This window comes from Sebastes umbrosus, chromosome 14 (genome assembly GCF_015220745.1).
Source record: "Sebastes umbrosus isolate fSebUmb1 chromosome 14, fSebUmb1.pri, whole genome shotgun sequence".
Taxonomy (NCBI): domain Eukaryota; kingdom Metazoa; phylum Chordata; class Actinopteri; order Perciformes; family Sebastidae; genus Sebastes; species Sebastes umbrosus.
In genome coordinates, this window is record NC_051282.1 from 28,460,816 (window position 1) to 28,702,485 (window position 241,670).

Genomic DNA, 241,670 nt, shown 5'->3' on the forward strand with positions numbered 1-241,670 from the left:
AGCACAGATGACCAGTGATGAGGCCGGTCTGGGTCAAAATGCCAGGGCCGATTTGTTGTCCCAGTCCAGCCCTGTTTGTGAGGATGTTAATTTGATTTTTATTGTTAAATTATTCATGATTTTACAAAATAGACTAATTTTTACAGATGTGTAAATGTGTTCAGATTCAGATGTGTTGCGCATGAGGATGAAACCTTTTATTAAATCAGTTATTCTCCTCTCTCACTGATTTCATTTCTTTTCTCTTTTTTTTGTATGGATCTCATATAGGCTGTCAGGCAGTTTGTTGGTATAGTGCTACAATTTCACAAGCATTACATCAACTTTCTTTTTGACCTGACCTATAAACTCATTTTCACTCATAAAAACAGACTATTTGTCCCTCCTATATCTCTCTGGGAAATTAGAATAAAGAAGTAGGAAAATTAAAAGTGAATTAACTTGAAAGTTCAAATATCATCAGTGGCCACTTTAAATTCAAAATAAATCCATTAATTTAACAAATGAGTAACGTATTTCTGTTGTAATTTGGGCCTTGTGAGAGACTGGCGTTTTATAATAAGATAAAGGGATTATATATCGATTAGTCCCAACAGGCCCACAGGGGGACTGGTTTTTATGCAGGGATTTCTATTTGTGAGTATATCAATTTGATTTTTATTGCTGAATTATTCAGGAATAAATAAATGTGTTCAGATTCAGATGTGTTGCGGATGAGAATGAGACCTTTTATAAAATCAGTCATTCTCCTCTCTCACTGATTTAACTTTTTTTTCTTTTTTTTTTTTTTTTTTTTTTAAATGTATGTGACATTAAACATATTTTTTCTTTTGGTTCGGACCCTGTGGATCCGCTCCGTGGAGCCTGTGACTCGGCTTTGCCCCCATGCAGTAGTGCCATGCAGACATTCCTGTACAGCAGCCAGAACCAGAGCAGCAGGACTCCGCCTCTCCACTCACAAACCCGGAGCACGTAGCAACAACCGGAGCCAACGTGCTCCACCGAGATCCGTCCTACCGACTGACTGCGGTGCCTGGCAACAGACGTGATGACGTCCTCTCCAGATTGCGTATTATTATGGGATGTGCGGAATTAAACAACCCTGAAGAGGACATGCAAGGGGGAAGCCAATAATAATAAAAAGAGACAGAAATAAACCGAGGTGCATTGCATGGTGGATCATGGAGCTGTCGGCTGTTGGTGAGAGCGTCTTCGCAGCTGAGTCCATCATTAAACGGAGAATCCGACGGGTAGATATTCAGCGGCTTCTTCTTCTTCTTTCCACCCTACAGGCTGAATAATGTCTCCACATTACGCAACCATGTGTTTGTACTGCGCCTGTAGGCAACAATGTCATAATCTTGTTTTTCGGATCTGTTTTTTGCAGGGTCGCTGGGAATATCTGGTGAAATGGAAGGGCTGGTCTCAGAAGTGAGTATTTGTAGTATTTGTGAAGGACAGCGCTCCATCCTGGCTGCTCCTACAAACTGCACCACCTCGTTTAATGTTGTTTTAATCACATAATGTTCTCTGTGTGTTGTTGCGCGGTAAACTGTGTGGCTTCTGGCTCATATGCACCAGTTATGAGGTCGTAAATGAATCAAATCAGCCCACCATGATGTGTTGAAGGCTCCACACTGTGTAGCTTTTAGCAGTGGCTGGTTCACCATGCGTCACTGCAGCGCTACATAGTTGCTAATTGCAGCGCACGCATTCGAGAACTCTTTGTAAAAAGTGTTCCAGAACGTTCGATAAGATACATTGTTAAGAATTTCCCAGTAAAATAACAGTAAAGAACTGGCAGCAGGGTTGCCTTTATGTTACTGTAAAATTAACATTATTATACTGTCGCTGAAATTTACAGCTTTGTACTGTTAATAAAAAATACAGTTTGGACTTTATTAAATTCATAGTATTTTACAGTTAATTTACTGTTTAAAGATACATTATATAGCTTGTTTTTCCACCTTTCTTTTACATTATCTTACTGATTTGTTTTAATGCACTATTTAGGTTTTACATATATTTTACTAAGCATCATTTTTTTGCCTAGATGAATAGACTTAGCAGGTTACAGACAGTAATAGTCACACTAAATACAATTAAAGGCACTTGTTAAGAAAAAGGCTGTAATATACTTCTTGATACTTTTCCCAAAAATGTGTGTCTCTAGCTGCTACAAGCACAGAATGCAAACCAGAACAACATGTGAGTGAAGAACAATAAAGCTAATTCACTGATTTTACAATCATGTACAATGTACAAGCCTCACATGTGCAGATCAGGTCCCAGTAGTAAAAAAAATACGGCAGGAAACTCTCATTATGATAGCTTTATGTTACACGTTGTCATGAGATGCACCTTTACGCACGGTGACTAACAGCTCTCCTCCTTGTCGTTGGGTTGCAGGTACAGCACCTGGGAGCCGGAGGAAAACATCCTGGATGCTCGTCTCTTCGCTGCCTTCGAGGAGAGGTGAGGGCTTGACAGCAACAGCAGCAGCAGCATGTAGTAGTAGTAGTAGCAGTAGGCCTCTCTGCACAAACCAAAAAAATGCTCTTTTTTTTTATTTAAGCAACACATTTAGTCTACTTTTGCAATCTTTAAATCTTCATTTTTCGTAAAGGAAGTGATAATAAGTTTCCATTGGAGCGAGATCTTTTCGTTTCTAGTTCAAACAGTCGCAATGTGTGGTGCCATTTTCTTATCTGCTTTATTCTGACACGTTTATTTTATTTTAATTGAACTTATTTCTAATTAAAACTCCTAAAAACAACTTTGGAAAATTTGATTTCACGATTTAGACTAAATAGAAAATTTAATATTTCAGTTTAGTACAGCAGATAAACATTTAAGAAGAATGTTTTTTTTCTCACTCACTGTGATCTGAGATAAAAACATTAGTGATTAGAGTAGATGATTCAGAAGCCAGATGTTCCATTTAACCCGATTAGTGTTGTGATTGGATGTTACCATTTCAGAGTTACACAGATACAAAAAACCCTAACCCTATATTTTTCTAGATGTGTGATGTTTCTTTTAATGATTTTTCATTCATCAGGGAGCGCGAAAGGGAGCTGTTCGGGCCGAAGAAGAGGGGTCCCAAACCGGAGACATTTCTCTTGAAGGTGGGTGAATCATTTCCTGAGTATTTGTCTGGTTTTCATTTCATCTTCTCGTCTTACTGAGGCGACACAGATGGTGAGTAATTTCCATCATATAACAACTTATCAATTCTGAAACTGTTCACAAACTAGTGGGACGACAGATGCAACCCAAAGGAAACCCCTTAATTTACCCCCGTGGTTTTCACAAGTGTGCTTATACATTTAAACATCCTAGTGTACAGAGCAATGGTGACATGGAACACTCTGCCTGGGCATATCATTCAAGAAAATAGCAAAAATCTATTTAAAATATTATTAAATAAACATCTCCTAGCTGAACAGCTCTCTGTGTCTGCTGATATTTAGCTAACATCAAATCATAAAAGGTTTAATGTTGGATAAATACAAAGTCCCGTTAATACTTATGGTAAAAGAAGTTGTTGCTTGTTCTGTTTTTGTATGTTTTCGTATTTTTACATAATATGTCCAACCACTAATGAATCATATTTACCTCTGTACTCTGTGAATAGTATTAACTTGAACCTATAGGCCCTGTGTTGTGTGTTTGGTTGTGTCTTGAATATTGTTGTGTTTTGTTGCTGTCGCTTTTGATGTTGTGGTCATTGTTGGGAAAGACTGTAATGTGATTGTGAACTGAAATGTAGCCTAAACAGTTCAAAGTGATTTAAGTTGACTCCAGGAAGAATAGCTGGGCTTCAGCCACAGCGAATGGAGATCCAAATAAAAGATAAAAGATAAAAACATGCTTAATATGTTACATGAAGTTTCATGTATCTGATGTGCATTCCTCCAAAAATAAGAAGCAGATCAGCTTGAGGCCTTGGACGCTCCAACCAGATCTGCAGCTGCTTCTCTTAAACCTTTGCATTTCCTCAGGAGACTTCACATGTTCATCCCGGGAAACCTCCTCTCATAAGGGTTTATTATTTGCTCTGTCCTCAGGCCAAAGCCAAAGAAAAAGAAAAACAGTATGAGTTTAGAAGAGAGGCCCCTCCCAGAGGGATCCAGGTTTCCTATCCGAACCCAGAGCCGGTTATAACGCCGAGGAACCGGGAGGGTTTACGCGCGGTGGTTCCCACAATCTACCCACCGAGCACAGTCAACAGAGGAGAGAGTGTGCACTACCGGCCTCCAGAGCTGGAGAGGAGGCCCAGGCCGAGTCCTGCAGCACCAGCACCACCAGCTGATCTCACAGTCAAAGACCGCATCCCCAAGAAGAGAGGGCGCAAACCGAAGCTGCACTTGGATTACCATCAAGAGGACGAAGGCAGCTCTGCAGAGCAGCCGGACACCAAACGGAGCAGGTCTCTGGAGGAGGAGCACTCACACGGTTTGCCCAGACGCCTGCTGCATCTTCATCACGGAGAGACTTCAGATCACAGCCTCATGCAGCTGACCAGGAGGTTCCAGGAGGAGACCACGATAACACCCAAACAGAGACACGCGGGACTGTCTTACAGCTGCGCGTTCAGGCCAGATGTGCGTCCAGATGTGCGTAAAAGAGGTGACCACAGGACTAAATGTTTGATTCCTCGGCCCAGCAGCTCTGCAGAACACAGGAGACATCCAGTGAAGGAGTTCCTGCAACCTGCTGCTACACAGTCCGAGTCCATCCATGATCAGTCCACTGGAGAGGCCTCATCTTCCTCCTCCTCTTCCTCCTCCTCCTCTTCCTCCTGGACTCCCAGTTGCACCAGCCTGGACACTGTGACCGTGACAGATGTCACCATGAACTTCTTGACAGTCACCGTGAGAGAAAGCAGCACTGAGGAAGGCTTCTTCAGAGGGAAGAGATGAGGATGAGGAGGCCTCAGTGCTCCAGAAGGATGTAGGTCATCATCAGTGGAGGAGGAGGAGGAGGAGGCTATAATATATGCGTAAATAACAAGCTACTTACTAACAAGCCTACTGTAATACTATATTTTTTGTCTATGTAACTTTCAAAACGTGTACATACAAATATTTAATACGCTGCTGAGAAAATTAAAAAAAAAATGAAAGTGACATGAGTTTATGTTTTTTTTTATCATCTTGTTAAGATTATCCTGTTTAGTGTAAATCTTTTTATTACATTTTTCAAAGTACATAGAGTCAAAAACAACATAAGGTGCAAAGCATATCAAACAAGTTCATAAGTAACTAAAATAATAATAATTAAAAAAAAGTAAATACAACTATGGTGCACTACTAAAATAACATACATTTATACATCCATACTGTGTGTGTGTGTGCGCGCGTGTGTGCATGTTCAAACATATCACCATAGCAACCTTATCATATAATTTGTGTAATAATACCACAATATTAACTTTGCTAAAAAAATGCATCCAGCTGTTGATTGTGTTCCCTAAATAAACAGGAGAAAGTTTCATCCGAGTTTCACTCAAACAAACAAACAAAGTGAGTCAGGAGATTTTGAAGATAATTTCCAGTATTTCACTTTTTTTTTTAACCAAAACGCATCACGGTTTTCTATAGAAGGTTTGAATATTGTCCAACCTTATTAACAATAATGTTTGTATGCAGCTGTTTCACGTCAAATAATCGAAATAATCGATCTCGCTTAGAGTTTGTGATATTTTATTGCAGGAAATAAAATAAACTTCAACACATTTAGACGACCTAAATAAATGACCCATGCGTCCCTAATCTAAAATGCTTTATAGCTTTATTTAGTTTATTCTTGTAAAGGCTTTACTGTTGGTTGATAATTCCTGCTGAGCAAGTTTTTGTTCGTACGAATTATTCTAACAACGATTTGGAGAACAGAACTGAATTCATGCAAAAGATAAAATGTGCTCATTTGGATTTATTTTAAAATATGCTATTTTTCTGTTGTAATTTTGTATAAAGAGCTTTTCTGTCACACTATAGTAGATTATTAACTATACATCAGCACATCTTTACATGGAACAAGGAGGGCCTGATCTCAAGTTGAAGAAATCCTGCAATTAATTTGCATTTATGTTTACTTTTGTTTTGCAGTTAAACAGCTTTAAATCATATCTCATGAGAAGGAAAACATATATTAGAACTAAGAGGAGCTTTGTTGGACCTGATTAAGTCGTTTATTGCAGGTGAGATTACAGACTTTAAAGGGTTAAAAAGAGTTAGGCCTTAAAACTGACAGCGAGTCTATAGGAGTGAGTTAGTTTTGACAGTTTTAACTGTAAATGATTTTAATCGGATTACTTGTTGACATCAGGGAAGCTTTTGGTTGCTTTATGCACAGAATGAATCACAGGAAGTGTTTCCCCAAACGGTGACCTATCTGAGTGAGTTTATGATTTGAATTTAGAATTTTTTTTTAACTGTGATATTTTTAAAGATCATATAGATTTTTTCCCCTCACCAATGACAGTATTTTCTGACAGCATCCAATTTGCATCACCTTGATCCATGAGGCCTGTACAGTATATATGGAGGCTCCAGGCTGCTCTGCACCAATAAGAGGCCACTCCTCTCAGACACAAAGCCTCCATTCATCTGACTTATAGCTTTGTCTCTCTGAGACACATGACCTAATCTGACCATCCTAGGACTCCTGTGAGGAAACTCTGTCTGGCTTCTCTCTCACCAATGCAAAATCATTTTAAAAAAAAATTACAACTTTTCCATGTCTAAAATGTGTCATATACTCATATACCATATAAACATGCACTATCTAACTTTAAACATGCACTATCTGCAACCATCTTGGAAACTAACCATTGGCGCACTTTACACTTACTTTACACTATACATCCTATATACATTTACTTTACACTATACATCCTATATACCACTTTATAGACTTCACATATGCACATATTAAATTAATTTATTGCACATACTACATTTATTTATTGACGGACTGTACACACTATGTTCACCCATTCACTCTGTATCTTTTATATCTCTATTTATTGTTTTTATAATTTTTGTATACCTTTACCTCTCTTGTGTTTCACTCTGTTTGCTGATGTTGCTGCTTTGACACCTGAAACTCCCTCCAGGGATTAATAAAGGTTCATCTTATCTTATCTTATCTTATATTCTGCATTCATCTCCAAATGTTTTGTAAATAAGCGTTTATTTTCCAATATCATCCAAACTACCAAGATTAAGTGACTTGGGCAGCGAAGGCTTCTCCTGCAGCTGTGACAACATCTGGCCAAAATTCTCCATACGAGTGTAATTTACTCAAAGACAGAAGCTCAGGCCCTTTGATGTGATGCTTGCTGCCCTGGAGGATCTAAACCTCCAGAGAGGCTGCAGCCCTCTGAGGCCTTGCTGCCTGCCTGCTGACACGCTCTGCAGACTTTATACCTCCACAAGATGTCGCCACCAGCAAGACCTTGAAACGGTGCCAAATTATGTTCTCACAAAGGAGCCCTGCAGCCAGCTGGGTTAAAATGAAGTGGAAGCACTCATCCACAGTGGATGAATCATTGCTGAAAGCTGGTAACGTTTGAACTCATCTTACAATATTAGTGGTTGTTGAGTTACAGCCTCCTCCTCCTCCTCATGCATGAGTGCTGAAAGCTGCATGAGGACTACATTTTGTCCTCCAGATGTGAGGTCAGTGGTGCACTGCATCATCCCGCCACTAGATGAAGCTCCAGCACAGAAACACAGACACTTTTATACACATTTCCCTCTTTATTTTGTCTATTTTTCGGCTGGCCTACTTTTTGAAATGCATAAAGATGAGATTACCTGCTATGGCGCAGTGAGTGATGTAAAGTTTGATTCATGATTTGGTGATCAAATTAGACTCAATTTGATCATTTTTGGTTAATTGTATTTCAGTTTTGCTATTTTCATGTCGGATATAAAATGCAAAAAGTAAAATAATAAACCTGCCTCTCAGAAGTGGATGAATTACTGGTGTAAAACAGATGGCTGAAGGCTTTCAAACTGATTGTCTTTGCTCTCTAAAGAGACAAAGAGTCCAGCAGCCAGCCAACAACTGGATCAGTCCTAATGAGACAGAGAGGAAAAGAGGGAGTATCTAGTGAAGTTGAGTCACAGTGTCGCGTCGCAGCAGAGCTCTTGCAGTCTCCTCTCGATAACACACTTTCTAACCATGCACCACCGTCCACTTCTGTCTGGATGTTTGTCTTTATGTGGGTGAGATGTTGCCAAATGTGATTATTCTGATGTGCATGCTGGGTCTGCAGTTACTGCACTGTGCAGCTGATCTGTGCAACTGGACTGGAAGGTGAGGAACTTCTCTCATTTCTGCAAGATTATTGGCCTTTTAAAGAGGGGGATTTTAATAATAACTTAAAGTGCAAACATGGCCTTTTAAAAGGCAACTCTTCTAATGGTTTTACTGCTTTTAATACAGGCTTTATAGATCCGTTAAAAGCCATTAATTAGAACAACTTTTGGTTTACTAGGTGCTGTGGAAACGTCCATAAATTACCTGCAGACAATCTGTACAAAAATCCAAAGTTTACAGCTGCAGATTTGATGATTAAAAACCTTTTATTAATAACTTATTAACATTTATAACTGCAGATTTGACGATTAAAAGCCTTTTATTAATAACTTATTAACATTTAAAACTGCAGATTTGATGCTTATTAGATAGTAAGAAACACATGAGCATTTATTTATGAATTATCAGGCTAACATTTGTATCTGCATTATTATGAAATAGAAGGATAACTCCAGCCAACAGTTCTACAACCTGGCAACCTAAATTTTGTTCTTATTAATGGCTTATAGCTATAACTATAATCAAAAAGCATTAGTAAATTATGTATTAACCATTTATAAAGCAACTAGTAATAATGTGATCCATGCAACATAGCAATAATTTGAGTTTCACATTGATGAATTTGTTGTTTTCCCTGCTCATCCAGCGGTTTTGCAGCTGGTTTGGACTCCCGGATTGTGCTCCAGGTGCAGCTGCGGTGTACTTCAGGCTCTGTCAAGTGGATCTACCCGGGTCAGGCTCTCCGGGTGGTTCTGGAGCCCAACCTGTCCTCCTCCTCCAGGAGCATCACCACAGTCTGCATCCAGCCGTCTCCATCTCTGCGCGGGGCCAGTGTGTTCATCGAGCGGTCCGGAGAGCTGGAGCTGCTGGAGACGGAGGACGGGAGGCCCGGGCAGCAGGTGTTCTGTTTCCGGGCTGATGGACCTCACAGGCCGGCTATCTACCTCCAGTCCAGCCCGCTGAGAGACGGACTCTGGAGCAGACGCACGATGGGCTTCAGATACGAGCTGCTGGGCAACAGGAGAGCTGCAGCCACCGTGGGCCACAAAGGGCTGCAGAGTGAGTGGACCTGCTTTAATGGTACTTCATAAAGATCCATTAAAAAAGATATACACATTTGTGCACCATTATAAAGGGCTTAGTATAAGGTGTAACAAACTTTTGGGTTGCCAGGTTGTGTAAAATCTATTTTCTCTGATGGAACCATATCCTCCTGAGAACCGAGTAAAGAAAGAGTCTTCCAATTACTTTTTTGTGTGATTTCCTTCCTAGTTAGGGTTAGAAGAACATTTTACAATTTAGGCTTTTTTAACTTTATTTTTTATTTTACAGCATGTCCACTGTAGTAGTGGACCACAGGACCATTTCAGTGTGAAAAGACTAAAAGAAATGAACAGATTATGGCTGTAGAGTGATATTAAACCAAGAATACATTCAACTTGATTAAAAAAAACACATGCCATATCAGTGGAAAGCCCAGGATGTCCTCTTTACAATACACCAGGGGTTGATAGAGTAAGTCAAAAGAGTAAAAGGATATGCATGTGGACAAAATGTCCACTACAGAGGACACATGTCAATGGGCTGGGTCTCAGGAGGATATAACTATTTAACCTTTTGGAGAGGGGCTGCAGAGGATCATGACCAAAATAAATGTATTAATAGATTACCAATACATATAGCTGCCTTATGTAATGGATGAATATCAATAAAAGGGATTTTTCCACAATCTGGCAACCAAAAATATGCTCCTATTAAAGCTGCAGTGGTTAGAAAGGGAGCAAATATTATTGAAAAACGGTCACTATATCCTGACAGTAGTGCATGAGACAGGTAATCTGAAAAAAAAATCATGTGCCTCTGTGTCCTCCGGTGCTCCTAATGGCATCTGTAAGGTTTAACCGACCGGAGGAAAACAACCAATCAGAGCCGAGCTGGAGCCTTGCTATCTCTGAGCAGCTGTCATTCACTCGCGAACTCCGATCAAATGTTCAAACTAGGCAGCGCTGATCAAATATAAATCAATATTCTGTTACGTTAATGCCTATTTCTCCCCTCAAATGTTTTCAGAAACATCTTGTAGTGTACTGTTTAGCTGTAAAATGAGAAAGTTTGTGAACCAGATCTGTTTAGGAAATACCAAGCACCGCCCACCAGCTGGAGCACAGCCAATAGGAACGCTCTCTCTCTCTGAAATGACCTGTGATTGGCCAAAGTGTCACAGGCTAGATTTTTTAAAGCCTGAAAACAGAGCCATGAGGAGGTGCAGAAGTCTAGTTTTCTCCCAGAACACTTGAATTACAATATGCTGAAAGGGATTATTTGCACAATGATGCCAAAAACATTCTGCCTTCTGCACATTTAGTGGTTTATAACTGTTTCATGAAGCATTAGTGCATACAATTAAGCTGTAAGTTACTTATAAACCCTTTATAAAAGGTGTCTTATTAGAAAGTGGCTCCAAACATAAAGTTTTAAAGCCATGTAATGCATTAACTGTCGTGGAGCGTGAGGGACAGACCAGTCCTAATTATAGGATAAATAGTGGTTATTTAATTACAGACCCCAATCATGCTGCCTGGAGCATGCAGCTGCTGGTCAGTGGTGTGTTTTGTCTGGCTGTCTGGTTTCCATCGGGGGGGAGGACAAAGCAGCGAGGACAGAGCAGACCACGGGGCGGCTGAAGGGCAACGGGCCACGGGGCCTGAATTGAGACGGCAAATACTTTGCAGATTCCACAAATGCCTTTTCATTGTGTGTGTCTGTTTATTAGCATTTATCCATGTGTGCGGGCCGGTCCCAGTGCGGTGATGTCATCCTGTGTCCATAATAGACAGCTGCAGGTTTTTTATCTTTTCTGCATTGCCGGTCTGGCAGAAGAAGTGTTTGACTCCTGCAGCCTCCTGCATTGGCACAGGGGGTCATTCAATTAGGTGGATACAAAAGGAGTCAAACACGGGGTCAAGACCAGAGAGGGGTTTCGATGTGGTGGGTAGAGAGCTTAAACACAGGAGCAGCATTCCTTCATTTAACCCCTGGTTTCTTCTTCCTTTTGATGTGAGCAGGGAGATGAATGAAGCCGGTATGTGTGTGAAGGGAGGAGAAGTGACACCCATCGATCAATGTCCGTTACAGAGCTTTGGGTCAGGCGTGGTTTTGGGAGAGACTGAATGATTGACAGATTTTCTGTTCTGATTTTCTCTGCTTCACAGCTTCATGCCAACCCTGCAACGATACAGAACTCCTCATGGCCGTCTGCAACAGTGACTTCGGTGGGTAAACAATGATCTCTACTTTACAAACCCAACATCTGTTTCTTACTGTACTATACTATACAAACACACTGACAGAACACTATTACATTATCACTGCAAATGTATGTATATATTTATCATTGGAAATCAATTAACAACACAAAACAATGACAAATATTGTCCAGAAACCCTCACAGGTACTGCATATAGCATGAAAAATATGCTCAAATCAGTGTGCTGACTTGCATGTGATTATCATAAAGTGGGCATGACTGTAAAGGGGAGACTCGTGGGTACCCATAGAACTCATTTTCATTCACATATCTTGAGGTCAGAGGTCAAGGGACCCCTTTGAAAATGGCCATGGCAGTTTCTCCTCGTAAGTTTGGAGCGTTATTTAACCTCCTTCACGACAAGCTAGTACGACAGGGTTGTTACCGATGGATTCCTTAGGTTTTTATAGTTTCATATGATACCACTATCTTCACTTTAAAACTGAGCCCGCTACAAGAAATTAGTGGCGTTAAAACGAATTTTCGTTAATCTTTTTTCCAGTTCATACAACTTTATACGTCTGCTCTTCTACATTTATTTAAATAGTGTAAAAAATATTGTAATTTTTACTTTACTAAATTTATTTCACAGCTACACTCACTAGATCCTCTGTAGATTTTACACAAAGAAACGTCATTAAATATGATTTAGTGTCATAATTTATAACAATACCAATACAATATAAAGCAGATCAAATTAGCTCAACATAGACAAGCTGCTACAACGCTAAAATGCTGCTTACATGTTAATATTGCATCACTAATAATAATCCAAATATATATTAAACACATTTAAATAGCACACCTTTATGAGTACTTTTACATTTGATTCTTTAAGTAGTTTCCTGATAATACTTTTGTACTATTATGATTAGTAATCATACCCCTGAATAAAAAAAGATAAATGCTAAAAGCTGTTCTTTTGGTCTGTTGTGCGCCCTGAAAGCAGCAGCTCTGCTGGCAGTGAAGAGGAGGTCAAACAGATGTCGGGGGGAGCTGCAGAATGAGAGAGACCTGTGCTTTAGAGCAGAAGTAATAAATAGATCCACTGGGCTTCATTTATGTGCCTCAATCTCACAAACCTGCCGTGTTCATTTAACGATAAGGGAAAGTTGAGCAGCTAAGGTGTAAAAGACAGAAAAGACAGAAAATTTAAAATAACATGCAGGAAAGATTTCTACATCCAAAGTACACTGATTTTTCATTTAATTTCCTCTATGCAAGCAGTTTATAGATGGTTCTGCTCTTTCTTTCAGTGGTCCGAGGCTACATCAGGAATGTCTCCCACGACTCTGAACGCCAGATGTCGTTAGTGGAGGTGTCAGCAGCGAGGGTGTACTGGCAGCGCAGTGGAGTGTTTGAGCAACAGGCGGATGCCTCTGGGTCTCCTCCGTCCGTCCCATCGTCTTGGCGTGGACACATCCACACCCTCCTGCAGTGTCACGTGAAGCCCGGGGACGGAGAGTTTCTCTTCACGGGGTCAGAACACTTCGGGGAAGCTTGGTTAGGGTGTGCCCCGCGATACAAAGACTTCCTGTCTGTCTACCAGGCCGCCTGGGCAGCGCGTCGGAATTCCTGTGACTTCCCTTTAGGCTGAGGAAGTGTGTTGTTGTTGTAGCACTACACTGAGCCCGGACAGGCATCCTCAGCCCTGGCACTGTGGGGATCCCTGTAATGTTGTCATGTGCCAGCAAGGTGGCATCCAGCGTCACCAGCAGGGACGAAGCAATTCAATTGCTGGAAAAAACACACTTGGAGGAGCAGAGCAGGAGCAAACAGCAGGGCCTCCTGCTCTGAGGCTCAGAGAGAGAGAGCAGGTCTTTGTCTGCCTCCCATCACTGCCCTTCAGTCCTGGGACACTGAGAAGGGGTTGGGTTGCTGCTCCCTCTTTGTGCTTCTCCCCACATCAACCGTTGTTCACTTCGCTGGCTCTGTGTGACAATTGCCCCCCTGAACTAAAGACTGAAGCACGGCCATTCATAATTGCCACTTTGTCCTATTAAATAGGCTTGTACATATATGACTGTGATTTATATTCTGATTCATATGTGCTTAAAGGTGCTCTTAATAAACCGCAAACAACTATTTGCTACGTAAAGATATAGAGGAGTAATGTCTACCTGAGCAGAGAACGAAGTCACTCTCCCTTTGTGTGTGTTGTAATCAGTGTGCTTTTAGTGCATGTTTGTGCATGTGAGCGTTGCCCCACTGGCTAGCTCACAGGCCACCGCTCTGCACTGCTCTCATACGGCGGTTACAGCTGATAACGCCATGCTGATTGACGGTACCACTGCAGAAGCGTATAGCACCCACCCTCCGGTTCCCCCCTTCGAGCCACCGGCTCAGCTGTCGCCATGTTGAGAGCCATGCGGAGGCAATAGAAGTGCTCCCAATCTCGCATTTAGCGCCTTTAAGTTTAAAATCCTGTGTTTTGTTTTATAATAGGGAAAGTAGCTTTCCCTTACATCTGTTCAGTTTCCATATATTACAGTATACAGCCACTTTACAAATTTAATTCAGAGACTATATGAAATCTTTTAGTAATTGAGACTTTAGGTAAAAACTTAGCTTTGCTTTGCATTGACTTGACATACTTTAATAAATCATCTAGGGCTGTAAGTCTCTGTTTTTGTCAGTACAACTTGATATTTTAATATTTTAATTGTCCAAGGCTAGAAAAAGTTGACATCAAATCAAACATTTCCCCATTTATCTTGAGCATAAGCTGTTTTAATAAACTATAGGCCTTTGTGGATATCTGCCTTACAACATGGTGATCAGTGGCATTTGTTTCTTTTTATCATCAGATACAAATCTACAATTCATATTACGTTTTATATATATATAAATTTCCAACATAATTTGCAGATTTCTTTTTAATTTTAACAGACGATCTGGTCAGTTCATATAGCAGTATGTCTGGTGAAGTGTTTGGAAGTGAACAGAGCTCATGAACAGTGCATCAAAATCTAAATTTCATGAGGCCCTCCGGTTCACAAGAATACTCCGGCCCCTTAAGAGACCGGGTAAAGGCTTAAATGAATTTACACCCCCATTCCCCATCATATGCTGCATAATCCCTGTTTTCTTGGGGGGGAGAACGGGATTTAGAGCTGAAGTATCCTACAAGCTTATTTCGGCCCTTTTCCCTTCTGCGTCCCATCTTTTCCCCTGTAATCAGATTCTTATGATAATAGGATAGCCCGGCCATAAAATGAAAAACAAAATCTCTTTAGATGGTAAAAAGCTCTGAGCAGACTGAATTGGACGTTTTCTTTTGAGTTGTGTGGCCCCTGCACGGCCCGAGAAGACGAATGGACAGATGTGAGGCCCCAAAGCCTGCAGGATCCTCCCCCTCGGCCCCTCCCAGAAGAGGGGAACAATTAATTGACTTTTAAAGCGACTGCTTTCTTTTGCCTATTCCACACTTCTCCTTGGCTGAGCAGGGCTCACAAATTGGTGTGTTGAACTTTTTATGAGGACTAAATAGCTACCAATGAAAGTGTAAATGACTGTGTGGTGAATGGGGCCCACACAATGGCCCTGCAGTGACAAGGCCTCCAGCAGACATAATGACCATTGTCACGGCTGCTGTCATCTCGAAACCATCAGGGCTCATGAATCCAAGAAGCTATAGAGGAGGGCGATCCCTTCCTTTTACTCTCACTCCATCCACTTCTTGTCTTTTCTTTATTTTCTATATTCTTGTTATCATTCATACGTCTCTCTATTGCTCCTCTTTTTATGCATCTTTTGTCTTTCAGTTTCAGTTCAAACTTGATTTTTAGACAATAAATTTAAAATATCTCAGCCACTAAAAACATACTTCTGGAATTGTTCTGGAAAAAAAAACATTTTCTGAGTACCCAGAAGTATCTATAAGACACGGTTAAAGGTTGCAAAACATATTATTTTGATAAATGTTGGCCAAAAATCAAGCTTTCCACAAACTTGTTTCATCCTGCAGAAGCCCAGTTTGACGTCTCCTCCTTCAGTATTGTCCCAGGGGGGCCACCATGTCAAATTTCCAAGCAAAATATAGCCTCTCTGCAGGCTTTTGAGACCACTTATTCTCATCTCTGGGAATTCCAGCAGGCTCTCATGGGGAACGAGCCCAGGAGGGCTCGGCCCCGGAGCCGCTGCGTGGTGCACCGGCAGGAGTCCACCCAGGCTTGGGGGGGTAATTGGTTTATCCCACCGCCTGGCCTGCTTTCCCATGTGGGCCACTGCTGTGGGGAGGCCCAGGGGTACAATATGGAAACAGCGTGATACCCTCCAGCGCCGAACAGGCATTCACTGCTCCGGCTATAGAGACCGGGGGACAGGGTACCGGGGACACAAAGCTGGAGCTGAGATGTCTCTTGGCTTTGAAAAGGTTGCCATTTGGTCTCCTTTTAACAGTCGGCAGCATTTGTGGTTGAAAATCTGAAGTAATTGAATTTTAGCTCAAGCTTTTTTTGTAAATGTTCTTCTCAATTCAGAAGGTAATGAGTTTGAGAGTTTTTCTAAAGTTCTACATATAAATGTCATCTCATGCACCTGTTTGAAAACTAGATTTCCCTAATGTCCTCCTCATAAAACAGTCATAGTAAACCTATATTTTATAATAAAAAGTCTTAGTATAGTATGTCAAAAAAGTCATATGTCATAAAAAGTCATAGTATAGTTTGTCATAAAAAAGTTGTAGTAAAGTAATAAAACACAGAGTCAAGGCACTACAATGAGAATACCAGAATGTATTTCTCCGAACTAGAGACACTTTTACTCAGCCTACTAATCATCTACAACTCTGTTTAAGTTTAACTTCTCCTAAAGTAGTGTGGTAGGACCAGTATCATTTTAAATGAACCTGCAAGCTAAGCATAATAATACATTCTGTACAAGCTTGCAAGCTTTTGTTTTATAACCATCAAACTCTAACCCTTGTACTTAGAGAATCAAGTTCAACACAAAAACCAACTATACCTTTTAATTATGTGAAAAAAGTCCAATTTTATTGTATAGCAAAGAAAGCATAATGATACACAAACATCTCAGTGGAACAAAAGAAGCGGGTTATATTGTAACTGTACTGTAGATGATAAAGCCATCTCGTGATTTATCCCGCTTGGGTTCATGTACTCATGACCTCATTTCAGAATGAGTCGAATCTTCCTGTCTCCAAGGAGGAGTCTGCAAAAACAGGAAAACAGTTTGTAATTTGTTCAGTCAGTAAAGAAGCTTTAATCCAGATACAGTAAAACTAGGATCCTTTTTAAGTATAAAGTGTAGGCTATATGTTGTGTTGCACCTACCGAACCAGTACAGCAGCTATTAGGCCTCCAGCGATGGGTCCAACCCAGTAGACCCAGTGATAAACCCAGTAGTTGCTCACTATGGCTGGACCGAAGGCTCTGGCTGGGTTCAGACAGGTGCCAGATACATCTCCACTGATAAAACAAACCGGTTTGAGATATTCAGATGAGCTTCCCATTATTTAGAAAAATTATATTTATGTGAATTTGAATCCTCCTTAATTGTATATTTCTGCATTTGCATCCCTGCTGCAGCATAAACATGACATCCTACGGTCTTATGTGAGATAAAAATGAAAATTAGATGTGATAATTACAAATCTTTCACTTGGACAAACCTGTAAAATACCATGAATATATATCTCTACATTTATAATCCACTTTATTGTAGAAATTAACTCATCTCTAGATTCACAATTCTTCTTCTTCTCACTCATTTTTACTCACCCGGCCAAGATGTTGATGATAACAGTGCATCCCACCAGGAATGGCACCATGGGACTTCTGGTCTTGGCGTTGACGGCCCCTAGCAGCACCACCATGGTGACCAGGCAGGTCATGGCGACCTCTCCGAACACAGCTCCTCCTATTTCGCTGTCTGACTGCAGCAGAGCGAACGCAGCCCCGTGGGCTTTGGCGAAGTTCTCTCTCGAGGTCATCCCCTGTTGGCATCAGCCATAATTCAGGTCTTGTTTTATATTACATATAAGAGAGTCTAGGATGGATGTTTTTATGACACAAAAAATGGGACAGGTTCACCTTCGCCATTGCAGCTCCAAGCACGCCTCCGACCAGCTGACATGCAAGATATGGGGCCACCATATTCAGCTCCATCCCCCCACATAGATAGATGGCCAAGGTGAATGGGGGGTTGAAATGGGAACCACTGCAGAGACAAAAGTCAGGTTCTGCAGGTAAACTTCTGAGTTTTTGGAAATGTTCTTTTAACAAGATACAAAATTATTCATATAGTTCAACGCAGAGTGGTGTTATCTGATGCACAGAATCATGTGAAAGAATAATGAATTTGCAGAAGCACCAGAAAAAATTATATTTCTAAATTAATTAAACATTGAGATACATATGCACTGAAAGTCACCATAGATGAAGTGTTTTGAAATCCTATTTCTAATGAAAAAAAACGTAATATATGTAATTAATTATTGTCCATCCAACATACAGGAGATAATTCTATGATAACTAAGAAAACACTCATTATCTATGGCATAATAAACTCTGCATAATGTGTATAAGACATTAAAGATGCCCCTCACCTGATCTCAGCCATGCAAGCCACCATGACGGCTATAGCCAGGCCGTGCACCAGAGCTGGCTGAAGCCTCCCTGTAGACTCCACGTTCTCGATGACCGACACGCACCCGATAAACACAAAGAAAGTAGTTCCCACCAGCTCAGCCAGACAGGGCTGAAATATCCTCTCAAATTTGTTAGGAGGTCTAGCCGGAGGTGGCTTTGAATCAGAAGACATGAGAGACGCTCCGACTTCCCCCATCTCCATCTCCATCTTCTCATCAGCCATGGTTCTTCAGAGAGGTCTGGTTGTGAGAGTGGAGGATATAACACTGAGCGTGCTGACCTGAGGTGTGCAGACAAGTGTCTCTATGCCTGCTAATCACACGGACTTTGATAAGAAAGGTTAGAGTCTAGGTAGAGCTGCTCCACTGACCTGCCGTGAACTCATTGACTCTTTTTCTTATTAATCCAGCATAGTTTGCTCATCACATGGGCCTCTCATTATAAGAGTGCACTTGCAAAGGTAAATATTTCATGCATTTGATGACACATTTGTGAACTGTGCCATGAGCTGTTTAAAAATCAGCTAGTTTTTGTCAATGATTGGAACCTAATAATGTACTGTGAAGTTACACAAACATGTTTTCAGATGACACTTTTCCATGACAGGGCACAAAGCAGGACACAGCAGAGTCTATGGCAACACATGCAAAGACTTATTTTCCTGGTATTTTCATGCAGATACAGTCAAACTTCAGTATACTTAAAGTCAAATTTCTTAAATACTAATAATGATAAAACTGTGACAGAAATATTAGATAAGGCGAGATAAGGATCTAAGTGAGAACACTTGATAAACGAAAAAGATTACTCCAAGTTACTTAGTAAATTAAATTGTATAATTTCATGATACAGCAGATTCCACTCACAAATTAATCATTTCCCAAAAGACGATCACACATTAAATGAAAGAATGTCGTGGAGGAGAGTTTGCACACAGACATCTCCATTTGGTGGATCACTTGCAGGAAACACAAAAGCAAATGTTTTAAATCCTTTGCTGTTTTTATATGATGGTTTGTTTATATTTGTAGGATGCATATTAAAGGATCAATATTTAGCACTGACAGCTAGTGTTTTAAAATGGGTACTGCAGTCCATATTAAAAAACACTGAAGCCGTTTGTTAGCGCTGTCTTGATAACCCAGCTGCACACGGACCACCTAGAGAGATGTGTGCTGAGGCTTTTCAGGTCGGATAGAATCTAACGTTTACGTTATCTCTGTTGATCTATTCGGTTTGGTCTGTGTTTGCGTGCCGATTTGCTTCATATGTGGCAGTAGGGTGTTGAAATGGGCAGTGGACGGGATCACACCGGCCAAAACAAAAACAGATGTTCCGGACCAGAATGGAAATTTCAAAGGAGAACATACTGGCTGTAGCATTGTTGTCGGAGAAGCCAGTATTTCAATTTAGCTTCGTAGTTTCCGTAATCTTTGATGACATATGGTCATTTTATGATTTATTACAGTAAATATATTACATATTGGTCCTTTTAATAAAAATAATTGAAGGTTTGCTTATGGTCACACAAGGATCATTTTGCACAGTGGTTGAGATCCAGCTGTAGGCGGAGATATTAGACACCAGGATCACTGAAGATCCTTTGGGTTGATGATGGTTTTATGGACTAACCTACAGGAGCTTGTGAGTAGACAAACATGAGTATGTGTCATAGAAATGTTGGCTGCAAACTGACAGAAAAAGTAAAAGTTGCTCTTAAGATGCAAATAGAATCCATTTATTCAATACGCACAGGTGACACACTGTGAGAAAATGTGCACGTTTTTGTCAATGGATCATTGTCAGCACGTCAGCATCACCTGTTCAAATGTAATAAATTCTTTTTGCATCTCTCTGTCAGTGTTTGGGTAATTTTACTATGAAATGGGAGTGTTGATTTTGGAAACGCGCACCTAATATTGCTTTTTGAAAAGCCTGGATTCAAGAGCACAAACCCTTTTGCAATTCTTAAAGCTGCTTTTAATGACAAGACTTTGAAAGCAGCCATACTGAGTACAATGTGACTGAAAAGTTTGATTGCTAAATGAGGAATAGATATCCAGGAAAACGGGGACAAATTAAGCCTAATTTTATCACTACAGAAGAGAGTGTATTCTCTCTCAAAGCTGTTTTGTGTGGTTCTGAGTTCTCACTAGACGTGACGGATGTGAAACTAAGCTATGCCACTAGTTGTTCTTTAACATCAACAAACCGGGGTTAAAGTACCTTCAGCAAAGTTAAGACTTTTCCTCTCTATGCACATAGGAATTAACAGACTCCACATGTTTCCCTCCATTTATTGGGACCATATAGTCATTATCAGTCCCATGACAAACAGCTCATAGGTCCAATGACATTACTGCTGGTCAGATAGGAATGGTTTTACAATGTAGACAATATTGACCCTCATCCTACAGGCTGTGTTAGGCAGATAAGGCAGAGGTTTGCCTTTTGTCTGAACATGCTTTTCAGCTATTGTGAGCCTGAATATCATAAATAACAATGCCGACAGAGAGAATTCACTATTACTGTAATGCAGGGAGGCTGATTTGTGCACCATGAGAAAAATTAAATTCACCTCCATGGTATTTGGGTGGCGGTGCAAAATCTCAGAGGTAGAAATGATAGAACCCAAATTATCTGTATGTTCAGATACTATGGAGGACGGAACCTGCCAAAATAAATGAATAAATAAAAAAATAACTTGATAAATAAATAAATAAATATGCCATTACAAGTAGCAGAAATATTATTACAAATAAATGTAGTTATTCATAAATTGATAAAATTGACATAAATTGATGTTTCTGTTTTCATTTGCTTCTTATTTATTTACATTTGTATTAATTCCCCTTATTTATTTACTCTTCTGTTTGATTTCCACTTTTTTATTTATGTATTTATTTTTAGGAATTTTAATATGTATTTATTTATGTATGCACTTATTTTTAGTTATGTATTTATTTTTGCATTTATTTATTTATTTTGTTTGTATTTATTTATTTTTGCATTTTTATGTATTATTATTATTATCATTTTTAAATGTATGTTTTTATTTCTGCATTTATTTGTGTGTGTATTTATTTATTTATTTTTGCATTTATTTTTATACAGTGTTATTTAGTATTTAGTATTATTTTTTTATATATGTATTTATGTACGTGTTTATTTATTAATTTTTGCATTCATTTTTATATATTATTATTTATTAGATAGTATTATTTTTATACGTATTTATTTATGTGTTTATTTATTTATGCATGATTTTCATTTTGCATTTCACCCCTTTTTTTATTTCCCCCCCATAATATACTACTAGGGATGAGTGACAAAATATCACAATGCCACTAGGTGGCAGCAGAGTGTTTAATAACGAACTGATCTCCAATCAGTCCAAAGTAACACATTACCTGCCAACCCTGACGTGACCAAGACTGACCCTGGATCAGCGGAATAAATGCAATTAAAAGCCTTCATTTTTGCTGTCATTTTTTTGTAAAGTGTAGTAATTTTGTTGTCATGTTTCTCCAAGTTGCCCCATTAGTTCAGCAATTTATATTAAATAATCATCCTAATTTAACACTAAGATGTGATTTTCTATGACAGAAAACTCTAAAAACGTGAATGACTTGGCCATGACCATGACAGGCCAATAGCTGAGTCAATGCTTTTTTTTTTTCTTCTCTTTTAAAGGTATCACATGTCACCAGTGGGCCGTGCAGCTTTAACACAGTACACCGAACACAGTAGGGAAGTAAAGGCACTTCCTCCTTCCACCACACTGGTTGCTCTCAAACCAGCCACTTTAATAGGAAGTCGGATAATCGTGGCAACAATGTGGATCCAGCAGCGTGTCGGGAGCTGGTTCAACTGACTTCTCTGCTTTCTACTTTCCAATGACACCGAGATTAAATCAGTAAAACATCCAGTTTCTGTGCGTAAAAGTGTCTCCGGAGCGCAGCAGCCCTTTTTCTGCCACAATGGCTGCGACGTAGCGCAACTTTTTTGGATCAACGGTGGATGAACGACAGCTAACTTTTTACACACTAGCAGGAGACACAGAGGAGGAAAATAAAGCAACAACATGAAGAAACAGTTTAACCGCATGAAGCAACTCGCCAACCAGACTGTTGGAAGGTGAGTGTTCCAATTGTTGCAAGTTGATGTCAACAACAGTTCCAGAACACAAATGTATCATATTATGATACATTTGTGTTCTGGAACGTCTGTTGTTGTTGCTTCTCATGATCTTTCAGATATTCTTCCATTGTCAGCTGTCTTGTTGGATCAGAAGGGCTGAGCCACGTTTTCTTTTTTTTGCGTAATACCTGAATAGATTGTTAAATTAGAGGAAAGTAAAGCTTCCGTTTGCAGTTGAGTAATGTCAGATAGAAACTAAGCCTGCCCACATGTCACATGAACTTTGATTTTTTAGTGCAATACAAGAAGTCTGGAAAGGTAACCTAGTCTCCAGGTGTCATTTAATTAAGTATTAAGCTTTAATATCCTCCTACTATCTATGTGGGGCCTTATAGTGTATCTGTGATAGTTAGATTTAGGGCTGAAGCTAACACTTATTCTCATCAATTGATCTTTTTTTTTTATTATCAATCCTCTATGAAATATAAAATGCCAATCATAAGGTCCATGAGCCCAAGATGACAAATTCAAATGTCTTATTTTGTCTGACCAGCACCCTAAAACACAAATATATATACATTTTAAAATGATTTAAAACTGAGAAAAGCAGCAAATTCTCTCAATTTGGATGCAAGAACCAGGAAATATTTGCCATTTTTGCTTGATGTAAAAATATAAATCAGCTTTTGAGCAGTGGGCACACTACTATACAGCGCCCGGGGAACAGCTTGGGAGGTCGGTGCCTTGCTCAAGGGCACCTCTCCAGCTACCAGTCCAGGTAGTTATTGAAATATATCCTATTGGAATAACTAAATCAATTAATTGGTTATCAAAATAGTTGCCAATTAGTTTTCTGTCAGTTGACAAATTGAGTTCTATGTAGATTAATTTCCTCTTTATATCTCTAAGTATACCGGAAAGCAGCTATTCTGGGCTCACAGAAGACATACAGCTCTATCTGACATCCACTGCTTTCACACCAGTACAGGTCTAAACAGTATAAGACCATATTTTAGAGTTACTGTTATTTCTGCAGTTGTTGTCAAGGGCGTGCACACAAACACTGTGGTGATACTGACACACACATACACACAATATCTATACCATCTCGTCCTCCTCTCCCTTCATCTCCGTCCCCACAGGGGTTTCCAGCCCTGCTCTCTATCAGCAGCCACCACTGAGACCATGTCTCCAGTTATTGCTCCTTTAATGGGGTCTGCAGATGATGCTCTCCTTAATGTCTCTTCAAAAAGACTTTCCAACCGAATAGCCTGTAGCCACTGGCCTCAGATTCCTCGAGTATACGTTCCTCCATATGTTGTGTAAGAGCAGTAAAACTCTACTGAGCGGAATGACAGCTTGCTAACTGAGAGGCACTGTGGTGGATTACAGCTGGATACCAGGAAATCCTCTGGTGCCTCTCTCTGCACGACCAAAGCAAAGTGGGAGTTATGAATAAATGGTTTGCAGTATCGAGTTTAATTAAGAAGTGAAACTATGCAGTCGGTGATCACTACAAACAACCACGAAGGTCAAATCAGTGTGTTAGATATTAAAAGTTGTTTTTCTTCGTTCAAATAGAAAAAAATGCCAATCACAACCTCCCAGAACCTCAGATGATGTCTTCAGACATCTTGTTTTGTCTGACCGAAACTCCCAAACCCAAAGATAATCAGTTTATGATGATATATGACAAAGACGAGCAGCAAATCCTCTGACTATTTTCTTGATCACCAATGACCGAAACGATTAACCGATTATCAAATGAGCTGCTGGTTATTTTCTCTGTCGATCCCCGCATCGATTGATCGACTAATGATGACACAAACTTAAAGGCAGGGTTGACGATGTTCTCCAGTCTACACTATTTGTTATATTGGTTGAAATGGTCCTTACACCCCGACAGCGATCCATTACTCATGAGCTCTGAAAAAGGACCGGGAGAGAGCCGTCATCTGTAGCTGCTGTAATCCTGTAAAAACGTCTACCAATCACTGCGTTAATGAGAAAGTTTGTGACCCGGCAGCCATGTTGAGATCAAGTTGAGGAAATACCAAGCACCGCCCACCAGCCGGAGCAAACTTTCTCATTTTACAGCTAAACAGTACATTACAAGATGTTTCTGAAAACATTTGAGGAGAGAAATAGGCATTACAGTAACAGAATATTAATTCATATTTGATCAGCGCTGCCTAGTTTGACCGGAGTTTGTGAGTGATCGACAGCTGCCTCCGCCTCTCTCTGAAATGACCTGTGATTGGTCAACTTCTCCCATCACGGATAGATTTTTTAAAGCCTGAAAACAGAGCCATGAGGAGGTGCAGCAGTCTTGTTTTATCTCAGAAGACTTGAATTACAATATGCTGAAAGGTTATTATGGATTTTTTTGCCCAATGATGCCAAAACCATTCTGCCTACTGAAGCTTTAACAACCATAAACTTTAAACTGATTGCCACAATGGCACTAGGATGACTTTTTTATAGTGCGTTTGTGTCCCTCCATGACGGCTTGTGGTTCTCTGTTTGGTACAGGAAGGGCCGGGCACGGAGGGTTTTTGTGGAGTAAGCATTTCCATGGTTGTTGACGGGGACACAGCGGAGGGCCCGGGGGGGACGTCACACGCTAACAGAGGGCTGTTTACTATAAAAGAGGAAGCAGTTTGATTTACATGTAGTTGTTGCGGTGTGGTTTAAGCAGTGTTTATAAATCCTTGCATACCTCTGGAGCACTTTGGAGAGAGAAGCTTAACACAGAGCACTTTTAACAAAACTCATATAATACATGAATACAAACAGGTTTTTAGTGTTAGTGTATTCTGGGAGTTTGATTCATTTTCTCATTGGCTTATTAATCAAAAGTGAATTCACATAAACACACAGTTTCTATTCTTCTGAGTTGTTTTGCTCCACGTTTTCTTTGAGGGTCTGGGCTCCAGCATTGTGGGAGTCTATTCTTAGAACAATAGCTGCTGACCGGAGCACAAGCTGCACTCCAGTCAAATCAATGCTGATTCAATATTGATAGGAATCTAAAGCTCGCCCACGTAGAGAGCCAGTAAAGCCTAATGTGTAACGGGATCATATGGATCAGTGTGTAGGTATTCTGGCTGCAGATCGTATATGAGGCCATCACACATATGTAGTATATTAAGACAGAAAATTCAAGAAGCCACACACAGTATATTCTGAGAGTAGAGCTGCAACTAACGATTATTTTCATTGTCATTTAATCTGTTGATTATTTTCTCGATTAGTTATTTGGTCTATAAAATGTCAGAAAATGGTGAAAAATGTCAGATCAGTGTTTCCCAAAAGCCCAAGACGACGTCCTCAAAGGTCTTGTTTTGTCCACAACTCAAACATATTCAGTTTTACTGTCACAGAGGAGTAAAGAGACCAGAATATAATCACATTTAAGAAGCTGGAATCAGAGAATTTCGACTTTATTTGTCTTGAAAAAAATAAATTTAAAAATCGACACTTTGCGCCCCAATAGTGTGTCCTCATTACAGTATGATTGCCAGTACCTCAACTGCGTGCCAAACAGCAATTCATTGATTACATATAATGAAAAACTGTCTGAGTCTTTGACCAGTTGAACTAAACATTTCTTCTCTTCATGGTACGAGCTCGAGACAGCAGCCAAAGGCGTTTTCAAATAACGGTGATGATATTTCAGGCACAAGTGAGGTAAGCCTGTATCTGAAGGGTGTAACTTACAGCAGTATTAGGTAATAGCTCTTGTGTGAGAGAGGGTTAATTGATCCCTGTGAGATTTAAATCTATAGTGTGAGGCCTGCTCTGGTGGAGAGGAAGGGGAGAGGTCTTCAGGGATTCGTGTGTGTGTGTGGATGTAATATGTGCTCGCGTTGGTGTGTGGTCGCTGTATTTGTTAGATATCGACAAGGTGAGCGATGGGTTGGTCTCACTAGCTCAGCAAGATGGGCGGAAATCTGCTCTGAGAGTTTGAGGTCACACAAAGAAGCAAGTGCGTGTTTCATTAGTGATTTTTGGCATCTTCTCAACATTTCCGAGACGTTTCAGAGTGATGTCACTGTCCTGCTTTCTGCAGACTCGGCTACAATGTGCGGTGTGTTTCAGACATCAACAAGCCAATTGGAAACTCCCACCCTCCTCCTCCTCCTCCTCCTCCTCCTCCTCCACCAATGCACACACACCTCCCCCCTTTGTTGCCATAACAAACAAGGTGCATATGATGACACAAGACAAGAGGAAGTGTGTGTTCGGACAGGCTGGAAGAATCCGACATGGTCCAGCATGGAAAACAGCCAACGGCACGAGAAGTGATGGGCTTGTTGTGTGCATAAACATGTTGAGTGTGTGTGTGTGCCCAAATGGTACCCAGGAATTCACATATGCTTCTTCATGTGACAACATTTCATTGTGGATTTTTAAGCACATTATGTGCTTTGTAACTTTGCCGCAGGCACAAACTGCAGACAGGTTGGGCTGGAAAGACTCTTCTGCTTTAGTATGATGGTCTCGTTCGCTGCTTGCTCATCAGTTTATCTGAGTTTTAACAGCAAGTTCGGTCTTGTTTTGTTCAAATAAAACTTGTTGTTTGTAAGAAAACAGATTCAGCATGAGACATGTTGAATTTCTTCATATTCTTTAGGCATTTAATTGAATGGGACAGGTGTGTCCCTTAACTCACGTCCTCCGGATTGCGTTATATGTTTATATCTGTATGTGTGTTTTTATTTCTCCATTTGTTGCCAGTGTTTGACCTTTTGGCTTTTTGTGTTTCCCTCAACAGGGCTGAGAAAACTGAGGTGCTGAGTGATGACCTCCTACAGGTGAATATGACGTTCTTCTTCTCTATTAATGTTCATATATTGTCAGACACAAACTAGATCTCATATCAAAGTGTTGACAGTGTTCTGGGATTAAACGTCATCAATTACTGGAGGGTAATGATGCATCATAGCTATAGACTGTATATAAGAAGTGGATGTAATCCCCCATTGGTTTGTGGACTGCCGTTTTGAAGCCTTGAGTTTGGTATTTTGGCCGTCACCATGTTGTTTTTTTGCAACCAGAAGTGACACGAGATGGTGGAGCTAAGTACAACTGAACGCTGAATAAGACATTTTCAGGCGACAAAAAAGGTTATAATTAACTTTCATGAACTGAAAACACACTGTGAAAGGGTTAAAGTTGTAAGACAAAAACACAGACAACTCCTAGACCGGACAACGACGTGGTAGCGACCTGTCAATCACAAGGTAGCCCCGCCCTAAAGCATCCCCTGCTTTATGGCCTATTTAACTCTAAATGGGACCATCATTTACTAAATGAACATCATGCTGTATTGAAGAAGACTTGAAACTAGCGATTGAGACCATAAACTCATGTTTACAATGTTTACTGAGGTAATAAATCAAGAGAGAAGTAGGCTCATTTTCTCATAGACTTCTATACAATTTGACTTCTTTTTGCAACCAGAGGAGTCGCCCCCTGCTGGCTGTTAGAGAGAATGCAAGTTTAAGACACTTCAGCATTGCAAACACACATCTTTCAACCAGGAGACCGGTCTTCGTGTCCCATAGTGTTGAGTTATTTTGAAGTTACGTTTGTGACGTGTTTTTAGTGACGTTTATGATTCGTTGATTTCGTTGTCTCCGTACGTATTTTACTTACTTTAAAGTGTTTTTTTTCAGCGTCAGCGCCTCATTAGCCTTCTGTGTTCTGCATTTAACAATAAACAAGTATTTAATTAGTTTTAAAACTGTCATCTTTGTCATTGAAAAGGCAACAATATACCTAAAAATAGCCGAACAATGAAGCCTATTTATATAGCACTAAAAAACTGCAATAAACTGAGTCAATGATCATTACCGCAGGGGGAATTCCTTCATCGCGACAGCCAGACTGTTATGTTCTGTTCACCGTCCAAACCACTTAATTAAATACTGTGTCTAATTTTCTGGAAGAGTAAAATGAACAAGTTATCAAAGGACTTACAAGCTCTCTTCAGAGGCTCTGTTAAAGCCATCATGCCTGAGCAGCTTGTTGATGCCAAGTCTTTCTGCTGGTATTAAAACATTACCGGGGAGTCTTTCATTCAGTAACGCCTCGCCAGCTCAGGGGGGTTTGGCGCTGTAGGAAAAGCGCCTCATGGTTTTCCACTCAAGGACGAACCCTGGCAATGTTCTGTTATCTTCAAATCATACTGGATGTACGTACGCTGTATGTATGTATGTGTGTTGGGGGGGATGGGAGTACTTCACTGGCTAGTGAAACCGTGAGATCACTGCTCGGAAAAGAGTGTGAAGAAACACGAGAGAGAGGCTGAAGAAGACGGAGCAAGGTTACAGTAGAAAGGAGCTTTTGTGGAAGGAAAAGTGAAGGTGAAGTCATTCAATAATGGACGTTTTATGACATGCGGCAGTGAACTATGAACCGCATGTGGTTTGCACACACAGTAACACGCTTAACACAAACACTCGGTGGTGAACAAAAGCAGAAATACATGTAGTTAGTTTGCTTGAATCAAGACAAAGTTGTTTTTTTGCTTTAACTGTGGTAATAGTTAAATTTAGTCATATATATATTTATACACCATTGTCCCAAAAGCAGCAACCGACCCAACCCTTCCAGAGAATGCTCTCTCTCGTCTTTGGTCCTCGTGCTGAGCGACAGCAGCTTTGTGCTGCGTTAGACATTCCTTCAGCTGCAGCTCTCAGTGAGGAATGTGACTGTCAAGCGGTCAGCATAGTGGAAGTGGTTTGGATGTCTTTTAGCAACTTGAGCTCCAAGTCAGATTACAGTCATGTCGATAAAATGTGTTGCTCATAGTTTAATGATTCATAGAGACCGGCTAATCGGTATAAATTCAATCATACTAACTAAGGAAGTTTTTCCTTCTTTCCAAACATGAGCAGAGAAAGAATAGTTTTTCCTCCCCCCCCTCCCCAACACGCTCCCACACTCCCTTCTCTGAACCGTCCAGCTTGAAATTTGACTCCACGATTTCCATGGTGTCGTAGTAGTCTTTTTTTTTTCCACACTGGTTAAGGCATTTGTCTTGTTTGGACACGTCCTGCCTCAGTTGAGGAGGTTCTCATACAGTAGAGAGAGTCGGGCTGGAACTGGTCCCATAGATCAGTATTTGATTACAACTTAGGATACACAATGGGCTGTTGTTGTTGTGGATACTGGAGCATATCTAATATCTGCAGGTATCTGTCAGCTAACCACAGCGTTATTCTTGATTAATACTCCTGCAGCTGTGCGTCCATTATATGAGCAGGATGGTGGGGGCACCTCTCGCGTACGCCAGGCGTATGGCACGGCGGCGGATTACACGCAGCATGTCATTTCTTTTCGATTTGGACTCGCAATTTTCAAATCCTTCGTCAGGCGGTCTAGTTCCAGTCTTCAATAGTGCCATATAAGTTTGGCGCAACACAACTCCATGGCTGAAAAAAAAAAATGATGGAAGAGTTGGATGAGGAGGAGGAGGAGGAGGAGGAGCTCCTGTACCCAGAATTAATAAGGTTGTTGTTGTTGTCATGGATGTGAGGTACTTGTCCTGAAAGACTGATGTCCAATGAAAACGTCTGCGGCGCACGCAGTGTGTAGCGGCGCGTAGTCACATTTTTCAGGAGCGTGGCTCTCTGCGAGCTCCGTGAACCATCTCTGCTGCTCTGCACAAGCTTTTCTAAAGAAACAATAAATTAGGTTTTTGTTGACGTTGAGAAATAAATATAAATATGTTGTAAGAGCAAGGAATTGGTTAGCTTAGCTTGGCACAAAGACTGGAAACGGGGGGGAAACTGCTAGCTTGGCTCTGTCCGAAGGTAACAAAACCTGCTGCACCTCCAATTAACATCCTATATCTTGCTTGTTTAAACGGCACAAAAAATGAAGCATAAAGTTGTCACGTTGTGATTATACTGGGGGTTATGAGTTGGACTATTTCTTGGCCGGTCACCGTAACTTCCTGGTTCTGGCCCAGAAATCATTTGGCCGGGTAGATGAAAAAGTGTGAGAGAGAGAGAGAGAGAGAGAGAGAGAGAGGAAGGGTGCCCACCGGCATTAAAAAAAATATATCATTATTTTTTTAGAGGGTGACCAGAGCCCCCCAGAAGTTTGCACCCTAGGCGACCACCTACATAGCCTATGCCTTAAGCCGGCCCTGAGATATTAGGTGCTCATTAGTGAGCTTTAGAGGTGCTGATTGGCAGATTTTGACAGAGCCAGGCTAGCTAACCGGCTGCTGGCTGTAGCTTCATATTTAACAGACAGACACAAGAGTGGTATCAATCTTCTCACCTGACTCTAGACTAGAAAGAGAACAAGCGTATTTCCCAAAATGTCAAACTATTCCTTTAAGCTAGCATGACTATTCGGAGATCCTGTTTCTTATCTGTCATCAGCTAACCGGACAGTTAGCGGTGCTGCCCACGAGGTCATACAGCCCATCAGTTCACCAGCTATCCCGTCTACCAAAGCGGCTCCAAGCCAGAAAACCAAACTGTATCCATCCTCCCGGTTCCTCTGTGACTCACTCTACGTTCCACATTTTTTTGCGGTGGCGGGTCAGAGGTCGTCGGCTCGCTCTGTTCACTGTTTTCATTGGTTCGTCTGGAAAAAAAAAGATGTCAGTAACTGTCCTGTAAACCTTTGGACAGCTCCATAACTGGAGAGGCAGGCGGAAGGGATGGGATGAGCTTGTCTGTGCCTATGATCAGGGAGTTTTCCTGCTTTTTTCCCCTCCTCTCCTCAACTCAACTCTATGACATCAGTTTGTCAGGGAGTTTCTGTGTGTGCAATAGTTTTTCCATAATTGAGTTTCTCCCCAAAGCCAGATCTCTTCATGTGAGCGCAGTATAGCCGGCTGCACGAGACGTGAAACTGGCTAATTGAAGGTTAAGATCAGACTTCTTTTTTAATGGGTCATCACGTTAAAAGGAGGTTATAGCAGTATTTTTCATTCATCAAAGACCGAGGTTCTTTTGGTGTATATTCATGGAAAAACTCGGCAGAGACAATGTGATCACCCATTGTATCCACTCTACAGTTTGCGGCCTCACTGAAGTCACTCAGACCTCTTTTCTTTCCTTCTTGGCACCGAGCGTTTGACGTCTGGATCCAATCGATCTGTCACCAGATAGAGCTAGACTTCCATGCATTAATCAGAGCAGGGGATCAGCTGAATGGTGAGCGAATCAATTGGATTCAGGCGAGGAAGCCAAGTCCAGCTGTGGTCTGGCATAGAGCAACGGCTGCAGGAAAAGAGGGAGGAGAGAGTAAAGGGAGAGGGAGGAGGAAAAGGCTGCGTGAGTGAGAGACAGAGCTCGACATGCCGTAAAGAGAAGAGCGAATTAGCGAGGATAAAAGTAAAGGAAGAAGACTGAGAGCTAGATGGGGATCAGACGTAAATGGGTAGATGTAGTGGCACAGCTGAATGTTTACACTGAAACAGGAAGAGGAAGTGGATACTTAAAGACCATACTAGTGTCATGCTTGATTTAGCAGATTAACTATAATTTCTGCATACGTTTGTGTACATTACTGCTGACCATTTCCCAAAGCAGATCATAGTCATCAGACCATTTAAAGCTACACCCCATTCAGCCACTGGCTTCTGCTCATTTCACTAACATATAAAAAAAAATCAACCAGCAGAGACTTGAAACTTGAGACTCGTCAGAGTTACGTTATTGTCACATGTTCATAAAAGCTGCTGAGCAGGGACTGCAAACTCTCACATGTGGTGCATTCAAGGACACGCTGACATCTGAGATCACAGAGTTGGAGGCCAAATGGAAACGCTTTCAATGCTACAAAATTTAGGTTTTCCTGCTTCAGTGTTTTTTATATATTGGGATTGCTTTTTGAGCTCTTGGATGCAGTGTTTTTCAGCAGTAATATCTCTTTTTATTTGAGGCCAGAGGTTTTCAAAGTGTGAGGCAGGCCTCCCCGGGGGGGCTCCAGACACTAATTATCAAAAGAAGATCACACAGAATAGACTAAATGTTTGTGATTAGGTTAAAGAGGACCTATTATGCTCATTTTCAGGTGCATACTTGTATTTGGGGTTTCTACTAGAACATGTTTACAAGCTTTAATGTTAAAAAAAACACTTTATTTCCCTTCATACCAGCTGTGCTGCAGCACCTCTTTTCACCCTCCGTCTGAAACGCTCTGTCCTTTTTTCCACTTTCCCAGAGTCAGAAACTAATAGATACTTCAGGACAGGACTGTTTTATGGATTTGGTGTAGTCTGAAGTTATGTCAAACAACAATATTATTTACTATTTTGGCTCAATTGTGAGACAAACGAGTGTCTATGGGGATCAAATAACATGATCATGATCTCATAGGCATCCACTAAGCAAGTAAACTACGGAGGGGGTGAGGCCTTTTTACAAGCTTTGTCTGAGGGGAGGCCCCGAGTCTCAGACTTTGAAAAGCGTTGTATTATGAGGCCATTGTGGGCAATGTTGCAATGACTTATTTATAGCAATAGTGGATTTTTGTATGATTTAAACATTTTCAATTCGATGAAGTAACTTGATTTGTGTTGTTTTCATATTGCTGGATTGGCCAAAACAGACTTTCCTATTCTTAATTGATTTTCCAGAAAACGTATTTTAAAGAACTTTATACATTTCTCCCGCTCCTATTGGATTGTTCTTTTAATGCACACATTTTTAGCTGTATTACCATGGTTGTTGTTGCTCACCAGTGTTTCAAGTAGGAAACATTGGTGAACATTGGTTGCACTGATCTGCTGCATCCAAATCGGCCTTGATACTGACCTTATAAAGCAGGTCAGGTGTCAGCCAAATGTGACCAATTCTGTTTCAATGACATTATAAAAGCCACTGTTTTGCTGTAAGTTACATTGATTTGGTCACAGCAATCCCTTGTGTGCATTGTCTTATTTTTTCCAACGAGTTCCTGCAGTGAGGTAGAGTTTAGATTTGAGGGGGAAATGTATTGGATGGGTATTCAATATTGGCAGATAAGTGAAATGAACCTAAAACACTGGCTGCCTGGAAGGTAGAAAATCTCGGGGTGTTGTCTCGAATTATTGTTGAATATGAATAGTGTGGGATTACTCCTTATTTCATGGGCTATTTTGGGATTTATACATTATTATAACATGCTTATTTATATACATATATATATATATATATATATATATATATAATATATATATATATATATTATATAATAATATATATTATATATATATATTATTATATAATAATAAATATATATATATATATATATATATATATATATATATTTATTCAAAAACCGAAGCATTTGAATACTGATTTGGAGGTCAATTACCATGGCAACGGTCAAAGCTTCAAAGCATTCGGGTCAGCCCTACAAGAATTCATATGCTAATTATGTCAATTTATGTAAATGTATTTGATGGGTGTTCAATATTGGCAGATAAGTGAAATGAACTTAAACCCGTGGCTGTCTAGAAGCTAGAAAATCAATCTGAAAACGTAAGTCATGCTCCGGAAAATGGGCTGTGGTAAGGTAAAGCATAAAAGCGTTGTAGGTAAATGGGTTAAAACATGCAAAACCACTTTATGATACCTTCCTGCTCAAACCAGTAGATCAGGGCTGCGGTCAGAATGATTATCTGTTCTCCCTGATGATATCTCTGCATCGAGACAAAGAAGTTTTCCCTGTTCGCAGTAAAAACAACAATCCATCGGTCTATGTGACTTATCTGTCATGATTCCTTCCATCTGCTGCCTGTTGTAACACTGCACACTGCAGAATAGAGTTAGACAAACAGACACCGACATCCTCCATCATCTTTCAATAACAAGCAGGATGGAAAGTTTAGAGATGGATGTGTGCTGGTTCAACTTCTTGTGTTTTTAATGTGTAGCTCTCACCTGGGTTGATTCTGTTAAACAGGAAGAATGTCTGTGAGGCAATCCAGGCACTCCGATATACTAAAACAAGTGGCAACGAGGAAGGAAATGTATTAAAAAGCCTTTATTGTAGCGGCTAAATCATTAAAAAGCCAACATGTTTCGACCTCTGCAGGTCTACAAAAAAATCACAAAGAAATAACAAGTAATTTGTGTCCATCATTAATGAAACTACTCCTACTATTTTATAATACTATGGTGATCATTTGTCTGCCTCCCATTGGTTGTTGATACCATATAGGTTTGTTTTTAAGCCCTGACAAGGACCTACAGTGGTCGAAACATGTTGGCTTTTTATTGATTTAGCCGCTACAATAAAGGCTTTTTAATATATTTCCTTCCTCGTTGACACCCGACACGTTTTGTCGGGTGTCTGTATATGTATCCTCTAATAGTCGGCCTGTTTTTGTTCTGATTTTATAACGTTTTGTGTCTTTTTGTGCACCCACAGATCGAGAGGCGGCTGGAGTTGGTGCGTGTGGTGTCGCACAACACACACAAGAGGCTGGTGTCCTGTCTGCAGGGTCAACTCGGCACCGACACCGAGAAGAGACATGTAAGAAGCACTCCGACCCGTCATAACCTCATCTTTATCATCTCTCTCTGCATGTTAGCAACACGCTACACAGTCAGGATCTCTATGGAAAGCTTTTCCATTTTGCTGTTAAGAGTCACAACAGCAGTTGAATAAGGGTGAATCACTGTGATGCTATTGTCAGTGTTAGCAAGGAGCTGCTATCTCGTTGCTATGAACACAAAGCATCTCCTCTTATGTAACACATTGATATGAGAGACACTCAGGAGGAAAATATTCAGCGCTGGGCTCCTGCCAGTTTCACTATCACTGAATAACAGACCTTCTGCACCTCATTCACACACACACACACACACACACACACACACGCACACACACACACAATAAAACTGTATCAAATATGGACGTAGTCTCCGTGACGGAGAGCAAAAATGAAGGGTTGTGTCTAGAAGGTAACTCACAAATTGCGAAAACTTGCAAAAACTCTCACGAGTCTCGCTGCCCGACGACATAACCTTAACCATTCGAGGTCGATGACTAACCTTAACCTTCTCGCAAGTTTCCTTATATTTTCAAATATGTGCAGTCTCACCGAGCCGCTCACCGCTTGAATAAAACTGACAACTCATTGTTGAATCAGTGTTGTATTCAACAATGTTTATATTTTATATATTTTTTTTCTTTTGACATGCTTGCAGCTAATCTTTGGGTTATCTTTTGGATATTTGGCTATCAGCTAAACTTTATTTGCTGGTCTTCTTGTAGAAAAAGCTGCCTCTGACGACGCTGTCCCAGGCCATGCAGGAGGGAGGCAGTCAGCTGGGAGACGAGAGTCTGATTGGGTGAGTTAACTACAAGATTTTGTTATATGCAAGACCAGTTTCAGCAATATTTAAAGGTCCCATATAGTAGATTTCCATGTCTTTTTTGATTATAAAGCAGGTCTAGGTGCTATAGAAATACTGTCAAAACGCTCAATCCACAGAAAAATGCTCACAACCCGGATTCAGAAACTGTGCTTTTAATCGAGCCGCCGGGATTTCCGTAAGGTTGTGATGTCACAGCTACACAGTGACCAGTAGAGGCTGCCGCCAAAGAACGTATATTAATAAGAAGTGAAAGCTTATTGGTCGTTCCATTGCAACATCAACGCCCAGCAGCAGAGCTACGCCTCCGTCATTTTGGACTGAAAGCGACTGCTGTATTATCAAAGGACGCCAATAAAACGTCCGCCTACAAAGTGCCGTACAAAAGTCAAACTATTCTATTGTCATATATTTAATGTCTCTGCCGAAATGGCCTGTGATGAACAATAAAAATATTATAAATATGGATACTATTATAACTATTTACTTACTTACTTATTTATTTATTAAACTTTTTACCTGACCGCTTCCCAGAGGAGCATAAAGTGAGTGATGGACATAAATGGAAGTGCACACACATTTTGAGAGCAATCTCAAACTTTTTTTCATGTCAAAATGGAGTCCAACAGACCACAGACCATGGATGTAGAAGAGGTTTTGTTCTGTGATTTTGCCCTGCGTGTTAGTAAATAGCCTACAACTCCATTAAATTCTGTTGATGTCATGCTACTAGCACTACTAGCTACTGGCCGATAGCCGGTTATTTGGGAACAGAAACGTTAATACATCCACGATGGTACAGGCTCACAACATACAGACCATCGGTGTATTATAAGATAATAAAAGTGATGACATATATCCATTATTACAGCTGGCAGGAAAGCTGGCAGAACCGGATATGTCATCTGAGCGTGCAGGGCGGTGCAGTCCCGTGGGTCTGAGGCACGTTCATTATGCCGAGGAAAATAACTCTGGATTCAGCTGTTAGTGAACTTTAGATATTTTAGGACATAATGATTTAAATGAGGGCTAGTTAAGTTGTTGGAAGTTGATTTACCTAAAAAGAAAATGATTCTCTGATGGGGGGCTTAAAGAGACAGACGCCAAAACAGAGCGTTTCAGCCAGAGGGTGAATAGTGGGTGAGGTATATTCAGACGGAAAGTATGAGAAAAATAAAGTGTTTTTTGAACATTAAAGCATGTAAACATGTTCTAGTAGAAACCCAAAATACAAGAATGCACCTGAAAATGAGCATATTATGTCTCCTTAAAGGGTGTACAGTGTTTGTGCGGGCACATAATTGAAGACAAAAATAAACTCCTAATTAACTAAAATACAACATTAAAAGTGATTATTTGAGTGGAAGGAATGTGAAGGATCTCACAAGGGGCCTCGTGTGTGTCTGTGTGTTTTCTTTTACATTTTTCTCCCTGTGAGAACAGAAGTGATAACGGTTACATATACGTGTATTCATTCCTGTATGTGTGAGCAGCAAGATGATGGATGTGTGCGGGGAGGCTGAGAACAGGTTAGCGACTGAACTGATGCAGCACGAAGTCCAGATTGAGAGAGACATCCTGGATCCTCTCAACCAGCTGGCCGAGGTAAAGACATTGCTGCAGTGATGACTTATGGCCTGCATGTATCTGTATTTAAGTTAGTAAATTAGCATTTTAAAACAAATTACGATTGACTGAAACACTCTTCAAGCTTAATTTAGTTAATTTGAGAAGGGACAGTGCAAATTAATAAATACACATGAGCTTTGTCCAAAATCACACACGCACTAAATACCTCCATACCATAGCCTCCTTGCCGGTTGGTCATGTGTAACCATGGTAACCAGTAACATCCTTATGTGACCAAAACGACGGTTTGTGAGAATCAAAGTCTAAATTAATTAAAGATATATTTTACTTTACAGAGCTGTCCGTCAACATCTGTTATGAACGTTGTTGGTACAACCGCATTGTATTGTGGGATATTTATGCCACTGTAGAGCCCAGTGTTTACATACTGTAAAATTTTACCGGAAATAGTATGCAATTCACGTACTATTGGTTTCATACTAAGCTTTCAGACCTACTAAAAAATCTCCCATACTGTTGAAGCGTACTAAATGGCATGTTAGTAGTGAATTCATGGTGCAATCATGGTGTAAAAAAAATGCCTGAATTAGCCAAAAGACTATTTTTCATCTACTGTCCCGGGCCAAGAAATGACAAAAAGCCTTCCTAAAATACGTCAAAACAACAACAGGTCATGCAGTTTAAACTTCTAAGCGTGTAAACACTGTGTGTTTAATGTCATGATTGTGCCAAATTCAACATGGCCTTTGGCATCTTTTTGTGTTACATTACTAATCTGCATGATTCATATTGACACAATGTTCTCACGGGAAAAGGTTTTATATCCTCTGTGTTGTTGACTATGAAGTGCATGTACACTCATGATCCTCACTGTTTCTCTCACAGGTCGAGATTCCCAATATACTAAGACAGAGAAAACAACTCGCCAAGCTGGTTCTGGACTACGACTCGGCCAAGACGAGGTACGCTGGCATGCAGTCTGAGTTTAGTAGGCGATAAAGTCTGTATTGAGACCTATTATTTTCAAATGTTAAAGGTGCTATTGATAACATTCAGCCACTAGATGTTGCATTCTCCCTCCCCCGTTCCATTGCATTTTCACAACAAGTCGTTGCCAGACACTTTCCGCCATTTATCCGTTTTTTTCCACACTAACTGACGACCCAGAGATACCACATGATACCAACGTCGTTTTACTATTCACAAGCCTGGTTAGAAGTGGGAACCAAACGTCAACATTTTAAAATGATTAATTCACAATTTTTTTTCAGGAAAAGCCATACTTTTATTCAGCACCTTTCTAAAAGCTCTGCGGATGTATTATATTTTTTAAAAATATTCGTCTACACAATAACGTTATCAATTATTTATCAACACCTTTAACTTCAATCGCACACACGGCCTCATTTTTCTTGTTGTTTGGTTGTTTTTTTGCATTTTTAGGATTTTGAAAATGTGTGTGACTGTTGCCGTAGATCTTTGTGACGTGAATATCAGACACACCTGAATGTCTAAATAATGTGTTGGCCTGCAGGTGGTACCAGGCAACAAAGTCCAACAACCAGGCCATGGCAGCTAAGGCCGATTCTCTCAAAGACGAGATGGACGAGGCTCTCAACAAAGTAGAAATATGCAAGGTAGACCTCCTTTTAAATCTCTCTTGCAATGCACAGCTTTCTCATTTATTACTCAAAAATATGATTTATGCAACACAATGCATTACCAACTGTAGTTTAGGTATGCTGTACACACAGTATTTAATCATAATATGTTAAATCTAAATGGCTGTACATTCCAGTCAGGTTAGGATCATATCTTATGAACTGTCTGAACAAAGGAAGCCTTGTAACAGGAACAAACATTATTAGGACCGAGTCATTAGAGGTCATTGCTTTGTCATCTGGAGTTCATCTGCGTCTTAATGAAAAGTCTCTGTGCAAAGTAAAGCGGAAGGTTTAAGGTTGCAATAATGTTTGCCATGTATGGAAATCTATATATTTGTTTTCATCCTGCAGGACCAGCTCTCTGCAGACTTGTACAACTTTGCTTCCAAAGAGGGAGATTATGCGCGCTATTATGTCATGGTGGGTGCAAGTCAGTTTAAATGGAAATGTGATGCAAATATAGCCCATTCCACTATAACTGTATTATTTGGTTACGCAGTGTGAATGAAGGTTTGTATATATATGACCTGTGATTTATGTTTGTGTGTGTACTGCAGTTATTAGAGGACCAGGCAGACTACCACAGGAGGTCTCTGGCAGCTCTGGAGGCAGCTATACCGACTATCCAAATACAGCAAGGTGAACAGCAAGAAAACGTTCATTAAATCTGCTAACAATATATATATGTATAAAAAAACATAACCTTTGCATCATTAAACCCCAATAAGTTTTAGAGCAGGCAGCCATACTGGTTAATATCAGTGGTGGAAGATGTACCCAGAACTTTTACACAAGTAAAAGTACAAAAAACACAATCTAAAAATACTCCATTACAAGTAAAGTCCCGAATTCAGAATGTTACTTAAGTAAAAGTACAGAAGTATTATCAGCTAAATGTACTGTGAGTATCAAAAGTAAAAGTACACATTATGCAGTGTTAGGCTCTTATAGAATATTATATTATTACATTTTTATCGCTAACACATACTGTACATTTTAATGTTGTAGTTCTTCAATTTGGAGGCAATTTAGATACTATACTACTGGGTAGATTAGTAGTACATCACTGCACCATATCACAAAAGCATCTAAGTTTTTATGTAAAAAGTAACTAGTGTCTAAAGTGTCAAATAAATGTAGTGCAGTAAAAGGTACAATATTTCCCTCTGAGATGTTCTGGGGTAGAAGTATAAAGTAGCAGAAAATGGAAATACTCGTGTAAAGTACAAGTACAGTACTTGAGTAAATGTACTTGGTTACATTCCACCACTGGTTAATATATTGTACAACATACAAGCAGCTCTGTACTCTGCTGTTGACAGATGTAGACAGGCGGCTTGTCGTGGCTTGTTTGGTTGCACCTGTCCTGGCTGACGGTGCAAATAAAGTAAATCTAAACAGAGCCAGCTCGACAGAAGCAAAGCATTTCTCTCTGTATTTTTCGAGCACAATCACAGTAGTATCATAAGTCAATACTTGGGACATTTTCCAAGTTTTAGTACCTTAAATGTGTCTGTGATGAGAAGCAATGAAATTAGCACGACAGCTCCTTCGTCTCAGACTTCTCTAATGCCACATCTGTTTTTTCTCTGGTTCTCATAAATGAATTACTAACACCTAAGAGGTAGACAAACAGCAGACTGATGGTAATGAAGACGAGCAAAGTCACTTCATTTTCCAGAAAACAAAATTACAAAAATGACATCGGTTTCTCTCCTAAGTTGTGTTTCCATAGTGCGTTAACATGCACTTCGTTAAGCAGGTTACTATCAGCTTCCTGCAGGATGTTAATGACAAATTCTGTAATTGTTGTTGGGGATTAAAGAAAGTTGTTTTCCCTGGATAGTATTCTCCTAGAGACAGTTGATTTCTTGGCTTTTAACTTGGGCAGTCAATATATTAAAATATTTAATCACAATCTAATCACACATTTTTTATCTGGTACCTTAAAGGGAGATTTGTCAAGCATTTAATACTCTTATCAACATGGGATTGGACAAATATGCTGCTTTGTGAAAATGTATGTACATATTTATAATTGGAAATGAATTAACAACTCAAAACAATGATAAATATTGTCCAGAAACCCTCACAGGTACTGCATTTAGCATAAAAAATATGCTCAAATCATAACATGGCAAACTGCAGCCCAACAGGCAACAACAGCTGTCAGTGTGTCAGTGTGCTGACTTGACTATGACTTGCCCCAAACTGCATGTGATTATCATAAAGTGGGCATGTTTGTAAAGGGGAGACTTGTGGGTACCCATAGAACCCATTTTCATTCATGTATCTTGAGGTCAGAGGTCAAGGGACCCCTTTGAAAATGGCCATGACAGTTTTTTCTCGCCAAAATGTAACATAAATTTGGAGCATTATTTAGCCTCGTTCGCAACAAGCTAGTATGACATGGTGGGTACCGATGGATTCCTTAGGTTTTCTAGTTTCATATGACACCAGTATCTTCACTGAGCCTGCTACAACCTAAAAATCACAAGTTGTGTTAAAGAAATTAGTGGCGTGAAAAATAATTTGCGTTAATGCATTATTATTGCGTTAAGTTTGACAGCCCTACTTTTATCATGTGTGCATATGCAAGACCTAACATGATTACATATTTACTGTCAACTATACGTAGAAGAACTGTAGAAGAAGAACACTCAGATAAGTGTAAAGACACTGACCTCTCTTCTAGACTCCTGGATGGAGAAGCCGGCGTTCGGCACGCTGCTGGAAGAGCACCTGAACAGGAGTAACCGGGAGATCGCTCTGCCCATCGAGGCCTGCGTCATGATGCTGCTGGAGACCGGCATGAAGGAGGAGGTATGAATGGAGCGATGGCCCAAGAGTATGAGAAGCTAAAAGTAAAGTAGAGCAAAGTTGAAGGTTAATAAATCATAATTTGGACATAAAAATTTGTACCCATAAAACGTCACCGCTCCACTCTGTCGGAGCTGGAAGGAGATGTGGGTCATGAGGACTGCTCTCTAGAAATGATGGCACGTACAGTCTGGAAACATCTGTGGCCAACTTGTGGTCCGTTAGCCTGGAGGCTGCGGGAATACACACTGTGTGTGAGTGTGTTCGCAGGCATCTGTTATGCATTAGCATGTTCACTATTGGACTCTTAAAATGTAACCAAATCACTAGACTCCCCAAGGAGGACATTTTTATTAACGGAAACAAAACTCTCGCCGCACGTCTGTCTGCTACTCATCCCGAAAGAGCCACATCTCTTTTGGTAACAAGAACAATTCAACTTGACTTTACGGGATGGTGCACTTTGTCTGCTTTACTTCTCCTTTCCTGATACCATCCCAGACTCGCTTATTTAATTTTAGGACTGAAACCAGTCACCTGTACCTGTCGAGAAAAGCACTAATGAGTCATTTTCTTCTACATTTTTCTTACAGGGTCTCTTCAGAATAGCTGCCGGAGCTTCAAAACTGAAGAAGCTAAAAGCGGCGCTGGACTGCTCCACCTCGCAGCTCGAGGAGTTCTACTCTGACCCCCACGCCGTCGCCGGTACAACCTCTTCTACAAATCCGCAAAACAAAAGTGGAACCATCTGGTCCAGATCATTTACCTATAGCTTTTCTCTTCATACACAGGAGCCCTGAAGTCCTACCTCAGGGAACTTCCTGAACCTCTAATGACTTTTGGCCTGTACGACGAGTGGACACAGGCCTCTAAGTAAGAAGACACACACAGATATGACTCTTTTAATATCCTGCAAAACAAACCGTTCAAATAATAAGCATTAAACACACACCTGAAGCAGCGTGGTTGCTTTACATATTCGTGTAATGAGCAAATATGGTGTGTGTGCTTTCAGTGTGTCTGACCCTGACAAGAGGCTGCAGGCCTTGTGGGTGACATGTGACCGTTTGCCAAAGACTCACAAAGCAAACCTCAGGTAAGAGCATCTTCAGCTATGTTGTATTCTGTTCAGCTGATGCAACACAACGTGTTCTTGCACAGCCGAGGTGTACGCTTCGTTTCTGAAAGCAGGCTACATCAACAGAAACTGAATGTATGGAGTTATTTCTGTTCCGCCTTTAACTTTCACGAGTGATGCTGCAGATTTGAACAGAGTGGAACGAGTCATTTCCATGCCTTATTATTAGACATCCAAATACAGCACTAACTTCTGCTTAAAACAATGGTTCCAAGATAAACTTGAAGGGGTGAAGATGAAAAATAAAAGAGAAAAATGAATCCTGTCACACAAAATTATCATTATTTTTCAAAGTTCTCTCTAATTTCTGCTTTTTTTATTGTAAAAATTGTCATAATTAGCATTTGAATTCTTGAGTTATGGCCAAAAGATGTGTTTTTGTGAGGTCACAGTGACCTTTGACCAACAAAATCTAATCAGTTCATCCTTGAGCCCAAATGGATGTTTGTGCCAAATTTGAAAAAGAATTCGCTCAAGGCATTCCTGAGAACGAGAATGGGACGGACGTGAGGTCACAGTGACCTTTGACCACCAAAATCGAATCAGTTCATCCTTGAGTCCAGGTGGATGTTTGTGCCAAATTTGAAGAAATTCCCTCCTGGCGTTCCTGAGATATCGCGTTCACGAGAATGAACCAGACGGACGGATGGAAACATAATGCCTCTGGCCACGGCTAACTACAAGACTATCGCGCAGCATCGCGTAGCATCTGACGCTCTCTGTCCACACTGCATACTTTAAATTATGCACTTCTGTCCTACATCATGTGAACAAACCACGTACATGTCAGCTGTGTGCTCCATATCAGAGTGGAGACCGGACGTAACCACTTAAAAGATGGGTTAGCAGTACATGCTGTCTACTTTTTAAACAGAAAACACCACAGGCAGTAACACAGACAGGTGCCGAGATAAACAGGAAGTTAAACAACAGATTAATCTAACATTCTGATTGATTTCTTTATAATCACAATTTAAGTTAATAAAGACTAAATGTGGATGATAAGACGGTCGCAGTAGCTCAGAGGTTGGAGTTTGTGTTTCAGGTATCTGGTGAAGTTTCTGGCTAAACTGGCTCAGGACAGTGACGTCAATAAGATGACTCCCAGCAACATCTCCATAGTCCTCGGGCCCAACCTGCTCTGGGCAAAGGCTGAGGGGTAAGAACTGTGTGCCGTTTCCTCATATTCATGTCCGAGTACACAGTGAAGCTGAGGCTGATGAAGCTCGTCTGTCTGTTGCTGTGTTCAGGACGCTGGCGGAGATGGCAGCAGCCACGTCGATCCACGTGGTCGCCATCATCGAGCCCATCATCCAGCATGCTGATTGGTTCTTCCCAGATGGTAAAACATCGGTTTGTTGTATTTGCAATAGTACTTCTTCTCTCGGTCTTACCTCAAGGAGGTTAAATAGAGAAGAACACATGACACAACTAGGAGATTTTGGGAGAAATTGAACCATGTTGAATGTTGTTTATAGGTGTACTAATTACTGATGATGGCTGTCCAAACTAAGACTAAGTGCTGTTTTATCTATTGAATGCAGCGTCAGCAGAGTTTATTAGCGTGAAATGTTTGAGCTACCTTAAAAAAAAAATTCTAGTGGTTCTTTCCAAACTTTCTCTGCATACCAAATCACATACTTATCGCATCGTACTGCAGCTGCCCTTACAAAGTATGTACTGTTGCATGCAGCAAGCATACAATTAGGACATACTTCTTATAACATTGATCCAGGGACATATGCAGGATTAGAGCAGCAAAGGGGGAGAGTGCAATTGAAAACAAAGAGTCTACAGCCGTGCTAGCGGCTCGGTGAGGCTGTATTTAGGCACAGTGGTGCTTTGGGCTAAATGCTAATGTCTGCATGCTAACACGCTTACAATGGCTGATGTTTAGCAGGTATAATGGTTACCAAAATCACCGTCAAAGTTGAGCGTGTCAGCATATTAACATTAGTGAATTAGCATTAAACAAACAACTAGAATGGCACTCGGAGAGCGCAGACCTCCGCCAAGCTGCCCGAGTACAATTGCCCTCCCTTCTCCGTTCAGTTTGCGCCATCATCCACGTGTATTTTTGCTTATGTTGAGATCAGCTGTACGCAGCGGAGCATCGTAAAACACTTCATTCAAACTGGACAGAATCAAAATAAAACTCACCTAAACCGTCGTCTTTACTCTTTCCAACAATCACAGAGTGTGCTTTGGTCGAACTCAACTGGAATTTCACCGAGTTTAATGTGAAAAAACACCGAATCTACAGTCGTCGTCCCCTCCCTCCACCCTCGCTCTCTCTCTGTCCCCCCTCCCTCTAGGCAGAAGGAAAGAGGCAGGGTACAGTTACACTGCGCACGTCTTAAAGCCTGTGGTGTTAATGCACAGGCCGAGCGGAGTTATTAAAAAAGATTCCTGAAGCCGGATCATGATCCGGATCGCCACCAAAATCTAATGGGTTGTTCATTGTGCCACGCCCCACCCCTCCAAAAGAATTCATTCAAAACCATCCCGGACTTTTGGAGTTATCCTCCAAACGGACAAACCAACACTGGTGAAAACATAACCTCCTTCCTAGGCCTTCGGCCTTGGCGGAGGTAATTCACATTTTGACCTGATGATGGCGCTAATTGAAAAATGAGAGGAATTATTAAGTTAATAATCATCATGAATATCTGCATCATTTCATAGTGTTGCAAAATGCTCTAATGCTGTCAATTATGACAAGCATTAGAAGATCATCTTCTCTATCTTCCTCCCTCCAGAGGTGGACTTCGACGTGTCGGGCATATTCGCCATGCCGACCCACCCGGCCACCCCGGCCACCCCGGACCCCGAACCCGGCCTGGAAAGGAGACGCCCCGGCAGCCTGGTGGGGCAGGACGGGGACAGTCACACCCCCCGTAAAGACAGGTACCTGCCTCGCCCCAACCTCAGCCTCAGCCTGCCCCTCACCCTCCCGTCCCGTCCCAAGACACTGAGCAGGCAGGAGTCGCGGGGCCCGGTCGTGTCGGCCCTCTATGTAGTGGCCAACGAGTCCATCACAGTCACAGAAACACCCACTGAAGATCTGCCCTGTCCAGACTTCAAAGCTGCTCCGCAGCCCAATGTAGCCCCCATGAATACAGTTCCTGATAAGTAAGACAAGGGAATGATGTTTTGTGTGATTTATTTTTATTTGCACCACAGATCTGCTATGTTTAGGTGATTTCAGCTATGTTTATGGTACTAAACATGATGAAAAAGCAGTTCTCTTTCAGACTTTTCAGCCTCACTGGGGGATACTATTTTGTTTAATTCTCGTGTGTTACTCTTGTGTACTCCTGTGTTATCTCCTTTGTTTCCCAATTAAAGCCTAGGTCACACTGTAGGTTGCTGGTTTTATGTTTTGTGTGGGCTTCCTCTGTTGCATTTTGTTTGTATGGTGTAGCATCTGCCTCTTCTGTCCCTGCAGAGATGTCGCAGTTCTGTTTTTAAAAGGTCACCGTCATGTGATTTTTTTTTTTTTTTTATGTCCTTTTTGGATTCTTCCTTCTGAACTGGTTTCATTGAACTCAGGAAGTGGCGTCTCTTTCTGTCTACCGCACCATCTCCCCTCTGCTCTCGCTATCTCTCTCCGTCTGTTGCTCTTTCATTCTGTCTGATGCCCGTGTGGTTTGCCCTCCTGAACTCTCTCCCCTCTCCCCCCCTTCCCTAGCACTGTTAACAAACAGCCGGAGCCCACTCCACGTAGAGCCAGCGCTGTAAATAGAAAGCAGCCACATCTAACCTCACCCACCTTCCAACCCCCACTGCCCCCTCTGGAAGCCGGGGGTCCCGCCGCCCAGCCCGCTGAGCCCCAGCCCCAGCTTCCGACCCCGGCTACAGAGGCTGAGCAGCCGGGCCTGAGTGGTGCTAGTAGTGGTGGTGGTGTTGGTGGTGGTGGTCTGGGTGGTGGGGTCCAGGTAGCCGCAGTGCAACCTCAGGTTGTAACCCAGCTCAGCGCAGAGGACAGCAGGTAAGGAGGAACGAGCTGAGGTAGCAACAATACTCCACCGCCTGCTCGCAGCCAATCAGCCAATCCGGAGCTCACCCGCCCGTTTATGTTTGTCATTCGTCTTTTGAGTTCTCAGTTCCCATGTTGGGGAACAAAATAGAAAATGATAAGAATAACAATGTCCTCAGCTTTTTAATTTGACTTCATTTTAACAGATTAAGAATGCAACAAAAATCATGTGATGCTTTGATTACAGGCGACTTTTATCCTCCATCCTGCTTGTTGTGATGTTTCTATTTTTAGACATCTCCTTCCTCCTTGCCTGCGTCTCCGTCTGTTTGACTTCTTTGTGGCAATTGTCTGATTTTTGCACGTAACACATTTGAACAATTTTGCATCCTCTTCTCTACATTTGTCTTTATATCATGTGAGTTACTCCTCATCCTTCATCGAGCATAATTAGCTTTTGAATGTAAATATGTTGCAGTTTGTTTGATGTATTGCATGCACGTGTTCTTGCAGCACTTCTTTGTTAATATCTGTTAAAGTACAGATAACTTGTTGATGGATTAATATTTGGATTCCTTGTATTCCCACAGCCCGGCCCGTGAACACACATCCACCCCCCCTCCCCAGAGGAATGGTTCGGTCCATCTTACAGTAGGAACGCCCCACTCTCAGGGTGGATCCAGGGGGCCGAGTCCACACCTGGTTCGCAGAGGTGAGAGAATGTACAATCCTATTCTTATTATTTACATTTATTTTCTCAATGGCTTTGGCTCATTTTTCTGAAAGTCTTAACTTTCTCTAAACTGTAAGTACAATTGTTTGATGGGGCGTCACAACTCTATTGCAAGTTTGCAAAAGGTAGCAACTCACCCAAAACACTTCATTCATGCTTGAAAAGCTAGTTATTGTGACAGTAAGTTGGCCACCAAAATTAAAAATGTTCTGTCATCGTGTGAGCCGTACTGGTCAAAATGACTAGATGATTTTTACCACAACACTCAACCCGGGAAGTGTTTCTTATATGCAAATCTCTGTTTTGTTCTGCTTTTTGTTGACACTGACTGCTTACGTACTGGAAACAGAAAATTCTCTTTTGATCTTTCATGTAAAGTCAAATACTGTGAAAAGAGATTTTGACATAAAATAGATAGATAGTAACTTTATTGATCCCGAGGGAAATTCAAGAAAAATTTACATCCGTGCCAAAAAAAGCAACAACAACCCTGCAACAATGAAAAAAACCTGAGGTAGTTCAGTTAAAAACAAGAAATTGTACCTCCTCATCATAGATATTTACGGAATATACATGTATGTCTAACAGGTTTTGATAATTTAATGGATAATTTTGTATGTGAGGACTCAAACGATGAATGTTTAGAAGAAGAGGACGACGACAATTTCACTGAATCAGCAAGACATGTTCAAGTGGTTGTTGTGCTTCCTCTTAAGAACGCGTGCCAAAACACGTGCAATTTGCTTGAAAGAATGAGAAATTCGAATCTGTTGTGAACGACAAAGTAATTGTTTAGAGATTTTGAGCTTTCTGTTTGAAAAAAATTAATTGTGCCAAAGCGAAAAACTGTAACATCAATATATCATGTAATAATGACGTTTTCCCCCGAAGGCACCAAGAAGCAGGCCCCAGCCCCGCCCAAACAGTACAGCCCCTTCGCCTCCCAGCCCAGCAACACCCAGACACCCGGCTCCCCTCATCACCCACCCATCACCCCCCGACGCCACCCCAGCAAAGACAGCCTAATTCACGCCCCGAGCCACCCGCCCCCGCAGCCCCCTCAAGCAGCCCACCAGGCCCAGGGCGAGTCGGAGCACTCTCCCCCCAGCACTCCCACCCCTCCCGACACTCCGCCTCACGACGGGCCGCACTCCAACCCGCTGTCTTTCTACCCCTCTGGATCTCTCCCTCGCCCCTCCAGGCCGGCACCCAAGCCACGGCCCCGACCCAGCATGGCGCCGCCTCCGCAACCTGCAGCAAATGACAACGGCATCGTCGGCTCCGCCTCCAAGATCATAACAGGTAAACAGTCTTTTCCCTGCGCCTCACAAATCCTGTCTTCTAATATAATATCTAGGAAACAGTGTGCAGTATCGTGATATTTAAATATTATCAGCAATGCTTGAAAAGAAAACTGTAGTTAAAGGGATAGTTCTGGTGTTTTGAAGTGAGGTTGTATGAGGTACTTCTCCATAGTCAGTGTATTACCTACAGTAGATGACGGTCGGTATGCCACCAGTTTGGAGAAACAGAAAGGAGTTACCGCAGAGGAGCAAAGCAATGTACTGCTGTGGACGGGGCCGACAGCAAAACGTATTTTAGCCACCCAAAAGAAAGATGTGTACGCCATATTAGAGAATATTTTCACCGCTTTACCTTGCCGTCAGACAGCTATACAGTCTACTGTAAAAAAAATGTCCGAAAAAAAAGATCTGAAAAATGTCGGGAAAAAAAGTCGGAAAAAAAGTTCTGACAAAAAAGTCGGAAAAAAAGATCTGAAAAATGTCCGAAAAAAAGATCTAAAAAAATGTCCGAAAAAAAAGATATGAAAAAACTCTGAAAAAAAAGTCGGAAAAAAAGTCGGAAAAAAAACTCATAAAAAAAGACCTGAAAAATGTCCAAAAAAAAAGATCTATAAAAATGTCCAAAAAAAAAAGATCTTAAAAAATGTCTGAAAAAAGTCTGAAAAAAAAGATCTGAAAAAAGTCTGAAAAAAAAGATCTAAAAAAATATGCGAAAAAAAAGATATGAAAAAACAACTCGGAAAAAATGTCCGAAAAAAAAGTCATAAAAAAAAACCCTGAAAAATGTCCGAAAAAAAAGATATGAAAAATGTCCGAAAAAAAAAGATCTATAAAAATGTCCGAAAAAAAAAGATCTGAAAAAATGTCTGAAAAAGAAATCTGAAAAAAAAAGATATGAAAAAAGTCTGAAAAAAAAGTTCTGACAAAAAAGTCTGAAAAAAAAGATCTGAAAAATGTCCGAAAAAAAGATCTAAAAAAATGTCCAAAAAAAAAATACCTGAAAAATGTCCGAAAAAAAAGATCTGAAAAATGTCCGAAAAAAAAGATCTATAAAAATGTCCGAAAAAAAAAGATCTTAAAAAATGTCTGAAAAAAGTCTGAAAAAAAAGATCTGAAAAATGTCCGAAAAAAAGATCTAAAAAAATGTGCGAAAAAAAAAGATATGAAAAAACTCTGAAAAAAAAGTCGGAAAAAATGTCCGAAAAAAAAGTCATAAAAAAAAAAACTGAAAAATGTCCGAAAAAAAAGATCTGAAAAATGTCCGAAAAAAAAAGATCTATAAAAATGTCCGAAAAAAAAAGATCTTAAAAAATGTCTGAAAAAGAAGTCTGAAAAAAAAAAGATCTGAAAAAAGTCTGAAAAAAAAAGATCTGAAAAATGTCCAAAAAAAAAAGATCTTAAAAAATGTCTGAAAAAGAAGTCTGAAAAAAAAAGATCTGAAAAAAGTCTGAAAAAAAAGATTGAAAAATGTCCGAAAAAATGTCTGAAAAAATGTCCGAAAAAAAAGATCTATAAAAATGTCCGAAAAAAAGTCACACAACAGCAACAAACCAACCGATCGAGGCGACGGTAGACCAGCAACCCCCGTGTTCTACGAGGTAAAATTACATTTCTTTTCAATGGAATCTGGTGGCTTCGGCGAGAGCATAGATCTTTATGTTTAGTTGTTTCACACACATAAAAAGACTGTAAAATACAGTTCACATGAAGGGAATGTAAAACATGTGTGAGGATGTGGTAGAAACCTATAATAGCTGATATAAAAACCACACCCAATGGACATGCATTTCACATACAAAAAATAAGTATAGGAGTGCCATATTTACAGTTTCTAAGAGTGATAATGTTTTTCCAAATCAAATGTTATTGTCAGAAAAGCATTTCTAAGTCTCAGATATTGTATCTAGATGGATACAACGGCTTCAGTTCCCCATCTGAAAGTGTACAAAACTTGATTATTTTTTTAGGTGGGCCTCTCATTTATGTCGCTAAATACGTTTTGCTGACGGCCCCGTCCACAGCAGTACATTGCTTTGCTTTTGTGCGGTAACTCTTGTCTGATTCTCCAAACTGGGGGATGCCCTCTACTGTAGGTAATACACTGACTATGGATAAGTACCTCATACAACCCCACTTCAAAACACCCAAACTATCCCTTTTAAGAATCAGATTTCAATAGATAAAGATGCACCAGGCAGCACAAATCAAGAAAGGGTGCTGTTTTTGTGCAGAACATGTGAACTGAATGTGATAGAAACACATCTAGCTCCAAATAGAGCAGGACTGTTGATCTGACCACTTCTGTGGTGCTTCATTCAGACAGGAAGACGTTTTTAGATCGCAACTAAAAGTAGCATAACCAAAACTTAATATATACTCCATTACAAGTAAAAGTGATGTATTCAAAATCAATCAATCAAAATTATTTTATGAGTAAAATGTACTTTAAGTATCAAAAGTGAAAGTCTTCTTTATGGGAAAGGCTCCTGTTTCATGTTTAAGCACCATTTTAATGTAGCTGGTCGGCTAATTAATTGCTTCATTTACTGTTGAGTTGTTTAACCTTTTAGTAGTTTGTCATAATTTTATATAATAATAATAATCTGCAAAGTATCTATAGCTGTAAAATAAATGTAGTGGAGAAAAAAGTACAATATTTGACAGGGGTGAAGGAAGTACTCACTTACTTAAGTAAATACAGCAATACTACAGTGTAGAAATACTCAACAAGTTACAAATAAAAGTCCTGCATTAAAATTTGTATTTAAGTAAAGGTACATCAAAGTATTAGCATCAAAATATACTTAAAGTACTAAAAGTAAATGTACTCATTATGCAGAATAATATATATTATATAATTGGATAATAATTATTGATGCATTAATGTGTTCATCACTTTAATATTGCAGCTGATGAAAGTGGAGCTAATTTTAATTACTTTATATAATCATTTATTGGTTGGTCATATTTTTTATTATCAGTCTGAATCTGCAAAGTAACTAGTCACTAAAGTTGTCAGATAAATGTGGTGGAGTATGACCTACAATGTTTGCCTCTTAATTGTAGTAGAGAAGAAGTATAAAGTAACATAAAATGGAAATACTCAAGTAAAATATCTCAAAATTATACTTAAAAACAGTACTTTAGAAAATGTATATTCCACCATTGAAATAAAGGCGTTTACTGTCTATGTAACTGTTGCAGCATTTTAATGTATAATATGTATGTATTAATAACCACAGTACATGATGAAAGTACATGAAACATCAACATGAGCACGTCTTTGGTGATGTTTAACATTCTTCTTGACTGAAATCACTCGCTGGTCGTCCGCTGATACTGTGTTCAGTATTAGAGTGATTTCAGCCTCCTCTCGGGGCATTGCTGTATTTAGCTTTCTGGCTTTTGGTTTCACTGTGTGTCATAGTTCCTCACACTCTAAATGTAAACTGTGGTGATCTGACAAATGCATGACAGGAAATGTGTAAATATTACAGATGTCTGAGCTGCTGGTCTGCCTGTAAGATGAGCTTTGCAAGGCAGGTAATGGTAAGGATCTGACTGGCTGATGTGTTTTAGCGTCGCTTCTGTGTTCAACTGCATGTGTGTGTTGCTGTGCACATACTGTATACATATACATTAATGTATATTAGTATGCATTTGTCCTGCACTTTAACCCTGCTGCACAGCTAAACTAACATGCTTGTGACTCCCACTCCATCCCCGTCGCTGAGGTTGGATAGCTTTTGCCTGCTAACAGTTTTCTGTGATAACTAACCCGCCCCTAAACAACACTAAACCTATTTTAAACTGAGCGTGTGCTGCTATTCTGGACAGATCTATGGAGAAAATTTGTCATATTTAACGATTAACACAACAAGAATACTCTCCGATAACTGCCTCCACCTCTAAACGGTACTTAACTGGTACTTTAATTTTAATATTGACTAGACTTAAAGGGTATCTTCGTCATTTTTCAACCCTGTTTTCCCATGTTTTTGTGTCTGACTAATCACGACAACGATTTGTGAAACTGGTCCAGTACTGAGGGAGAACGCTGTAGACGGCAGTTGCTCACGGGCTGCAATATGGTGCTATTGGGGAAAGTTGGCACCGTCATTTATTTCCATTAAAAGTGCTTATTACATGGCTTTGTTGAATACACGATTCTGATTGGTCAATCACGGGGTTCTACGGTCTGTTATTTCTTCATAGCAGACCGTTGCTATGTATAACAGACCGTTGCTATGGGCGCAGGTCTGATGTCAGACTCTGGAGGACCATTTTTATGTCAAATTATTGATTTCCTAAGTAAGTAGCCGTGTAATAAGTGGGATAATGTACAGCTAGCGGGTCATTATTGTGGAATAAACACCGACGGGGCGATATGGTGGACTATTTCACTTTTTCAGTCCCGATAGCTGGGCTTTAGGTATCAGCCGATACCGAATCAACCTGATACCAGTGTTTAATCAATAAGCTGTATGCCTCACTGTGTGGACGTGACTGGTATCATTCTATTATGTGTAAGGCAACATCAGGCTCGACTATAGTATATAAACATAGCACTGAATTTAATAGAACAGCCCCATTGTCACCGACATCCAATCCAGTATCGGTGCGTCCCTAGTTTATATACTAAAGTATAGACTGGAATTTTAATTCCTGTTTAGATTTTGACCAATTTGTTGCTGCATTAAAAAGTAATTCCTGTTAATTTTGAAGATTTTTTTTATTATTACATTATTATTTTATTTATTTTAATAATAAATAATTCAGTAAATTTATATCTACGTATTTATTTGTTACATTTTGTTTTACAAAGTTAGAAAAGCGATGTTTAAGTCAAAGCCCGATGTTTCCTTACACATAAGAGAATGATCCCAGTCACTTCCACACAGTGAGGCATACAGCTTATTAATTAAACACTGGTATCGGATCGGTACTCAGTATTGATCGATACCCAAAGCCCAGGTATCTGTATCGGGACTGAAATAGTAGGATCTGTACATCCTTAATTGACGCTGCTCACTTGCCCTCACATCATGTGCTCTCCCTCAATACTGGACCAAGTTCAGAAATTGTTGTCGCTATTGGACACAGAAACATGGGAAAACTACAGATGTTACACTTTAATATAAAGATCAATCCTTGGTGTCTTACTGAGTGTGCAAAGGTGGCGTGTGCGCTCCCCAGTTTGAAACCACGTGTGTGTGCTTGAGCTCAACTTCAAGGCGTGTCTATAAAGTGTTTTTTATTTTGCTGATCCGTCCCTCTTTAACTGTCCCGCACAGACGGAACCCTGTTCCTAAAGGGGCTTGGACGAGCCCTCATCCCGGAGGTGATTGCGGACCAACAAGGGGAGAGCTCTGCTGGTCAAGAGCCCGTCGCCGCCACCGCCACCACAGACCCGTCCCTAGACCCTCAGATCCAGACGGAGTTCACCGCTCTGTGAAAAAAAAAAAAACCAGAGGCATCACAGTCATTGAAATCCTCCGGGTCCACGCAACAGATTTGAGTGTTTAGAATCAAATATCAGAGAAGGTAAAAACGCATCAGCTCCTCACACTCCACGCACATGATGCCAGACTGCCTTTTCTTCTGTTTCTGCTGAGACTCAAACCAGAAACCTCAAAACTCCTGGTCCAGCTATTAGACTTCATATCAAACTCCCTTTGTTCTATATACTGCTGGGTATTTTAAGATTGGACTGCAGAGCCGTGCTTAGCCTCGAGGCTAATGGGACTTAAATATATTATATAACCTGAGCACATAGCAGCTGAACTCAACGGGTGCTAAGCTTTTGTTTTTTAAATCTTGCTATTTTTGGAAATCTGTGAATCTGGTTTTAACACCACATAGACTCAACAACTAGTATTTTTTTAATTCAGCAGAGTTGTGTGGAGATATATCGGAGTGTTAGCCAGCCGCTGATGATCTAAATGCAACGTTCAGCTTGTGTAAAGGACCAAAGAAACGGGCCAAAAGGTAATTTAATGAGAATTTCAGAGCTGCTCGGCTTCTGTTGTGGTTGTTAATGACCAAATATTTTGTGCAATATAAAGTGCAGTTGTCTTCCAGTGGTGTCCTCTCCACAGCCGTGCTGTAAGTTTTTGGTATTTCAGGTAGTTTTCCTTCTAGTAATCCAGTGGGGTAGATTTTTTATTTTATTTTCAATCTGAATTTTAGTTGATTCCAAATGGCTTTAAAGCTCAAATATTAGCTTTTATCATTAAAAGGGATTTTTTCTAACAGATTTATTGTGATAAATGTATTTTTAATAGCTTGTAACTGATCACTCAAAGCTCAAAGCTACGACCAAATACAGCCAAATTCTTCTTTGTGTATAATTTTTTTTACTACGGCTGATGAGTTTTACCTTGTTGGGGGTGTTTTTTTCAGCTCTTTGATTATGTTTTTTTTTTTTTTATTTCTTCTCAGCATTTTTATGTTGGCTTTTCTGCACATAATGCATCAATAATCTTGGTAATTAAAGGTTATTCAACATTTTACAGTGTTGTCAGCTTCTTTGACTTCTTTGCCTGCGTCAGTCACAGCCGCTTTAGGTATATTATTCAGCTGTAATTAATTTACAAGACAGGATAAGTAAAGTTTTTATCGGCAACATTTCATTTTACAGGTCTGCAAATTTCATGGTAATTAGGTGATAATTAGCAAGTAACATATTTACCCCAATATTATCCCAATATTTACCTCAAAATTTATCAAAAATTGCTTTATTATAAACATTATTTAATAATTATATGCTGAAATAGCATATAATGGTTAAAATAGGGCCCTTAGGCTTGAGAAGCGGCTGTGCGCTGCTCTTCTTCAAAGGTGGAAAACTAATAGAAGACACTTCTGATCAGGCACAAATTTCAAATAGGTTACTTGCTAATCATCATCTAATTACCATGAAATTTGCAGACCTGTAAAATGAAGTGTTATTTAGTGTTTATTATCAAAATATTTGACATAAGCATTCTTTCAGGCTTTTTCAATGTTTGTAAAATTGTACTACAAATGAAATGGATTTCTACATTAATCTATTTTACAAGTAAAACATGACAAGCAACTGTGTTTTGAGGGAAATAGCAGCAATACATCATCCAGAGTAGTCTCGAGTGACCACGCCCCCTTTTGGGGGAAAACAATCCGGTGTCCCTCATAGACGGTAACAGAGTAAACAGAAGAATTTGAAACAAACTTCTACTTTAAGCAAACCACTAACAGTAATAACACTATGCTGAAGAGTTGCTGTGTCGTTGGTTGCACCAACAATAAATCTTTGTTCCCCTACCGTGTCCTAAAAAAGATATAATAGAGGGGCTTTGTGGCTCCAAGCTATAGACCAGACCAGCATGGCGTCTTTGCCGACGCTGCGCTCCCCCACACTAAGATTTGAGGCTCATACGATACGTGAATATTCACTGTCAGTGTGGAAAAATCACTAAATGATGCTTGTGACAGTGACTAGCATGGCTAGTTAACATTGAGTGGGAGGCTACTGCAGTAATACAGTCATACATTAACGTTATAGCAGCATCAGACTGTCGTCTCAAACTAAATGGTTATTTACAGACAACACCTAGCCTAACGGGATTCAATCAAATATGTAGAGATGCAATATCCGGCCACTGTGTCGGACGGGTGAAGACTGAAGGGACACGGCGGCGATCAACCTTCATTTATTAAGGTATCGCGAACGCTCAGGTTCAGGCAAGGTTGCAAAATAAGTATTAGATGTCGTAGATGGATGTGTATAAAACAAACTTTGTATAACGAGATGAATGCATAAGAATTTGCCATAATTACAATCCAAACACGCGTCAAATTGCATTGAAGTCTATGGGCTCTTCAGTTTTCTATCCCTCAAAAAGAGGCGCGGTCTTGACTTTTTTGCGAAGTACCCGTATGTCTCGGACTGATGTATACCTCAATTTACTGTTTCAGGACCAAAACAAGAAGAAAGTGAAACTATCTGTACACAGCCTTTTAGCCACCACGTGTCCATAGAGAGTGTCATGACCTGCCTGTCAGCCCCAGTAGCCGATGATGAAGGCAGCTACGGAGAGGCAGATGAGGAGGTTGGCGTTAACGATGAGTCGTAGTCGTGGCTTTTCCTCCAGAGAACAGATATCGTGTTCAGGTGCAGGAAGCGTCGCAGGATCATCGTCTCCCTCCTTCCTCCTCCTCTCCATCCCACACAGCCAGTAGAGGGCAGACATCAGCCTGGACTGGCTCTGGACGCTGGATACCGAGGACGAAGAGTCTGTAGGGAGAGAGAGAACAATGAATATAGTGGAGAGGGCGCGTTCACTGGAAAGACTGACTGATTGATGGTCAAATGGAAAAGTGTAATGCGGGACACGCAGAGACGCACCTTTCCTGTGGTGACATGCTTTTCCGTCGCTGCTGTCCTGCTCTCTTCCTGTGACTCCGGTCTCATCCGTCTCACTAGTGATCACCTCTGAGCTCTTAGTGCTCCGCTCCACTGAGGAGATCTGCTCTTTGGGCTCCACCGGGTCAAACCTGGTGAACCAGGTGAGGCGACTAATCTGTTCAAAGAGAGACATGCAAAATGTTAACTTCCAAAGATCTAAAAAATCTGATTTAGTCTCCTGTAGTCAGTATATATGCACACCTCAATCTGTTCATACTGCAAGTCAAAAGCAAAATAGGCCGACATGTTTTTCTAAGTTAGGTCACAGTTTTAAATCAGTGTACTGTAAACTAATATCTGTTTTCCTTAAAGGTAACCTGAGGTGTTATTGACCCCTAGTGGTGCTACAGAGCGATGTTATAATGAACAGTAATACTCATACTATCATACTATTCAGTATGCCAGATAAAGATTTAGGGTGTGTTTTTCTTTTAGTACATACTGCAGCTGCCCTTACAAAGTACGTAATGTTGCATGCAGTATGCATACAATTGGGACATACAGTACTACTTAGTCATAAGATTGCATCTTGAACTTTGACCCTCTTGCTCATACTGTATATCCGCTGAGCAGAGGATTGTGGGTCAGAATATCCAGAAAGACTTTCATGCTGAAAAATGCGGCCAGATGTAGTACAGAACATCCTGGTATTTTTGGCATACTGCATTTGACATAATACATTTTTTTCTGTCATAATAAAGTATGGTAGTATGGGTATTGGAAAGCACAGTGCGTATGACCCGATACATAGTAAGTCAAATGCAGTATGCCAAAAATACCAGGATGTCCTACTACATCTGTTCGCATTTTGCAGTATGAAAGCCAGCATGCTTTTCTGGCTATTCTGACCCACAATCCTCTGCACAGTGGATATATGAGCAAGAGGGTCAAAGCTCAAGACTCAATTGTATGCATACTGCATGCAACAATACATACTTTGTAAGGGCAGCTGCAGTATGTAGAAGAAAAAGTATTTGATTTAGAAGGTAGGTGTAGTATCTTGTGTAGCAACGGGCCAGAGAAAGAGAAGACGACTGCAAACAGATTTTTTTCTATTGAAGGAAAAGTCTTTTATGTATTTAGTATGAAAGTTAACGTTTGTTTTAACGCCACTAATTTCTTTAAAGCATTAAGGCAATCGATCTTTCGGAGGTTGTAGTGGAATCGGCTTGTCGTAAAGGAGATTAAATAACGCTCAAAACTTTGTGTTAATTGATTTCCAATAATAAATATATACATACATTAGCATAAAGCAGCATATTTGTCCACTCCCGTGTTGATTACAGTATTAAATACTTGACAAATCTCCTTCAAAAACACATTTTGAGCTGATGTAAAATGTGTGATTAATTTGTGATTAATCATGATTAACTACGGACAATCATACGATTAATCACGACTAAATATTTGAATCAATTGACAGCCTTAGTATTTAGTTATGCAAACAATGTTTTTGGTGAGGAACGCTGAATCTAAACATATTGATTTGCTAACAATGAAAACTCTAAAATCTGAATCTGTGGCCCAAGAGGAGGTCTTTCTGTACCTCGTCAAAATCAATATGAGTGCAAAATAATTAAATTAAATAATACAGAAAATAGCCTGACAACTGAAATTTAGATGTGACTGAGGGGCTTCACTCACCTGCTCCGGTTTGGGCTCCTCCGTCGCCAGGCTGACTACGACCACCACAACCAGGGTGATGAAGGACAGCAACGTGGAGAAGTACAGGTAATGGACGTATTTCAGCACCCCGGGCCGGTCGTCCTCCTCGTAGCACAGGGGCGCAGGGTAAATGAAGTCCAACAACATGCGGATGCAGCCCACCGACAGGCCGACAGCCAGGCCCCAGAATGCACCCTGATGTATAGAGGAAGGATCACACACACACATGCATTTATCTACGGTTGTTTCAGTGCAGCTTTCATCATCCAAAGAGTAACAGGTCTGAAGACGCAACAGAGATTTCTCACATTTTGCCTCATAAATATGAACGTATTATGTGTTGAATATGCCCTAACAGCATTTTTTGTTCCTCGTCTCAATGAATACATAATATGCTTGATAAAAGATGATTTGATCAGAGACGCAACCTGAGGCGGTACCACCTTACCTTCTCATTAGTCCTCTTCCAGAAGCAGCCCATGATGAAGATGATGGAGACCGGGGGCTGCAGGTAGGTGCTGATGGACTGGATGTAGATGAAAAGCTGCCCACCCTGACTGGCCTGGACGACAGGAATCCACAGCACCGACACCACCACCAGCACAAGCACAAACACCCTGCAGCACACACATAGAAACAACATCGGTGATATTTTAACGCCAAATAATTCAGCGCAGCTCTGCAAAGACGCGGTATGCTGAAGATTTGAGTGCCTGTTGGCTAGAAAGGAAAATCTGGTAAAGTCATTACTTAGGAATATGTGGAAAGAGGGGTTGTGGTTTGGCTGAGCATGACAGAAAGAAAGTAATATTTTAATATGCAATGTGGTGGATGATTTCATCCAAAGTGCATTATAATGCCATACGTGGTTTATACTTTAATTGTAGATGATCCGAGTGGGAGTGAAATATTGTACACAATGTATAAGCCTTTAACCTTTAACCTTTAAGGCCTCAGTGGAAGACGCGGACAGCTATGGAGGACCACAAGAGTCACGTAAATAGTAATTTAGCTGATTAATAACTAATTGTACAATAAATGTGTTTACCAATTGATTAATAAATCTATGAATAAATAAAAATTACAAAGAATTTTATTATTCAACATTTTAATGGGCAATAAAAAGAAGAAGTATGATAATAATTTACAAATGAATTATTAATCCATCAATAAATAGTTCAAATTAAAAAGTGATTAACAAAAACACCATAAAACTATTTCAAAATGCAGTTTAAAAAGAGAAATAAATAACTGGATTGATGAATTGAATTAAGAATACAGGTTTTAATCAGGCATTAAAAAAGGCAACTTCTTTTCCCAATTGCATTTCACTGCTTTCCCTCGCCTTTTTAAATGCCTTATTAAAACCAGTATTCTTAATTCAATGTGTGAATCCAGTTATTTATTTCTCTTGTTAAACTGCATTTTTAAATAGTTTTATATATTTTTTTTGTAAATCCCTTTTTAATTTGAACTATTTATTGATGGATTAATAATTCATTTGTAAATTATTTTCATAATTCTTCTTTTTTTCCGATTAAAATGTAAAATAATAAAATACTTTGTAATTTTGTCCATTTATTCATAGATTAATACATTAATTTGCAAACACATTTATTAATGCCTATATTTATTGTACAATTAGTAATTAATCAATTAAATGCTCTATTACTATTTACGTGAGTCTTGTGGTCCTCCATAGGCAGCAGGTCGGCCTTTGAAAGTGTTCCTCAGAAAACTTTAACATGTTAAAACATGTTATTGTTGTAGGCTTAAACCAGTATACAGCATACATCCCTGTAACCAGGACCATATTTTGGGTCATGCCTGCTTGTCCAGACGCGGTCACATACCTGCCCACGATCATAAGTTCCCACTCGGATGCACGGGACCGGAAAGTCTTCCATATATCCATGGTGAAAATGGTGCTGGCGCTGTTGAAGATGGAGGTCAGGGAGGACATGAGGGCAGCAATCATTACCGCCATCATCAAACCTCGCAGCCCTGGGAAGTAAAACACACAGAAATTGGCATAAAATAGACTGTAAGTACATATATATATAGAGAGAGAGAGCAAAGGTCAGTACAGGAGGTGTAACCATTGATCTCACCTGCAGGCAGCAGCTCCATGACCAGTCTGACGTAGGCGGTGTCTGAACAACCCACTGGGTTGCCACAAATCTGTTCACACAACTCAGGGTCTGCGCACGCCACATCATCTACACAACAACATTCAATCAATCAAACACATTCGCAAAACACCTGCTATGTCTGCACAAATAATCAAATTTTTGCTTCCCACAATTAAATGAACATGATCGCCTACAATATTGACCTTTTAAAATGTGTGTTCTGCTCATAGAAAACTGCTGCAGATCAAATCAAGCACTTCCTAAACTAACAGTCAGCAACCAACAAGAGCAAAGTTCTTCATAGATCTAGCTTTTTAATTTTGCTCTCAGAGTGCACCAGATTGATGTCATAACTTTGAAATGTAGACTACACAATTTAGTATTCCTGTATTTTTTCATATCGCAGTAAAGAAATATTACAATGTTTTTTCCAACATTGTGCAGCACCAATTTGTACATTAGCAGGAATTTTATTTTTATATTTTTATTTTAGAGATGCATAAAACCAGAGTCAAATTCCTTGTACGTATGTACTTGGCAAATAAACCTGATTCTGAAAGCAGTGTTTATTTAAATGTGAAAGTGCAATAAAAATATTTTGTCACTAAAATCAAGCTGGTATGAGAAAAATAAAGTTTTTTTTAACATTAAATCATGTAAACATGTTCTAGTAGAAAACAAAAATACAAGTATGCTCCTGAAAATAAGCATAATACTGTAGGTCCTCTTTGAACATTAAAACTCTGAAAAAAAAGATCTGAAAAATGTCCAAAGAAAAAGATCGGAAAAATGTCTGAAAAAAAAGATCGGAAAAATGTCCGAAGAAAAAGATCCGAAAAATGTCTGAAAAAAAAGTCTGAAAAAAAAGATCTGAAAAATGTCTGAAAAAAAGATCCGAAAAAAAAGATCTGAAAAATGTCGGACAAAAAAAGTCTGAAAAAAAAAGATCTGAAAAATGTCCGAAGAAAAAGATCGGAAAAATGTCTGAAAAAAAAGATCGGAAAAAACCCCCGGAAAATGTCGGACAAAAAAAGTCTGAAAAAATATTTTTTGTTCAACTTTTTATTGCATGAAATGTATTTATGGTGTTGTCACTATGGCACACCAAAGACGATAGTTAGTGTTTATTTACTGTTAAAATAACTTAAAATAATTCAAAAAAGATTTGACTTTTAAACATTTTTTTAACAAATACATATTTAAGAGACCCATGCTAATTTATAGAAATATCATTAAGTCTCATGCATAGCTCATTTGATGATGGTTTTATGAATCATTTACCAAAAAGTGGCCTATTTTACCTGACTCCACCCCTAGCCTCACAATAAGCACATTTTCCGAGCTGCTGGCTTGATGAATTAAAATGTCATACTGTACCTGTGTAAAGTATCCTGCTGATCATGCCAGGCAGCATGATGATGAAGAAAGGCAGAACCTTTAGATAAGCAGCCATGAGTGAGCCTCCTTTAGCGTGGGTTAAGGTCTTAGCAGCCAGGGATCGCTGCACAATCACCTGCAGAGAATCACAGACTCAGTTACCTCCCAGAGACTGCTGTGAAAGCTGTAATACTTTATAACATGGCGTTTATTTACCAATCCATCTGTGTCCCGTCACTTCTAATAACTTTTAATCTCTCGGTTGAGACATAAACAGCCCACAATGTTCTTTGATACACACACACACACACACACTCCTCAGAGCTCAGTCAAAAACAGTTTGTTTCTCCTAATCAGCAGCACCTGAGGTCACCGGCATGAGGCCTGTATGAGCTACCTGAGGTCAGCCTCTGCCTACAGCACACACACCCCCTAGTGCTTGGATGCATATTACACCTTACACACATAAAATACCACAAATCCAAAGCACACTGGAGCACACGGATTTCAACTTTATTAGAAGACTGACGTTTCGACGCCAACTGTGTCTTCATCAGTGTATGCCTGTTTACCCTGCCTATGCAGCTTATTGTTCCCTCCTCATTTTTTCCAGCCTATGCTGAATCAGTTCCCAACTAGGGGAGGGTATTTAAGAGAATGTGAGTCTCAGATCGGTTTGACTCTGATGGCGTTGAAACGTTAGTCTTCTAATAAAGTTTACTGCCTTAAATCTGTGTGCTCCAATGTGCTTTGGACCTGCTCTCTGACGTCTCTCCAGTTACAAGATTGCCCTTTTATGTGAGCACCAGACAGGCCTGCTGGTCCTTGTGAGGCGGTTGAAGCACGTTTAACCTCCTCTCTTAAAAAATACCACAAATAAAACACATTGCTCCCACAGTAATTAAGATATGCAGCAGCATGTAAGTACATTTTATAGTGGCCCGTAGGATCTGAATGGATAAGGAGATCACACAGCGTGCAGGTATCAAAGGTTAAAGGTTTTTATGTGCACGAATACAGATAAAAGTGCCGAACCGAGAAGACAGGAAATGCTCATTAAAACGTCTCATGTCTTCTCACGTTTGGGCTGCATAGTTTTAACTATCACCATCACTCTGATATTGTATAAAAGGCATTTTTAACCTCTCTGAGGAGCAAAACATGCCAAATTATCAAGATGGGGATTTTCAGATGAAAACGCTTTCATACTTTACTTCAGAGGAATTTTGTAGAGCAGAAAAAACAAGATGGAAAAACACTAAATTACACTTTCATCTTTTATAAATGAAAGACCTTGTGACTTTTTAAAAGTAAAATTAATTAAAATACATTTTGTATATGTATGTTGGCAACTCAGGGTCCCTATATGCCTGTAAGAGACCTAACCCTGTACAGATCAGGGTTGTCAGCACATGATCAGAATCAGAAATACTTTTTGTTTTTGATCTCCTGGGGGGAAATTGGGACGTTACAGTTGCGCTTATATAAAAGCATAACGAAATATAAGAAAAATAGAAATAAAGGAGTATGTAACATGTACATTTTGTACATAATGTTACAATATATAACACAGTATATGTAGAGAATAGTGTTGTCAAAAATATTGAAGGATCAATACATATAGATAGTGAATATTTGAAATAGTTTCAATAGAAATTTTCCACAGTATCGATACACCGATACACTTTTACAGTTTAATCCGTATTTCACATAAGAAAAATAAGAAATTATGGGGTAGTAGCTGCTGACGTGTGAAATAAGTCAGCTTGTTCTCATTCCCAGGACGTCAATTACCGAGGCTTTGTCACGGCCGTCGGCGGTCAGTACCGCCGCACCCTTAGCTCCGGTATAAGACACAGCGCGACAATATTAAACGCTCAGAGAAAGTGTTGTGGTGACGTAGTTTAAACCTAATTATAGTGGTTTTGTTGCCTAATCCTAAAGTGACGCCAAGAGTATCTATAGTAGTTTTGATGCCGAAAATAAAATGATGCCGCAAGGGGCGTGGTGACAAAGCGGCGGTATGTGACGAGTTGGGATGAAAACGTGTTGCATAAGTCAAAGGGTCAGTCTATTAACTAGTTTGATTATCTGTTGATCTAGTTTAAATTAAAAGAGAAATTAAGACGGCTTTTTACATATCATTTTTGCATACATTTTTACTCACGGCAGTTTCTGCTCTTTCATTTGCTCTTATTTGTGAGGAAAAGTGCTACACAAAGAGTTTTATTTTCTGTTACAGTACCTGATCAGAACACCAGTACCACATGGAGGGGATGGACATGCCGATGATGACCCCGGGCCACGGCAGGTCAGAGTTCACCGGGTCTCTGAATATGTGGAAGGAGTCCTCTCGAGGGATGCCACAGGTTGAGTTTGGCACACGTATCGAAGGGATGGCGTTGGGGTATCCGTCCATCAGAGCGTCCCAGCCTCCGACCTCCGCAAAGCCTCAACAAGGGGGACAACAAGGTCAGATAAACTGAAACATAGCGTGCTGGTGATAAGAGGGTGTCGTGTGCAGTCAGATCTGACTTACTGAAGCCCATGAGGGTGAGAGCGCCCACCAGCATGATGGCAGTTTGAGCAGCATCTGTGTAGATAACTGCAGCCAGACCGCCTACAGTAGGAAACAACACACAGCAGCCAGTGACACACGGAACCAGCAGTAAACACTTTACCTCTTGTGGATCCAATGAGTCCAACTGTATTCATGTGTGATGATGTTAGTCCCCATAGTAGCCATTTCATTGTAGTGAGACCATTCTTTTAAACTTGACCTCATTGTATAAAATGACCTGTGGTGACCTCTAGGATAATCACAGCCTCATGAAACTTTACAGCCACAAACTAGAGACCTAGAGCATTCAGAGGATGGATGGCTTTCCTAGCTAGATTGACAATAAGGGGGTTTCTGAGCAGTTTACACAACAGAAGTGCTCGCCATCCGATCGCTGAAAAATGCAATTCTTGCAGAAATCTCCAAATGTCAAAAGTTTTTGAAACCAAATCACAGCATGGTTTTTTCTATGGTGTTCCTCAAGGTCTTGGTGTCTTAATGTGGTATTTTGGAGGGATTATTGATCATTTTTATCAATTCTTGAGTGGTAAAAAAAGGTTGAATTGAGCACCAAATCTGTGTAACAAATGGTATCAACCCCAAAATTGCTGCAACAACTTATGAGACATGATAGAGCATGGGGATGACCATCATATACTTCTATCATAATGTTCTAAACACTTTATTTGAATTTATTAATTATTTCATGTTTATTTTTGATTTATGACTAGAACAACTTGACACACAGTGTTGAGCAGCATCTCAAATTAATCTTCAGGTTCCCAGCTTTCAGATGATGTACACCACTCTACTGTTGACCTGCTATCCCCCCCTAAATACCCCCTGCACCCCCCTAAAAAAGACAAAACCGGAGGAAGGAGAGAGGTCACCTGCTACAGTGTAGAGAGCAGTGATTGATAGCAGCAGCACCACAGCGAGGTAGATGTTCCATTGTAAGGCGAGCTGAATGAACAGAGCACCAGCGTACAAGTCCACCTGGCCAGAAACACACACACACACACGTGATGTAGATACAAGATGACACAAAACAGCTTTCAAATACAAATATACTACATAGATACACAAGAGAAAAATCATACCGATATCTTTGTAAAGATGTAAATAAATAAGGACAGGACAGCTATAAATAACTGCGTTCTTCTACCACCAAACCGCCTCTGCAAATACTCTGGCATGGTCATCACCTGGAGATGAAAGAGTTGATTAAAGAGATGATTAAATGAATAAAATAAAGCATGAGCACTACGGCTGGGCAATATATCAATATCGTGATATGAGACTAGATATCGTGTTTGACTTTCGATATCGTAATATGGCCTAAGCGTTGTCTTTTCCTGATTTTAAAGGCTGCATTACAGTAAAATGATGTATTTTTCTGAACTTTCTTCTGTTCAAGCTGTTCTATTATTTGCCTTTACCCACTAGATCATTATATTCACATAACTGATGATTATTTATCAAAACAAGTTATCTCATTGACTAAAATATTTTGTGAAAGCACAAATAGTCAACCCTATAATATCTACATTGAGGTATTTGGTCATAAATATCATGCTATTTGATTTTCTCCATATCGCCCAGCCCTAATGAACACACGTGTACATGTGTGATGTTTCACGTGTAGACGTCTCACCCCAGCAGAGATATAAATGGGCAGGAAGAGCCACCCCAGCAGCAGCACCATCAGTAAGCCCTGTTGATCACCAAATAGGAACACTTTAAAAAACAGAAGTTCAACATATCAAACTTGTTTTTACATCAGCACGTCTTAAAGGTACAAAGACTTGGCAACATTTAGTGGTGTTGTTGCAGATTGCAACCAACTGAGTACCCCTCCGCTCACTCCTCCCTTTCCAAGACTGCGGTAACGTGAGCCGCCAAGTGCAAAACCGTGGTAACGCCTATCGCTCAGAGGCCGTCCTTACCATAATAACACTACTTTAGGAGCAACGGAAGTCAGACGGCAGCTGGCGGTACCACGGTTTTACAAGCGTGTCAGAGAACTACGGTGGTCTTCAGGTAACATAAAAACGTGAAAGTCTCTCTCTAGAGTCAGTGTTTGGTTTGTCCGTTCTGGGCTACTGTAGAAACATGGTGGACTCTGTGAAGAGGACCCGCTCCCTATGTAGATATGAAGGGCTCATTCTAAGCCAACGAAAACATTCTTAGTTTCAGGTGATTACACACTAATGAAAACATAGTTATGAACATTATATTCCATTTCTGCTAATAGATCCTCCGAAATGCTGCACACTGTTCCTTTAAGAGCATAATATATATTAAATCTCTTACATTCCACTCGTATGCGATAGCCCCAATTCCCGTTGCAGCTCCTGACCCTGCCAGGCCGATGAAGTGTCCACTGCCAATGTTGCTGGCAAACAGCGAGGCACCCACCTAAATATAGATAAGAGACCCAGAATTAGGAGCGACTCGGTATTTCACTTTGAACTGAAGAACATTTTTGCCTCCATCTAACTTTTAAAGTGTTGAAATGCTCCTGAGTTCTACAGTTTCAATCAGTCTGACAGTCTAATTCTATGAATCAGCCTACCGTAATAACATACTGGCTAGGCTGGCTAACAACATTGTCTCTGAGCCCAACCATTGAGTACAAACTGTTGCCATCAAATGTCTTTTGTGCAGCAGTCAATCCAAAAATTAAATATGCAGCCCCATCGTGGATCAATACATACATTGAAGGGTCTTGAGTATATTGTCTGCAGTGATTGTAATGTTATGTTAAATGTATATTTCCTTGTTTGCTGTCTTTAATTTTTTGTCTGTGTTAATTTTGCAAATGGAGCTGCTGAGATGCAAGAAATATTGATCCGACAATAAAGTAATATCATCATCATGATCAGGTTTGTTTGACTCACCGGCCACCAGGTCATGTTCTTCCCAGCCAGGAAGTATCCGTCCACCGTGCTGCGCTTTGTCCTCCACATGGACTGGTAGGAAAACGAGAAACCTCTTAAAGATACAATGTTGATTCATAACGTCTGAGAAGACACCAGGATCCCCAACTAAGTGATGGGACGGCTCCATCAAGTACCAAAATGTGGCACCACACCATGGGGATATTTTAAAGTCATTGAATGGTTGTTGATAAAATGGTTGGTAAAGGTGTTAGAACAGAGACCTGTGTGTTTCTCCGTACTTACCCAGAAGCCAACAGCCAGGATCAGCAGAAAGTAGATGACCAGCACCACGATATCCACAGTATCCAGAGTTGATCTTCCCCCTGGAGAGGGCGACGGAGACGGGGGCATGCTGGTCCCTTGGCGGCCGTCTCTAAGGTCAAAGGGCATCTGGAATCAAAGAAATGTTGTGATAGTGAGTATACAGTAATCAAATGTTAAGACTATTAGTCTAGTAGTAGTTCCCAAAGTCATGGCAAAAGTATGACTGTATAGTAACAAAACTAAGCACATGTACTTGTGTACAAGTTTGAGGTACTTTATTTCTTTTATATGCTACTCTCTACCTCTCCACCTCATCTATTTGACAGATATAGTTACTTTTCATGTACAGATTTGACAAAACCTGTGATGACTTTATTAAACATAATGCCTTGTTATTAATTGAAATGAAAAATAAGAGGACATTTTGTACTCAAAAGGCTTTAACTTTGGAAAATACTCACTCACTCACTCACTCACTCATTTGTCTAAGTCAGAATGAAGTGTTCTATTCACTTCAGATTAGGGCTCTCAAGATATCAGATTTTCACTACACGATAATTGTGGCCAAAAGAAATAACGATAACGATATTATTGCAATCTATAGAAAATGGGAAAAATAAAAATATAATAATAATAATAATAATAATATCAGTAAAAATTAATCTTCAACTATGTTTATTGGGCATTTTGTCTCTTTAATTATTGTAATTAATTAATTAATTGTTAACTGTTAGAGAGGTAGAGAGTCTGCAACCATAATAATAAAGCTATCAGTCAAATTAATTTTTAACTTTGTTTAATGGACGTTTTGTCTCTTTTTAATTACTGTAATAAATTAATTAATTGATTAAACTCAAAATACGAGTGTAGGGAGGTGGAGAGAGACTCTGCAACCACAATAATAATAATAACAATAATAATAATAATAATAATGCTATCCGTCAAATTCATCTTTAACTTTGTTTATTGGGCATTTTGTCTCTTTTTAATTACTGTAATTAATTAATTAATCACACTCACATAACTGTACAAAAGAGAACAATTACACTAATGATAGTGAAAAGGCAACCAGATGAAGGCCCAACATCTGCCATCAACACAATGTCATTGTCAACTGAAATAAAACTCACACACTCTATCATAACTTTTCTAATCAATTTACACAATATTACAATTTGTCTGTTACTGGAGACATGATTATTAAACCTGCTGTACTGTTATTATAGGAAATGAACTCTTGACGAGTGGTACACAGCTAAATATTTAATTACAGACTTAGAAACTGCACTTCTATCAGCATGTGAAGACACAGATTTCACACTTTAACACATCTGTGAAGCACTTAACTAATACATACTGATGTTTAACAGCAATTCAGTAAACGTTACAAGTCTCTTACTATCTTCAGGCTGTGTATTGGATAGTATTATCTGGTAAATATACTCACCTTTCAGTAAGTTGTCACACTGTGTGTCCTGGAGCTGAGTTCTCTGGCCCAAACAACACAGCATGTCACCAATTGCACAAGGAAGCTCACGTTTGTCTCGAAGGTTTACTCCACGCCAAAAGATCAAACTCCACACGTGCGACGAGGTTTAGTTAAAATGTAAATCATTTATTACTTAACAGAGCAATAAAGATTGCTGATGTGGCTGCTAATGGGAGATGTAAAAGGTTAAAGAATGAGTTTTAAATTACGCATAAGATGTTGGCAGTGATATCGGGATATTAAAAGAAGGTAAGGGGAATGTGTGTGTGTCCTTATCTCTGAGATTTTGCTGCAGCAGGACGGATAAACTGTGTGTGTCAGCAGCAGTTGTAAAAACGCGATGTTCTTTAAAGCGCAAGAGTTGCAGGAAATATAGGAACAAGTGTACTAGAGCTGCAACGATTAATCCATTAGTTGTCAACTATTAAATTAATCAGCAACTATTTTGATAATCGATTAATCAGTTTGAGAAATTCTTTTAATAAAAGAAAATTAAAAATTCTCTGATTCCAGCTTCTTAAATGTGAATATTTTCTGGTTTCTTTACTCCTCTATGACAGTAAATGGAATATCTTTGAGTTGTGGACAAAACAAGACATTTGAGGATGTTATCTTGGGCTTTCGGAAACACTGATCCGACGTTTTTCACCATTTTCTGACATTTTATAGACCAAACAATTAATCCATTAATCGAGAAAATAATCAACAGATTAATCAACAATGAAAACAATCGTTAGTTGCAGCCGTACAAAAATGTACGAGTTTAAGTCTTAGTACCTGCCTTCACTCAGACAGAGCGCGCGTTCTCGCTCAACTCGCTCCACCTCTAGACGTGAACGCGCGCTCACTCCACACTGCAGAAGAGTTAGTTTAGCTCTGAGAATATCTAGTGAATGTACAGGGGACGTTTGTGCAGAAATAAATGCTGCAGCTCCTCCAGACCAACAGTCTGCTTTTAGCTGACGTGTGTCGCCTCACTGTTTTGAGCGATGCAAGCGCAAGCTCGACGCTGACTTTCGTTGATTTCACGGCCACAAGTGTCGCTGTTAAGAAGACATTCTGAAAGTTACAAATAGTCCCTTTAACGTTTGTGAACTTTGACTTCTTTTCTTTTGAAGAAAATACTAATACTCTCAGTTAGAGCGGCAACAATTAATCAATTAATCATCAATTGTCAACTATTATATTAATCGCCAACTATTTTGATAATTGATTAATTAGTTTGAGTAATTTCTTAAGAAAAAAAAAAAGACATTTGAGTACATCCTCTTGGGCTTTTGGGAAACACTGATCAACATTTTTCACCATTTTATAGACCAAACAACTAATCGATTAATCGGGAAAATAATGAACAGATTAATTGACAATGAAAATAATCGTTAGTTGCAGCCCTTAAGTGTACGTGATGTGATTCCCTGATACACTAGTAATGGATACAGTATTATTTCTCTGTAAAACAACCCACTTTTTCATCGTTTTTACATTAAAAAAATATCTTAAAAACACAGACAACCAGGCAAAAGTAGATTTCATTCCACTCTTTATAGTTGTCATTGTTAGGATACAATACAAAATACAGACTTAACACTTTATAGGCCTTAAATGGACAGCAATGCTTTAGAGGTTTACATTCTGTAATTTAAGCAGAAACAACTCGGACCGTTAGAAAACAAAGCTTTTACTAGCTGCACACGTTATTCTTATCGTAATAATTTATCTTATCATTTCAAAATATCACTTGAAGACTTAAGTTTTTATGTTTTACGGAGCACTGGCACATCTCAGAAGCTGCATTAATTAACGGTTTGTATGTAAAATGCTGCATCGTCTGCTGTAATAAACTTAATGACTTTATGGTCCGTCCATATGAAATAAATATTTGGGTAACACATGAAAGTACTTCATATATTGTAGCATCTGTTTTCTTTAAATCCACTCTCATTCTGTACAGTACAAACACGATATATCTCTTTAATATAGTATAATAATAATATGGTAACACTTTATAATAACCATCATTAACAAATGGTAAATTGATAGTTAATTAAACTCAGTTAATAGTTATTCTACGGTTAACAAACAATTAAATTATTCTTAATAATGTTTACTAATTATTAATAATGCTATATGTTATTTTATCATTAGTTTGTTTAATATGAAATAATACATTTATAAATTATATATTGTATCAAAGCTGTAGAGACGATAATTACAATCTCATTACATTAGTAAACTATTCAGTATATTGTTGCACATATTATAACATTTTATATACTAAATTAAGTATTTATTAATGATTACCAAATTATTTTTAAACCTTTAAGAAATTGTCTATAAAACATTACATAGATAGATGGACCAGAAACCAATTATGGACATTTGATAAAGTATTAACTATCGATCTAAATAATGTTTATTGATGCTTTTACAAAGTATTTATTAACCATTAAATAAGGTATTACAATCATCAGTTGCAACTATATAATAGCCATCTAAATAATGTTTATAGGTGGTTTACAAACCAGTTATTAACAATTAACAAAGTGTTAAAAATATCTATATATGTAATGTTTACAAATAATTTCTTAAAGGTTTGAAAATAATTTGGTAATCAATAAATACATATAATATAGTATATAAAATATAATGTGTGCAACAATAAACTGGTAAAATAATATAAATTATAGCATTGCTAATAATTAGTACAAATTACATTTTTATTATTTAACCGTAAAATAACTTAAGTTTAATAAACTATCAATTTACCATTTATCAACACTGACATATTGCACACTGCCCGCTGTTAGCTGCACATAATCCCACTTCTACTTCCAGTAATTAGTGCATTGATGACTGCAGACCGGTTAAAAATGATCATTGGAACAGTTAAAATTGTCTTTTATAAAAACAAGCATTAGGCGCCAACTTCTCACTCATATATGTATATATATATATATACATGTTAATAACATTAGAAGTTAGAACAATACCATTTAGAAAAAAAAGGAAATGATATGGCTGTAACTGACATGGTAGGAATTTGGAAAATCTGCTGACAGTGAGGCAGAGATACAAAGCAGTAAATGAAACCATCCGTCATCAGGACGGATGATTTCTATGAGTATTTACTTGAGAAAATAAGCTACACTTAGTCAGTAAAGAACTTATGTTACATTCAGTGTGGTGGGCGGCTTACAAAAATACAGAAAACTAACAGGAAGACGGCTTTTTGTGGTTTTCTTCCAAACCACCGAGAGAATGTGAATGTATTTTAATTTAAATATCTATTTCAGGATTGGTAAATCTATGTCTTAATCGTGGATATATATATATATATAACAAAGATTTTACTGTAGAGTTGTAATATAGCTTACACTTACACTCAGGCTTAAAGAAAGAAAACTTCAACTACAGGACGTTACTGAGTAACTGCCTTTCAAATAGTAGAGACGGCCAAACGAGGTTGTTTTCTATGCAGCAGTCTTAAGTCAGTTAAGTTTTAGACTTCAACAAAAACTCTGTTTTGTTTTGAAAGGATATACAGCATATACTATACCACTGGTATAAAGCTAAATCGTCCATCTTTGATGCAAAAGACATTTATTTTTGCCTCATGTCAAAGCTTCTCCCTCCCAAAAACACACAGATACTTCAAATCTTGATTTTTGCTCAAAATTTACCCATTGAGTTGTGGGTATGTGTTTGTGCATGAGTATACAGTATGTGTGTGTGTGTGTGTTACCAGGCCAGTGGGGAAGCCAATCGTGGACTTCTGGGGCTCTTCTGGTTTTCTGCAGCTTGCGTATCACTGAGAGCTCTCTGAGGTAAAGAAACAACAACGTTTTTAAGCTCACATAAATGCTATTATTACTTTATTAAAGCAGCAGTGGGTAGAAATGGAGCAAATATGATTTAAAAAAAAGTTATTTTTATAAAACGGTCACTATATCCTGACAGTAGTGCATGAGACAGGTAATCTAGGACGTAATGAGGTAATCATAAGAGGTGTTTATCTTGAAGAAGTTTTATGTTAAATAGTTTGGTGGAAGGCTGAGAAGGAACGACCGAGGGTAACATACATACAGTTCTTGACTGTAACCCTGTAGAGGTAGGACAGCAGGAATTATTTGAATAAAATGAATATCTGAATCTTTCTTGCTCACCTCGAATTTGCCAATGAACTGAGCAAAGATACCAAAGAAGGCCTCAGTGTTTGTGGATTTGCCGTCTTCTCCAAAGTAAGAGGCAGTTTTGCTGAATTCCTCCATCGCTCTCTGCTGCAGGGACTCCAGAGACTGGACCGCAGGGTGACTGTTTTCCAGGAAGTTCTACACATACTGGAGTCAAGGGGCACAACATTGTTTTCTCTTTTCATCAGCCTACATATCTCAGCGCCCTCTTTGGCACTTTAGTGAAGGATACACTCATGACGGCAGCAAAGCGGTCCTCAGCAGTCGCAGGCATCTTCTGACAGGCTGCGCGAATCTCCTGGATGGTTGTATGAAGGTCATTCATATCTGATGAGATCGCCCTTTGGTTTACTACGGACAGAAAATAGAAGGAGAAGGTTAAAATCTGTGAAAAAAAAAACACGACAATAACCAATCATGTGCTCAGTAAATTGCAAAATGTTCCATCTATGTTGTATCTACCTTTGACTGCAAGAGGAACCATGGTTAAATCTTTGGAAAAGTCCAGCACATCAGGGAAGTGGTGACATAACGACTTGACCAGAATATGTAGAAATGTCGACTTCCCATCCACTGTTTTAGTCGTGCTCAACTGCAGAGGACACAGGGAAGTTATTAACTGTATGAGCATAATATTATGAGAAAGAAAACACAGACTGCTCTGAAAACACATTTACATATAGTATGTATTAGTGTATGATGTACCTCTGTAAGGAAGTTAATCTTGAAGCCTGTAGTCTTGTTGGTTTTAGGCTGGCTGTTATTCAAGTAGTTCCCCATCGCCAACACAAACTGAAGAAAGACAGAATGCAGCAGAACTGTAACTCAGCTCACAACTAATTTATCTGCACATGTTTATTACAGTTTCAATTGCAACATATTCGTTTATCTCTTATATGTACTCATGGACAGATGCGTTTCTAGGATTTGAGGACATCCGGAGGTAACACCTCTTCCTAACTGGACGCGATGCGAAAGAGCGAACGAGTGAGCATCAGATTGTTTCAGTTTTTCCAAACGAAGACGTCCTAACCTGCTCCGGGCATCAGCGAAAAGGCGACGCGGCGCTTGTTAGAAAAAACGCTCGTCCTAGCTCTATTTATGCGAAGATTCACGCTACTCAAAATCAACGCTGACAGTAACTGACAGTTAATCAATATCACAAGCTCTATTTTGATGTTTTTTTAATGCAATCTGGCACCTTATTGACATTCAAGTGAGCGCCACAAAATCTGTTGTTTACTTTCCAGATTAATTATGAATTGTGATGTTAAAAATATTATTAGTTGTTAGTAATTATATTAGTAATTAGTATTATATTGAGTATAAACAGAAAACTTCACAACTGCAATCACATTTATTGACTAGAGTTGGAAAAACAGTTATTAAATGTATTTTATGTTAACAATGGTGGAATGTAACCAACTGCAAAGTCAAACATCCATAAAAATGGATTCAAGTTCAAGGAAATTACTTATGTTATCATCATAACAGCAGGTTTTTTTAAACCATAAACAACAATATATTCTTTTTATATTCTTTGCTGAACGGCAGGCTACCTCTAGTATCTTCGCCAGCTTCTTGCTCGTCTTCAGCTCCATCGAAGCCTTGTAGAGACAGTCGTACGCTCCCCTCAACTCCTCCGTCTTCTCCTGTAGGGAACACTTGAAGAGGAGGCTCTCCAGGCGGGTCTGGTACTCTGGTACTGACAACATCTGATGGAGAACACACACACACACACACACACACACACACACACAACGAGCAAAGAAGTGAGTGAAACATAAATACAGCATATGGTCAGGTAACACAAAACATATCATGATACAGGGGTTATGATTCAATATTTTGCGGGAATATTGCAATACTGTAAGCAAGGCAATATCTTGCAATTTTTGTATCTAATTTTAGGGAAAACTGTCATAATATTAAGAACACACCATATACATAAAATCTTTTTTTAATGCAATCAGAGCAGTGGGGTCTGCATTTGCATTTATCAAAGTTTCCGTAACATCCAACATCACAGCACTACTTTTTGTGCAATCTGAGGCACTGTCTGCAAATCTTTGCATGTAAAATATTAATTAAAAATCAATATTGTTTTTGAGAATCATTACAGTATCACAAAACATAATATCGCAAGTGTATCGATATTTTCTTATACCCCTACGGTCCACACCCCGCCAGCACTGTACCTGCAACACAAACTGGTCTGGCTCACTGAGTTTGCTGGGGTCCTGTCTGTACGCTTCGTACTTTTTGACCTCCTCTGCATCCGGGGCGTACAGCAGCAGCTGCTTGATGTGGGCCGGTTCCAGCCTGTCGGTGACCATGTTCATCAGAATCTGACGCAGCTCAGCGGGAGACAGCTTCAGGTGGGCTATCAGGATGGCTGAATGTTGAAAGGAAGATAAACAGGGATTATAAATGACTAACTCTGAACCATAAATGAATCTGGGCTAATGGAAATACATAATAATTTGGCCTGCCAAAGTTAACACGATAATAACGCAAACTAATTTTAACGCCACTAATTTCTTTTACGCATTAACGCACGTTGTAATGGGCTCAGTTTTAAAGCTACCTAAGGAATCCATTGGTACCAACCATGTCATACTAGCTTGTCGCGAAGGAGGTTAAATAACGCTCTAAACTTACACTAAATTTTGGCGAGGAAAAACTGGCATGACCATTTTCAAAGGAGTCCCTTGACCTCTGACCTCAAGATATGTGGATGTAAATGTGTTCTCTGGGTACCCACGAGTCTCCCCTTTACATACATGCCCACTTTATGATAATCACATGCAGTTTGGGGCAAGTCATAGTCAAGTCAGCACACTGACACACTGACAGCTGTTGTTGCCTGTTGGGCTGCAGTTTGCCATGTTATGATTTGAGCATATTTTTGTATGCTAAATGCAGTACCTGTGAGGGTTTCTGGACAATATTTGTCATTGTTTTGTGTTGTTAACTGATTTCCAATAATAAATATTTACATACATTTGCATAAAGCAGCATATTTGCCCACTCCCATGTTGATACGAGTATTAAATACTTGACAAATCTCCCTTTAAGGTTAATTTTGAACAGATAAAATGTGTGATTAATCGCGATTAACTATGCACAATCATGTGATTAATCACGTTTAAATATTTGAATCGATTGACAGCCCTAATTATATGAGTAATATAATAATATATAATAGTAAAATAATGTACCATTTTATACTTACAGGCATTGTAGGCCTTCTTATGGGACAGAATTTCAATCACATCTTTCTTCTTGAAGGTTTCTGACAGGAGGGACGGCTCTGGAGCAAGCACTAAAAATGGGATAAGTGTTTTGTAAAATGGCCAGATGTTATGAAGGTACATAGCAGACAGTAGAGAGATGAATGGGAATAAAGATTTTGTGTTCATTTGATATTTTTTTGCAGCAGGTTAAGAGCAAATTACAAGGAGTGCAAATGCAGAATTAACTTAGATCCCACATTACAGTCAAAAATAAGATAAATGCTCAGAAAAGTAATTAAAAAAAGAGCAGGGGATTCATGTGTTGTTATTATAGTGAAATACTGTAGTTTTAATGACTAAATAATCACACTCCAAGGATGCAGAGTGCTCCAGAGGACCTGGATAATGATGTGCAAAGAAATAATGATGGATGTGTCAGTCTTGTTAAAATATTTGTAACGTGCTGTGCACATGAGTGGGGCTTACTGATTTATCCAGAACTCTTTACATATCTTATGATCTTCAGATGTGCTTCCACTGAAAGTACTGCAGACATGCATACAGCCACTTGTACTCACTGGGGTTCTTCTGTGTCCCAAAGTGCAGCTCCAGATCCAGATACTTCACCATGTCGTGCAGTTTGTCATAGTCAGAATTTGCTCCCAACTACCAAAGACATGCAAAAAAAATGGTGCTAAATGAATTACAATTTCATGACTGTTAGATTATTTTAAATTTGGAATTCTAAATCTAAATTGTATTACATTAAAGAGGCCTTAGGGACCGTACACATGCCGTGTCCTTTGCACGCTCAAACCCATAGCTGTCAATGAAGCGTTGCTGTCCTAGCTCCAAGATAAAAAAATAGTTAAAGTTTTGGAACTCCCCTAGCGAGCACTTCTTCCCTCACTTAGGTTCTCTGTCCTGCTGCATCTAAACCCAGTGGAGAAATCTTGGTGTTATCTTTGATAACAGACTTAACTTTGACCAACAGGTTAAGTCTGTCATTCATTCGTGCATGGCGTTTTCCATGCATGCTTAGACGTGGCATGTGAACGGCCCTTTAGCTCCCCGTGTCCAAACCCCCAACGCTCACCTGTCCCCAAATAGTCCCCTCTGAGTTCTCCACCTGCTCCCAGCGCAACCTCTTCACACTCATGTGGTTCGAGTCCATCCTGGAGAGCGAAGGCCTGGGCAAGGGTGGAGGGGAGCATGGTGGGGGCAGGGGTGGAGGCGGAGGGGGCTCCAGGTGCTCTGTAGGGTCAGATAGCGAGTGGGGGAGGGACTGGGGCTGGCTCTGGACGTGGGATTGCTTATGGTGGGACTGGGTTTGGGCTTGCGACTGCAGCATGTGATGTGAGGGCTGGGACTGCGGACGGGTGGCTTGGGCGGAGGGCTGGACTTGGTGGTGCTGGGGCAGAGGCTGGAAAGTGGAGGCGGTGGGCTGGTGCGGCTGGAGGGGCTGAAAGGTGGAGAGAAGGGGCTGAGGCCTGTGGGGCTGCTGGGGAGGGTGGATGACGTGGATCTGGTGTTGGAAGTCCTGCGGTGGGGGCTGTGGGGTCATGTGGTGGATGTGGTGGATCTGAGGTGAGCTGGAGTGGTGGTGGGTCTGCTGGATAGAGTGGGGTCTTTGGGGGGAGGGCTTGGTGGGCTGGGGGTGATGGGTTTGGTGGATCTGCTGCTCTTGGTGTGACACTTGTGTCTGATGATGACCTTTAAGACTCCTCCGACTCTGACGGGAGTGGCCGTCCTGGTTTAGATGAAATGGGAGGGAGGCAGGCTCTTGCTGGGCTTCATGCAGAAGCTCCGTGGAGGAGTGATGGGGCTTAGTCTGGTGCATCTGGTGGGCTTGGTGGAGCAGCTCCGTGGAGGAGTGGTGGGCCTGGGGTTTGTGGATTTGATGCAGCAGCTCAGTGGATGAATGGTGCGGTTGTCCCTGATGCATCTGGTGCACCTGATGGAGGAGTTCGGTCGAGGAGTGGTGGGGTTGCATCTGGTGACCTTGGTGCAGAACCTCTGTTGAGGAATGATGGGCCTGGGTTTTGTGTATTTGGTGGAGCATTTCCGAGGACGAGAAGTGGGCATGGGCCTGCTGTATCTGCTGGAGCATCTCGGCAGATGAATGGTGGGCCTGGTTTTGTTGCAGCTCATGGAGCATCTCAGAAGACGAATGGTGGGCTGGGGTTTGGCGCGTCTGGTGGAGCATCTCTGCAGAGGAATGGTGGGCCTGGGGTCTCATGCCCTGGTGGCTTTGGTAGATGCCCTCAGCGTATTGACCTTGTTGGGTGGGGTGGACTGTCGGTTTGGGCGGTGGCTGGTGTGGAGGTGGGGCTGAACGGGAGAGCCGTCGGTGGTGATGACTCTGGAGGGCCTGTTGTTGCTGTGCTTGGCGCATCAAATACAGAGGATGGTTGGCGTGCGGATGGGTGGGTTCCGGAGCGGGGAGCGGGGGTAAGGACTGGTGGAGTTGTTGGAGAGGCAGTGGCGAGAGAGCTTTCTGCTGTGTTGGCTGGTTAGGCATCGAGTGGTGGCTCTGGTAGATCTGTTGCTCTTGATATGCTTGCTGCTCCTCGTAGGCCTGGCGCTCTTCGTAAGCTTTACGCTCTTCATAAGCTTTCTGCTCCTGGTAGGCTTGAAGCTCCTCAAACGCTTTTTGCTCCTTGTAGGCTTGGCGCTGCTCGTATGCTTTTTGTTCTTGGTAGGCTTGGCGCTGTTCGTACGCTTGTCTTTCTTGGTAGGCTTGTTGCTCCTGGAACATTTGCTGCTCCTCAAAAGCTTTTTGCTCCTCATACGCCTTCTGCTCCTCATAAGCCTGTCTCTCCTTGAACATTTTCTCCTGATAAGCCTGCTGCTCTTGGAACAGCTGTTGTTCTTCATAGGCTTTCTGCTCCTCATACGCCTGCCTCTCCTTATATGCTTGTTGCTCCTCATAGGCGTGTCTGTCCTGGTAGATTTGTTGCTCTTGGAATGCTTTTAGCTCCTGTATGGTAGCGTGAACCTGAAGGTCCTCTCTGGAGGGCAGCACTTTATGTAAAGAGTGCCGTTTAGGTGGATTATTGCGGGGTGGAGGCGGGGGAGGAGGGCCAGATTTCCGGCGGATGGGCACATATCTTCTTGGGGAGTGTTCAGGGGTGAAGCTAATCAGTTGCTGCTGCTGTTGGCGCTGAGGCTGAGGCTGAGGCTGTGCAGGTGCTGGAGGTGGAGGAGGCGGGTCGTTGAACTGAACAGGTGGCGGTGGCGGAGGGGTCATCGGGGGTGGAGGGATGTGGTCAGAGGAGGATGAGTAGGTGAGGGAGGAGGCATTCTCTTCTCCACTGCTGCTTTGAACATCACTTGGGCTGCTGAGCTCTGGGGCCACAAATCCTCCATTTTCATCCTCGTCCACCCCCAACTCCTCTTCATTATCCTCATCCTCCTCATCTGGGAAGCCCATCTGCACAACATCCTGGTATTAACAATTACACTTCATTAGCGCGTTAATGTCAAAGTGGCACACTTGTCAAGCTACATGAGTTTATTGGTTACACAACAGGAGTATTTTTGAATGGTTGTCTAATAAAACTGGACAGGTTCTACAGGATCTCCAGGCGATGTTTCTTTGCAAAAGCTGTACAAACATTGCAAATGTTTGACATCCACTTACAGTATTGTGCAGGTTTGATGACAGCTTTAATGACAACCTCTGTACTTCTGTCAACAACCCGATTCTGCTCTGAGTTTGTCAAAATTAGATTTGCACGTAATACACTTACTGGTATTACTGCACAGTTGCAGATAAAGATCAGGCTACACTAATATTGTAAGCATTATATTTTTAGTAGAATTAGATTCCAGTGGTGGCTGCGAAGGATTGTTTCAGACTTGTGTGATTCAAACATTTCTAATAACCCTAGAGCGTTGTGAAGTCCAAAAGTCAAAATGTATTGAAAAAAGATAGATGAAATAATTTCCAAAATTCACAACATGTTTTTATCTAATTAAATATTCTGCTTCCATCCATATTTGCTGGTATACATCCTTTCAAAAACAACATTTTTACTGTGGTAAAAACCGGTTAGCTCTCATGCCCGCCGGACACAGAGGGAGGAACTGATAAGTTATACTAATTAAAGAAAGTTGATTTATTAAACATTACGTCATTATTGACGTCATCCCTCAGCTTTTCTTAGATAAAAGTGGAGGAGCTTCAAGGAAAATAGGTTGGGAGCCACTGCTCTATAAAGTCTTCTCACATCAAAAGTAGTGAGCTGTCCCGTGGCAAATCATGCATAAAACTAATTTTCAGTTAGGGTTAGGGGTTTGACCTGCAAATGAAATCAGGACTGACAGCAGGTTTTAATGGTGTGTTTCAAATGTTGAAGGTGGGGCTGCTCCTTTGCTTACATTTGGATTCACAGATTGTGATTTTAATGATTCGTTGAGATCAAAGTTACGGACAACAAAAGGCAACTGAAGCAAAGTAGTAAACAGGACAACATACTGTACAGGGGAAAGAAATCTGTTGTATTGCAATATTACGCAAAAGACTATTCTCTAAACCTAGTTTCCTTCTAAATCTCAAGTTTCACTTTGTCACTTATTTTACAGGAGAGTACGTTCTGTACCCGTTCAGTATGTGTGTCAAGGGGTCTGTCCTATTTCACATTTGGACGCAAGGCTTACAGTACATACCACAGGGAATCAGTGTACTACGCAGGATTAACCCGTTATCACCAGAAACTATGGAGACATGGGGATTTTCTAGGGCTGTCCTCAATAAAGAAATTCCTTTTCCTGACGTTTGTCGACTAATCGATTAGTTGATTTAATCGACAGATCTGAGAAACTGAGTTCCTCCACAAAGAATCACACAAAAGCACCACTTTAAATCTTGTGTTTAACAGAGATGTGCTCATAAGTTTCTTGGAAATACGGTAAGTCATTCAGCACCAAACCTTTTTTAACAGACTGTCAGAAGCTTCTCGACTGTCTGAAGGTTTCCTCTTGTAGAGAAGTAATAAATAATCAGCAAGGTGCGGCATGCACACATAAAAAGTTAATGATACAGATTAATATTCAGATTGATAACTGATAACATGGTAACTGAATAAATATCAACAGTCATTAAATTATCAGCTAATTCTTTTTAATGTCACTTAATAAATCAGACTTCATGTAACCCTACCTCCTCATAGTCGTTCTCCGGAGTCAGGAAGTCATCAATGATGGCCACCCTCTGTCCCAGCTGCTCGCTCAGTGCATCCAGGAAGCGGTCGGTGTCTTCTGAGCGCGGCGGTTTGGAGAAGGTGTAACGCCGCTTGTTGTTGCGGTTGGCGGGAGGAGGACTAGCTGGGTAGTCGTTGGGGTCTGGAGGTGATGGAGGTGGACTGTCCAGGCTGATGTAGGGGTTGGACTCCGCGCTGGTCTGGCTCGTCAGCCCGGATGAGTAGAACTGTGATGCAGGGGGGCTGGGGAGAGGCTCTGGCCAGGATGTAGGGGGCGGCGGGCCTTTACGGCTACCTGACATTAGGAAGAGACAAACAGTTATACAAGGACGGCGAAAATATTTGAAGCAGGTGTTTCTGTTCTGTCTTTCAGATGTTTAAATAGAAAAAATACATAAAGGCTATTGTTGACAGTCTCTGACAAGTAGATTCAGTCAGTAAAGTGTGCTCACCCTGCATTTGTATTCATATAAATCCCATCCAGATGTACTTAATAATCTGTAGGAAATGTTAATCTAAAACAGTGCCAATAATGAACTACATTTCACAAAGTAAAGAACAGGCTTTCCCTCTACAATGGAAAAATATGAAAAGTTCTACATTTGGAGAAAGGTAACCTGAACACGTCTCCCTGAGGAGCTAACATTGCAGAAAACACATTTTTGAAGGGGTTTTTAAAATGTGTGTTTTCTAGTTCCACTTCCACCATCACCATATCCTCCTTACTGTACGAGGTTCAGTGCTTCTGGACTGTATAAGACTCAACTTAAAAGAGCCTTCCTTCCACCTGAGAGGCTGACTCTGCCTGATGTAGATTGAATGTGAGGGTATTCCTATCTTACCCTGATATGTGCACACTAAATGAATGAATAAATACATGACTCCATAGATAAATAAATAAATGAATAAATAAATAAATCAATAAATCAATAAATCATTAAATGCAGCAAAATAATATTAAAAATAAATGTAACCATTAATTAATTAATAAAATGTTACATAAACTGATATTTCTGTTTGAATTTGCTTCTTTATTTATTTATCTTTATATTAATTCCTTTATTTATTTACTCCTCTGTTTAGTTTTCCCCATTATTTATTTATGCATTTATTTTTATTAATTTTTAAATTATTATTTTTTTATCTTTTTGTCACACATTGAGTGACAGCCCCCTTATTTGCATAATGAGGCAGAAATGCATTAAGAAATGTACTAAGAAATGTGTAAAAAAAGGAAATAAATCATTTTGGGGAAATAAGTAAGGGGTGAAATGTAGAGGAAAATTGTGCATAAATAAATGCACGAATACATAAATAAAAATGTATATTTCAAAAGAAATATACAATTAATAAAAAATATATACTGTACATGCATTTAAAAATTAAAAAAATCATAAATGAATAAAAAATAAACAAAAAAGTAAATAAATAAGGCAATTAATACAAAGATAAATAAATCAAGAAGCAAATTAAAACTGAAAATATCAATTTATGTCACATTTGATCAATTCATTAATGGCTACATTTCTTTGTAACATTATTTTTGCTACATTTAATGACATATTTATTTATTTATTTAGTAATTTATTTATTTTTTATTTTGGCAGGTTCCATTCTCCATACATGGGCAGACCAATCTTGTTAAAAAAATTCGAAATAATGCTCTATAGCAAGGTGTCTGACCCTTCCAACACGTGTCCTAATCTAACAAAATAAACATAAACTAATCATAACAGCCAGGCTGAGAAAATATTGAAAGCAGTGGGTTGTTTCAAGGCTCCTCTGTGCTGTATATTTATGTACATGAAATCACAAAAGATCCTGTAAATGTAATATTCAGTTGAGTGAGAAATGGGTTGGCTGCCTTGGGATTTATCATTCTTGCACTGCAGTTCTTTTGTTATCCTCCCTCTATTACACTAAAAACACACACTCACTCATGCACACAATAGATCAGCACGGTAGTCATTTTATACAGTAAATATAATTGCAGCTGCTACGAGTTTAGTGTATATTTATACTTTGAGCTACCTGTGTTAGCATGCATTGTAGGGGAGGCTGTGCACGAGGGAGGCTCCAGATCCAGCAAACTCTCGGGGGTGGGAGGAGGACGGCTCTTCAGAGACTTGGACCTCTTGGTCGAATACATGTTCTCCAGTTCAGCGTACACTGCTGACAGCTTGTATGGTGGAAACGTACAAAGAAACCAGAGTGAGAGTTGCCCTGATGATGAGGTGAATGGTGATATTTAGGACTTTGGTACGTACATTGGTGAGGTTGTTGGGAGTCTCAGGAAGGGAAGTACCGTCTCCTGACTGTCTCTCTCCTGGAGCCAACCTCATCCCTGACTCCAGCACCGTCTCTACACGGAGGCCTACGACAACCAGGTGTATGGTTTTGAGGATGCGGGCTTGGGCTGATTTGTGCTAACAGGTTATTTGTGGGCCAGTAATAGAAGAGCTATCAACCAAGCGATTTTGGCCACATGGGAATATGTTAAAGGGATAGTTTGGGTGTTGTGAAGTGGGGTTGTATGAGGTACTTCTCCATAGTCAGTGTATTACCTACTGTAGATGATGGGAGTCATCTACTGAGTACCGGCACAGAGGAAAAGCAATGTACTGCTGTGAACGGGGCCGGCAGCCAAACGTATTTTAGCCATCTAAAAGAAAAGCCCACCTAAAAAAATCAACATCAGTTTAAGTATACGCTATATTTAAAATATTTTCACTGCTTTACCTCGCCGTCAGACAGTTAGACAGTTATACGGTCTATGTTTCCGACGAGGAACTGAAGCTGCTCTCGCCAAAGCCACCAGACTCCATTGAAAAAAACAGTAATTTTACCTTGCAGAACATGGAAGTTGCTGGTCTACCGCTGCCTCAATCGGTTAGTTTGTCTGTGTTATTGTGTGACTTTGGTTAGATCGGATTCACCAAAAACCACACTGTAGCAACAAACTAACTGATGTACTGCAAGGTAAAATTACCCGTTCTATTTCATCCTTACTGACCGCCAGAGTTCTTAGTCATCCAGTGTTGAAGCACTGCCTCTGGCGGTCATCCAGGATTCATAGAACCTTAGTTACATTCGTAACTTTCGTTCTATTTCATCCTTACTGACCGCCAAAGGCAGTGCTTCAACACTGGATGACTAAGAACTCTGGTGGTCATCCAGGAATCATAGAGCCGTAGTTACATTCGTAACTTTAGTTTTTTCAATGGAGTCTTGTGGCCTTGGCTTGAGCATAGATGGATACAACGGCTTCAGTTCCCCGTCGGAAGGAGCTGCTTAACAAGGTAAAGCGTCGAAAATATTCTAAATATAGCGTACACTTAAACTGATATTGATTTTTTCTTTTAGGTGGCTAAAATACGTTTTGCTGTCGGCCCCGTCCACAGCAGCACATTGCTTTGCTTCTGTGCAGTAACTCCTGTCTGCTTCTCCAAGCTGTAGATAATACTATAGATAAGTACCTTATACGACCCCACTTCAAAACACCCAAACTATCCCTTTAAGCTATTTTGTTGTATATAAAATAGTTTAGAAAATATACAGTATGAACTGAACTAGTATGAGCCACACTGGCCACGTAAAACAAATTGGAAGCTGGAAACCAAAGCTACAGATTCCACATTTAACATTACTGTGTTGATGCTCCCAATGAGGATAATGTTGATAATGCTGAAAATAACAGCAACGGCGGTGATAAGAATCAAGAGTGTCATGGTGGTCGTAGTGTTACTGTTGCTACGGATGATAATGAAGATAATGAAGGTCTGTACCCATGCCCATGTGTGTGCCAATGACCAGGTCGTCAGAGCTACGTCCCCTCACACTGCTCCTGTACGTGGTCCCTGTCACCCTCATGGAGCTGCTACGTCGATGGGGCTCGGGGGCAACGTCGGGCTCCGGAGGAGGGGGAGGAGGTGGTGGTGGTGGTGGAACTGGAACACACACACATATTGGCAATGCAGAGGAAGAGGCAACGGTGCATGAAGGGCACCTGAGTTGATTACTGAGCCGGTGAAGTTGTTAAAGATCCCCCATGGCAGCGCCCACACACACAAACACCCCTTTTTCATTCACATAATAAACACTCACACCAAAATGTGCGCACACACACACACCTGGCGCTTTGTATCCAAGAAAGCGTGAGATCTTGCTCTGGCAGTGCTCCTGCTCCTCATACGTCAGCAGCTGGTAGACAAACTGCCAGATCACCTGTTTGGCTGGAGTATCCAGCACCGGGAACACATCCACGATCAGAGTGTCAACATTCCTGTTGCCATGGAAACACAGGCAAGGTGACAGATCGCCTGGCTGTCCGATCAGAACGTCAGAAGTTGAACTTGAAGGTACGGTCGCCCACATAGACGCCGCATTGGATGCTTCAAGCCCGTTGCAGCGGTACGTCAGCGTGGCCGCCATATTGGACCGGGCAAGACTGGCCTGTAGCCCTATACAAGTGAACGAGGGAGCTGACGTTTTTCTGGATAAAAAGCACTATAACGGCTACATTTCTCGTTATTATATTAAAGGTGTTTATGATCTACGTGGAGTAGAAAAATAAAGTTTTGTCTCCAGTTACTTAGAATTTGGATAGTTCAGCTATAATCGATGCTAGACGTTCAGCAGACGAGTGTGTACTTACTTAAAATACTTGACAAAACTCACGTTTGTCAAGTATGGCTTTGGCTTGTTTTCCTGTAAAGAGGTCCCCGTATAACATAATATAATATAATATAATATAAATAATATAACATAATATAATATCATATAATATAATATAATATAAATAATATAATATAATATAATATAATATAAATAATATAATATAATATAATATAATATAATATAAATAATATAATATAATATATATAAATAATATAATATAATATAAATAATATAATATAATATAATTTAATATTATATTATATTATACCATGAAATGTCTTCCTCCGTTTTAGCGATCATGCTTTCAATCTATAGTAATACTAATAATAAGAGCAATCAGAATAACAGGCAAGTACATAAATAAATAATGGTAACAATAAATATTAGTATAATAATATTAGTTATGATCTGAATTTATTGAAATAATGGTGAAAATACAGCAATTATAAAAACAAAATAATCGAATAGCGTAAAAAGACGTGCCATCAGTTTTATTGTTTGCAATATTAGAAACATATTGTTTTTAATACGTATCATACATTTCATGTTTATGTTAACTTAACGTTACTCCTCTTAGATCATAAACCTTTAAATATAATAACGACTCGTTGAAATCGGTTGAGAAATGTAGACGTTATAGTGCTTTTAATCTAGAAAAACGGCAGCTCCCCCGTTCACTTGTATGTGTTTACGGGCCAGTCTTGCCAGGTCCAATATGGCGCCCACGTTGACGTACGATCCAGGAGTCAATGCGGCGTCTATGTATATACAGTATTGCTATGCAGGCATACGTCTTAAGGAGTGTCGACAGTATTTGTGTTATTACTCTCGCTGCCAGAGGGGGGAGATAAAAGTTCTGCACTACAGCTTTAACCACCTTATTGTAATGTATTTATACCTCCACAATGCACTTTTCACTGTAACATACATAATTATGGTATAATATAAAAGCACATAACAGTACAAAATACAAGCATTTTTAGTTATTCCTCCTTGTGTGACGTCACATCCAACCTCTGACCCCCTCTATTCTCATCCCCCTTCTCTTTGCTCACCTGTGCTGGAAGAAGTTCTCCAGAGCCTTGCAGATGGTGTACCTCTCCTGGATGGTTAGCAGGTGCTCCAGCTGCTGTCCGAAGGTGCGGCCCTGAACCCGGATGCTGGGCGGCAGGATCTCCGCCACCCACTGCAGGGAGCTGAGCACGGGGGAGCGGGGGAGCTCCGTGGGAACGCTGCCGCCGCCCCCCGCCAGGTCCTGCTCTGACAGGGAGAAAGTAGGCGGACCGTCCTCCACTACCAGAGTGGGCATGGCGCCGCTGCCCTGGAGCATGGACACCACCTTCTCATGGGAGGAGGTCCTACAGGCAGACACATGGAGAAACACTCACACTGTGACAGCCTTTTCACTGCATGAGCCAATTATTTATTTTTTTAGAAAGAAGCGAGTTTAAATCAATTAGTCAATTCATGATGTGTGAATAAATAAACAACATGAAAAGCTTTCTGAATTCTGTAGAGAACATTACACATACTGGGGTATAAAGACTCTCTGGGGAGCTGCTTCTTTCTCATTGTTTGTCTTCTAATTTCAGCTATTTTTCAACCAAATCCATCTGAATTTAATTTCCACTCCCTTCAACAACTGTGTGAGCTCTGCAAACAACAACACATCTTCAAAAGGGGAACAGTATTACCATATTTATGTTTATTTGTAAATATAAATATAGATTTAGATACGGTTTTATGTGGAGCTTGAGCACAATTTGCAAAGAATTTGTGAAGTGAAAGCGGGTGAGAGCTCAACCTCATGTCCAGTCCATTGAGAAACAGGATGCGGTCTCCTGGTTTCAGACCTGCCTTGTCTGCTGGGCTCACTGCAGAACAGACAATGAGTAAGAGACGTTTGATTTGATCATTTCCACGTTACAAGAACGGTACAGTGGGAGAGTTTGGAAGCTTTATAAAGATATAAAACTCTGTTACATGTAATAAAACTGTATTTTAGATATAAAGGCTTGGATGTCACAGATTTTTTTACAGCTCAACCAAGGATAAAACAAAAGGGCTGATGAGAAACTGGCCTGCACACTAAATATAGTAGAACTCAACCCAAGCCAAGAAGCAAGAAATCTAGGAGTGATCTTAATTTCATGTGCGGGGTGTCACAAAAAAAAAACAGCATTTTATCATTTGAAGAATATCCCCAAAGTGAGGCCATTTCTCTCTCTGAGCAACACAGAGAGACTGATTCATTTTATAACTAGCAGGCTAGACTATTGTCTCCTTTCTGGTCTACCGAGGAATTCAATAAATCAACTACAATTAATTCAAACTTCTGCGGCTCGAGTGCTGACGGAGACCAAAAGGAGAGCACACATTACGCCTATTTTAAAGTCTTTACACTGGGTTACCTGTTAGTTTTCGTACTGATTTTAAAATTCTTTTATTAGTTTATGAGGCACTACATGGCCATGCACCAGACTACCTCTCAGAAAGTAAACTAAAAATCCATCTGTTTGGTCTGGCTTAAATGTAATTTTTTTAAATATAATTTTAGTGGTTTTAATATTTATACTAGTTCATACCATTTTTATCTATTATCTATTTTACTAATTTTGTTTTATTAACATTTTACTCCTTTAAGTAACTGTTGATCATCATTATCAATCGCTTGTAAAGCACTTTGAAGTGCATTTGATTTGTTCGAAAAAGTGCTATATAAATAAAGTTTTGATTGATTGATAACAGTGTTATTACAGCGTAATAACTAAAAGTACTCCTATACGACAACAGCTTGATCCTTTACTCACACAGACACATTTTTGACTCACCGGGGATGACTGAGTCGATCCACACTGGAGCATGGCCTCTAAGGGTGAAGCCAAAACTTGTGTTACCTTTACACACTCTCACTGTCCTAAAGAGACAAATATGAGCTTTGATTAATGGCAGGACGGAGGAATAAACAGACCCTAAGAATTAAAAGAAAAGCAGTTATTCATAAATACTCTATCTCAAGTAATCGCTAAATTTACGTGGTTAATATATAAAAAAAAAGTCATGTTTATAACTTTCCTACAATTAAATAATGCATGGGTTGCCATACTGTAATACGGAAGCCCTAAACGGACATGACTCAAACATTTTTGTTAATACCGTTATCTTGAGATCACAAGTTAATTAATTTGTTATCACGAGCAAACAAAAGGTTGTTTTCTTTTATCGTTGGGTCAAATCAGATGATGGTAAATGCATTCAAACGGCCCAAATCGAGCTGACAGCATGGATGTATATATCCATGGCTGACAGTGATGGGCTTGGTGAAGTTATTTACGTCTGTATGTAGGCAGAGATGTCTTCAACTCAAGTATATCAGTCATTGTTAGGAATTATTTATAAAAAAATGTTTCAAGCAACCAAAAATAAAAGAAAAAAAAGTAATTTTCCTTTTTTTGTCTCAATTTTGTGACGACAAATTCACAATTTTATAATCCATTTAATCTTATTTCCATATATGTATTTTGTATGTACCTTATTTTGAAAACCAGGTGTAGTCGCACGTGTATCGTTCCGCTCACTTTGCCAAGTCTATCACTGTGGGCCAAGCCCGCAGGAAGTGCACCGGGCTTTCGTGCAAATTTTCGTAGTGGCCAAACGGTGGAATTACAACTTCCATGTCCGTCATGTGATGCCATTGAGCCCAAAAAGACTTTTTCCCATAGACTTACATTGGGAACGTGACGTCTGTATCTCAGCGGATAATTTTATTTTTGAGGTGAATTAACTTCCCAGTACAAAGACTTGAATAGCCCTTATAAAATGCACTAATACCTGAATCCAGAGTTATTTCCCTTCCTCCGTTCATGTGAATGAGAACCAGACTGAGGCTTGAGCGAGGGTCTGGGAGGCGGAGTTAAAGGAAACGCTACTGCGCCTGCTCCATGGGCCCAATGGATGCGGAAGATCGCCGGATGATCCGGGTACTTTATCACTTCGCGGTCGAGGCCATTTTGGCTTCATTCGCCACTGAGCAACTCTCATAGTAATGAACGGGCCCCGCCTACAACGCTGTATCCAGTTCTCTTAATACATCCATGCTGTGGGCTCGATCTGGGACGTTCGAATGCGTTTACCGTCAGCTGATGTGACGCAAACATTATAAGTAATAAAAGAAAACAACCTTTTGTTTTCTCACGATAACCTAATATTCATGTTTTCTTTTTCTTGTGATCACGAGATAACGGTATTAAAAAAAAAAAATGTTTGAGTCATGTCCGTTCAGGGCTTCCGTACAGTAGTTAGACTTAAAAGATATGACATAATGGACACAAGCTGTGCTTAAGTAAGGGTGGTAGAATTCATTAATCACTATAGCTCGTTGCACACAGAGTTGTGGCTGTGATCTGTTAAAAAAAAAGTTATCCGCAATGAGACAAATTATGCAGTTTAATCCAGAGTCCAACTGCGAACCTCCTGCAGATTTCCATATCGAGCAGACTACTTTAAATTCCCATCCTGCATGAATAACCAAACTTAAATATGGACAGCAGATCCCAGGGGGGGAGCTGTGTAACATCCTCATAAACCAGAGCCATAGAAGAGATTAGGGGCACTTTATTCTAACAGTTTCAAGAGATAGTGATCGGATGTTTGTAATCATGTTGTTTACTTTTCACATCTTTTAATCCTGATAAATGTTTTTATCTAGGCAGAAAACAAACTGTCATCAATTCATAAAGATGTGACAGGAAACAACATCACAGCAGATGAAGAGAGCATCTAAATAGGTTTATGTTCCCATTGGCTAAATCACTGAAGGGTCTATTTTTCACTTAACTCCTACTCGTCTTAATTCACATAAATTGCTTCCAGAGGAAGAGCAGTCACAGCAGTTATAAATGTGATCAGACATAAGGAGAGAGGATGTGTTATTTTAGGAAAAAGGGTTTTCTTTGAAAGCTAAAAATGACACACGCTCTGTAGCTGGTGGGATGATGATTGTGATGGTGATGGGACTCCTGCTGATAAAAGGCCAAAACACGCAGGAACTAAAAAAAGACAAATAATAAATCTGCAATTTGACATGTAACACAGACCTGCAGTTGGTGGTGGTGCCACTGGTGTGCCCAGCTATGAGCGAGGTGGTCTTGCGCATGCCGCGGGTTGGGGGGACCACGCCTTCCTCTGCGTGGGTGCGTGGCACTGAACTGGCGCGGGTGGAGACCAGAAGGCGTTCGGGGTGATCCTCGCTCCGGCTGCGGCGGAGGTGGTTGCGGCTCGGGTCGCTGAAGCTCCGCCCTTTGAGCCGGCTCATCAGGCTCTGGGAAACCACCTCGTCAAAACGCTCCCGGTGCTTCTTGGGAATGAAGATCCTGACAAACATAGTGGGATCATACACTCAGAAAAATCACATCATTACAGACAAAAATTCTTCATCCTGATCTCTCAAAAAAGCATCCATCGTCCAAAGTATCCAAAAAGAAAAAACAGAGGGATTCTTGTTCTGACTACATATTGTTCCAGCTGCAGCATCCACTTAATTGGTTCAAAAATAGTTCAGTCCATATCGCCTCATGGGAGGGCCGAGGTAGGTAGAAGGGATTGGTCCAACATTATTTTGTGTGTGTGTGTTTAAATGCATGTGTCTGGGAGAATGAAAGAGATAAGAGACAAGCTTTGTTTGTGTGGTCCTGTCACATTAGCAGCTGCAGGTAAAGAGTGTTCAGTATCGGTGACAGCTCCCCACTAATATGCGAAGAGGAGGAAGCTCAGAGCCACCTCTGGGAGAAAGTGTTCCTCTCCCCCTTCTACCAGTGTTATTTTTCCCCTCCCCATAATCAACTCCCAAATGCCTTTATCCTCTTAAAGGAAAAACCCACCCTCACATACTGTCAGTTTGTGCGATTTAGTGTGTACCAGGGGTGGTTTTGTGGGCGTGCGTTTTACTCCAGTCTGTCTTGTGTGCCACATACATGTAGATGAAAAGAAAGTGTCGAGGTCGTTAAAATAAAGATTGGAGAGAGGAAAAGCAGTGTTTGCATCAAACCTGTCAAAGAAGGATTGTATAGAGAGCTGCAGAAATGAGTCCTAAAACCCGGAAATGAGTTAGCATTTTAGCACTTCTGGTTCCCTCGTCTGGAAGTCGATGGGTTTTTAGTTTCATGCCTGAAATAAGGTCTGTAGTTAACATGAGCTGAAGAGATTTTAACATTTTGTTCTACGATATAAAATATGTCAGTAAATACCCCACTCGTGAATTTTGAAGCCCGTATATATGTCTTTAAAATAGGCGGTTGCTAACAAGTGGCTAAATGAGACTACTAAACGTCATCACGCAGACTCGTCTGCCTTGCCTCGTTGTGTATACTCGTGCTCATGTCACCGTGGTGTAGTTTATTCATAGTCTAACATTAGCTTTTTACTTCTGGCGATTGCATTAAAAATGATAAAAGTGGTAAAGTCAAATGTGAAGATTATCTTGCTGAACAAAACGTGTAAGTATCATAAACGTTTGTTTGCCACAGAGCTTATTTTCTCCAATAATCCAAAACCCAATGGAAAAATCCCATTGTCTTTTTGTCGAGGGAACCAGAGCGTTGCTAACTTCCTGTTTGGCCTCAAGGCCTATTGAAAGAGGCTGGAACACGGGTATGGAGTATTACACATACAGTTTTACTGTGCATGTGTTGTACCCAAGCCCCCACGAAGTGCGCCGGTCGTCGATCCGGAATTTCGTAGTGGCCAAACGGCGGTACAGCAACTTCCGTGTCTGTCACGTGATGCCATTGGGCCCAAAAATACTTTTTCCAAGAGACTTACATTGGGAGAGAGATGTCTGTAACTTTTTTTAGGTGAATCAACTCCCCAGTACGAACACTGTAATAGCCCTTATTTAAAAAATTATGTTTTTAAAGTTGTAAAACGCACAAATAGCTGAATTCAGAGTTATTTCCCTTCGTCCGTTCATGTGAATGAGACCCAGTCCGAGGCTAGAGCTCAAGCTCTGACGACAGCGTGACTTTGGGACCCCGTGACCAAGTCATGTGACCGAGCGGACGCTACTCCGACAATCATCTCGGACGGTACTCCGCCAAGATCTGGGTACTTTTCCAGACGGAAGTCGAGCCATTTAGGCTTCATACGCCAATGAGCAACTTCCATAGGAATGGCCAGGGCCCCGCCTCCAACGCTGTATCCAGTTCTTTTAACACATCCATGGTTGTACCCCAAAGATATGACGCTTTGATGACACGTGACATCTCCTCTTTTCACCCTCCTTGGTTGGCCTACGTCATCCCTGCAGCGCTCTATTTAAGCTGTCTGAGAGGGCTTGATATAAAAATTGGTATCTCTGTGTCTTCTATGACAGATTTCTCAGTGTAGGATTGTTCAACATCAGCATACAACTGTAAAGAAAGCAGCATTTTTTGTCTGACATTTACCACTGATGTTTTGTTCTGCTTTAAATGTCTACTCCCGTTAAACCCGCTTATGGCTGAGCTGTCTGCTGCACAATGTTTATATTAGGCCAATTATCTGCAAGAACAAGAGAGATACATAACAACAGAAATGACCCAGAAATGGAAGAATCGTTGCCAGTAACTGTGTTGGGAAAAAAGTTTTAGGCTGCGATTTTCCTTTAAATATAGGACGCCTTCTCCCTTTTTCTCTCTCTTTTATCTGATGGTTCTGCGTACACATACACAAGCAAACCATCTCACACACCTCATTTGTCCCTTTTCTATTTAGCATATCTCTCCCCCCCCATCCCGCCTACAAAATGATGCTGCCTCCATCCTCAACACAAGCCTCTCGTCTTCATCATGAATCTCCTGGGTGCTTCCACTGTGCAGAGGAGAAAAGAGTGCTTTGGTTTTTCAGAGTGCACCAGTTCCAATGTGCATCCAGACACACGCAGCACAACTCCTCGCTCAAACGCTACTTTTTTGACAATTAGGCTTGGCGGTGCGGTTTGGTTTTCAAAGCTGTCACGGTCCTTTTGCAGGCACATTTGTTGAGCATTGTTCGGAGGTAAAGATTAGATGATTTGGTAGTTTCATAAAAACATACAGAAAGTCTTGAGTTTGAATTAAGAGCTGCCTCCGTACCAATATCTTACAATCCAAAGTTGAGGGAAGCCAACAGATATTTACTCCATTTTTTACCAAGACAAAAATCTGATTCACTAAAGTTCACAGACTCACACACACTAAAAAAAACACACATGTAATTACAGCTATCCAATAAAAGCTGGGACCATATCCAAAGTCAATCAGTGTGTAATAAAAACACTAACTTTTATAAATCAGGTCATTGACTCTAAAGCTGGAAATCCAAATCAAACCACTCCAACTAATCCCAACTAAAAACCTGTGCTCGTTATATCTTGGACAGTTTTCAAGCGAACCAAATGCATGCTGCCTGTGCGGGCAATTGTTGAGATGGACTCAGGTAAACACCAGGTTAACATTAGTGGGAGAAGACTGACCTGGACTTCTGCAGAAGTCCGATGTTTGATTGACATCAGGGCCAAAGAGAAAACGCACAATATGCTAAATAAAGTCCACAAAAACAGTGACGTTTATAAAGTCATACACTGGAGGAGAACATTATATCAGTGCCAAGTGAAAAAACTTCAACAAAGTCTGTGATTCCCTGCACAGAGGTGGCAGCTCTCGAGATGAAAAAGATAAATTCGCTCCGTACACGCCCCTCAGCAACAAACAAAAATGAACCAAAAATATTAATTTAACAGTTAATTCATTAGATGGTGTTCCACAGGGCTCAATCATGGGTCCCCTTTTGTTTCACCTTGATGTTAAACATAAACCCATCATATAGACTTCATTATTACTATAATTATGATGATGATATACAATAATATCACTCATAGACAATCTTAGTCCTATCAGTGCACTCTCAGTGTATTACGGACATACACAAGTGATGCCAGGGCAAAAAAACATCTTGAAAGTATAACCACTTCCACAGACACAATTTCATCTGCTTACTACGAAGACATCCATATAAATAAAAGCCAAAGCAAGTAGTGCATGTAGGTGTCAGTGATTAAGTGCTGGTTGTGTTCATGCAGCAAAATGTCCACACTTCCCCGAAGGGCCGAAATGTGCTCGTCTGTGACGCCAGGCTGCTCTTAAGTGCTATCTCGAGGGTCAGCTTTGTACAGCAAGAGTAGACGAGTTAGAGGCATAACGCACAACAACATGAATGAATACCAAACTCTGTAAACTTAGCCCATAGTTGCAGAGATATACACATGAGCACAAGCAGGTAAAATATGACCGAGCCAGAGACGAGGAAAGAGAGGAAGTGGAGAACTAGAGCTCTTTCTAGGCCAGGGTCATGTAACTACTGGGAATGAGGCAGGCTAGTATGTGATTACAGGAGATGTAGGCCACAGAACTTTTCCCAAAAACTCATGCATCACTACGGTTGCTTGGACAAAAGGCGGATAAGGGAAACTAAACAGAATGGGGCCATTTATGTGATTTTATGACAGTCACATAGGGCCGGGCACTATCGATTTTCATTAACTTTATCACCTCCAACGCCTCTCATGTCATGTTACAATCTCAGTCAAAGAAGATTTCTCTTCAAAACAAGCGAGCAGAAACTTCACAGGTTTCCTCCGTTGAAGTTGGATGTAGGCCTCGGGATGCCCTCAATTATAAGGAGGGCGAGAGGAGTCTATAATTAGGCCTGAAGGAGGGGTGGATCAAGGACAGAGCACGCAGAGGGATGAATGACAATTGCTATCAGCTGGAAAACTCATTGCAAGAACCATTATTATCAGACCCACTTCTGATCAGCTATTTTGACAGCCGGGCCAGTTGTGAATTTGCAAACACAAAGCATAACTGTAGACACAGAAAAAGACACAGAAAGCAAAATGAAGTAGTTATTTGGAGAGTTTTGCTAGAATCTCGCAGTGTCCTCATGTTTCACAGACTGGAAACAGATTTAGGGAAAGCACAGAGTTTCATATTTTTACATGCCGACAGAAAGCGCAAAAGAATCATCAATACAAACTTGATAACAAACGCACAGAAAACAATACTTCAGCAACTTCAGCTACAAGTCAGCACAAACAACACGAAGCACAGCGAACACCGCTGAGATCAAAGGGAAAGTGCCATACCGAAAGTGTCTGGAAACGTTCCTATCCCTTCCCATGGTTCTTCAGGGCTTTGAGGAAGTAGCTGAGCTCAGTTAAGCAATGCAAATGCCTCTCCTCTATCTCGGCGAGTCCCCATCTATAGCTTGAACAAACAAACTCTCCCGAACAAAGGGGAAAGAAGAGGAAAGATGAGAAAAAGGGAAAGGTGTCCTGGATCTCAAAAGTGCTCGCTGCAGGCTCGGAAAGCAGCCAGAGGAAGAAAGAGAGAGAATGAGAGGAGCAGACTGTGAGGGTGGCTGTGGCTCACATCTCTCCACACCTCCAAAACATCCTCAGGTAGCATCATCAGCTGTTCTCCAACTTCATGTTTGGGGCAGCGCTCTTTCTTCGTTCCCATATTTTTGTCCCCTTCTTCCACCAAAGAAGCCAGGGTCGAGCCAGGTCACCGTCTTCTCGGTCACAGTTTAAAGGATAATCCTCGTCACAGAGTCGTCCATCATTTTGCAGTAAGAGGTAGTGAGTGACAAATCTTCTCTTCCCTCGGTGGAGGAGGAAGGAAAGAGTGAGATGAAGAGAGGAGTAAGTGAGGAGGGAGAGAGGAGAGAAGTGGAGGAGAGAGGAGAGCCCCAGTGGAATATCAAAGGCAGGTCAGCACAATGGTTGTGCGTATGTGAGTGTGTGTGTGTGACTGTGTGTGCGTGCACATACAGAAACTTTGACAGTCACGTCTGCACGACATCTACGACAACGTCTATCCAAATGTCTCCAAACATTTCCAGCCCCAAAACAACTTGACTGATTCATAAAACATTTGTGAAAGACAGAAACACTCTGGTATTCAAATAAAAATGAAAATAAAATAATATTGAACTAATTTTGTTTAAGTATTTTATTTAATTATATTCATATTACTTGATTATTTTTATATTCTGTTTTATTTACTCTCTTGTAAACGTGCCTTAAACACACAGTAAACACTCTGTATTTGTCCTGTGCAGGTGTTGGGACCACAGGGATACAAGCAGGTGCTGGGAATGTGGTGTGTGAGAATATATTTTATTCATTTATTTATATTAATTTATTATTATCATTATTTATATATTTATTTATTTATTTATTAGTAACATTATTTATTTTTATTCATACATTTTAAAATTGTATTTATTATATTTTTTATTATATTTTATAATTTTCATTTATTTATTTATATGTTTTATTTTATTATTATCATTATTTATTTATTTTTATTCATACATTTTAAAATTATATTTATTATATTTTTTATTCAATTTTATAATTTTTATTTATTTATTTATATGTTTTATTTTATTATTATCATTACCATTTTTTTTAACATTGTTTTTGAATATTTTGTTTTCCAATTTACAGTTACTATCCGTTATATGTACATATTTTATTTGTTGTGATTTAGGTTGTGGTCGTCTTGTTTTCTTAAGGAAAAGCATGATTTATAAAAAAAACTGCACTGCATCCTGGGATGAGAATGCATCCGTCTCATTAATTCATATCTTTGAAGTCTATATGCAGATAGAGTATCAGACAAAGGCCTTCAGTTCATTGTAATTACATTCAATTACCACAACACTACAGGACAGCATGAACAAAAGAGCGAATAGATGTTCCATTATTGACTCCGATGACACTGACAGATACACTAATCTTTTGCGCAGCTTTCAAGTGTTGAAGCGCTCGCTAACCCCTGGGCTTCAGAGACGTTTATGAATCGACACTGGCAAAATGTGTCAGAAACCAAAGAGAGAATTTATTAAAGGAAGTAGGCTGCTTAAAAATAGAACACATCCTGTGGGAGGGCGAGGCAAATCGGCGAGGGGACAGAGGCAGACGGAGCGGAGCGTGGCCCAGCTGGTCAAGTTGTACAAAGGCAACACAGAAGAAACTACTTCGTAAGCTGTTAAGCACACCTCACATCCTCTGATACGGCGACCTCTAAGTATCGGACTGGGGTGGGGTGTTTGGGTGGAGAGTTTTCAAGTGTGAGTGTGGCTGTCACAGGAAGTGACAGTGATTGAGGTAGAGGGAGTGAGACTGACAGATTGGCAGACAGATACAGGGGGAGGAGACAGCGAGCGAATAAAAGAGGGAGATTCAGCTTCAGTGGCAGACACACTGATTCTCCACGCCTCATACGATAACACTGGCACCCGTCTCATCACTAACATTGGGCCTCATGCAGGAAGCGATATACAAACAAATGTTCTCTTATTTTTGATCGTATCCACGATTTGTTCTTATTTTGTTAGCTCCCATTGATTTCTGGGATTCACCAAAATGTACTTAAAGTGGCAGTAGGCAGTATATTTTTGGAATCATTGGGCAAATATTCCATAATAATCTTTCATCATATTGTAATTCAAGTGTTCTGAGAGAAAACTAGACTTCTGCTCCTCCTCATGGCTCCTCTGTTTTCAGGCTTTAAAAAATCTAGCCCGTGACGGGAGACTTTGACCAATCACAGGTCATTTCATTGAGAGGAGCGTTCCTATTGGCTGTGCTCCGGTCATGTGACCAGAACTTGGCGTTCCTTCACCAGATTTCACAATGACGGCGGCGTCACAAACTTTCTCATTTTACAGCTAAACCGCGCACTACAAGATGATTCTGAAAACATTTGAGGAGAGAAATAGACATTACAGTAACAGAATATTGATTCATATTTGATCAGCGCTGCCTAGTTTGACCGTTTGGTCGGAGTTCGTGAGTGATTGACAGCCGGCTCTCATAGACGGCAGCTGGACAGCGGACCTCAGATCAGCTCTTACTGCTTGTTTTCCTCCGGTCTGTGAAATCTTGCAGATGCCGTTAAGAGCACCAGAGGACACAGAGGCACATGATTTTTTTCAGGTTACCTGTTTCATGTACTACTGTCACGATATATTTACGACCAAGTAGGATTCATCATTCAGCACACCGGGGTACGAGCAGATTTGGATGGTTAGGAACATTTGATGTATCTGGAGTTTACTTCTCTTATTTTTTCTAACAGAAAATTAAGAGAAAAAAATAACTAAATAAATAAAAATAATATATATATATATATATATATATATATATATATATATATATAATTTATAGAGCCCCAAACTCTGGTTTCTTAATCTCTCACTGGTATTCCTGCTGAGAGGTTAGATGCACAACTGTTCAGTTCACTGTGATTAGAAGCTATAAAGGGCAAACAGTAAATAAGAACAGAGAAAATAGAGAAAACAATCAATATCAACATATTCAGGTTAGCTCTCACTCCGTATCTTTTAATGTGTTAGTATGCTAATATTTGCTAATTAGCACTAAACACAATGTACAGCTGAGGGCGATGGGATTGTCATTAGTTTTGCAGGTATTTAGTCATAAACTGAAGCATTGGACAAATTAAAAAAAAAAAAAAAAAAAAACTGACCTGAAACATTTTGAATTTTTGACGCGTTACACTGACTTCAGGACGGTTTAAATTATTTTAAGTCTGGAGCCTTGAAATCCAGAATGTAATATGGCACTTAAATGCACTAAATAGGTTTAGTTTGAACAGATATTATTGCATATGTATGCAATTTAAGCAATAAAAATGTTATTTTTTCTAAAAAGGGAAACTAATTAGTTGTTCTTTCTTATTTTCTCTTTTTATATATTCACTATTGCTCCTTAATGAAGCAAAAATACAGTATTTTGTATCCAAATAATTGATGGAATAATCGGTAGAATTACTAAAACAATCGATAGCCGCAGCCCTAATGCCTTTTAAAAATATAATCAGCAACACATTTCCCCAATAACAGAACTTCCACATTACATTTCTTCCCCAGATGCCTGAGACATCTCACTGTCAGCAGCAGCCATTAACACCAACACCACCCTGAGGCATGGCTCATCCTGGACAACCTGGAAGCAGAAACTCCCCTCAGGCTCCAACCACAGAAACATGTTCATCAGATTCTGCTGTAAACATCCAGAGCTATTCCAAACCTGGAAAATATCTTTTTAGCCCTTTTCAGAGTAAGATTTGCACAACTTAATTGGCACAAAAAAACATATTGTTGCCCAAAATGACAGCACAAACAGTGCCGATAATGACAACAACGCAATGACACAGCAGCCAGAGGAAGAGGAAAAAGAGGAAAAACTTTGCATATCAAAGCCTGTCAAGGTTACAGCGCACCTGAACTTAACACAGCAGGATGGAATTATGGGTAACTGCAGCTATCTGAAGTAGATTTATCTAATCTAAAGAGAGACTCAGGCTTCCTATTGGGAGAGTTACTGTACTTTCCTCACTGGCTAAAGGTGAGAGAAACAGCTAAAACAGCTCTCAGTCCTCTATGGACAAAGCTAATGCATAATTAATGGGACTCCTGAGCAAAACAAACATTACAAAGCATTTTTTCCTCTCTGAGGGAGGAAATGTGCTGTGATACAGGCAGCTGTGTCGGAGGAAACTAAGATGGACAACAGCTTTGTTTTTTAGCTGGAAGGAGAACAAATTACTCCCCACAAATGAGTCACTGGAAAAACTGAACGTTAATTGATTGTTACGAGACGGCCACTACAGAAATGCTTTAAATGCACCACATCTTACTTCATGACCACAAATAAACTTCCAGTTACATGCTACAAAATCTAATTGTTTTTTCAGTACTCACCTGAGGCAGCAATTCATAATTTCCCACATAGAACTTCAGAGCAAGGACATGTGTGTGAGAAACAGCGCTGTGTGCACGCAGTCGAAGCATCTGCATGTTTTTCTGCTTTCGTATGTGTGCATATCTCAACCAGCAACAGCAGCAGCAGCAAACTGTCTGTTCTGTAGCAGCTAAGAGCTGTATGCAGAGGAGGGAATAAATCCAATGATGTGATCCACAGTAAAAAAAATTGGTGCGTGTATCAAAGAGTGCATCACAGCTGACAGGGAGAAATGAGAAAGAAAGAGACCAACAGGGAGAAAGTCAAAGTGAGAGGAGAAAAGAAAGGAGACAGGGGTATTGTGTTTTAGGTTTTGATTTTCCGATCAATGCTGAGGAGGAAGAAATGCAATATTCTGCTGTGAATTTCTAACTAGACTCTTGTGTACTGTACCCGAGAGGGGTATAACAGAACAATTCAAGCGCCCAAGGGCAGCAGTCAGTGCTTGACATCAGGTCAGCTGTTCATGTGTGATCTTCATGTATACCTCTCCCACATTTCACAGTAAAATGCTGAGCAAAAACTATTGATTTCATGAGATAATTAAGGAGTTTTTGCTCTCTCAATGTGCACTTATTGTTGTGTAAAGGCTGTGCTGTGCAGTGAATCCTATAACAGAACTGTCTGCAAGACATAATGGACTACAACTCTCCCTAGTGCACTTTTACAAGCGTTCTCTCACAATTTGAAATGTACAACACATCGAGGATATTATCTGCATGGGGATTTCAGTGAGCCGTGTTGAATTTTAATTTCCCCACTCCGCTATATAGAATAAATTATGGATGGTCGAGTTTTTCTGCATTTAAAAAAACTGTTAATCATTTATTGAGATGCACAGTTTGGATTAGTTGCCGTGCTGTTATTGAACTGTGCTCCTATGTTTTTGTTAATGTTTGACAGTTAAAGGTGCAGCAGTGTGTGGGATCTGGCATCATCTAGCGGTGAGGCTGCAGATTGCAACCAACTGTAACTTCTCCCGTTTGCCGAGCGTGTTGGAGGACTACAGTGGCCGACACGAAAATGTGAAAACGCAAATGGCTCTATCTACAGCCAGTGTTAGGTTTGTCCGTTCTGGGCTACTGTAGAAACATGGCGGCCAGCTCCGTGAAGAGGGCCCGCTCCCTATGTAGATATAAACGGCTCATTCTAAGCTAACGAAAAAACAACGATTCTTAGTTTCAGGTGATTAAACACTAAAGAAAACATACTTATTAATATTCTATTTAGGGCTGTTAATCGATTACGACTGTCCATAGTTAATCGCGATTAATTGCACATTTTTTATCTGTTCAAAATGTACCTTAAAGGGAGATTTGTCAAGTTTTTAATACTCTTATCAACATGGAAGTGGGCAAATATGCTGCTTTGTGCAAATGTATATATATATTTATTATTGGAAATCAATTAACAACACTAAACAATGACAGATATTGTCCAGAAACCCTCACAGGTACTGCATTTAGCATAAAACAATATGCTCAAATCATAACATGGTAAACTGCAGCCCAAGAGGCAACAACAGCTGTCAGTGTGTCAGTGTGCTGACTTGACTATGACTTGCCCCAAACTGCATGTGATTATCATAAAGTGGGCATGTCTGTAAAGGGGAGACTCGTGGGTACCCATAGAACCCATTTACATTCACATATCTGGAGGTCAGAGGTCAAGGGACCCTTTTTAAAATGGCCATGACAGTTTTTCCAAACATTACAGAGGTGTTTTAGCACTCTATTAAACAATGTACAACCCAAACAAAACAAATAAGAGTTTTGGTTGTTTGGTCATTAGACAGTAACTTCCCCTACAAAGAAACATCTCAGTTACTTCCCAACAAGCTGAATTAGAATACGACTCTAAATTCACAAGCACATAAACCCTTTGAGAGTTTAGACTGGAAACCGGCACTGCAGGCTAAAATATTAATGCGTGGTCCTGGTTGCATCACTGGCAGTGATAGATACTGAAACAAGATGTAAAGCCACCACTGTAGCAGAACGATGTCGCACAGCGAATCTGATTTTTATTTGCAGAGAAGTCTGTTTTGGTGCGCGGGGGGGTGGAGGGAGAGAGAGGGTATGAACAGTTTTAATAAAGTCTCTTGAGGCTTCTTTGATCATGAGCATGAGAAGGACTAAAAAGTCACGCAGACTCTAAACAAGACACACACACAACATGCACACGGACATGTTTGACGTATAAATCTGTCTGATTGGTTACCTGACGTTGTCAATCAGCTGCTGATGCTCCTCTGTGATCAAGATGTCGGGCAGGGCCTCAGCCAGACTGTCCACATCCCTCTCGGCAGCGTACTGCTTGAGCACCTCGAACAGCTGTTCCTTCACATCTGGCTCCTCCCCTAGCACTTCCTCTACCTGATGGGTAAATAAATGCAGTTAATATACAAAATAAAAATGCACATAAAACACATAACAAGCATCTATTTCACACCCACTTTCTTATTGAACTCCATGGCCTTGTGGGCGCGGCTCTCCCTGATGCTGTCCCCGCTCTGCGACAACACCCTCATGCTGCTGCTCAGCCGCTTGGGCCGCCGGGCCATACTGAGCACGCCCAGGCGCAGAGGACGACCCTGAGCTGCCTTGATCATGGCCGCCGCCGTTTCATGATGCTTCACTGGGATGCCGTTGACCTCCATGACGTAGTCCCCAGCCTTGAGGCCGTTGCGACCAGCCGGACCGTTGGGCATGCAGTCCTCTACCATCAGAGGGCTGTCTCCGACGATGGTGAAGCCAAAACGGCCGTCTGGGCCGGGAGTGACGTCAATCTGAGGGAGGGGAAAAGCATGAATATGTGTTTTAAGTGTTTTCCCATCTCTACCACTCCGCCCCTCGGCCGACTTTACTGTCTTTCGGAGGCTGTACCAGGGTCAGTTTTAGAGCTATAGTGAAGGTACTGGTATCATATGAAACTAGGGAAACCTAAGAAATCTATTGGTACCAACCGTATCATGCTAGCATGTCGGGAAGAACTCTAAATAACACTTGGCGAGGGGTCAAAGGGGTCCTTTGACCTCTGACCTCAAGCTATCTGGATGAAAATGGGTTCTATGGGTACCCACGAGTCTCCCCTTTACAGACATGCTCATTTTATGCCATCATATACATCTATCATGTTCTTAGCCCTTATACATGTTACTGATTTATGACTAGAAGAACTTGACACACAGTGCTGAGCAGCATCTCATCATTAATCTCAGGTTCTCAGCTTTCAGATGATGTACACCATCTCTATGTGACATCTACTGTTGACCTGCTATCTCCCCCTAAATACCCCCTGGACCTCCCTAAAAAAAAAAGACAGGGTGGAGTGGGGTGCAGATTACTGGCCGTCAGCTGACCTGTTCGACCCGTGATACCACTCCGATGCTGGGTGGCACCGTCTTGAGGGTCTGAGCCAGAGCGACCAGTGCTGGTGTGCTGAGATTGGTCACATCCTGGCCCTCGATGTCCACCACCTGGTCTCCGGGCTGCAGGCCAGCCAGGTAGGCACTGCTGCCCTCCGTCACGGACAGGATGTAGCTGGGCCCGGTGCCACCGAGTCGGAAGCCAAACGCCTCGGGCCAGTTCTGATTGGTGGCCGGCAGGCCGAGGTCTGGAGGATGGACAGAAGATATATTAGCAAGGCGGGAGCTTAGTGTCAAAGAGCGGCCAGAATATTAAATCAACAAAGACTTTAACGGGTTTTAAATTGGAAGGTTAAATGTTTTACTGCTTCTAGGATACCATGATGTCATATTAGCATGTAGGAAGGTTGCTAATCTGGAGCAAGCTGCTCGTACAGACGAAATGGAGGTCAAACAGTCCACTGGTTTAAATAGGGCATCTCAGTGATGGAGCTGTAGCAGCAGGTACATGAGTCCATGTGATGAAGCCACACGTATAAAGACACAGAAGTCAGGTCAAAAAGCTTTTTTTTAGATTGATAGATTTGTTTTTCTTTGACTTGAATGACAGTAAAAGGAGAGAATAGAGCGAAGGAGGTTATTTCTGACTGTCGGTATGTAGCCCACATGAACTGCTGGCCTTCCCCTGGTCACTGGCCTCATTCTACTGCAGCAGGAAGTGTCCCAACAGGCTTCATCTCCACTCATCTAGATATGTCAAAGATTATATATATAGAATAGGACATTATAGAGACTGGTCAGCCCACTTTCTGATGTTTTCTGTTGGAAGATTTCCCACCGAAGCTGCTTCATATTCTGGATCACAAAATGAAAATGAGCTTCCGAATAGTTTTGTTTAATTTAATTATTATTTTCCAATCTTTTTGTCCTGCCCTCTTGTCCTTTGACCTTTTCACATTTGCATTTAAAGGCTACTTAATTAGAAACTTCACTGAATCCGATTTATTTCTGTGTAAAAGCAGAAAAGACCTGAAAAGAAGTAATTGCATTAAACATGATCGCCTTATGTCAATGCAGCTCCGCCATTAATACAAATTTTAAATCAAGTTTCCTCGTGTGACAAAATGACTCCAAGGTGCAAAATTAGAAGGGAAAATTCGACATTGAGAAATATAACACAGCACAGCATCCTTATGTAAGATACATTATAAAACTGCAGCTACACAAACATCATCCATCAAACCACCAAGCCGCTCTGCTTCTCTTTCTGCTATTGATCAGAGGCAGAGAGAGAGATGGAGACAGAGGGAAAAAAGTGACAGACGGAGAAAGACTAAATTAGAGACAGGAAGTAGGAAAAGTAACAAAAAAAAAAGTGCATGATAAGTGAGAAAATAAGTCTGTACAAGACTTTGCAAAAGAAACGTCTGATCTGCTTCAATGCAAAAACAAGACAAATGAGATCTTACTGGAGCACAGGGCTAAATATTCATGGCGAGATAAAATACAAAGACTCACAAAGAGCCACAGAAGGTGGTGTCAGCTTGCAGAGAGGGAACATCAAACTGCAGCTGATTATTGATCTAAAATAGATTGGGGGAATCACTGACACGGAGAGTGTGGATCACAATCTTTTCTCCCCACCAGAACACAAGCAGAAGGACTGTCAAGACTTCTTTCTGTCCTGTTCTCTCCAGCCTGCGACCCAGTTACACAATGTCAGCTCCTCTTATCTTACCACCAGCACATGAAGCACTTCAGGAATGTAAAAACTACCATTCAGAGAAAGAGACTTACAGAAATCTTTGGAGGCACTCCGGGTTCCAGACTTGCTCTGGCGCAGGGAGAAGCGGCCCTTTCTGCTCAGGAAACGCCTCATCCTTGCCCGGCTTGCGGCGGGGCACGTTCCAGCCAGCCTCCCTTCGCCCCCGGTCTGGAGGGCGACGCAGCCAAAGAGCGCCCTTGGACACCTTTGTGCTGCTCCTCAACTGAGCTCACTGCCTCCAAAAACCCTGTACCCTGCTAGGAAAGTCAAGCGTACCTCAAAAAGGTCACATCTATGCCTCCCCTCTGCTCTCAATCAGAGAACAAGCGGTCTGCAGCTGAGGAAAGGGAGGCCGGAGGAGTGGGGAGAGCGTCTGAAAGTCAGGCTCTCCATCCTGGGTGAGGCGGTCCAGCCTCAGCCTCAGTCCAAACCCTCTATGGCTGAGCGATGATCAGAAAACTGGGACACGCTCACTTGGTCCTGAAATGGTTCTTTGCAAGAAAAGGTACTGCGAAGCCCCATTTTTCTATAAATACCTTTCCCTCTCTCTCTTTCTCTCTCTCTGTCTCTCTGCCTTCCTCTGCTCATGTAGATAGGGCCCTCTCAGAGGGCTGAGGAGTGACCCAGAAACCAGCGTGTGGCGTACCAGCCAGGGACACTTCTCTGATTATAGCGGCCATGTTAACCTCAGTACTGGAGCACCAGTTACAGAGATGTAGCCTGCACACATATGCTCAAGGTTGCCTGAAATATTTCAGCTAAGCCAGGGGTCAGCAACCTTTACTATCAAAGAGCCATTTTAGGCAAAAAAAGAAGAAAAGAAATCTGTCTGGAGCCGCAAAACATTTGAGCATTGTGATGAAGGTAACACAGTTTATAGTCTAAGTATATAGTATATAAGTCTAATACAGTGAGGGCCCAGGTGCAAATGTACTACGGAGTATTAGGGTCACATTCAGGGAAAAATGATCTGAGATTTCGAGAATAAAGTCATAATATTACGAGAATAAAGTCATTACGAGAAAAAAGTCATAAGTTTACGAGAAAAAAAGTTGTGATATGAGAATAACGTCATAACTTTAAGGGGAAAAAGTCATAAAGTTACGAGAATAAAGTCATAACTTTACAAGAAAAGAAGAAAATAACACGTAAAATTACTACTTTATAATATTATGACTTTATTCTCGTAATCTCAGATTAATTTTTTTTCCTCAATGTGGCCCTAATACTCCGTTGTACCGTCGTACATTAAACACACAACAATGATAAATAAAATTGAAAATGTAAACAGTAAAACAGTTATTCATTTCCACTCATTTTTTTTAAAAATCCACAGGGAGCCACTGGAGAGGGGCTAAAGAGCCGCATGTGGCTCCAGAGCCGCAGGTTCACAAAAACAGGATATAAACAAAGATAAATAGAAGCCAACTGTATAAGAAAATAGCATTTATTTGATGCAAACTCTGCTCAAGTAAACTGACCACATCTTAATGTCTGCTGTAGTCGTCATGCTTAAAAGATGCATTATGATTTAACACTGTGCCATGGGACGTTTTATAACTCTCCTCAAACGCATCACATTTCATTTTTGAGACGATAAAGAGTTCAGAAACTCGACTGTAGCCGACCCGGACATCAGAGAGCAGAAGTGAAAACTGCTGATGGAATGACGCCGTTTTAGGTAGTAAATTTTAAGTAAGAGGGAATTTTCACTTTTTTTGACTGCAGCAAAGAGACGAGACCAGGCTACGACAACAGATGAAAAGGCAAAGACGTGTTCATTTTATACCACATAAAAGAAGAAATGTGCATCTGTTCAGGCCTTCAAAATGAAAACCGTATTAAATGAATGTGGTTAGTTATTCTTTTAAGCTGTATGCACCTTAAAGGTTGAAAATTAGCTGAATGCAGTGCTTCATTTTAGTAAACCAAACACACGATAGAACTAGTCCTCATGCAAAGTCTTTATCTTTCACACTTTGTAGGTTGTTCTATTTCTGTAACTATAAACACTTTGGCCTTTTGTTTTGAAATCAAATCTCACAAATGAGGCTCATATAAACTCTCCAGTAGTCTGCTACGCAGGTTCAGTCCATAGTTAGCATCCTCTTCGATCATAAAACGACAGTCTGAATCTCCACCTCCTCTGGGGAGGTGATGACATACTCCTCTTGATGCTGCACCATCTGTATTCCCTCCTCCACTGCTTCCTCCGTGGTCACCATGGTAACTGTTCCGTGTGCCGTCTCCACGGTGCCCGCCGTGCCCAGCAGCGTGCCGTCACTGATGGCGGAGGCCAGCGTCATGGCCACTTGCTCCGTCAGGCTCTCGGGCGTAGCGATGGTGATCGTGTCGCCACAGTCGGAGATGGACGCGGCCTCCTCGTTCATCGCCATGTTGCGCACGATGATCTGGTGGCTGCCCGTGCCGCCGGCGCCTTGCGACTGGCTGACAAGTCGCTGCACCACTTTCATGATGTGGTTTCCCATCTGGCAGGGAGAGGTTGGATATAGGAAGGTAGAAGCAGAGTTATAACATGATGAAAATATAAAAGACAGCTCTTATCAGATCCTTAAAGGAACAGTGCGTAGCATTTAGGGGGATCTATTAGAAGAAATAGAATATAATATTCATAACTATGTTTTCATTAGTGTATAATCACCTGAAACTAAGAATCGTACGCTTAAAATGAGCCTTTCATATCTACATAGGGAGCGGGTCCTCTTCACGGAGTCCGCCATGTTTCTACAGTAGCCCAGAACGGACAAACCAAACACTGATTCTAGAGAGAGCCACCGTAGTTTTCCGACACGCTTGTAAAACTGCGGTAACGTGAGCCGCAGAGTTCAAAACCATGGTTCCGTGAGCCGCCGACCATTGCTTTTAAAGTAGTGTTATTATGGTAAGGATGGCCTCTGAGCGAGGAAAAAGGTGTTTTGCACTCGGTGGCTCATTATACCGCAGTCTTGGAAAGGGAGTGAGCTCAACCTGCAACCACACCACTAGATGCCACCAAATCCTACAAACTGCACCTTTAACATTAAATATGTTTATAAACCCAATTTTAAAAACAGTGAGATTCTCACACTCTGCCACTTCTAATGATCATACAGATGTTCTCATTTGTGTGTGTGTGTGTGTGTACTGACCTCATTCTGGCTGTCTTGAATGAGTGTAACCTCTTCTTCCTGCACGTCCTCCTCTGTTTGAGTCTAGAGGATATGAGAGAAGTAGAGCAAATAAAATGCCTTCAAATGGGGTTGTGTTTACCGTGTTCACGAGAAGAGTCCATTTGATTTAGTCTGTGCTTTTAAATTTTGTTTCTCTGATATGACTAAGCTGAAGACAATAATTTGGAAATATGTAAGCGGTAGTGCTGACTTCTAATGACCTACTAGCTCTTCCTGTCTCCAAAACTGTATTTGGACCATGTAAATAAATAATTTGTGTCATTATTCACTATCGACTATGATGCCTGTCAGTCACTCCTATACAAAATAATGTCGGAAACAAATGCTGTTGAAGCCGGCATTTCCATTCCTGTCTATTCAGTCTGCGGTTACTCTTTTCTGTAAACAAATAAAATGTAATTTGCAACTTTAAAAACGACCAGAAATCAAGTTGTCCTCTCTTTAAATAGGTCTCTGCACTTGGCAAAGAAAAGTACTGAGTGATTGGTTCTAATCAGCAATCAATTTACACTTCAATCAGTGATGTGACAGCCCGTATTCTGCTATTGATCGCTAATAAACACAACACTTGCTTTGACAATACTGATTGGGACAGAGGTGCTTAAACAAATTCTACCCTTAAATGCACCTTGAAGCTGTGATGTAAGCAGAGAAACCACGCTTTCTCTTAGCCCTGCTTCCCAGTGTCTCACCTTGATGATGTACTCCTGTGTGTCTGCCACCACGGAGGAGAACTCCACCAGGACGGCATGAGGATCCTCTGAGATGATGGCTGCCGTAGCGAGGCTGTCCACCGACGCCTGCTCCTCTGTTACCATATCCGGCTGCTCACTGGAATCGTCCTTCTGGCAGCCTCCTGGTGGAAATCACAAATTGTGTTATCATGTTTGTCTGTATTGTGCTGAAAATACTAAGTTTTGTTGTCAGTTATTCACAAAGACCTTTCGCACGCATATGCCGATTGAGAGTCCCGTGCTCGGCAAAGCCGCGCCCGCACTTTGGGCACTTGAAAGGCTTCTCTCCGGTGTGATGGCGGATGTGTCGCACCAGAGAGCCTTTCTCCCTGAAGCCTCTCAAGCAGAACTGACACACATAAGGTTTATCTTCCCCGTGGGTCCGCTGATGCACCTGCAAGGCATTCTGAGCAACACAAAGAGATATGTTGGAGATGGCTCCGCCTTTTACATCTGTGAATGATGACTTCTGAATGAAATAAAAGCTGAGATGTTTAACACAACAAAGTCTAATGTCTACAAAATCACCTTGGTCTTATAACCCTTGTTGCATCGGGCACAGCGGTAGGGTCTTTCATCCGAGTGGGCCCTCATGTGCTCACGTACATGCCCGACGGTTTTGTACAGCTTGCCACACTCGCCACACTTGTACCTCCTCTCACTGACATGGACTTCCATGTGTTTCTTCAGCAGGTAACCAGTCAGAAACTCCTTATGGCAGAGCGTGCACTTAAAGGGCTTGTAACCTGCAGAAAGAGAAAGAATACACAGAGAAGAATGACATGTTTATCTACGGACCAACAAAAGGTCCACAAAGTTCCTGAAATTCCAAAGTTGTTTTTTTTTCTGAAATTGGTCAGTGTCCCAGCAACTGCTTTCTTTTGATTTCACATGTTGATGAAGGTCAATGAAGAGGATGATAAGAGGGGAGCGTACAGTGATGCTGTGAGTCATCATTAATAGTTATGCACTTACCCAAGTGGCCTTTGACATGAAAACGGAAGTAATTCAGTCCCTTGAAGGAGCGATTACAGTGTGGACACGTGTACAATTTTGCAGATGTTTGCTCAACTCCATCACCTGCTTCCTGCAAAATAAAAAAATAAAGCTATGAGTGCAAATCAATCATTGCAACACTCTGCTCTGCTGAGAACCAGTTCAAATGTTTCCAGTGATCAATTCAGTGTTTCCCCGTCAGTTTATGTTAGTGATTAACAGCTTTTCTGTTTTTTTACCCTTTAAAAAAAACTAGGGCTGCAGAATGAATCGAAATTGTATCTTTGGTGCAATATGGCCTTCTGCAATTAAAATCGTAGAAGTTGCAATATTTGTTAAAGATGAAATGTGTGTCAAAATACCATTTTAAATTATATATTGTGATGCTGCAGAGATGTCCTGTACCATCTTTGTTTGGTATAGATCCCCGCACCATACACACCATAATCATTTTAATATCTTTTTCAATGAAAATGAGAATAATGTAAAAGAAAATGATCTAGTATATATTATATAATATCAGCCAAAATAATCGCAATTACATTTATTACATTACATTTATTTAAAAACTGATTGGGAAACAAAACCTGTCTTCTAAGAGAACGCAGTGCCGTAAATGTACTGGTCAGTTCCAGTTACTGCCATCCTTACCTCTGCCTCCATCTCCACAAACTCTTCTTTGACCTGGATCTCAGTGACACTCTCATCAATATCAGGACAGCCAGAAACCTCTTTATCCATCTCCTCGGTTTCCTGTGAGGTCTCCTCCACCACAGCTTCCTCTGTTTCCAGAGCGATGCCAGAGTTGATGATGGCCTGGCAGATGAGGTTGTCGCCTGCTGCTGCAGCAGCCGCCAGGGCTTCCACCTGAGACTGCTCTACTACGACCTGGCCAGAGGCAGAGCAACAGGACAACAGAAAAGGTCGGATGATGTCTCCACTTTTTCTTTAAATCATTCCATAAATGTACCAAAAGGCATTTTAAGGAAAATAAAGAGTATGTGTTTTGTGTATATTATGAGTGCTTAAAGCCCATACAGGACTTTGAGCTAAATGTGCACCCTTTCTGTACTCACTTGTTGCTCCTGCGTTGTTCCATTCACCTCCATTGTGAAGTGGACCTGATGGAGGACCTCTTGTGAACCAGCCTCTACCACACTGACGACAGCAGTCTGAGCCTCTACCATCTCCTGCTCCTGCTCCTCTTCTGGCTGTTGCTCCACAACCACGACCTCATGCTGCTGAGCGGCCATTGCAGCATGATCATCTTCGACTCCTGGACAGTTCACACAGACCTGTCAGTCACTTCCTTAAGTATTCTAAATCTATTCTTAAAGTTACTACATCGTCAACTATTAAAATTCTCAAGGACTCCACCCACGGCTGCAGCTCATTTGCTTTGATAGAATAGATGCACAAGACCATCAAGCTACCCTCTTCAGCACAGACGCACAAGATAACAACTTCTGCAGTGTGAATCTAACCTTTTTGTACTCCATCTTTGCTGACCAAGATCTCCTTGTACTGAACAAAGCGGATCTTTTCTGTGCAGGGTGTGAGGGCCTTAAGGTGTCTGGTGAGGGCACCCGACTCTCTGAAAGACTGGCCACATAAGGTACAGCGATACGGCCGCTCATCTGCAAGAGAACAGGAAAAAAGCAGTGCTATCATTAGGTAAAATGTATTAAAGGACATCAATTCAAAACAAAAACAGTCCCTGTTTACGCTCTGTACCAGTGTGACGACGATTGTGACGAATCAGGGAGCCTTTTGTGCGAAAGGAGGTCCCACATAGGTCACATGAGAAGTTCTTGTGGTCGCTGTGAGTTTTCATGTGAGTTCTCAAGATGTTGGTCTGTTGGGTGAAAGTAGAGCGTATTAGTGGCAACATGAAGTGTAATACCCTGCATGTCTTTCTAATAATCAGGAAATCTCATTTTAGCTACACACACACACAAACGAACTGACTCACTGTTTTAAATGTCTTGTCACAAAGTTGGCAAATGTAGCGTCCCTCTTGGTTGACTTTGAAGACAGGCTTGAGGTCACTGTCAGCATTGTCAGATAAGGATCCTTCGGTCCCATCTGAGTGGTCCGTGACTTTGAGTGAAACGACTTTCTTCCTGCTACCTCGACCCAACGTACCACTGCTGCTTCCATCTGTGTGAAAAACAGACAAAATAACAATTTAGTCCTCCTGAAACGTCAGGTTGAAACGGTGCTGATCAGAGATTAATTGTCGATAAACAAAAATGTAGTTTTAAGGAATTTATTGCTTCAATCTACTTTCAAGCAAAAATACTAAACATTTGCTGATCTCAGCTTCTGAAAATGTGTGGATTTAATGTTTTTCTTTGTCTTAAATGGTAGTAGGAAACTGAATATCTTTGGGTTTGGGATTGATAGTTGGATAAAATAAACACTTGGAACAAGTCACCTGTGGGAAATTATAATGGGCACTATTTTTCCACCATTTGTAGAGAAATAATCGGCAAATTAATTAATGATAAATACTTTAGTTGCAGTCTTAATGTTGACCCACCATAAGTGCTCTTCAATGGCTCATCTGAGGATGCACCATCAGCTGTTTTCACCTCTGAAGAAGAACCTCCATTGGCTGCAGTAACCTGGCAAAAATGTAGATAAACATTTGTTCTCCACTGCTGTTAATATAGAATATAAACCCACACACAGTAACAGTTCATATACCTCTTCGTTGGCCTCCTGGCTGCTCGCCTCCGCACGTCTGCAGTTGTGTTGTAGCTTGTGCTGGATAAAAGCCTCCAACGTGGAAAACTCGGTCTGACAGCGTCCGCACTTGTGCACATCTTCATCTGACAGCACAGAAACACAACGTTAAGAATAGTAATTGTGTAATAGTAAGTAAGTGTGCAGCCAGCTACTTATACTTATAATTGTGTTAAAGAATATTTTGCTTAGGGCTTTCAAAGTTAACACGATACTAACTAATTTTTAATTTCTTTAACACTTTAACGCAACCTGTGTTCTTTAGGTTGTAGCGGGCCTAAGGAATCCATTGGTACCAACCATTTCATGCTAGCTTGTTGCGAAGAACGTTAAATAACGCCCTAAACTTACACTAAATATCTGCGAAGAAAAACCGGCATGGCCATTTTCATAGGGGTCCCTTGACCTCTGACCTCCAGATATGTGAATGAAAATGGGTTCTCTGGGTACCCACGAGTCTCCCCTTTACAGACATGCCCACTTTATGATAATCACATGCAGTTTGGGGCAAGTCATAGTCAAGTCAGCACACTGACACACTGACAGCTGTTGTTGCCTGTTGGGCTGCAGTTTGCCATGTTATGATTTGAGCATTACACACCAAAAAACTGACAATAACCTGATATTTTCAGATGGAATTTCATTTCATTCTCACAGTGCAATATCATTTTCCACTTGTGCAATTTTGTTAATAGTCTGTTTATTGTCAATACTGTATATACTGCTCCTATTTTTATACTTCCTTCTATTTAAATGGTTCATATTTTGTTACACTTTGTTTAGCTCTTTTTTACTGTGTTAGCTGATGCATCTTGTTTTCTGCACTATCCCTTTTGCTGCTGTACACTACACATTTCCCCACTGCGGGATTAATAAAGGAATATCTTATCGTATCTTATCTTAAATAGCATCCATTTATCCCTTTATCTATTTATATATGTGATAAATATCAGATTATTCACTATTATTTGACAGTGATAATGCATGTATATTTTGCTCTTACAGCTAAAATATTATTTACATTATCTGCAGCTACATATGCAGCAGCTGTGATCATGTAAGATGCATAATGACACAGTAACCCTTATAAAAAAAGAAGTATACTTTAAGTTTATTTTATGAAGTAAACCTAATTATAGTTCAAGTTTATTTTATGTAATAAGTATGTGCTAGTAGTATGCTTGTAAGAGTACTACTTCAATACTTGTTGGGACTAAATTGGCTCACTTTTTAGTTTATAAAAGTACACGTCTTTTTTTTTAAGATTTCTTTTTATTAGCAAAAGGGTTATTTTATAATTCAATTCCAACGTATATCAACATTTCTTTTCATTTTTAAAACAAATATTGAAACCAGAAAAATAAAATAAAGTAACATAACAAATTGATAATTATAGAAAAGAAATGTGGTAATGATATATTATTGATAATGAACCTATCCTTGTATCAAATATACTTTAACTATATAATAATAATGATTATTATTATTATAATGAGTCAATGAAAATATAAGACACATTCAAAGCAATGATTGAAATAATAAAGAAAAAATATTAGAAAATAAAAACATAAAAACATGTTTAAAAAAAAAAAAAAAATAATACATATTGAATAAAATGTATATAAATAATAAACGCACATATCTAGTGCACATACATTTTTATTAATCTGTAATATGTCTTGCAGAGTAACATGCACCAAGAACAATTTATACAATGTTCTTATTCTGCATTCTGAGTAATGAACCTATCCTTGTTTCCTTTGTTTTGTGTTGTTAATTGATTTCCAATAATAAATATATACATACATTTGCATGAAGCAGCATATTTGTCCACTCCCATGTTGATGAGAGTATTAAATACTTGACAAATCTCCCTTTAAGGTACATTTTGAACAGATATAAAATGTGTGATTTAGTTGTGATTCAATATTGTAATTGATTGACAGCCCTAGTAAATAGACAGCTGTTTGCTTTCACTATAATGTGGCAATGTTTGTTGTTTGACTTCTTCTTCTGCAGCATGGGACACAAACTAGCTATGCTAAGCTAATGTTGTTGCTAACAGCTAGCTGTCTGTGGCTAGCTGTTAGCAACACTTCATGATGGAGGAAGTCAGCTAGGCCCAAACACAATGTTTAACACATCTTTCTGTCTGCTTTCAGCCAGAAGCACAGCTCACCTTCGTCTCCCAGTGTGGTCTGAATGGTGATAGTCTCGTTGTCGTCGTCGGTCGCTGTCTCCCTCTCTGCTTCTGGTTCTGTTGCTGCCGTATGATGATGAGGATTTTCTACATTCATGTCGTTCTCCGTCTCTGTCGCAACGCCGCTGCGAGGAGGCAAAACATGGCGGATTTACGACCCCGTAGTCATAACAACAAAAGGGTGCGTGCGTGCGTGCGTCTCTTCATCTACACAGACAGGAGGCAACAAGAAAACATGCTTTCATCTAGTTGTACTCTTAATATATAGAGTAATATATATACATATATATATACATATATATATATATGTATATATATATGTATATATATGTGTATATATGAATATATATGTGTGTATATATGTGTGTATATATATATGTATATATACATATATATATATATATATATGTGTATATATGAATATATGTGTGTATATATGTGTATATATACACAATATATATATATATGTATATATACATTATGTATATATACATATATATATATATATATGTAATAGTAAGTAAGTGTGCAGCCAGCTACTTATACTTATAATTGTGTTAAAGAAGCAACAAGAAAACATGCTTTCATCTAGTTTTACTCTTAATATATAGAGTAATATATAGAGTAATATATATACATATATATATATATATATGTATATATATATATGTGTATATATATACACATATATATATATATATATATATATATGTGTATATATGAATATATATGTGTGTATATATGTGTATATATATATATATATATATATATATATATACATTATATATATATATATATATATATATATATATATATGTAATAGTAAGTAAGTGTGCAGCCAGCTACTTATACTTATAATTGTGTTAAAGAATATTTTGTTTAGGGCTTTCAAAGTTAACACAATAGTAACTAATTTTTAATTTCTTTAACGCTTTAACGCAACCTGTGTTCTTTAGGTTGTAGCGGGCCTAAGGAATCCATTGGTACCATCCATGTCATACTAGCTTGTTAATATATATATATATATACATTATATAGATAGCATCGATTTATCCCTTTATATATGTGATAAATATCTGATTATTCACTATCATTTGAACAAAATAATAATAAATAACAATTAAATTTATTTATATAGCACTTCTCAAAACAGATGTTACAAAGTGCTTCACAAGACAATAAAAGCAGATAAATAAAGTAAAAGATATGGTAACTGTTAAAACAGAACATCAGACAATAAAAGCAGATAGAGTAAAACAAATATGGTAACTGCTAAAACTATCCTAAAAAATGGTGCGTGCGTGTCTCTTCATCTACACAGAGGAGGCAACCAGAAAACATGCTCTGATCTAGTTTTACTCTTAATATATAGAGTAATATATATACATATATATATATATATATGTTAATATGAATATATATGTGTGTGTATATATGTATATATGTATATACTGTACATATATGAAATATTCACATATAATAATAATAATTATTATTATTATTATAATGAGTCAATGAAATTATAAAATATAAGATACATTCAAAGTAATGATTGAAATAAAAAGAAAACATTAGAAAATAAAAAAACATAAAAACACGTTTAAAAAAAGAAAAGAAAAGAATAATAATACATATTGAATACAATTTATATAAATAATAAACGCCATATCCAGTGCACATACATGTTTATTAATCTGTAATATGTCTTGCAGAGTAACATGCACCAAGAACAATTTATACAATGTTCTTATTCTGCATTCCTTTCCTGCTGCAATTTTAAGTTAATATAAAATATTTGAAAAGACTATATAAAATGTAAAAGAGGGATACAGTTTACAGGGAGAAGTTTGCATATAAAATGTAAAACTAGTCCCAGTTTTGAAAGAGCAATGATTGAGTGAGGAGGTGTAGTCACATAAAGCTGTGAATAATGTTTTATTTTTTTTGTTTGTTTTTAATAAAGCTATGTTATACCTACAATTCCTGTTTATTTCTGACCTGTCTTGACCTCTCTTTTTCCCAGTGTCTGACTCATAACAGCATTTTAAGATTATAAGCTTGTAGATTCCCCTTTCTTATAGGCTTATAGTATGGGTGAAACATATAGATAAGATACAGATAAACAAGATAATTAAATCCATGTCTCTAAAAACATATTTCATCGTTTCCTCTCTCCTCGAGTCGTTTCCTCGCCTCCTCCGCTCGCATCTCCCGTGGGCGGGACTAAGACGCGAGGAGAGGAGTCAAGCCGTATAAAAGCACAAATAGGAAAGACCCCTGGTTGAGAGTGAAGTTTGTCTCAGCTGGAGTGGTTGAATCAAGGAGAGCTATTCACGACACAAAAGTAAACAACAAAATCGCTTTACGGCAGTGAACATGGCTTCTGTCTTCAGCGGTGTGCTGCAGCTGACAGATCTGGATGACTTTATCACTCCTTCTCAGGTAGTTTCAACTATTATAACATGTTTATAACACCGGGGTTTATTCTAAAAGGACGTAATAGTTAACGATAATTACTCACTTCTCATATAAAAGCAGTAGATAGAGAAAAATGTACTGAAATAGCTCACAGTTAGCATGCTCACTGTTTGCTCACACAGAGCTGCTGTGTGATCAAACAACTTAAAAATAAACACAACTATGAATCCTCCTCGACAAAAGCTTATGATAATGTAATGTTGACTAATTGGTTTAACTGTTATTGATCGCAAAACCTGCTAAAAACATCTAATGCGTGCTGCGCAGTTAGCTTTCTGCTAATGTTAGCAGTGATGTAACTCCAGTGCAACAGCAGTGTTGGGTAATAACATGGTTTCAGTTATACTTTATCTCAATAGACAATACGTTACTGTAGCTGGAGTTATTGACCACATTATCAAACTGAACACCTGGTATTTTGTCAGTTTATATTATTTAGATTTCTTTTATTTTAGAAAATATAAGTACAATAACAATATATACATATAAAACTGCTCATGCCAGGGGTACATTAAAAAGTAGAAAATAAATAAAATACAATTTTACAATTTTATTTATTTATATAAATAAATTGTATTTTATTTATTTTCTATTTTTTTAATGGACCCCTGGCATGAGAAGTATTTATATATATATATAAAAAAATTGATACAAAATCAGAATAGATTCTCATCGGTCCATAAGAAATTTGTCAAACACATAGTTAGTTCTGATTGCTTTCTTATTTTTTTCAAATTTTATCGTGGTGCCATATTGCCTCAGTTCTTTATAAAAATGTTCAAAAATAGGTTTGGAGTCCAACCATCTCTCCTTGTGAATGTATTATTTAGATTCATCACCGGCCATATGCTGAATGATGTAACACTGATGTTCATTTGTGTAATTTCTTACCTGTCGTGAATAATTTAGTCATTTCCTGTGGTCTTTGTGAAGAAAAAACAGTGAAATGACAGCTGAATCTGGCTTGAAACGTTGGTCTACCAAGTGTTGACCTCTACTAATGTTTTTTTTGTCTTGTATTTAATTTCTTTACTTACTTCTTTATTCTCTTACCTTTGTTGTTCTTACTCAGTTCTGTCAGGTGCCTTTGGATGTTGTTATAAATTGCCGTGTTTATCTTGTTCATAAAGTATTTTGTAGTTTGGTTCACATATGTGGTTTCTGTTTCGCAGGAATGTGTCAAACCTGTTAAAATAGAGAAGAAACAAGGTTCTTTGGCCAAAATTCAAATAGAAGATGATGGCAGTTACGTCCAAGTCAACCAGGTGGGTATTTAGACTTAATCAAAACCTGCGTGTGAAGTAAAATTGCACCACCTTGAGTTAATTCGCCTCGTGTTTGCAGGATGGTGGGAAGCAGAAGCTGGAGAAAGCGAAGATCTCACTGAATGACTGTCTGGCCTGCAGTGGCTGCATCACCTCAGCTGAGAGCGTCCTCATTCAGCAGCAGAGCCACGAGGAGCTCTTAAAAGTGCTGCTAAACAACAAGGTAGAGACGGATGGATGTGTTTGAATGCTTGTGTGGTGTGTGTCTAGTTATGATTGCTTTGGAATGTGATAGTAATAATTTCGGGTGTTTGTCATTTGGACTCCCTTCACAGGCCAACGCAGACGAGCAGAAGGTGGTGGTGGTGTCGGTGTCACCGCAGTCCAGAGCGTCCCTCGCAGCACGCTATGACCTCAGCAGCAGTGAGGCAGGCAGGAGGCTCACTTCTTTCTTCAAAGGCCTTGGTGAGTGCAAATATTACTTTTTTTCTTTTGAGAAGTTGATTTAGACTGTCACTTATGACTATTATTATCATTATTGCAGGAGTTCATCATGTCTTTGAAACGACGTATAGTCGGACCTTCAGCCTGCTGGAGAGCCAGAGAGAGTTCGTGGAGCGTTTCAAGAGGAAGGAGCAGGACAGCAAGAGACTTCCCATGATGACATCAGCCTGTCCAGGTATTCCACTTAAAAACCCTGTAGGTATAATGTTGGAGCGTCTGACCATGCTGGGGAACAATCAGCTCACTAACAAGCTTTTAATTGCAGACAAATATATTTTGAGTCTTGCAATGTAAAATTCCATCGATTAATATAATGTAAAAGTAGAATATGAATTTGTACGTAGCTGTGTTGAGGGAGGAACTGTCTTCATATTTGTGTAACTAAGTGATATGCTTAATAAAAGGAAAAAGGCAGCGTCAGTCACTTCAGTGTAAACATTTGTGTCTGTCTGTGTGTGTGTGTGTGTCTTGCTCAGGTTGGATTTGCTATGCAGAGAAGACCCACGGGGAGTTTATTCTTCCTTACATTAGTACCACTCGCTCCCCCCAAGCGATGATGGGCTCTCTGGTTAAAGGCTATTTTGCTGAGCAACAGGTACCGGGATCCTTTCACATCCAATATTGCAATCAAACAGTGTGCTCCACTTCATGGAGGTCAAAGTGATAAGTTATAGAATAATGAGTTGCTATTAAACTGTGTGTATTGTGTGTGTTGTTGTTGTTAGGGGCTAACTCCAAAGCAGATCTACCATGTGGCAGTAATGCCCTGCTTTGACAAGAAACTTGAGGCCTCGAGGTCAGAGTTCTACCTGGATGAAGCTGAGACGCGAGAAGTGGACTGCGTCATCACATCTGGTACAGTAACTACTCTTATGATGCTCTTTGTCTATATGAATGTGGTGTTTCTTACTCTTTTCATGTCTCGTATAGGAGAGGTTCAGAGAATGCTGGAGGAGAAAAATGTGTCTCTTAATGACGTGGAACCTGTACCGCCAGACATAATGTGAGTTCTGTGACATTTTGTTTGTTTGTTAGCCATAGCAGGAATTTCCTGAAGAATAGACACCCACTACATATTATTCTCGATCCAGGTTCAGCAGTGTGAGCGGGGGTGAGTTCCTGAGCCATGCTGGGAGCGGGTCAGGGGGTTACCTCCATCATGTCTTCACCTACGCTGCCAAGCAGCTGTTTGGAGAGGAGGTGAAGCAGCTCACCTACAGGACCCTCCGGTGAGTCCGTCTCAACAGCTTTAAGAAGCTTGACTGCTTTGTGGTCATTTTGTGGATCCGTCAAGCTTGAGTCCAGTACGAATTCATGTTTTTGAGGCTTGATATGTGCAGTCCAAGAGGGCCAATGCGTTGAAGAATTTCTGCCTAACCCCGTTTTCCCACCTCAACCCGTCTGCCACAGGAATAAAGACTTCCAGGAAGTGACTCTAGAGAGAGACGGAGTTGTCCTGTTGTGCTTTGCTTCCACATACGGCTTCCGCAACATCCAGAACCTGGTGCAGAAACTCAAGAAGGGGAAGTCGCCTTACGACTTTGTGGAAGTTATGGCCTGTCCGTCAGGTAAAGTGAAATATGTGGATGTAAACTTTTCCTTTATGTGTGCCATTGCACGTTTGCTCCATTGGTACGGCATATATTTACCACACCAGAGAGTGTTTACTACTACCATTTGTTTTCATGTTAAGCTGGTCACAAGCTATCATAAATGACATGCTTTTTACATAAACATATGGAAGCTATAAAATGCTGTGTTCAGTCACATCTGGGGAAATAAGCAGGCATCTTAAATACATGCATTGACAAGCACAACTTGCACCGTAGTCTCACCAGCACCGCTTTACTAATTTGATGTTTGCAAGCAAATTACAGCGATAAGCACGGCATGTTTCCCCTCAACTCTTGTCAATATTCAGGCTGTCTAAATGGAGGTGGACAGGTTAAGCCCTTACCTGGTCAGACGCCAAAGGAGCTTCTCGCGAAGGTCGAGGCGCTCTACAAGGCGGAGCGCCCCCTATCGCCAGAAGATGACATCCGCGTGTCCGAGCTGTACCGGTCCTGGCTCCACAGCGTAGGGGAGGAGAGAGCCAGAGCGTTTCTGCACACGGGCTACCACACCGTGGAGAAGATGACAAACGGACTCGCTATGAAGTGGTGAAGAAAGCGTGATTAGTAGAGATTTTTTTTCAACAAGCACTGACTACACAACCGTCCAAATAAATGTTTCTGTCTCTGTTCAGAGAGAAGAGAGGGGTTATGGGCAAAGTCAAATATAAGCTGGTTTGACATGTGCCAATAACCTTTTAAACCACCTTTCTCCTTGTCTAAACATTGTGTGCCTGGCAAGAAGACCACGAGCGTAGATGATAGACACAATGCTGAAGCTAAACCACATCATGTATACGGTCTGATCATTTGCCCTTATACTGCTGATTGTCCTTTCAAATGTATAAATATAGAATAATACATTTGTGGGGCGCCTGTTACACTTCGAAAATGTGAGCTGAAATAACACAAAGCAAAATGTAATCATTCCTTGTTTATTTAATCTTATATATATTGAAAAAATAAAGATTTTATTTAATTGTAGCCATTTGTTTTGTACGTTTAAAAAAAAAAAAAAAAAAGATGTCCAACAGAATATTGATTCAGACTGATATGTTTTATTGAATAATCTTGACTCTGATGTACAATTATAAGCTCTCGCTAACTGGGGATTTACTACATTCATAGTGATGTACACTGCATTTTTTGTTTCTACACTTGTTGTACAATTTATGAGTGCAGCACATCAGACTCCTGTTCCAAAATACTGTGTATAAGGTGCAGTCTAAATTATACACAAATTTACAGTAAATCAATTGTGTCGAGTCCAACTGCAAAAGTAAGCAAGAGAGCAACTGTACAGTATATATATACAGTATGTCCAAACTGAAACTAGTAAAAAATAAAGTACAATAAACTGGCAGTCACAAGGTTACCGGACTGAAAATAAACATCAATAAAGAGAGCAAAAGTGCATATAAAGTATAAAGAAATTAAGCTCATTTTTCTCCCAAAACCAGTTATTTAAAAAAATAAATACACAACACATAAAAATGAAAACAATTTCAATGTGAATTGGTATTAGCAGACGTTGCCTGTTGGTTTGTGCATAACAGACGGGGAGACCAGCCTGTAAATTAAATTAGTTTGTAGGAATGTTTAATGAAAGCAGCTTTAAACTGGCCTCTTTGTGCAGACATTGTTTCATAATTATTAAAAGAAACACACACGGGGGTCAACCAGGTTCCCAACAGTATAAATCGGTTAAATTTAGGGTTAAAGCAACAAATGACACTCTACGGAGTCGTGTTTTGCTGCATTCAGTCATTCAAACTGTTCCTCCTCAACAGTTGATTCAGATCTCTGAAAGTGGAAGTCAGGGTCGGAGGAGCCCCCACTCCAACGCCAACATGGCGTGGGCAGGAAGTCTCTCCTTGGGCTTCTTAAATTTGTCCTTCTCCTTCCGTAGCACCCTCAGCACCTCTACGGGGTCTGTCTTCCCAGTGAACTTTTGAACTCCTTCCTCCCTACAGTAAAGGATGAGGATTAGAAATATAGATATATTAACAACTGAGACAAAGTATAACACTAAATTATGGCAGGAAACATCAAGATTTTAGAAACCACTGATTCATCTTGTAATAAGAGCTCATCAAATGAGCCTGTTTTACCAGGTACACAGAGCAATTCATCATTAAAAGCTGAAAACACTACAAGAAGCATCAAAAGAAGCGCATTACATCCAAAACAACATAAAAAGATCTGAATCCATTTTTTAAAATTGGTGACATTTTTATATATAAATATCCGAACTCACGAGAGGCGAAGAAAAGGGTTGTAGTCAAACTCCTCCATCAGGGTGGATGGCACTGTGGGTTTGTCATCATCATCTCTGGCCTGCAGACACAAAGACGGTCAGGTAACGCAGCAAAAAATATATATTTTTAATTTTTGTTGACAATAAAGAAAATAGTTTTTAGTTGTATTGCTCACCCTGGCCCAACTCAGCATCTCTTTAACCTTTTCATTCTCTGGCTCCACCAGCATGGCAAACTTCAGGTTCTTAATGGTGTACTCGTGTCCACAGAAGACCTTCTGAACAGGTGAACAGCACATGATTCCTGATTAACTCACAAATAGCAGTAGAGGTTGAGCATCTTGGTCATTCTGGGCTTTGTGCCATTTTTTTAGATGGTTTGCACTATGAGAGCAGAAAAAAGAGAGCCAGGCTGAACTCAATCCCCTCATTGTACGTGTGTTTGTTCATCACTGTGACTCAGTCGTACACCAGCTCTTATCTGAGGTCATGTCAAGCTGCTGTTAACCCCGAGAGCGCTGCACAGAACCCACAACAAATATCTCTTTTATTTCCACTCACCGTGTCTTGAGGTAGCGAGCCCAGCACCTGGGTGAGGTTGTGGTACATCTGTTCTGCCGTACCCTCAAGAAACCGCCCGCATCCGCCGATAAACAGCGTATCCCCTAACAAACACAAGAACAAAAACAAGTGGAGGCAGAGGGCAGCGGTCAGTCCCTGTCATCCCACACAGCAGCAAGAACAATGCACAATGTGCTGGTCAACAAGGATTCATATCTCTAGCCACTCAAAATTAAGTATACATAATTGATGCCACGTGATGTGACAGTGAGTGAACTGTAAGCCGTGTTCAGAAATGTACTTCTCAGGTTTCAGCTGGTTCCCCAGCTCGTTATGTTTACAGACAAAGACCTGTGAACACAGCGGGCGCGTCAGTGCACTCATCCTCCCAAACAAAGTAGCACATGTGACCAGAGGTATGGCAGGGAGTGAACAGGCACCTCACATTGATGGAGTTAAACTGCAAAACGGAGAAAGCACAATATCAACAGACAACATGGCAGAGACACAACAACAACAACAACTGTATGATTAACATGTTGAAGTCAGAAACTGGAGATGTTTTAAGGGTTACTTGTGGGCACCTTGAGTTCCTGAGCGTCGGTGACTTTATCCGTCAGACCCCCGATCCGATCATCTCCCCCGTACACCCTCAGACCAGGAACCTCCTTCAGCAGAGCCTCGTTCCCCCGAGCATGGTCCCTGATCACAGAAAACAGGTTACTGTAGTTAATTATTAGCAGTGATGAATTCGGGTGTTCTGGTATTACTGATTTACTGTAAGGCAACGCTACCCCCCCACTCGTGTACCACACAGCCTTACCAGTGATGGTGTGTGGTGAGGATAGCCGTCAGAGACAAGCCCTCTCTCTGCACGATTTCTAGCAGCTGTAATTTAAAAAAAATAAATAATCTCTCTGTTAGCAGTAATTCACACATGTACTGTACTGTAGGTAACTATTCAATCAACAAGGAAATGTTCAACAATTATTTGTAGGTTGGACAAAACAAGCAATTTGATGACATCATTTTGGTCTTTAGCAAATTGTTGAGGGTATTTTCAAAATGTTCTGACATTTAATAAAAATAAATAAATAAATAAATAAAAGAGAAAATACTAAACAGAGTAGTCAATAATCAAAATAATCTAACATTTATTTTATTATCACATACATATAATTGTTGTTTGTTGTTTATATTATACTATAGTGTATATTATGCTTACACTTTGTGTTTCATATATGTTTTTGTTTTTTAATTAATTAAAAACAATAATTTTGATAAACGACTATTTGTAGGTTGGACAAAACAAGCAATTTGATGAAATCACTTTGGGATTTAGGAAATTGTGGAGGATAATTTTCACAATTTTGAAAGTTTTATGAACTAAAAAATGAATTGCAAATTCACTCTGCAGAGTCGTCATTAATCAAAATAATCTAACATTTATTTTATTATCAGTACATATAATTATTGGTTGTTTATATTATACTATATATTAAACTATATTATACTTACAGGTTGTGTTTAATATATTTTGCTGTTATTTTAATCGCACCAATTCTTTTTGATTAATCTATTATGTTTTATTATATTGTTACTTGTGCAAACAAAGACACAAAAAATATTTTTTTTGAATGTGCATCACATGGACTGAAACAGGAGTATGTGTGTGTGTGTGTGTGTGTGTGTGTGTGCGTGTGTGTCTCACCCGATGTGGTACAGCAGGGTCCACAGCTATGGCCTGTTTGCTCTGCTCCTCTATCACCAGGTACATGTAGTTGTCCTCCAGGATGGAGATCACCTTTACCTTCATCACACCCTCCAACGCATGCGCACTACAGTGCACGACACTTCAGGAAGAGTTTCATTAGTCAACATTTAAACTGTTGTATATAAATATGCACCAGTTGTTATATTAATGCATCACACTGATACTGCTGAGCATTAAATAATTAGCTAATAAAAGCATGCTACTGTAACACTTCAGTCAGCAGGACCAACCTTATAATAATTAAATGTCATGAAACTAAACATTTTCTGCAGCTTGAACATTAATGACAAATTAAATAAGATACACACGTCAGTGAAACCAATGTTACCTCAGCTTAAATGATTCCCACGATGAGGTTGTTTAATCCTCGTCTGGCTGTGATGTTGTGATGATTATTGTTCTACATCTCTGCAGTCAGACATCCAGACATCCAGACCAGGGAGTTATCGCGACATCATCGAGCCAACATGTCACATAAATACAAGACATTTTAATCGAGCCGGAGACATTCAACGACGTTTTTCAATCTGTGATGTTTTATGTGAATAAGAATGAATGAATGTTCAAATTCATATTCTTGTAAATAATTAATATATTTATTATAAATGTAATAATAGAATATTAATTTAAATATGCATATAAACACCACAAATATATGTGTATATATCTCTATAATTATAATATACAGTATATAAATATACATAAGTCTTATTAATAGAAAACACCACAAATATATGTGTATACATCTATATATATATATTTATAATTATAATACATAAATGAAAACCTTACAATATTCATTTAAATATTCATTCTTATTCATGTAAAACACCACAACTATTTATATATATATATATACTGTATATATATATATATATATATATATATTTACACATACACACCTTGTTCTGCTCAGTATATTATATGTTAGACTTGGTTGTAGATAAAAAAAAATTATATATTATTTTTATTTAAAGAAATCTGTGATTTCCAAATTATAAAGATTTTGTGTATTCATAATGTACACATCAGATTTTTTTTTTACTCCACTGCATTTTTGACAGTTATTATAGTTACTTTGCAGACAATTATTTGTTCTATAAAACATATGATCATCATATAAAATGCGATGAAGTCATATAGATTTAATTACCCAACAGTGTATAAAGCAGTTGAAGGCCCTAAACACCCATGATGTTATTATATGATAGTAGTGACTACATGTTAATGCTCTTGTAATAATCCAATAATATAATATATATGATAACATAACAATTTCAATATGGCCATTTTGCAAAATGAGTACTTTTACTTAAAGCACTTTTTGAAAGCAAGACTTTTATTTTTACCGACTTAGAATAAATTTGTTTTATTGCTTTTTCCGAAGAACATCATGCAATATTCTTTGTAAGATTGTACTTTACATGCAAACGAGCATTCAGGGTATCTAACATGTAATGCTGACACAGCAGTAAGTAGACATTGCTTTGCTCACAGAGCGCTTTTGAATAAAGGAAGAAATAAAAAAGCACTTGTGCTGAATTTCACATAATTAACAACCAGCTTCCACGCAAATATGAAAAGAAATGCCACACGGAAGCCCTCCAAAATAAAGCGTTGATACGAATCTTTACAGACAACAAAATTATTTTATGAATTTACAGAAATTGTACACGTATTCCAACATTTTTTCTTCAAGCTGCTCCCATTTAACACTTCATGAAATTGTAGTTTGTACATTAATATATTAAATAGACTCTAAAACTCAGATTTACAAACTTATTTGTCATTTAAAGCATTGAATTAATGGCCATATATTCCTTAAAACCACGAAACCAAAGTCAACTAAAACAAGTTTATAGCCATATTAGGGCTGAATGTAGTGATGAAAAATGGGAGCGTGAATGTAGTAGATTGATTTATGGAGGCTTTGAATATGCAGATGTTTTCTGTAGTTCACTATTGACAGCTCGCAGCGTTGTAAGCAGTTAAGAAAAGTCGCTGGACATCACTCCTTGGGCACCCGGAAGCCATCTTTTTCTTTCCGGAGACTTCTCATGGTTTCAATCGAGCTCGTCTGCTTTACGTGGTCTTGCACGGACTTCTCTCTGAATTTAACATCAAAGAAACGCAATTAGCTCTAAACAAACTACACATACATCAGTAGTAAGTAAATAAAGTATAATTAGTATTAAATCATGCGCTACATACTTTACTCTCATGAAGGGGTTAAATGTGAATTCATCTGCCACCGTGGACGGGATGGTTGGTTCTCCATCACTGCATTTCTCCTACAGAAATACAAACACACGGGCGCAAAGTAGTTTTTATTTACAGTTTCAGAGGTTGATGATCTGATCGAGGCAATGATTGCTTGGCTGTGACACGTCAGTTAAATACCTTTGCCCACGCCAGCTTCTTCTGAATGACTTCGTTGTCCGGTTCCACGTGACGTGCAAATTTCAGATTGCTGACGGTGTACTCGTGACCGCAGTAAACACGCTTAAAACACAAACACACCGCGGTTAGTCAGTCTGTCATACAGGTTAAATGTACGTTATCAGAATATGACACATTTTCAACACCCAAAATGGAAAATAAGATTTTAAAAACTGCAAAAGCTAAATCTAATCTCTAAATCTTCCGTCACAAATTTGCTGTAAATTACTTTAATTTCTTTATTGTTTACGTTAATACCCTTGACACTGACATTACAGGTGGAGTGCATGTATTCACCGTTTCAGGAGGCAGGCGTCCCAGGATGTCTATCAAGGCTTTGTGCATCTGCTCTGCTGTACCCTCGAAGAATTTACCACAACCAGCCACAAACAGCGTGTCCCCTGCATAGGAAAAAAAGAGCATCCTTAGGATAGCTGACTTGTTACAAAGGTTGAATCAATACTGAATCAAGAAGTTATTGTCTCCGGTATCATCTGTAGTTCATCTAATCTAATGTTGATTACCTGTGAAAACAGCTGGCGGCTCAGTGCTGTTTTCCTTTGTCACATAGTAGCAGATGTGTCCAGTCGTGTGACACGGTGTAAACAGGCATTTGACGTTGAGTGATCCAATCTGGCAAAGAATGACAACAGTGAGCAAACATCAGTCATTAGATGTTTGGATCATAGAATAGACAGTTTGATGGTCTCTTACTTTGAAACTGTGGGAATGAGAAACTTTCTTTGTAATGGCATCGACTCGGTCGTCTCCTCCGTAGACCCTCAGTCCCGGCATTAGCTTCACCATCTTCTCATTTCCACCAGCGTGATCCCTGAGCAGAGAACATGGTCAATGGTAAAAAGAGTTTTCTCATGAATGTTCTCATGAATATAGTAAATCAGTTGTAGCCAGTGTAACATTGTGTGTAAAATAAATGATTAACTTAACTGGTAGCTTACCAGTGGTGATGAGTGGTCAGAACTGTTGTGAGTTTTACGCCATGTTTTCTGACGGCTTCAATAACCTGTTGAAAGAACAAAAAGGTCAAACTGAAATAGTGCTTCAGTGATTAGTTCAGAGTTTCTAAAATGAGGGTGCTAGTACACCTAGAGATTTTTTTTAAATATTAATTTAAAAAATATTAGTCATGCATGATTACTAAAATAATTATACTATAATACATTAGGCTGCAGTTTGCCATGTTATGATTTGAGCATATTGTTTTATACTAAATGCAGTACCTGTGAGGGTTTCTGGACAATATCTGTCATTGTTTGGTGTTGTTAATTGATTACCAATAATAAATATATACATACATTTGCATAAAGCAGCATATTTGCCCACTCCCATGTTGATAAGAGTATTAAATACTTGACAAATCTCCCTTTAAGATCCATTTTAATGAATGCACAGACCTTTATTGGCTCCACAGGGTCAACAATAGCTGCCTCTCTGGAGTCCGGATCTATCAGGAGGTACATGTAGTTGTCACTGAGAGCTGGGAGAAGTTCAACCCTCATGTTTGCTTGTTCCACCATTGAGGATTTCCTCACTGCGCTGTGAAGGAGGGCAGCTGCCTGGGCCCGGACTTCTACAGGGGCTTCAGGACAAGAAGATACAAGTCAATATTTGACAGATTGACATGAGGAAACTCTTTCTTAATCTCATTTTATTCCTGTAAAATACTCTGGTTTTATGACAGGCATCCATTCCTTAGAAATGTCTATTTAATTAGACACAAACACCAGGAAGCTGATGGCATTAAACTGTACAGTAAGCTAACAACAACAACAACAAAGTAAATTAAGTAATTATTTCACAAACTGGTCATACAGGTTCAATTACAAAGCAAAACTGTAAAAGGAACAACAACAAGACAAACTAACAGATGCCAGGGCATAAACAGCTTACAATTTACAAAGCCAGGGAAAATAAACATTTAGATAAATATTTTAAATGGAGGTGCATCAAGTTACCGTCTTAATAGCCTTTTTTGTTTTCGGAGGAGAGAATCAATTTAATGTTTAATTGTTTGGTTTCATGTTCAAATACATAAAAATTAAGGTTTAGATTTACTAAATTTGGATTTATGTATATGAAGGTATCATTTATATGAAATTTAGCTAAGAGAATAATCAGATTAATAATATAATGTTCTTTGATTTTACTGTTACCTTTATGGAATCCAAAACAAAACATTCTCTAGACATAGAATCAAATCAGGCTCAATATTATCAATAATGAATCCACAGCCTGTTGCTATGGTCACAGCTGCACTCATTGACCTAACTCAGGGGTCAGCAACCTTTACTATCAAAAGAGCCATTTTAGGCAACAAAAAAATTCTGTCTGGAGCTGCAAAACATTTGAGCATTGTGATGAAGGTAACACAGTTTATTGTCTAAGTATATAGTATATAAGTCTAATGCAGTGAGGCCCAAAGAGCAAATGTAGGAGTGAGTATTAGGGCCACATTGAGGGAAAAAACATCTGAGATTTACAGAATAAAGTCAGAATATTAGGAAAATAAAGTCATAACTTTACTAGAAAAAAAAGTGGTAATATTACGAGAATAAAGTCATAACATTACGAGAAAAAAAGTCGTAATATTACGAGAATGAAGTCATAACATTACGAGAAAAAAAGTGGTAATATTACGAGAATGAAGTCATAACATTACGAGAAAAAAAGTCGTAATATTACGAGAATGAAGTCATAACATTACGAGAAAAAAAGTCGTAATATTACGAGAATGAAGTCATAACATTACGAGAAAAAAAGTGGTAATATTACGAGAATGAAGTCATAACATTACGAGAATGAAGTCATAACATTACGAGAAAAAAAGTGGTAATATTACGAGAATGAAGTCATAACATTACGAGAAAAAAAGTGGTAATATTACGAGAATGAAGTCATAACATTACGAGAAAAAAAGTCGTAATATTGCGAGAATAAAGTCATAACTTAACAAGAAAAAAGTCGAAATATTACGAGAATAAAGTCATAACTTAACAAGAAAAAAGTCGTAATATTACGAGAATAAAGTCATAACATTACGAGAAAAAAAGTGGTAATATTACGAGAATGAAGTCATAACATTACGAGAAAAAAAGTCGTAATATTGCGAGAATAAAGTCATAACTTAACAAGAAAAAAGTCGTAATATTACGAGAATAAAGTCATAACTTAACAAGAAAAAAGTCGTAATATTGCGAGAATAAAGTCATAACTTAACAAGAAAAAAAGTCGTAATATTACGAGAATAAAGTCATAACTTAACAAGAAAAAAGTCGTTATATTACGAGAATAAAGTCATAACTTAACAAGAAAAAAGTCATAATATTACGAGAATAAAGTCATAACATTACGAGAAAAAAAGTGGTAATATTACGAGAATGAAGTCATAACATTACGATAAAAAAAGTCGTAATATTGCGAGAATAAAGTCATAACTTAACAAGAAAAAAGTCATAATATTACGAGAATAAAGTCATAACTTAACAAGAAAAAAGTCGTAATATTGCGAGAATAAAGTCATAACTTAACAAGAAAAAAAGTCGTAATATTGCGAGAATAAAATCATAACTTAACAAGAAAAAAAGTCGTAATATTACGAGAATAAAGTCATAACTTAACAAGAAAAAAGTCGTAATATTACTAGACTTCATTCTCATAATACAACTTTTTCCTCATAAACCTATGACTTTATTCTCATAATATTATGACTTTATTCTTGAAATCTCAGATTTTATTTTCCCCCTCAATGTGGCCCTAATACTCAGTGGTTCCATAACCCTACAACAATGATAAATAAAAATGAAAATGTAAACACAAAACAGTTATTCATTTCCATTTTTATAAATCCACAGGAGAGGAGCTGAAGAGCTGCGTGTTTCTGACCCCTGCTTTAAATGGACACTGTAATGTTAATGTTAAGGTGGCACTTGGCAGTATCATGTTTTGGCATCATTGGGCAAATATTCCATAATAACCTTTCAGCATATTGTAATTCAAGATCTAGACTTCTGCACCTCCTCATGGCTCTGTTTTCAGGCTTTAGAATACCTAGCTCTACCTAACCTGACTGGTAAAGAGGAGGTTATGCAATAAGGTGCAGATGTTTGCTCAGACAGAACATCTGTGATGATGTGGCCCTCCTCTCTCAACAAACAACAAATAATAAAAAGCACATGTCAGCAAACTAGCTATCGTTCATTTAACTAACATGATAAACTAGTTAATATGCTGAATAATCGAGTGGACGTACCGTATTTGAAGGCTGTAGCAGCTCCGAGCAGAGTGCAGGCACTCCCTACGAGTGACTTGAATAACATAACAGCAGCAGATTATATATTTCCTTATCGCGTTCAAGTCAACCAGAGAAGTTTAGTTCAGCTTGAGTTCCGGGTTCGTCCTCCTTTTCACCTTTCACCCGCCAGGCTCAATCAATCAAACCTGTGGGAGTCGATCAGGAGTAACCAGTTAAACTCGAATAAATGTGTTAATTTTAGTATTTTTTAATGAGGAATTCATAAAGATACACTATGATATATGTGAGGGATGTTTATATAATATTTTAGCCTGATTAACACTTTTAAATACATCGATTTAACAGGTTTGATTTGTTTTTTGAGTTTTCTGTTTGTCCCTTCAGGCTCGCCGTAGGTGAATAATCTCTCTTCTAGTGATGGGAATTTAGGCTCTTTTTAGCGATCCAGATCATTTGGCTCAGCTCACCAAGAAGAGCCGGCTCTTTCGGCTCCCAAACGGCTCTTCGTTTTTACCACTTCTGCTTTTATAATTCAGCCAAATTTAGCTTTAGCTGTTTTCACCTATGATTAGTATGTATGCACATATATCACTTAAAAGGACTATTTGTAACTTTCAGAAATGTTTGTTAACAGCGACACCTGTGGCCGTTAAGTCAACGAAAGTCGGCGTCGGGCTCGCGCTTGCTCGCTATAAATGGACATGAACGAGCATCGCTCAAAACAGTGAGGCGACACACGTCAGCTAAAACCACAATATCACTCTATATTTCAGCTGCTTGGCAGTAATGTTAGCTGACCAGACGAAGGTCTCTCCATGAATCAGTGCTGATCCTAGTGTTGGCTTTTCCTGCTTCAGCCTGCCGACCGTGGCCGGAGGGAACAGGGGAGACGCCAGAGTTTTGGTTGGAGACGATAACGTTTCTCGTTGCGGAGCCCCGTCACTTCAAAAGACATGGGAAACCTCTGTTGGTCTTGAGGAGCTGAAGCATTTATTTCTGCACAAACGTCCACTGTACATTCACAAGATATTCTCAGAGCTGCTAACTCTTCTGCAGTGTGTAGTGTGCGCGCATGCACGTGAGGTGGAGCGAGAATGAGCGTGGTGTGTGAGTGAAGGCAGGCAGAGGAGCAGAGTACAGTAGAGACTCCGCTGACCAAAGCTACGGTCTCCCCTGTGTATTCTGGCCGTGGTCGGGGGGCTGGAGCAGGAAGAGTTGACACTGTTTTGCAAGACAGGCTTCACTAGATATAACTTTATGGTTTTGGTGCTTCAGTGTAGTTTGTGTTGGAGTCTGAGTCTGAACAGCGTAGCCACACACGAGCGTGCATATGCGAGTGCGCATGGGAAACCGACCAGGTAGATTTATACATGTAAAAAGTTACAAACAGTCCCTTTAAAGAAAAACAAAAAAACAAAAAAAAACGGCTTCCTTATCGCGCACCTAAATGAGTCGGCTCTTTGAACCGGCTCGTTCGTGACCTACACACCACTACCTCAGTGAGTGTCGGTCAAAGTCTCGGTAAACCGGTGCTGACAGCTTCAGAGCGGCTCAAACCTTCCAAAACTTCTCCACAATGACAGCAAGAAACGTATCTCGCTTCTGGGAATGGGGGAGGAAGATAATCTGCGTCGGGAGGAACTACGCAGACCATGCAAAAGAGCTGAAAAACGCCATTCCCACCGAGCCCGTCCTGTTCCTGAAGCCACCTTCTGCCTATGTGACAGAAGGCTCCTCCATCCAGGTGCCCACCTACTGCAGCAACCTGCACCATGAGGTGGAGCTGGGGGTGGTGATAGGTAAAGGAGGCACTGCTATCTCTCAGTCTGCAGCTATGGAGCATGTTGCAGGATATGCATTGTGCTTGGATATGACAGCCAGAGATGTGCAGGATGAGTGCAAATCCAAAGGTCTTCCATGGACTTTAGCCAAAGCTTTCAACACCTCCTGTCCAGTCAGTGAGTTCATCCCCAAAGAGCGCATCCCAGACCCGGGCAACGTGACTCTGTGGCTGAAGGTGAACGACCAGCTGAGGCAGAAAGGCTGCACCGACCAGATGATCTTCTCCATCCCTTATCTCATCAGCTACATCAGTGAGTTCATCACCCTGGAGGAGGGAGACCTCATCCTCACTGGGACCCCTAAAGGAGTCTCTGCTGTGCAGGAGCACGATGAGCTGCAGGCTGGCATCCAGGATGTGGTCTCCATGAGCTTCAGGGTGGAGAGGCAGGACCAGTAGAGGAAAATAAAAAGACACTATAATGATGAGGAGAAATAAATCAGAGAGTTTACTAGAAGTTTGAGTCAAATTATTTTAAATATATATTTTCAATATCAGTGTGGAGCCTTATTTCTAATGCTGCCTTGTGCATTATTTGACAATAATTGATGTGTACTTGTGATCTATCTACTTCAACCAAAATAATTCATCGTCACTGTCTTTGTCTCAGATCATCAGAAGTGTTCAGTTGCATCTTTTATTCAAATCAAAGGTGCAATATTGTGTTTGTAAAAATATTATAAGTAATTTTTAATATCAGTGTGGATCAGCAGATGGCAGTGTTGTGCCATCAACACCTTATTTCTGATGCTGCCTTTGTGCTTTATTTGAAAATAATTGATTGTAATTGATCTTTTTTTTTACTGTATTATGTACTTCAACCATATGAAAGTAATTCACTGTCTTCGTCTCAGATTACAGAAGTTTTCAAAACTTTTATTCAAATAAAAGATGCAATAATATGTTGTTAAAGTATTTTTTATTACAAATAAATTCAAAATGCAAGTAGATCTTGACATACAGACAATTCAGTCAGCTCATTTTATCCACCAACCAGTTTCTCAATAGATTTTTCCAGAAACTAAATAAATCTTTATGGTAAAACCCCCCAAATACATACCATAATAGAGGACTTTATCCATAGTAGTGCCCATCCTTAATGCATCATATCCTATAAATTGATCACGTTTTGTATGTAGAATATTAAGTTAAGTGCAATATTTGTCTCTGAAATTTAGCAGACGTATTCAGAACTTTTATTCAAATCAAGACAGACAGGACCAGTAGAGGAAAATAAAAAGACACTAATGATGAGGAGAAATTAAGCAGACTCATGAAGAGAGTGTTTTACTAGAAGTTTGAGTCAAATTATTTTAAATATATAATTTTAATATCAGTGTGAATCAGCAGATGGCAGTGCTGTGCCATCAACACCTTATTTCTGATGCTGCCTTGTGCACTATATGACAATAATTGATTGATCTCATGGGTGTACTTTTTTTTTACTGTATTATCTACTTCAACCATATGAAAATAATTCATCCAGAACTTTTATTCAAATTGAAGATGCAATAATTTGTTGTAAAAGTATTTTTTATTACAAATAAATTAAAAATGTAAGTAGATCTTGACTGCTCAGGCATTTAATTTTCTGGATTACCCAGACATACAGACATTTCAGTCAGCTCATTTTCCAGAAACTAAACATATCTTTATGGTGAAACAAACCCAAATACATACCATATAGATAATAGAGGATTTTATCCATAGTAGTGCCCATCTTTAATGCATCATATCCTATAAATTTATCACGTTTTATATGTAGAATATTAAGTAAGTACAATATTTGTCTCTGAAATTTAGTAGACGTATTCAGAACTTTTATTGAAATCAAAGATACAATAATATGTTTGTAAAAATATTTTAATATTTTGAGTAAAGTTCCTACAAAATAAAATATAAGTAGAAGTATGAATGTATTAGTAAAGAGGTAAAATTAGTGATTATTGGAGATAGAATGGCTAATGTTAGTTATTATTATTATTATTATTATTATTATTATTATTATTATTATTATTATTATGCAGTAAAGTGCAACTAGCATTTTGAAGTAGCTGGTCAAGGTGGAGTTAATTGTAGCTACTTTATATGTTGTATATACTGAGTTAAACACTGTAGTGGAAGACGCACTCAGATATTTTACTAAGTAAAAGTACCACTACAACAGTGTAGAAATACATACAAAATTTGATTAGAGTAGAAAGGTATTAGCAGCAAAATGTGCTTAAAGTTAAAGTAAAAGTACTCATTATGCAGAATATTAAGCATATTCTAATTATTGATGCTTTAATCCAATTAATCACTTTATTCAAATTAAGGATTGTGTTGATTTTTTTTAGGGTGATGTTGTTATAAAATATGACGACAGACATTCAAAAAAGACACGCACGCAGCTTCCATTCACATGATGGGTACTGAATGAAGTACTCTATTGGTATCGGTATCACTTTAAGAGCACTGGTATTGGTACTGACATCATCGGTTTTTTTAAACAACACCCAACTCTACTGGTCATAAACTCAGAAAAAGTGTAGCAGTTGCATTTAAAGGATGAATATGACTCATCCTTAAGGTTTAGCATTAAATCCTTTTCACATTGAGCCAAAGTCTTTAAAGTGAAAAAGAGATGTCAGACTGAACACTTACACCAAATCCAGACGATAGAAAGACAATATATCTGTCTCTATGTTTGTGTGAAATACAATACATCCTGTATTAATATTGGTCAAAACAAATAAAAAGGCAAAAAAACCCACTAAATTACAGTGTCCATTAAACTCCAAAATCTTCCTTTCTCATGGGAACAGTAATTTGTTTAGCTTTTGGCTGGCATGCAGCGTCCACGGATGTGAGCCCACAATTTAATGCATGCCATCAATTCCTCCCGTTGTGGATTTGTTTGCATGAGTGAAAATCGACCAATGTGGATTGAGTTACTGGCCACTGTGACTACTCGAGATTAGGCGTGATGAGGGATGTGTATGTTGTGCGGTGGCTCTTATTTGGGAATAATGGGCACATGGCAGACTCATCAGAAACACCCTGAGGGAGGGAGGGATGAACCACTGTGAAGGTAAAGGAGGGGGGTTGATTTCCACAGATAAAAAGTAGGATTAAAGTGTGAGGAGCCACAAAGGAAGACGTTCATACTGAAGACTCCACACATTTTTCCACCCGTACCGCAGTCTCCTTCGATTCAGGGAAGAAATGCTCGGGGATTTCTCTGTGGTTTAGGCCTCACGGCGTCTTGTTAAATTGTGACTCCAGCTTTAATTGATGAGAGAGTAATTTGGGTTAGAGAGATTTTTCAAATGGTCATGGTAGCTCAACTCAAATTGGGGAAATTTCTTTTTTAGCGATATGGGATTAAGAACTTTTACAATGGGATTTTTATAACATTGTTTTTCTGGACACGTTTCAGTGCATATACTTTCTAGCCAACAAAAGCCACCAGCTCCAGTCTGCTTATTGGGCCTTGATTGGATGACTTGAACAATCAAAGTTTATAGAGAAGCTTGCACTGTTGCCAAATGGATGGAAATATTTCACACTATGTAATGAAACTGCATTCTTAAACTAGAATGGCACTCGGAGAGCGCAGACATCCCCCCCCCCCCCCCTCCGTTCAGCTTCCACCATCATCCATGTGTATTTTTGTTTATGTTGAGATTAGATGTACGTAGCGGAGCATCGTAAAACACTTCATTCAAACTGGACAGAAACAAAATAAAACTCACCTAAACCGTTTCCAACAATCGCCAACTGTGGACGATTGGACATTTAATGTTCTGGCTGATCGGACCGAGATCTAATGGATTGTTCATTGTGCCACTCTCCAACCCTCCAAAACATTTCATTAAAAATCCATCACGTACTTTTGGAGTATCCTGCAAACGGACAAACAAACAACAAACATACAAACAAACCAACAAACCAACGCTGGTGAAAATATAACCTCCTTCCTAGGCCTTCGGCCTTGGCGGAGGTATTAAAAAACTCTTCTGGTAATGTACGCACATCTGTATGGAAGACGACGCAATGGTTAAATCAAATGCTGCGTTTTGCTGTTAATGCTGCATTTTACATTACCCACTTTGCCTTCCACCTGCGTCTTCAAACGAAATGTTAACACACTACGTGCAGTCAATCACTCTGAATGAAAAGAGGCTCGCACCTGGCCTTCACGCATGGTTTCTTTTCATTTGCCAAAGACCCCGTTCATTATTCTATGAAAATGAATTACAGCCTTTAAAGTTTGGCTTATAAAAAAAAATAAAAATCACAAATTGGTTCTTGATTGGCTCCATGGTGTTATTAATTAATCCCCAAGCCACCCACTTGTTCATTCAGTATGAGACTGATTCATTAAACACACTGTGATTGTTTACAAGCGGAAGAACCAGTCAAGAACGTGTCAATGATTTGTAAAATGCGGGGTAAAGACAAGGTGGATTCACTGTAAGCGATGGGTTGACATCAAGTAGCCTACTGTATGTAAACTAACACACATAGAGTACAGACACACACCCTTCTGCTTTTTCTTCCAAAAATGAAATAAAATCAATTTCCTGGCCATGTGAGTTTGTGTCTGTTGATGCAATATGTCATATGCGTCCTGTCTGACTCAGTCCTTCTGATGGTGGTGTGTGTGTTGGTGGTTTATTTCTAAGAATGGCCTCACCACACCGTTGTCGTAGCACGCAAAGCGAGGCATCACGAATGGTCCTTTTCTGAACACACACACACACACACACACACACACGCACGCACACACACACACACACACACACACACACACACACACACACACACACACACACATTGCCAAGTTGTAAATCCTTCTCACATGTTGGACCTTTTCTTGTCTTATATTTAATCTCAAGAGCTGGTGCTTTAATCTGCCAAAAAAAAAGGACTTTCAGGGATTTTCAGATGTCTTCCAATCATCTAAGGATGTTGTTGCTGTTGTATGCCGTTGTGTGTTTCTCCTTACATGTTTCTTCATATAAAGACTAACTTAAAGAGGACCTATAATGCTTTTGTGCTTTTCCCCTTTCCTTTAGTCTGTTATAGAGTTTTTTTGTGCATGTAAAAGGTCTGCAAAGTTACAAAATCCACGCCAAAGGGAGTTACTCTCCCCCACAGAAACACTGCTCCTGAACTGCCTGAAATGCCTCGCTCGAAGACCCGCCTTTTCTTCTGTAACGTGGTGATGTCACCAAGTAACATATTTGCATAATGGCCCTCAACAAACTAGTTCGAGCAGAGCTGGAGTGGAGTCCAGAGAGTTTGGTTTGGTTGACCAATCACAATAGTGGTCCAGCTGACCAATCAGAGCAGACTGGGCAGGAGCTCAATCAGAACGTTTCAGGTTGAAAAGAGGTGCTGCAGCACAGCCGGTATGAGAAAAAGAAAGCGTTTTTTGAACATTAAAGCATGTAAACATGTTCTAGTAGGAATCCAAAATACAAATATTCACCTGAAAATGAGCATAATGGGTCCTCTTTAACTGGAATTTACTGTATAAAAAAAGGAAAAAGCAACAAAATTGAGCTTCGCTTCTGGGTACATGTTCAAGCCCGTATTCATGTTCAAGTTGTTTTCCGTGTGAACCTGAGAGATTTGACCCGGTGACCTCCAGAAGGATGGATACCTCTGCTCTGAACCTACTGATGAACTGATGGCTACTAACACATGTTTTAACATGACTGTAGCACTCAGTAAAATAAAACATATGTTTAGTAAACTGAAACTAAATGAAACGTTACCTCCGACACGTTTGTGAATTTGCAGTAACGTGAGCCACAGTGCAAAACCGTGGTGCCACCAGCCGCCGTCTGACTTCCGTTGCTCCTAAAGTAGTGTTATTATGGTAAGGATGGCCTCAGCGAGGCGAACGGCGTTACCACGGTTTGGCACTCGACGGCTCACGTTACCGCAGTCTTGGAAGGGGAGGAGTGAGCGGAGGGGTGCTAGGGTTGGTTGCAATCTGCAAGCACGCCACTAGATGTCGCCAAACCCTACACACTGTCCCTTTAAGATTTATCATCTGGGAACCATGAATGTCTGTTCCAAATGTGCCAATCTATGCAATAGTTGTTGAGATATTTCAGTGTAAATATCTCAATGTAAATATGTATCTTCAAGCCACTTAGTATTAGATGCGATGGGGTAGAAAATCAACTTTGTTTACAAGATAATCCCCTCAGATCTCTGCCGTTTGGCTCCATGTCACAGGTGACATCATGGTTGGTGTTCGTTAGATCGGAAGACTGTGGCCTCCACGTAATCCCCTTATTCTTGAAAGCGTCAAATATATACCTCCTCAGACTCCCGCTCGATGACAACATACCGCTTCATGTGGTGAACTCTAAACCAGAGCTGAGCTCGAGCTTTGAAGCCATTGTTGAAACCTGTGAGGCTGTAATACCTTCAGTCACACGGGGACAATGAACGGTATGATTCATATCTCATAAAAGACGACACCTGTGCAGCGCACTGCTCTAACCCTGCTCTAAAAAAAAGCAGGGCCACGACTACATTTCCCAGATCCCAGATCTAATTGAATCTGTCATAACTGCTCTGATGATGGACACGTATAACCCCCGAGTCCCCCCGAGGGCCGGTGCTCCTGTGAGTCTTGGAGATAACGCGCCCTACAGGTGTGGGAAGGTGATGTACACAGAGTCGGGTTTCAGCAGACCGGCCTGCATGGGACAGGTTGATGGGGGCTCTGATTGATCCTGAAAACAGAGAGGCCTGTGGGAGAATTGTAATTGAACCTGGAACAGATGTTAAACAGTCCAGGAAGAATGTGGTTATGATGAAGGTACACAGCCTGAAAGTCAAAATTACACCGGACGGACACAAACACCACAGATTTATTAAATGGTATTATTTTTTGGGTGTGTTAGACTGTTGAAGGCTAACCAGACAACATCCACTGACGGGGCCAACGGGGTTCACTGTGCAGTTACAAAAATGCATCAAAACGTGGTCCATCAAACTTTCTGCAGAAAACACATCTCAGCTAATCCAACAAGCAGCACAATGTGTTCCAAATTTGCCAATAACCGCACGTAGCCGGTGCCAAAACCTCAGTCCTCTAAACTCCCTCACTAACACGACTATTTTCTCTCCTTGAACTCATCTGGGATAAACTCTACTTCACATTTAAGCTTCTGAAGGGAACAACACATGAATGCTTAATGTGACTGGAGGGAATATCCTGGATATCCTTATCATAAGCACACATGCTAGCAGAAATATAGTCATGCATATAAGTTCAAAATGCTATAGATGTTGTTTCTTTACACTGTTGTTATTAGACTAATGATCACAATATTTTTTACTCTACCTATATCAGTGTTATCACGACAATTTGGGAATGACTGATGAGGTTATATTAGGGCAAGAATCTGACGATGCGATATGTATCATGATATCATGAAAAGGGCAAGAGCCGGCCCTGAGTCAGTCTTTTTTTTATTAAATTAACTATCTTTAAAGAATATAACTCATCAGTTTCATTTGATTACTGCTCGACCGCCCCCATTAATACTTTGACCGCAGTAAAAATGCTGTTTTTGAAATGCTAAACACCAAAAAATAAAGACTGAAGCAGAATATTTTGTTAGATTAAAACATGTTTTGAATTTTAGAAATGATTACATCTATCTTTTTTCAACGGATTTTGACTTTTTGGACTTTACAACACTCTGGAGTTATTGGAAATGTTTGGATCACACAAGTCTGGAACAATCCTACGCAGCCGCCGTTCGTAAGATACACTCTGTGTCAGGCTCACTGGGGCATGCTTCGAACTCATGGTGTAATTGGTACCGGAGCGAAATTGGAGCGGGAGATAAGAAAACGCTCCGTCTTTTTAAAAAAATCCCCTCTGCGCTTCATCCAAACTCCTTCCGTTCACGCTCACAGTGTCATCTTTGTCAAGATCTGGGAACAAAATAGATTGCAGGTATCATTTGAATGGAGAAGTTTCGATACTACTTGGTTTTGGGTTATTTTGGTCGATACCTTAAAGGTATCGAGTACCGATACCCAATCCTAATGACTAGTCCAAAATGTAAAAAAAAATCATACAGTATATCATTCAATTTGAGGCTCATGTATTGATGCATTATTAAGCTAAACAATTTATATTTATTTATTACAGTACATTAGCTGCAGAGAAACCACTAAATTACTGTTATATTCTAAAGTCTCCAATATTACACTAAACTTAAGATGAATCCTCAAATAAATGTATAATATAAATGTAAAGGACATTCAGACAGCTGCAGTGAGAATGTCTGGACCTGTGACACCATCGTACTCTATTGAATCAAATCAAATCATGAATTGCCGTACACCTAAAATATTGATGACAGAGTCATAAAACATGACTAAGTGCTGGTGGTGTCTACAGATTCTTGTGGGAGCCACAAGTGGCTGTTCGTGAGCTCATACAGAGCAGTATATGTGCAAAGAGGGAATACTGCGAGGCTTGTTTGCTTAGATCACAGAGTTGGATGAAGTTATGGTTCATTACATAAGCAGTAGCTCATTTTTGATGAACACCGACGCACACCTTCTCGTCTCGCTTCTCAGTTTCAGGGAACGTATTCTCAATCATTCCTCCATTTTTTCTTGCTCTTTTTCTTCCTTCACCTCAATTGAATTTCTCACATCATTACCAGTGTTTAGTGACAACCGTAGATTACGCCGAATGTCCCGCTGATTTAATGAAACTTAACGACTGGGCTAGTCCCGCGAACACCGATGCTAACGTCTTTCGCAGATGGCAGAATGGGAAATCAGTTATCTTTTAATGCCTGCTGCCGGGCTGGCACGGCGTAAAAGCTCTATGGCTGGTAATGCAGAGTAATAAAAGTTGGCACAGATGAAGTGAGGCAAGCACATTTAAATTTTAGCGAGGCCCACTAAAAACTAATGCCAGACATATAAAACAGAGGGGGAATGTGACAGAAATACTGACTGGAATTAGAGGAGGCAAGATGTATGGAAAGAGCCAAAGAGAAATGGGCGTGTGTTCATGCAAACTCGCACGAATACACGCACTAGCACGCTAATGCAAGCAGCCATTTCCACAAACAAAGCTCAGTGTTAATTTTGATTGAATATTTTTTTGGTTTAATCATTGAATTGGTCAGGCACATTATGCATTGTAAAAAAAAACAAAAAAACATCAGATCTTGTCAAATGGTGGGTTTCCTTTTTTTGGTCGTTCCACCAGAGCAGATGTTTTTTTTTTTTTTCCTTCCATTCAGGATACTAGTGTACGATGAAAGAGACAAGCTCTGCTGCTGCTAATTCTGAGCCCAAAGAGAGGAAAGGAGGGGGGCTTTTCTGAGCAAGCTGACATTTTTCATAATTAAAGGCCACAGCAGCACGCAGGCCGGCTCAGACGGTACATGTGGTCTCGCTGTGTGGAAGTGGCGAGAGGGAAAAAGCAATGTGAGAGAGGAAGAGAGAGTTAAAGTTTGAGGGCATAAATAAAGTGTGGGGGGGGGGGGGGGGGGGGGGGGGGGGGGGGGGGGGGGGGGGGGGGGGGGGGGGGGGGGGGGGGGGGGGAGAACGGCACGACAAGGACAGAAAGAGAGAGGAGACGTTTTGGTCGTGGCAGCACTAACAGGGTTACCATCATGGTTACCATCATGGTTACCATGGAAGAACTGACCATTCACTATGCCTGCCTCCCTTAGTTACTGTTGCTATGCCAGCTTTCCCTTATGCCCTGATGCCACAACTAGCTGTAGTTGTAGCTGTTGATAACAGATTAAGATGGCATCAGCTCCTTGAGTTGAAAGTAACACCTTTTTAATGATCACAGCTGATTCAAGTATTTTTTCCGTGGGGTTTCTTGTCAAGAATCTTTTTCGCATTTTTTTTTGTCAAGTATTTTTTTTTAACAAGTATTTTTTTGTCAAATAATTTTTTCGTATTTTTTTGTCAACTATTTTTTTCATACTTTTTTTGGTCAACTATTTTTTTCATACTGTTTTTTTTTGTCAAGTTATTTTTTTAGTCAAATATTGTTTTATTTTTTTTAGTCAGGTTTTTTTTTTTTTATTTTTTTCGTATTTATTTTTTTGGTCAATTCATTTTTCATATTTTTTTTCTGTCAAGCCTTTTTTAGGTTTTTTTTGTCAAGAATATTTTTTTCGTATTTATTTTTTGGTCAAGTAATTTTTCAGTTTGTTTTTTTTCTGTCAAGTATTTTTTCATACTTTTTTTGTCAAGTTATTTTTTAGTCAAGTATTTTTTTCGTACTTTTCTTTTTGTCAAGTTATTTTTCCGTGGGGTTTCTTGTTAAGAATTTTTTTTTTTTTTTTTTTTTTGTCAAGAATTTTTTTTGTCAAATATTTTTTTCATACTTTTTTTTCGTATTTTTTTTCATACTGTTTTTTTTTGTCAACTTATTTTTTAGTCAAATATTGTTTTAGTTTTTTAGTGAGGTTTTTTTTTTTTTTTTTTTTTTCGTATTTATTTTTTGGTCAAGTAACTTTTAATTTTTTTTTCTGTCAAGCCTTTTTTAGGGTTTTTTTGTCAAAAATATTTTTTTCGTATTTATTTTTTTGTCAAGTAATTTTTAATTTTTTTTTCTGTCAAGTATTTATTTCATACTTTTTTTGTCAAGTTATTTTTTAGTCAAGTATTTTTTTCGGATTTTTTTTTTGTCAAGTATTTTTTTCGTACTTTTCTTTTGTCAACTTATTTTTCCGTAGGGTTTCTTGTTAAGAATTTTTTTTTTTTTTTTTTTTTGTCAAGAATTTTTTTGTCAAATATGTTTTGTATACTTTTTTTTTCGTATTTTTTTCATACTGTTTTTTTTTGTCAAGTATTTTTTTAGTGAGGTTTTTTTTTTTTTTTCGTATTTATTTTTTGGTCAAGTAATTTTCATTTTTTTTTCTGTCAAGTATTTTTTTCATACTTTTTTTGTCAAGTTTTTTTTTAGTCAAGAATTTTTTTGTCAAATATTTTTTCCATACTGTTTTTTTTGTCAAGTTATTTTTTTAGTCAAATATTGTTTTAGTTTTTTTAGTGAGGTTTTTTTTTTTTTTTTTTTCGTATTTATTTTTTGGTCAAGTAATTTTTCTTTTTTTTTCCTGTCAAGTATTTATTTCATACTTTTTTTGTCAAGTTATTTTTTAGTCAAGTATTTTTTTTCGGACTTTTTTTTGTCAAGAATTTTTTTGTCAAATATTTTTTTTATACTTTTTTTCGTATTTTTTTCATACTGTTTTTTTTGTCAAGTTATTTTTTTAGTCAAATATTGTTTTAGTTTTTTTAGTGAGGTTTTTTTTTTTTTTTTTTTTTTTTTCGTATTTATTTTTTGGTCAAGTAATTTTTCTTTTTTTTTTTCTGTCAAGCCTTTTTTAGGGTTTTTTTGTCAAAAATATTTTTTTCGTATTTATTTTTTAGTCAAGTAATTTTTCAGTTTGTTTTTTTCTGTCAAGTATTTTTTTCATACTTTTTTTGTCAAGTTATTTTTTAGTCAAGTATTTTTTTCGGACTTTTTTTTGTCAAGTATTTTTTTCGTACTTTTCTTTTTGTCAAGTTATTTTTCCGTAGGGTTTCTTGTTAATAATTTTTTTTTTTTTTTTTTTGTCAAGAATTTTTTTGTCAAATATTTTTTTCATACTTTTTTTTTCGTATTTTTTTCATACTGTTTTTTTTGTCAACTTATTTTTTTAGTCAAATATTGTTTTAGTTTTTTTAGTGAGGTTTTTTTTTTTTTTTTTTTTTTTTCGTATTTATTTTTTGGTCAAGTAATTTTTCTTTTTTTTTCTGTCAAGCCTTTTTTAGGGTTTTTTTGTCAAAAATATTTTTTTCGTATTTATTTTTTGGTCAAGTAATTTTTAATTTTTTTTTCTGTCAAGTATTTATTTCATACTTTTTTTGTCAAGTTATTTTTTAGTCAAGTATTTTTTTCGGACTTTTTTTTGTGAAGTATTTTTTTCGTACTTTCTTTTTGTCAAGTATTTTTTTCATACTTTTTTTGTCAAGTTATTTTTTAGTCAAGTATTTTTTTCGTATTTTTTTTTTGTCAAGTATTTTTTCCGTGGGGTTTTTTGTCAAGAATCTTTTTCGCTTTTTTTTTGTCAAGTATTTTTTTTGTCAAATTATTTTTTTAGTCAAATATTTTTTTTAGTCAGGTTTTTATTTTATTTTTTTTTTCGTATTCATTTTTTGGTCAAGTCATTTTTCATATTTTTTTCTGTCAAGTATTTTTCTCACACTTTTTTTTGTCAAGTATTTTTTTCATACGTTTTTTGTCAAGTTATTTTTTAGTCAAGTATTTTTTTCGTATTTTTTTTTGTCAAGTATTTTTTTCCTACTTTTTTTTGTCAAGTTATTTTTTAGTCAAGTATTTTTTTCGTACGTTTCTTTTTGTCAAGTTTTTTTTTTCGTATTTCGTTTTTGTCAAGTATTTTTTTCGTATAGTTTTTTGTTACCCTTCAAACTCTACACAGTATCTCTCTTACTACAACCTCATAATAAACACCCCTTCAACATGGAGAAGTCCAACAGGCCTGCCTAGTTACGGTTAAATGTAAATATGTTTGAAGGAGTGGGTTTATCGGCGGCTGATCCTTCCACAAACTTTATGAAGGCCAAATATATATCATTTTAGCAGTCTTAAATACGAACATCCTCAATTTGCTTGATAACTTTACAGTGACACAGAAATTAAAAATGAAGGAACATTGTACTCTGGATGTCATGTCAGATAAAACTTTACTTCACAACACAGGTCAGAATTTAGGTTTTATACACACCACTGTGATTTGTGTACTTTACATATGGAGTTTTAGATGGTTCAAAATAATCACAGATCAAAACAGTGAGTAACAGCCGATACAGTCGGTGCTGTCCAAGGCAATTAAAATATGTGTGGGGAGAAATATCTACAACTGCCATAGAACGTGTGTATGTGTGGTTTCTGATCACATTTAATATTTACACATGAGGTATCATTGGTATATCAACTGCAACGTGCAGAGAAATACCCTGCAACATCAGACTAAGATATGTAGCTTTTCAAAGGACATTTGGAAACAGTAAATGTAATGAAAATATAAATGCAGTCAAAGTAACACTGCTAATAATTAAAAAGACATAGTGGTTTATCATGGAGTATGACATTTTTTTCCCAATGTCCTGTCAATGAAAACATATTCAGTTTTATGTCTTGCCTTGTCGTGTAATAAATACATTTCTTTCATAAAAGAAATCTGTAACTGTCGCATTTCAAATCAACAGAAACTATAAATATCAGCTTATTTTATAGACAAAATGATATTCAAAGGCAAAGTTTTTTCCTTTCCCTTTGGTACGCACTTTGCTTCTAACTTCGGTATAACATTATACGGGCAAGAAAAGGGTTTAATGGTTTAATAACTAAGCCATTAACTATGTGTGTAACTTGCATATTGGCAGCACATGTCGGCATTTCTCCGACAAAACAGTGACAGTTCATGTGCTGCATGTCATGTTGAGTCCACTGAGGCAGGATTCAGCTTGTGGACTTGTATTCCTCTCTCCCCGTCCCTGAGAGCGTTAGTCCTGTGGAGCATTAAACTGTCAGACTGGATTTTATCTCCTCTATTAGTCCCAGCCAAAGTCTTGTCCAGTCATCTGGTAGAAACGGTGGTTTGAAGGGCCTGTAGAAGTCTCTGAGCCTCTGCAGGACCTCAGAGGGGATCTGGGGATGGGGTCTGCCCTTGGACTTTCCGAGGCAGCGAGGTCTGCTGCTCCCTCGGAGCTTCTTCAAACAGGGAAAACCTTTGGTCTGGTTGAAGTAGAAGTGTTTTGTCTGAAACGACCCTTTTCAGACCCAGAAAGTCCTGAACACGGCCCATCTCCCCGGCCGGATCGGACACCAGGCGCTCACCGCTGACAAACAGAAAGTGAGACAAGGGGAAGTGCTGAAGCCAGTTCTCCAGATGTTTGGCGTAGAGGCCGATGCGCACGGCGCTCCACGTGGTGTCAATCAGACCTGTGGTGGAGTTTTTTTAAAGCCAGGCTCTGGAAGGATGGAAGGCCTGGGTTCTTGGACAGTGTTTGGGTGTAGTCAGATACGGCCCGCGTCACGGGATCCCTGACCACCACAATGAGCTTGGTTTGGCAGTTCATAGTGCAGACGCGGCTAGGAGCCTCCTTTGTGACGAAGTAGCTGGGGGTTTTCTCCATGGTGATCTGGCCGTCCAGCGTCCGAGGCATCAGGCTCCTAAATGAAAAGAAGAAACTGATCAGACACAAAATTCAGATTCATCTCTCAAAGCCGTAACAACTGTAATACATCTAGCTGATTTGAAAGCCCAATAGTTGGGATAACACATATATTGCGCTTTTCTAAAGCAGTATCTATTTTTTAGCCATTTGTGGCAGCGGAAAAAAGCTGCAAACACAACTCTGACACACAGAGAGCTGAAGGAATGAGTCCTAAAACCTGGAAATGAGTTAACATTTCAGCACTTCCAGTTCCCTTGTCTCAAAGTCAATGGGTTTTTAGTTAGACGCCTGAAATAAGGTCTGTGGTTAACACAAGCTGAAGAGATTTTAATGTTTTATTCTACGATATAAAATGGCTAAATGAGAATACAAAACATCATCAGGCCAAATCCTCCGCCTCGCCTCACGTTCATGCGACCGTGGTGTAGTTTGTTTATAGCCTAAGGTTAGCTGTTTACTTCTGCCGATTGCATTCACACTTAGATAATCATTAAAGTGGTGTTCATTTGTGGAGATTATCTTGCTGAACAAAACATGTAAGTATCATAAGCGTTTGTTTGCCACAGAGCTTATTTTTCTGCAAAACCAAATGGAACAATCCCATTGACTTTTTGTTGAAGGAACCAGGGCGGTGCTAACTTCCTGGTTGGCCTACAAAAATATGTCATCCCTGGAGCACTCTATTACCACAGCCTTATAAAGTTGATATTACAGTGACTTATACACATCTAGTACAGTTAGCATCCATTTGTAGTCGTGTTTGAGTCCACCCGATAAATATAAATCCAAATTTTAGCTCCGTTTTTGGTCTCCACCAACTCCTGGGGGAAATATCTGGCTCTTTAGCTGCTAAATGTTCCACAGTTAGCTGCAAGGCAGGTAGATACAGTTGGTTTATCTGAGTTTTTTTCACTGAAAAACAGCTGGCTGTTATACCTGGAAACAACAACCGCTACTGAGCGATCCAAAAGAGTAAAGTCGTGGGCTGCAAAACCAAAACAATGAGCTGAAAGACACTAAAACACTGAGGAGCTGAGGGGAACTGCAGAGTTGGGTGATAATTCTCTGTTTGTCCATCAATAATAGTAACCCCCTTTCACATAACACATAGACGTCTGACCTATTATTACTATAAAAATATTGATTAATGCAGCTTTAAAAAAAAAAAGAAAGTGCCAGTTGCATTATTGCTTTACATTCTGTGAAATCACACCCGTATGTGAATTTAATCACATGTGGGGTACAAACTGACTACAGTGAAAAGAACATCAAGAGATAACGTAAACACGTTATATACGCTAAACATTAAAGCACCCCCAAAATCTGTGTGATTAAGGTCCGTATACTCTGTGGTGTGTTTATGTACCGGGGCCTCAGACAGCCCATCGGAGCCTCACTAAAGACCTGCACAACAGGACCATCCACTCACTACGGGCCTGATGAGTCAAAACCACAAAGCCTCAAGAACCACTTAACAGCAATCTTCCTACAGATTTCCACCCTCCTTTCTTCCTGCAAGAGCAAAGTGCCCCCCCGCCCCCCCTTCACCTCCCCTACGGGTTCTTACAAGGACCCAAACAGACCAAACATGACCAGAGTCAGGAAGTGCAACCAGGATGGCGAGCTGCTGAGCTCAGCTAGTGTGTTAAACATATGGCTGCAAGGAGGAGAGATGAAGAACACGACAGGGAAAAGGCATGTGTTGAATTATGTGCTTGCATATTGCAGAGATACATGTTGCATGCAATGCAAAGTCTATTAATCTGTAATCCAAACCAATAATCGCTAATCTACATTCTACATTTAAACTTTTCTTTGTTTGTAAGTCTCTGCTTACTAACTGTGTGCAATCTGCTGTCCTATAAACTTCAGTACTATCTGGCAAACAGGCATTGTGGGAAACGTGGTATTCGACAGATCTGGCGGTTTGTTCCATGTGTCCACATTTGACGGACTGTGTGTGATGCAAAAATTGTGGTGGATTTTGGATTTCAGGGACAAATTGTTTTCTTGCGTGACAAACGGGACAATGAGCAATGTTTCAAATGTTTCATAGTTCATCTTATTTGTTACTGGAAACAGAGAGCTTTTCATGTGGCTTCCTATAAAATAAACAAGTAACGGAGCCTGTGGCTTTTATTAGAGTCTGCGTAGAGTCCAAATGTCAGTGACAAGAGGGCCATTCAGAAATGTAGATCACTGTATGGACGTCCAAGGGAAATTTATTTCAATTTTGGAAGTTGTTACAGTGAGATTGACTGTGGTTAAACACTGGTTTGATTTATTGTTATTAAAAAGCAAACTGTAGTATTCATAAAGTAATGGTCTATTAGACCCATTGTTTGCTTGTAGAATAACAATTGTCAGCCTTTAAGATGAAAACAGCATAAAAACAAATACACACTTGTTTGGCATGTAGAAAGATTGACCACTTAAGTCTTGAGTATTGGTAGTATGCCAACATTATTTATATTCCTTTATGTTCACAGCTATAGACTGTATATAAGAATGTGGACGTAGACACCGTGATGTCGACCTATTGGAGTTTGTGGACTGCCGTTTGGAAGCAGATATTTTGGTCGTCGCCGTCTTGGTCTTTTGACAACCAGAAGTGCTACGAGAGGGTGGAGCTAAGTACAAACGCACGCTGAATAGACATTTTCAGGCGACCAAAAAGGTTATAATTAACTTTCATGAACTCAAAACACACTGTGAAAGGGTTTTAAAGATCAAAACACGGACAACTCCTAGAACGGACAACGCCGTGGTAGCGACCTGTCAATCACAAGGTAGCCACGCCCTAAGCATCCCCTGCTTTATGGTCTATCTGACTCTAAATGGAACCATAATTACTAACATGAACATCATGCTGTATTGAAGAAGACTTTGAAACTAGAGATTGAGACCATAAACTCATGTTTACAATGTTTTACTGATGTATAAATCAAGTGAGAAGTAGGCTCATTTTCTCATAGACTTCTATACAATCAGACTTCTCTTAGCAAACCAGAGGAGTCGCCCCCCTGCTGGCTGTTAGAAAGAATGCAAGTTTAAGACACTTCAGCATTGGCTTCACTTCTCAGACTCTGAGGTTGCCCACTGGTTCCAGCTGAGAGAACTAGAGTTCGGCAAAGCCTCGATGTGGAAGTGAAATAGGGTTGATGAAACTTCCAATAGTTTGAAAGTACACAAAGCAGCGATTGACTGCGGTTAGGAGCAGCAGTCAGTATTCAAAGTACAGGTTGCGCTCATTCTGTGGTTTAAACGCAGCACAGTAGGTTAACCCCTCAACAAGCAGCAGCCTGCTGGTGCTCTCCCTGTGCAGCCAAACATTGTTGAAAACCCACAAAACTTTTTAAATTGTAGTGGAGACCCTTAAGGGAATAGTTTGACATTTTGAACAACACACTTTGACAGAGTTAAATGAGAAGATTGATACAGTCTCTACGGTAAAATATGAAGCTACCGCCAGCATGCCTGGCTCTGTCCAAAGGTAACAAAATCCACCTCCGGCACCTCAACAGCTCATAATTAACACGTGTATCTGCTTTGTTTAGTCCTGTACAAAAACAAAAGTGTAAAAGCAACATGTTGTGGTTTAAGGGGGGATTACGTGTCGGACTATTTCTTGGCACGGTGCTGTTACTTCCTGCGTCCCGTAAAAATAAAACACATGTTGTTTTTACACTTTGTTTTTTTATGTAGGGATTAAACAAAACAAGACATAGTGAGCTGTTTCCAGTCTTTGTGCTAAGCTAAGCTAACCGGCTGTAGCTTCTAGGGGTGAGAATCACCAGAGACCCACGATACCATATTATCACGATACTTAATTCACGATACGATCTTATTGCGATATACTTTATTACCTTTTTCAACTGCAAATTATGCAGTTTGTCAACATCTGTTTGATGTAATAAGATTCAGTTTTCACTCTGCTCATCTCAGAGTTTTCATTCACATATCTTGAGGTCAGAGGTCAATGGACCCCTTTGAAAATGGCCATGCCACTTTTTCCCCGCCAAAAATTTAGTGTAAATTTGGAGCGTTATTTTAGCGTTTTTCCCGACAAGCTATCATGACATGTTTGGTATCAATCTATTCTTTAGGTTTTTTCTAGTTTCATATGATACCAGTATCTTCACTCTAGCTTTAAGACTGAGCGCTACAACATCCGAAAGACAGAATAGCATCAGATTTAAGAGGTTTAACAGTTTATATAATAAAAGATCCGATACTTAACATCCGTGTATTTATAAAATATTGTAACGCAAAATATCACGATACTATGCTTTATCGTTTTTTTCCCCCACCTTAGTAGCTTCATACTCAGCGTTAGAGTGTATTGATCTTCTCATCAAACTTCTGGTGAATAAAGTCATTAAGTTATGACTTTATTCTCGTAATATTATGACTTTTTTTCTCGTAAAGTTATGACTTTATTCTCATTAAATTACAACCTTTTTCTCGTAATATTATGCTTTAATCTCGAAATCTCTGATTTTCTTTTTCCTTCAATGTGGCCCTTAATACTCCATCGTGTAAAGGATACTGTCAGACAGTGTGGAATAAAATGAAAAGTGCTATTTAAGGGGAAACTAAAGGTAAAACTGCATGTTAAAGGGTTTATATTAGTGTGCTGCAACCTTCTGTAGTTTTGTAATTATGAAAATGTATTTGTTGTCACACGTTCATGACTATGATGAGTGTGAAGGAGGAAAGAAACACACTTCTTGTTCCTGTGTAAGCTTCGAGTTTCATCCTTTACTTAAAGTTAAGCCGGTTTCAATCCACTCCCACTAAATGATCTCCATAATAAAAGACACATTAATTGATTATTATCCAACTACAAGAGCTGCAAATGGCCTATCGCTGCCTGTCTGTCCCCTGTTTATCTGTGTCTAATCAATAAGTCTGTCTCTATGACAGATTGTTCACTGTGTGTGTGTGTGTGAGTGTGTGTGTGTGTGTGTGGTGTGTGTGTGTGTGTGTGTGTGTGTGTGTTAGTTGCACATACACTCGTGTGAGTGCGGAGGTGTCAGTGTTTACTGATGAGAAACTGAGCGCTCGTATCTCCCCTCTCTCATCCATACTCCTCTCCATTTGTCCTTCACTCCTTCACATAAGTGTCACTTCAGTAATTGACCATAAGTGTCTTTCCATACTCATGAATAGTTAATGAATTATGCTTTTACCCCCCTCCTCTCTCTCTCATCGGGTCCCTATCTCCCCTCATCACAATCTGTCTCATTATCAGAGAATCAATAATAGCCGATCATAAATCTGCTCCTGTATGTGGTTGTGTCAGAACGAACAGTAAACAGATCAGCGATGATTCATTTATTGTCAATTTTCTCATGCATGTAAATCTATGAGGTTATATGTGTTTGACAAATACAGCTCTTTTATTTAACTTAACCCCTTAAAACTCCGGCCGCTTTCAGAGGTTCTTGCAAACTGAGTTTTCAAAGTGAAGATATTGGCATCATATGAAACTTAGAACACCACGAATTTACGCAAAATTTTGGCGAGGAAAAACTGGCATGGTGAATTTTCAAAGGGGTACCTTTGACCTCTGACCTGAAGATATGTGAAAGAAATGGGTTCAATGGGTACCCACGAGTCTCCCCTTTACAGACATGCCCACTTTATGATAATCAAAAACATGCAGTTTTTTTCATGCAATATAAATGTGTTATTTTTCTTCTATTCTAAAATGATGTATTTGAATATTTCTGCATACTGGGGTCCCAAACAGGTTGAATTACATAAATTGGGTATCACTGTAAAGCTGAGACTCTTGTGGATCCAATGAGCCCAACTGTATTCATGTATGATGATGTTAGTCCCCATAGGAGCCATTTCACTGACCTCCCCTGTATAAAATGACCTGTGGTGACCTCTAGGATAATCACAGCCTCATGAAACTTTACAGCCACAAACTAGAGACCTAGAGCATTCAGAGGATGGATGGCTTTCCTAGCTAGATTGACAATAAGGGGGTTTCTGAGCAGTTTACACAACAGAAGTGCTCGCCATCCAATCGCCGAAAAAGCGCAATTCTTGCAGAAATCTCCAAATGTGAAAAGTTTTTGAAACCAAATCACAGCATGGCTTTTTTCTATGGTGTTCCTCAATGGTCTTTGGTGTCTTAATGTGGTGTTTTGGAGGGATTATTGATCATTTTAATAAATTTTCGAGTGGTAAAAAATGGTTAATTTAGTACCAAATTGTGTAACAAATGGTATCAACCCAAAGATTGCTGCAACAATTTGTGAGACATAATAGAGCATGGGGATTGAAATCAGAAACTTCTATCAATACGTTCTACGCTCTTATACACTTTCACAATTTATTTTCATCTCAAATTAATCTTCAGCTTTCAGATGACGTACACCACTTCTATGTGACATCTGACTCGTTATCTCCTCCTGAACATCCCCTACCCCTCTAAAAAAAGAGGGAGGAATAGTAAAGGGTTAAAGAGAAATGCCTTTTCAGTCTATTTTTGTGCAAAGAGAGTAACTCGGGGCACGAAGATGTTCTCTATCTTAGCCCAGTAGGTAAAGTCTTGGACATATTAGTCTGGAACTCCCTGCTGCTTAAAGGATATAGCAACTTTTCCTCCCTGAAGTGCTGCACCGCTGATTACACTACTGATATGTTCTAGCCAGTCTGGATCAGAAGATTAAGTACTAATCGCTGGCAACAAGGATGTGGCCAGTGAGACTTCCTGCCCCCGAGATTATGGCTTTCTCCCGCTGCAGTGCTGCAGCTATCGCCGCAGCGCTCCTAACAAAAGGCATTCTGCACACAGTAGCAGAGCTGACCGGAGACAAAAAAGATCCAAAAAATACCAATTATCGTTGTCATTTTTTTCTGAAAAACAAAAACAGATCTAAATTTTCCATGGCTTATTTATATTAGTTTACTGGACCATCTACGCTAAACACTTGAGACTTCTGCTGCTGCGTCCAACGCTTTTCAGAGCTGAAACCCAATTAGTGGAAATCAAGGCCATAAAAAAAATGACGATGGGAGCAAACAACAAAACTGGAGGAAAACATTTCCCGGCAGTGCTGCTGTGCTCTCTCAGAGGGTGACAGAAGGAGCCTCGAGGCCGTCCAGCGGCCCCGTCAGCTTGAAGGGACGAGTGTGTGGAACCCTGATTTACGCTTTCATGCCTGGATGAACCATATGCTGCAGGAAAAAAAAGCTCAACAAGCGAGCAAACCGAGCCGTTTTAAAAGAATAGTTTGACATTTACGCTTATTTGTTTTCTTGCAGGGAGTTTAGATGGAAGATTGATACCGACCTCCATCATGAGAGCTCGTATCGATCTTCCATCTAACTCCCCGCAAGATGTATTGTATTTCCCAAAAGGCCCAAACCATTAAGTATAAACCTGTCTGGGTTGCACTGCAGTGACAAAGACATAGAGGTTCACCATGAGACCCCGTCAACACGCCCGTTGACGCTGTCGATGTGATACTACTCTGCACACACACAGGAGGAGTCATCATTGTCAGTAAGGGCGAAACGCCGCATCTGTCTCTGCGTTCTTTGTCTAAACAGAAACTGAGCAAGCGGCGAGGCCTTCGAGTTGTCATGGACGCCCAAAGTTGGAAAGTTAACGTGTGTTAAAAACGAAACGTAGCCCGAGGACGGGCTTGAGCAACATTATAAACAATATTTCACAAGAGTTGTGTAAGAGTTAAAGTAAAAAAAAACTCAGCCTGGAGGTGAATTTCCGGCGCTTTTGCAGACGCTGATCCCCTCTCTCCGTCGGCAGAGAGAGGAAGTGGATGGTTAGAGCCCCCTTGGGAAACCACATGCTGGCAGAAAGACTGTTGCCACCCACAGATTTTAAATACATTGTTATCAGATTATTTTTTTTCCCCTGCTATGAATAATGATGCAGTAATGGAGGGAGCAGAGGGGTTTTCTCGACAGGAGGTTAGCTGAAGTGGTACTCCCACAGAGACGTCATGTTTTACATTTTCATCATCTGTGGTGGTTTACAGCAGGATACCGGCGCAATGAGTTTGAATGTGTGTGTGTGTGTGCGTGGGGGTTTAAAATCATGCACATATGTGTGAGTGTGTGTGTGGGCTTTTTCTATAAAGAAATCCGTTTTGTTGGTCAGTCGCTAATTAGTGACTGCATGGCGTCCAATCATAATTAGGGGACTTAAAGAGGACGTCAGTGATGGTTTGCTGCGGAAATCAGTAATGACTTCAGCATTTGGCACGTGGAAGTAGTAGTGGTGACACTCAACAGGGTATTTTAACATTTTCTATATCTGCGCCAAACTAAAACATACTTTTTTTTTTATATTGTTTTGAATAAAAAATGTTTTTTCCCACAAAACCATTTTTTTCTGGTTTAACAAAATAAGTGACTTTGGTTGAGACTGAATATCTCAACAACTGCTGGATAGATTGCCGTGAAATTTGATACACACACATTCATGTCCCCCCTCATGATAATAACTTTGGTGATCCCTTAATTAAAGAGGACCTATTATGTGCTTTTCCCCCTTTCTTTTAGTGTGTTATATAGGTTCTTGTGCACGTAAAGGTCTGCAAAGTTTACAAAGCTCAAAATCAACGCCCCAAAGGGAGTAAAGCCTGGTTTTATGGTCAGCCGGCGCACATTTTTGTAACTATGCGCCGACTGCGCCTTCCATTTCAACATCGAGGGAAGACTGGCCGGGCAGGTTCGCACAACCTATTATTATATAACCTTATTAGAGACCACAGGGGACAGTCACATGACAATAAATACTTGTAAAGAAACAGGCAACACACTGGAGAAAGAAGAGGCTTTTTTGCTGCAGGCTGTGAAAGAATCTGAGTGATCGTTTTGTAAAGCTAAAAAAAAAAAAAAAGGTCTGATAGAAAGATTGGCGACGCGAAGGGAAGCACCGAGAGACGGAAGATTAGTTTGACTTGGAGGTAAGTGACAGTAATAATTACAGTAACACAAATGTAATGTCTGGCGGTACGTACATCTGTGTTTACTACTGTTGCCAGGCAGCCTACTTTTCCTTTCCGATAACACTCGTTCACTTCTTGCTTATCCACAGAATATTTAGTTTATACGCCTCCTGGCGTTTCAGAGCATATTGCAACAAACAAACACGCTGAGCATAAACGCCTCTGTGCACGCTTGTAGTGCGTGCCCATCTACGGAGGCTCGCGCGAGTATAAACAAAACAGAAACACTGCTCCTGAACGGCCTGAAACGCCTCGCTTTCAGTCCCACCTTTTCCTCCGTAACGTGGTGATGTCACCAAGTAACACATTTGCATAACAGCTAGTTTGGCACGCCCTCAAAACAAAACTAGTTAGAGCGGAGTCCGAACAGTTTGGTGTTCATTTTTTTTTTAACATTAAAGCATGTAAACTTGTTCTAGTAGAAACCCAAAATACAAGTATGCACCTGAAAATGAGCATAATAGGTCCTCTTTAACTTTTCATCTAGCGCAACTGTGAATCCAACTTTCAACACTATTTTTTGGAAACTTGATGCATGGGACACAATTTGTGCCCAACAAGTACTGAAGTTTGATACCCAGTCCTTATGCTGATGTTAGCCTGATGCTAAACAGAGCATCATGGACTGCGGCTCTCTTGGTCAGTTATGAGAATCAGACTTGTTCCATTCAAACATGTAATTGTTGACTATGTGCGATAAAAATTGTATTAATTTCCCCACTGGTAATATCATTGTATTTCCATATCATTGTATTTCCATGGTTTACTCCCATTCTGTTTTCTACCCTCGTGTTAATCTTTTCTGGAAATAGCAGTGCAACTGAGCATGACTTACCACGCATCTGAGACGTTTTCATTTCGGCCAACTGACACAAAGCATTTTTCCTCACGGCTAACTGCAGTCCGGAGCTAAAACGGCACGACTGAAAGATTTTTTACAGGCGCCCCCAAAATGCACCACAATGCGCCTCAAATTATTATAATTCCCCACCATATGGGGTGTGACTGTGGGCCTTATAACACCACCTAGACCCAACTGCAGCCAGAACCCACCACCATTAAAACACAATACAACTCAACACTACAGAGACCACTTCCTGGTCTGTTACACCAATCAGTGGCATTCAGCCTCCATCACTAATGGCCTCGGGGGCTGGGACGCAGAACGAGGTGTCGGGGAAAATCACCCTCGCGCTGGAAAACGTCGCCCCATGCGCATTAGAGTCCACTTTCGCCATTTCAGCTGTCAGATATCTAGGCTGACACGGTAAGTGTTCGAATCAGCACACTTTCACCTACGGTTAGAGGTTATAAATAAACCTTCACAGCTCATAATGGAGGTGAAACAAATCATTCTGTTCCATTAACACTACGAAAATGAAAAGCAATATTGTGGATATTAAGTGTGAATCAACTAATTTACTTTTCATAAACACATCACAAGCACATCATTATGGAATGATCAACCAACATATGGTTTATACATGACAACAGACTTCAGTAATCTAACGGCAAAAAACTGGTATGTACTCCGTTTTATAAACTGTAAAGAACAGTACATATATTTTATACATACCATTACAGTTATCTAAGAAATATCCTTTTAAAATATGCATTAATATTATTTCAGTGTTTCAGTTACTCAGAAATATGCAATCACACATTTTTTATCTGTTCAAAATGTACCTTAAAGGGAGATTTGTCAACTATTTAATACTTTTATCAACATGGGAGTGGGCAAATATGCTGCTTTATGCAAATGTATGTATACATTTATTATTTGTAAACCAATTAACAACACTAAACAATGACAGATATTGTCCAGAAACCCTCACAGGTACTGCATTTAGCATAAAAAACATGCTCAAATCATAACATGGCAAACTGCAAGCCCAACAGGCAACAACAGCTGTCAGTGTGTCAGTGTGCTGACTTGACTATGACTTGCCCCAAACTGCATGTGATTATCATAAAGTGGGCATGTCTGTAAAGGGGAGACTCGTGGGTACCCATAGAACCCATTTTCATTCACATATCTGGAGGTCAGAGGTCAAGGGACCCCTTTGAAAATGGCTATGACAGTTTTTCCTTGCCAAAATGTAGTGTAAGTTTGGAGCGTTATTTTGCACTCCTTTTGCGACAAACTAGTTATGACATAGTCGGTACCAATGGATTCCTTAGGTTTTCCGGTATCATATGATGCCAGTATCTTCTATCTAGCTTTAAAACTGAGCCCGATATTACCATGTTATGAGCCATACTACAACCTAAAAACCGCAAGTTGCTTTAATGTGTCAAAGAAATTACTTATATATCTTCTTTCTGATCTAACAAAATTGATGTATATTGAAAAGAAGCAACATCAAAAATGGCCCATACATTTTTCCCAAAGATCGACATAATCCCATTTTATTTTCACCCTCATCACTTCGGATCCTTATTTAAAATAAAATCTATTTTACGGACCAATGTAAATTTCAGCAGTGCTGTCGTTTTCTCCCTGCCCTTGTGCTGCCGCCCTTAAAGGATTTATACTACATTTTAATAGCAATCCGATCGGCTGTGGCCTTTGGTGTCAAGACTGTAGGTCAGCCAATTGACAAGCTTTCAAAAATATTGATGGAACTTGTGGACTGGTGTTTTTCCTCAAATGGAACTGCATCTTTTCATAAATTAAATATAAAGAGACTAGTCGTTTCTATAGGATGTTATTTTAGATCCAACTGTTCATCTCTTTTAAAATAGCAACTGTCTGTTCTGCTACAAATCTTTCTCATTTTAACATCATCAGGAGCGTGAAGATAGACTTCATCTGTGAGAGTTACTCACTCACAGCCCACATCATAGTGACAAAGCCGTGACAATCGCAACCATTGTGCCATGGAAAGCTGAGGTTTTTCAGCTTTCTGCGGTGGCTCTCAAGTCCCATATGAAACCCATCGCTCCATGAAGTCCCCCTTAAAGCCATAAAACAACACAGAAATTCATTAAAATCTTTGCTTCATTCTGAATGCACTATTTGTGGCTTTTCCATTCCCGTAATGGGGCTCGTATGCACACATGCAAAGGAGAAGACGGGGATGGGTGGAAATGGATCACTCGAGATAAAAGCAATGGAAAACACACATGAATGAGGTTCTAAGTTTGTCTCGCTGAAGACAATGCTGCTGGAACAAACATACACGGGGAGATCGCCAATGGCTGACAGCAATATATGACCGTGCACGGCTCTCATCCATCTGCTAAATCGTGGTGCTTATTTCTCTGTCCAAGGACATGTGGAAGCAGGCGGACTATCACAATGCACAAATTGTTTGTCAGATAATGCTAATGTGAAGCCATGTGTCTTGGACGAAGGCTGTGTTTTTTATGACCTCATATTATGACTCCTCTACGAAATGATTAACAATTTTCTGATTTGGATGCATTTTAATAGTTTTTTTTATATATTGATTATGAGTAAAGTACAAGCACGCAGAGGTCATATGTGTCTGAAACGGAGAGTCGATAAAGTAATAAGACAATGTAGGTTAATTGGCGCCATACTGAGATTAAATTAATGATCCAATGAAATGCTTATATCCATATGTATCGTATAACTATGAACCTGTTGACCTCAGAGTAGGGCTGCACAATTAATCAAATTTTAATCGCGATCACGATTTTGGCTTCCCACAATTAAATGAACATGATCAACTGCAATGTTGATGTGATGTTTTAGAAAAGCCGGCTGGTTTTTCAGCATTTCTCATATTCATATATCCACGTTGTTCGCCAGTCAGACACATGTGTGTAACATGTTACATCATGGGGCACACAGCGCACACACACAACATGTTGTCGGTATGGAGGTTCTTCAGTAAGTGAAAAACACGTAAAGCTGCAAGTTGTCCAAAATCAGTCGTGGAGGAATAACCTTAAAAACATTTTGAACGACTAACTTAATTCAGACACATATTGTAATTAATTCCTGTGATGCTGCTCAGAGTCGTCACAGTGATAGGCTCGTCTGCCGACAGCACGGAGCACGTTATGGTGCGCTAAAGCTCTACTCACTAAAAATGAGTTATTGGGCGATGGTAGATTATAACGCTGTCCTGATGCTTTCAAATGTAATCTTGTAAAATGTAGTTTTTGGTGAATAAATCCAGTTGTTTGAAGGAGATGTTTTCACAGCAATAAAAAATAGATATTCCTAACACTAGCTCTGAGCACCTTATAATTAAAAATACTAATGCCAAGATTTTTTTTAATTAAAGCAATATTTAAATAAAAATACAATCATTATTTCCTAATCATTTGAATGTTATGTGTTTTTGCAAATAACTAATATAGATGACAATAAAGTAAAAGGATAACATTTAGCTCTGTTCGCTCTGTTTTTTTAAATGTGAAACTGTAATAAAAATAGTTGGTCCCTAAAACCTAATAATAATCGTGATAAATAATCGTGATCTCAACATTGATCAAAAATAATCGTGATTATCATTTTGGCCATAATCGTGCAGCGCTACTACCTCAGAGCTGCAGATGAAGCGGGGAACTTCAACAAGATAAAATGTCAAGCTCTTTTTTCTCTCCGAGTTTGCTTTTCAGAGCCTGTCATACACAGCCGCCTCCAACCGAATCAGATGGGAAAAGCGGTGCACTGTAGCTTCCAGATGTGGCAGGGAGTTGACCCTGCTGTGACGAGGACTTGCTTGTTCCACATGGATGAGCTCTCGCTGTCACTTGACACACACACACACACACACACCACACACACACACACACACACATTTTCCAGCAGCCTCTCTGCGGGTCCGCTGCAGATGACAGCAAACAGATTTCCCCCAATTTCTGAGTTTCAGTGACAACAAGGGACTCATCTTTCAGTGATTTCACCCAGGATCACGTTGCTGCTGCTGCTGCTGGCGCTATTGTTGTGTTAATCCCTCCAACTCTTCTCCACCTTCTCCAGATTAGTTTACTTCTATCCATAAATAGAAAAACAGCCAATAATAAAACTAGTTTTAGTAGATCACACCCATTCAGAACTGATTTAACTGGACCACTTACCCAGTTGTCATTTGTCAAATTTTGGCATCACAATAGAATTACATATTGCACACAGAGTCTTTCTTCTTCTGTTTGCTTTTGGAGATACGAATTGAAGCGATTATTTGATAATAGTATGTGTAACGACTTCAGGAAACAAACTAAAAGCTGCTGAGAGGCTGAGGTCGGGCCCTATACACTGAGATTAAAAAAATACGTTGAACAAAAATCTGGTTTAATGAAAATGATGAACTTATTCATAACGTGCGCAAAAACAGGATTAATCAACGGCGATCAAAAGAAAATAGCGGTCAACAAAAAATACGGCAACCCACTCACAAAACCGTGGTACCACCAGCCGCTGGCTGACTTCCGTTGCTCCTAAAAGTGTTATTACGGTAAGGTTGGCCTCTGAGGGAGGTGAACTGCGTTACCACGGTTTTGAAAATGAGGAGTGAGCGGAGGTTGGTTACAATCCTGCAACCACACCGCTAGATGCCCGACCCGGTCTCACGGGAAGGCGTATAAATAGCATGACATTACACGGACATTCTGCGTGTCATGAGGATGCATTTTAGGCTTTTTCGTGTGCCATTTGTACGCCGCTTTTTGTGTGTCCAACAACACGTAAGGAAACAACGTAACATAAGTACGGAAACAAACGTCACTTACAAAACAAAACACCGGTCTCTTGGTTAAAAGTCATGTGTTTTTGTTGGACCCATCCGCCTCCCCTCCCACCCGCCATAAGCAGTCTTTCTCACCTTTTACTCTACGTCACTAGCTCTGAGCGTAGCGTATTTACGTAGAGCGTTGACATTGCAGTCAGTACAGACATGGCGTACAAATGACACACCTTGCGCATTATCGTGGCATCATACGCCTTTTCATGTGAATGGGTTAAGATGATGCTGAATCCTACACACTGCTGCCGCTTTTAAAGCAAAAATGCCAAACTTTTGCTGGTTTCCAGCTTCTCAAATCTAATGACTAGTTGTCATATATGATAGTAAAGTGAATATCTTTGGGTTTTATGATGTTAAAATGGGCTCAAATGAGTTGCAGCCCTTATTATGACCGATCAAACTTTCAGGGATCATGTTGGTGTCGCTGCCGTGCTACAGCACCAACACAGCTACAGCATTAAAGCGTAACAGCTTTACAGCACCAGTCAGGCTAATTAAAACACACATAAACTCACATAAAAACATGCCCTGGAAACACCAAGGTCTGCCACAGGTATTCCACATAAAGACATCCTTTACGCTTAGAGAAGAGTAGTGAAGCTAGACGAGAGGGAGAGAAAGTGGTGAGAGAAGTGTAAAAGAGGAGTAGGAAAGGGAGCTAATGCGTATGTGATGCATGTTTACGTGCACGGAGAAAAACAGAGAGGAAGCTCAGCAGCATGCTAAAATTATCAGTGGTGAAAGTGTTTCCATGTGTCCTTATGTTCCCGGTTAAAACACAGCTAAGGGGGTTGAAAAAAAAGCCAAGAGAAGATTAAATTACACCTTAGAGTTTCAAGAACCATCACGCTATCAAAGTGTTCGTTTAATCAGCTCTTCATCCTGTCAAACCTCGCTCTCTCCTTATGGCACCTTTAACGCTACAGTGTGCTCACAGGTCAGAAATAGCATTGTGACACCACGTTCAAGAGCTAAACTCGGATGTTCTCCGGGAGCTTGTAGAGCATCTGGAGATGATCATCTTCATCCAGACCTTAATCCTTCTTTAGGGCCTTAACGACACCCAAATGATAGCTCTGGTCAGCCTGGTCACCCCCAGATCAGCTGCCGGGCATGTGCAACATCTTTGAGACGTGCAGCCAAGACCGACCTTGACACGAGTTAATTGTATCATGGTTTAAATCCTTTATATATATAAATATATGAGTAATCACTGTGATGTTTGCATGACTCCCGCTCAGAACAAGGTTGGAAGTGTTAATACAGGATGTCACGTTGACGGGTATAAATGGTGTTTAGATGACTGTCAGGATGATGGACTGCTCCTCAGAGACCCCCACTAGCCTTTTGATCTACAGTGCAGCATGCAGGGAGGATATCGGCTTTATGGTGATCTGTATATATCAATCGGCCTTGTGTATAGCGGTCTGCGGTCTATTGACAGGAGACATCAGCACTTCTGCACAGGTGACACCAACCGCTGCTCATCTGACCCTTCACCCTGCCATACATCATCCGCTCCGCCACTGTCTGGGACGCTTTATTGTAAAGCTCAAGAACCGAATGTTTTCTCCAAAGCCTGGACAGGCAAATTAATGGAGTAAAGTTCTATTACTGAGGAAATATTGTCATCTGTGTCCGTCCTAACATTATCATGGGGGGTTGTTTAACTTCTACTACTACTGTGCTATTCCCTAAAGACATCTAATATCATTGAGTAAATGTTCTTCTGAGTATTGAAGACCACATTTACTTGGCATTGTTAGGGATCCTTAATTTGCAATTAGATTAATTAACAAGATTATTATGGCATTTATATTCAAGTGTAGTAGATTTATCAGTTTAACATTTATTCTGTGAACTCTACTCCAGCATAGTATTACAAAAATAGATTTCAAGATTAATCATGCTGTTTACGCCGAATTCCTACCCTACCTACCTGTGTATGTTATGTAACTTAAAAATAGTAACATCAGACACATTTTTGCCTTTTTTTAGGTGGCAGGAGTGAAAATTATTCCTCCTCAACATGTGTTGTGTTTTGGTTCAATGTATTCAACGTAACAGTTTGTATGATTTCTTATGAAAAGTTATTCTTCATTATTTTGTGCGTTCTCCAAGGAATGTTCCAGCAACATGTGATGCACGCGTCAATTTATGCTCCAGTCTTTTCAAAATTAACCTACTTAGTTACGTTTAGGAAAAGATCTAGTTAGTTAGGTTTAGGCAACAAAACTATTTAGTTAGGTTTAGGAAAAGATCAACTTGGTTAGGTTTAAGTAAAGATCGACTTGGTTAGGCTTAGGAAAAGATCAACTTGGTTAGGCTTAAGAAAAGATCAACTTGATTAGGTTTAGGTAAAGATCAACTTGGTTAGGCTTACGAAAAGATCAACTTGGTTAGGGTTAGGAAAATATCAACTTGGTTAGGTTTAAGAAAAGATCGACTTGGTTAGGTTTAAGAAAAGATCGACTTGGTTAGGTTTAGGAAAAAACGACTTGGTTAGGTTTAGGAAAAGATCGACTTGGTTAGGTTTAGGAAAATATCGACTTGGTTAGGTTTTGGAAAAGATCGACTTGGTTAGGTTTAAGAAAATATCGACTTGGTTAGGTTTAAGAAAAGATCGACTTGGTTAGGTTTAGGAAAAAACGACTTGGTTAGGTTTAGGAAAAGATCGACTTGGTTAGGTTTAGGTAACAAAACTAGATTGTGGTTTGGGTTAAAATAACTCTGAACATGTATATTAACAACAGGGGCGGAGCCAGATGTTGTAAACATCTGGGCTCAGTCCAAACCTTCAGAGGGGTCTGGTGGCATCCTCTTCCAGGGAGATTTTTTCCCATTTATGGCAGCTATATGCACTATTTTTCAAGCCATTTTAATAACAATCTGTACATCATTTGGGGAAAACATGATAGTTGCCAAGGAAAAAAAATAAAAAAAATAACAGATTAATGCTATCAGCCCTATGTGCCTTTATTTGGACCTATACTATAATTTGGTTACACATTCATGAAAGGGGGAAAAATGTCCTTGCAACTGCCCTTCAGTTTTTATTTTGCAGCCAAAATTGAGCTAAAAGGCAACACTGTGTGTGCACGTGTGTATGTGTGTGTGTGTGTGTGTGTCTGTGCGCTCCTCACCTGTACCACTCCGCTCCTCTGTCGTAGAACCGGTCGAAGAAGTGCGGCTCCGCACCGACCGCCCTCACGTCCGGATGGATGCGCAGAAACTCCAGCAGAGCGCGGGTTCCTCCTTTCTTCACTCCGATTATAATCACCTGCGGAAACCTTTTGGTGCCAAAACTGTTGGCCACTGGAATGCCGTTGTTGTTGCTCTCCTTTGCTCTCCTGTCCAACACCTGTTGTTGAAGCTGCAGCTGTTCTGCCTCCACCTCCACCTCCACCTGCTCTGCGTCCGCGTTTGGAGACGTTTGCGCGTCTGGATGAAGGAGGAGACGCGGCGACGGTCGCAGCTCGCCCAAAACGCGTCGGTGATTGTCCAGAAAGTCATAATCTGAAGCTCTCTGGCTGTATAAAGTCCTCGGAGCCGAGTCACAGAGTCCGGTGAGGCAGTAGAAGAAGTAGGTGAAGATCAGGACCATGGTAAAAAACACAGACACCTTGGAGAGCACCTTGCCAAACCTGACTCTGCATCCGCTACATCCCATGAGTTGATCTCCTGCTGCCAATAAAGGGCCAAAACGTGGACAGCATGCTTCTTAAATTCTTAAAATCTTAAATTTATCTCTCAGGACCTGTTGCGTAAAAGTGAGGCATCGCATGGAGATGATGGATTGGTCACAAAAAAAAATGATCCTCATAATCTTTGTCTTTTTTTTTTTGTCAGAAATTATTCCTCGTCAGTGTAGAAAGTTTAGTCATTTAACATGACTCGTTTATTTGCAGTCAGATGAGACTTGCAGGCTGCTGTGTCTGTGAGCTCTGAGGTCTAACTAACTAATCCCTCATTCAAGGTTTCTCCTCTTCCTCTCCTCCGCCCTCTTTTACTCCACCCCTCCCTCCTCCAGCTGTAGATGCTTCATGGGACTACATATAGAGCCTCGGGTAGTAACCTATCTTTCTATATGGCACACATATTACAACATATTTTTTCATTCATAACCTAAATTACATTATTATTATCATAAATCATCTCAAAGAAACCACTTGATGCACCCACTGAGAAAAACAAAATCTGTCTTTGAGTTAAAGGGACTGTTTGTAAGAATCAGAAATGCTTGTTAACAGCGACACCTGTGGCCGTTAAGTCAACGAAAGTCAGCGTCGGGCTCACGCTCGCTCTAAATAGACATGAACGAGCATCGCTCAAAACAGTGAGGCGACACACGTCAGCTAAAACCACAATATCACTCTATATTTCAGCTGCTTGGCAGTAGTGTTAGCTGACCAGATGGAGGTCTCTCCATGAATCAATGCTGATCCTAGTGTGGGCTGTTCCTGCTTCAGCGTCCGGGGCTGAAGCAGGAAAAGAAACTTTATCGTCTCCCGACTGCGCCCGCAGGGAGACACCGGCACCCGGTCAGAGACGATAACGTTACTCGCTGCGGAGTCCCATCACTTCACAAGACACGGAAAACCTCTGTTGGTCTGGAGGAGCTGCAGCTGTTATTTCTGCACAAACGTCCACTGTACATTCACTAGATATTCTCAGAGCTACGAAGTCTTCTTCAGTGTGGAGTGTGCACGTATGCACGTGTAGAGGTGGAGCGAGACAGCGAGAACGCGCGCAGTGTGTGAGTGAAGGCAAGCAGGCAGAGGAGCAGAGACTCGGTATCCCGACCCGGTAGATTTATACGTGTAAGAAGTTACAAACAGTCCCTTTAAATGTGCCTAAAGTTATTTATGTTTTTTGTGGAACTTTGTAACATGAAAAACACGTATTGAGTACTTTATAATGAGCTACAGGCACATGAGTGTTTTACAAATGTAAGCTGACCCCACTCAGGAAAATCCTCCTTGCCCGTTTGAACCCATGTGATAGATGTCTCTGTGAATGAGAGAAGCCCCGAGGATGTCTACCCAAAACCTTCTTGTACTCTCCCTGCACCCTGAGACTGAACCAACACACAGCTGACACGTCGACACGTCTCCCGGCACAAACAATAGTCCTAAAGCGAGGAGGGGGGGCCCCTGCGACTGCTCTGTCCCATAAATACAGTATCTGAGGCTGAGTGTGGCACCTCGGGGCCGTACAGGAAGGATCGGCACCGGGATGTTCCCCCCTCCCCGACTCTGTGAAGCTGCAGCCAGGTATAGAGTTTCCTCTGGCAAAGAGATGGAGGTTGAACCTGAGATGGAGTTCAGACTTTGAACCTGACTAAGCGGCTGTTTGAATGGATGAGGGGATGGAGAGAGAGTGAGGAGAGGTGAAGGGGAACTGAGGTAGATAATCTGTCTGAGAAAGAGGTGCTCACACTCACACTCACACACACTCAGCCCCGGGGCACACGGTGTGTTTCACACAAAGATAGTAAATGAATTTGGCAAAGTGCTCACTGTGTTTCCTAATTGAGGATTTTATATTTTTATCTTTCTTCAGCTCTGTTCCTCGTTATCCTCAGAGAAAATAGAAATTGCTTGGTTTTAACAAACTTAACGTCAAGGAAAAATTTGACATTGACACCAGCTAGCCTGGCTCAACGTACTCTCATGCATCGGTTCCTATGACATCTTAGTTATTCCTCCTTTTTTGTTTGTTTTCCTACGAATGTTCAGCAACACGTGTCAATTTCCGCTCGTTACATGAATACAGTCTTTTCAAAATAAATTTCCGTCTTCACAGGAAACAACTTCCTTATGTTTAGGCAACAAAACTACTTAGTTAGGTTTAGGAAAAGATCGTGGTTTGCCTTAACATAACGTAAGTTACTTTACAAATACATCACCTTTGACTTCTGGTTTCATCCGGGACACAAACAGCGGTCTCCTGGGCAAAAATTCAGTATTTCAGCAGCGTTCACCGCTCTTTATATTTCCTGGTTCACAATTATCTGAATTACACACAAATATTTATCATGTGATATATACGAATTACAGTAAATAACTTTTCGTAGGTATAGTAACGAACAGTGTATGAGAACAGCCTTCCTGGCTCTGTCCAAACGTAACAAAAACCACCTACTAAGACCACTAAAGCTCACTTAACCCCTTGTAAAACTCAACTTGTCATTTTTACGCTTTAGTTTTTTACCGATTAAACAAACAAAATATAACATAAGAAAGAAAAGAAAATATCGCAAAATGTTGAACTTTTCCTTTAAGGAATATATAAACGTTTCAAAGTTACGCATTACAAAGCCTGTGATTTGACATCTCCTGAGATGTAAAAACCAGTTTGTAAAAAAAAAAAAAAAGTGCTCAAACAAAGGTCTGCGGATTCTGACATGACCCAGGCAAATATAGAATAATGATATGTTTTGAAGCACAAACAGCCATTGTAAATCCATCCAAAGTGAGGCCAGCCTGGCACCGAGGAATTCACAGCTTTGGAAATGACTGTCTGCTGGCTGGAGGCAGATTCAGTCAGAATGAGGTCAGGATCCAGGCTTTTGCTTTCATCAGACATTTTATTTGCTTTTCCCTCACGCTAATTGCTCTAGCTGGAGTTACGCTGACAGGTTTGGACGCAGAAATATAAACAGCGAGATTAAAGAAACAAACAGGCAGCGAGTTGTGAACTGTGCCTGTATGTAAAGGGTTGTGGTTGGATAATACGTCTCACTGTTGATGTGTTTGTGTGTATACGTCTCATCTTTGTGTACATTATATGCGCTCGCATTCATCTATAGGCATTCATGCATACGTGTGTGCAGTCTAGACTACATTTGTGGTGCCTTCAGGTGTGTACCGCCGCCGCTGCTGCATCCCTGTGTGCACCACTGATGGAGATTTCCATAGCCAGAGGCCCGCTGATGGCGTGTACATGTGTCAGCCATTACAGCAAATTACAAATCCTCCTCAGCAAAAGCACAATGTTCCACCCTCATTTAGTAATTTCCAGTTTGAGGAAGAAGCTGTCGGTTATTTGCGATAGCCGCAAGATACCCGGCAGAATCTCCTTAAAGCCCTCATGACAGATCTTTGAAAGCGCCGCCCAGGAGATACTCATTTAGCGGTGCCGAGGTATGGCTGCAGTTTCCCCCACAAATGGAACCATGAATGAGATATTTACTGATAATGATCTCCAGATTGAAGATGTATCGGAGGATTTTTCCTTCTGTTTGGATCTTTTCTATGCAGTGATGTGGTTATTATTATTATCCCAAAACAATTCATTTTAATGCTCACATTGTGGCGTCTGAAGTGCGGCTCCTTTGAAGGAATAAAAGATGTCACACACACACACTCTGCTGGATGTTAGGTGCTGAACGGCCGAACCCTCAGGTGGGGAGGCTCGCTGAATACAAAAGGCAACAACAAAAGAAGACTGTGAAGCCCCACCCTCCTCCTGGAGCCTTCCCCAAAACTTTCAAACATAAGCAAAGTCGGCGAGAATGACGGACGGCCGACGAGAACAGAATCACTCTGATCTCTCCATCCACACACACAATGTTCCCCCACATCTTCCTCTTCTTCTTCCTCCCACCCTTCATCCCTCACACCTTCACACAGGTGCATCGATCTTTTTCGCCTCCAGGAGAACTTCCAGACTCCCAGACATGCCCCGCAGCTTTATAGAGACATCACTGAGAGGATGAACGTGCTAAAGATCTGAGAGGAGAGATGTTTGGAGCTTATGCAACAGCCTCAACGGCCTTGAAAGCATTAAACAGCGTTAGACCTGCATAAAGCCCAGAGTTCAACATGGGCGTAATTTATATCGGAGGAAAAGTTTGCTTGCCAACTTCATGAGGGTTCGATTTGGGTAGTGCCAGGTTCAATTACGTAACTGATATACATGTATAGAGCCCACAGATATTTTTCAAATAAACAAAAAATGCATGCAAGCCCTCCTCTAGACCGCTAGAAAACCAGCTGCACAGAACAGTTTTCAATGTGTCTTTCATCTTGGCAATAAAAACCTTTCCGGGGAGCAAGTCTGCACAGGAGTCAGGTCTTTTTTTTTTAACTGTTATTTACCTTCTCTCGGTGCTTAATTGTAGTGGTAGAATCAGGAGAGCGAGGATCTAAAGAGTACAGAGAGAATTAAACTGGATGACAATCATGTCATCGCGCAAGCCGCAGACCATTTTGGGAAATGCCTCCTTTTCTAATCCGCAGCTCTGCGGTGAAAAGTGGGATCTGGCGGTTGGCTCCTAAGCGATATTGGGTGGTGTTTTGGAAGGGTGGAGCGAGGTGGGGGGGCGCGCGAAGGGGGAACTTGCGTGTGCTTGTATGTTTTTGTGTCTTCATGACAGAAACGGAGCGAGAAAAGAGGTTAAAAAAGAGACAACTGTGATTAGTTCGGTATACAGTTTCATGCCTCCCAGCTCACTTCGGGGGATTCACTGAGACGTGTGGCTGCGAAATCTGACAGAGCCGTGAAGGTGAAACATTTTGAGACGACTACATACATGAAGTCTGTCAATATGCGTGCGGAGACTTTTATTCCTCCAGGGTGTTGTGCATGCTTCCATGTGCCTGTGGAGGCCCTATTGTTCCAGTCTGCGTGCACATGTATACCACCACTTGTGGTGCCCGATCCCAGACTGTTACTTACTGAAATGCTTGTGGTGCTGCTCCATGTGGCTTTCCCTCATTGAAAGGCCTCGTCGTCTTAAACGTTGATTGCCATGACGTCAGCTGCAGACCACAGCCCGGGCCTTTTATGTGTCACTGTCACCATCTATTTCCGCCCAGTGTGTGAAAAACAACTTTCTTTCCATCTTTGCAATTCACAGGACACGGACGGTTGGATCGAACACTGTGCGCTACTGTTACCGGGCCAGAACCGCCACCCAAATGGAAGTGCTCGTTAATTTTCTCACTCACTCACTCTCAGCTTATTCAGCACAAATTGGACGGGGCTGAAGATGCGTGTGAACGAGCAAACTGGGTGTCTCCTCAGGGACTATGTGTTCATTTTTGTAAACAAGTCAAACCTGGATGATGTCTGTAAATAAAAACAGTCATCAGATGGGTGTTAACTGACTGTAATTACTGGTGTAAAACCACAGCAGTTTGTCTCTCCGCTCTCTGGAGTTTCCCATGTTTTTTTCGAATTCCAACCTGTCACACTGACTGTGAGAAAAGAGAGCTGTCATCTTCAAAAAAAAAAACTGCTCTGTCCATTGCCTCACTGTTGAGTCAGGTCTGCTAAAATAGTATCACCTGTCCTGTGAGATCCTGCAGGCCAGTGTGTGTGTGTGTGTGTGTGTCAAACTGTTTCATGCTGCAGAAACAGGAGATGGGCTTCTACCCCCGTGGGGCCAGTCTGCATTTCACAGGAATGCAAAATCATGTGCGACTCAAACAAGCAAACCATCAGCGAGGGTGCTGACGGTTGTTTTGGCCAAAGGCGACAGGAGTGCAGCAAATATGTGACCCACCAGGAAAAAGAAAAAAAAAAAACACGCCTGGTGGGAGATAAATGATCTTTAAAAATTGGATATTTCACTTTAGGGATTGATGTTTTTCAGTTTGAATCATTTAAACTAGGGCTGTCAAAGTTAACACGATAATAACTAATTTATTTAACGCATTAACGCAACTTGCGATATTTAATTAACCTCTTAAAAACCTGACGGCGTTTGATCTTTCGGAGGTAGTGGGCTCAGTTTTAAAGCTAGAGTGAAGATACTGGCATCATACGAAACTACAAAACCGAAGAAATCCGTCGGTACCAACCATGTCATAGCTTGCTAGCTATAGCTGGTCGAAAAAGGAGGTTAAATAACGCCCCAAACTGGCACGACCATTTTGAAAGGGGTCCCTTGACCTCTGACCTCAAGATATATGAATGTAAATAGGTTCTATGGGTACCCACGAGTCTCCCCTTTACAGACATGCCCTCTTTATGATAATCACATGCAGTTTGGGGCAAGTCATAGTCAAGTCAGCACACTGACACACTGACAGCTGTTGTTGCCTGTTGGGCTGCAGTTTGCCATGTTATGATTTGAGCATATATTGTTATGTTAAATGCAGTACCTGTGAGGGTTTCTGGACAATATCTGTTATTGTTTTGTGTTGTTAATTGATTTCCAGTAATAAATATATACATACATTTGCATAAAACAGCATATTTGTCCACTCCCATGTTGATAAGAGGATTAAATACTTGACAAATCTCCCTTTAAGGTTCATTTTGAACAGATAAACAAACAAATACAGCATTATGTGCTTTTCATCGTTGCCTAATGTTCTATTTAAACCAAATAAGGGGAATTGGCTTGGATGGAGGAAAAGCAAGAGAAGATCAATACCACTCTTACCTTGCAAAAGCTCTTGCGAGACTTGTTGCCCGACGACCTATACCGACATCAACCATTCAAGGTCGATGCCTAACCTTCACCATCCTGCAAGAGTTTTGCAAATTCTGGGTTACCATCTGGTCTCTCCACTCACGTCTGTATGCCAAATATGTAGCTACAGCTAGCAGTCGCTTAGCTAAAACAGTCCGCTCCTCATTTGCATAAAGGTTTTGGCTACTTTATGCAAATCAGGAGCGTCCAGTGTGACTCCTTTGGAAACTCTCGAAAAACGTTTAAACTAACCGTTGTCGATCTAAAATAAAGACAGAATCAGCAGCTGCATGGCTTATTTCTCACCTGAAATGTTTTCAGAAACACATTTCTGTGAACTATTTTTGTATTTGTAGAAAAAAGTTTCCAAACGAGCCGCCATGTTGGTTCCGGTTTGAAAACCGGGAGCAGCAGCCCAGGAGTGAAAGCTTTCGTCAATCAGGTGTCTAGTGGCAGCCCATCAAGTGTCCAAAGCTGGGAAGCAAGACGATCCCGCGCGTCCAAAAACGCCCATGTACCATTATCGTACAAATAGGAGAGTGGTATCAAACTTCTCATCTAACTCAGAAATAAAGCAAATTTACCAAAAGTGTTGAACTCTTTCTTTAACTTATGGCGTAATGACATCATTTTAATCAAGACTATCGGCACAGGTTCATAATTTTGAGCCGCGGTCACGGTAGAGCTGGATATCTGTCCTCTTTCTTTTAAACACCACCACACCCTCACTTTGTCGTAAAGCTGATAATCACATCGGGTTGCCTGTGAGCCTCATTCCTGTGGGAATGTATTCTGAGTCTTTGACCTCTTCTTTTTTAACCCCTTTACCAACACACACACAGTCACGCACACTCAAACACAAATCTTCCTCTCCTTCCTGTAGCTCTCATCTGGTCTCACTTTGGGTTTTGAGGTCTGTGTTTTTAGGGGACACAACAGAGCCGCTGATCCAAATGACAGCAGGAAGGCTTTTCTTTGCGGACTTCCCCCCCCCCAAAAAAATACATTAAAGATTAATCTGGATTCTTTTTTTGACCAAGCGTTCACTCTACTTCCTGCAATAATTGTTACAGATATGGAGGAAATTACACAAAGTGCACTCTCGGGCTTCGCCGTCTCTGGTATTTGGCGTAACATGGTGTTCTCCGCACAAATCCGGAGACACTGACGGGCCAATAGGGAGAGGCTGAGGGATCGAGAGAAACAATTACTGCAGAGTGACTGACAGGCCAGATTAGAGGGTTATTTGCTTTTCTGGCACAAAAGTAAAAGAATAGAGTGCAAATGTGGAGCATTAAAGTTCGTCTGAGCCAAACGTTGATGCTGGAGATATATTAATCATGCATTCAGGGATTATTTTTGATATTTAAAAAAAAAGCGAGTGATAAATGAGAGCTCTAGAGAGATAGTTGGCTCTAGCGTTAACTATTTAAGGAGATGACTTGAAAAAGGTTAAATCAGTGTGTGTGTTGCACAATATGTGCTGAGGGGCATAAAGCTGGAGAGGTATGTGGAATTCCCCTCGTTCATGCAACGAGGGGAATCCAGATGTGATCACGCAAAACACACACATGCTAAATGCTTTATTTAAATCTGGTAATTATTATTATTATTTGGGGTAAAATGCAGTTTTACGGAGGCTAGATGTGCTTTAAAACAGTGGTTCACGTCAAGGACCTCTAAACTGACACAAATTAGACCCCCATCTGATACGATTTTTTGCTTTTAGATGATTTATTACAGAAAGTTTATGACACCCATGACCAAAAAAGTCATAAAAGAGATAAGATTATTAATCCCAAAGGATGTTTTTTTGCCCTCCACTGGGCAAACTGAAAGGTTCCTTCAGCCCACTGTTGTCTGGGTTTCTATAGCCTTCTAAAGACCCACAAAGACTAGGCAAATTAGTCCGCCGACATATGAAAAAGCAACCAATCAGCAACGGTCATCCATGCAAACTCCACCCGAAAGTTCCTTTACTTTCAGAAAGAACTGCCCTTTTTGGGGGGGTAAAAAGTCCCTGGAAAATGTCCCCAAAACTTGGTCCCTGCGGTTGAAATGCAAGGAGTAGTTCCTCAAAAGGTTCCTAGTTCCGGGAGAAAGTTCCTGCAGTCGAAATGGGCTGCTGTTCCTTCTTTCCCTAATTGTTGATTTTTTGGTAAAAGATGCAAATGTGACTTTTTGTCGATCTTTCACAACATCTACTGAGAAACCTCCCTAACTGTCATAACGCTGGGAATGATTATAGGTTTCCTGATTGGGTTATAATCACCGAGGACAATAAAGAGCTCAGGCACCTCTGAACATTTTCTGCACAGAAGTTAACAATCAGCATGAACTAAGCAGCAATTTTGACTATTAAGACCACCCATCTTGGACCTGTGGGGGGGAGGGCGGGTTCACAAAACTTAATACAGACTGTATGTATATATATGTTGCACATAGAAGGAAAAAAGCATGCACAAATATGCTTCTCCTATGGAGCACACTGGGATTAGCTACTAACCAAGATGACAGAGGATGAGCAGCCACAAATTGCAGGGAGCTGGGGTTAGCAGGGTGGGTGGGTGGAGGATGGGTGGGCACCGTACCCGGGGAAAGACTGAGGTAATTACTTTCTTCTCCTCAGTAGTCTCTGTCTGCATAAAAAGGATGTTTTTAGCGTGCCATAAACCTCTCCAGACGTCAAAAGGCCTCTGACATTTCTGGACACACAAATGCAGCATTTTCCACCGACCATCACCGCTCCGACTATCTGTGAGGCGCGCCTCCTTTTAAAATCATTCTGCCGAAATCTAAAACCGTCCTGATATTTCCATATACTCTGAAGACGGGCGCGTTGATAAATGTTTCCCTTGCCTCTGGCACACTTTTATCTGCTCCATACAGCCTCAGAAACTCACACAAAATAGAGGTCCACAGTTTCTCTCTGGGTTTGCTGTGCCCACCTTTGAGGCCTCTCAACCCCACCGTCTCTGATCAAGGAAGGATAAAAGTAGACATGTGGGCACACAATCAGCCAGTCTTCTTTCTCCTGCTTCAAACCCTCTCTCTTATCCCGCAGTCGACCCAGCATCCCCGAGAATAAGGACCCCCTCTCTCCCTGATCTGCGTGAACAATACAGTGCCACACACCTCAAGTATTCCTTTGAAGCTTTCAGACCAACCTGTGCTGCCGTCTCGGGGTCGTATCTCTGAGTAGATCAGAGCTCAGATAGTGAGTGATGTTTGCAAATACATATGTTCAAAACCCCCCTCTGTGTTATTGAAGCTGGTGGTGTTCAGAAACAGGAATGTGATCATGTGATAAAAGGTGACAAAAAAGCGGCAGAAGCCGTTGAAGATAATCTTTGAAATTTCTCGTTGTTTATTTCTCTACTGGGAGCCCTCATACTTTTCTGTGGAATCCCCTCCCATAGTTTTAAACTGTCGACGTTTTGTTGGAACGAACAGAGAATTGAGGTTTTTCCATTGTTTCTTCCTCAATGTAATTGTATTTTTATTACTCCTCATTCCACATTTACAGTGTTTATAACCAACACAGGCTGTCAAAGATATGCATTTCATATACCCACGCTCTGCATAAAAATCTGTTTATATGCTCAGTAAACTACACATTTCCCGTTGCGGTTCACTGCCGGGACTTTCGGAGAGAGAGGACGAGGGAATATATTCTCATTTTTGGTTTTTCGTAAGCCTCCGTCTCTTTCAAACACATGTTGCCCTGACAGGATTACAACAATGCCCAACCTGGAGTGCCTTCCAGAAGTCTCCTTTTGATCCGGAGCGGAAATCACATTCCAGTGTCGTGTCTAAAAGCTGTGTTTATCCTCTTCGATCATTACAGATGTTTGGCCCAACACATGTGGTCTTTAACATGTGGAGGGCAGCCCCACCATGTATGGATGGAGACATCATATTATAGCGCAGTAGGGGAACTCGCATTACTCCCGGATGAAAGAAGCTTTCTCTATTTCTGTTACACAGTCACGCATCCAGGAGCTTCATTCCCCCCCACAAAGTGATCACAGCTCCTGTAGTTTGTGTGTGTGTGTATGTGTGTGAAGCGGAGCCACCGGATGGCAGATGTTTTTAGGGTAATACTACCTTGATGAAACTGGATATAATGTCATAGCGTGTGGATGCAGAATGAGACACTTTTTCTCCATGGCTCAAAAAACAGAAGCAGGTGCAGCGCCCGTAAACATCCACATCCAGACAACAGGCCTCATATACGTTACAATTAAAACAAGATGTGCCTGTGAATGAGTCAGTACGTGGCACACACACACACACACACACATGTTTAAGTTGTACCCCGAGGCTCGGCCTTTTGGGACTGCGTGGCTTTTGGAGTAGTAGCGGTTTAATGTAATTAAGGATTACGAGCAGGATGAGCCCTAGAGGTCAGTGGAAGGGAAAAGTGCGGTTACGATTCTCGTGATTCTATCAGAGGATTACCACTTCCTCCTTCCTGTTTGCTTCCTCTTGGCCATACAGCTGTGCACAGATGCCAGCCAGAAAGAGCGTTCTCGCAGATAGCGAGTTTTAATTACAGTCCCCGTGTTTTGGGCAATTTCCTTTTCCTCTTCATCTCTCATTCTCACATCTGGTTTATCTTTGTGTTTTTTTTGGTCTATGTCTGTTGTTGAGTTTGTCGTTCTCCCACCCCCTCTTTAACTCTCCCCTCCCTTCTTCCAGGCGTCACCCCCGAGGAGGACAGTTCAGTCTGTGAGCCAGCTGTGTGTGGCGTTTGAGAATCCACGACAAAGACATCTAATCAGAAGGAAGGTATTACTTCATCATCACTTTAGGCAAAATACTTGAGATTTAAAACAATACTTTTGCAGCAGCTGCTCCGTCTGAAGTGAATTTGTTTTGGTCTCACAGACAAAATCATCCATCACATCAAATGTAGTCTTTGCTTTAAATACCACACTACTACACATCATTACAATCGACGAATGTTTGCACTTCCTGTCTTAATCCACGGCCTGACACTGCAGCTTTCATCTCCCCCCTCTGATCTTGCAGCCTTTGAAACAAGCAGCTCCACACCTGCTCTGTCCCACAGACATTTTTAAACAGCCCGAGAGCTGCTGAACGCACCCCCACATCCTCACTTTGTTTATAATTCCACCACTCCACCAGGCAAGAAGCAGGTTTGCAGAGTTATCTGGAAAAAAACTTTGCTGAGTAGGAAAAACACAGAACACTCTCAGGTCTGGAACATGGACCGATTAGTTATCCAGATAAATCCAGGATCTACTTCCTAAAACAGGCCCCTGCCATGACGGGGAAGATGGCAAGTGGGTACAACATCACTATGCAGACAAGACAAGCTACTGTACTCTTAAAAGGGATAGTTTGGGTGTATTGAAGTGGGGTTGTATGAGGTACTTCTCCATAGTCAGTGTATTACCTACAGTAGATGAAAGTCGGCATGCCACCAGTTTGGAGAAACAGACAGGAGTACAGACAAGGGAGCAAAGCGTTGTACTGCTGTGGACGGGGCCGGCAGCCGTATTTTCAGGCCCACTTTAAAAAAAAAAAATCAATATCTGTTTAAATGTACGCTATATTTAGAATATTTTCACCACTTCACCTCGCCGTCAGACGTCTCTTTCCGACGGGGAACTGAAGCCGTTTGATCGGTTAGTTTGTTTGTGCTATTCTGTGACTTTGGTGAATCCAAACTAATCACAGAAGCGGTCGACCGGCCACTCCCGTGTTCTGCGATGTAAAATTACTGTTTTTTTCCCAATGGAGTCTGGTGGCTTTGACGAGAGCAGGTAACAGCTTCAGTTCTCCGTCGAAAACACAGACTGTACAGCTGTCTGACAGCAAGGTAAAGCGGTGAAAATATTCTAAATATAGCATACACTTAAACGGATATTGATTTTTTTTTTAGGTGGGCCTTTCTTTTAGTTGTTAAAATATGTTGGCTTTGGTTCTGTGTCATTACATCTGTCTGTTTCTCCAAACTGGGAGCGTGCCGACCGTCATCTACTGTAGGTAATACACTGATTATGGATAGGTACCTCATACAACCCCACTTCAAAACACCAGAACTATCCCTATAATTGGGGGATTTTAGCAAGAATTGCATTGACAAAATAAGTTTTTTTTGTGATACAGTAAAAGCATATTTACTTGTGAATCATTGGTTGTTTTTTTGCAGGCAGCATTTAGGAATCCTTTACAATTACTGGAGTACATTTAATTGAAATGATTGCAAGTGAATCGAGAGTATCAGTAAAAAAGGCACTAAGAAGTATTTTGTAGTTTGTTGTTGCGATAGAGAATGGGCATTTGTTTGCTCTGAATACATGGAGCTCTCACAGTGGGATATTCTTCTCTATTAACTCTAGAGAACAAAATGTGTCCACAGTAGGTGAGTTATAAATGCATTTCATTTAAGTTTTGTTTTTAGGGCACATAGCACCATCAACTGATGGGAGCATGCAATTACACTTTTGAAGAATGATATGAAGTCTACGCAGTGTGTTCAACATATTTATAGATCCAGAGTGGTGCAATGAGGCGTGCAAACAATGTGACTTACTATCTTAGTTAGACTTTAACTCATTTCTATATTTGTACAGCACGATAGTCAAGGTTCATAGTTGAGTTTGGATCCCAGTTGATGATTTAGTGAGTGTCTGTGCTCCTGGTTTACTCGTGTACTTGCTGCCCAGTGAGGCCACCATCCATCAGAGTCCTGGAGCTCCATTACAGGCTTTTCTCCCAGGGACACTTCATCCACTGTCCGCACTTTCTGCAGCAGAAAACGTTCCTCTTTTTCACAGCTCACCTTTCGGTCCATCAACCTTTTCTGTGGAGAGAGAGAAGAGGCCAAAAGTGGGTTAAAGGAGCATGATAAGGGTGCAATGTAGAGCTACTGTATGTGAGCAAAGATATAGACTCACCTTTAGGGATGAACGTGAGTGAGCTGCTGAATATTCAGAAGCGTGATAGCCCTTCTCTTGGTCCGTCGTACAAGAACTCATGGCCCAATCCATTGCCACACTTCCCACAACAAACCTGGGATATCACACAAAACTCGATTACCACATGATTAATAACAGGTGCAGTAATCTAGAGGTAATCTACCTTTAGGGGTCCCCATGCTTCAGGCTGTTTGGAGACGCTGTCCTCGTGGATCGTCTCTGAGAAGGCAGGCCAAGGAGTAGAGTGCTCAAACTTTGACATACTGGAAAATAACTGGTGCCCACATTCAGAGCACACATAGATACCTGAGAGGAATAAAAAGATATCCATGAATGCTTTTTATTATTTTCACTACAGCGGGGACTTCATGCTTCTTCGCTATACTCACCAGGTTGGAAGTGATTTTTGTATTCTTCTCCACCAGAGAAAGAGCAATATGACATTTCATCCATTTCATCCATTTCAAACGTCTCTTGTGTCTTCAAACCAAAAGGTGATTTCTCTGCAGTTTGAAACGTGTGTTTACAAAGAGTCACCCGGCTCGAGCTGGAACAAACCTGCACGTCCAGATCAAGTGTCAGCAGCTCTGGCCTCCTTGTGTAAGGCCTGAGTTGTTCTCTTTACTTCCACTTGATGGCAGTATTTACATCACTTTTTTACACATTTTATTGTTTTTAAAGATATGCATTGGAAATTAACAAAATAAATTAGCATTAAATTAACTAAATAAAATAATAAACATCGCCCGACCCCATCGCCTACTATTGTCTATATTTTAAGGACCATCTCGCCTGCCGTCCTGCTTTATGGTGCATGCTGCCCAAGCCTGCCCTTTCACAACTACTTGCTGACTGCTGAAGTTTCTCACATTAAATAACCAAAAAAAAATCTGAAATCGCTAACTTACTGAATTCTGTTTGGTGGTTTATGACGCTTTTCAATCATTTCCAGCCTATTTGGTAGTATATGTAATTTAGGTAATTTGTTCGACATCATGATAATGCTCAACCAGTGATTATGACATTGATGTCAGCTTGACAGAATAAAGCTCTGTCTGTCATGACAATAGTACTGTAATGAAGGCCTTTCCTTTACTCGGGTGACTCTTTACAGTTAATTGAAGGCAGCAGGTATCTGTTAAATCTACAGTATCTGGAGCGATGCTGTCACTGCTAAGCTGCAATTACATTTTGTTCAACCAGCGTCAGACTAGTTATTCTACACAGTTTGTTCTGCACATTAACAGGCGTGTTGGAGACAGACGTAGTATGTATATAACAAAAATCTGGACGTTTCAGGAAAGATAGAGTGATGACTTCTGTATCACTTAATACGTCTGATGTGACTTTATTTCAAAATTACCATATTAACCTACCAACACACAGATAAACTACATTGTGCTTTTATCCTTTTGGGGTACTTAAAACACCTGTGGAGTCCAGGGGACAACGGCTGTCTGTCGTTCACCTCACCAGCAAACTTCATCGGCCTGCCGGACGCTCGTTTATACCCTTCTCCTCATTCTTCCATAGATGTCACTCACTTGTGTTTCGGTGTGACCACATGCTGACAATTTTGAAGTCATTAAAATGCTTAAAGTCTTCTCCCTGGCACTTGTGTTCGACCAGCATCACAGCTCCTCAAGGTGCAAGCTTACCATTTATCAGCTCTGTTCATGGCCTCCTTTCATCCATCCATGCATATATCTAGAGAGAACAGTACTTTCTCTAAAATCTAACATAGTTTTTTACAACCACGTGACTAAAGCTGAGATCCAGATCAGTCCACAACAAGTGACTCCGCCTCTCCTACTCATTACTGACTCTGTAGTATTACATGTGTTCATAAAAGGAGTGAAATTATTCAATCAGTTTAAAAAACATACTTTAATATTTGAAAAATAGGAACAGGCTACAGACATCAGTTCATATTCAGAGCACTGATATCTTAATCTAAAATAGATTTATTTCAGTTTGCATATCAGTCATTGTGATTAATTTGCATAAAGCTTCTCAAGAGTAGATAAAGGCCATTGTTGATGAATAAATACTGTATATCATCTTCTAGTCTTAGATTCACAGCTTTGTAAGCTATTTCTTTCTGACAGACTGCTACGCTTGTTTCTTTACTTTGACAGTTTGGGGAAAGCAGATGAACTACAGGCAAAACTGTGAAGGTAAATAAATAGCTTATAGAATCATTTATTCTTTCCATGAGACAATCTCATTCGTTATAAATAATTGGTGGGACGGTGTAATCATTGAGTCTATCCTGAGATGGTGATGATTGCATAATAAAAAGGAGTTGAAAGAAGTGCTCTGTATTCGCTGTCCAGTGTGATCATCATTCATCAGAGCCCTGGCGCTCCCAGATCGGGCTTTATCCCAGAACTCTTCATCCGCTGTCCTCACCTTCAGCAGCACAGAGACACTTCTACAAGTCCAGCAGCACTTCCCTCTAACGGCTCACCTTACTGTCCATCGACCTTATCTGTGGAGGGGCGAGAAAACAGAACCATTTCATTACATTACAGACAACTCTGTCTTGATTAGGACGACACTAAATAATTAAATATGATGAGAGTTTTCATCGTCTGTGATCATATGTCCCTTATAATGGAGAAATTAGAGGGGATGGTTCAAAAGTCAATGTCCTGATTTGTAACTGTTCTGTCCATGAGGACGGTGGGGGACATTTTAAAGGGACAGTTCGGGCGTTTTGAAGTGGGGTTGTATGAGGTACTTATCCATAGTCAGTGTATCACCTACGGTAGATGATGGTCGGCACGCCCCCAGTTTAGAGAAACAGACAGGAGTAACGACACCGGAGCAAAGCAATGTATTGCTGTGGCAACAAAAAAAATCAATATCAGTTTAAGTGTACGCTATATTTAGAATATTTTCATGGCTTTAGCTTGCCGTCAGACAGCCCTTTCCAGCGAGGAACTGAAGCTGTTGTATCCATTTATGCTCTCGCCAAAGCCACCAGACTCCATTGAAAAAACTAGTAATTTTACCTCGCAGAACACGGGAGTTGCTGGTCGGCTGCTGCCTCAATCGGTTAGTTTGGAGTCTAACCTAGTGTGGTTGCTCTGGAGAGAGCATAGATGACGGCTTCAGTTCCCCATCAGAAACACAAACTGTATAGCTGTCTCACAGCAAGGTAAACTGGCAAAAAATATTCTAAACATAGCGTACACTTCAACTGCTCTCATTTTTATAGGTGGGCCTTTCTTTTGTAATACGTTTTGTTGCTGGCCCCGTCCACAGCAGTACATTGCTTTGCTTCTGTGCAGTAACTCCTGTCTGTTTCTCCAAACTGGGGGCATGTCGTCCATCATCTACTGTAGCTAATACACTGACTATGGAGAAGTACCTCATATAACCCCACTTCAAAATACCCCAATTATCCCTTTAAGTCCACCGCCTAAAAGAGAAATACATTGGACCTGTGTAAATGTATCTTACTGGTTGCAGAGTTGTATTGTTAGGGGCACAAAAAATGGAAGAGGTTAGAGTGGTCCTTATTCTTCAAATTATTTTTTAATAATTCAACAAATTTGTTAAACAATTAGTGCACTAACAATATCTTTGCTCAATGGAAATAAAAAACTAAATACTGACTGATTATCGATTTCGTAAGTCAATACCAACATAAATATTTGAAAGTTTAAAAAAAAAAATATGCTGCAGATATGTGGGCCAATAGTCGCTTTAAACAAACATTTTTAATAAGCATCACTTAAATTTGTTTTTTGTAAAGAACTGTGACCAAGATCTGTACTGAGCGTGACATTTTACTGTTAAAAATAAGCTTGTCTGTGCTCGCTGGTGGATAACTATGTAATGAAGACTTGTTTTTAATTATTTTTGGGGCTTTTTACCTTTATTTGATAGTGACAGTGATAGTTATGAAAGAGGGAGAGAGAGGGGATGACATGCAGCAAAGGGCCATGGGTCAGATTCGAACACCTATCTGCTGCGCTAAGGACTGAGCTTTGGTACATGACTTGACATATTTTGGATTTGCCAGCAGACAAATGCAAATAAGGGAGTGTCGGATGATATCAGTCCAGCTCTTCATGGTATCTGCTGTGAAACTGGTATTTTTGCATTCCTAGGGCCAACAGAACACAAACAAAACGCAACAGGGCCGAAACTGTAGTTGCATCCTGGTGTTGTGACACAATGTGACTATCATACCTTTAGGGACGAACTTCAGTGAGTTGCTGAATATTCAGAAACGGGACATGCCTTTGGCTGGCCCGTCATTCATGAACTCGTGGCCTAGTCCATTTCCACATTTCCCACATCGCACCTGGAACAACACGTCAGAAACATCTACATCAGGATTTTGTACATTTCGATAACAGTCAGCAGTTGAAGCATTAAACAATCACGAGTCTTTCAAGGGTTATACGAGTATGAAAATGTGTGTTGGCTGGTCTAGAAATTGATATTATACCGTGAGCGTCCTCTGACAGGTTTAATAAACAAAGTGAAACCTGTTTTCTATTGACTGTACCTTGAATGTCCCAGGTCTCTCCTGATCTTTAGACACACTGTCCTCATGGATGGTCTCGGTGAAGGCTGGCCAGGGAGACGAGTGTTCGTACTTGGAGCGGCTGGTGAACAGCTGGTGATCACACTTGGTGCAAACATAAACCCCTGAGGAGTACAGGATGGGAGATGAGAACTGGTGTGCAACATGAGGAGAGAACTATTTTAATACAACATTATTTATTGTTTATTTGTTTTGCACAATTTAAGTCTATACAACATAACAAAAAAAAAAGAATAATATACAGTGCAGGAAGAGGCCAAAAACCCGCTGGGCTTATCTGAAGCCTCTACCTAGAGACAAGATTAATATAAAGAAATAATATGACTACATAATAGTGATAACAAACAATTAGAACAAGATATATATATAATAACAATAACAATACAGTAAATATATCAAAAAAGACAAATGTGTGTGTGTGTTGCGTGGAAGTGTATGGTTAGTGTTTGTGAGGAGGATATTGATTTAAATATCTATAATATCTTTATTTAGGATGACCATAGCTCAGACTTGACATCAAGTTAGTACCAAGTAATGGTTATTTGTTGGTATCATTTTATCATTGATTGTTGTGATCATGTTTTGTTCATTTTAAATTTTCAAAGGATATAATATTCATATTTAACATTTTGGTAATACTATTTATAGATAATGTTTCATTAGTATTTGTATAAGGGTGTATTGTTTTTAAGAGGAAGTCTAACTTCTCATCTGTTGTAAACAGGGTCTGAAATTTAGTTTTTTTTCCTCACGTGCCACTTGGCAGGTCATTGAACATTTCTACTAGCCACACAATTTTTTTGTCTGCCACTTCTGAAATCTATGTAGAATGCTTTATAATAGTAAACACTAGGGCTGTCTGGTGATACGATACCTATCATGATACAGGGGTTACGATTCAATATATTGCGGTATATATTGTGGTACTGTAAGCAAGGCAATATATGTGATTTTTTTTTTTAAATCTAATTTTATGAAAACTGTCATAGTATAAAGAACACACCACCATATGCATAAAATCTGAGTTAAAAAAAAGTTTACTTATTTATGCAATCAGATTTGCATTTATCACAGAATCATCCAACATCATAGCACTACTTTAAGAGGACACATACGCTGAGAGGGTCATATGCATAACATCTGAGTAAACTTTGAGTAGGATTTGCATTTCTCTTTGCAAATAAAATAAAGTATTGACTGAGATAATCTTTGCTTGTAAACTATTAATTAGAAATCAATACAGGGTTTTTGAGAATCTAACAGTATCACTAAACATAATATTGCAATACTCCATATTTTCAATATTTTCTGCCACCCCTAGTAAACACTGAGAGTGGTAACAGACAGTAGAAATATGGATCATGTAACTTTAATCCCTGACTATTTTTAATTTAGGAATTGCTTTTTAAAACTAATATCTCTTAATATTATAATATAATATATTATATAATAATCTGCCATGGTGGCAGGTGACCTGAAAGCCAACATGTACCTTGTATTTCCTAATTTCATTCCCTGGTTGTAAACAACCAGTTTTGTAACAGAGATGTTATGCAACCTGAACCTGGCTTACACAAGGTAACTTCCATTATTTAAGTTATTTCCATGCTCATGTGCTCAGTTCTCTGTGACAATGTGAACAATGTAAACTCCTCCTTAAAGTTTATATTGTTGGCTGTTGAAGTTATTTAGCATAACAATGAATAAGTTAGCTAACAGTTAGCTAGTTCTCCTTATCTCTTACTTTATCTCCAACAGACTCTAAACAGTTAAAACAAGTTAAAGCAGACATGTTGAATAAAGTTAAAGTGATGAAGGTTTACCTGGTTTAAAGTGGTCTTTATAGACCTCTCCACCGAAGAAGCTGCAGAACGACATCTCTCTGCTGTAGAGGAGGAACAATGTGAGTTAAAGTTAACACGTTATCTATCTGACCAGCTGACACCTGACAACATCAGGACATCCGGGTTGAAGAGTCCGGCCTTCAAAATAAAACCAGAGAATTAACTGAACTGTGCTCCATGGATGCGTTTCCTCATAATTAATTGATAAATGTATATACAGTATTATGCAATTCTGTTATGGACTAAATCTGTCCTTTAAATTATTAATTAATTAACTTAAATATAATAGTTAAATTAGTTATTTAGTTAAAGCTGCAGTAGGCAGAATATATCATTATCATACTATATCATCATTAACTTTATTTCAGACCCATAGGTCCATATCAGTATAAATTAAATTAAATACAATACAATACAATACAAGGACAACAACACAGAGATATAATCATTGCAGTTCACAGCGATTAAAACATATATAGGCATTTGTTCCAATGTTTCCAAAAACAAGAGGCGTATCTTGTGTCACTTTGTGTGGGCTCAGTTAAGGCCATTATGATTAAATTTTTTTAATCAATTAATCGACACATAAATTCGTACATAAAATTCCTCAACACAGCATGGAAGGTGGGAACATTACTAGTCGAAAAATATATGACTTGCACTTAATTTATATATATATATATATATATATATATATATATATAAAATAAATTACGAAAAATTACAATATACGACAAAAATTACAATATATTAACTGATTATGTGCCCAAAAATGAGCCTCCATGGCCTCCGCCATTTCTGACAATGTCAACAAACACAACTCGTGAGCTTTTAGAAACTTTCCCCTCACAAGGTCGTGAATACCACATGAGGGGGGCTTTCATATGGACTCTCCTCGTGAACACAAAATACAAGTATGAACCTGAAAATGAGCACGATATGGGACCTTTAAGTATCATTATATTGTTGTGATTGATGTGGTTTTGCCTTTGGTTGCTGTAACAAGTTCAAGTACTTCTTCCATCTCTGTTTGGATGTTGACGCTTTTATTCTGAACGAGTCAAACCGGAAGTCGTATTGTGGATGCTACCTAGCAACAAGCTAACGGACAACCAGCTACCGTTTGAGCCATGATGGACTCCGGCATGATCCAGCTGAGGTCGTTCGTTCATCAGCGGCTGTTCTCCGCAGCAGAGGAGATCCTCGGAGAGGTGGAGAGAACCGTCACGTTAGCTCTGTACGAAGCCGAAGTTAGTCGCTCTAAAGAGGAGGTGGAGAGTCTGCAACACCAGCTGGACCTGCTGAGACACAAACCAGGTACCAGACTCAGGTTAAATGTGATGTTTAGAGGCGTTTAGATCTCTTATTACCAGACTAATCTTTATTATTAACAGCTAGAGGTGTAGAGGTAGAAGAGGTGATATCTAAAGGTGTTACTGTCTACGCATGCGCACTCAATCATCCACTTGTTTACCTCTCTCTCTTTAATTAACCCATTTACACACAACAAAGCAGGTTGAACATAAGTTTTAAATTCTAAGTAATTAAAATAAAATATCAAAAATAAAACTATTTAAAAAAAATGGTACATAAATTGTAATAAAATATATAAATGCTCAACAAAGCAGGTTGAACATAATATTTAAATTCTAAGTAATTAAAATAAAATATCAAAAATAAAACTATTTTTAAAAAAATGGTACATAAATTGTAATAAAATATATAAATGCTCAACAAAGCAGGTTGAACATAATATTTAAAGTCTGAGTAATTAAAATAAAATATCAAAAATAAAACTATTTTTAAAAAAATGGTACATGAATTGTAATAAAATAAATAAATGCTCAACAAAGCAGATTGAACATAAGTTTTAAATTCTGAGTAATTAAAATAAAATATCAAAAATAAAACTATTTAAAAAAAATGGTACATATATTGAAATAAAATAAATAAACTACATAAAATAAATAAATGCTCAACAAAGCAGGTTGAACATAAGTTTTAAATTCTAAGTAATTAAAATAAAATATCAAAAATAAAACTATTTAAAAAAAATGGTACATAAATTGTAATAAAATATATAAATGCTCAACAAAGCAGGTTGAACATAATATTTAAATTCTAAGTAATTAAAATAAAATATCAAAAATAAAACTATTTAAAAAAAATGGTACATAAATTGTAATAAAATATATAAATGTTCAACAAAGCAGGTTGAACATAATATTTAAAGTCTGAGTAATTAAAATAAAATATCAAAAATAAAACTATTTTTAAAAAAATGGTACATGAATTGTAATAAAATAAATAAATGCTCAACAAAGCAGATTGAACATAAGTTTTAAATTCTGAGTAATTAAAATAAAATATCAAAAATAAAACTATTTAAAAAAATGGTACATATATTGAAATAAAATAAATAAACTACATAAAATAAATAAATGCTCAACAAAGCAGGTTGAACATAAGTTTTAAATTCTAAGTAATTAAAATAAAATATCAAAAATAAAACTATTTAAAAAAAATGGTACATAAATTGTAATAAAATATATAAATGCTCAACAAAGCAGGTTGAACATAATATTTAAATTCTAAGTAATTAAAATAAAATATCAAAAATAAAACTATTTAAAAAAAATGGTACATAAATTGTAATAAAATATATAAATGCTCAACAAAGCAGGTTGAATATAATATTTAAATTCTAAGTAATTAAAATAAAATATCAAAAATAAAACTATTTTTAAAAAAATGGTACATAAATTGTAATAAAATATATAAATGTTCAACAAAGCAGGTTGAACATAATATTTAAAGTCTGAGTAATTAAAATAAAATATCAAAAATAAAACTATTTTTAAAAAAATGGTACATGAATTGTAATAAAATAAATAAATGCTCAACAAAGCAGATTGAACATAAGTTTTAAATTCTGAGTAATTAAAATAAAATATCAAAAATAAAACTATTTAAAAAAATGGTACATATATTGAAATAAAATAAATAAACTACATAAAATAAATAAATGCTCAACAAAGCAGGTTGAACATAATATTTAAATTCTGAGTAATTAAAATAAAATATCAAAAATAAAACTATTTTTAAAAAATGGTACATGAATTGTCATAAAATAAATAAATGCTCAACAAAGCACAACAAAGCAGGTTGAACATAATATTTAAATTCTGAGTAATTAAAATAAAATATCAAAAATAAAACTATTTTTAAAAAATGGTACATGAATTGTCATAAAATAAATAAATGCTCAACAAAGCACAACAAAGCAGGTTGAACATAATATTTAAATTCTGAGTAATTAAAATAAAATATCAAAAATAAAACTGTAAAAAATTTAGCATAAATTGTAATAAAATAAATAAATAATATAAAATAAATAATGCCAGATAATTTTAAAAATTCAGTTTTTAATCTTTGGCCATGTCTTTAAAAGCTCACATATAAAAATATATATATATATTTTTTATGTGGCCTAAAATAATACTAGAAAATATTATAGTGGAAGAGGTATTTTTGTGATAAAAAATTACAAAACAGTAGCTTGGACTGGTAATGTCATTATCGATATTGTAACGTATTGCTTGAGTGTAGACTTCAGTGTGTTTATTACGCAGTGTGCAGTACCGAATAGAGCCCAAGTAGTGTACGAGCTTTGCTGCAGCAGGAGTATAATTATTTGAATACTGCACAGCTTCAGAGTAGTGTGAGGAACACTTCTGCAGAAACTGCCCATGCAAATTGGAGTTTTCAGTTTTTCATATTGTGTTTATCTTTTAGAAAATGACTTCCTTGTAACTTTTGCTGCCGTCTCTTTTGCAGCTGCAGAGCCTTCACTGACCAGCAGCACAGTGGAACGTGGAGACGGATGTGATGCCCCACTGCTGCAGGAGAACCCAGGACCCTCAACACAAGAAGAGCCTAACTTCAGTCTGAGTGCTGAGGTCCCAGGACCCTCTCAAACCAGCGCAGATCCGGACAGTAATAACTGTCGGATGTCAGAGATAAAAGAAGAGCAGGAGGAACATGTGGATGACAGTCAAACACAGGAGATGGTTTTTCCTTCTCTTGAAATTGTGAAAATCGAGCAAGATCCGCCAGAGACACAAATATCATATGAGATGCCGCCAGTTTCCTCAAAAAACTGCTCTGAGGCTCAGAGTGAGAACAATGACAGCGATGAGGAGTGGGTGAACAGCAAAGGAGAACAGACCAAAACAATGAAAATGAAAGGAAAGATATTGCAAAGTGGTAGCGTTAATGAGAAGGACAAAGTAGCTTTGCCATATGACAAAAGTTCTGCTAAAAGTGGAAAGGATCGCAGTTTTTGCCATTTGTGTGGCAAGGGATTCCAGTACGTCGGCTCTTTGATGAATCACATAAAAGCACACGAGAAGAAAATTGATTGCAGTGTTTGTGGGAAAACATACAAGTTTACAAAAGAGCTGATAGCTCATTTGAAAAGTTGTCACAACAAAACATATTTTTGTGCCGTTTGTGGCGAGACTTTTGCCAATATCCGTTGTCTCCAGCTGCATGAAGTAAGACACAGCACAGGCATGAAAGAGTTTGTGTGTCAAGAATGTGGCAAGACATTTTCCCTAAAAGGGCATCTGGTTGTTCATGTGAGGACGCATTCTGGGGAGAAACCGTATGTCTGTGATGTTTGTGGCAAAGGATTCAGTCAGAGCCAGAGCCTTACAATTCATAAAAGAAGTCACTCAGGGGAGAAACCATATCAATGTGACCTTTGTGGCAAACGTTTTAACACTCTCTGTAATCTCAAAGTGCACATAAAACGCCATACCGGAGAAAAAAAGTATGCATGTAATATTTGCGGTAAAAGTTTTAGCCAAAGGGCAAATATGATTTCACATATGACCACACATTCAGGAGAGAGGCCATATGGCTGCCATACTTGTGGTATGAGATACAGGTTTCCACATAGTCTGAAGGCACACCTGAAAACTCATGAAAAGGCAGCCGCTGAGTGAAATCAGTTACATTAACCAGGCAGGCAGACCATCTCAGAGCTCAATTACAAATGTGCAGATCAATTCCGTTTATGTTAAATCAGCATAGCCTGGGTTACGTTCTGTTCAGTTGACCTCTTTTATGGGACCAGTTGTTGCCAATTTTGTAAATTGCATTAAATTTTGGGTTAAATAAACCCTATTTTTTGAAAACCCACCTGTGACTCCTCATGTCTGCAGCTCGACCCCTCACATAGAGCTATCTACTACTGCCTCCTGCTGGCCTGGACAGGATCCAACACTGATCCACAGTGGACAAACGGAAGAGGAATCCCCACACTTCATTTTACGTCAAAATAAAATAAATGCATAGACAACAATGTGACTATATTCTGTGTGGGTCACAATCTTCCAAAGGCAAAAACATAAACTTCCCTAAATATCAGTATACAGCACTGCAAACATGAATAGAAAGCAACCCACATTTATTATAAAGCATCCCAAATACGCTTTCCAGGGAATATCTGTGTCAGGAGACATAGGTATGATGGTGCTATACTGTTTAAATTCATTAATAAAATGCAGGAAAGTTGGCTGACCATTTTGTCTTATGGATATGAAATTTTCCAAAAATAATAAATATTTGTATTATATACAGCATGTTATTTCCAATCTTATCTGGACAAAAATATATCATTATATCGAACATATTTATTTCCACATCTATCTATCTATCTATCTACCTATATTTATATATATATATATTTATATTTACCTTTATTTATATATATATATATATCATTAATATATACAGTATTTAGAATTACAATATAGTCCCAGTTTGTTTAGTTAAGTTTCTTATTATTCAAAGTTAATTATATATCTAGATAGATATATAGATAGATGTGGAAATATATCAAACATATTTATTTCCACATCTATCTATATATCTATATTTTATCAAACATCTCTCTCTCTATATATATATATATGTATATATATATATGTTGAAATAAATATGTTTGGTATAATGAAATATCAAACATATTTATTTCAACATCTATCTATCTATCTATCATTAATATATACAGTATTTAGAATTACAACATAGTCCCAGTTTGTTTAGTTCAGTTTGTAATTATTTAAGGTTAATTTAGTTCATGTTTTTGCTGTTTTACTTATGATATCCACCCTTCAGTGTTGTTGTGAGTGATGTTGTTTAGTTGCTTTAAAGTACTTCTCATTTCCATTTTGACGCTTTTATTCTGAAGGTTTGAAACCGGAAGTCACTCAGTGGCAGTTAGCGGACCACCAAGCTATGCTAACGGTTTGAGCTAGCTGCTAGCTGTTAGCTGAGTTCATCTCCTATCCGGATACTGTCGTTGATGCTTTTTGAGCCATGATGGACTCCGGCATGATCCAGCTGAGGTCGTTCGTTCATCAGCGGCTGTTCTCCGCAGCAGAGGAGATCCTCGGAGAGGTGGAGAGAACCGTCACGTTAGCTCTGTACGAAGCCGAAGTTAGTCGCTCTAAAGAGGAGGTGGAGAGTCTGCAACACCAGCTGGACCTGCTGAGACACAAACCAGGTGAGACTCAGGTTAAATGTGATGTTTAGAGGCGGTTAGATCTCTTATTGTTAGACTATATATATAGCTTTTAGTGAAGTGGTTAGAGGAAGTAGCTACCAGCTTTCTACGCATGCGCAGAATCCACTCACCAAGTACTGAACAAACTGCTGCAGAAGGAGAAAGTAGCTGCTAATCAATTAAAATAGTTATTCATGATTGATCACACATTCTTATCTGCTCAAAATGTATGGATGTTTTTATTGGACTTTATTAGCTGTAACCCACAGAAGACATTCCACAAATGTGTACCATGATCTGCAAATATTTCACTATCCACAAACATGTATTTTTGTATTTGTGTTGTGTAAAGTCACATTCACAAAAATACAGGGTGATTTGCAAATATGCATAACTTACTCTGTAAATACGTATTTTAAGGTTTACATGTAAAGTGATAAACACGCATTTGTTCATCTATTTCTGCATGTGGAATGCTATTTGCGCATTTGCAGATCGCTTCCTGTGCATTTGTGGGCCATGTGACATTTGTAACTTTCCTCCTGTTTGTTTACAGAATTTTGTCAGATTGGTACCGCAGCAGATCTGTAGATAATAGTTGTAATCCATAGAAGACGATTCACAAATATGTACCATGATCTGCAAATATTTCACTACCCACAAACTTATTTTTGTATTTGTGTTGTGTAAAGTCACATCCACAAAAAATACAGGGCAATTTGCAAATAAACATAACTTACTCAAATGTCATGTGGCCTACAAATGCACAGGAAGCAATCTCTAAATGCGCAAATAGCATTCCACCTGTAGAAATAGATGCACAAATGCATGTTTATCACTTTACATGTAAACCTTAAAATACGTATTTACAGTTAAGTTATGCGTATTTGCAAATCGCCCTGTATTTTTGTGGATGTGACTACACAATACAAATACAAAAATACATATTTGTGGATAGTGAAATATTTGCAGATCATGATATTTGTGGAATGTTTTCTGTTGGTTACAACTAATAAAGTCTGATAAAAACTTCCATAAAATGTACCTTAAAGGGAGATTTGTCAAGTATTTAATACTCTTATCAACATGGGAGTGGACAAATATGCTGCTTTATGCAAATGTTTGTATATATTTATTATTTGAAATCCGTTAACAACACAAAACAATGACAGATATTGTCCAGAAACCCTCACAGGTACTGCATTTAGCATAATAAAATATGCTCAAATCATAACATGGCAAACTGCAGCCCAACAGGCAACAACAGCTGTCAGTGTGTCAGTGTGCTGACTTGACTATGACTTGCCCCAAACTGCATGTGATGATCATAAAGTGGGTATGTCTGTAAAGTGGAGACTCGTGGGTACCCATAGAACCCATTTTCATTCACATATCTTTAGGTCAGATGTCAAGGGACCCCTTTGAAAACAACCTTACCAGTTTTTCCACCAAATTTAGCGTAAGTTTGGAGCGTTATTTAGCTAGTATGACATGGTTGGTACCAATGGATTCCTGATGATGCCAGCGTCTTCTCTCTTGCTTTAAAACTGAGCCCGCGACAACCTAAAAATCGCAAGTTGCGTTAATGCGTTTTTCCAGAAAGTTTTTCATATTGTGTATCTTTTAAGAAAATTACTTCCTTTTAAATGGAAACATGACAGTTTGTTGGGTAACTTTTGCTGCTGTCTGTTTTGCAGCAGCTGAGCCTTCACTGACCAGCAGCACAGTGGAACGTGGAGACGGATGTGATGCCCCACTGCTGCAGGAGAACCCAGGACCCTCAACAACAGAAGAATCTAACTTCAGTCTGAGTGCTGAGGTCCCGGGACCCTCTCAAACCAGCGCAGATCCGGACAGTAATAACTGGAACTACTGCTTGGTTCAGACGGACTTCAAGATGTCAAAGATAAAAGAAGAGCAGGAGGAACTTGTGGATGACAGTCAAACACAGGAGATGTTTTTTCCTTCTCCTGAAATTGTGAAAAGTGAGCAAGAGGAACAAGTATCATATGAGATGCAGCCAGTTTCTTCAGACTGCTCTGAAGCTCAGAGTGAGAACAATAACAGCGATGAGGAGTGGGTGAACAGCAAAGGAGAACAGACCAAAACAATGAAAAAGAAAGGAAAGATATTGCAAAGTGGTAGCGTTGATGAGAAGGACAAAGCAGCTTTGCCATATGACAAAAGTTCTGCTAAAAATGAAAAGGATCGCAGTTTTTGCCATTTTTGTGGCAAGGGGTTCCAGTACATCGGCTCTTTGATGAAGCACATAAAAACACATGAGAACAATTTTGATTGCACTGTATGTGGGATAACATGCCAGTCCACACAGGAGCTGATAACTCACGTGAAAGGTTGTCACAACAAAACATATTTTTGTGCCGTTTGTGGCAAGACTTTCGCCAATGTCCGTTGTCTCCGACTGCATGAAAGAATACACTCGGGCATTAAAGAGTTTGTGTGTCAAGAATGTGGCAAGACATTTTACCGAAGAGAGCATCTGGTTGTTCATGTGAGGACGCATTCTGGGGAGAAACCGTATCACTGTGATGTTTGTGGAAAAGCATTCAGTCAGAGCCAGAACCTTACAATTCATAAAAGAAGTCACTCAGGGGAGAAACCATATCAATGCGGCCTTTGTGGTAAACTTTTTAACACAAGCAGTCACCTCAAAACACACATGAGGTACCATTCAGGAGAAAAACCGTACCCGTGTGATATTTGCGGTAAACGTTTTCGCCAAAGCGGACAGATGACTCGACATAGGACCACACATACAGGAGAGAGGCCATATGGCTGCCATATTTGTGGTATGAGATACAGGTTTGCACCTAATCTGAAGGTGCACCTGCAAACTCATGAAAAGTTAGCCGCTGAGTGAAAACCGTGACATTAACAAGGCAGGCAGACCATCTCAGAGCTCAATTACAAATCATGTATATCGGTAAGTTAGATTCATTTTGAAGAGCTCCTTTCATTGTTACCAGAAAAAAAACAACACAACCTAAATATGTTCATGAATCCCTTTAGGTTTCGGTTTATATGATTTTAGACTTCTGAAATATGTTGATAGCTGCTCTTTTTTCACAGCTCATGTATGTATTTTTGTATATTCTTCTGTGTAATGTCTTCTTATGGTGAAATCAAATTTCCACATGGGGGACAATAAAGCTGAATATTCTGTCATATCACATTACAGTAGTCTGTTTATCTTTTCCTGGCTGTGGCCACAAGGTAAAACATCTAATACAGCGTAAAGCTACCTACATGGTGTTAAAGTCGATGCACTTTACGTCTATTATTACAAGGCTGTAGCTAGCAAGAAGTTGTAACTTTGTGTAGATATTGTGGATGGTATATGTGGACTCAAATTATGGCCTAAAAAACTGCCCAGCATTATGGATCAACTGAGCACACCTGAGGTCCCAGTCCTCCTCTCTCAGACCAGTGCAGAGACAGGAAACAATGATGGAAACTACTGCTTGGTTGAGACACACTTAAAGATATCCGAGATAAAAGAGGAGGAGGAGGAAATTTGGGATGACGGTCAAACACAGCAGGTTATTTTTCCTTCTATTGAAGGTGTGAAGAGTGAGCGAGATCAGCCGGAGACACAAGTGTCTTATGAATTGCAGCCAGTTTCTTCAGACGGCTCTGCAGCTCAGAGCAAGAGCAGCGGCAGCGATGAGGAGTGGTCGCGGAGCAAAGGAGCACGGACAAAGATGAAGAGGCGAAAAGTGAAGGTTTTACGAAGACAAAACGGCGGGGGGAAGCCGAAGGGTCCTGCAGCGTTGCCTGATGGAGATTCTTCTTCTGTTAAAAGTGAGAAGGAACGCAGTACGTGTCCGATATGTGGAAAGCATTTCAAGTGCATCCGCCCCTTCATGAATCACATTAAAAGACACAGGCAGAAAAGTGAGTCTGTAGAGGAGCTTCTGACACATCTGCAAAGTGCTCTCAACAAAACGCCTTTTTTGTGAAGTCTGTGGCAAGAAGTTTACCAACACCGGTTGTCTGCAGTTACATTCAAAAATACAAACAGGGGTTAAGGACTTTAAATGTCAAGACTGTGGGAGAGCCTTTGTCCAAAAAGAGCAACTGGTTGTGCACATGAGGACCCACTCAGGGGAGAGACCGTTTCAGTGTAATGTTTGTGGGAAAGCATTCACTCAGAAGCATCACCTTATAAGTCACTGTAGGAAACATACAGGAGAGAGACCGTAGGGTTGTGGATCATGTGGGAAACTTTTCCACCATCTCAAAACGCACGTGGAGCGTTTTTCAGGACGACAGCCATCCTCGTGTGACGGTTGATTCGACACAAGAGTGCACACACAGCAGAGAGCGTGGAGTAACCTCTACATGTGTGGAAAAACACACACGGTAAAACAGCTTAAATGCACCACTTGATTGTGCCATATTCCACAAACAGTTAAGATAATATTACTGTTGTTGCATCCTCGGGTTGAATAACTCATCAGTGAAACAGTAAAAAAGTTTGTCCTCTCCGTATTGTAATGGAGATACATGAGAAATAAATGGCTTAACAGCAGTAGTCACTTTACATATTGATTGTTGATTTCACAAGTAAGCCGGCTACTGTGATTTCAACAGCTGGTGGAAAAAAAGTGAGATGTTCACAGCCCCGAGACAAAGTCAAGAACAGATGTCCGTGCATAGAGCTCGTGTCATCAAAGTAACGACACAGTGGTTTTATCTAATAAAGTGAAGTTGTTCCTTCGTCCATAAAACATATTCATCTGGCTGGGTTAGTGAGCTGACTTTGTGCCTTATAAAAGGGCACTACACTGAAGTTCATAAAGTTCACAAACTGGAGATGTGGGGTTTGAAAGAAGTGTGAGTTGCATTGTGGGAATTGTAGTAGCCAATGTTTTTGGGGGCTTGACCGTTACTGTCTAAAAGACAGCATATCTTGGCCTCTGCTGCTTCAAATTAAACCATTCTGTCTCACAAAAGTGACTTTTAACTGAGAGTTTTAAAGCTGTAGTCGGTAACTTTGAGCAAATTTGATACAAAATTATTATTTTTTTAATATGCACAGATCACATTCAATGACATCTATGGACAAATTGAGTTACCACAGTAATGTAACTGACAGAAATGCTGCCTGAGGGACAATCATTTTCACCGTCTTGGGAATTTCTAAAGCATAATAAAAGCTTTCCGTGCTTACAGTTGATATCTGAGATATGATAAATGTTTGCAGCATTTTCAACCTATTTGCCAAGTTCACCATAATGTATTAATAACAAAGCATTTAAGGATTTACAGAGACACAGAGAGATTTTTTAAATCCATAGAAGCTTTTCCATAACACATCAAATGAAGGGCAGGAAGCTGCATCACACTGCTGTAGTTTGGCCAACAGGTGGCAGCAGATGCACCAGAGTTACTCTTTATGAGATATTATTAGTAGTATTTTGGGTTATTGTAACCCTATATATTTTTTCTTTCATTTGCTCTAAAGAACCCATATAATTGTATTATAAAACTATGCATTTCTTTTCTTTTTATTATTATTATTATTATTATTATTAATATTATTATTATTTGAATTAATTCCAATTTATTCTCCACTCACTTAATTTATTACCATTATTATTATTGTTATTATTATTATTATTATTATTATTATTATTATTTATTTTATTTAATTTTTTTCATCTCATAAAAATATTGCTTTTGGAATTATTATGTTTTGTGGCATGCGCTTTGTCTTGGTCACTGGTACTGGAGAACAAAGCGCATGTATTGTTTAGCTGAGTCAATAAAAAAAGGGACCTATAACACAAATATTAGCAACTGTCAGTCAGCACCATCAATCTCTGTCTTTTAGCATGAACTCTTTCTTGTAGAATATAACAGCAACATGTTTTTTTTCTACTACTGGGAGTCCAAATGTATAAACGTGTCCATGAAATGATGTGCAGCCAGCTAGCAGTTAAATGTCAGTTCATATAAGGTCAGTGTGTGGGCTGCTCCCCTGCAGCTCTGCTGGTTGTACTGGAGATGAGCAATAATCCAGACACATCCTAAAAAGACCAAAGCCTTCCCTCTATTCTCTCTCACTCTGCATGTATTCCTGTCAATCTCATATACATGTACAAGTTTAATGTATACAACGCAAGGAAATGCATCTCTTTACAGATGGATAGAAACAACACCGCATATATGGGAGAGAAGTTAATACATGGGTATAAAACACTGTTTTATATCTATGAGTTACAGTTTGACGGCATATTTAGCTAACATTGGTAGCATAAAGGCTGTGTAACATAGAGTGCACATAGTGGTTCATACATCTTTTTATCAAAATAGTTCACAAAACTGATAAATAGGCCATTGAACTTTTCACTTAGAAAAACATGTATAAATAGAGCTGTAATGCATGTATCTTCTTATAGCTGGTTAACATAAGGAAGTCAGCATAACATGACAACTTCCTGTCTCTGGTTAACATAAGGAAGTTAGTTTGACATGCCAACTTCCTGTGGCAGGCCACCGCAGGCCATCGTAGCTCTCCGAGACTCTTGTGAAACTGCGCTAACGTGAGCCACAGACTGTAAAAATCGTGGTACCGACAGCCGCTGTCTGACGTTTGCTGCTCCTAAGGTAATGTTATTATGGTAAGGATGGCCTCTGAGCGAGGCAAACGGCGTTGCCACAGTTTTGCACTCGGCGGCTCACGTTATGGCAGTCTTGGAAAGGCAGGAGTGAGCGGAGGGGTTCTCAGCTGGTTGCAATCTGCAACCACAACACTAGATGCCGCCAAATCCTACACAGTACACCTTTAAAAAAAAGCTTTTAGAAAGGTGTCAAATTAGTCATTTAAACATTTTTGGTGGGTCCAAAATGAATGTTTATCTCTGTGGAAGATATCTGACATTTAGTTCCTAATTCTACAAAGCTTCTAATGGCTGAATTTTTATCAATAGCACCTTTAAAAAATATGTCAAATAAATAAATTGAAGCCTATTGGAGGGGAATTCCTATAGATGTTTTCATCTCATAATCAATGACACAAATTATTATTATTATTATTTTAGTATTATTTGAATGAATTGCAATTTATTTTCCACTCACTTACTTACTTACCATTATTATTATTATTATTATTATTATTATTATTATTATTATTATTATTATTATTATTATTATTATTATTTTATTATTTTATTATTATTTGAATGAATTGCAATTTATTTTCCACTCACTTACTTACTTACCACTATTATTATTATTATTATTATTATTATTATTATTATTATTATTATTATTATTATTATTATTTTATTCTATTTTATTATTTTATTTTTTTAGGCTTCTAATGGCTGAATATTTATCAATAGCACCTTTAAAAAAATATGTCAAATAAATAAATTGAAGCCTAATTGGAGGGGAATTCCTATAGATGTTTTCATCTCATAATCAATGACAAAAAATATTATTATTATTATTTTAGTATTATTTGAATGAATTGCAATTTATTTTCCACTCACTTACTTACCATTATTATTATTATTATTATTAATATTATTATTATTTTATTTATTCTATTTTATTATTTTATTTTTTATAGCTTCTAATGGCTGAATTTTTATCAATAGCACCTTTAAAAAATATGTCAAATAAATAAATTGAAGCCTATTGGAGGGGAATTCCTATAGATGTTTTCATCTCATAATCAATGACAAAAAAAAATGATTCTGTTTTTTAAATATAAGGCTTTTGAGCAGTAACTTGGAGCATGCATGTTTTCCAGGTCGTGTAATTACATAAGTCTGCAGACTGCAGTGTCAGAGAGGAGAGTTGAGCTGTGTCTGTGTTTTGATGCTGTGAGCAGCAGCAGAGAGGAGGAGGAAAAGGAAGAGGAGGAGTCGCTCAATCAACTGTTGGCCTCTCTGCTCCATAATCTGGATTATAGAGTTTCCAGGTCCGGTCTGTCTGCAGCCTGCGCGACTCCCAATAATCCCATTATTCTCTATTGGGTTGACGCCTCCTGAAGCGGTCAGGAAGATGTGAGATCTGTGAGACTGTGACGCTACTCCTGCTGCTGCTGCTGCTGCTGCGTTCATCTTCAAAGAGGAAACTGTTTATTTGGATGCAAAAAAAATCTAGCGAGGAGTTTTGCAAACGAGGATTGGCGAGCATTTGAGTAAAGTTGAGTGAATTTCTGTTGTGTTTTTATGCCTGGATGCATGGTGCAGCAGCAGCACTGTGCGCTCTGCAGCATCCACACTGAGCACTGCAGCCTGAGACCAGCTGGTCAAACATGCCACATTCAGGTAAGAGCTCTGCTTTTTACTGACAAATACAAACATTCAACCTGATTCTGTAACCAGTGCAGTAGAATAGCATGCCTTTTATTTTGAAATATAAAGATTTGTCTCCAGAAAGACCACAGACTGGTGTATAGGGATGGATCTATTTGAAATGCAAAAACTTTAAAGGTCCCATATCGTGCTCATTTTCAAGTTCATGTTTGTATTTTGTGTTTCTACTAGAACATGTTTACATGCTGTAATGTTAAAAAAAAACTTTATTTTCCTCATACTATCAACCTGAATATGCCTGTATTTACCCTCTCTGTCTGAAACGCTCCGTTTTAGCGCATTTTGACGGAATTGCGACGAAATTGCAACAGAATCTTGTTTCGAGGCAACAACTTGAGTCCATGTGTACTTCCTGTCAGCTGATGACATTCACATACACTGCAACCTGGGACACATTTAGAATGTTTACATTTAAAATTGTGTAAAGGGTATAATATTGTATATTCGTGACATCACGAATGGGCAGAAATCCTGACAGCTTGTTTCAAACGCAGAGTTTCTGAATACGGGCTGTGTGTATTTCCCTGTGGATTGAGTGTTTCGATACTTTCACAGTATTTATATAGTATTTAAGCCTGCTTTATAATAAAAAAAAACATGAAAATCTCACTTTTTTATAATATGGGACCTTTAAAGGGACTCATTTGAATGCCTGAGTGATGGTTTGGCTCACATTGTGCATTAAAGCTTCAGTAGGCAACACTTTTTTGGCATCAAAATTCCATAAAAACCTTTCAGCATATTGTAATTCAAGTGTTCTGAGAGAGACTTCTGCACCTCCTCATGGCTCTGTTTTCAAGCTTTAAAACATCCAGCCAGTGACGGGAGACTGACCAATCACAGGTCATATCAGAGAGAGAGAGAGCGTTCCTATTGGCTGTGCTCCGGCTGGTGGGCGGTGCTTGGTATTTCCTCAACAGATCTGGTTCACAAACTTTCTCATTTTACAGCTAAACAGTACACTACAATATGTTTCTGAAAACATTTGAGGAGAGAAATAGGCATTACAGTAACAGAATATTGATTCATATTTGATCAGCGCTGCCTAGTTTGACCGTTTGGTCGGAGTTCGCGAGTGATTGACAGCTGCTCAGAGACAGAAAGGCTCCAGTTCGGCTCTGATTGGTTGTTTTCCTCCATCCCGCAGATGTCATTAGGAGCACCGGAGGACACAGAGGCAAATGATTTTTTATCTGTCTCATGCACAACTGTCAGGACATAGTGACCGTTTTATAAGAAATAACTTTCATTAATCATATTTGCTTCCTTTCTACCCATTGCGGCTTTAACAGTCCGACCTCTTTTAGCCCTCTAGATATTGTGTTAATGATTTGCTTAATGAGATGAAGTGCTGCTTTACTAACACTGACCATGTGATACCCAGACAAACACAAGAGTCCTGTGCCAAATGTGTCAGGGTCAAACAAATGGTAGTTTGGGGACAGGATTAAGCCTTTGACATAAACCCTCCTGCTTCTCTGTCTGTAACATTTACTCATCCAGCACTCCAACTGGGTTTTCATGAAGCTCCTCTTAGAAAGAAAACAAATACTCTATCTCCCTTATTTTATCCAATTGTCCTAGTTTAATAGAAGAGGAGATGTGATTGAATCCCATGCAGACGTCAGGGATAAAAGTGGGATGTTCTGATGGTCGTTTCTTCCTCTTTAAGTGATCCACTAACTGTCTGCTCATTGATAGACTCTTTAATATACCCGTCCCATTAGCAGCAGCAGCAGCCACGGCAGCAGCAAATACACAGGGTTCGATATCATTTTGTCATGTGCCATTATGATTAACACCTAAAAATATCCAATTCTTTTGACTGATATTGCAATATATTTTGCGATATTAAAGGGAGTGATAGTTTTAAAATAATTATTCTCATTTTCATTGAATATTAAATTGATTATGGTGTGATTTTTGCGGGGATCTGTACCAAACAAAGATCTTAAAAGTCCCATTTTCAGGTTCATACTTGTATTTTTTGTTTCTACTAGAACATGTTTATATGCTGTAATGTTAAAAAAAAACTTTATTTTCCTTATACTGTCTGTCTGAATATACCTGTATTTACCCTCGGTCTGAAACGCTCCGTTTTAGCACATTTCAACGGAATTGCAACGGAATTGCATTGCTAGGCAACAGTTTGGGTCCATGTTTACTTCCTGTCAGCTGATGTTATTTACATACACTGCAACAGGAAATAAACTGGGACAAATTTAGAACGTTTATGTTTAAAACCATGTAATGGTCTAAATATTGTATATTTGTGACATCACAAATGGACAGAAATCCTGACGGCTTGTTTCAAACGCACAATTTCTGAATACGGGCATTTTGATAGTTTTACAGTATTTATAAAGCACTTAAATCTGCTTTATAATATAAAAGACATGAAAATCTCACTTTTTACAATATGGGACCTTTAAGTCTGTAGAATATAATGTGTAGGCCAGGACGTCTCTGCAGCACCACAATATTTAATTTAAAATGGTATTTTGACACATTTCACCTTTAACAAATATTGCGATTTTGACACAGTTTTGATTAATTGTGCAGCCCTATGTCAGAGGACAGATAGACAGATGGCTTCGTCATGAGACTCAATAACTCTTCCTTTAATTTGGCCTCTGATACCTCCAGTTATTATAAATGTCTGGCAGTCAGCAAAACCTTGTCCACACTTGTCAGACTCTGTTGAACTTCATTAACTTGAATGGCCTGGAGCCACTTGGGGCTTAAGTCAATTAATTGGTTTTGTTGATTGACAGGAAATGATTCAGCAACTACTTTCATTTCAGTCAGTTTTTTAAGCTAAAAAATGGTAACTAATCTTTGATTCCTGCTTTTCAAATGTGATAATTTGCTGCGTTTTGTTGTTTATTTAAGTGGAAACTGAATCTCTTCTGGGGTTTTTTTTTTCATCGTAAAGACGTCACCTTTGGAGCAGAGAAATTGTGTCCCTCATCAATTGATAGAGAAAATAATCAGCAAACTAATACAGATGATACTCATCAGTAGCAGCTCTAATGTGACGTTTCTTGTGGAAATAATTCAATTGGACCAGATTGCATTAAGACCATCTCTCTCCCCGACTTCAATTAGTATCATCAAAGAGTTTTTACACATTTCAGAAATCTTCCTTTAAAGTTATAAAATAGGGGGACGTACCGAAACTGTCATTCCAGGATTCAGTCCTGGAGTGGAGTTTCCTCCTGCCTGCAGAATTTCATCCACGGTCCTGACTGGAAAGCTGCCAGATCCCTGCTGACTCCGTACGGAGGGTTTTCCTCCCCCTGTCAGCACCAACTGATCCAAATTGACTCTGAAGGAGAAATTGATTAGGGTGATGCAGGGCTGTCTGGAGCAGCTTAAGCACCGGCCGGGCAGCACTTTTAGTTAATTAGATTTGACAAACAGGTTGGTACTAAAAAATTGACATTGCATCTCCTCATAAACAGTCTGCAGAGAAGTGAAGAGAGATGAGGCGGAGCCAATGAGAAAGTTAAATTAAGCTGCTGACAAGCAACTATCTGCAGCCTAAAGTTGGTTAAAAACTGGCATGGCCATTTTCAAAGGGTTCCCTAGATCGCTGACCTCAAGATATGTGAATGAAAATGGGTTCTATGGGTACCCACGAGTCTCCCCTTTACAGACATGCCCACTTTATGATAATCACATGCCGTTTTTTGCATGCAGTATAAATGTGTTATTTTCTTCTATTCTAAAATGATGTGTATGAATATTTCTGCATACTGGGGTCCCTAAACAGTATTGGAATTACATAAATATGGTGTCATTGTAAAGCTGAGACTCTTGTGGATTCAATGAGCCCAACTGTATTCATGTGTGATGATGTTAGTCCCCATAGCAGCCATTGCAATGTAGGGAAATGTTTTTTGAAACTTGACCTCACTGTATAAAATGACCTGTGGTGACCTCTAGGATAATCACAGCCTCATGACACTTTACAGCCACAAACTACAGACCTAGAGTATTCAGAGGATAGATGGTTTTCCTAGATAGATTGATCAATAAGGGGGTTTCTGAGCAGTTTACACAACAGAAGTGCTCGCCATCCAATCGCTGAAAAATGAAATTCTTGCAGAAATCTCCAAATGTCAAAAGTCTTTTGATACCAAATCACAGCATGGCTTTTTCTATGGTGTTCCTCAAGATATTGGTGTATTAATGTGGTATTTTAGAGGGATTATATTGATCATTTTTATCAATTTTTGAGTGGTAAAAAATGGTTAAATTTAGCACCAAATCTGTGTAACAAATGGTATCAACCCAAAAATTGCTGCAACAACTTATGAGACATAATAGAGCATGGAGATGACCATCATATACTTCTATCATAATGTTCTAAACCCTTATACACTTTGACAATTCATTTTATTTTGAGCAGAACCTCAAATCAATCTTCAGGTTCCCAGCTTTCAGATGATGTACACCACTTCTATGTGACATCTACTGTTGACCTGCTATCTCCCCCTGTACCCCCCTAAAAAAGACAAAAACGGGTCTATTGTGTGTCTCAGAGGGTTAAAGGTAAAGTTTGATACGTAATTCCTCATTATGTCTAATAAGTTTAGCTCTTACTGATATGTGTCAGTTTTCTTATGCTGCACTCACTTCTCTGTAAGTATACAGATTACTTTCTGTTTCTCATAAACCAGTTTGTGACTACATGTGACACCGCATTATGCGTGTGTGTGGCTGACAGTTTGCACAAGTGAATGACAACGTATCTGCAAATATATCTGGAATTGAAAGACATGCTGATTGCCCACTCATCAGATTGAATTCATGTCCCAAGTGTCTTGATTTTCCTGTCGTAAAAGCCTCTTTAATATGGAGGATTACAGTTAATCCACTCTCTGTCTGGATCGTAGCGTAGCTGTTGACTCTCTCTCGCTGATTGCAGCCGGCCTGTCTGCCTGCCGTAATGCATGTCAGTGATTGTCACATGGAAACAAGCTGTGAAGGGCTTCTTGTAGATCCATAAACTCCTGATTTCCCGAGGGAGTGTCTAATTGTTGTGCTTTTTCGAAGCCGTAATGGACAGCGGTTAGGGTGTGGTTGAAAAAGAAGAAGCTTGTTTTCCCGGTTGTGTTCATCACATGGTGAAGCTAAAGCCATACTGATCTTATTCTGAGTCATTTGTTTGTTGTTCGTTTTTAAGTGACGCAACTGTTTTTGAATCACTGAACCATCTTGTCAGAGGATGCAAGAGTCTTCAACGTCTCACGAGCGAAGAAATATATCAAACGACACGAGAGAAGAAGTCCAGAGTATCTTTCAGTGCTCCTCGGATAAGACAAATGTGTCAATTAGACACAAACAAGGCTAATACATTGGATCACTGCATCTAATTTGGGATTAGCTCTGACTGTGGGATTAAAGTCTCTGTGCTAATGAGTCCTTATGGATGATTCCAGAAACAAAGCACTCATCCGCCCCAACCTTATACTGTGGATTGACAGCACACACACACACAGAGTGAAACGCACAAAGTTCGTTGCACCCCTGCAGAGGAGCAGCAGAAAGGACGAAGGAGAAAGGTTGAGAGAATATTAGAAGAGCAGCGGAGAGGACAGAAATAGGAGGAAGGTCAGAGCAAGTAGCAGAGAGGCTTAATGTTATGCTGTCATTTTAATATATGTTTCTTTTTTCTCACCAGCATCCAACATGATGGACTATAAGCTACCCGAGGAGGAGGGTGTTACAAGTCTACATCCCAGTGCTAGTGCCGTGCTCCGTGTCTTCAGAGACTCCGTTTGTTGACTCACAGTAGCTCCTGGTTGACGGGCAGCATGGAAGAGAGCAAGCTCATCTTCAGCCTGGACGGCCACGACGACGGTCCCATCGTGGCCTTCTCCAAAGACAAACCCCGAAGCAGGAAGAGCCAGCCTGACCTCACCCTCGGGATGGATTTGGACCTGAGTCTAGGTCACCGCTCCCAGCCTCCCTACCTGCCTCACTCCCCCTCATCCCCGGGATCTTTAGCCGATCTGTCAGCGTCATCAGCAGACGTGCTCATCACCACCAACCTGGTCAAGTCCTCCTCCACGGACCTGGAGCCGAGGGAGAGCGGCTCCAAGCGAGGCAAACCTCTGCTCAGCCTGGTCAAGTCCCTCAGCACCGAGATCTCCCGCCGGGTCGAGCCAGAGGTCAACCTCTCCAAGTCAGACTCCAAGCTGCATCTGCATCCCTGGAAGCAGCTCACTCATCAGAAAATCCCCGAGGCCAGCAGACCTGAAGCAGGAGGGCTGAATGAGAACAACGACTGGGTGTCACCTCCTCCCGCCGGCGTGCCCCCCGCGGCTGAGCCCCGGGGCAGCTCGCTGATCGCCGAGCTGGAGGACACGCGGAGAAAGTTCTCCGAGGCCATGCAGGATCCGATGAGCATGCTGAGTAAGATCATGGGGGATGAAAGCCCCAAGCAGGCGAGGGCGTCTGCTGCCGGAGACTCACCGTCCTCCCAAGGCAGCACTGGAAGAGACGGGGGCGGCGAAGACGCAGACCTGAAGTGCCGTAGGAGAACCGAAGGTGTGTGTGACACGCCTCTGAGAACTCTCCAAAAGGGCTCCTTAACCAAATCCTCCCCAGAACGCCACGGCAGTGACAGCCATTTAGAAATCCACACTTATGGAGACGTGATCCAGGTGGTGGAGCTCCAGAAGGGATCACATCATAGAACTTACGCCCAGTCTCGAGTCACAGTACCGGGCTCGTCGCTGCCTCTTCACTGGCTCTTCCCCGTGGGTCTTCTGGCTTACGGTTTCTTTGTGTTGCCGCTGCCCTCCTACGTGACGGGTCTGTCCGTGGGGGTTGCATGTGGCTTCATGTTGGGCCTGGTGGTGGTGTTCATGTTCGCCCCGCGACGCTCATCTGCCAGAAGTAACAAGGGTTTGAACAAATCCAGACCTCTGAACATGGACCCACTGGATGGAGAGCTCACAGATCCAGAAATCCTCGAGGTAATAAATGAGTAGAATACATAGATTGTATATAAAGATGGACGACCATGACAGCTCCCCAAAAGTGAAGCCAAAACATCTGGATCGCCCCCTGGTGGCTGGCTGCAGTATAGCTCATAAATCCAACCTCCTCTATGTTAGCGGATGGGACAAACTAATTTTTCATTTTAGGTAGTTCTTATCATAAGTTTGGTTATTTGATGCTATAAAAAGGGGGTGAGACGTCATTATTGGCAGCTGTGAGTCTCTCTCGCCTCCCAACCGTCGCTCCAGCCTCGGTCTGGGTCTCATTCACATGAACGGAGGAAGGAAAATAACTCTGGATTCAGCTATTAGTGCATTTTATAACTTTTAAATAAGGGCTATTAGCTGAGTTACAGACGTCTCTTTCCCAATGTAAGTCTATGGGAAAAAGTCTTTTTGGGTCCAATGGCATCACGTGACGGACACGGAAGTTGTAGTACCGCCGTTTAGCAACTACAAAAATTGGCATCAACGACCGGCGCTCTTCCTGGAGGCTTGGTGGAGACATGTCGTCCATCTTTATATACAGTCTATTTTAAAATACAACAAAGAGAGGCGTAAACATGAAAGTCACATGGCGACATTTCATCTCTATCTACTTTTATCTACTTTCATATGTGTTGTTACACATGTGAGTGTGGCAGAGAGCGAGAAGCCACTTTCTCTTTACAGATTTGACTACATGGAAATGAGCTTCAAGCTCTCGTGTTTGAGAGATCAAAACAACACAAGCATCAGCAGCCATGTGAGGCAATGGATAGCTCTAACGCCAGACATCATCTGCTGTCAGTGGTGCTTTAATTGGATTAGTTTTGAGGCGTACCCTCAGGTTCAAGAGTTATTTTGAAAATAGCTTTCTCAAAGCACTTGAGAGAGAGAGAGAGGGCTGGCTGCCTCAAGGAATGCAGAGTTAGCAGGTTCAAATAAGGCAAATGTTGCAAGGATAGAGGAGTTACTAACAGCAGGCTATTTCAAACACTCATCCACGGTGTTAAATGAGACAGACATATTCTGCCTTGTCTCATGTTTCCCCTCCCGCTGAGCTGTTATGCTGTCATCACTAAAAGTTGTCGCAGGCAACGTGTTTTTCAGATATACAGCTATAGCTCAACATTATATTCTCCAGCACTGCATTCTCCAAGGAGCAGACGGGTTGTTGTTTGAGGAAAATATGTAATTTGTAAAACTGAAACAGTTCAGTTTGTACAGTAAGTATTAAATAATATTTCTAGTACATCAGTAGAGAAAAGATTACTGGCATAACCAACAGGTGCATAAAAGTACGTTAATGCATGTAAGAAAAGATGTAAATACGACAGTAAATACCATTTATACAAGCACCAAACACATCTCTATGTAGCTGACAACAAACTAACCATCATCAAAAATACTGTTCTCAAACCGAAGAAATGTTAACATAAACGTCTTCATATAACTGTGGATAATGGATAACTTACAGATGAAGCCGGTTTTGTGGACTTTACATTAAAGGATTAAGTGGATTATACACTGAGATGCTCACACTGAGTCTCTCGGCAAAAAGGAGCTTCCTGAACACCACTTCCTGTTAATATCAATTCTGAAATGAAAATGGTGATTTGTGACTGACTGATTTGGGTTTAAACGGCCCTCATAATTGTCTTCCAGGGCTGGATGAACGAGACGCACAGCTACGACCCGGAGACTTTCCACCCCTCCGTCACACACTCCGTCTACGTCACCCTGGAGGGCAGCCGGCTGCGCCTGGCGTACCCACGTGCCAACATCCCCCGGTGGGCAGCGTTTGACGAGGCGTCCCACGAGGCCGTGTTTTTGCGTTCACGCACTTATCAGCTGGCTAACTGTAAGGTCAGTGCTTTATATAGAAAGTATTCAGTAACACTTAATTTTACAGGTTTGCAAATTTCATGGTAATTAGATGATAAATTAGCAAGTAACCTATTTGACATTTCTATGGAATTACTGCTTCATTAAAGTGAAGCGTTACCACATATTACCTAATTTCTGGGTCCCAGAGTAACGGGCATGTGAGAGATAGTGACCTCTCGCCTGAACTCTCATCTCTCTGCACCCACATTGTCATCGAACACGGAGGTGAAACACCAGGAGGATTACGACTGAGGTGATGATGCTCTGAATAAACTCGACCCAGCTGCCCGTCCCAGCAGCATATCGAGGCCGACTGCCGAAGCTGATAGAATAAAGCTAACACAATCAATGTGGGGAGCGCTTTGGCAATGGCAATGTGTCAACACAATTTCGGGCTGCCAGCGTCTCTTGTAGAAAGAAAATAGATTTAGATAAACAGAAAATAAACATTCCTTTCTGTTACTTTCAATCCCAGGTGACTCTGTTGCCGCCCGGTTTGGCTCGCAAGAGGATCTGGAACAAGAAGTACCCCGTCTGCGTCACTCTGGCTGAGGGGGAGGTGGGAGAGGAGAGCGTGGTCGAAGGGCAGGAGGAGGAAGAAAGGGCTGAGAGACACGCGGCGACAGACCAGCAGCTTCCTGTCACCTTGTACCTGTTTGGCCGCACAGGAAGAGAGAAGGAGGAGTGGTTCCAGCACTTCCTGTCTGCCTCCCGAGCTGGAGCCAAGAGCGGCGTGAGCGGGGAGGAGAACGCAGGTGAGAAGGTGTTTGGATTCACGGCGGTTGGTGAGCGATGGTTCAGCAACGCTTTGTTTTAAACATGCAGTCGAGTGCAGGACAGATTGATGCTTCACTCTGCGTCTGTCTGTTCTCTGTCGCTCAGACACACCGTGTGGCGGAGATGCTGCTAAAGAAAGCACGGAGGAGCCGCACGATTTGACGGCAGCCATGAAAACAAGAACGCTGTTGGAGTACAGCACCTTCATGACTCAACTGATTGGCTCGCAGAGCTGCAGTCCCACCCCCAGCCCCTGCCATAGTGACCAGGAGAGCCCCACAACCCACCAGAAGGTCAATGAGCAACACTTTTATTTAATTCCCAGGAAGTCAAATACGGACGCTCTGTCACGGCCGTCAGCGTTAGATACCGATGCTTAAGGCAGCGATGCCGGAATGAGTTTTGAAGTTGGGGGGGGGACCAGCTTTGGATGATGTAATACAGTGTTGCCAGCATCCCCGCAGACCCTTGGGCATCAACCTTGCGTTTATGCAAGTATTGTCAAAAACAATAGACTTGAAGTGTAAATAAACGCTTCAGTTCAGGTTGCGGTTACGTGAGACTCAGCTGAGACGGAGCCGTGCAGACAGCTGCTGCGAATGGCCCCTTGGCCTCCCTTACTTCCGGCACCCATGGCTTAAGGCATCCTTGGTTGGGCTTTCCATTATCTTCAATGTAAACCCACCTGCGTCAATATTAAACGCTCAGAGAAAGTTTGCCTGGAGTGTGGTGACGTAGATTTAAGAGCGAAAAGATGCAAGGCCACACAACGTCAAATACCGACGCTCTGTCACGGCCGTCAGCATTAGATACCCACAAACTCAAGGCTTTCAGGAGTCTGACAAATGGTCAGAATATGACGAGTTGGGATGAGAACGCGTTGCTTATTTAACTTTAAGATATAGTATATCAGGTCTAGCATCACAGTGCAGGAGGTTGTAAATGGATGTAAACTCTCCACAGGTTTCATTTACGGCGTGAGCAGATATCCGAACTTTGTCTCTGCTCTACTTACCCTCTGCATGTCATACTAATGCTCTACATGCCTCCCTTTGATCAGAGCTGGTCAATATCAGCTACTGTTCCTCTGTTCAGCGGGATGCTGGCTCAGCTAAACAACCACCCTGCTGACTGGACCAAATGTCAATGTGCAAAAATATCAGGTATCACCTGGCTGGAGGGATATTAATAGGAGCTGACTGCAGCTGCTAATCCTGGTTTGCGTGGTTTGAGGTTGGCACCCCACGTAGAGGCAGTCTGTCCTGGTATTTAGAGGAGGAAGAGAGTCGGCATAAATTTGTACCGTGTTCCGATCAGGTCATATACTCTCTGAAAAATGCTTGTGCTAAACATACGTGCCTTCCAGGGACTCATGTCCTCTGTTATTCCTCGCAGACTCACAATGAAGAGCAGGGATCTGGAGGTCAAGCTGGAGCTGAGCCCGGTGCAGGTTCAGGGACGGAGGGACGCTCTGCGGAGGGCCAGCCCACCTGGGTGAACTCCCTGGTGGGACGGATCTTCTGGGACTTTCTGCGGGAGAAGTACTGGACCGATCAGGTGGCGCACAAGATCCAGAAGAAACTCAGCAAGATCAAGGTGAGGGTGGATGAGGATGGTGATCGGTTTTAACTGATGCTCCTCGTTTTTAATCAAGCCCCCAGGAAAAGCGCCGGTCGTTTTTGTAGTGGCTAAACGGCGGTACTGCAACTTCTGTGTCCGTCACGTGATGCCATTGGGCCCAAAAATACTTTTTCACGAAGACTTACATTGGGAAAGAGACGTCTGTAACTCAGCGGATTATTTTTTTTTAGGTGAATTAACTTCCCAGCACGAACACTTGAATTGTCGTTATTTAAATCATTAGGTCCTAAAAGTTGTAAAACGCACTAATAGCTGAATCCAGAGTTATTTCCCTTCCTCCGTTCATGTGAATGAGATGGAAGATCGCCGAAAGATCCGCGTACTTTTCCAGACAGAAGTCGAGCCATTTTGGCTTCATGCGCCACTGAGCAACTTTCATAGGAATGAACGGGGCCCCGCCTCCAATGCTGTATCCAGCTCTCTTAATGCATCCATGGTTTTTATATTCATCTTCATAGTCACACCATCAGCAGCAGCATCATCAGCATCGTACTGACTGATGACAACAGTGAGTCTACTGTAGGTCAGAGCTCTATATCACTCGATGATATAACCTGAACATCAGCGCTGGTTTGTTTGTGCACAAGGTCAAAAGATGTGACATTAGGCACATCAACGCTGCAGCTCTCTTTCCTGTGTATATGTGTGTGTGTGTGTGTGTGTTTGAGAGTCTGCTGATAATGCACTCTCTCTGGTTCCAGAGGCGGGAGTGAGTAGTGGAGCACTGATGGCGCTGCAGCATCTCATTACTCATTTCCTGCTCTCCCTCTTTGACTCACACCATCCTTTCTACTATCTCTGTCCTTCACACACACACACACACACACACACACTGCAGGTTCCCCCTGCGCGCTGGTTAGTTTGAAGTAATTATCTTCCTCTGTGGAGCCTCTATTTGTTTTACACAGATTTCATTTTGATTTTTTTTTTTTTCACGTCTGATGTGCATGAACGCAGCGTGTTTGCTAATTAAAGGTGTCGTTTGTCTCGTTACAAGTTGCCGTACTTCATGAATGAGCTGAAGCTGGCAGATCTGGACATGGGCACTTGTCTACCTCAAGTCCTCAGCACCTCCTCACCTACACTGGACCGTAGAGGTATACAGCTGTGTGCATTTACACTCGTACATGTTGCATTTGATAAAGTACTATACATGCTCTTGCTCTTGCGCCAAAGTAAAGCCCCACAGAGCCACTAGCTTGACTGTTTCTTTTCTGTACCACTTTGCAGAGGTATGGACTTAAGTCACGTGACTTAAAAGTTGTTTTTTTTTGGTTAAGTATTTGTGATGAGAGGGTCGTACTGTAAAGGACAGAGGGTGTTTCATCCTGTACAGATTGTAAATTTGTGATTTGTGATATTTGGCTATAAAAATAAAACTGACTTGACTTGGACTTAGTACTATATTAGTATCACTTTTTTTTTACTTTAAAGACGTTTCAAATTTCCTGTTTGTTGTACTACTCTACGAGCCTCTACAATTGCCCCTCGGGGACAAATAAAGTGATTTGAATTGAATTGAATTGACTTGAATTGGAGCCACAAATTTTATGACTTTAGACTCGACGTGACAAAATAAAAAAAAGACTTGCAACTCGACTTAGACTTTTACACCGATGACTTGTGACTTCACTTCGACTTGAAATTAATTTCCTGAATCAACTTAACGTTAAAGGTATTTATATTCCCAGCAAGTCGACACTTTGTTTGAACCAATCCGGCAGCAAGGAGAAAACTATGAAGAACTCACGTTACGTTACTGAGCGGCGTTTAGAAAGAAGTTTCACCGTTCAAGCGGTGACGTACCCTCTCCTGAAAAGCACGTGATTGATTCCTGGGTTTCTTCTCGCCGTTTCAAACAGGAAACAACATGACGGCCTGCTCGTAAACTAAAAATAATTCACCAAAATCTACTTCTGGAAACATTTTAAGCGAGAAATATTCTATGCCACTGCTGATGAACTAGATCGCCTAGTTTGACAGCTTGGTCCAGGTTTCGTGAGCCGGATGTGTCACGCTGGACGGCCTCATTTGCATAAAGAACGGTTCCCGCCTTTTCATTTTGAAAGAGCAACGGCCAATGAGGAAGCTCCAACATGCTGCCGACCAATCGCGTAACTTCATCCCTCAGTCAGTCACTCAGTGACAGACTTTTGCATTTGTAGGTCTGGCCCTCCGCGGTCCAGCCAAATATGATACCAAAGATGATTTTGTTCGTATGTGAGGGTCAACAACAAACAAATCTCAGTATTCAAAACGTGTGGGTCGAAATTTAGACGGCATTACATTTGGTGAAGAGCACATTATGACTTGTTTAGGACGTGGGACTTGAGTGCAAAGACTTGAGACTTACTTGCAAAACAATGACTTGGTCCCACCTCTGCCAAATCACCACCAAATCTCTCACCAAATAAGGTTTACCCAACAGATTTCTTCTCTCAGATACGAACCTGTAGTCAGCTTAGGCCATGATCTCATTTGTTTCATTACAGAGTTTGACCCAAAAGCTTTCCATTGTCTTCTGCCTGAGAGATTAGCAATCCTCTTGGCCTTGACTAAGCTTAACTGACAATAGCTATCCTCTACTGGTATAATGTCCCTTCTGCAACAACAGGCCAGGTCTAGAGGAGATGTTGGCTTGTTAAGAGATCTGATCTGATCTTACCTGCTACCTGTAAGCTGTTGGGTTTATCTCTGTTATCCCCCTGCAGGCCTGTGGCTGGAGCTGGAGGTGGTGTACACAGGCTGCCTTCAGATGACCCTGGAGACGAAGATGAACCTGTGCAAACTGGGTAAAGACGCAGAGGACGAGGCTCACAGCGTTCTAGAGACCCAGCAAGTCGGGTGAGGCCCATCTCCGCTTCATATAGATAAAGAGAGTGTGGAGGTGGATGTGAGCGAACGCTTGAGGAGACTGCTAAGCTCAGCAGTTTGCAATAAGAGGTACCATCGGTGTGTTTTTTCAGCTCTAAGCCCAGGCTGTGTATACTGGCTGATAGTGATGAAGAGTCATCCAGCGCTGGCTCATCTGATGAAGAGGACGTCCCCCCCTCTGAGCCGCAGGGGTCTCCGGGAGACAAGAGCACAGTGGTCGCAGCCGAAGGGTAAATTAAAACACACAAATCACATACATCATGGATCATAGGTCACACAATTGCACTGCCACTGTAAGCATGTTGAACTCGTGGTCACATCATATATGATGTAAAAAAGGCCACTTTTATTACAGCAGATTACGTTGACTTGTCAAACACAGGCATAACTAATAATTTAGCTAATTGCTGACATTATCACATGGGAAGTCGTGTACAAAATATGCTTGGTGTTCAAGTGGTTAAGTCGTGAGAACACAACAATATTAACGTTACTGTCGGCGTCTAGAAGACACAGAGGCTAACAATTTAGCAAGCTAGCAAGCGGGTAACATAATGCAGGAAATGCAAAGCCACAATGACAGAGGAGAAAGATGAGGCCGTTGGGAATATCAACATTTTCTTCAGACCTATTATACAATTACAAAGAAAAACAATATACGACTAAAATTACAATATATTCACTTATTATGTACCGAAAAAATTAACTCACGTCACAACTGGTGAACTCGGAGCTTTCAGAAACTTTAAACTTACGAGGTTGTGAATATCACAAGAGGGGGGCGTTCATATGGACTCTTCTCGTGAACACGGTAAACACGACCACATCTGAAGGCACCATTTGACTTGGTGCAGCAGGAAAAGCACAGGTGGACTTAACGACCTTAACGATGCTGCACTCTTTAGTTATGGCGATGCAGTGCAGCATCGTTAAGGTCGTTAAATCCACCTGTGCTTTTCCTGCTGCGCCAACTTACTTCCAGAGCACCTTTGTGTCTTTTGTGTGTAAAAACTCTGGCAGTTTGGGCTAGGTTTAACTGACACTTTCTCGTGTACACAACAGAAACTTCTAAGAAACTTTTTTGGGTGCTCTGACAGTAAGTTGGCGCAGCAGGAAAAGCACAGGTGGACTTAACGACCTTAACGATGCTGCGCTGCATCGCCATAACTGGAGCGCAGCATCGTTAAGGTCGTTAAGTCCACCTGCGACAGAAAAAGATTAGAAACCACTGACTTACATGCTGTTTATTATGATATATTGTAGATTTCAGAGAATAAATTAAGTCGAAACTACCCCTTAAATGTTGAAATCAATAGTGATTTGTTGTAAATAAGGTAATTTCCATAGGATGTGAAGTATTTAACAGCCGCCAGAAGTGGAAAAAGGTTTCAATGTGTCCAAAGATTCAAAGCTCTACACTGTTTCTGTGTCCTGATCCTTCTCCCAGGCACACTGGTGGCAGCACAAGTAGGAAGATCTTGAGATTTGTGGACAAGATAGCAAAGTCCAAATACTTCCAGAAAGCCACCGAGAACGAGTACATCAGGAAGAAGATCGCTGAGGTGTCCAACATGCCTCTGATGCTCAGCGTCGAGGTCCTGGAGCTCTCTGGTACTCTGGCCGTCAACATCCCACCTCCCCCTACTGACAGGATATGGTACTGAGGTTTTTTTTATTGTCATTTCATGCCATAAATTCAAAGGTTTCTTTCTTTCTCACAGTCTTTTTCTCTCGTTCAGGTACAGTTTCCGGGTGCCTCCCAGGTTAGACCTTCATGTGCGACCCACGCTCGGGGAGAGGGAGGTCACCTTCACTCACGTCACTGAGTGGATCGAGAAAAAGCTGCAGTGTGAGTTCCAGGTCAGTCAATCGGTGAATCTGTCGATACGCAGAAAAAGATCAAATGAATAATTCAAACATACTTTGTGAAGGTAACAGGAGAGACTTCAGAGAAAAGTTCCAAAGCACACTGGAGCACACGGATTTAAGGCAGTCAACTTTATTAAATAAAAAAATTCCGATGCTCAAGGGGTACTCAGTTTATTGCAGTCTGCAACCACACCACTAGATGCCCCCAAATGCTACACACTGTACCTTTAGTTATGTTTTTGTTTACCTTTGCCCGTCAACAGAAAGTGCTTGTGATGCCCAATATGGACGATCTCTACCTGCCCCTGATGACATCTGGCCTGGACAACCCACCTGCCTCCCGCCACTCCTCATTCCAGTCCTCGTCCCACCAGTCTTCCATGGAGTCCCAGGAGTACCTGTCAGAGTAGTGCCCCCTTTGAGGCCACAGATGGGATTATGTCGATTATGTGCAGCTAATAGCCGTGAATCTCTAATTGATTCTGAGGGCTGCTGCAGCTAGGTACCGGCTTGGTGTTTATCCTGAGCGTGTTGGTTGTAACCATGCAGGATATAGATGCCTCCTGAAGGCACGCTGAGCACGGCGGCAGCGACCTCGGGACTGTGAGAACGGTGCTAAAGTGCCCCCTACTGTGAAGATGAGTGTACACCAGTTAAAGCACATTAAATACACCGAAAGGGAACTCTTTTTTATTTGATGCCAACTCTGATAAAAGATGCAAAAACTGGATTTTCTTTACTGCACGTCAAAACAAGGTGTTGAAGATGATTGAACAAACAGTTTCAAATCCACTGATCCTGTTACATGGAGATGATACTGATGATGGTTGTGTTAAATCCAGCTACCATGGTGCATGTGATTTCTTTCTATAATGCTCATGGATTTATCGGTGAATAAAAACCTGTTCGAGACTTTAAATCTATGTTAATTGTTGAATTTAGGTTGCAGTTAAACACACAGCATTTTATGGGTAACACTTCATTTTACAGGCCTGCAAATGTCATGGTAATTAGGTGATAATTAGCAAGTAACCTATTTGAATTTTCTTTAGAATTACTGCCAAATTACCCCCAATATTTACCTCATAATTTATCGAAAATTACTTTATTATAAACATTATTTAATAATTATATTTCCCTATAGCTGGTAATTTATTTAATACATTTCCAGGATAAAAATACAGAGTTAATTGATATGCTTTATTTCCATGTCTGCTGATAAATGGATGATAATTAGTAAATAACTTATTTTAAATTTCTTAAAAGTCTCCCTGAATCATGACATCAGCTATCAGGTTACATTTGTGTAGACAATAAATCACACAATGGTGAGATTTGTGCCTGATCAGAAGTGTCTTCTATTAGTTTTCACCTCCGATGAAGCATATAATTATTAAATTATAATAAAGTAAATTTTGTGGTAAATATTGGGGCAGTAATTCCAAAGAAATTTTAAATAGGTTACTTGCTAATTATCACCTAATTACCATGAAATTTGCGGACCTTTAAAATGAAATCACCAATGCTAATTTACATGGTACAACAACAACACAGTGTATTTGAAACGTAGTTTTATTACTGTATAAGAATTGAGATATGATGATTGATTCAGGCCTCCTCAATCAGAGGCTCGGGCAGTGTTTTCAGGGCGTCCTTCTTCACCGGCCCCTGCAGGAAAAACCAGAGGTCAGTCAGTTAAAAACGGTGCAGAAGGATTCAGCAGTGATTAACGTTAACTCTGCAGAATTTCCTGTTAATCAGATTTGTGTTTCTCACGCTCACCATAAATGCCCTCTTCTCCTGGGCAGTCTGGAAGCGGCCGTGACCAAATTTGGAAGTGGTGTCGATGAACTTGAGCTCGATGGTCTCCTTGGACTTGCGAGATGTGTGCACGAGCAAAGACTAGAGGGGAAGACACAAAGATGTATGCATACATGTACAGTACATGTCCTGCAATGATGTAGTAGGAGCCATACTTTGAGTAAATGTGTACTTATACAGCAAGCTGCCTGTGAGATCTAAAATTTGACTTTCAAAATCACACTGTACCTTTCTGAGGGTGAGGACACGTTTCCTAGGCCCGATCACGCAGCCCTTCAGCATGATAAAGTCATTGTTCACGTCACCATAGTGGGGGAAGCCTCCCTACAGGGTGGACAACAGCAACAAAAAAAGGGAATGGAATTAGTGATCAGGAAGAAATCTCTTTTTTTGAAGCCCTGTTATGTAGTGCATAATAAGATATGCCCTATAAGATAGCACCATGTTGTCCATAAAGCCTTATAATTAGGGCTGTCAAAGTTAACGCGATAATAATGTGTCAATGCAAATTCGTTTTAACGCCACTAATTTATTTAACGCATTAACACAACTTGCGTTTTTTAGGTCATAGCGGGCTCAGCTAGAGTGAATTTACTGATATCATATGAAACTAAAAAAACCTAAGGAATCCATCGGTATCAGTCATGTCATACTAGCTTGTCGCGAGGAGGTTAAATAACGCTCCAAACTTACGCTAAATTTTGGCGAGAAAAAACTGGCATGGCCATTTTCAAAGGGGTCCCTTGACCTCTGACCTCAAGATATGTGAATGTAAATGGGTTCTATGGGTACCCACGAGTCTCCCCTTTACAGACATGCCCACTTTATGATAATCACATGCAGTTTGGGGCAAGTCATAGTCAAGTCAGCACACTGACACACTGACAGCTGTTGTTGCCTGTTGGGCTGCAGTTTGCCATGTTATGATTTGAGCATATTTGTTATGCTAAATGCAGTACCTGTGAGGGTTTCTGGACAATATCTGTCATTGTTTTGTGTTGTTAATTGATTTCCAATAATAAATATATACATACATTTGCATAAAACAAACATATGTGCCCACTCCCATGTTGATAAGAGTATTAAATACTTGATAAATCTCCCTTTAAGGTACATTTTTGACAGATAAAAAATGTGTGATTAATTTGCGATTAATCGATTGACCGCCCTACTTTTAACCTTTCATGCAAAAGCCCTGTGCAGTGTTGCAGTGTGTTAGAAACCCTTTTTTTAGTGCACATTATAATCTTGAAAAATGAGAGTACCATGGGCGTGATGCTCTTCTGGGTGGTGTCGTAGCTTGTGGAGGCGTTGTTCCGGATCACCTTTCCATCCCGGATGTGCACACCCTTACCGATAAGGTAGATCTGAGGACACATGAGGACACATTATGGTAAACTTATGTATACAAATATTTTATATGATTATTCAATAAAAGCTTTTTTTCCCAAAGAACAGATGAAGAAGAAGTATTGTGGATGAAATTGGACTCTTTTCTATCAGCTAACCTTCTTGTTGAGCTCGGTGCGGTGGTGGAAGCCCTTCTGACCGGCCCGAGCTATAGTGTACGACACGCGGGCCGGATGCCAGGCTCCAATACAGGCCACCTTCCTCAGACCTTTGTGAGTCTTCCTGGGAAGCTTCTTTGTGCGCCAGCGACTCGTCACACCTGTCAGCATGAAGAGTCAGACTTAAGTACATTTATCACTTGAAACATTTATTTTACAAAGTCCTCAGAGCATGTTTCCAACCTTTAAAGCCGTGACCCTTAGTGACTCCAATGACGTCGATCATCTCGTCCTGGTAGAAAACGGTAGAGATGGGCACAGCTTGCTCCATGTGCTCCTTAGCCCAGTCCACCTTGTCCGAGATGCTTCCCCCGTTGAGCTGTATCTCCATGATGTGGGCCTTTTTCTGCGCTATGGGCAGCAGTCGCATCTGGAAACGGAGAAGCATGTAAAGTGCAACTGAAAGGAATCTGGAAAATCTAGAAAAGTTTCTCTAGTTATATATAATTAGATTTATTATTTAGCACAGGATCATGTTTGAACTCTTTTTCAGGGCATTTACAACAGATATTTAGGAGCACATTTTGATCTTATTCCCACTTCTGAGGCTGAAAGGCAACAATATTTTGGCATCGTTGGGCAAACAATCCATAATAACCTTTCAGTAAATCAAGTGATCTGAGAGAAAACTAGACTTCTGCACCTCCTCATGGCTCTGTTTTCAGGCTTTAAAAAAGCTTTGGCCAATCACAGGTCATTCCAGAGAGAGAGAGCGTTCCTATTGGCTGTGCTCCGGCTGGTGGGCGGTGCTTGGTATTTCCTCAACTTGATCTGAACATGGCTGCCGGGGTCACAAACTTTCTCATTTTACAGCTAAACAGTGCACTACAAGATGTTTCCGAAAGCATTTTGAGGAGAGAAATAGACATTACAGTAACAGAATATTGATTCATATTTGATCAGCGCTGCCTAGTTTAACGGTTTGGTCAGAGTTCGCGAGCGATTGACAGCTGCAGCTTTAAGAGTTGAGACATTGGCTGATATTCATATTGCTTTGCTGCCAACATAAAGATTTCCCCTCTGCAAAGCCTGGCTGAGCAGCAGCAGGTTCTGCCCCTGAGAATTATTTTTAAACTGCTATTTGAAACGCCACCCTCCCCCCTCAGAGACAGAGCGTCACAGTCGGAGTAGTTTGGCTCTTGGCAGCTGAGGGATTTGGGATGTGGCAGCTTCTCTTTCCATTGCAATGTGGTCAGGTGGGTAACTCTGACGCGTCTGCCCTTTTGCAATAGCTACCGATAGTTACACACGTGTAGTCTGAATGACATGGGATTGGACGGCAGATTGTTGTGTCTTTAAAACTAGTCGGCGTACCTGAGAGTGAACAAGAACCCTGATTGCTGAACAATATTTCTTCATCTGAGAGAAATCCTTGTCCAGCTGTTTCTTTCCCGTCTCATCCTGCCACTTCTTACTGTACTTGGTGAAGGCCTTCTTCTTGCCCTTGAACCTGAAACACAGAAAAGCCCAGTTTAGACAGAAGAAACAAACTGTCTGCTCAGTGTGAGGGGAACAATGAGTAATCACACACACCAGTTTTTATAAAATCTGCGCCTGCACTCGTCACTGAGATGCTCAGCGAAGATGGTTTTGAGGGAACGCAGGCCGCGGACGGTGTTAATGTATCCCACCACCCCGATCACAATGATCGGAGGAGTTTCAATGATGGTAACCGCCTCGACTTCTTCTCGCTTTGCTTGCTCTGTGGAAGAAACAAGGAAAATATTCATAAATTGAGATATTTTAACTGACAGCATTCAGTAAAGCTCAATCAAGCATTTTAACAGTGGACATGTCATGATTATTAAACAATATACAGCAGAGAAAATATGCAAAAAGAAAAGAGATGACAAGTGAAGCATAGATTTTAGGTTGAGTTTAACCCCACTAAATAGTAAAAATTTAGTTCTTAAAGAGGACCTACTCTCTGTATTTTGTGTTTCTACTAGAACATGTTTACATACTTTAGTGTTCAAAAAACACTTTATTTTTCGCATACCGGCTATGCTGAACACCTCTTTCAACCCTCTGTTTGAAACGCTCCGTCTAAGCTCCTCCCCAGTCTGCTCTGATTGGTCAGCTGGTCCACTCTGTTGTGATTGGTCAACAACTCAAACTCTTCGGACTCCGTTTCTGCTCCGCTCCAACTAGCTTTGTTTGAGGGCGTGCCAAACTAGCCGCTAGGCAGGTATTGTGCAAATGTGTTACTCGGTGACATCACCACGTTACAGAAGAAAAGGCGGGACTTCAAGCAGGGCATTTCAGTCAGTTCAGGAGCAGTGTTTCTGTGGGGGAGAGTAACTCCCTTTGGCGTGGACTTTGGGCTTTATAACTTTGCAGACCTTTTACATGCACAAAAAAAAACTATTAGCGTTGCAGTTAAGCATAACAATTGTGCTATAAAAGCAACTCATTTGGCACAGATGTAGGTTTACATGTTATGAAAAGATATAAATATTTTAAAATGTTGCAGTAAAAAAAAATTCTGTCAATAAAATAAATGTGAAAATGTTGCAGTAAACTGATTTTATGACTCTTGATGAGTCATAAAATCAATTTTCTGTAGAATATTTATTTCTATTTGGCGGCCATTTTGAAAAATGGCTGCCACAGCCCTTACGGGCCAAATTTGTAGCGCCCCGATATCTATATCTTTTCATAATATATAAACCTACATCTGTGCCAAAAGTGTTGATTTGTCGCAAAATGCACAATTGTTGTGAATATTTCAGTTTAACTGCCCCGATATAAATGATATAACACACTAAAGGAAAGGGAAAAAGCATAATAGGTCCTCTTTAACATCCTGTAGCAATGTGATAATGTTTCATACTAGTGCTTCCATTAACTCTGTACAGAACACAGCAGGGTACCATGTAAGACCTGATCTTATAAGCCTGTTATCCTCTCAAACAAACAGCGAGCACATCACTCAAAGTTATAATGTCGGTATAAGTCCAGTCGTATACATACTGAGGCCGGTGCGGTGCATCTCCCTCAGAGTATGAGTCATGCCGGCCTTGTATCCCATGAAGGCAGTGAGGTGGACGGGCAGGCTGGGGTCATCTTTGGGCCACGTGCGCACCCTGCCCCTGTGCTTGCTGCTACGCTTGTGAGGCAGGAACCCCATGTGTCCATGGCGGGGTGCGTGAAATTTGCGATGAGACTGGAACGGCATGAGCCACACACAGAATCACTACTTTTTAAACCCCATGCAAATGTATGATTTTTACAATACCAAAAGAACTACAGTAAGAGATTAAGAGGAGGCACATTCATGCTGGCAAAATGTAATCCTCTTCCTGTAATATTAAAATCCTCTGATATTAAGGGCCTCCAAACGTTGTAATAAAATGAAACGGGACATCAAAAAGAATATACTGTAATATAATCAAGTCCCTTAATCTTCAGGTGCCTTCCTGTCCAGACCACGTGTTTCTACTTTGATTTATGTATCACTTAATGTCATTAAGAAATCCAGCACAGGCCAAATAATAAACAAAACACCACATGATGGGGAGCCACATAAGAAGAAGTCGCCATTTCACTATTCCACGTGGTCTCCTCAAAAGGCAGCCATTACCAAGATCACTTTTCAACATGCTTCGTCTTCCCTTGTAAACCCACATGGTCAAACAAACTTACACACACATGTCATGCAAACATGTAGAAGACAAAACTGTAATATCCTTTATAGCAGAAAAGAAAAAAAAATATGAGGAGCACTGACCATGTCTGCTCACTGTCCGGTCGAGGAATAGAAAGAGAGAGGGACCCGTGCTGGCGTAAGGGTCATACATAAGATGATACAGAGAGTAAGGGCTCTAAATTTGTGTTTGGCCCAGTTGAGGAGCCGTATTCGCTTTCACACATGGTAATCTATGCCAAGTTCTGACAGGAGGAGATAGGAGGAGGAGGGGAGAGGGTAAACTCAGAGGTGGTGGGGAAACCCAGTGGGCAGGAACTAAAAGACCAAGAAAGGAGAGAGAAAGGTTTCAAGATGAAGAAAGTTTTCATTGTCAGGAGGCCAACGTCCACCTGGTCTGTTTTAGGACGGATACGGTCTTTTTCTTTAACCCCCTGAGACCCCGACTGACTTTACTGTCTTTCAGAGGCTCTAGTAGGTTCAGGTTTCAGATTTCAGCTAGAGTGAAGACACAGATATCATATGAAACTAGAAGATTGCAGAAGAAGAAGTTGGGCTACATTTTAGCGACGAAAAACCGTCATGGCCATTTTCAAAGGGTTCCCCTTGACCTCTGACCTCCAGATATGTGAATGTAAATGGATCCTAGGGGTACCCACGAGTCTCCCCCTTTGCAGACATGCCCACTTTATGATAATCACATGCAGTTTGAGGCATGTGACTACAATGTGGTCATAGTCAAGTCAGCACTCTGACACACTGACAGCTGTTGTTGTCTGTTGGGCTGCAGTTTACTGTGTTATAATTTGAGTATATTTTTTATGCTAAATGCAGTACCTGTGAGGGTTTCTGGACAATATTTGTCATTGTTTTGTGTTGTTAATTGATATCCAATAATAAATATATACATACATTTGAATAAAACAGGCATATTTGCCCACTCCCATGTTGATAAGCATATTGAATACTTGACAAATCTCCCTTTAAGGTACATTTTGAACTGAAGAAATGTGTGATTCATTTGTGATTAATCATCATTAAATATTTCCAGCCAGTGATCCTCACTGGTTTAAACTGTGTATTAGTGATTAAATATTGTCCTGCACCTCCACCTGCTGTATTTCCATGATACAACAGCTTCACCTTTGACCTTTACCCTTCAACCTTCATGTTTGTAAAAAATACTGTAAATGAGCTTGCACCAATTTCCTCTTTTAGAATAATATTTGTACAGAAAATAATGTTTGAATAACCACAATAAAACATATCTTGAAAACACTGGAGTTTTACATTTATGACCTCTATTCGCCATTATAGTAGTGTCTTCTAGTGATGGGAATTCGGATCTTTTTAGTGAGCCAGATCATTTGGCTCAGCTCACCAAGAAGAGCCGGCTCTTTCGGCTCCCAAACGGCTCTTCATTTTACCACTTCTGCCTTTTATAATTCAGCCAAATTTAGCGCTGTTTTGACCTGTGATTAGTATGTATGCACATATATCTCCCTAAATTATTCAATATAATTATACTAAACATTATAATTTCCAGAATACCATAATTTTTCATGCGGCTTCGTTTCCGACTGTCACTCATCTTGTCTGCTATTCGCGCACCGCACTCCTCTCTCTCTTTCTCTCCTCCTCTCCCTCCTGCTCTGTACCTGTAGACCGTCAGCGCACCGCGCACGCCCTGCATGATGGTATGATCCTTGTCTGTCATCACCTGATTGTTCGCACGGACGTCATTAACACAACATTCAGTCACAGTCAGTGCATAAAGTGGCGCGGAGAAGATCATCCTATCATACTGCCTTGAATTAATTAAAGGGACTGTTTGTAACTTTTTACAGGTATAAATCTACCGGGTCGGTGTCCCATGCGCGCTCGCATATGTGTGCTCGAATGTGGCTACGCTGTTCAGACTCCAACACAAACTACACGGAAGCACCAGAACCGCAAAGTTATATCTAGTGAAGCCCGTCTGTTAAACAGTGTTAACTCTTCCTGCTCCAGCCCCCCGACCACGACCAGAAGAATCAGGGGAGACCGTAGCTTTGGTCTCTAGGGCCGGAGCTGTACTCTGCTCCTCTGCCTGCCTGCCTTCACTCACTGCGCCCGTTCTCGCGCTCCACTCTCACGTGCATGCGCGCACACTACACACTGCAGAAGACTTCGTAGCTCTGAGAATATTTAGTGAATGTACAGTGGACGTTTGTGCAGAAATAACTGCTGCAGCTCCTCCAGACCAACAGAGGTTTCCCGTGTCTTGTGAAGTGACGGGGCTCCGCAGAGAGAAACGTTATCGTTTCTGACCGGGTGCCGGTGTCTTCCTGCGGGCGCAGTCAGGAGGCTGAAGCAGGAAAAGCCAACACAAGAATCAGCAGTGTTTCATGGATAGACCTTCGTCTGGTCAGCTAACATTACTGCCAAGCAGGTGAAATATAGAGTGATATTGTGGTTTTAACTGACGTGTGTCGTCTCACTGTGTTGAGCGATGCTCGTTCATGTCTATGTAGAGCAAGCACAAGCGCGAGCCAGACGCTGACTTTCGTTGACTTAACGGCCACAGGTGTCGCTGTTAACAAGCATTTCTGATTCTTAAAAACAGTCCCTTTAAGTAAAGAAAAAACAAAAAAAAACGGCTCTCGGACGGGAGCCGGCTCTTTGAACCGGCTCGTTCGCGACGAAACATCACTAGTGTCTTCTGCGCATGCGCCGCCTCTAGAGGAGAGCTGTCTGAGGTCGAACTGGAGGATTTCTTCAGTCTTTAGCAGAATAAAGCAACAAAATGCCGACAGATTATGATAAAGGAGCTTATCCGGAGCCTCCTCGGCAGACTCCGGTTGAGGACAAACAGACAGCTCTACCAAACCCAGCTCTGATCGTGTCTAAACTCTTCTATTACTCCGTGGACCTGCCGGTCTCCACATTCAGAGGTAACCGAAGCTAACAGAGCTAACTGAGCTAACAGGCTAGCACAACAACACAGCATCAAGGACACGTATTGTTGGTGTATTTAAACGTTATAACGATGCTATCACTGTTTTATTCTTGCAAACTATTACACCAAATAAAATAGAAAGCTCTGTTTTGTGGCTAGCTAGCGTCATTCATATCAAATGACAGTAACGTTACAACCCACATGGCCTTGCCTAATCTTAAAGGTCCCATATCGTGCTCATTTTCAGGTTCATATTTGTATTTTGTGTTTCTACTAGAACATGTTTACATGCTGTAATGTTAAAAAAAACACTTTATTTTTCTCATACTGTCAGCCTGCATATACCTGTATTCATCGTCTGTCTGAAACGCTCCGTTTTAGTGCATTTCGATGGAATTGCAACAGAATTGTGTTGCTAGGCAACAATTTGGGTCCATATGTACTTTCTTTCAGCTGATAACATTCACATACACTTAAGCAATAAATAAACTGGGACACATTTAGAATGTTTATGTTTAAAACCGTGTAATGGTCTAAATATTGTATATTTGTGACATCACAAATGGACAGAAATCCTGACAGCTTGTTTCAAATGCAGAGTTTCTGAATACGGGCTGTGTGTATTTCCCTGTGAATAGAGCGTTTCGATACTTTCACAGTATTTATATAGGACTTAAGCCTGCTTTATAATAATAAAAACATGAGAATCTCACATTTTTATAATATGGGACCTTTAAGTTTAACTATGTTTTTCTCTCGCTCTCATCCAGGTGTTGTTGACAGTATTCGGTCTAACAACAAGGCGGTGTACTACCACCAGAAGTTCCGCCGTGTTCCTGACCTGACGGAGTGCCAGGAGGGAGATTACCTCTGCTACTATGAGGCTGAGATGCAGTGGAGGAGAGACTAGTGAGTAAAGGGTTCATATTTATCCGGGGACTTGAACTAGCGACCCTCCGGTTCCCAAGCCAAGGCTTTGGAATGAGATGATCGCATATGGGTGTAATGTTCGACTGTCCACAGAGTTTTTGACCACGTAGTCGTGCCTTTTCAATAGTACTTTTATTATGCTTATGCGTCACCCCGTGTTGTTGTCTTCCGTCTTCCTCAGCAAAGTGGACCAGGAGATTGTGAAGGTGGTCCAGGAGCGTATGAGGGCCTGCCAGACGAGAGAGGGACACAGCTACCTGTTGAACTGTGCTAACGAAATACAGCAGTTCAACGAGGTGACCAAGAACTTCCAGTCACGCTGTAAGTATTGTGTTGTTTGGTGCTGTGACATGTGTGGTGTAATAGAAAGACATGTCTCCCACGGGTCATTGAAACCCTTGAAAGTTTGAGAATAGACATAAATAGACACGGGTCATTGAAAGTGCATTTATATATATTTTGTGCAAGAATAGAAAGTTGTTTAGATATTTTTTTTACTCGTTTTGCTGTGCTGTGTTAGAGAAGGCAAGAGATCAGTGTTTGCCATCACTGTAACAGCACACACATTCAAGCCTCTTTCTCTTTTTATAAAACAATTCAGTGATGTAACAGTAATTAACCTTGATGATCGGTGTCTCAAATTATGCCGTGTTGGATTCTTGAATTTGAGGGATTTTGGCTCGGAAAGTCTTTGAATTTGATGTTTAAAAAAGGTGTGGGAACCTTGGATACATTCAGGAAACCTACATGTGTCACGTCACACTGCTGACTAAATACCAAAAAACAAATGCTTTCATAGGCTAAAGGATAATTTCCTACCATGTGTCAGTCACTGAATGTGCATTATTGTACAAATGTAGTAAATTGTGCAACAAATATTGTTTGTTGTAGCGCTGAAACAATTGGCAGAAATTTATTTGGCAACAAATTGTTATGATAATTGCCATTTATTAAAGGAAAATGTAAAATAAAAACCATTTCTTCCAGCTTCTGAAATGTGAGAATTTGCTGCTTTTCTCAGTTTTTATATAAATTGGACAAAACGAAATTTGAAGACATCACCTTTTGGTTTTAGGAAATCATGACAGGACATTTTATAGACGTAATAATGAAAGTAAATAACATTATTTTGACATTAGCAATGTCTCATGTATTGTCACTTTTGCTTGGCTACCACTATACATTTGAAATTCATGACCTTCTTCCTTGCAGATGGAGACCTGGGAGCGTACGCCAGCGGGAGGAAATGTCTAATGAAGCAAAAAGAACGGATGATGGCTGCTCAGGCCCAGACAGCTTAAGAACAGCTCCCTAACTATCTGTCCTGTGTAATAATTGTAAAATAAAATGTTATAAGATAAGTCATGTCTGTTTGTGTCTTTCCACCGTCCTGAAAGTGATGATGCATGCGTGGTTGTCCCCTCGCTAGAAAATGTATCCAGCAACGTTTTATCCTCAACTGACTTTCCTGCACGATAAGCTTTTATTGGATGTTGCAAACAACCACGTGCTACGGAGGATGAAGTTTTCCCCTTTAACATCAGCTGATTCAGTCAAAACACCCTCAGTAGTAGGGGCTGACGGGCCTTTCTCACAGCAGACATTTTGACTCGTCATAGTAGGAAAAGCGCAGGTGTTAAATGTGTAAGGTCTGCACACTGTGGCTCCCTTAAGTGCAATTTATTGGCACATCTTTGGGACGTTTCGAGTCGATGGCCTGCTTCAGACTTAATAAATCTGCAGAGACGCTATCTTTAAAAAAAGTTAACGTCTCTGCAGATTTATTAAGTTGAAACGTCACAAAGATGTGCCAATAAATTGCACTTAAAGGAAGCTACAGTTTACAGACCTACATTTTTCATTGCCGTCTTCTAATGGTCCAGCACTACGGTTTTGGATGTGCACGACCACTTTAGATTGTTTAAAGCACAGGTGTTACTAATAACACTAATGATGACTGTTGTATTTAAGTGTCCAGTGAGAATGACAGTGAGCCAGCATGCACAATACCTGGAACCTGGAATCAAAGCAGCTAAATGAAATTCAGCCATCATTAATCTTATTTGCACCTGTGCTTTTCCTTCTGTGAAGAGTCAAAATGTCTTCTGTGAAATAGGCATATTGTGAGACTTTTTGTCTGTCAGACTTTGCAACTCTTAAACATATTAAACCAATGCGGACAAGCCAATGAGCAGTTAGGATATTGACTTCTATATCCAAATTATGTTGATTTGTGCAATTTTATTTGCTGATTTAGCCAAAAAGATTCCCACCTGGTTATTTTACCTTCAATTTCATTTATTTGTATCACTATTAATTTAGATATTAAATACAATGAAATTCTTATTAGAGCTGCAACAATTGATTAATTAATTGTCTATTCAATTTATTGCCAACTTTTGATAATCAGTTTGATTGATTTAAGAAAAATTAAAAATTCTTATTCCAGCTTCTTAAATGTGATTATTTTCTGGTTTCTTTACTCTATGACAGTAAACTGAATATCTTTGAGTTGTGGACATAAAGACATCTGAGGCCATCATCTTGGGCTTTGGGAAACACCGACTTGTTACACCATTTTATAGACCAAAGAACTAATCAACAATGAAAATCTGTTGCAGCGCTAATTCTTATACACATCACCCCTGCGTGATAGTGCTTCTGGTAAAACTCCTCATGCAAAACTGTATTTGGTCTATTGTAGTCACCATTTCACTGCACCTGTATACTACATTACTAGGCTTTAAAGGTGCATCTTAATATTAAGCAACACCCCTGTTCTGTTATGAGCTCAGCAAAAGTAACACAAAACTTGCATGTTGTTTTTAAGAACGTTTATTCAACGACTCTCTGTACAAAAAAAGTTTATGCGGGTGCGGTCTGGACTGCCGGTCCCCTCGCCACAGACACCCTGGTGTGAGTCTTGGCCAGATGGTCAGTGAACTCCTGGTAGGGAGACTTTGTGAAGACGGTCTCCTTCCACAGGTCAGGGGTCAGGTAGCTGTATGTCTTGGAGATGGCATCGAAGGTGGCCTTGGCTGATGAGGAAATAAAAAGAAACGGTGAGTAGATGCTCAAGATGGAACTCCATGCACGTGATAGAGCTGCAGTAAAATGTTGAGCATTGAAAAGGGGAACAGAAGAGACCACTAAGAAAGTCTATCTGCCGTGCATTACAATACTCGTTTCTTTCTCTCCTGATAACGACAACTACACCACTGTAGTAGGTGAAGCTGAGCAGAGCAAGGAGAACACCAGAGACACTTTGACACGTAACCGTCAGAAGAATCTTACCGAAGTTGCCGAGGGTGGCGGTGCAGCCCCTCGCTGAGGTGTAGCAATCATCGATACCGGCCATCATGAGCAGCTTCTTGGGCACGGGGGCGGACACGATGCCAGTACCGCGGGGGGCGGGGATGAGACGCACCAGGACAGAGCCACAGCGCCCGGTCACCTTGCAGGGCACGGTGTGGGGCTTGCCGATCTTGTTACCCCAGTAACCTCTCCTGACGGGGACAATGGACAGCTTGGCCAGGATGATGGCACCACGGATGGCGGTTGCCACCTCTTTGGAGCACTTCACCCCCAGACCCACGTGGCCGTTGTAGTCGCCAATGGCAACAAAGGCCTGTAAACAAAAGCCAATAAGGTCAAATCCGGACCACACGACACTATGGGATGATAACACCTTTATTACAGAACTAATGACTCACCTTGAACCTGGTGCGCTGACCAGCCCTGGTCTGCTTCTGGACGGGCATGATCTTGAGCACCTCGTCCTTCAGACCAGAACCCAGGAAGAAGTCGATGATCTCAGACTCCTGCAGGAAAAAAGTTTGTGATGGTTTATATTTTTTGGTATTGGTATTCCTTAGTGTTTATGATAGTCATTTATTATTGTGTCACTTATTATGCGATAGCAATAATCTGAGATATTTGGGTCACGTGGATATGGGCGGCACTATTTTTTGTTGACCACTATTTTCTTTCGATCGCTGTTGATTATCCTGCTTTGCACACGTTGTGAATAAGTTCATCATTAAATCAGATTTTGTTAAACGTATTCTTTGGGTATCTATACAAATTGTGTCTCTGCTGTACTCTGCTCCTCAGCCTGCCTGCCTGCCTTCACTCAGCTCGCTCCACCTCACGTGCGCACACTCCACACTGCAGAAGACTCCGTAGCTATGAGAATATCTAGTGAATGTACAGTGGACGTTTATGCAGAAATAAATGCTGCAGCTCCTCCAGACCAACAGAGGTTTCCCCGTGTCTTATGAAGTGACCGGGCTCCGCAACTAGAAACGTTATCGTCTCTGACCGGGTGCTGGTGTCTCCCTCCGGCCACGTGCAGTCGGGAGGCTGAGGCAGGAAAAGCCAGCACTAGGATCAGCATCGATTCATGGAGAGACTTTCGTCTGGTCAGCTAACATTACTGCCAAGCAGATGAAATATAGAGTGATATTGTGTTTTTAGCTGGCGTGTGTCACCTCACTGTTTTGAGTGATAATCGTTCATGTCTATTTAGAGCGAGAAAGCGCGAGCCCAACGCTGACTTAACACAGGTGTCGCTGTTAAGCATTTCTGAATCTTACAAACAGTCCCTTTAAAGGCTACATGCCTGTTTTTTGTAATGTTCAAATGTTTATAATAAAAGGAGTGCGTGTTGAATTACATGTGATTTATTGTTTTTTTTTCCGTAGTATTGAGAATCGTGTGAATTCACTGGTATTGGCATCAACTACTAAATTTCTGGTACCGTGACATTCCTCATCCTCCCACTGCTTACCTTGATGGGCAGAGAGTACAGGTAGATCTCCTCCAGGGACTTGATCTTCATGTCCTTAACCAGGCGGCCCAGCTTGGTGACTGGAACCCACTAACAAAACACACAGAGCATCTCAGTAAGATTTTCATTTTTCATGTAGAATACAAAAAATAAAGAAAAAACAAAGAAAAAGAATGATCATAACAAGTGGACAGTCAGAAACAAGTAGTATTTTCATACAATGAAGAGCGTAAGAAAAATAAACTTTCAACACTTGCCTTGATTTACATATTTGAAAAGGAGTGAGAAGTATAAACTTATTTAATCCCACCCCTTCTCCATAAGTCAATTACTAATTATTATACATATACTCTAAATTTTCCTAAATTTATCCAACTATAATTATTCCCTTTTATCTGTCATCCAGAAATATAAATGAATTACTGATATAATTATCCTTATCAAAATATAAATTTGTTATCAATCCAGAATACCAATTCATTACTTATAATATAACTAATCACAATACCAATTCATTATTTACATATCTATCTTAATATTGACTATTTGTTATCTTTTCTTATATGCCCAAATTATTACTTATAATATACACATGCAATACAACCTGCAATATATACATACACATACAAAGATAGATAGTTCGTGGTATTAAGAGCTATTAGATATTCTTGTAACACATGATCTAAAGGTAACTGGGTCTTTCTCTCACCTCCTTGTCCTCGGACTTGCCTCCCCGGGCACCGCGTCCCCTTCCACGGCCTCTGCCGCGGCCACGGCCCCTGCCGCGGCCCCTGTCTCCAAAACCTCCGCGAAAACCTCCTCTGCCACCGGCGTCGTCCGCCATTTGCTGCAGAACAACACAGAAACCATAATTAACATCTCCTTTAACCGCTAAAGCAAGAAAGCGTGTCAGTTAGCATCCGCCATGTTTAACGATGAAGACTTCCAATATTTATACAAATATCTCAAACTCTGCCTCGCTGTCCACATAAATACGAGCAGGGATTTAATGTAACATATTCAGGTGTAATATTGAACGTTAAATGGATGTGTTTAGCTGCAGGATGTGTGAGATAAAGCAGGATTTTAATCGGAAAGACAGTCTCGCCATTCAACTTACGTGATCTTTATTACAGGAAGAAGAACCACGAGAAGTCTCGCCGGCTTATATGTAAAGATATTATCGCGATATTTCATCAAAGAAGACACACAATGGGAAGTCTCGCGGGGATTTAGTCTGTGTTATCGCGATATTTCATCTGAGACAAAACATGCTAACTGCTGCCCCTTAGTGGTAGCTTTTTCAGACATGACCCAACCTTATAGTAAGAGGTGATTATCGATTTTATTTTATATCTTATATCTCATGGTTGTTGAAAAATATAAACTTATTTTTTTTTTTTTGTAGTGCAGATACATCACTTGTCAACAAAGACTCCACTCTTCTCTTTACATGTACATACTTTACATAATAATCAGTATTTATTTCTTTGCATCATTTGTATTGTTTACAACCTCAGAACACTTGACTTGTGTTTTATTTTATTTCTTATTTTACTGTTGGTCATTGGTGTTTTATATATATTTATATAATAATATTTGTATAGTATAAAAATATATATTATTTATATGAATATTATATCCATATCATATATATATTATTTATATAATATTATGTATTATATAATATCATTTATTATATAAATGATATTATATATTATCTATTATCTATTATATAAATGATATTACATATTTATATAATATTCATATATACACCTATTTTATCACCACTTGTGTACATTACAGTCGTGTATATTCCTTACCTTTATTTGTCCAGCTTTGTTGTCTTTGTCCCTAGCTATTTTTTTCTTCTATTTCTCTGTAAGTACTTTAGAGAGATGCGTAAAACCTGGAGTCAAATTCCTTGCATGTATATATTTGGCAAATAAATCAGATTCTGATTATATACTTTATTTACAAAATAGATGAAACAGCACAAAATTGTTACAAATTCACTCATTTTAATTATTTTCCTACCTACATATTCTAAAAAAACACACACACCTTTAAATAAATAGAAACACATGCAGAAATGATACAGCCAACCAGCAGCGGTATAGTAACTGACTCAGCAGTTGTTGGTGTTGTTGCTACCTGAGCTGCCACTGCTCTCTCCAAGGTCCTCCTCCTCCACCTCATGCAGGTCGTCCATCACCTCCAGGCTCTCACAGATCAGATTTATTTGCCTCTTCATGTGGGTCATGGTGCTCTGCATCCTCCTCATCTTCCTCTGCAGGGCGGTGGCGATGGCCCTGTGGTTCCTCTGCCTGGCTTCGTACTCCTGCCTCAGCTGCTTGTAGCAGTTGTGCTGAGCCTGGGTGCGGTGGGAGAGGATCGTCCCGCAGCCCATGTGGCAGGGCTCGCGCCAGTGTTCGCAGTGGCATGCGTGGGTGTCCAGGTCCCTGCGGAGGAGTTGTGACCGGCAGCCCTGGTACGGACAGGGGATGAGCTCGTACAGACAGCTCATGCTGTGGCAGTACTGCTCTGAGAGAGAGAAGGTCTCTGCACAGCCACGGATCTCATTCTTACACTGTCAGAGGGCCAGATAGAGAGACACACAAAGAAATCAATAACTATAAAACACATGGTTTACATTATGCCTGCTGCATGAGGTGTACTACTCAACTAGAAGAAATGTTACTATGTGAAGTAAAAAAGTACATTATTTGTCTCAGAATTGTAGTGGAGTAGAGGTTTTCTGACATTTTATTGTCTAATTGATTCATTGATCAATTGAAAAAAATATGTATATTAATTGATCATGAAAATAATATTTGTCACACCCCTATAGTTACAGATATTCATCATGAAAAGGGCCATAGTCACATAATAACTGTAACCATTAACATGAATACGTACCTCCTTTTTCTCCCAAAGTACTAATGTAGCGACACAATTACTAAAATGAGAGTTTCCATAATTACAGTACATACCTTTTGCTATACTATTTATGTAAAAGTACAACTTCTATCTTCCATTTCCTACCTTGATCTTCATGCGTCCAATAGATTTGCTCAGCTTGAACATGACAAAGATCAAGCTCGGGTTGACAGGCTTCCTGCAGCAGGGACAGGTCTCCTGCCTGTAGAAGATAAACAACAGTTAGTCCTCTTCCTCTATATGGACCAGACATGAATATATCATCCAGTGGTGTTGACCAATGTTATGTTCAGTACCTCTTCAGCCACTGTAAGATGCATTTCTTGCAGAAGATGTGGTGGCATGCAGCTCTTACTGGACACCTGAGGACGCCCTGGCATATGGTGCAGATCAGATCGTAGTCTGGAGTGTCCACAAACAGCTCCACATCATAGCCCCCACTCTGTGTTGACACCTCTGGGTCAGCCTGGATGTGGCCAAAATAAATACTACTTTATTCTGAGTTATCATATTAATATTATCAATAGGGCTGTCAAGGTTAAAGCGAAAATAAGGGGTTAACGCAAGTATGTTTTAATGCCACTGTGGCATACTAGCTTCTCGCGAAGGAGGCTAAATAATGCTCCAAACTTTCACTAAATTTTGTCGAGGAACAACTGGCATTTCAACCTTGACCTCTGACCTCAAAATGTGTGAGTGTAAATGGGTTCTATGGGTACCCACGAGTCTCCCCTTTACAGACATGCCCACTTTATGATAATCACATGCAGTTTGGGGCAAGTCATAGTCAAGTCAGCACACTGACACACTGACAGCTGTTGTTGCCTGTTGGGCTGCAGTTTGCCATGTTATGATTTGAGCATATATTTGTTATGCTAAATGCAGTACCTGTGAGGGTTTCTGGACAACATCTGTCATTGTTTTGTGTTGTTCATTGATTACCAATAATAAATATATACATACATTTGCATAAAGCAGCATATTTGCCCACTCCCATGTTGATAAGAGTATTAAATACTTGACAAATCTCCCTTTAAGGTTCATTTTGAATAGATAAAAAATGTGTGATTAATTTGCGATTAGTCGTGATTAATTATCGACAATCATTCGATTAATTGCGATTAAATATTTTAACCAAAAGGTAGAGGTTTGCCAGCTGAGGAGATTGACAAACTGTGACCTCATGATGAGTGTTTTCTCCACAGCTGCCTACAACCAGTCCACAGTGTTTTCAACATAAAGGCAAGAGATGACAAAACAGAATTGTTCTGGAAAGTCATATGACTGATTGCATGATAACAAAAAAAACAAGTGTAATCCTTCAAAACTGTTATAAAACACGAAATAATTACAAAATGATGTTAGGTATTATTTCCTTAATTGCCTTTTTAGTTAATTCTACCATCTGATAATACAAGCATAGCATGACACTCATACAATACTATGTATCTCTAAGAAAAAGCAAATTTCAGTGGTCACAAATGATATTAGAATATATGTGTAATAGTTTCAAATAAGCATAAAAACTGAAAAATAAATAAATAAGTAAATAAACAGAAGTTGTTGTGTACTCACCATGACAATCTTCTCACCGTGTTTCCATTCCCAGCGCTGGTTTACTCCATATCGGTCCTCTCGCATGTCACACGCCCGCCTTATCAATACAACACACACATGAACATTCCTGACAAAGCATGAAGGAGGGACCGTGTTGCGTGTAAAAAGGAAACAGTAAATTATGAAAACGAGAGGAGATAATGGCGCTCATTATGGAGCGAGTCGGTCCTTTCCCTTCTGTTCTAGCAGCAAAACGCTCCACAGCCTCCAGCGCGTCAAACAGCAACATGTGGACATGAATAGATCCAGTTGAGTCTATTGTTGTCAGCCTCGGGGACTACATTTAAAAGTCAGATATCATTTTTTTTGCATTCACCTTTGTTATTTCTAAACTTCAGTTTTCCAGAAAAAAAAAAAAAAATAGTTTATATGTTTTTAAAACAGAATTCCTGTCTTCTTCCTCTTTTTCTTTAAGGTTTATTGGCGGTTGGCAAACAACGATTTGGTGCATTACCGCCACCAACTGGTATGGAGTGTGGATCATTCTGGCTAATAATTACTATATCCCAAAAAAATAAATAAAATGAAAGAAAAAGAAAAAGAAAAAGAAATATAAAAAGAAAAAGAAAAAGAAAAAGAAAAAGAAAAAAGAAAAGAAAAGAAAAGAAAAAGAATACAAACAACCTCATATTTTTTTCCAATCATATTCATTTGTCTAAGATACTGAAATAATGTTCTGTAACACTCATTTAGTGAGTTCTTTTGTAGAATATCTATTAAATCGAAGTGTACTTTAATCTCTTTGAGATTCCAAAATAAGATATACTAGTTTATATGCTTTTAAAACAGAATTCCTGTCTTCTTCTTCTTATTATTCTTTTTCTTCTTCTTCTTCTTTAAGGTTTATTGGCGGTTGACAAACAACGATTTAGTACATTACCGCCACCAACTGGTATGGAGTGTGGATCATTCTGGCTAATAATTACTATATTACAAAAAAATAAATAAAAGAAAAAGAAAACAAACAACCTCATATTTTTCCAATCATACACTGTTAAGAATTTCCCAGTAAAATAACAGTAAAGAACTGGCAGCAGGGGTTGCCTTTATGTTACTGTAAAATAAACATTATTATACTGTCGCTGAAATTTACAGCTTTGTACTGTTAATGAAAAATACAGTTTGAACTTTATTAATTTCACAGTATTTTACAGTTAATTTACTGTTTAAAGATACATTATATAGCTGTTTTTCACCTTTCTTTTACATTATCTTACTGATTTGTTTTAATGCACTATTTAGGTTGTATTTTTTACATACATTTTAATAAACATTATTTTTTGCCTAGATGAATAGACTTAGCAGGTTACTGACATAGGAACAGTCACACTAAATACAATTAAAGGCACTTGTTAGGAAAAAGGATGTAATAGACTTGTCGACACTTTTCCCAAATTGTCTGTCTATAGCTGGCTACAAGCACAGAATGCAAACCAGAACAACATGTGAGTGAAGAACAATAAAGCTAATTCACTGATTTTACAATCATGTACAATGTACAAGCCTCACATGAGCAGATCAGGTCCCAGAATTCAACAAATACTGCATGAAACTGTTACTGATGATACTTTAGACAGTTGATCAGCAGTAAAGTGATGTTTTTTAAGAATGCATTATAGTTCAGTTTAACAGGTTTTCTTTTGTATTAACAGTAAAGCACTGTTTTTAGCAATAACAGGTTAATACTGTTGAA

At 40.0% G+C, this 241,670-nt stretch overlaps 21 protein-coding genes, 1 long non-coding RNA gene and 1 pseudogene across 36 annotated transcripts; 10 read left to right on the plus strand and 13 right to left on the minus strand.

The window, feature by feature from the left end:
• Positions 1-856: 856 nt before the first annotated feature.
• Positions 857-5,132, plus strand: cbx8a (chromobox homolog 8a (Pc class homolog, Drosophila)). The gene is made up of 5 exons (XM_037792066.1): positions 857-1,250; positions 1,388-1,431; positions 2,410-2,475; positions 3,062-3,128; positions 4,071-5,132. Exons 1-5 carry the CDS (start codon positions 1,182-1,184, stop codon positions 4,923-4,925), a joined length of 1,101 nt encoding a protein of 366 aa, XP_037647994.1. The 5' UTR covers positions 857-1,181; the 3' UTR covers positions 4,926-5,132.
• A 1,945-nt stretch (positions 5,133-7,077) lies between these two features.
• LOC119501071 (meteorin-like protein) lies at positions 7,078-14,597 on the plus strand. 2 transcript variants are annotated; one of them, XM_037791154.1, is made up of 4 exons: positions 7,078-8,331; positions 8,981-9,414; positions 11,547-11,606; positions 12,898-14,597. In XM_037791154.1, exons 1-4 carry the CDS (start codon positions 8,246-8,248, stop codon positions 13,236-13,238), a joined length of 921 nt encoding a protein of 306 aa, XP_037647082.1. In that variant the 5' UTR covers positions 7,078-8,245; the 3' UTR covers positions 13,239-14,597. The 2 variants fall into 2 exon arrangements, with proteins under 2 accessions (XP_037647082.1, XP_037647083.1); XM_037791155.1 differs by having other exon boundaries at positions 8,981-9,393; positions 12,898-14,595.
• Positions 14,598-16,613: 2,016 nt separating this feature from the next.
• Positions 16,614-19,027, minus strand: aqp8b (aquaporin 8b). Its single transcript, XM_037791289.1, has 5 exons — positions 18,210-19,027; positions 17,695-17,821; positions 17,383-17,597; positions 16,936-17,070; positions 16,614-16,813 (listed from the first exon to the last, which is right to left on the minus strand). Exons 1-5 carry the CDS (start codon positions 18,473-18,475, stop codon positions 16,771-16,773), a joined length of 786 nt encoding a protein of 261 aa, XP_037647217.1. The 5' UTR covers positions 18,476-19,027; the 3' UTR covers positions 16,614-16,770.
• Positions 19,028-21,898: 2,871 nt separating this feature from the next.
• On the plus strand, positions 21,899-55,472 carry arhgap17b (Rho GTPase activating protein 17b). 5 transcript variants are annotated; one of them, XM_037792000.1, is made up of 21 exons: positions 21,899-22,389; positions 27,170-27,209; positions 34,783-34,887; positions 35,632-35,708; positions 37,226-37,337; positions 38,208-38,284; positions 38,857-38,959; positions 39,338-39,406; positions 39,544-39,625; positions 41,682-41,809; positions 42,400-42,511; positions 42,598-42,679; positions 42,822-42,902; positions 43,990-44,103; positions 44,195-44,286; positions 45,704-45,851; positions 46,636-46,935; positions 47,514-47,635; positions 48,548-48,958; positions 52,458-52,503; positions 54,255-54,388. In XM_037792000.1, exons 1-20 carry the CDS (start codon positions 22,337-22,339, stop codon positions 52,463-52,465), a joined length of 2,316 nt encoding a protein of 771 aa, XP_037647928.1. In that variant the 5' UTR covers positions 21,899-22,336; the 3' UTR covers positions 52,466-52,503; positions 54,255-54,388. The 5 variants fall into 5 exon arrangements, with proteins under 5 accessions (XP_037647928.1, XP_037647929.1, XP_037647926.1 ...); XM_037792001.1 differs by having other exon boundaries at positions 52,458-52,499; positions 54,255-54,334; XM_037791999.1 differs by having other exon boundaries at positions 21,902-22,389; positions 52,458-52,509; positions 54,255-54,393.
• On the minus strand, positions 54,217-69,909 carry slc5a11 (solute carrier family 5 member 11). 2 transcript variants are annotated; one of them, XM_037792004.1, is made up of 17 exons: positions 69,794-69,909; positions 68,326-68,472; positions 68,041-68,112; positions 67,454-67,558; positions 66,795-66,854; positions 66,241-66,345; positions 66,031-66,136; positions 65,120-65,200; positions 64,826-65,031; positions 62,581-62,716; positions 61,183-61,290; positions 60,925-61,075; positions 59,520-59,688; positions 59,051-59,266; positions 57,347-57,521; positions 56,997-57,235; positions 54,217-54,409 (listed from the first exon to the last, which is right to left on the minus strand). In XM_037792004.1, the coding sequence occupies exons 2-16, from the start codon at positions 68,470-68,472 to the stop codon at positions 57,000-57,002; spliced, it is 2,073 nt and encodes a 690-aa protein (XP_037647932.1). In that variant the 5' UTR covers positions 69,794-69,909; the 3' UTR covers positions 54,217-54,409; positions 56,997-56,999. The 2 variants fall into 2 exon arrangements, with proteins under 2 accessions (XP_037647932.1, XP_037647933.1); XM_037792005.1 differs by having other exon boundaries at positions 56,993-57,235.
• Positions 69,910-73,504: 3,595 nt separating this feature from the next.
• On the minus strand, positions 73,505-107,647 carry grid2ipa (glutamate receptor, ionotropic, delta 2 (Grid2) interacting protein, a). Of its 5 annotated transcripts, none has more exons than XM_037793595.1 (23): positions 107,158-107,646; positions 105,355-105,608; positions 104,445-104,781; positions 104,214-104,364; positions 92,239-92,514; positions 89,974-90,011; positions 88,947-89,016; positions 88,198-88,500; positions 86,596-86,747; positions 86,251-86,412; positions 84,733-84,839; positions 84,497-84,644; positions 82,426-82,760; positions 78,358-80,706; positions 77,840-77,927; positions 77,261-77,350; positions 76,224-76,420; positions 75,585-75,740; positions 74,731-74,817; positions 74,488-74,617; positions 74,258-74,376; positions 73,999-74,163; positions 73,505-73,654 (listed from the first exon to the last, which is right to left on the minus strand). In XM_037793595.1, exons 1-23 carry the CDS (start codon positions 107,237-107,239, stop codon positions 73,574-73,576), a joined length of 5,877 nt encoding a protein of 1,958 aa, XP_037649523.1. In that variant the 5' UTR covers positions 107,240-107,646; the 3' UTR covers positions 73,505-73,573. The 5 variants fall into 5 exon arrangements, with proteins under 5 accessions (XP_037649523.1, XP_037649522.1, XP_037649524.1 ...); XM_037793594.1 differs by having other exon boundaries at positions 89,974-90,059; XM_037793596.1 differs by lacking the exons at positions 84,497-84,644; positions 84,733-84,839; positions 86,251-86,412 and having other exon boundaries at positions 89,974-90,059; positions 107,158-107,647.
• A 907-nt stretch (positions 107,648-108,554) lies between these two features.
• e4f1 (E4F transcription factor 1) lies at positions 108,555-117,140 on the minus strand. Of its 2 annotated transcripts, none has more exons than XM_037792082.1 (14): positions 116,974-117,140; positions 114,756-114,880; positions 114,589-114,673; positions 114,019-114,206; positions 113,781-113,901; positions 113,531-113,683; positions 113,123-113,322; positions 112,698-112,934; positions 112,026-112,137; positions 111,579-111,796; positions 111,258-111,456; positions 111,009-111,169; positions 110,275-110,337; positions 108,555-109,614 (listed from the first exon to the last, which is right to left on the minus strand). In XM_037792082.1, exons 1-14 carry the CDS (start codon positions 117,089-117,091, stop codon positions 109,240-109,242), a joined length of 2,355 nt encoding a protein of 784 aa, XP_037648010.1. In that variant the 5' UTR covers positions 117,092-117,140; the 3' UTR covers positions 108,555-109,239. The 2 variants fall into 2 exon arrangements, with proteins under 2 accessions (XP_037648010.1, XP_037648009.1); XM_037792081.1 differs by having other exon boundaries at positions 111,009-111,172; positions 116,974-117,139.
• On the plus strand, positions 117,033-123,835 carry narfl (nuclear prelamin A recognition factor-like). Of its 3 annotated transcripts, none has more exons than XM_037792085.1 (11): positions 117,033-117,175; positions 120,645-120,737; positions 120,817-120,960; positions 121,073-121,202; positions 121,282-121,416; positions 121,718-121,836; positions 121,967-122,096; positions 122,172-122,244; positions 122,333-122,470; positions 122,652-122,809; positions 123,163-123,835. In XM_037792085.1, exons 1-11 carry the CDS (start codon positions 117,065-117,067, stop codon positions 123,402-123,404), a joined length of 1,473 nt encoding a protein of 490 aa, XP_037648013.1. In that variant the 5' UTR covers positions 117,033-117,064; the 3' UTR covers positions 123,405-123,835. The 3 variants fall into 3 exon arrangements, with proteins under 3 accessions (XP_037648013.1, XP_037648012.1, XP_037648011.1); XM_037792084.1 differs by lacking the exon at positions 123,163-123,835 and adding an exon at positions 123,028-123,147 and having other exon boundaries at positions 117,041-117,175; positions 122,652-122,873; XM_037792083.1 differs by lacking the exon at positions 117,033-117,175 and adding an exon at positions 119,291-119,436.
• A 54-nt stretch (positions 123,836-123,889) lies between these two features.
• LOC119501616 (hydroxyacylglutathione hydrolase-like protein) lies at positions 123,890-127,911 on the minus strand. Its single transcript, XM_037792086.1, has 9 exons — positions 127,772-127,911; positions 127,381-127,522; positions 126,493-126,557; positions 126,254-126,371; positions 126,021-126,129; positions 125,670-125,773; positions 125,285-125,386; positions 125,109-125,188; positions 123,890-124,818 (listed from the first exon to the last, which is right to left on the minus strand). Exons 2-9 carry the CDS (start codon positions 127,483-127,485, stop codon positions 124,668-124,670), a joined length of 834 nt encoding a protein of 277 aa, XP_037648014.1. The 5' UTR covers positions 127,486-127,522; positions 127,772-127,911; the 3' UTR covers positions 123,890-124,667.
• Positions 127,912-128,800: 889 nt separating this feature from the next.
• Positions 128,801-134,311, minus strand: LOC119502380 (hydroxyacylglutathione hydrolase, mitochondrial-like). The gene is made up of 9 exons (XM_037793324.1): positions 134,153-134,311; positions 131,298-131,482; positions 130,842-130,906; positions 130,597-130,714; positions 130,407-130,515; positions 130,180-130,283; positions 129,844-129,945; positions 129,655-129,734; positions 128,801-129,551 (listed from the first exon to the last, which is right to left on the minus strand). The coding sequence occupies exons 1-9, from the start codon at positions 134,217-134,219 to the stop codon at positions 129,452-129,454; spliced, it is 930 nt and encodes a 309-aa protein (XP_037649252.1). The 5' UTR covers positions 134,220-134,311; the 3' UTR covers positions 128,801-129,451.
• A 1,331-nt stretch (positions 134,312-135,642) lies between these two features.
• fahd1 (fumarylacetoacetate hydrolase domain containing 1) lies at positions 135,643-136,951 on the plus strand. The gene has a single exon (XM_037793486.1). It carries the CDS (start codon positions 135,732-135,734, stop codon positions 136,392-136,394), a length of 663 nt encoding a protein of 220 aa, XP_037649414.1. The 5' UTR covers positions 135,643-135,731; the 3' UTR covers positions 136,395-136,951.
• Positions 136,952-148,738: 11,787 nt separating this feature from the next.
• On the minus strand, positions 148,739-168,924 carry LOC119501063 (heparan sulfate glucosamine 3-O-sulfotransferase 6-like). The gene is given in 6 exon segments (XM_037791143.1): positions 148,739-149,630; positions 149,632-149,675; positions 149,677-149,832; positions 149,834-150,034; positions 150,036-150,249; positions 168,117-168,924. Coding segments are annotated over 6 exon segments (1,263 nt in total). The 5' UTR covers positions 168,644-168,924; the 3' UTR covers positions 148,739-149,509.
• A 12,975-nt stretch (positions 168,925-181,899) lies between these two features.
• LOC119501028 (methionine-R-sulfoxide reductase B1-A-like) lies at positions 181,900-182,937 on the minus strand. The gene is made up of 4 exons (XM_037791103.1): positions 182,739-182,937; positions 182,513-182,655; positions 182,329-182,443; positions 181,900-182,234 (listed from the first exon to the last, which is right to left on the minus strand). The coding sequence occupies exons 1-4, from the start codon at positions 182,809-182,811 to the stop codon at positions 182,203-182,205; spliced, it is 363 nt and encodes a 120-aa protein (XP_037647031.1). The 5' UTR covers positions 182,812-182,937; the 3' UTR covers positions 181,900-182,202.
• A 1,279-nt stretch (positions 182,938-184,216) lies between these two features.
• Positions 184,217-188,892, minus strand: LOC119502481 (methionine-R-sulfoxide reductase B1-A-like). Its single transcript, XM_037793495.1, has 4 exons — positions 188,737-188,892; positions 186,875-187,017; positions 186,553-186,667; positions 184,217-184,840 (listed from the first exon to the last, which is right to left on the minus strand). Exons 1-4 carry the CDS (start codon positions 188,789-188,791, stop codon positions 184,821-184,823), a joined length of 333 nt encoding a protein of 110 aa, XP_037649423.1. The 5' UTR covers positions 188,792-188,892; the 3' UTR covers positions 184,217-184,820.
• A 310-nt stretch (positions 188,893-189,202) lies between these two features.
• LOC119502040 (zinc finger protein OZF-like) lies at positions 189,203-193,962 on the plus strand. The gene is made up of 2 exons (XM_037792865.1): positions 189,203-190,074; positions 192,595-193,962. Exons 1-2 carry the CDS (start codon positions 189,888-189,890, stop codon positions 193,764-193,766), a joined length of 1,359 nt encoding a protein of 452 aa, XP_037648793.1. The 5' UTR covers positions 189,203-189,887; the 3' UTR covers positions 193,767-193,962.
• Positions 193,963-194,988: 1,026 nt separating this feature from the next.
• On the minus strand, positions 194,989-207,139 carry LOC119502047. Of its 2 annotated transcripts, none has more exons than XR_005210003.1 (2): positions 206,860-207,139; positions 194,989-195,315 (listed from the first exon to the last, which is right to left on the minus strand). It is a non-coding gene; the product is annotated as an uncharacterized LOC119502047 (long non-coding RNA). The 2 variants fall into 2 exon arrangements; XR_005210004.1 differs by lacking the exon at positions 206,860-207,139 and adding an exon at positions 195,431-195,614.
• On the plus strand, positions 195,000-198,524 carry LOC119502039 (zinc finger protein 436-like). Its single transcript, XM_037792864.1, has 2 exons — positions 195,000-195,331; positions 197,029-198,524. Exons 1-2 carry the CDS (start codon positions 195,145-195,147, stop codon positions 198,210-198,212), a joined length of 1,371 nt encoding a protein of 456 aa, XP_037648792.1. The 5' UTR covers positions 195,000-195,144; the 3' UTR covers positions 198,213-198,524.
• On the plus strand, positions 198,656-200,036 carry LOC119502043 (annotated as a pseudogene).
• On the plus strand, positions 203,180-220,647 carry LOC119502037 (testis-expressed protein 2-like). The gene is made up of 12 exons (XM_037792862.1): positions 203,180-203,637; positions 209,375-210,674; positions 212,346-212,546; positions 213,043-213,322; positions 213,450-213,637; positions 214,740-214,940; positions 215,983-216,082; positions 217,697-217,829; positions 217,952-218,089; positions 219,307-219,516; positions 219,599-219,719; positions 219,992-220,647. Exons 2-12 carry the CDS (start codon positions 209,508-209,510, stop codon positions 220,136-220,138), a joined length of 2,886 nt encoding a protein of 961 aa, XP_037648790.1. The 5' UTR covers positions 203,180-203,637; positions 209,375-209,507; the 3' UTR covers positions 220,139-220,647.
• A 635-nt stretch (positions 220,648-221,282) lies between these two features.
• On the minus strand, positions 221,283-226,996 carry LOC119502042 (60S ribosomal protein L3-like). The gene is made up of 10 exons (XM_037792866.1): positions 226,848-226,996; positions 226,091-226,283; positions 224,651-224,819; positions 224,432-224,567; positions 223,301-223,487; positions 223,058-223,218; positions 222,815-222,916; positions 221,778-221,873; positions 221,511-221,630; positions 221,283-221,396 (listed from the first exon to the last, which is right to left on the minus strand). Exons 1-10 carry the CDS (start codon positions 226,848-226,850, stop codon positions 221,337-221,339), a joined length of 1,227 nt encoding a protein of 408 aa, XP_037648794.1. The 5' UTR covers positions 226,851-226,996; the 3' UTR covers positions 221,283-221,336.
• A 2,460-nt stretch (positions 226,997-229,456) lies between these two features.
• Positions 229,457-231,996, plus strand: ndufb10 (NADH:ubiquinone oxidoreductase subunit B10). The gene is made up of 4 exons (XM_037792870.1): positions 229,457-229,696; positions 230,472-230,610; positions 230,813-230,952; positions 231,844-231,996. Exons 1-4 carry the CDS (start codon positions 229,549-229,551, stop codon positions 231,930-231,932), a joined length of 516 nt encoding a protein of 171 aa, XP_037648798.1. The 5' UTR covers positions 229,457-229,548; the 3' UTR covers positions 231,933-231,996.
• A 1,454-nt stretch (positions 231,997-233,450) lies between these two features.
• Positions 233,451-236,670, minus strand: rps2 (ribosomal protein S2). The gene is made up of 6 exons (XM_037792867.1): positions 236,541-236,670; positions 236,130-236,267; positions 235,421-235,510; positions 234,345-234,452; positions 233,926-234,259; positions 233,451-233,669 (listed from the first exon to the last, which is right to left on the minus strand). Exons 2-6 carry the CDS (start codon positions 236,262-236,264, stop codon positions 233,497-233,499), a joined length of 840 nt encoding a protein of 279 aa, XP_037648795.1. The 5' UTR covers positions 236,265-236,267; positions 236,541-236,670; the 3' UTR covers positions 233,451-233,496.
• A 751-nt stretch (positions 236,671-237,421) lies between these two features.
• rnf151 (ring finger protein 151) lies at positions 237,422-240,487 on the minus strand. The gene is made up of 4 exons (XM_037792869.1): positions 239,936-240,487; positions 238,657-238,826; positions 238,466-238,562; positions 237,422-238,010 (listed from the first exon to the last, which is right to left on the minus strand). The coding sequence occupies exons 1-4, from the start codon at positions 239,999-240,001 to the stop codon at positions 237,549-237,551; spliced, it is 795 nt and encodes a 264-aa protein (XP_037648797.1). The 5' UTR covers positions 240,002-240,487; the 3' UTR covers positions 237,422-237,548.
• Positions 240,488-241,670: the final 1,183 nt, after the last annotated feature.

Coding starts and splice junctions, on each gene's coding strand:
- cbx8a (XM_037792066.1), top strand. CDS start 1,182: ATGGAGCTGTCGGCTGTTGGTGAGAGCGTCTTCGCAGCTGAGTCCATC. Junction 1,432..2,409: donor TGGAAGGGCTGGTCTCAGAA/GTGAGTATTTGT, acceptor GTTGGGTTGCAG/GTACAGCACCTGGGAGCCGG. Junction 3,129..4,070: donor CGGAGACATTTCTCTTGAAG/GTGGGTGAATCA, acceptor CTCTGTCCTCAG/GCCAAAGCCAAAGAAAAAGA.
- LOC119501071 (XM_037791154.1), top strand. CDS start 8,246: ATGTTGCCAAATGTGATTATTCTGATGTGCATGCTGGGTCTGCAGTTA. Junction 8,332..8,980: donor CTGTGCAACTGGACTGGAAG/GTGAGGAACTTC, acceptor CTGCTCATCCAG/CGGTTTTGCAGCTGGTTTGG. Junction 11,607..12,897: donor CGTCTGCAACAGTGACTTCG/GTGGGTAAACAA, acceptor TCTTTCTTTCAG/TGGTCCGAGGCTACATCAGG.
- aqp8b (XM_037791289.1), bottom strand. CDS start 18,475: ATGGCTGATGAGAAGATGGAGATGGAGATGGGGGAAGTCGGAGCGTCT. Junction 17,822..18,209: donor GCTTGCATGGCTGAGATCAG/GTGAGGGGCATC, acceptor TTGTCTCTGCAG/TGGTTCCCATTTCAACCCCC. Junction 16,814..16,935: donor ATAGCTGCTGTACTGGTTCG/GTAGGTGCAACA, acceptor CTGTTTTTGCAG/ACTCCTCCTTGGAGACAGGA.
- arhgap17b (XM_037791998.1), top strand. CDS start 22,337: ATGAAGAAACAGTTTAACCGCATGAAGCAACTCGCCAACCAGACTGTT. Junction 27,210..34,782: donor TGAGTGATGACCTCCTACAG/GTGAATATGACG, acceptor GTGCACCCACAG/ATCGAGAGGCGGCTGGAGTT. Junction 41,810..42,399: donor AGACCGGCATGAAGGAGGAG/GTATGAATGGAG, acceptor TTTTTCTTACAG/GGTCTCTTCAGAATAGCTGC.
- slc5a11 (XM_037792004.1), bottom strand. CDS start 68,472: ATGCCCTTTGACCTTAGAGACGGCCGCCAAGGGACCAGCATGCCCCCG. Junction 66,346..66,794: donor CCATTTATATCTCTGCTGGG/GTGAGACGTCTA, acceptor TTTCATCTCCAG/GTGATGACCATGCCAGAGTA. Junction 59,689..60,924: donor GAACTTATGATCGTGGGCAG/GTATGTGACCGC, acceptor TGTGTGCTGCAG/GGTGTTTGTGCTTGTGCTGG.
- grid2ipa (XM_037793594.1), bottom strand. CDS start 107,239: ATGAGGCGTTTCCTGAGCAGAAAGGGCCGCTTCTCCCTGCGCCAGAGC. Junction 104,782..105,354: donor TGGTATCACGGGTCGAACAG/GTCAGCTGACGG, acceptor CCCCTCCCTCAG/ATTGACGTCACTCCCGGCCC. Junction 74,618..74,730: donor AGATTAACTTCCTTACAGAG/GTACATCATACA, acceptor TGTCCTCTGCAG/TTGAGCACGACTAAAACAGT.
- narfl (XM_037792085.1), top strand. CDS start 117,065: ATGATGATGAGGATTTTCTACATTCATGTCGTTCTCCGTCTCTGTCGC. Junction 122,097..122,171: donor GGACTGCGTCATCACATCTG/GTACAGTAACTA, acceptor TGTCTCGTATAG/GAGAGGTTCAGAGAATGCTG. Junction 122,471..122,651: donor CTCACCTACAGGACCCTCCG/GTGAGTCCGTCT, acceptor CGTCTGCCACAG/GAATAAAGACTTCCAGGAAG.
- e4f1 (XM_037792081.1), bottom strand. CDS start 117,091: ATGAATGTAGAAAATCCTCATCATCATACGGCAGCAACAGAACCAGAA. Junction 113,323..113,530: donor CAAAGATGGAGTACAAAAAG/GTTAGATTCACA, acceptor TGAACTGTCCAG/GAGTCGAAGATGATCATGCT. Junction 109,615..110,274: donor TTCAAGACAGCCAGAATGAG/GTCAGTACACAC, acceptor TCTCCCTGCCAG/ATGGGAAACCACATCATGAA.
- LOC119501616 (XM_037792086.1), bottom strand. CDS start 127,485: ATGAAGGTAAAGGTGATCTCCATCCTGGAGGACAACTACATGTACCTG. Junction 126,372..126,492: donor CTCACCACACACCATCACTG/GTAAGGCTGTGT, acceptor TTCTGTGATCAG/GGACCATGCTCGGGGGAACG. Junction 125,387..125,669: donor GCTCGCTACCTCAAGACACG/GTGAGTGGAAAT, acceptor TCACCTGTTCAG/AAGGTCTTCTGTGGACACGA.
- LOC119502380 (XM_037793324.1), bottom strand. CDS start 134,219: ATGTTATTCAAGTCACTCGTAGGGAGTGCCTGCACTCTGCTCGGAGCT. Junction 129,735..129,843: donor AGAAGCTGGCGTGGGCAAAG/GTATTTAACTGA, acceptor GTATTTCTGTAG/GAGAAATGCAGTGATGGAGA. Junction 129,552..129,654: donor AACCCCTTCATGAGAGTAAA/GTATGTAGCGCA, acceptor TGTTAAATTCAG/AGAGAAGTCCGTGCAAGACC.
- fahd1 (XM_037793486.1), top strand. CDS start 135,732: ATGACAGCAAGAAACGTATCTCGCTTCTGGGAATGGGGGAGGAAGATA.
- LOC119502040 (XM_037792865.1), top strand. CDS start 189,888: ATGATGGACTCCGGCATGATCCAGCTGAGGTCGTTCGTTCATCAGCGG. Junction 190,075..192,594: donor CCTGCTGAGACACAAACCAG/GTACCAGACTCA, acceptor TCTCTTTTGCAG/CTGCAGAGCCTTCACTGACC.
- LOC119502039 (XM_037792864.1), top strand. CDS start 195,145: ATGATGGACTCCGGCATGATCCAGCTGAGGTCGTTCGTTCATCAGCGG. Junction 195,332..197,028: donor CCTGCTGAGACACAAACCAG/GTGAGACTCAGG, acceptor TCTGTTTTGCAG/CAGCTGAGCCTTCACTGACC.
- LOC119502037 (XM_037792862.1), top strand. CDS start 209,508: ATGGAAGAGAGCAAGCTCATCTTCAGCCTGGACGGCCACGACGACGGT. Junction 212,547..213,042: donor ATCAGCTGGCTAACTGTAAG/GTCAGTGCTTTA, acceptor TTTCAATCCCAG/GTGACTCTGTTGCCGCCCGG. Junction 216,083..217,696: donor ACCTACACTGGACCGTAGAG/GTATACAGCTGT, acceptor ATCCCCCTGCAG/GCCTGTGGCTGGAGCTGGAG.
- LOC119502042 (XM_037792866.1), bottom strand. Junction 224,568..224,650: donor CGCAGATTTTATAAAAACTG/GTGTGTGTGATT, acceptor TCTGTGTTTCAG/GTTCAAGGGCAAGAAGAAGG. Junction 221,874..222,814: donor AGAAGAGCATCACGCCCATG/GTACTCTCATTT, acceptor TCCACCCTGTAG/GGAGGCTTCCCCCACTATGG.
- ndufb10 (XM_037792870.1), top strand. CDS start 229,549: ATGCCGACAGATTATGATAAAGGAGCTTATCCGGAGCCTCCTCGGCAG. Junction 229,697..230,471: donor GCCGGTCTCCACATTCAGAG/GTAACCGAAGCT, acceptor GCTCTCATCCAG/GTGTTGTTGACAGTATTCGG. Junction 230,611..230,812: donor ATGCAGTGGAGGAGAGACTA/GTGAGTAAAGGG, acceptor CGTCTTCCTCAG/CAAAGTGGACCAGGAGATTG.
- rps2 (XM_037792867.1), bottom strand. CDS start 236,264: ATGGCGGACGACGCCGGTGGCAGAGGAGGTTTTCGCGGAGGTTTTGGA. Junction 234,453..235,420: donor TGTACTCTCTGCCCATCAAG/GTAAGCAGTGGG, acceptor TTTTTCCTGCAG/GAGTCTGAGATCATCGACTT. Junction 234,260..234,344: donor GTCAGCGCACCAGGTTCAAG/GTGAGTCATTAG, acceptor TTTTGTTTACAG/GCCTTTGTTGCCATTGGCGA.
- rnf151 (XM_037792869.1), bottom strand. CDS start 240,001: ATGCGAGAGGACCGATATGGAGTAAACCAGCGCTGGGAATGGAAACAC. Junction 238,563..238,656: donor ATCTTACAGTGGCTGAAGAG/GTACTGAACATA, acceptor TATCTTCTACAG/GCAGGAGACCTGTCCCTGCT. Junction 238,011..238,465: donor TTGGACGCATGAAGATCAAG/GTAGGAAATGGA, acceptor GCCCTCTGACAG/TGTAAGAATGAGATCCGTGG.